The sequence below is a fragment of the Typopeltis vanoorti genome, chromosome 17, assembly GCF_054136105.1.
Source record: "Typopeltis vanoorti isolate ZY-2024b chromosome 17, IOZ_Tvanoo_1.0, whole genome shotgun sequence".
In the NCBI taxonomy this organism is placed as follows: domain Eukaryota; kingdom Metazoa; phylum Arthropoda; class Arachnida; order Uropygi; family Thelyphonidae; genus Typopeltis; species Typopeltis vanoorti.
In genome coordinates, this window is record NC_143565.1 from 72227652 (window position 1) to 72516009 (window position 288358).

Sequence of the window (288358 nt, forward strand, 5' to 3'; positions counted from 1 at the left end):
TAAAAAGCTCTAGTCATGTCTGGGTAACGGCAATAGCCGAGCCTCAGTTAAAACTTCATTGGCTACAGCATTGCTATTCGTTACTCTGATTAGTAAGTAAAGGGTAAAATCTCAAAAAATCGGACGATCTTTAGGCCACTCCATAGTGGGCGAAAGACCGTCCATGTCTCAGCGTTGGTTCCACTCATTGACGGCCGCCCCGTCCAAGCACCCCGACGGGCTCCCCGTTTAAGCAGAACCGCTCAGCGTTGGTTCCACTCAGTGTCGGCCGCCCCATCCTAGCACCCCGATGGGCTCCCCGACTCCTGAGCAGAACCGCTCAAATTCCGAGGAAAATAATTCACCGACAAGAACCCCCTCAGCGGGCCCTGCCGGAGAACACCTTCCCCGGAGACTCAAGGTGCTCCCTTAAGGCAAAAACCCCAAGGGAGCGAACTCAAAAACTCACACCCAGGATAACAGCAACAGCCGAACCTCAGTTTACTTCCTCGGTTCAGCATTGCCATTTGTTACCCTGGAAGTCCTAAAAAGGACTTTTTCTGTACGATATACGATATATTTCGCTATGAGTGAAGTAATGCACAGCTCATTATGTATTTTACTAAAACAAGTTGCTACAAGGTGTTTTCACCTTATAAATAAAATCTCAGGATGAGAGATAGATGTAGAAAGTTTGAACTTGGATATATATTATGTATTCAAGACACCAAGTAATTTTATATGAAATTGGTTTACATAATGGACTCTGCATTACTTCACTCTTATCATTTTCAGGTCCAGCTCCCATTGACGAGACCTCAACAAAGGTCGAAACCGGTATGAGTAGTGACCATTGCCTTTAATGTTTAGCATCATGCATCTCCGCAAGGGGATGTGCTTTACATTAGAGGAAAAATACTAAGAATAGTGATCAGAGAATATCCACCTTTACCACGAGTTGCCTCGACTGGCACTACCTTAGGGATCAGTTGCCTTAGACTTGCAGTACTTGCAGGCGCAAACTTGACTTTCTTGTCTGTTTGCTTTCTTGGGAAATAGGATTAAAAACCAAGTTCATATAAAATTACTTGGTGTCTTGAATACATAATATATACCCAAGTTAATAAATATATAAATATATATTTATATAAATATATATTTATAAAATAATATTTATATAAATAATATATATATATAGTCTATTTTGCTTTTCTATAAACAAAAAATATCACTTGAAATTGCTATTAGGTTAGTCACATGAAGTTATCATAAATATCATTTTGGATTGAGAAATAAATTTATATATATATATATATATATATATATATCATAAATATCTATATCATAAATATCATTTTGGATTGAGAAATGAATTGAGAATTCACTTGCATTGAGAAGTGAATTTATAAATATTTTATATAAAGAGAAACATGGTGCCTTAGAAAATTTAAATGAAACTATAAAATTTCTTAACTAATTTACTTTATTATAATTGCATATAACAATTTACAAAAAATTATATATATATTAAAAAATATTTTTTTAAAATTTACTAAATCACAAAGCTAATGATAAGTAAGATAATAATTACGATAGAAGGCTTAACAAGTTTTCCTACAGATTGTTGAAAGTCAGAATGTTTTATTCCGTGCATAATTTACCAATAAAAAGATGATAATTAATGTACACATTTAGGCGAAATAAACATGTTGGAGTAAGAAAATACAGCATGAATACAGCATCTCTTGAACTGTTAGATGCATTTCTTCGTCACAAAATGTCACATGGTCACATCATTTAAGAATGGCGTGACATCTCCTGGATTCCTTTAATATTATTAGATTATTAAAATTAAAATTTATTTATAATTTTACTTCATTTAATAGACAACATTCTTTATAATTAGAAGCTTTATGGCGAGCTATAAGGTATTAGCGAATACACTGAAATCCTAATTACAAGTGCCTGTCATTGAAATAAAAACAAATAAATAAAAATGTATATTCAAATCAAGTAGGATTTTCATATCAGATGCTTTGCAACTTCTAAAATGGATCGAAGAACGCCTTGAACAGTAGTTTTCTGTTCAATGCCATTTTTAAATTTTTATTAATTGTTTTTCACGTATTATTTCATACAAGCCAAACAAATAACAATTTCGCGTAAATCAAATTTTAAAGAATGGAAGACATAGTCATATTTTCTTAATATTTGTAAGAATTTCTAAATACTAAATAGAATTTTTTACTCACATTTAAAGCAAAAATTCTATTTTCATAAACCTACAGTTTGAATTCTGACCAGAATACAGATCTTAGATAGTATATATTTTATTTCTCTTATATATCAAACAGGAAAATTGACGCGCGCGCGTCTGTGTGTGTGTGTGTGTGTGTGTGTGTGTGTGTGTGTGTGTGTGTGTGTGTGTGTGTGTGTGTGTGTGTGTGTGTGTGTGTGTGTGTGTGTGTGTGTGTGTGTGTGTGTGTGTGTGTGTGTGTCACGAGCATAAAATTATGTAACTTTAGCTATTTTAACAAGATTATGTCGAATCTTAAAACTTCTCTCATTGTCTCAGGTCCAGTTTGAAATTATCCCACATGACCAAGCTTAGCTTCGTTTCTTCACAGATGAAAATTAGCATGCAATTGTTTGCTTCAAACAGTTTGAAGAAATAAAGCATTCTTTAGTATTTTACTAAGAATTTTTTACAGGAACATGAATATTTGGAGTTCGTTGATTCCTATAATACATATCGCGAAAAATACTCAAATAATTACTAATCCCAGCAGTAGGATAGAGAGATGGAAACAGATATAATGAAACGTACTTCACTAGCGCAAGAAATCGCAACACAAGGTATTGAAAAGCTGAATGCAGTCCAACAAAAAAAAGCTAGCAGGCCTTAATACGAATGAAAGAAGGAAGAGAATCAAGATACTTCAAATGACAGGCAGACAGTGTGGAAATAAATAATAATAAGAAGTCGAAAGGAAATTCCAACATATAGTTCATTGTAAAGATAAATAAGAGTCCACAGATAAATTTAATTGTATCAAACTGAGAATACAATTAGCGTGGATGATTTGACTCACTAAAAACACGCTCATATTGTATCTAAATATTTCTCAATGTATTACTTTAAATGCATAATAGATTTTAATAAATCTTGTGTGAATATCCCAAAATGTAATTATATTCACTATGAATATATAAATATGGATAAATGAGTTGGTAAAAGCCAGTGATTATTTACAGAAAACTGTGTGAATCTCTATATACAATGAGCTTAACTTTTTTGTTTCGCTAGTTTCTCAAATCACAAAAAATTCTTCCTATAAATTAAGTGGAGAGATGGAAGAAATATAGAATCTCTCTGGTGAATTCTTTGTTAAAAGGGAAGAAAAAACTGTGATTAAAATCAAAACTATCTAATATAATACTGACTTTAGAATCAATTAGATGCTGAGATTCAACTTCTAAAATGTGACATAATTCCTTTCTGTTATCTTTTTAACTTTTAATGTTAACAGTATTATTGCAGTACTCAACAAATAACATTAACCAGTCCTTGAGCGTTTAAAATTATATTTTTAGTAAATAGGATTCAAGAATAAGAGATTTATGATATAAATACATAAAATAAAATAAATACATTTTAGTGTAGTTAAAAATTATGTCAGGTAAATTACAGTTGAAGAATTCAAATGGTTAATTACTTATATGATATGCCTAGAAAGAATTGAAGTGTTTCATAAGAGTAACAAGTTTTATAAGAAATTAGCTTTGATATGGAGAATTAGTATAACCAATATCCAATTTAATAATCTTTGAGCTTATTTGAGAGAAACACATTTAAGGTGTTTCTCTCAAATGTGAAATTTCAAAAAGTGAATATCTGTAACTTACAGTTATGTTTTGTCATCACAGTGCACTGAAATAATAAAGTTTTGTACACTTACTAAAATGTTAATTACAGTCATTCAAATCAGCTCAAGTTGGCAGAATTTGAAATGCAATCATCGCTGTTAAGAATGTTAATCAAAAAATTGTTTTTCTGTGAATTACAATTCATTTTGGAAGAGTAAAATCAATCTTTAGCATGCATCATTTCAGTCATTGTTTTTGCACGCCTGCCCACTGGAAATGAACACAAACTTTCTATTTTTTTTTTTCGAATAAAAACTACATCGCTAACTGAGAAAACATGTTTTATTGACTACAGAAACGTTCAGAACAAAATGGCATTAAATTATTTAAATATTCATAAAAAAGATGTAATTACATTTATATGAATTTGTATGTTTTATTTTTATATGTCAGTATCTGTTCGTCGTCAATTCGTAAAATATTTGATTTAATATCTACTTGTGCTTGATATCTTTTAGTAAGAGAGAGTTATCTTCTCTGTAAGATACTCTCTGAGTATGGGCACTAAAAATTGCCCTTAAAAACACAGGATTTGGTTATGTGGCAGATTTCATCTAATATACAATAATGTTACTAAATATTGTTATACTTTGATAAAATTTATTTGTTTTTATCGGGATATAATATATTTACAACAATTTATTTGTTTATATGCAGTGAAAAGTATATTAACTTCCAGTTGTGTATTATTGTAGACGAGAACATTTTATTACAGCAATCACGTTAGGGGATTATTTCTAGCAGTGCCTATATCCACCATATTATGTGAAAATGCTAGTTTTATTCTTATTAATTTTAGTTATTAGAAATTGAAACTGATTATTATAAATCTTGATATAACTAAAAGACGTCTAAAAATAATAATTTGCATATATGTCAAGTTATATTTTGGAACCTTATACGTTTCTGTGATTACCTTATATTACTCTTTATTGATATTCATCGCAAAGCTAAATGGTGTATAACTAACTTTGGCATATTCGACAGCCATATATATATTTAATCGACATGTTTTGAACATTTCATGTACTGAAGAATTTCAGACAAAAAGTAAGAAAATTATCCCTGAAATCTTGATTTTTTTTGTCTTTATTTCATGTCATTACTAGTAATTTATATCACTTTTTCAGAGCACGAGTTTTTGAATAGTATTATTAAAATTAAAGGATAATGGAGCTTTCTGAAGCAGAATTTCAATCAAATATATTTTTAAAAAAAGGTAATTTGTTCTAAGATCCTTTTCGTCTCCCTCTGCACGCCATCTAATACAAAAGGAATTAAATTTTTCCATTTGTTGCCAGTGTCAGTGTGCAGGGATTTGAATAATTTAATTCATTTGCTGTTCTATAATTAATTTTGGAATCATTTACATTGGATTAAGTAATCAAACACATTTTTAATGAAGTGACTAAAGCTAATTTAAAATATCAGTGAAATAACTGACGGATAATGCACTGTATTAGAATAAAATAAATAACCTAACCAACAGCTGTAGAAAAATAATGGATCCAAATAATACACACACACCTGAATGAAAGCAACAACTAAGTCGTGTTATATGAGAATGATTATCCAGACACTGTATTAGCTTATAAGTTTTGCTTGTACATTATTAATCAAATAACAGAAAATACTAACTTGTGAAGTAAATGACTGAAACAGTTTAATTTTCTTAAATTGTTTCAATCATTCTTAACCTATATTACACAACGCTGATTATTGTAACCCTAGGTGATGATCACTTTTAAACCAAACAACTACACAAATAAGTTCACTCGAATAGAATGCAATATTTTCGAAATATATATTATCTTTCTCTCTCTCTCTCTCTCTCTCTCTCTCACACACACACACACATGGGAAAGAAAGAACGAAAGCCATTTCTCTTTCAGACAAAGATTCACTTTAATCGGACCTCCTCAATGAAATGTCATTTGAAACAAGTTAATTTTTTTCTAGAAAGTTAACGAAAAGCTCTCCCCCAATGATCATCCAATTCATCATTTTACTTTCCACTGTTCTCCAGCTTCTGACTGCTGTATTAGAAGTAACATTACATTTTAGGCCTACTGCCAGGACTTGCATCTACGTCATAATTATCTAAATTACAGAGCAGGGCTACCAGTATAAGAGAAAATATCCCTTAGTGAAATTCCTTATCAACATTCAATCAATCTGCCTAAGGATATAAACAGTTTACTTAGCAAGCTGCTATTAGCTACCTAACCTTGCCTTACCTGCGAGGCTTTAGTCACATGGTACGATGATTACATTCACGTTACTTTGGAGGGTCACCGTGGAACGCTCGTAGGAGAGTTGAGAAGTGCCGATTTAAAAATTCAAAAAGTTGCCGTACGTTGAAGTTTTGTCGGTAGACGGACATCGTTCAAATGTCTCCTTGCGTGATGGTTATGGACAGAAATGTTTGATGACTCAGAAAGGGATGAAATAATCACTTCGGGCCGCAGTGTTAACAATCCGCACGGTTTAGTGGTCACTTGAAAAAAAGCAGCATTTTGTGGAATACTAAAGAAAGAATCTTTAAAACTCGGCACACTTCAGATTCTGTGCGTCTGTTTGTGTCGCTTCGACCCGCCTTCTCTGTTTGCGTCCACCCCTGTTGTTGTTGGGCGTGCTTCATACGGGAACGTAGCATCAATTAGGCTTAATAGCTGATACACAATGGCCGCATAAAGGGCTGAACTTAACTCCTTATTGTGTGGTGGGAAGATAAAACGTAAGGAACTTTTAACGTATATACACACACACATATATACTCAAGCTTTACCTTCGCTCTCTACTTTAGCCGTCAAAACCTTTTTCCTATCTCGGTACGTGTCACTATAAATCACAAGCTGGCAGACAAAAACCTAGCGCGCATGGCGCCCACACCATCACTGGGACGCTAACGGCATCTGGTCGGCCACGACACAACACACACCTTATCGTACTTCCCAATCTACTGAACCGCTCAGTGCAAGTCCGTTGTTTTTGCAGCGGAAACCTGTACTCGGGGTTAAAAAAAATATAAAAAAAAGCTGATAATGAGGTCCACTAGATAATACTTATATCCTACTAGGGCACGAAGTCCGGCACAGAACTTCCAATGCCCAAAAAATATTTTAACTCGAGACGATCTCACTCGAAAAATTAGTGTTTAGAAACCCTAGGCGAAAAAGTACTCTCATTGGCTTAATTATTTCTTCTGTCTGTTTTTAAATATATATAAGACTGTCTGTTTCTCTGTGTGTCTGCCTTTATATATATTTCCTTCTCTGTCTTCTGAAAAAAAAAATATCCTCCAGTGTAAAGAAATAGGATTTTTATGGTGCAATACCATGACAACTCCTGCTAGTCCAACCGTAAAAATGAGCTTTCATCTTTGATTGCAAGGGGAGATCCTTGATGTTAATATTCTCCTCCCAGTATTAACATGTTTAAGCAAATATTAAAAAAAAATACATTCATACTTAGAATATATTGTAAATACCATTCTTTCTCTCTCTCTCTCTCTGTTGTTTAAATAAATATATGGTATTTAAAAAGAAAATTCAGTAAGTTAAAACATATGTTTCGAATATTTAACTCCAAGAGTTTTATGTTTTCAAGTCTTTACATTTTCTTAAATAGCATCTGTAAAGGACGTATCTGTAAATTCTACAACTAAATGAGGGCATTTGGTTGTAGAACATATCCTAGATTCTTAAAGTGTGGTGAATCATCTATGTACCTCGTTTTATTCGGAATGAAGGTGAGATAAACCTGGGGTCATTTTGAAATAATATTATTTTTTTGTCTTTAATATGGGAGTAAAAGGATTTCAAAATTGATGGGTTTGCGTCAAGGTGGAGGCCGGATTGCCAAAGGATGGTGAGTAAATGCTGTTTATGGTTATATAGATTTTGAAAGAAGTGAAATGACTATGGATGCCTGTCAAAACAGTATCAGTAGAAGTATCGATAGAATAAGCACAAGAGGAAAGGAGCATTGGGTGATAGAGTATTATCATCGTGACCTCGATGCACAAGTGTGGTAGAGGAAGTAAGCCAGTAAGAGTAACAAGTGGCCTCCCGGTGGATCGTGAGTTGTAGAAGCCATTGTAATGATCATTGATCAACAAATGGTATACTATTTAGTTTGTCCGCTTCTTCTTTTTTTTTTTTTTAATTGTTGGGCTGCTCTATTATTTTTAAAAAGATAAACGATTGGAAGAGAGAGATAGCACTGATTTGTTTAGGAATACGTTTTAACTAATTCCAAGAAGTGAACTGTCTTTCAGGTGTAAATTAAATTACAAGTAAGGGGACGACATAGGACAGAGATTAGAGTTGAAGCACTGATTTTGCTCTCTAGTGGTTAGATGATAAACCAGAAGACAGTTCGTATTCATGCTCTCTGGCTTAATATTAAATACAACATAAGATGTATTGGTGATTTTTTTTTTCTTTTTACGCGAACCCCTTTCACGGGCTATAAACGTATAGTTATATTAATATTTGTACCGTTGGATGGTTACGGGCTAGATGATATGAAAATTCTGTTCCAGAGATCGAGCATGAACTTTATCATGCCGCTTCAGGTCTTTAGGAAACAGCGTGGTAGTTTTGGATCTGCCGATGAAATCATCCACCATCTCAGACATTCACCAAACATCCATGCTTGCAGTGGGATTCGAATTGAACCAGAGCCTGTTAGAAACATGACTGCAAAGTCGTCATTGGGAGAGTTGAAGAAAGCACATAACCAGAAGGCGCAACTGCTATTTGGAAAGAAACGAGGCACATTTTAATGTTTTGAATATTTCAGATCATATTTAGCTTATCTTTTTTTAACTGCTGTAAGTCTTGTGTATGCTAATAGTGAAGTCGAATTTTATTCTCAAAGTACACTGGCGTCCAAAACCTAAGGAAACACTATTTCTGAAGATTACAACCGAAAATTCAGACAAATCCGCTTGTGGTAATTTGTACAAATGATGATTTCGAGTCAATAGCAGGTACACACTTTTCGAATCGTGAACAAAAGAGTTATGTGGTAGCATTCAACAGGATAAAAGGCAAAAGGCTGAGCTAAGTGAATTCATTGACGGAAGCTCTTTTCATGAAGGAATAAAGTTGCAAACTTGGATGTCTTGTAACGTCTCAAAGACATCTAGATGATGTCACATGGGGAAGAATTATTGGAAAAGCTTGAAGGCCGCAGAATTACTGATATTGCCAGATAGATTGGAATCTCATATACTGTTGTATCCAGGCTCAAATGAACAGAATGTTTCAAATGAACAGAATGTGTTCCAGACGTTTGCTAAGAAGACAGATGTTTGATTATAACAGCGAAACGTAATCGATTCGCCAAGGCAGATCAGCTTGTAAGTCGGCTCTATTCAAGCACAGGTACTCGGATATCTCGTCAAACTGTGTCAAGATGTCTGCGACTAGTAGACCTATATGTCCGAAGGCCTGTACTCTCCGTCTCTTTATCCACAGCTCATCGTATTTCAGTGGTGTATCCATATCATTGTAAACATAAAAATTGGACAAAAGACCAATGGGATAATGTACTCTTTACATATAAGAGTCGTTTTAGTCTTTCCTCCGATTCTAGAGGACACTTCATCATCTAGCGTGAAAGTGTTCTTGGAAGGGATAGATACAGCGGTTCTGGGGTCATGCATGGTGTGGGCGGCATTATGCTTAATGGACGCAACGAGCTACAAAAGCGGGGGGAGAAAAGGACTATGGCTGATGAACGATATTGCAAAGAACGTCTTCGTTATGTTCGATTGTTCCGTGGTGCTGTAGAGAAGAATTAATTTTTATGGATAACAATACCACACCACATTGTACATGACCAACGGATATACTTCAGGAGACCGATGATATTATCGAATCGAGTGGCCAGCACGCTCCCCTGATCTCAACCACATTGAATACTTTTTGTACAAAATGCATTGCTGCTCGAAATTCCCCTCCAGAAAACAAGCAAGGCCGTATCCTTCCTCCAGAGGACAAGGCCGTATCCTTCCTCTGGAGGAAGGATACGGCCTTGCTTGAGGAGTAGGCCAGTTTGTCACAAGAACTCTCGAATCACTTGGTGCTAAGCATGGTACGACGTTATGAGAGCTGCATCGTAGTTAGGGGGTGGACATATTCCATACTCAAATGTATCTCCACATAGTTTTCTGTAAGCGCTGTACTTTAATTGCTTAATTACGTCCTTTGGAAATTTGTAGCTTTACCAAAAACATATTGCTATTTAATTTGTACGAAATTTATAACACATTTTTATGTAATAGAATTATTAGTATGTTAGTAATAAATGTATGTGCACATTTGGCTGTGATCATGTAAGGTTTTTCATATACTGGCAAAAATGTGGTTTGCCCTTAGCTTTTGGATACCAGTATACTTGTGATATGCTCAGAGAAGAATTATATCTTAAAACCATGTTATATGTAAGAAAGTGAGCCAAGGTTGGTTGTAGTTTCGAAACTGCGACCAACAGGTCTCAGACTCGCATGCCATGGGCATGAATGTTTTTTGAATATCTTTAGGTGAAAGATGAATTTTGTCGTTCGGTGTGCAACCATCACACTACTTACTGGTGGCTAATGAAGTGGCGTGAAAAAGTTCCATGTTTCGTCTCTACAGACGGGTTATACAGTTCACATTTTATCTCCTAATTATGTTGTTGTTGTCGTTATGTCAATGTTCGAATTTCAGAGGATAATTTACACTCACAACAATGAAAACAGCAATAGCAGTCCAATAGCAGAATCAAAATTTGCAACGCACCTCCTTCCCACTTTATTAGTATTTGGCTAAACTTTTTCAAATATATAGCGAGATATTTGTATGACCCATCGCTTCTCATAATAACTGGGTCATAATTAGTTGAATGTAAAAACATAAGAAACAATTGAGTTCAAAATTGTTGTCGAAAATATCCTGAAAGATTTTATTAAACGTGCCATTTCTAGAATTGTCTATGGAAATAGAGTCCTCTTCCTCTTCTATCTAATAAAAGTGATCGACCAATCGAGTGAGACACACATGGTAAATATATCTTAAAAATGAGTCAAGGAAATTTTCAGGGTGTACATCGAAAAAAAAAAGAAAGAAAAAAAAAGAGGGATTGCAGACAGTAAATCCATAGCCATGAAATATCTCAACATATCTTTAAGCTCAAAAGAATCCGACATCATATACTACGGATAATTTGAGATGGTTTATGATACCTGCGTTGAAGCTTTGTGAGGATTAGATCGGATTGTGATAAATCTAAGAAGCTAAGATTAAAAAAAGATAAACTTTAGCTGAAAATTAAAACAACAACAACAACAAGCTGATTTGCTGTTGATTTAGTTGACATAAATTTATCGTTGTAAATTGTGTTTTAAGGCTGGTTTGACTATAGCTATCCCAGGAAATTTTACTATACACCAGTACAGCGACATAATCGATTTCGTTAAACTATTTTGTTGAATGTCTATTAGATGTTTCTAGTAGATCAAATGCAGCAAATACAGGATGAGTTTCCTTGCCGTATATGATAGATGCATTTTTTCAGTTTTCATGAAGTGAGGCATCTAAATTGTTGTGCTTTGTCAAGTGAGAAAATTGTAACGTCATCAGCACAGTAAAAAAAAAAAATAAAATAAAATAAATTAAAAAAAAATAATAAAATAATTATCACGGTCAAAAGTATCATTGATGGGCCAATTTAGATATTTTATAATATCATATGAGAACTATTAATGCTCACCTAAACAATCTCTAAGTCACGTTTCGCAAATACGAATTAAAAAAAAAAAATCAACTGCATCTGTTTAAATCCATGTATTGCTTGTGGAGCTGCATGTTGAAATCTCCGATTACATTATGGATTTCGTTACCATTTACAAGTTTAGTCAGCTAAACACTATCATCTCCTTTCCTTGAGTCCTGTTAACGCAAAAGAGTTTTATAGAGATCTCTATTTACATTCATTTAACATCCGGGATTTCTTGAAGGGTAATGATTCATCATACCTCTTTGGGCGATGACTTAGATTTCAAAGATAATCAAATAATTCATAGATTTCATCTAATTATCATATTGATTAGACTTTTATAGGTAGTAATATGGAAGGAGAATCGACGCCTTTCGTAAACAAAAACAACAACAAAATCTAAAAAACGGAAGGCCAAGTCCTGTACTTGCCATTGTAACGGTTCTAGGTGTCTGTCTTTTTTTTACAGTAGTCACAAAATTTTATTTGCATAAGTATTGTGTTATATAGCAAGGTGAAAAGGCCTCTCTCCTTCAATTAGTAAATCTATTTGCCAACAGTCAGTCCTTAGCAGATGAAAAATAAAGAGCCATTAAAATACTTCTTTGTTAAACAACGTCTGCCTTGTGTACTGCAAAAGTTTTGTGCAACAACAATAGCTGAATAATTATTTATTCAAAGCACGTTCTTTATGTGTATTTATTTATTTATTATTTACTGTCCGTCATGGTTGAAAAGAAATATATACACACATTGCAGTATGCGTGTTGACGAGGTTGTAACTGATTTCGAGATTTTCGGGGTTTTGGAGCTCAGAAATCCTATCATACACCATTTTCATTAGTAATCGGTTATTTAACGGTTAATACCAGTAATGAGAATTGGAATTTGAAATAGATGTTCTCCTGATTTATACGCATATGGTTAACTAATTTAAATGCAATGCAGTTTTATTCATAACTGCATCATTCCGAAACTTCATTTGACACTCAGATTTAACTTTGGAATTTGTCAAGTATTGTTATGGATGATTTTTTTTTTGTCACATCCGGTAAATTCATCATTTCTTGTTTCATTTTGTTTCCTTGTTTCTAAACTACAGGTACACGGTAGAAGATGGATAAACAGCACGAGGGGTACACGTAATACGAAATGTATTCAAAACGTATCTACGTGGGCTGTTCAATAAGTAATAAGACTAATTTTACTGTGGCGAAACCACTCATCGCAATATTAATTTCTGTGGAATAAAGAAATGTTGCTGTCTGTATTAACAAAAGAGATTGATAGATGGCATATACGGGCTGATGTGCCAGAGTGTCACGTGACTAAACGCAAGTGCTCATCGGCGCACCTACGAGGCGCGACCAGTCTTCGAAATGGAAGCGTCCTTGGAACAGCGTTCTGCGATTAAATTTTGTGTGCGTTTGCAAAAATCGGCATCGGACACTTTTAACATGATACGCGAAGCTTTCCACGATGAAGCAATGGCGAGGGCAAGTGTTTTTCGTTGGCATAAAACTTTTAAGGAAGGAAGGCAAAATATGGAAGATCTTGAACGTGAAGGAAGACCTTCAACGTCCATCACAGAGACAATGATCAACACAGCAGCTATTATCATCAAGCACGTCAAAAGGAAGCGTCCATTGCTGAAGAATGGCTTCTTATTGCACCACGATAATGCAAAGCCACATATTGCTGGTTGTGTAGTGGACGTTTTGCAGAAGAACAACATAGATATCCTACCACACCCTCCATACAGTCCTGATCTCGCACCGTGCGATTTCTGGCTGTTTCCTCAGCTCAAGAAACCACTAAGAGGCCGCCATTTCGAAAGCAACAAAGCATGTGTAAAAGCTGCGGAGGCGGTTTTGAAAGAACTCTCAAAAAACGGACTCTCATATGTGTTTAAGAAGTGGACGCAACGTTGGGACAAATGCATCGAGTCTCACGGTAGTTACTTCGAAAAAGACCATGTAAATGATGACGATTAAAGGTAATCTGTTTTCTGTATAAATATGGTCTTATTACTTATTGAACAGCCTACGTATTTTAATACAACAGAAGGAGGTATTGTGAATGATTTGCGACTGGTGATGTTGAGTAAATGAGTTGGGATTATTAGGATGTGGGATTATTATTAAGTCTCAGTGATAAACATAAAAGAGATTACTAACTTCACGAAAAATAATTGTGAAGATAATGCAAGCCATGGAAATAAGGAAGTAGACGTTATCTTACGAATATTTAAAATGTTTAAAATGTTAAAAAGTTAAAATGGTGGAGTTAGCAAAAATCATAGACACCACGCCTATCATAGTTGATGTTTTAGGTAGGAAACAGCCGAAAATCAACCAGCATCCCGCTAAGGAGGAAGGGTTTTTAACTCTAGAAAGCTCGGCTTTTTCATTCTGCAAATCATATAAACCATCCAAAGGAAACAATTAATTAACTGACCAAAGATACCGACTTGGCCGTAATTTAAAATAATCCAGATCACTACCCGTTTCTTTTGAATGGAATAAGGGATAACCAACATTTTCTTGAGGCGTGATGACAATAAATAGATAAGACCTATTTAACGGCTGCCCAGTTATTGTGGAACTTGTCCTACAGTAATAATTATAAGTCTGACAATAATTATAAGCAACAGTATAAATGTCATTTTTAATTTATTTAAGTTTGATTTTTTTTGACATTATCATTGTTTCATTTTTTGATTTATTATTATTATTATTATTATTATTATTATTATTATTATTATTATTATTATTATTATTATTATTATTATTGATACAGAGCCAAAACAAGATATCATTTGAACAACAATTTGACTGGCGATACAGAACAGTTCATATTCTACCGAAGAATCTAAGAATAGTCCGTCAGGTAGCGTCGTAAAATATGGACTGTTCCAATTAATGCTGTTTTTTGTAGGTCATATGGGGTCACTTCGTTGATGTTTAATTGCTGTAAATAGTTGGATAGCTTCTCTTCTTTGAAGTTACACCAAGTGCACCGATAACTATTGCGATGACTTTGGTGTGTTTAAGCCACAGCCGGCCAACTTCGATTGCCAGATATCGATATTTAGTAATTTTTTCCAGTTCTTTGTTATTAATGTTGTTATCACTGGATACTGTGATATCAATAATCCAAACATGCCTATGTTTGATAATTGTGATGTCAGGTCTACTGTGTTCCGAATGCCGATCAGTTTGTATTCGAAAGTCCCAGAGAATTTTTGCTGTTTCGTTTTCCAATACTGTCTCTATTTTATATTATTATTATTTTTATTATTATTATTATTATATACAAATAAAACACCATATCCCAAAGGCACCACATTATCTCCTATTCTATTTAACATATGCATTAACTACATATACATATACTTCTACCAAAACTCAATTCTAATCAACGGCACCAAGACACAGATGTTAATAATGTTCGCAAGTTTGAGCGCGGTTAGTAGTTGGAAGGGAATCAATCGATCGATGCTGTTGGCACACTCTCCCTCGACGAGTCTTTGGACTCCCTGGAGGTGTCACATAATAATAATGATAATAATAATAATAATAATTCGAGAATCATACACCCCGCACCACTGTCGCTACACTGTCACATAGTGCTGCATTAGCAACAAAAATACCTGTGAGTGTCCAGAAATCAAACCCGTAACATATGCAAAATACCTTGGCCATTACATAGATTGCCACCTTAAATGGACAAAACGTATAGAACACCTACCCACCCACATACTAAACTCCGCATCATTACAGCAAAACTCTCCCAAGTAAAAGACATGATTCCAATTAACATAAAAAGAAAAAACTTCTATATCACAGTATTTGCGAATCTCTACTCAGGCGGTATAACGGTCTACGCAAACACATCAAACAGCCACCTAACAAAATTAGAAACATTACATAGGAAAATTGTGTCAACAGTGATTTGGAGACTCTCTACATCCCTAGATCCTTCAAGAACTCATACTGTTATTTTGTGAGTCACATCTGATACCCACGCTACTCAACAATCTGCCAGGAAATTTAAAACTCATAGACAACTACAGAACATTAAAACATGAACTCTGGAAACCATACCAACACATTTAATATAGCATTAACATTTATATACACATCACAAATCACCAGCATCCAACGCCCATATTCCTTCCATAAACAGTACCAAACAACATAAATAGTGAGGGCCAATCTCACTCTTCTCATAAAAGCTAACCTTCGAAGTAGGGGGGATTAGCTACCCCTCATTCAACTAATCCTCATAATCGTAGACTGCAAATTATTGTAATATATGCATCAGTACGGTGTATAATAATAAATGATGATACTGATATAAAAATGTGTATTTATATTTAAAAAATATTAAAAAGAAATGAGATACTCTAAACTATGTACATAATTTTTTACAGAGCAGAAAATGTAATATGTCTTAATTGAACATATGTAAATACTCTGTATGATGATAACAGAAAAAAATTATTATTAAAAATTATTATATAGAGAAATTATATCTATTGTTATTGTATATATAGAGTAAAAATGCAAAAAAATCAGTAATAATGATCATTGTTAATATTATAATAATATACGTTGCAAACAATTTTTATTATTATTATTGTAAAAAGTGAAATGAATGCATATAGCATTATCTATTGCATGTTAATAAAAAAGTAATCATTAACGTGAATTGTGAATAAAAATGAATTGTAAAATTAAAATGTAAATGACAAAATGCAAAATAAGCTCTTTAACTGTTTTAATGTAATACGGTAACTGTAAATTGTTTTTGTTAGGATTTGTAAACTATTATTATTATTATTATTTAAAAATATCTACGTGCAAGTATGTGTATCTGTTATGCACAATTGTGTACATGTAATGCATTATAAATATTATATATAAATAATAAAGTTTGAAAAAAATTATTATTGCTTGACACCTCCAGGAAGTTCGAGGACTCATCGTTGGGTACAACACAAGGAGTACACGTAGTACGAAACATTAAAAGACTCTTTGGAACTATCTTTTTGACTTCTAACTCATACAGACTGACTAATAAATAAATAAAGTGAATATACTTTTGTAAAGTCCTCCAAAACTGCCTATCATTCTTCACTGTCCATTAAATACAATCTCTAAAATTCAGATATAAAATATCGTTTCCATTTTCGTTTTCGAACGTGCAATTAAAGTAATTTTTAGGAAAAATTATTTCTGTTTTTAGTTCCGTTACGCAGCTTAAAATGATCCGACCATAAACACGGAATTTTGTGATAAGTTTCCCTGATAATAATCTCCCTAAGGTAATAATCCCCCCCCCCCCAAAAAAAAAAGTTGTTCCTTTTTTCTTAATCCTGTTGATTCACCGCGCTGATTGGCTATACGTAAGACAACTTTTTATGTGTTGAATTGATATAAAAAAAATAATAAAATAAAACTTCTCGAAGAAGAGTACTAAGAGTGTATTATAAGTAAGCAAGACTTTCTCTAATGTAGAATCCTTCCTTGTTGACTGGCATGTTTAGGATATTTTAGAAATATTTTACGGATTATATATAATCATACAGTTGGGATAAGGCTACCTGCTTATAAACTCGGATTTTTCATTCTGCAAAACAGAATAAGCCAGTCGGAGAGTACATGCTGTTAACAGACCGTATACTGTTCTTTATAACGTTACTTGCATCTGTCATACAAGCCAGCCAACTCTAAGTAACTCAAGCGATTATAAATGATTTTATTTGCAGTGCTAAGAAGTAATTAGTAAATTTATCAAACATCTCAACGGTAGAGAAGAGAATCAAGAGCAAGTTCTCTGCTTTAGCAAGGAATTCAATGGTCTTCTCTGCCGTATTCAGCCTTTGTCTACCCCTTCTCATTCTGCGTGCGTGTTCTGTCCATATATTAACATCACACGCAATTTTTTTTTTTTTTTTTTTGCTTTCCTTAGTGGCGCAATTAATGAATTTAAATGAATAAGCAGTGCTTCCATAACTGATTTACGACGAAGTCTTTTTCGGTTAAAAAGATATCCTACTCGTACTTCCAGTTTGTGGATGACACAAGAAACTTTGAGATATATTCCGGAGGAGAGGGAAACGTTTGTCATTATGTGGTGTCACTATTGATGAGAGTCGCACTAAATCTTCTCTACTACAAGGATACATAACAACAATATCGGACAAATTACTAATGAACATATCACTACTGAAGATAATTATATGTATTTAAATGTTCTCATAGGAAAGTTAGAGAAGTTCGAAGGCAGTACATGAAATATAGAATGCCAAAACGTGTCATTTTGGCATTCTACACTTCATGTACTAATTTCATCAGCTAATAGCTCCTTATAGCATCTTATTTGTATTAAGTAATGGTTCTTTATAGCTCGTAATCAATAAGAAACCGTTAGTTATTACAAATCAAATAGCTCCTTATTTTTATCAGCTGTTCTGATTCAAATAATGTACACTTCACACCTAAAAAATCAATTCTTTGACAATTTTCCAAGCTTTAATCTTCATTTTGGAAGCAAATAATCAAAATTCCTTAATGTCATAAATGGTTTTAATGTGTGCTATGACACAAACAAATAGAAGTGCCTTTCCAAAAAAAAGATTTAAAATTCTATGAAATCATTGACGAAGGAAAAATACTTCCAATTAATTGATGTTCTAGTTAACACGTTACTTTTGTACAGAGGAGAGAATATAGGTTGCGGACACTGATGGAAGTACAGTTATCCACCCCGTTCGGATAAATGTATCCGTTTAGATTTTCGTAGGACTCTTTAACAGCTCTCATTGGAATAGAACTTATGGAATAGGCGAAATCCATAAGTTTGTCACATTGTGAAACATTTTGATACATTAGATTCTCTATATCTATCATTACGATGATGTCAGCAAATCAAGTCTGGTGATCACGTGATTTCGAAAAGTTCACCTAATATCCCAAATTTGTGTATCATTATTATTAATGTTTTTTTTTTAATTTTTTTTAATTCTAACGAAATCGCAGCCATCTTGAAGCTGAATCATCCCCATTGTCTCATGCTAACAAATCTCTGTTATTAATGCGAAGATTGTGTATCGTGTCCTCCAGACAAGGTAGCTGACTTTGATTGATTTGCCTTAATTATTTCATTAAGGATAACGACATAAGAAGTCATCTATTTCTGTAGGCTGCTATCTACACCCTTAAATTCCTTTAATTGTACTCATTACATTTGCCATCTCTTCGTATAGATTATCAGAGCTTTGTTAGACTCCTTTAATAAGTTTAATTTAATTAATGTGAGTACATTCTTGTACTTAATCAGGACAGCGGCTAATTGGTTGGAAGAATAGGACAATTAGTCTTAACTTGAAGACGGATGATTGTTTTGAAGCTGTGTTTCTCTATTATCAGTCATTCTCGCTTGTTAAAAGTATCATTAATCAAAAGGTGCTCTGTCGTCAACGGAGTCCTAAATAAATAAGTCTCACTGCAGCGTTTCTTCTTGTGTGCTTGCTAATATCGAAGATATGTAACTCTAATGAAAGTTCATTTGAGAAAATATGTTGTCAGTGGACTCCTTCAGCAGGTTTCATTAGAGCAATACACCAACTAATTCTACTTTTCTAATCAAATATTGCTGAACGAAGGTATGAGAGTTTCTTTCACTCTCCTTTTACCCTTCTTTCTTTTTCTATAAAGTTCTCTCATCTCTCTCTCTCTCTCACTTTTTTTCTTTCTATTTTTCTGATGTCTTCGTGTTATTATTTTTTCCGTTCTTTCACCCATTTTCTGTATTTATCATGCTATTGTCTTTTCTCATTCTTTTTCATTTCTTTTCTCATTCTTTTTCGTTTCTTTTATCACTCTTTTTCTGTTTGATTCATTAATTCTCTTTCTTCCTGTATTATTCTCGTTTCCACACTTGTCTTCGCTGATCAAGTAAGCTGCGATTTGCCTTTTGGTTCGAAATATTTTGGGATCGAGTCCCGTCTAGAGACTCCAGGAAACTTTTCAGTTAAATGTGAATCACGCAATCTCACATGGAGGTGGGAAGATTTACCTTGTGGAGACTGAGTTTTTTCGTCAGGCTCAGAATAGGCAAAGAAAAAGAGGTAAGAAAAACACACACACAGTTAACAGACGTAAAATGTCGACCTCATGGCATGTGTTAGGTTATTTAGAATTGAGACCAGGAGGCTCCGTAGCTCAGTCAGTAGACGAAGCCCTTTGGTCAGAAAGACCTGAGTTCAATTGCCGTCAGTGATGAGGACCCTTTATCTTGTCTTTTTCGACTAAAGGTGAGTTAGCCAGTCTTGTACGAGGTGGGTTTTTTCACCTGGAAACTCCGTTTTTTCGTCTCCCAGAATAGGCAAACCGGCCCGTGAACACACGCATCTACAGACATAGGATACATCGGGAGGCTTAGGGTCAACCACCTTATCCTCAATACGGTAGCGGTTAAGTGAATAGAAAATCCTTGAACAGCGCAAGGTAAAGGAGGAGGGAAGGAATAGTAATAATAATAAGAAATGAGACCAGTGCATTATATCTGTTATTGGTGTGTGTTATTCTGGATGTATTGTCAATTTTGAGGGATAAAAAACCCGGCTTTTGGGGAGGTAAAAAAAACAAACAAAAAAACGTGCCTCATACGTATGAACCTTTTGTAAAGGTTCTTCGGGTCTTAAGCGGGATGTGTGTGTGTGTGTGTGTGTGTGTGTGTGTGTGTGTGTGTGTGGTACTTACTAAATCTTTCTTTTCTCTCTCTCTCTCTCTCTCTCTCTCTCTCTCTATCTATTTTTTGTTTTCTTTTGTAATTAATCTATATTTTATCTCATTAAATTCTTTCGTTTTTTTTTCTTCACATTTTAGTATCCTCATTCTTCTCTCTTTCCCTCTCACAGATCCCTAGTATACGCCTTAACCACGTATCCATCTGTTTTCCAGAAACAACAACAAGCTAGCTATCACCTCCATCATAACTAACCACATACACACTATGTTATCTATAGTGTTGTTATCTTGTAAAGGGAGGTTTCACTGTAATAGGCAGCCGTTTCCTGTGATTGCCAGCTAAATTTCACATACAATACACTGGTTTAGAACTCTCACCTGTTTGCCATGAATACTGCAAAAGATAACAGTCAACACTGTTTGAATCAAATGAATACACTAACGATAGGTTGATGTCTCCAGGTGTATACTCCAATCTATATATATACCTTAATGGATAGATGGATTGATTCCTACTTTCTGATCAAAAATTTCCTACTGAAGAGAAGTATTCAGTATTTCAGATGAAATACTGAGAGTATACTAACATTTGATTCAGAATCTGCAATGTTTCTTCGCTATTCAGTCAAGCATCAGACAATATCACAATTTTAATTTTAAAACTAGAATGCATAAATCCTTATACACGTGTACATAAATGCTTGCCAGTTCATGAAAAATCAAGTACTCTAAAAAATCATTCAGGAAAAAAATATTCAATAAAAATCAACCATTTTTTCCTTCTAACGTTTTATTTTTATTTTTATTATTTATTTATTTATTTTTATTATTTTTTTTATTTTTGAAGGGCTCATTTTGAAGAGCCAGAGACGTTTGTTTTTCCACGCCCAGAGTAACGTAATTTGGGCAGCATTCTAAGACTTCTCTATGTAGTTTCTGTCGAACAGTTGCATTTTTTTTTTAAATGTATACTTTATTTGAAACAGGTACTCCTAGTAAGGGAATTTTTAGTTGAAGATCTTTCAACTAACCGGTCATTATTATTTCAAGGAATCTATGGGAGAATAAGGTGAATGCAGTGGAAGTCGGAACACCATCTGTGCCAATTTTTCATCCTGCAATTTCGCACCTATGCGGTGACGCATTGCCGTGGTTGCCACAAGACTCCGATGGACAGCATTCCTCGCCTCCCCCCCCCTTTTTTTTTTTTGTTTGTTTCTATAATTTGGTCAAAAGAGCAGTATAATACTGTTTTGTGATTGTCGAATTTCAGAAGACAGAATCTTCGCTTTAGAAGGTCACTATCTGAACTTTTTAGAGGTGGGGAATTACAGTCCATTTGCAACAATATCGGCTGCTGCAGTTTATATACTTATATACTCAACTAAAATGAACAGATTATTCTGGCGACAATATTTGAGATAGTTCTCATTATTTACATTAAATGCATTTACAATTCTATTCAGAACGCATGCATCCTCCAGTCGAAAAGAACACGGCAAATCTTCTTACAGCTCATTTAATTTTAGGTGAGTTTTGGACAACACTAATATTATCTCATTAGCTGAGGTTGTTCATACATCCTGTTTGAGAGCAGGTGGCAGGAAGATATCCATGAATTGTAGGTTAGCGATTAGAATGAATTATTCGTTTGTTAATTGATGTAAGTGGTAATAGTCTTTAGAATCTTAATATGAACGAACGAAGAAATTAAGTATGCTATTCTCATAAAAATTTTTTCTCTGTTTTAATGGTCGATTTACTGTTTCGTAATTAAAAGTTGTCTGTTAGCACGCATAAAAAATTCATTATGCAAATATTTAAGAAGTAAATGAAGAACATCTCACGGGACAAATGGATCAATCATAAATAACCAGTGACAAATTATTTTAATTAGTTTTAACCGTTGTAAAGTTGTAAGTTGATTTTTACGGTTTCATCGATAAAAATACCGTAAAACTCAACTTACATAACGAATGTTCCTTTGATTCCTTGTTTTAAAATATACATCCTATGCTGTACGACAGTATTTCAACTATTACTGTAGGACTGAGACTAGGTTTCTTATTTTTAAAATTCTTAAAGCAACGTTCAGTCTATTACGTCAATTGCATTTATGTAGAATGGCACAATACTTCTTTTATTTCAAAGGAACACCACTCCAAGAGGATTCAGTAATCGATCCTTTTGTAACAGACATAAAGGTTAACATTAATAGACAAGCTGCCATTTATATGTTTGATGAGCGTGTTCTTAATCATTAAACGCAAATTCTTCACTTTTTCTAGTCGTTTCAATTATGCGTCATTCATTGTAGGTTCTTATGATAGTTTTTGCTAAATCGGATTCAACAGATTTTTGTGAACTGTGCATTATAAAACAGCTTAAATTATTTATTCATTTTTAATTTAGAATTTTTAGATGCTGGGCGTCGAAATAGCTAGCAATAATCGGTATTGCTAGCTATTTCGAAAATACTACTTTCTTCACATTCTTGGCATTATTACTTCATCAATATGGACTGAAAAAAAAGGCAGCTGCCTATCTATAAAATGTTTCTTTTTTTCTTTTCTCATTAGTAAATTTTAAATTACTAATGAGAAATAAATGTTCGGGATGGAAAGACTTGAATATGAACTCATGTGACTTTGCTATTAACCGCTTTACCAAATGGAGTCGTGTTTGAGTTCATTTCGTAATATTTTGGCTCCGCACACGCACCCCTCCCCCCCACACACACTACTACACACTACTACAGCTATGATATTCTGCTGAGAGGATCTAATGATATAGTTCGCGATGAGAAATCTCCGTACTCTTTTTTGACACTCCGCTGTCCCTTAATGTTACTTTATGTAGTCGTTTGAATGCACCCAAAGCTGCCTTTTCTCATCGCATTGTCGTCTTTTAATGAAGTCAACCAGTCTTAGTTCGTTTTGGATGTTCTACTTAGGTTGCAACAGGAAGAGCAAAACTGTAAGTAATATTGTAGCTCGTGATAACGTCTCGCCTAAAGATCATCAAAATAAATTACTTGCCGCTCATATCACACGTTTAAGGATTGCTGATTACAAACAACTTCAGTGATCGATATGACTTAATATGAGAACGTTGGATTAAGAGAATACTTTGAGACTTACAAATGAAACAACAGTTTCTCTCTTTAGAACTGTGTGTGAAAAGAAGTTTTATAATAATTAAAACATTAATTTTAATTAAAATGTTAATCGAAATATCAACCGTAGAACTCAAAGCATTTTGTAGAACTCAATATATATATATATATATATATATATACAACTGGCCCGTGTGTGTTCACGGGCCAGTTTTCCTGCTTGCGGGATGAAAAAACCCCAGCTAAATAGATACCAAGCACTTTTATAAACTTGGTTTTAATCCTTTTTTCTCAAGTAAGCAAACAAGAAGATAAGTCAACTTTGCACCTGAAGTATTTTCAGGTCTGATGCAACTCGTGGTAAAGGTGAAGTAACCGTGATCACTTTTCCTTAGTATCTTCCATAATGCAGAGCACATCTCCTTGCGGATATGTATGATGCTATGCATTAAAGGAAGGGCCTACCCAGACCGATTTCGACCTTTATTGAGGTGTCATCAATGGGAACCAGACCCTGAGATGCCAAGGTTGAAGTAATGCAGAACTTATAAATTTTACCTATACAAGTTGCCACAAGGTACTTTGACCTTATTAAATAAAAATCTCAGGATGAGAGAAAGATGTAGAAAGTTTTTTTTTTACCATGGGTATACTATACGTTAAAGATACCAAGCAATTTTATACATTTTCGCAAGATGTGCTTGCATTATGGGAGATACTAAGGAAAAGGGATCAGAACTTACTCCACCTTTACCACGAGTTGCCTCAGACCTGAAAATACTTTTCATATTATTATTATTATTATTATTATTATTATGTGACACCTCCAGGGAGTCCAAAGACTCATCGAGGGAGGGCACCTACTCTACAGCTCTCCGTTTCTGCCACTCAATCCACTAACTATACTACAGCGAACTGTATCATCGAAACCAACGCCATCTACTTCCCACCACCACCACTAGAATTTTCACAGACAATCACAAACATCCATGCCACGGCGGGATTCGAACCCACTGACCTGTTAGCTTAAATAATTGCTTCAACCATAATTACGAACAAGCAGAACTAACAGTATTTATTCTATAATTGTTTCAATGAATTCATTATCGAATATCAGTGAAGGAGGAAGATCAGAATCTCTCACCACTAATGACTGTATGAAAAGATGTGTTTAGAGCGTGGCAAAATTTCTTTTGGTTAATATCTCTGAGAGAGAGAGAGAGAAAGAGAGAGAGAGAGAGAGAGAGAGAGAGAGAGAGAGAGAGAGAGAGAGAGAGAGAGAGAGAGAGAGAGAGAGAGAGACTAGCCGAAATCATCTTGGATCTTTCGTAAAATTGGCAGTCCATGTTTGGTTGGAATTGTGGCCAAAGGAACTAAGGATATTATTCCTAGTCTGTTAATTGTACGTGTGTGTTTGTGTTCTTCTGCTGATTTACGAGAAGGAAAACAGTTCCACATCTATAAGACCGACTAACTCACCTTCAGGTGAAAAGTCCTTAAAATATTCTTCGAACCCTAGACGGGTTTCGAATACAAGTCTTTTTACGATCATGTTTAATCGATTATGATTGAAGCTGAGAAGGAGGGACCATTCTGATGTACTTATTCAACTAAGAACGTTCAGTAATTTGCTATTTATTAAAAACGAAATCATTAGATTATTTCCGAACACGGATGAAAGTGATAAGAATGAAAAGATTAAGAACCTTTCTCCCGAAGAAAAACAGATCAAAGAAAATGTCATGACCAAATGGAATTCCTTTTTCTTTCTACGGGAAGATAATACCTTGAATGATTTCAGAATTTCTGAAAAAGAAATCTAGTGTAGAAAATCCAACTGCTAAAATATTTGATGAAAAGTTTTCATTCAAGACTTTTTCCGATCAAATATTTCATTGATTAAGGGTTTAGTATGAACGTGCTGTTTTAAACTACTGATTCTCATTGAAGAGTAGAACACAGACACACTGATAAAAGGCCGATGAATATATATAAGCCTCTTTTCACAGCTAATTGTCTTTTTTAATCAGTGCAATATAAACATAAATTAAAAAAAGAAAGGTTCTAACAAATGCCCTTTTGTTGCCAGGCCTTCACGACTTACGTAAACAGTCACACCATCATTTAAATTTATAACCATTTTTATTTTTAAATTATAAAAATATAATAAGTTTATAAAATATAAGTTCAATTACATGTTTTTCATACTTTAAGAAAATTATTTAAATACATAATTTTGACTTACAAAAATAAATATTTTTATTATAAAGATTTTCTATCATCAAATAACATTTGATGATAGAAACATGGTACAAAGAATTGTAGTAGTAAGTTTTCATTTTGTTTAAAGCTGTCATAAAACATTTAGAAGTTTGAATTTTTTTCTGTTTTAATCCCCGCAGGATGTTAGAAACATTGATTTTTAAGAAGTCGCGGGTCGCCAGTTTGACTCCTGATCTAAAAGAGTAACGTTCTACTACAGGACCGAAAGAATACTAAATAACTTTATAGTCCTTATAATGACTGGCTTAAAGGGGCGAAGCAAGAATGCTTTTCATCTTCCCCGTTATCTGTGGAGGACAGTGTAAGGATAAGGTGTATTGGAGCTGTATAAAGCTCTGATCATGGCAGGAGGGTAACAGCAATAGCCAAGCCTCAGTTAGAACTTCATTGGCTACAGCATTGCCATCCGTTACCCTCCAAGGGTATTGGATTGAATGAATCAATCACCGCATCTCACGATCGATTTTTCCCAAATACTAAACAACCATCATCCATTCTTTTAATATTTTCCTTTTATTGTAAATTACAATAGGTGTACTGATATTTTTTTTTTAATTAAATTATTGAGGAAAAGTTTTAAATGAAATAACATTATTATGAGATATATATGTTTACAAATAATTATATTCGCAGGTATATTGATTAATTTCCTCCAAGTAATAGGCAGTCTTGCACAAATACACAAACGACTGCTATGTCCCGTTTGGATTTCACTGTCTCGGGCTGCCTACCATCTCACTCAGAACATTGTAGGCAACATCACTTCCGGTTATATGACGAAGTCGATGAGAAAACGCGAAAACTTGTGTTTCGCCAACAAGACGTTCTGTTTTATAGTGAAAGACTCAACATATCTTCAATGCAAATATCCGTATTTATTTTAGTGCAATATCTGCGAAATAAAATTATCGAAAACAAATTGCACTTATCGCTAATTCAGTAATGGGTACCGAAGAATTCGAAATAAAAAGGCCATTTTCCATATAAAGATGAATATAAATATTCAGATTTTATATAGAATAAAGACAATTATAGCCTGTGATTTTAAGAACTTCCCTCCCCCACCCTAAAACATATATAGATATTATATCTATATATATAATTTCTAGATGTTGCTCCTTGAGATGCGGTGATTCCGTGAGATGCGGTGATTGATTCATTCAATCCAATACCCTTGGAGGGTAATGGATGGCAATGCTGTAGCCAATGAAGTTCTAACTGAGGCTCGGCTATTGCTGTTACCCTCCTGCCATGATCAGAGATTTAATAGCTCAATAACACCTTATCCCTACACTGTCCTCTACAGATAACGGGGAAGATGAAAAGCATTCTTGCTTCGCCCCTTTAAGCCAGTCCTTATAAGGACTATAAGTCTGAGTTGCTATCTTGTATTGTGCTATGAGCAATAGCAAAAGGGAAGTAATCCATATTAATTGTTTTTATTTCAATACTGGAACATTAGGAATATTTTTTATTGTCGTGAATAAATATTTTTAAACTCTTGTTCAGCTTTGAATTCTGGTCACTTATAATTAACGAAATAGGTTCATGAGAGTTCATATTTAAAACGAGACATATCACAACTAAAATCAAAATATCCAAACTTTATATTTTAATTTGTAATGGCCGTAAATGAATTATAAAAAAATTTTAAAAAGGCCAAAAAATGATGTATCCCTGCGATCTGTAAATGAGATTCAAGTGTTTTAAAGTAGATTGAGGGCGTCATTAATTACAAGTTATTCCTCTTCTTGCATCTGCTTCTTCTACATTCATGTGCCTTTGTAATACTGACCAAAGAAAAAACTTGCGTCCTCTTCACATTAGATTCTTTCCTTTTGCCATGCTAAGTAGGTCACTTCCATCTTTCGCTGGACAGATCAAAAGAACCATTATCATGTTTCGCTAACTATCCAGATAGTTTCAAAACGAACTCTAGAGTTCACACCTCTTTCTGTTGCAACTGTTCCAATGGATGTGCAAGTCCAGAGAATTTCCTGAAATTTATCTTTCTTTTGCTAAAGACATGGGTTGTTCTAAAGGACTTTTCGAATGAAGGTGAGTTATGCAGCATCGTACTGAGTTGGCACAGATTTCCTTTGACAAACCAACCGAGGTTTTGGTTTCATTTGGTTGGCCTGTTTTACGAGATTAACACAAGCGAAGTTGTTTCGGATTGTGGAATGTTTTTTTTTTTTTTTTTTTTTTCAGTTCGGTTCGGCTGTTTTTCTGTGTTATGATACATTGACGCCACACCTTTATTTTTTCATTACTCGTAAAGGACATCTTTTAAAGTGCTTTTTATGATTAGCCTACCGTCTTTTAACTTAGAAACAGAAGGAAAGAAATTCTATCAATCTGTCTGAGCGCCACCTTACTGCGTGCTATCACAACAGTAAGATGTTCATCAATCAAAGATAAAGTAGTATAATATTATCATCAACATAATAATGGAAGGTTTAAGATGACTTCAGTCTAAGGACTTGCGCCTCGCCAAGTAATCAACATAAGTTGAGATTATTTTCTATCGATGATCAGAACTCTATTCTACTTTCCTCGTGGATTTCCCAACACTCTGACTTAAAGGCAATTCCTTTTTATCTTAAAAATCACATTACTGTTATTTTTTAAGTACGTGGGTGGGCTGAAAATTTCTCCGCCTAGATTATAAATGGCAACAATATCGGCAAGATTTTTTTTTCGGCAAGAAGTTGGTACATCTGTCATAAATATTCATGTGAAATTGCAAGTCATTCTATCAAGTAGTTTGTTTTATACAGCTGTTTGAAACACAAGTATTGTCTGTATTCTTTGAAACGTATAAAAGTGTATCGTGCGGTTATACAATTCTTTGCAAAAGAAGGTTTAACGCCAAAACAAATTCATTCGAAGTTCATAAAAGTTATCTCCTTCATTTTCGACAATTAATAAATGGGCTGCCGAGTTTAAACGTGGCCGTACCAGTGATGAAGATGATCCACATGAAGGACGTCCAAAAAGTGTAACAACACCAGAAATCATTGATCTGTGCACGATATGTATTGGATGACTGGCGCGTCAAAGTGCGTGAAATTGCGAAGACTATAGACATTTCAAAAGAACGGGCAGGATATATTTTGCATGAAGAATTGCAAATGAAAACGCTTTGCGCAAGATGGGTGCCGCGGTTTTGATCTTGCTCACAGCAGATCAAAAACGCACTCGCCTGAAAATCTCTGAACAGTGCTTGGAGCGTTTTAACAAGAATAAAACTGATTTTGTGCGTCGAATTATTACTATGGATGAGACTTGGATTCACCATTACACACACACACACACACACACACACACACACACACACACACACACACACACACACACACACACACACACACACACACACACACACACACGCACACACACAGTGGACAGAAGCCGATTGTTCAGCGCCAAAGAAGTCAAAGTCGGTTCCATCAGCAGGAAAGGTCATGGCATCGGTGTTTTGGGATGCTAAAGATTTTGTTTATTAATTATCTTGAAAAGGGTAAAACAATAACCGATGAATGTTATTCTGATCTTTTAACCAGACTAGACGAATAAATTCGTTAGAAAAGACCCGATTTGCAGAAAAAAAAATCATCTTTCATCAGGACAATGCACCTGCCCACAAATGTGATTTGGCAATGGGAAAATTAAGGGATCTGCACTATGAATTGTTGGAACATCACCCTATTCCCCAGATTTGGCTCCCTCTGAACTATCTCTTCCCTAAACTAAAACTCTTCCTCGCTTTCCTTTTTTCTTCGAATCAAGAGGTGATTGCAGCTGTAGAGGAGTATTTTGCAGATCTTACTGAGAACCACTACAGGGACGGGATAATGGCGCTGGAGCATCGTTGAAATAAATGTATTATCTTGAGGGAGATTATGTTGAAAAATAAAAATAATTTTGAAATTATAAATTCGTTTTTTCATTGTTAGGCCGAAAACCTTTCAGACCACCTACGTATATCGTTTCTTCCTTCATTGCTTCAATCTTGAAGCAATAATTAACAACTAATGAGTACAAAGAAGTTAAAAAACTTTAGGGGTGTTAGGAAATATTAACTTATTTTCTTACTTAAAGTATGAATCGAGCAATTGCCTGTTGAGGACTAACAGTAAGCCAATAAATATATTGTGATCATCAACAAGTTTGATGATCCAATTATGTTTAGCTGCTGAGTAACTACTGTATAAAGGTCAATGGAACTATTTCCATTCTTCTTCTTCTTATTATTATTATTATTTTAAATAGCATTCCTTAGATTTCAAGCGCATTTCTTTAAAAATAACTGAAACATCATTAAATAAAAAGGAAATAAAATAAAAATGGGGGAAAATATACTCGCACAGCACTATACGTTGTTTTTTTTTTTCTAATTGTTTAAAAGAAAGGGGGAAAATGACGTCATAATCAAGTATTTTTTCGCGCATGCGCGGATAATTGAACATTTCTAGTGACTCAGAAATTTTATAATGAAATTAGACAAAGTAATTCCTCTGGAAGGGGGGGGGGAGAGAAATGAAAAAAAAAACTATTATTGTGTGAAGCGAGCTTTGACTACCCTTACACGAAGGAGATAAGCCTACTCTGTTGGCTTAGAAGCTCGCAATGTTTAATGGTATATTTCATCCATTTCCTTCATGGAAACGGACGTCTATTTTTTGTGTCGCCAGGTCGCTTACTCATGAAAGTTCTCATTTGCTATGAAAGGGTCCCACGCCTGTGTGTTTGGCCCTGACCACTTAGCGTGCACGGAAAGATATTGCAATGGACGCAGGCATTCTTCTCTGTCGTAGCTGGACCGTCAGTGAGCTATCCATCAAAGACAAATTGCAGAATTTTATCAGGGAGAGACACCCCCCCCCCCCCTCACGCGGTTTCAAGCCAGCGCTCAGTGCTGATATCATTGATGGAAGCAACGCTCAACCAAACATACAACCGAAACCATGGAGATTTTCCATCTGTCTGTCTGTCTGTTTTATATATATATATATATATATATTTTTTTTTATTATTTATTTATTTATTTATTTTCCCACTGTTTGGAATCTAGATTGTTTTGTTTCTTTAAGAATTGCCAAAAACCTTACTGCAAATGACTGACGACCACTGGTCTAAAAACTCAAACACACGGGGCCTTCGTTAAGCTAGACAAAAGCCCTTTACGGAGCCTACGTTATCGGAGACACCGATCGTCACTTGTGGCAGCAAAACAAATGACTGCGAACGCTAGCAAGCCGGGAGGCAAACAAAAACAGGTGGCTAGAGAGGTTCGGCAGCATGCTGGGCATGGGAACACTCACTGAACTGGGCGCTGAGACATTTCACACTGGACCGATAGAACGAAGTTTGTTTTTTGCCCTGCTTTTTCTTTCACGAAGTTCGGACTTCGATTTGTTTGCCGGTGGTCAACAAGTCGATATCACAATGTAACTGCGATTGGATACCCATACGTCATCATTAGATAATATTACTACGGCGTAAGAGAAGTATACATTAAGACGTCTTATAGGTGATTTATATAACTCTCGCTCCAGTTGGGCCATCCTCTTGACAGGGGGTGGGAAAGAGGAGGCAGGGTTATCTGTGTATATTCCGTCTCGTGATGAAAGGTCAAGTATCCAATTCGGTAGACCTACTTAACTTGGCCACACACTGATCGGCACGTTTTGTCATTCTTTGGGGATACTGTGGGGAATGAGAATGGGGTAGGGAATATCTTTGGTTTTTCAATAGTAAGGGCTGTATCGTTGAACGTAAACACCTCAGTATGAACTCCGAAACAATGCGTTTTCGTGACCTTTGTGACATATATTCCATGGAAGAAAAATACGCAGCACATATTTGAATGAGAATGCACATACACAATGCTCCTATTCAAACACAATTATTTAGAAATGTATTACGTTATCTTTAATAATGCCAACATAAATAATATTATTGAGCATTTGACGCAAACGTAATTTTACCTATTCTATATCGTGGAAAATTTCTAACAATGCTCCTTCAAACAAACAACGACAACAACAAAAAAAAAATCTGTTAAATCCTAATAACGGTAAGCTAAATTCATTGTTTGATTTCTTTCAAAAAAGTTATGTGTTCTATTAATGGTAAGCTAAAATCTTTGTTGATTTCGTTTAAAAACTCTCACCAGTAATTGAAATCAACAGACTTATATAAATTTAATGTTCTGGAGGATCACAATATATAATTAATGCTTATAAACTAAATAATTCTACGCATTTTTTCCCCTCTGTGGTCTAAGAAATAAAAAATAAGACAAAAAAACAGTAACGTAAATCTGAAAAACAAATTACAGTAATAAGAGGAATGACAAAGCTCCAGAACTACTTGAGGGTCATGTTTTGAATACCCAAAACTCCTAAAAAGTCAAATACATGTGACGCCATATTCTAGAAAATGAGTTAATAGTGAGTTGCTTTTTTGTTGTTGTTGTTGTCAAGAATTTTTCCATGTTTTTTCTAGTATCCACCTAAGAACTGCATAAAAATAGAATGTGCGCGTTATGTAAGTTTGCTTTGAAAGATATTTCTCAAGGATTTCTTTCACGTTTTTTATACTCCATATAGATAAATTAAAATAAAGAAAAAAAAAGTAATAATGCTACTTCATTGTTAGAATTCTCTAATAATGTGTATTTAAAAAATAGCCAGTCGTGTTCTCAATTATGTTTCAACAATGGCAAACCATTGTTGAGATCGCAGTGGATAAATTGCGAGTATTTTTCATTATTAAAGACAAACAAGAAATACCCTAGGTTTTCCAACTATTCAGTAGTTGTTACGATTTATGATTTTATTTTTTATTTTTTTTCTAACTCACGAATGGGAAGGGAATTATGGTTACTATGACTACCACTTCGAAGCGGGAAAATATTATTTATTAAGTCATATTTAAGTCAATCTTAGAGATCATTTCAAGTTGATTGCTTTTATTAGTAATATCTCAACCCGTTTTAACGTTCAACACACCTTAAGGCAAACATCTGTAGGTTGAGGAACCACTCGCCTGAGGTCTGATGTTTTCTTCTGATAACTCTGTTTATCTCAACCCTTATCTCACTAGTTAAAGAAATAAATATTCAGAAAAACTCAGCACGAATTATGGTTATAAATCACTTTTATTGGCTAATATTAAGTAGGTTTGCAGGTGCTACATTTTCTATTCTTGTTCGACATCGTTCGTACTATACTGTACTTGATTTTGAACAGCAGATGTTTTTTAACAACATAATTTTTTTTTTCGTTTCGAAGATAGTGAACGGTGTACTTGATGTCTTTTTTTTTTCTCTAAATCATTTCCCGTTTATTGCTTTTGTTATTATGAACAGTTGCGAAGATTTATGATCATTTATCTAAAAGATTTCGACATTTTTTTACAGGCTAATTAATTAAAATTGTTTGTAATTATACTTTTTTTTTTTTTTACATACATCCGTTTTTCTAAGTGACTTGAATTTCATCAGTTAAATACCATCTGCTGAAGATAGTTCCTTTGTTTACGTAATCCATACACTTCGTGTAAACTAATTTACTCAGTCAATTTCCCCACTCCCTATTCAGGAAGCTTTCTAAATGAGGTCATCAGTTTATGTTTCCTTTTTTTTTTAATTTTAAATTTGGTAATTATTTTATTAAATAATTATCTTAATAATCTTTATTGCCGAGAGATGGCAGCACGATACCTCTTGCAATCAATTCCTAATTATTATCTATAAAATAACTAAGAGTTGGAGATAAAGGGAAAAGAAGAGAATTTGCATATAAATCAAAAATAATGCTTTAATTTTATTCTACAATTTATAGAAATTAAGTTTTTTAAAGCAAATACTAAATTAATCTGAAGTTTATAAACACACCAACTTAAAAATCTCATGAGTTTATAATATACTTTAGAAATGCGCAATTCTTTATTGTTTATATTTAACATAAGCAAAATATTATGAGAAAACTCTGACAAAATATACAGAGAAATATTATGGAGTAGAATGCAAAAATACACATACACAGAGAAATATTGTGGAGTAGAATGCAAAAACAATGATATCGATTACATTTAGTACAAACTATACAAAGTATGTATACAGATAAAGACTCAAAATTAAAGTTACAATTAGGTAATAAAGAAACAGAAGAGATCAAAATTAATCAAGGAATAAGAGTAATGTAGTTTATCTCCAATTCTATTCAGTATACTGTATATATAGTCAAAGTATAAAACTATAGAAAACAACATTAAAGCAAGGTATTCAGTTAATCAGACTTGTTATCAATACAGTGGTGTATGCAAATGATCAGATTATATTAGAAGGCAGTTAAGATGATCTACAAAAATCAATTTATGAATAAAAGAAAATAAATGAACAATAGAATTCAAAGATTATTTTACAAAAGAAAACAAAAATTGCACATTTGAAGATAGAGATCATATTAGATAAAATAATCATAAAAGATAAAATAATAGAACAATGAATTTTTTTCTTATTATTTGGATTAAAAAATAACATATCTAAAAGACACGAATATAGATAAAAAGTTAAATAAATTTCAGAACATTCCTGGAACAATTAAAAGAACACTGAATGAAAGAAAAGTCAAGAAATCCAGCTTATGAAGAAATGGCCATTCACACTCTATTATATAACTCAGAAAGACTGTTAAAAGGAAATATCAAAGCAAAATACAGGCAGCAGAAATAAGATTATTAAAACAATTAAAGGATGCACAAAACTGGACTTTTAAAATTGAAGAAAAGAGTTGGGTTATTACACTTTATTTGAAAAGATTAAGGAATATGAAAAGAAATAGAAAGAACATCTATTTAGGATGGAAAGATATCGCCTATCAAAAGAAATGGTTAGATATAGACCAAGAGGAGAGAGAGAGAGAGAGAGAGAGAATGAATGAATCGGAAATTTCTACATGTCCCCCAAATAACGGATCTTTATTCGACCCAATTGTGCACTAATAAAATAAAAGACACATACTTATAGGACGACTTGATGTCATTTACATAGTGTGATACTTCGGTAGTTCATCCGAAGGTTTCTTTTCTTTTTTTTTTTTCTTCTTTTTTTCACTTTTTTTTTTTTTTTTTTTTGTTCATATATCACCTAAATCGGAAGCTCTTTGCAATTCCATGCACAAACCTATTCTTGCTTATAGAATTAATGCCATAAGCTTTTATTCCTCTTTTAATAATAATAAAAAAAGTATTAAAATAGAAAATTAGCTGATGAAGATGGGTTCAATGGGAAATTAGAGAAACAACATAGTAGTTCCGGAGAGCGAAAGCAAATACTAAGTCATTTCCTAAATAACGTATTCGTGGAATTATCTGCGTGAGATAAATGAGAAAGTAGTCATTGTTATTGATTTCATAAAAATGAAATAAATAAGATAGCAAAAACTGCTAAGAAATATGTTTGTTAAACGCATTCTATAAGATTTAACTAAACATATTAAAAAAAGAGTAAGAATATATTGCAGAAAAAAAAGTAATAGAAGAATCAAGTACTTCTGTATTCTGCAAATAACAGAAAAAAAAAAAAAAGAACCAAAGAGAATGTCCATGCCATAACCTTTAGAGAAGGAAAAAGAATAAGCCTTGAACGATATACTCTGGTGTCCAAAACCTAAGAACGAACACTATCTCTAAAGATTGCAACCACAAACAAATACAGACGAATCAGCTTGTGGAAATTTATATAACTGACGATTTCGAGTAGAAATCGTGAGTGCACCACATTTTTGAATCTCGCGTTTGGGATCACGTGGTAGCACTCAACAGGATAAAAGCATTTCTGATAATATGCCGCTTCCCCTTTTCCAAAATTGTTTTCCAGAATTTGCAAAATGCATTCATAATTCTTTAATTATTTTTCTGAGTATCTTTTTTTTCTTTTTTTTTTTTTTTTTTTTCGGACGGAGATATTTCTAATGGTTTCTTGTCATTTTTCATACATTAAGATTGTCACTTTAATATGCAGACGTTTGTTTATTATATGTGTGTGCGTGTTTTCCCTCAACCTAGTGGTTGGTGAGGTAGCAATAAATGCTGCTTTATTTACGAATTATTATAGAACAAGGAGGTTTCCCTTTGCCACCCTTGTCCAATAGCATTCTATGCCTGTATGTGTTTGTTATCCGGGCCGGTTTGCTTTTGAGTTACGAAACTCCGACTTTTCGGAAAAAAATCCGCCATCTTCGTATGAGACGGGCTAACTCATCTTTGATTAAAAAGCCCTGATAAAATTTCTTCGCCCATAGACGGGATTTGAACCCATATCTTTCAAGTTAATCCGATATTTCAAGTATCGGATTAACCCTTTCATAGGTTTTGTTTGATTGCGGGGGGGGATATGCGATATATATTGAATCACTCTTGGTCTTATTCAGCAATGTCTATATCACTAATTTAATTATACGTAGTATAGATATTTAAAATATATGGTTTCACTTTATCCTAAATATTGAAGCTGCTGCTGAAAACCTACAACCAACTAAATAAATAAAAACTAAACAGCGTTTGTATTTATTTCTATTTGTATTACGAGGTATACAATGACAACAGCAAATCTCCTATCATTTCTATTCCATGACTGTCTTCAATATATCTTAAAGGACTTACTGGGGTATCTCCATAATTCAAGTTTAATTCGCTGTAATGTGCTGAAGTTTATGACTGCGATGAGCAACTGATAAACCGAATCACTTTTTCAAAAGCTTCTGTGTGATGCACGCTGTTTGAAGCTATAAGAAACTGTGTGTTTGTGTGTGAATTTATAGCCATATGTACAGGCTGCAACGTTGTATCCTACTACGCTTATCTGAGCCACTATGATCATAGATGGGAGATATTTCGTTATGTCCCAAGAGGAAACTACTATGCGCGATGTTTCTTTGAAACGTAAGAAATAAAAAATTAAAACAAAAGTCGTTCTAAACAAGAAGATTAAAACTGGAATATAGCAGCATACACCGAATTTATTTTTTTTCCACGATGAACACCAATTTATCAAAAGAAAATTTTGAATTACATAAGGAACGAAAATAATTAATATTTCATTCTTTCATGTCTGAAATTATTTATTACAGCATATTATCATACCAAGTACCTGCGTATTTCAGCGGTCATCCAGTGCTAGATCAACCAGAAAAAAACTTCTTAAAAGTTCAATTGTAATAGCCGAACAAGTAAAAAAAAAAAAAAAAAAAAATCTAGGATATTTTTAAGCCGATTCCTGAGTCAGTCGATCTTTGTGGCAGCAAAATCTATATTTTTAAGCCTCTCTTGAAAGAAAGTATTTTAAGCCTGCACCTCGAAAGCAATTGTCCATTGAAAAAGCATGGTACGTATATATATCTAATACTAGTTATGATTAGGACCACAACATGGCCACAATTATATGTGGTATTTTCAAACCCTTCATCTCGCACCCACAGGAAAGTGCACTTAACCTGTGGCGATTTTGAAACTCGAAGACCGGAAGTCCCACCGATTTCCGAAAAACATTAGGACTAAAAAAGTGCTTCTCACTTTCGAATAATGAAAGAACTTTAGGAATGTCTTTCATATTACAATGAAAAATCGGCATATTTTAATTTCTGTTTAGTGTATGCCGAGATAGCACACCAACTTACAGGGAATTTTACTTCTAGAGAGATGACAATGTGGTGATGCCAAAGAATGAGGATGCAATTGAATGAAAAATTAAAAAAGTAAAATCGAATAATCCTTTAGCACTGCTATGTTAAAACAGATTGTAGTTGCCATCAGTCTGGCTGTCACTTAAAATAATAAGCAAGAGACTGACTTTGTTTATAGTAAAAGCATAAAGAAGACAGTGCTAGTGACATTTTCTTCAATGCATACTTCAGAATTTGTTGGAACATTGAGGGTGTTGGTGAATAATTTTTTTTGTTATTGTTCCAAATAAAAAAAAAACGTTTTGATTCAATGAATTTTCATCATGCAATATGAAAAGAAAAGAGTAATTCGTCTATAAAAAACAATTCATCGAAAAAAAATAGTTGATCAGAAAAGAATTCACCTATAATTTTCTATGAATTTCGTTTCATAATTCATTGACGCAGTTTTTTTCTTGCTTGAATATTATTTTATAGGTTTCGAGAACATTTCTAGCAAGCAAATAACATAAGTCGGTGATCATCGAGAGTTTTAGTATTATTTTCTCGTAATTGACGTCATTCATCTATAATATGTATGCATTACTTCATAGCGTCGATGGTGATTCATCGTGTAAAACATAGATTTGGATTTAATTAAGATAAATTTTCGTCTTCCTACTTTTCGCACAACGAATGGTCAGATCGAAATCAAATTTGACAAATTTGAATAGAGGTCCTGAAAAGAAAAAAAAATCGATTATATCCAATTAAAAGCGCAATTATGAGTATCAGGTCTTTTTTAAAATCAAAATTATCCAGTTAAAGAAATAAAAGACATTAAACCAAAATTAAATTATGTAGATTTCCAAATCCCAAAGATTATTAATTTTCGCAAAGTCAGGATTTCGTAAGAAATATTTTAGATATGGCCAAATTGGACAAAATGAATATTAAAGATGCTAATTCATTTTTGAAATGTACCTAATTCATTTCTTCTTATTATTATTTGTTTGGTCCGCGCGGTTAACCTGGTGGCTATGCGCTTCGCAACCATATGCCTGGAGAAGGAGTGTCTTAGGTTCGATTCCGGTCGACGACGTGAGGAGCTTAAGGATCTTCCTCAGCCATAGCCAAGTTAGCCGGTCTTGGGCGTGGGCAGCAGGGTTCCCCCCTCCCCAGTTTATCTGGGATTTTTCATCCGCAAGCAGGCAAACCAGCCCCGTGTACACAGGCTACAGTCCTAGGATATAGTACTTAATCCCTCATTAGGAGGGCTCAACCAGTCCTAAGGGGAGGTCGAGGAACGGAGGAACCTCACACGAATAAAATAATCAGGAATATCTTGCTGCCATTAGAGATTAGCTGGTCGACATTTTGTTGCCATTCAACCATGTGGCACTGATTAATATTAAGGTATTTAACAATTGCAAGGCAGGCGCTGATATTCCGATAAGAAGGGGAGAAAGAAAATTTAAAAGTGAGAAATATCCCACGATCATGATGATTTCGTAAATTTCATCACGACGTTTTGAACTTTGGACTTTGGACAATATCTTGAGGGGAAGGTATTAACAGCCTATTCAAACTTCAGATATTTCAGATTATAGTTTATTTTTGAAACTGTTAGCACGACAATTAAAAAAGAATTTCTCCTTTGTAATTTATATTTCTTATATATAATTTCTTATTTATATATATAAAGTCTATTTCTTTTCAGATATGCAAAGGGTTGCTTTTCCAGTATTTTCTTCTTCATACTGAAGAAAATACTCTATAATAATAATAATAATGATAATAATAATAATAATTTTCATGCTGTAGGTGCGATTTATTTTTTGTAATGTTGGTTCTGTTTTTTTTCAGAAAGTCTTGGAACCAGTTGTGAAGTTTTCCTCTAATGCCTACTGCTTCCAGTTCTTTTTAAAGGATTGTGTGCTCTATTGTGTCGAAAGCCTTAGAGAAGTCCAGAGCTACTACAAATACAAAGTGGTTTTTGTCCAGAGATGATTTACTTATGTCACAGAGATCATCCAATAAGATATTGGTTCCTTAATGTATATTTTCTTATATTATATATAATATAAAAAAATATACATTAAGGAACCAATATCTTAATATAAAGGAATTTCTCAATAGATGAAAAATTCCTTTATATTGAATTTTCCCAGACAGCGAGGAAATAGGCCTGTAGTTGTTAATTCCATGTGATTTTCCTTTTTATGTAGTGGAATTCTCACTGCTGTTTTTAGGCCTGTGATATTTTACATTTCTGACATAGTAAGTTTAACAATTTGAGTATAACTGACCGTAATGTGGAATAGTACAGTTTGATAGCCCTTGGTCGTATCTGATCAAATCAAATCCAAGAAATGTTTAAAAGTTAGTTTTTGAGATATCCGTATCTATATATTTCCGTGTTATCTGGGTGAACCAAAGAGTGTTATTTTGTGTCTGGATAGTGTTGGTGTTAGGCATTTCAAGATCGGGTATAGTTCGACTTAAGTTTGTAATTTGTTCCTTGGAAGTATTATTAAATTTGCCCTCTGGTTGTTTTACGTAAACTGTGGCAAAGTTCTGGATAAAGTCGTTGAGGGGGATAAAATAATAATAATAATGTGCAGTGTTTTCTTTTTTTCCCATTGGATATGATCTTTTCAGAACCAATATTAAAACAACGTTCTTTACATTTTTTTTTTTTTTTAATCAAACAAATTTTTTTCGTTGTGCTTATTCGATGATTTGTAATTTCGAGGAATTATGATTTTTCGATAAATTCTACAATTTCGATGATTTGCCTTTCAAAAACAACGTTTTCGGTGTTTTGTCGAACGAATTTGTTTTTGAAGAAATAAATTCCTTTAAATAAATTGTTTTTCGGTTAACTAACTGCTGTCGATGAATTATTTTCAGATTACTTTTTTTTTTTTTTTTCTTGGGACATTGTCTTTCGGCGAATTTTCTGCATACCCTTTCCCAATTCATTCATTCCAATGAGTTAATTTGCCCACTTGTAGAATTAAGGTGAATCGCAAATACAACATCCACTTGCAATAGCGATGTTTGGAATCTAAATGCCATCGTGCCATTGTATTTGTAGACCAAGAAACGATGTAACCAGAGAGGAATTGGAATGTCGTGTGTGAATACTTCTGAATTTCAGTTACGGCCAAAGTTTATATACTCACTTAAGGGTAAATTCATGTTTCGTAACGTCATATGTAGTTTACATTAATTATTTATAACGAACATCGCACCAAGGTAATCACAATAAACATTCCAAAACACAATCCTCACAATGTATTCATTATGTACCCGAATTACGATAATACGAGTAAATGCCCTGTTTGGATTTTCCTTAAAACCATAGAAAACGATTAACATAGAGTAAAAATGTTCTCTTATATTAAAATTTGAATCGATGAACAAAATAAATGATGTTTCTAATATTAATTAGAAAACTAAATTTTCCTAAGAAATTCAAAATACTTTCCTACACCATGGTAATGCTGTAGCCAATGAAGTTCTAACTGAGGCTCGGCTATTGTTGTTACCCTCTTGCCACGATCACAGCTTTAATAGCTCAATAACACCTTATCACTACACTGTCCTCTACAGATAAGAGGGAAGATGAAAAGCATTCTTGCTTCGCCCCTTTAAGCCAGTCCTTATAAGAACTATAAGGATAAGCAACAGCTTGAATAGATGAATACCCTTGGAGGGTAATGGATGGCAATGCTGTAGCCAATGAAGTTCTAACTGAGGCTCGGCTATTGCTGTTACCCTCCTGTCATGATCAGAGCTTTAATAGCTCAATAACACCTTATCCCTACAGTGTCCTTTACAGATAACGGGGAGAATAAAAAGCATTCCTGCTTCCCCCCTCCTTTAAGCCAGTCCTTATAAGGAAGCAACAGAGGCGTTTTTAGGACTTCCAGGATATAAGGAAGCAACAGAGGCGTTTTTAGGACTTCCAAGATAACGAATGGCAATGCTGTAGCTAATGAAGTTTTAACTGAGACTCAGCTATTGCCGTTACCCAGCTATGACTAGAGCTTTTAGCTTAATAACATCCCATCCACACAGATTTTCTTCATTCAGATGACGGGATAAAGAGTCAAGGACTCAGTCCATCTCCCAGTTCTTTTAAGAACTAAGCAACAGAGACTCCCCGTGTGGTTGCTGGGATAAGAATAGCACCAATGTAGCTAATGCATGTCGTACGAGGCGACTAAAATTGGTACTCAAGGAGAGTAATGGATGGCAATGCTATAGCCAAAGAAGTTCTAACTGAGGCTCGGCTGTTGCTGTTATGAGTTTCGCTCTCTTAGGTTTCTTCCGAATTTTGCTCCCACTGAGGGGGGCTTGATTGATAATTTCGGGAGGTTTGCCCTGAGAGAGAGTATTTTGAGTCTCCGGTGAGGGGCTGGTCGGTGGATGCTTTTATCTGGAATATAAGCGGTTCTGCTCGGTGGTGGGGGAGACACCGCTGAGTTGGACAGTCTTTCGTCCACTATGGAGTGGTCTAGGGATCGTCCGAATTTTTAGAGACGGCTTTACTTAGATATAAGGCTCGGCTATTGCCGTTACCCCGCCATGACCACAGGTTATAGCTCAATAACCTGTGGTCATGGCCTTCTATAGATTACGGGGAATATGAAAAGTATTCTTGCTTCACCCCCCTCTAGCTAAAAAAAGCAACAGTCGTATGATTTTTGTTGATAGTCAGGCATTATAATGATAGATTTTTGGTTGTAGGCTTTATAATATATTATAACATATTAAAATTATAATAATCTATTTTTAATTCAAACATGCTGAAATTAATACCTTGAATAAATAAAGGAAATAATCTAAATGGTAATTGCAGTTTGTATTTTGCATAGTTATTTTAGCTAAATGTTTAAAAGGTGAAATGAGATGCTTGAGTAAATACGAAAAAACGTGATAAAAATATAGAATGACAATACTTTTAGCTATATTTGAATTCTTAATCATTCAGCCACGCAAGAAACATTATAAAGACTTTTCAGTTTGAAGATAAGTTAGTAACCTCATTAGGAAGGTCATCTTCACGACTAACTCGTTCTCACACTTTGGTAAAATAGTTAGACTGGATAGCGAAACACAATCATTGGCGGATATTGACAATAACATACTACCTGTTATTGTTGTTGTTGTCAAAAATGAATATTTTAAGGAATGAAGTTAATTCGATATAGTAATCTACTGCGCATAATATGTACTTGAAGTAAAAATAGTTTACTAGAAAAATTAATAAAACAAAAGAAAATAAAGTTAAACTGACACACCATAAACAAAATATAATTTAAAAAATATTTAGTACTTTCGTTGATATAAAGTTAAAATTGAATAATAGTTAGATGGTGTTCTTCAGAGGGTAACAGATGGAAATGCTGTAGCCAATGAAGTTTTAACTGAGGCTCGGCTATTGCCATTACCCTGCCATGACCAGAGCTTATATAGCTCAATAACACCCTAATCCGTAGATTTTCTTCTACAAATAGAGGGAATATCAAAAGCATTCTTGCTTCACCAATCTAGCCAAAAAAACAAAAAAATTTAAATTACTGTGATTAACAGAATTAATAGTTGTCTGTCAAAAAAAATAAATAAAAAGTACATTATGAATACGACATAAATGAATTTGCACTGTGATTAGGGAACAAAATTACTTGTAAACGGAAAACTATAACTGTAATTAATTGATACTGTTGGAATAATGGACACACTGAAAATTCTGAGCGTGGCACCATCTAGGTCATTTTATACATGCCTGAAACCTACTTTAATGAAATGCCATCTCATTTTCTTTAACTTAAATTGACAAAATACGTTTATCAGGAACAAACTTACTTCGATTTGTTTCTGAAAAAAGTCGGCCAGAGAATGTGCCCATCTTCTAGTGTTAACAGTAAGTGAATTAGATATGAGGAAAAAAAGTATCCGTCGTATCTTGAGACAGTGACTTTCACCGATTACAAGGCTAAGAGAAATCGCAACTTGGCAGGTAACTAGAATCACCGATAGCTGCAGATAGACTGGATCAGTGAGCTACAGAGAAAGAATCTGAGATAAGTGTCAGGTGGAAAGTGATAGGCCTCTATCAGATTGCCAGGAACGTGATGGGCCTTAAGAAATCAGACTTTTGCGGAAGTAGACAGCTCCCCGGAAGTAGTTGAGGACAGAGATAAAAGTGATCAGTAGGGTGTGTGCCTGCCTAGAGAACACATGTAAGGTTCAGATAAACCGGATTACACCTTTAGGATCATATCTTGAAAAGAAAAGTCGTTTAGTTTCTTCATAGCGTGTTTTTTTGCTTATTTTTACCCCCCCCCCCTACTCTGCCATTAGCATTGTTCCCGTGCTACGTGATCTGGATCCTAAAAGACTTCTTTATCCTAATTGTTCTTTTCTTTGGGAGGAGGCGGATGATCAGGAAAAACGTTACCTGATTTTGATCTTCCATTTCGCAAACATAAAGAATTTGTGTCTCTAATCATTTCAGTAAAGAATTCTCCAATGAAACAAAATGTTTATTACTTTTTACCGCTGATTAAAATTGGGTTCGTAAGAAATTGTGAAAGAATTTTGCTCTCTTAGAGGAAATATATAAAATTTTAGAAAAAAGAATCATAACTGATGATGCCGTTTATTATTATACATTGTCGGCATTTTCAAGAACGTTAACGGAAACAATTTACATTGAACGGCTAATATTTTTTATCACTCCCATACACGAGAGGTTTACAGCTAGTATTTTCATGTATGAAATAAATTTAATAAATTAAATAAATTAATTATTAAATAAATCATTAAATAATAATTATATTAAACTAAATGTTATTGTTTTAAAAAGCTTATGTATTATTTATAATACACCATATTTTTATTACTAGTCAGTATTAATATTAATAACATTTAAAATATAGTTTTTAACATTAACACGAGGGGAGGTACGGGGAAGGAGGAAGAAAAGTCCCTTTTTGGACTTCCAGGGTAACGAATGGCAATGCTGTAGCCAATGAAGCTTTAACTGAGGCTCGGCTATTGCCGTTACCCAGCCATGACCAGAGCTTTAGCTCAATAACACCTCATCCACACAGATTATCTTCATTCAGATGACGGGATTAAGAGTCAAGGACTCAGTCCATCTTCCAGTTCTTTTAAGAAAGTTTTTAACACGGAGAGGAAAATCGACCGTGAGATGCGGTGATTGATTCATTCAATCCAATGCCCTTGGAGGGTAATGGATGACAGTGCTGTAGCCAATGAAGTTCTAACTGAGGCTCGGCTATTGCTGTTACCCTCTTGCCATGATCTGAGCTTTAATAGCTCAATAACACCTTATCCCTACACTGTCCTCTACAGATAACGGGGAAGATGAAAAGCATTCTTGCTTCGCCCCTTTAAGCCAGTCCTTATAAGGATAAGTTTTTAACAATGTTATGTTAACGTTTTATTATATTTGATTAGATGGAATATTTTGAAGTATTCAAGAGTACGAAACACTTATAATCACCAGCATCGAATTGTGATGTGAATCAAACTTTGGATTCAGTAATATTATACGGAGAACATGCAACTGACCAAACACTAGGCTTTGAGTGTAATGTAGTCAGAATTTGGAATAACGTTTCTTCTCAAACGATGTTTTAATATTAATTTTACGTTAAGTACACCAGGATATGCCCTAAAAACATATTTCTAAAGTTAACTATTTTATTCTAACATGCAGTTGTATGAATATATAATGATTAAGGAAGTAGGAGCGTATAGTAAAACAATAAATAAAAATAATTTAAAAAAATAAAACCTCAAAAAAAAAAACCCTGAAGAATTTGCAGCCTGTACGAAAAGGTTTAATCAAGTCCTTGGCTGCTCGTTAAAATACCACCAGAGAAGGTCTTCGGCCCTGACTTTACTAAAGAGCTATTCTAGTTTGTGAACTAAAATGATTTGGAAACCGCTAACCATAAAGTAGGCTGCTAATTTGTGCGTTTCGTTATCTTCTCAAACAGGCTACACACTTAAAAATATCACGAAGAATGTTAATTTTTATAGCCCTATGTTGCCTTATTTCGGATAAAAAAATTCTTTCTCTCTCTCTCCACACACACACACACACACACACACACATTTTAATTGCATTAAAATTAAAATGCGTTTAAATAATGCTACCCTAATTGAACAGGCATATATTTGTTAATTAAATGTCTATCAATTATTAAATACAAGCGTCGTAATAAAATGTATTCTTAGAAATATTTTCGCCAACAATATACATTAACCAAAACTATTTTGCACATCGTTACGAAACAATGGAACTATTCCTCCCCCCCCTCCCGTTCCGATCACAGTTACATTGTTCAAGGCTCTTTTTAGAATAGTCTCTTCCTGGGAGAAGAACGCAATACTTTTGAAGAACACGGGATGTTTCCTATGATGAAGTATTTCTTTGTTCACTGTAGTTGCATTAACAGCACTTAGTCTGTAAATAAAAAAGTTCCATGAAACCGAGGTCATCTGGTAGGTGCGTGTGTGCAAACGTATGATATTTTTACGTGACAAATTCAATTCTGTGTTGCGTGATTCCAACCATACATCATTTCTAAGCTTGACGAGACAGGTACTTCGACCATCTGGTGTGTAGGTGGAGTCTCTAAGTACGATTCCTACTGCAATCCGATTGGTTCCCTGCCTCTAGCGCTCCGCCTTAGGCTTCTTAGCTATCTGGCCTTATCATATCGTACGGAATAATAAATTGCTTTAATCTCCAGGGAGACTATTCATATATCCAAGATAAGTGATTGATTGGCAATTACACTGCCATGCAAACAGGAAATTCTCCATTATCTTTCAACACAAAGACTGGCAAACAGAATGTTCCCTCCCCCCATTTTTTTATTTTTTTATTTTGGGAGATTCTTTCCTCTATTATAAACGCAGTATTCTGGTTGCTAATTACCTCGTCATATCAATATTTTTTAAAAAAATAAGTGAGATTCTTACCTTTGATATTTCGAGCCTTGACACCGTTCATTAGTTAAATTCTATAAATTAGTTCCATTGTAGAATTATTAAGCAATTAATATAAAAACAACAATTATTAAGCTCATAAAAAACTTCATTATTAGAATTTAATTGTTGAAACTACAGTTGGAGAGTTTCATTTAAAAAGTCAGTTAAGCTGAGTACAATGCATTGTACTCAGAAAGAAGAATGAAGAAATTCTACTTTTGACGTTGCGAATAAAAATATATACTTTTCGTATTGGTCGAGTCTTCTCTTACTCTCAGATATGTGGAGTATCTATCAAGGAATGCCTTTATATTAGATTGTAATAAAACACGTAAGAAGTGAGTGTGTTATCCTCTAAAGTTTTGTGCCTTGAAGGCTTTGAATACTTAGTGGGAAGAAAAGCAAACACTTCCATCTATATATGAGACCACTTAACTAATATTTAACTGAAAAGACCCTAGATGTGTTCTTCTCATAATCTATGAAGGGAACGAAATCTGAATCTTTCTACGCAACGGTCGTCTTTGCTACCGACTGCGCTACTCTATCAAAAATAATTTGATTTAGAAACCTTAATCCGAATGTTATACTCACCTGTTATGGTATCTTACACTGCTGTTAGTTATGGAGAAATTAATAAATAATTAAATGAAATGATGATAAAATGAATAACCTAAGAGTAGGTTTGAAGGCAACACAAATACATAAATATAAATACAGGATATCGTAAGAATACCTAATCGAATGCAATAAATATTTCTAACACTATACAGAGTGAATTACGTTTTCCACTAATCCAGTTAAACAAAATAGTTACTCATGAAGAAAAGGCGTGGGATTGCTAACGATACGCAGCTATCAAATCTGAGAAGCGAAATTTGGAAAAGATGAACCTCTCCCAAGATCACTCAATGATCTGAAATAGGACGAAAGTTACCCCAACTCTGAAATTCAGATTAATAAACATTCGAACTAAATGTAGGATTTGAAGAACAATCGTAAGCATGTAATTTCTTTTATTACAAAGAAGTTTTTACTTTTAAAAGTGACGAGATCAATTTTCGTGTTGTGATGGTTTCAGAAAAACAGACTGAACTCAACAATGTTTATACCGCTATCGTACTTGATACTTATTTGAAAAGTACTCTAATCATACTTATATACAAATGATTGTGATGCGAGATGTACTTATCCCTAACACACACACTAATTTCTTTTGTTTAATAGTTTAGTTTTTCCAAAAAAAAAAGTATCAAGAGTTTTAGAGTCCTAAAAAATTTTTTTTTATGAAACGTTTTAGAGTCCCGATTCGTTCCTTGTTTTATTACACTTTTTAAGTATAAACTTCGTTATCCGAGTAATTGTGATATGTATTGCGCGCACTTTTTTCAAAAAAAAATTCTTCGATTGAAAATGAGTTTGAAAAAAGTGCACCCGACAAAAAGTACTCATAATTTCTCGCATAACGAAATTTGTAAGTGAAGCTATTGAAAACGATTTAATCATTCTTTCTATCAGAAAGATTTATTTAATTTTTTTCCAGTGATTTAATCATTTTGACTGTATTATCTCAGGAAAACTTGTGTGAAATGGGAAACAAATATCGATTCCAGTCATCCGATGTGAGACCAGTAACTTGCTTACAGAAAGCGTAACGTAATTTAAAACATTTCATGTACAGTCTATAAAACAGTGTCGGATTATTTAAACCCTTATCCTATTCCCACAATATAAGATGTGAAAGACAAATAAAGAAACAGGAATTTTGGTTAAACATCCTACATCTTAACTTTCATTTAATGGTCTGCACTTTTTGTAGTATAATGAATAATATGAAAATAATGTAAATATTATTCGGCTAATTTTATTAACCCATTCTGGAAAAAAAAACAAAAAAAAAACGGGTTTTTGTAATCTGACCTCGCGAGGAAAGGGAAAATGCGCCTGGCGTAAATTTTAATTTCAGATTGCCTAACGTTATGTCGTTCATGGCGCTCTTTCTAGTAACTAACTTTCGGTAACTAAGCCTCGTGACGAACTCTTATTACAAAAAGGTTAAGGATCACCCGAAAATCTTTAACTGCATCGATCATCCAATTATCTGATGGACTTTCGTGTCTCCATCCTTATTCCATCTCAAACTGAATTTTATTTCTGCTTCGGCTTTGTAGGTTTTTTTTCCCATTTAAAACATTCGCAGACTGCAGTACATATCCGTTATGAGAGTTTCATCAATACCAAATGTTTCTCATTAATTTCTTAATTACAACTGGCTATTAAGTAATAATATATCCGCCAAATAAGAAAAAAAAATCTTTTACTAGAAAGAGTGTCAAGTCAGAGATTTGCAGCTTAAATTATACACAATAAAAGGGTCCTTTATATTATGAAATGCTAACATTGAAACATGCTACTGTGTGTCTAAACAGAGTATTTTCAAAGGGACGTTAAAATCTTTCATTACTGTCATATTACAGATAATTTGTGTGCGTTTACTTAAAAACTCGATTTCCATTGCTCTGTCATTTAAGTGAGATGAGGGGGATACTTTGAAACGTAACTGCTTGGTTTTTCGACTGGAAGAATAAAATTCAGCCACGGAAACAGTTTATTTCTGTGCACGTTTTCTTATGATATTTCGTTGCTATTTCATGATGGAATAAATGGATAGAACTATAGTAATCATGAATTAGTATGTTTACTGTCTATATCCTTAGACTAGTTGTTCTATTTTTAAGAAGCAAATCTCGTACAAAAGAAAAACCTGCCAAATCTCCTTTGGAGAAAGGCTAAATGACGAAGTCAGTTAGCCTCACTTGAAGAAGTTTCAGAAAAAAATTCCTTACAGTTTTGATAGCATTCGAATCACAGAATGTGCATTGTATGTACATTGATAGAATTAATACAATATTCATTTCAAAAGGATATTCCATTATAGAATATTTTATATTATTATTATTTTAGAAGGACTTCTGAAAATCCCTTTATTGTACATACCAGCTGAAGGACAGGAATTTCAAATCGAAGACATACAGGAATTTTGGTAGTTAACTAAGAAGTGTAATTGTTATCGACGATTTAATTCAATCAGTTTCTTGTATAGAACGAATAACTGAAGCAATGAAAAGAAACAGAATGCCGAATCCAAGAAATTCAGTAGTTGTCAGCGCAGTGGCGGAGTTGGGTTGATTGGGATTACTGAAGGAGTGAATACTATGAGGACAGTTGATTTTATCCGTTAACCCTGTGTTCTATAGCTGGTTTGTTTGTTTTTCGGGAAGGGATGAAAAATCTCACTTCTGAAATAAAAAAAAAAATGCAAGTTCCATCTTTGTACGAGAATAACAAACCTTCACTTAAAAGTATCTTGCGTCTAGATGAAATTCTGACCTACGTCTTTGTAACTAAGCGGCAAATGTTGCATTTTCATTGGCGAAGTGTTTTGTCGACTAAAAAACAAATAAAAAGCATTAACAGGTGATCGGCTAAAAGGTTTGTTGGTTAGTTGTTTACAGGAGAAGGATGCTATACCTACATGTGTAGCCTCTATTAATCTCAGTTCTCAATACTTTCAATTCGCGAATCATGGTTTTCGCTTTAAGCAATAATTTTCAAAATTTTCCTAAATTTACAAAACAATCCTAAATTTTCTTCCTAATCTCCCAAACTAAACATTCCTAGTTCCCTGCATCAAAGGCATCCGTTGCTGATCTCAAAATCTCTCCGATGATTTGGCTTTCTTTAATGCATGTTCTTAAGCCAGTTTGCCTCTTTTAGAAGATGATATGAAAAAAAAACGTTTCCACCTTTTTTTATGACAATGATATTCGAATTCACGTATTTTGTACTCAATGGCCGCATGTTGTACTATTCACTCTATAATGCACCTTGTATAGGCAGAAAGAATACATTTATTAACATTGGACTCGAAAAATGTTAAATGCTTAAATTCTTAAACTTAATTCTAAACGCGTAACTTTTAATTGTCATGCAGTGCATATGACATTCTACAAGACAAATAGTTCATATAAGTATAAGCCTAATTAACATTTTAACTAACTCTTCTTTAATAATTAATTTTGATTTTTTGTTAATAATCTTCTGTTAAATTTAATAAAATTTAAGAAAAAAAAACTGAATTTTCTTTTTATTAAAAAAAGTAAAGGTTTTTACGTTTCCATCACTTTTTGAAAATAATGTAATATATATATATTATTTAAAATTAACCTAAAGACGTCCGGTAGTAGGAATCAATCGACCATGAGATGCGGTGATTGATTCATTCAATCCAATACCCTTGGAGGGTAATGGATGGCAATGCTGTAGCCAGTGAAGTTCTGACTGAGGCTCGGCTATTGCTGTTACCCTCCTGCCATGATCAGAGCTTTAATTGCTCAAAGGGGAAGATGAAAAGCATTCTGCTTCGCCCCTTTAATCCAGTCCTTATAAGGACTAAAGACGTCCACACATCCCGACGATTTGGTTCAACAAGCTGCAGCATACGAGGCAACGGATATATTCAAATATAGAAGACCAGAAGCTATATTAGCCTCCTATAACGATGCATAATCTCCATGCCCATTCAGGGCGAGAAAACTGCTCGTAAATCGTAAATTTTACCCTCACTGTAACCATAACAAATAGCGGGGAATATGAAAAGAATTTTGCTTCATCCGTAAAGACATAACTGTCAATTTAAAATTAAAATGAAGGAATCGACCGTGAGATGAGTTGATTAATACTCTTGGAGAGTAATGGATGGCAATGCTGTAGCCAATGAAGTTCTAACGGAGGCTCGGCTATTGCTGTTACCCTCCTGCCATGATCACAGCTTTAATAGCTCAATAATACCTTATACCTACACTGTCCTCTACAGATAACGGGGAAGATGAAAACCATTCTTGCTTCGCCCCTTTAAGCCAGTCCTTATAAGGATTTAAAATTAAGACATTTCTTATCGACGCTGTATTGATGTTTTGATATTAACATCGTACTAGTAAATGCCAGATTATGAATGTATTATCGCATGGAAAGCTGGTTTGATAGCTGTCAGAGGAAAAGGGTAGGGAAGATGCAGTTTAAGAGCAGACATTTGAAAAGACAACGTTCTCATTTTTCAAGGGGAACCCAGACTGCAGTATTTCGTTCCTTGCTTGCTGTAATCTCTAGTAGATAGCCCAGATAGTCGTCCTATCCATTCGGGAGCTGTTTTAAAGAGCGTGCTTTTAGATATGGCCTCACCCTGTCTCCTGCTTCTCTTCGGTCACCGTGACAGACAACGTAGGGATAATCGTATCTGCCGTCAGATATTGACTCCTAACGGACGGCCTTAGTGCGTTCCAGCTGTCGTGACTCGTATGGTTAGAGATATCCCCAAGTTGACCCTCAAGGCGAGTTTACTTACCCTTTATATGTTGGGGGGAGCTACTCACGGGTGTCGGAAGAGAGCTCATTGCGTAGGTGGGCACGTTTACAGAAACATCCGATGTCACAGAGAATTAAGACGCTAATGTCTTAAAGGAGGAATTCATTGAAATAACTGTGGTGGTCGTTTTTACAATGAAGGATTAATGTCTCGCATCCTGAGAAAATATTTCTTTTGGTGAACGAAGATAAAGAAGGCGAAGAAGTCATGGTCTTTATTTACTTTACTTCAATAATAAGCCAGCAGGTGGCGCAACAGAAGTCTCGTTGATTTGGGATATTTTAAAATCACCTAAAGAGCTAAATTTTATTCCAATAATTTTGAAACTTATGCAGTAAGTAATAGAGTTTTCTTATAATATTGGCTATCGTCTTACAAGAAATGTCCAAATCATTGCAGTTTCGTCTAATATATCTACTGTATGAAAGCACTTTCAGGATCGCATTCCTTTGAGCTTTTGTCTACATTTTAATGAATCATTTTTCCAAAAGAACTTTCATTTGTAAGTAAATTTCATAATTTTATAACACTTGAAATATCGTATATCTTTAAATAATCGTTAGTCATCTATTTTCATAACTTTATTTCCTAAAACGTGCTATTGAAGTCTGCGATGTCATCTTTTCATTGGACTTTTAATCCGATGTCCATAATTTCTGCTTCGTTTATATCTTTGTTTAAATTTAAATGTTTCTTTTTCCTTAAAAATAATAAGGAATTTGAAGCGAAATCTTTTTTGTTAATCACCTATGGTCTAAATCATGTCTTATACTACAACTACAATCCGCGTCAGCCATATACGAAATTTACCGTGGTAACCGTTAGACAAACAGACGACTTTTAATAAATTAAGTTCGTACTTCGCCATTGTTCAGACGATAATTATGTCAAAACTCTGGAAATGGTATATGAAAGTCTAAAAACTAATAATCCAATGTAATCAAGGAATCGGTAACATTTTAAAGGATCTGTTTAACTTTAATGCATACTTATTGAGTAAATGGATTTTCTTAAAAGCAGCAGGCATCAGTTTAATACACCACTGATATACTTTTTTAAAACAATTATTTTAAAACGTTTGAAAGTAACATTGTTTAAAATCAGTCAGTTTTTCTTTTTGCATTTACAACAATATAAGAAACATCATAGTATAACAATACTTTACGAGATTATATTGTTTGCAGTTTTATTCCTTATTTTTCTTGTTTCGTAAAAGGAAGACATATTCTTCGCGAATCAAGAAGCCTACACGATCCATACGAGACTGGCTAACTCACCTTCAGTTGCAAAGATCTGATAAAGGGTTTTCAAATCAGAAATGGAATTCGAACCCACGTCTTTCCAATCGAAGGGTATCGTCAATAGCGATTGAGGTACGAAGGCTTTCTTATAGGATATTTCTCATGAAAATCATAATATTTCTCATGAAAATCATAATATTTCTCATTCATTTGGATCTTGCATCGCTTCAACAATCAAACTGTAATATGACAAAAAATCTTAACGTAATATTGTTTTTTTTTTTTTTTTTTTTTTTGTGAACAATTAAATTTTGGCAATCTCCAAAAGTGATCTTGGTTTATTCTGAACGTTGTTTCTACATTTTTAAGTTCTCTTAATTCGCTTGTCAGTCTTATTGAGAAACATTGAAGTTTCCACGAAAGATAATTCGAAAATTTCTCTGCAACGACTGACCTCAGGTTCCGCTTTCTTGGACGATGTCTATGCGGAAAGTGGAACCTGGGGTTATTCGGTTGTATGATTGCCTCGTGAAATAACAAAGGTTACAAGGTTACATGACTCAGTGTAAACACAAGGAAACAGTATCTTCATGGAACTGACTATGATTGTCTTCGCTGTAGAAATAATGAGAAAAGTGTGTCATTATTGCTACACGAAATCAGGTTAAAATTACAAACAGAAGCTACTGTTTCCTTTCTGAGTCTCAATTAGTAACTAATTCTTTATATACGTAAAATGCACATCACGCAAACTTTTATGATTAAATTCCTATCTGCCAGGATATTTAGTTTCATTATGTTTGATAATTTTCGGTCGTAATTTCCCAGTGAAAGATGATAAAGAATTCGTAATGATGTCCAACATATATAAGCACTAATGAGATCGTTTCTTAATTACGAATTTGAGTAGTTAATCAGCATCGTCACTTTGCATAGCACAAGGACACAACATTCACAAAGCAAATATTAATTATAAATTCATGTTAAGTACCAAGTTATATTCCTAATTTAAGCTTATGCGCTTTTATTCTTCTCAAACTGTTCAACACTTCCTGAAAGAACAAGAATTAGAACACACATTCTTAACGAATAAAACATATTAAAAATCCTAATGTTTTTCTTTGCACAATAAATGCAGTCATTTTAATATACATATACAAAATATTAAATGCAGTAATTTATCATATCATATCTATTATTATTCATACAGGAGATTTCCCATTCACACATACAGTATATATAGTATAATACATATACAAAACAAAATTGTTTGCCAAAATTTAATTGGAATATTGCGATATAGAATATTTAAAGGTGTATTAGTATCTTAAGAAATTTGAAACAAATTTTTTATATAAAATTTTATAGAATAAATTTTAAGTATAATATAATATATATTATTATTTCTTATATAAATAAATTGAATAAACTGTATACATGGACTCAAAATATTAAACAAAAGTAACTGTAGGAATTGGTGATAAAGAAATGCCTTCCCGAATAGAATCATTAAGGTTTCTATTTAGGCAAAGTTTGATTTCCAAATAATCTACGTATAATTTTCTTATAAAAATTAAAAACTTAATTACGCGAAGCTATTGACTGGATTCGTGACTCCTACTGGTGATTTCGGTGCATTCCCCAAGTGTGTGCCCTTGTGTCATAAAATCCAACGGCGTGCTCGAGGCTTTTCTATTGAGTACGTGGATGAAGCTCCTTTGTTTTGTTTCTGTAATGAATTCCGGTCACGAGTTCTAAGAAAGATAACACACGAAAAGAAAATCTCACCTTTAGCGTGAGCTTTTAGGGATGCTACAATCCCCTTTAAGTTTTACGGTCTATAAAATATCTCTTTCTTTGATACTGCGGTTCGGGTAAAACAGCCGCACTACGCTGGTTATCTCCGTACACATTTCATTTGATACCGCATTATGCCGACGAAAATGTGTTCTTCCCAGTAACATATCCGTGCATATCCGTTTGGGAACATAATCATTATGTTTGGATTCGCTATAAAAATAATGAAATTCTTGCAATAGCAAAGCAACAACTTAGTTTCCAAGGGAATATATTCCGAATACTTTGTACTAAGGAAGATATTACTAATAAGGTTTTTCTGTTTAAGAGAAGAATTCTGAGCCATCGTGAATTAACTAAAACTCATTTAAAGGGTTGCGGCTACAGACGTGTTGTTATCCTACTGGTAGCATCGTAATGAAATTCGAATACTGTATTTACCCCGATTCTTTAACTATATATCCGAAAATATTCTTAATTTCTTTAGTAATCATTTAATATGCACAACTAAACAAATACACAGAAATAACGAAAGAGGAATAGACACAAATATAGAGAGGAAGATAGACAAATACATAATAATGAGAGAAACATAAAGAGAAAGCAAGAAGAAAATGAGAACACGCATAAAAAGTGAGAGTACTCAGAGGCATAGGCACGAACATAAGCAAAAACACAGATGCGTAGAAATAGATAGATAAAAAAAGAAATACAGACAAAGATAGACAAACAGTTACAGAGAAATAATGTCAGAAATCAAGAAAAAGGAAGACACAACGAGAATAAACAATCACTTATTCTGTGATTGTTTTATTGTTTCTCTCTCTCGTTTTGAAGACAAAACAGAGAGAGAGAGAGAGAGAGAGAAGGAGAACTAGAATAAGAAAAGGAAAGAAAAATAATTACGGAATCGTCGCAACAATACAATTCTTTTGTTCTTTTAATACATTTCGCAAATTTCTTTAAGAAGTTGCCTTTCTCCAAACATTAAAACCTGCCATCGGAATATTTTGCAGTGAAATATTCAAGTCTGTGTTTAATATTCTGCAGTACTAATAAGAAAATCTGATCAAAATTTAACAAACTTATCGGCACAGAGAAGTACTTACCGTTTAGGCTGCTGATATTTCGAAATGACGTTTTCTGTGGACGAATACAAAGAAAGAAACAATGGAACTAATTTTAAGGGCTTCCACAGCAGCAGCAACAATTGATGAATGGACCATTGTAATTAGAGTCCAGGTGTGTTTAGTTAATTTGTCGAAACAACAATGAGGGAAGGTTTCATGAATGGAGGAACTCGAGGGTTTCTATAGTTATCTGTGCGGTTCATGTCTGTCTCTTATCATCCATGAAGAGGGGAGATAGTGTGGATGTCATTAGTCAATATTTTCTCCTAAATACAATTCGATGACATTGAGAGGTCACTCTGGTTCTGTTGTCGATAATTTTTTTCCATAGTTCGGTCACATGAGATCCACTTAATTGTATTTCAAAATGACTGAAATCTTAATATAAGAATTCCTAGTTATTTTTCAGTAATCAGGAATACAAACAATGCATACAACTCTTTAAATATTCATTTGGTTAATGTTGAGGTTGGTACACCATTAACTCAATCCTTTCTGAGGCTAATAGCGATAATTTACACTTGAGTAACTTGAAATGGATTATCTCACTTGCACAAACTGTCACTACAGCTCATTCCTAGAAGTGTTTTTCTTCATAATGAAAGGTAATGAGGAGTTAAAAAGACTGATATTTTCCCGTGGTTAAACGAAACAGGTTCTGTTATTAGTTTTGTATCGGTATGTTAATGATGCCTGCACGACTTGGCGCAAATAAATTTGTAATCTTGTTAAACTAACACGCTAAATGGCAGTAGATATTCCCTGTCGAATTTCCCTGTTTATGATTAATTATAGAATTAATGAGGTGTGCAAACAAGCAGTATAGCAGACAAATGAGAATGTTGATGATCTTGCGCATTTCAGTGAGATATATTGGCTGCTATATACGAAGACATCTATGTTGTCGATAGGGTCCAGTTTTCTGTAAACTCCAAGCACACTTTCCATCACATGTACTTTTCATTTGATTATTAAATTCTAAGTTGAGTATTATTTAAATATTTATATTAAATAATATTATATTTAAATAATACTTCAACTTACCATTTAATAAGCAAATGAAAAGTATATGTGATGGAAAGTGTGCTTGAAGTTGTACACAAAATTATGCATCTCATGCATAATTATGCCAATCTTATGCATCTCGCCACCATAAATGTCCATAATATCTTTTCATTTATCTCATCATCTTATCTTACCGGTGGTCAATTTTACTTAGTCAAGTTTTCTTAGCATCAAGTAATGGCTTAAATAATCAGACTTTTCGCGTTGATGCACTCTTTGGTTATCGGAAACAAGGTTGACACCGGTAAAATGAGATGAGATAAATAAAAACATATTATGGACATTTATGGTGCATAAGATCGGACCAAATGGAAAAACATGGATAGACATTCGTCCAGTAGTGGACTGAAGAACGCTGTTGATGATGATGATATTCTCTATGAATGGGTCGAGTTGAATAGGGAAAAGTTTGCATTAAATCTGTATTATTTACATTAATGGTAAAAGAATCAATACATCACAATTAATATGGTAGAATAACCAGATAACTCTTGATAACCTGTAATTAGGTTCCCTTCTATCCTAAGTCTTCCACAAGTGACTTACTTGCTCATTTAATTTTTTTACTGTTAAAAGTTAGCTACAGTTATATTAATATAATAAAATATATTTAATTTACATATTTAGTCTCTAGAAGAGGGGGTTTGTTTTCATTATCAATCCCTTAGCTATTCCCATTGTATACTGAATGTACTAATTACAGTCTTCATGGAAGGGATTCACATCAAATAAATAAATAATAATTCCCATTCTTCTTTCCTGATAACTTAAATTCTCATTCTGACCTAGACATTTAAATGACTGATAGTGGTATTTAACCAAAAACCGCTGTGGATTACAATGGTTACCACATTAAACACGGGTTGTTGATGTGGTGGTGGTGTTTGCTGTTAATACTAAAGCTATGAGGAGAGTGTATTATGTTTGTTGATTGGTGTGTGTGTGTGTGTGTGTGTGTGTGTGTGTGTGTGTGTGTGTGTGTGTGTGTGTGTGTGTGTGTGTGTGTGTGTGTGTGGCCTGTTTGCTTGCTTTAAGAAATAATCCGACCTTCACGGAGGAAAAATTCTATTCTTCCATCTCTACATAAAACTATTTCACCGTCAAATGAAAAATCCTTATAAAGATTTCTTCACGCCTTAGACGGTATCTAAACCCACGTTTTTCCGACCAAGGGGACTTCTTCGATAGCAACTGAGCAAAGACAAGTGCGGGTGTCACAGAAGCACTAATTTAGTACGGCAACGACAGCCAAACGCCAACCAATGTGACAACGTTTAAGAAAATCAAGAAACATGCAAACAAATCGTTTGTTTTTGTCATTGCCTATTATTAAACCGCATGCATTTTCATTTAATTATAATGTAGGAAACCGGCTAACTTCGTTATGGATACCTACCTAAATATTTGCTTACCATCGTAATATAACTACTCATCATGCATCAAACATCTTTAAAAACGGTAGTTTTTTCCATAATTTTCATGATGTACCTTTAGGATTATATTTTACTTTTGTTAATCAACTTGATTTTAACCTTTTTAGGTAATTAGTCATGTTTACCTATATCTGACTGATTTCATTGGAAGGTAGCAAAACGATAAAAAGGGCATCGATTACTTTCATGTCCCACCCCCGGAATTTGTATACACTATGAGTAGAATGCCACCTTAATATTAACAGTATGGATGCTAGGGTGTATTCCAATTAACATAACCCCTTAATAATGATATTAAGATATAATCCTAACGGTATTTTTTGAACAAAAGTTTTTTTAAACATTGACCAAAGTTTACTTTGATAAGATTATGACGACCATAGTTAATTGGATCAAAATATGAACATTTCAGAAGTTTCTAACTAGCGCGAATAAACAACAATTAGGGATGCGATCGAACCTATTTGTTAAAAGAGGATCTTATAAATCACGTGAAGCTTAAAATTTTCTGTGCTGTTTTGTACTTCGTATCGACTTCTCATTACTAATGTCAATCAACAATAGAAATGAGTTAAATGACAATAGGTCAAAACAAGAAAATATTAATTAATTACATTCAATTAAAATAAAAGTTAAAAAAATAAAAAGTATGACAGTCGGTATCACAGGATAATATCGAATACGCCATTCTCCAATAATCGAATTCTGTTTGAAATTAAAATTTGCATTTGATTCGTACTGGTAAGCAACATATTATCGAATATTTCCAATATAATATTATGTAAGTGATTTTTTTTGTAATATTACTATCATATGTAAGAATATGCTATTCAGCATTCTCTTACGTGTTCAGGAATGTTCACTAATTTTGATAGCAAATGCGAAAATGTTGTCGTATTTGGGTTTTTATAGCGATCGCCTTTAAAACTTAAATACCACAAAGAGATAAATTAAATTACCGACTGTTACTCATTTTGATTTCATACTCGGTTGTCAAAAGTGACGGCATGATTAGATTTCAAGGTCTTTAATAAGACATGAGTGTTGCAAAAAAAAAAAGGCTGCTCTGAACAAATTTTTATAACGTCTAGAGTTAACGAACCTTGTATTTTATTTAAAAGACAAGACGATGATGATGATGATGAAATAAAGTTCTTAGGTTTTCATTTCATTAACCCGTATCATGTTTTTTTCTTCTCCGTAGCATACTGGATTAATTCGAGAAATACGGTACAGTAGCCCTGATAATGGGGGATTCAAAATGTGCTAGGTTCAAGTTTAGTCATCTCCCGAATCAAACATCATCGAGACATTTACTGCCTTGTGACTCTGCGGGAGTCAGATTTTTTTTAATTTTTTTAGAAAAATTTCCCAGAATTATGAAGGGATTTTTTTCTGAATAACCGGAGGTCTACACAGAAATCACTGCGGGACTTAATGTAACCGCGAGTTTGAAACAGTTGTCCAAATTATAAGTTAGAGAAGTTTGTTTTTATGTTGACCATTCCGAATAACGAACATTCGTTCTAAATTTTATAATTTTATAAAGAAAGAGAGAAAACTCCATGTTAAGGCAACTTGTATACCGTGATGATTAACGAAAGGCTATGTATATTAGCTGTCTTGCTTAATTTTTTTTAAAATACGATGGAGCAAAGCATTCAAAAGTGATATAAATATATAATACACCTTATTAGAAAATTTATATCCTTTATTTAAATGATTGCAGGAAACAACTGAAATTCGCAAATAAACTATGTCATTTGAAAAGAAAAAACTGTAGCAAGATTATAGTAAGATCATAAAGTTATAAGTTATATAGTTAAGTATATATAACTTTTATAGTTGACAATACTTAAATGCAGAAGTGTGAATTTCGGTTAATAAACACAAGCAAGTCCTGAATTACGCTGACTGGATGGAACGCAATGCATTCCGACATTGTATATTTGATAGTTCATTACAAGCAATATTAAAAGTAGCAAAACTGGGATTATTGATTCATCGTCGTATACCTGTTATTGCTATGCTTTTCAGTACGTATTTAAGAAAGACTGCATTATTCGGATTTATTTTATTTTATGCCATTTATTTATAATGTTTTTCGGCATTGCACTTGATCAATACCACATTTATGTATCTAGAATTAAAATAAATTAATTATTGGAAATATTTTAATACTAAGGAATGATCGATTATGTAAAGCTTTTGCGAGAAGTGTGGGAAGTATCCTGTAATTTTGAAACGATTTGTGGGAAATAAGTTCAAGAATTATTTCTCATATTCTTATATCTAGTACACACTCTTATGTCTAGTACACACTCTTCTACATTAGAATGACCGGCATTGAATACCTGTTATTTTATACGGCTCGTTTTTTATAAATATTTTATTATTATTTAAAAAAAAAATAAGCACTTAACGCGAGTTTAATGACTTTGACTGGAAACAGCGTGTGTTACGAACATCCCAATACATTACTTTTAGCTAATTTGCATATAAAAGATCTGCATTACAAGCTGATATTCGCAGTCTAAACAAAATTGGGATATAAATTATATTCACAATAAACAACAAATAAAATAATTTGCTAATACTCTCTAAAACAGGGGAAAAAGTAATATTACAAGTCTTAATTCATCTCAGAATGTACTGCTCAAGAATGCCAAACGCATTTTACTATAAAATACATATGACACTTTTAAGTAGTCATTGAATACTTTCAAGCACTTCACGCCTGCAGAAAACAGTAAAAAAATATGTTAATTATTGCCTCAAGTGTAAAATGTCAGCATCAAACCAGAATTCACTTTGAACTGCATAATGAACCTATCGATACTATCAACTATCAACTTTACTGACCTAAGGGGTGAAGCAAAAGCTTTTCATATTCCCGGCTATCTTGAGAGAAACTGTGAGTGGAAAAAGTTTACGAGCTAATTGCTCGCACTGAATGGACTAGGAGATTAGTCCTCGGTGTTGAAGCTTAGGATGGCTTTAGGTCTTTTATGTTTGAATAATCCATTGCGTCATAATCTGCAGCCAGTTGGATCAGTTTGTTAGGGTGCACAGATGCTTTTGAGAAGAATTTGATTGCTATAGTCTGCATGAAAGTGTAAATATAGGGGGCATTTGTGTCCCGATGTAGCTGGACAGTTCGGTTGAACCATGGGGCGCCCAGGATCATTCTGAGACATTTATTATGGATACGTTGTAATTTGAGAATATTAGTATTTGAAGTATGACTCCAGGCCGGTGAAGCGTAGGGAAGTACTGGACGAACTATCAGTTTGTATATGAGAAGTTTGATTCTGGTGCTCAGCTTAATTAGCGGGTAGAGCTCGGCTATGGTTTTTGATGTGTTTGCACAGAGAGTCTTCACATGGGAGCTGAAAGTCAGTTTTCTGTCCAGTATTACACCAAGATATTTGATCTCAGTTTTCCAGGGAATTTTAGTGTTGAAAAGGAGAATATCTTCTTTAGGAAGCACTGATCTTCTAGAGAATAGGACGGCTACGCATTTCAGAGGGATTCATTTGGAGTCGCCATTTGGAGAAATATTGTTCGATTAGCAGTAAGTTGTCTTGCAGTTTCTTGATGGCTAGGTGAGGCTTTAAAGCTCTATACGCTGATGATATCGCTATATCATCAGCGTATAGAGCTTTAATTGAAGATAATGGGTTGTGCGGTATATCATACAAGTATAAGGAGAATAGGATTGGTGCTAGTAAGGATCGTTGTGGAACTCCATCCAAGATGCGTTTTTGTGTCGAGACTACCCCCCCCCCCCACATCCTGACTGGCATGCGCCTAGCCTAGAGATATGCCTTTATAAGATGAATAATTCCGATTGGTACACCAGATGATATCAGTTTGTATAGCAAACCATAATGCCAAACCTTGTCAAATGCACTGGCTATGTCAAGGAAAACAGCCCCAGTGCATTGACGCTAGTTAAAACCCGTGATGATGTGTTCCACTAATCTGTGTATTTGTTACGTGGTGCTATGCGATTGTCGGAAGCCAAACTGCTCCTCAGGCAGGATATTTAGTCGGAGTACTGAATCTTGGAGTCTGGTAAGAATTACCTTCTCGGCAATTTTGCCGAGATTTGAGATGAGGCTGATTGGGCTGTAATTTTGAGGCAATCTGGGATCCTTTCCAGGTTTATGGATCGGTATTATTATTACCGCCAATTTCCAGTAGGAAGGGAAATGTTTGTAGTGAAAGATGGAGTCAATTATATTTTTCAGATGGACAATAGCTCTATGGTGGAAGCTTTATTACTTTGTTAGAGATACCATCGGGTCCAGGAGCCTTTTTGTTCTTGAACTTCTTAATAATAGCATATATTTCAGCAGGTGAGGTGGGTGCAATTTGAGTGGAATATGTGAGAGCAGAATTGAGTGAATACCTGACGTTACGGTGGATCTTGTATATATGGTTAAAATCGAGGTGATCGTATGCAGGTTTACATTGTTTTTCCAAGATGATTTGCTATTGCTTCAGCTTTATCAGCATCAGTGTGGATGAGATCTGCATCTGTTTGGAGGGGGGAAGAGGTTTATTTCTGTTTTCAATTTTTCGGTTGAGATTCTATATGGAGTGGTTATCAGTAGAGATGGAGGTTAGTTTTTCTTCACAGAGTTGAGTTCTATGGGCTGCGAGGGCATCTCTCACTGCAGAGTTGAACCTGTTCAAGATCCGTTTGTCTTGCAGAGCCCTGGTGTTGTGGTATCTTTTTCTTGCCTTATTTTTTTCTCTAATCAGATTCATAATATCTTCTGGCAAGTGGTTGGATTTGCGGGTAGTAACTGCTGCACAGGCTGCTTTAATCTGTTCTGTTAGATTTTTAACAGCTGTTTCAGTTTCCTCTTTTGATTTAATGATAGGAACAGAACCAATATATTTCGGAAGTACCTTGGAGAGCTTTTCCCAAGGAATGAATGAGTGAGAGGGGGGGATAATTTTTCAAGGTTTCCCAATTTTAACCGTATTGGATTATGGTCTAATGACAGATCTTTAGTCGTCATTAAATTGTATTGGAGTCTGATGTGCTGCAATATGGCTATGTCCAGCACATCAGCCCGACCATAAGTGTTGTGATGGGTGGGGTCAGCGGGACCTATTACATGAAGGTTGTTGAAATCAGCATAGTTTTGTAGTATCTGTCCATTTTTGTTGGTGGAACGGCTATTCCAGGTTGAATGCTTGGCATTTAAATCACTTGCCACAATGATAGGCTCTCCGGTATCGAATAAGGCGTTCAAATCCGAGCAGAGTAATGATTTTTGTGGAGGATGATATGCTGCGAAGATTTTTAATTTGCCGACAGAACTCGTGAGAATCTCAAGCCGGTGACCTCGAGGTTGGTGGTAGGAGGGATGTTTATGGAGTGATGAGAGATGAAATTTTTAATGAAAATTGCCGTGCCTCCTCCTCCTCTGTGGGATAGTCTATCAGCTCTGTACAGGTGGTTTCCACAAATTTTGGGGTTACCTGAAGGTCTTAGGTGCGTCTCATTTAGTAAAAGGACATTTGGCGGATGTCTTTGGACGAAATTTTGAAGATCTAAAATCTTACTCCTCAGGCTGTTCGCGTTCCACGCAATGATCTCTAGAGATTCTGGTTTTACTTTGTTACTGTTCATTAGTGAGCGCTGAAATAATGGCTTGTGTGTCCTTTAGAAATCTGTTAGTAGAACTTTGTGAAGGGTTGAATCTGCTAAAATCCAACAGCATATTTGTGAGAGAAGAGGTTTAGAAAAATAACTGTTTAGGACGAGTTACATCCGCATAAGTCCTAGATTGTTGTTGCGGAGTTACTCTTTTGGGAACCCCTGGCTTCGTCTGAAGGGTGTCTGACTTTTATATTGAACTTGAGGAAACTGTGAAGTAGTCTCTGGCATAGGTGTGCTGAGTGAAGAAGAAAATGTTTCTGCTTCTGATTTTCTATTTCTTGGATTGTGAGCGCATCCTTTGTAATTGGCACATTTAGCCGGGGTAGATTTTGGTTTAGTGCATGTATTTGTTGGGTGGGCGTCCCCCACATTTTAGACATCTGAATTCAGCCCTGCACATCTTCTGGGCATGGCCAAATCTTTGATATCTGTGGCACTGCCCTGTTGAAGCTCTTTTTCTTAGTCGTTCTATAGAATTTTTAGTCCACAGATGGATGTCAGATCATATATGTGCTTATAAGCTTGACTGATCTCAATTAGAACCAGTGGCATTGGAGTCTTGTCTTTTTTGGTCATTCTACTGAACGGGTGGTAGGTCTTGGTGGTGAAGATCCGCAACCACTTCTTCTATGGATACATCTTACGAGACATCTCTGATTACTACCTTGAGTTTTCTTTCTGATCCTAGTGAAAAGGTGTGATGATACTCTATACCTTTGGCATCCAATTCACCAGTCAACCTTCGATAATCCATCACTGAGCAGGGCTGTATTTTAAGACTTTCTGTGACATTCTTTGCTTGACTGCATGAAATCTTTAAATTGGACATCATAGTCTTTAGGGACATCAATTTTTTTTCTTTTCTCGCAGAATAATCGGAGGTATCTTTTCCCTTGAGGAGGTAGGAGAGTCCGGGTCAGGACTGTCTTCTTGTCCTGACCCGGACTGTCGAACCTCCTGATAATCGCTGTGATCTGCAATGGAATTGTCATCAGCAGTTGTTTCTATTACGTTGGTGCTATTTTGATGGATACTGGGAAGAAGTTCAGAGAGTTGAGGGTCATCTGAATCAACCTCTTCTATTTGATGAATTACGACTTTATCTGGCCATTTAGTGTGCAGTAGATTGCCTACATGCTTGAGATAGCCAGAAGTTCTTTGAAATGTAGTTTTTCATATGGTGTCTCCATGACTGGCCCCAAAGTCTGTTCTGCGGGCAGGACATGCCTTGCCCTTCTCACGATAGCAAATAGACAGTTGCTTATGATTACAAGATATGAAACAATGGCGATACTAGCGGCAGTAGACCTAGCGTATCGTCCTTGTAATTTCAATTGACTTACCTGGATAAACCATCTGTTTACGGTAGCAAGCAATTAACTACTATTGCTAATGAATAAGCATAAATCGCTAAAAAACATACCAATCAAATTCACAATTTACCATCAATAATACACGAAATACTAATACGCGAGCCACCATTACTAAAACTCTCCGAAAATCACTTACCTATTGCTATCCGTCGCTATTTATATTCAATTGATGACTATTTAAGCGTTTTAGGGGTACATGAATAAAGCATCAGGAAACTAAGATGATAAAATAAAGAGTGGCTATAAATTAATATTATTAGTATTATAGTATTATTAGTATTAGCATTTAATATAATTAAAATAAGATAGTTATTTTATAACATCAAATTAATACATTAAAATATAATCTTCTTTGACAAGCTCTAATAAAAGTAGTTTCGAGTTCTTTTTTAGCCAACTTTTCGAAAAAAAGTTGTCTAGAATAAATATTTTTCCATTATTTTTTCCCCGCAGTTTATCATTACCAAAAGTATCTTCCCTCTTTTCCCAACATACTATCATAAAATTCATGCTACCCTTTAAAAAAAAAAAGAGCATGAATTATGCTGTTTTTTTTTTTCCTGTAGTAAATCGGTTATTTTTTTTCTCCCTGTTAAAGAGCAGTATATTTCAAACCTTAACGATTGGAAAAATTTTCCAAATTTCTCAGAAAATAAAATAAAAGAGGAAGAATTGGTTTTAGATGTTAAACTCTCTGAAATGAAATCTGCTATTTCGTCAAAGAAATTACAAACAAAGTCCACAGTAGGAATTCGATAGCACAAAAGATGCCAATTGTTATTATGGATGTGATTATAACCAATTTCTTTTGCAGAGGATCCGTGTTTCCTAGGATCGAGATGTCACAGTAGAATAAACGAAATATATGAAGATGATTGCTGGTAAAACGTTCTTCCTCCATACTTCTATCCCAAACGGATATTAGACCTGTCAAGACCACACAGATCCCTCTGATTGTGGTCAAGATAAACGACTAGACAAATTCTAGCCCACACCAACCGAATTTTCCACGCTTTGTCCACTCGTTTCGGCCAACTACGTTTACTGCAATGATACAATAACAGACGTATTGTGTCATCACTTTTATCTTCTCTCTCTCTCTCTCTCTCTCTCTCCTTCAGTTGTCTGCGTTGATCGGGTATATTTGTGTGCGATTCTCCGAACGTCGGGCAGCGGTAGGTCCGAGGAGACCTCGGGGTGAATGTAACTGCAGTCCAATTGAGACCGTAAAATGCCAATTGTAGCAACCGTTTAATAACTGCAATTACGTATTTCTCTCGGTGAGATCCGTCATTAGGAGATAATTGGAAACTGTAACACGGGGCCGCGAGAGCCATCTCGGTTCCGTGACGTTACCACGCGCGAGGTTCGCAGAGATTTCGAAAGGGAACCGAGAAGTTTTTTTTTTCCCCTCTCCTGTGTCGTGTTCGCTTTACGACTTAATTCTAAAGAGGTCACTTCTCCATTATCCTTCGTATAATGAAGATATAAAGAATGCTTCGTAAGGTCAAAGAGCACACGAGATTGATAGAAAGAGAGAGGTTAGGCCTCACCGATACCTCTTTAGCGATGAGCACTTGGCATCCGTAGAGATGAATTCGAACAACTGCACTTCATTTGTTTTAGCATCAAAATCTAATAAATGAGCGAATTTCTTTCTTTCGATACACTAGATTTTGATCTTAATAAACTATTCCAAATTTCATATCTATTCGTTGACCTTAGTAACCAAGTGCAGAGTCGTCACATTAAACTGGGTGGATAATATTTAAATATTATTTACTATATATAAATAAATAATATTTACCGGGGCTTTTCCTCAGAGAAACTCGGATTATTCATCACGTTAGACAAGCAACACAACCAGAGAATACATACATATAACAAACAACAAGCATATATAACAAACAACAAACTATGCAAATTGGATTAGCCGTCATATGGGTTACTTTGATAACATTCATCATCATCAACAACAACCATGGGTCCAATACCCGTAGGTGTCTGATGCCATCTTGATATGATTCTTCCATTGCATTCCATTTTGAGCAAAATGACTCAGTTTGTGTATAGAGTTTCCGCACCATTTGACAATGTCATCGCCCATTCTCTGTTTGGTCTTCCTTTTTTGTTCTTTCCTTCAATCATCTCAAACAGCAGCATTTTTATTTTTCTCTGATCGTTCATTCTACATATATGGCCAAAGAGACGTAGTTTCCTTTTGATAATTTTCTGGATCAGGTTTTCTTTTGGTTGTATTCGACTGTATATTTCCTCATTGTTCACTTTCTGGATACAGCTTATTCTCAAGATCTATCTATAGCACTTCCTCTCAAATGCTAATATTCTCCTTTCAGATTCTCTCAGGAGTGCCCATGCCTCACATCCATAGACCATGCTGCTGAAGATACAGGTTTCCACAATGCTCAGTTTAGTTTGTATCTTTATACCCCGATCTCCACATTTCATTACATAGCTTATGCATTTCTTTTACAACTGAGATTCCCCTATATTTTAGCATCTCGCCTATTATGTTGTCGTCTCCAGGACTCTTGCTGTTCTTGAGATGTTTTATAGCCTTATTCACCTCCTATTCCAAGATGTCAATCTCTGCTGGTGGAGCAGTCGATTCTCTCCCACCTCTCTATCAATATTAATTTACCCCTTTATTTCAGAGTATTTATTTCTTATTATTTTAATAAGAAAATGGTGTTTTGGAATTTTATATTAAATATCCAGATTTAAAGATATTTCAAGAAAAATTATTTTAATTTAGATTTATTTTTAAGGGTAAATTAATATTATTTAATTTAATAACTCATGTAGTATTAAGCATTGATTGCTAAATTGAGTTTTGTACTTGTCGTTAAATTTACTATATACATATATACTGGTTTCATTTGTGAAGTGACATTACTGTTTTTCAATTAATTGCATTAAATTCAATATCTATGCTCTTTCATGTAATGTATCTGCATTCACAGGAACAAAACCAACAGATGTCTGCGGAATTATCCATATTTTAACTGAAAATCCAACCAAACAACATGCTCATTAACAGTCATGTGAATGCTTCAAGCCCCTTATTGTCATAAATTTAAAATTAAAAAAAGTCGATTAGCTGAAATATAACTTCTAAGAAAACAATTATCCTTCTGATATTATTTCTGTTAGTGTTTTTATAAAGTACTCTTAATTGATGACGTTATTGTGTTTCTGATATTGTGGGGATATCACATTCTTAACGTCAATGATGTAGCTACTTCTATATTCCAACCATCTCCCCACTTTCTTTCTTATTTATTCCAGTTCAGTAGAGGAATAACTGATTATAACAGTAAAAAGTCGACTTATTTCGGCTGATTATACAGAAATATTCATTTGATCTGAAGAAAAATAAGAAAACTACATTCCAACAAATTGTATAAGAAACCGGATTGATCGATGAATTCTTTGATTAGCAGATTTTTGTGATTTATGAGATTCACTTCTGTGACTCCTCATCCAAAGAAGGATATAAGAAGGACTGTTGTCTGGTTACAAGTAATTTATTTCTCTTACCTATTTTAGAGGCAATGCAACCCCAGATGATATTGCAGACTATCCAAGCGCTATAACTCAAATTCGAGACTTCCACCTAGTTTGCCAAAACAAGATTCTGTTAGTGTGTCATTTTGGCATCAGTAGCTCTACCTAAGTGGCGAGATCACCCTTCTCTGATGAGACTCCCATTCGGTGCTAATGCACGGGGAACTTTCTTAAACTACTTTAAGAAAGTTCTTAAAGTACGGGAACTTTCTTAAACTACTTTAAGAAAGTTCCCATACAGAAAAACAAAAGCAAATACTGTATGCTGAATGATGATGGCTGTTATCACAAACAATCACAAATGGAACTAATTTAAAATAAATACAAAATAATTATTTATTATATATTTATTAATTAGTTAGCATAGTCTATATTATAGTAATTGTTAATCTATAATTAATTATTCAATGAACTCTTTAATTGTAGATTAACAAGTCAGCATTATGCTTGTTGAAAGACAGAGAAAGAAAGAAAGAGAGGGTGGTTTGGATTATCTTAAAAACAAAAAAATCTCCAACAAGTTTTTACTGCGATCATTTTGTTTTCAGCCAAATCAGTTAGCAATGCCGTCCTACACACACTTAACACTTCAGTGATATTTATACATAAACACGTAAACGTCAGTTTACTATATTTAAAATCACAAGAAAAGACAGCATAGAACTGATGAGTTTTAAGTTCAAGAGTTTTTAAAGATTCAATAAAACATGCTGTTTTCATAGATCATAACGAAATATTTTTCTTGAAGAGAATTCTGTTTTTTTATTTTTATGTAACTGCCATAAACGAAAGATTGCAAACCTATTGTATATTCGTAAATGAGAGTAAGAAAAAATGTTAAATAATCCGAAAACATTCAGTACGGTGACGAAAATATCTTAGTCGTTCACAAACATCCGAAATATAGTGGGATTCGATCCTATAGCGTCTTGCTCGGGGAGAGAGAGAGAGAGAGAGAGAGAGAGAGAGAGAGAGAGCAAATATGCTGTCAACTTGTAAAAAATATATTATTAAAATACATTACAAAGAGCAGCTGCTGATCATCTCAATTTATTCATAAATGACTAACTTTACTTAATTCATCTAATTAATACCGTAATTTCCGTAACCTATTACGGAATTTATAACCAGTTCTCATTTTTAAAACATAATCATATAATTTCCGAAATAGGACTCGATGTGGTTAGGGACAGCGTTTTCAAATTTGTAGACGTCATTAGATTCTCCACTTGTTTTTTGTTAATGCTATAACTTAACCAGATATCGAGAATGTCCTCAGCGATCCTTAAGCTATAGTAAACCACTGAATACTTATTACAAGAATAAACAGGGCCAAAATTTGACTTGTTGTAACTCCAGCTCCATGTCGAATATTATTTATTCTATTCTACAGGATATGCATACTCTGAAACATTATGCATTCAATGTAAGGCCTAGAGAATTTTTTTTTCAATTATGATTATGTTGTTTCATTTTCTTCTCATCTATCTTCGCATATACTTCTCCAGGTCACACTGTTTAATCCATTTTCACATAATTTGGAAATAGTATTAGACATTGAAAATGTCTGCACACTCGTACTCTAAGTTGAAGAGGCTTATAATGGATGAGGAAGAAACTAAACTGTCACTGACAGCGTTATAAATCACATCATTCAATATTTCAAACAGTTATTAATGAATAATTTTAAAAGAAAAAAAATGACATCTCATACACAATATCTTATCTGTAAAAAAAAGTGAGTCAAGTACTGAAAAACAGGAAGTCAGCTATAGTTTAGAAGAGTTCACTTGACTGATTTAATCCTATTTAAGTTGATTAGAATTTAAAAACCTCTCTCTCTCTCTCTCTCTCTCTCTCTCTCAATCTCTCTCGCTATGGTTAAAATTCAGAAACAAAACTAACATTAGCTACAACATCCCTAATAATAATTTCAGCAACGTAGTCGCTCTTATTGCAGTCAGATTTCTACTTTATCAATGATTGGCTCCTTCGTCACATATGAGGTACTTTTCCCCATTTTCCCCCCATGAAAACTTTTCATGATGTATATATATATATATATATAATAGATAAAAATCTCTAAGCACCTTCAAACTACACGGTGCTGAATAGACGTTAGAAACAGAAGTCTTAGGTCTCTCCCTCCTGTCTCTCTCTCTTTCTCTCATCTCCTCCGTACAAGGATGGCCAAGTGCTCTCGTTTGACTTCCCAGACATTTTAATGCTGTCAGCTTTTCATTCCTCTGCTGAGTCCTTATAAGCGCAACTGTGTGTGCTCTGAAATCTGTTTTTCTTGCAGAGGAAAATTCTGCCACCTCCATAATATATTGTTTGCTAACTCACCTTCAGTATATATCCCTTTATAAAGATTCTTCGCGTACGAATCTTTTCCACCAAAAGATACTTCGTCGGTACTGATTGAATTCGGAAGCTTAACTTGCGACTTTTGCTTCTCAATCTACCGCTGTGTCAAGTTTGAAATACATTGATTCATTTCTTTGAACCGTTAAAAGAAGAATGAATATTTTAATTAAAATTTCTGTTGAAGACTTAAAATCTTTAAAATATTAACATGGTAGCAAGATTTTCTGGCTATTTTTGCAATGATCGGAATTAACAGTATCATTACATTACTTCTGCTACATGCTAAATGGGTTTATAAACGATCCCATCTTCCTTCATCAGGAATTAAACTGGTAGCAGCTTCTCCTCTTCCTCTTACTACTACAAAAAATATTTGGCTGTTTTGCCTCTTAAATAGTAATCTGTAAATCATTATTTATTTATTTATTATTTTATTTCACCTCAATCAGTAAAGATTACTGCAGTCTGATAAAGCTAAGATGTAGAATAAGAAAAACATCTTATTCTAGGTCAGATTCTAATCAGAGTCAGTTCTCACCTTTACAAGGAGAATAAATACTGACTATATTGGAGTTAAACAGAATTCACTGGACAAGCGATCTACCCTAATGGAAAGCTAAATATTCACAAAAATGGTTTCCACATCCTGACTTTACAAGGTCTTTTTTGATCTTCCTCATTTGAGTGAACACATTTAGAATGAATGACGAGGCCATGTTATTTCTATGCATTCGGAACTTATCTGAGTTGGTCATCAGTGCACCTCATGGGTTCTGACTATGACTCAAGCGATCCTTCATAATGCATTATAGACGCCATTGTGATTCACACGTGTGGCTTACGTTCTATACTATGTGAAACCGCACTGCTCACTGATATTCTTACCACCCATCCCAATGCGATATCCACTGCATTGTCTTTTTTATCATTCGTATACCGGTAGACTGATTATGTCTTTTCAGGGTCACATTCTGTTACAAGGTTAGCGGACACGACGTGGGTGTTACAAAGAATTGACAGAATTTCATCCAATAATATAATGTTATTGCCAGTAATGTTTTGTGCTGCATGCAATTTGAAGCCACAGTCATTTTATTCGTTAGGCAAGCCATTGTTATATTATAATCATTAAGATGCATTCTGGGAAATAGCTGCGTGAATACTTTATGTTTACCCAGCATTCGCAGTATAGAGAATGTATAGGAATGCTGTTAGCATAAAAAGGTCATTGCAACCCTTATCCTTATAAGGACTGGCTTAAAGGGGTGAAGCAAGAATGCGTTTCATCTTCCCCATTATCTCTAGAGGACAGTGTAGGGATAAGGTTATTGAGCTATTAAAGCTCTGATCATGGCAGGAGAGTAACAGCAATAGCCGAGCCTCAGTTAGAACTTCATTGGCTACAGCATTGCCATCCATTACCCTCCAAGGGTGTGGTGGATTTTTCCTGACTAGGAAAATAATCCTCATTGCAATCAATTAATTCGAATATTTTTTATAGAAGAGTGATATAAAACTTTTTTTAGTATACGAGAAACATTAACATTAATTTAATAATATTAATAGCTGTTATCATTCATTAACAAATATCCGATAAATATTTTCTTTTCATTTCATTTTTTTTTAATTTATTTTTATTTATATGCAGATTATATACAGAATACAAAATACATTTACAGATCTAAATTCTTGTAAATGTATTTTGATAAACAAATGATTTAACAACAGGAGTGTAGTGTGCAATTGTTAGCTAATACATATGATTTGTATAATGTATCTTAAGTTATTTTAGAAAAAAAATTATTGTTACAAAGTTATGTAACACAAAATTATGAACATTTCAGATTTTTTTTTCCCGAAATTCTTATTAATATTTGACTTCAAATAATTGCTTTAATGTCTTTAGAAGGCACCCCAAATCTTTCTAATGGACAGAAACGTCTGGAGATATTTGACCAGAAGAGTACGAATGAAAAGAAATAAAGAAAAACGTCCCCAAATCCTGACACTAACTTAAAAAGCCATTTCTTGGTGCTCTTCGATGTTCATCTGGAGCAATTTTTCTTATTCTGTTTTCCCTTAATTCGATGACGCGTCCATTTAGCTTTTCGTAGCGTGTTTTCAACCAAAGGTTGAAAACACCTGACTTCGAATCTCGTATGCTATAGAGAGGAACCGTTATAAGTCATTTCAACTGAAGGTGAGTTAGCTGATTCATTCAGAATTGAAAGGAATTTGATTTCAGCTAGTTTTGTTCCTTCTTCTTCAAAATAGACACAACCAGTAAGCACACGCATTGACAGACATAATAGATTTTAGAGATATAACTAATCAACCTATCATTGCCAAAATTTGGTTTGAAGGCTCCAAATTACTTAGCCGTGATAGATCAATTAAGCCTAATACGTGAAGGATGATAAGATGGAATATCTTATGGCGATCAGATCTATTTAACTGTAAACAGAAATATTACACTTGTTTTTGTCTTCCTTCTGTTGTTTTAACCTAGAGTTATAATATAATTATAACTCTAGACATGTGTATATTTCTTGTATTTTTTTATATCTTGATTTCTAGATTCAAATGATTGCAGTTATCACACTTATTTTCACTGACATATTATCATAAAATATATAGTTGTCTTTAAGATTATTTTCTGAATCCATTATTTTCATTATTTTTATTAAGAAAGAAAATAACGAATAATCACCTGATGATAATGAAAAATCATGTTTTGTGCTGCATGCTATTTGACGTCACAGTCATTTTATTCGTTAGGCAAGCCACTGTTGTATTATAATCAAAGATTATAATACAACAATGGCTTGTATTAATAATAGATAATTAATGGAGGGTTTAAAAATAGTGAGTGAATGGGAACATTTTCACCTTTATATCGTGAGATTGTCTCCTGATAATAAAATATGTTCGATTGATTCACTAAGTAATTAACTAATAATGCAATAAGTTCTAGGAAGAATCAAGAAAATTATTAGAAAATTAAAGAAGGATGGAAAACTGAAATTCCTCTGTTTGAGAACGGGCTAATTGAGCTTTCACTGGACATACTTGATGATTTCCAAAGCCAAAAAATTTCTTTGTCTGTCTTAAGAATATGAAAGGAAGTATCCCGTAAGCATAATTTATTATTATAATTATTTTTATTACTAATCTTAAATGTTTTGAGAAACTATGTGGACTTTTCATGTTTTTAATACTATAAGGCAAGGGTCGGCAACCGGCGAACCCGAATGCTGCCCAAACGTGCATTTTTGGCGGCCCATAAAAGGTTGACCATACTACATGGCATGTAGCACGTATGTTGAATTATTTAAATAATGCATTTTATAATATGAATCATAAATTAAAAATCGTTTTATACCTATATTTCGTGACATCGCCCGTGCAACAAATCTTGTTGATTTTTATGAAAATCAACAGGATTTGTTGATTTTCATAAAAATAGCATCGAAAGGCGATTATGTTTGAACTCTTTTAATGTCGACATTGATGACTTACCACACCAAGTACGGATGGAATTTTTGAACACAACGAAACATTAAAGAACGCATTTTCGTTAGAAAATATCCAAAAATTGTATCGATGCTTACCAAAATAATTTGAAGGATTAATCAGTTTCGCAAAGAAGATCATAGTCACATTTGGAAGTACATGCATTTGCGAATAAGCATTTTCTGCCATGAGTTTTAGAAAAAATAAATTTTCTTCTAGACTTGACTGATGAACTTTGCATGCTTCGATTCTAATTTGCACCTCAGGTTATAAAGTGGATCTAGATACTTTCGGGAATACAATCACAAAGGTCACATTAAACTTGGAGACACACATATTGTGATGCATAAACTCTATTAATTTGTTTTTATGCGATAATTTTTCACGGAATTTCCTTTTCATGCTTGTTTCATATCTCGTACTTTAAATATTTCTGTGTTTTTTTGTTTGTTTTTTAAAGTTTATATAATAAAAATTGATAACTTAATTATTTTTTCACTCACTATTTTCTCTTAATTTAACGCTTGCGGCCCGATTATTAAACATAAAAGTTGAATGTGGCCCGCGAGTCTGAAAAAGTTGCCAATCCCTGCTATAAGGGAATGCGTTTAGTATTAAAAAACCTTGTTGTACTCCATTATATACTCAATATTTATTTTATTAATTCATGTACAAAAGAAACAATTCATCGTTAGTAAAAGGAATCAGATTCAAGTTTTTATCATCCAATTTAGCATTATACGTACCCACAATAATGATATCGATTCAGCAAATATCGCTAGTGCCAAGCACCCATTTGGTGACATCAGTAAAGAATGCGATCGGGGATCACAAACAAATTTTTATTTCGACATTTGAGAGAAGCTTCTTGAACAAACCAAGAATTAATATAATCAATGAAATTTAATACGTGTCGAATATTTATTAATTGATAAATCAACTCATTAGTATTAATACTTTTTTGATGGATATCAGTGATTATTTCCTACTTACATTGAATTTTGTTCTAAATACTTCAGTGAATTTAGTGTTATTTTCCATTTTATGAATTTAGTATTCATGAATTAAAGGACAAATTTACTATAAGATAAGTGCTAATGTATGCAAATATCAGTTAAATAACATTTTCATGTCTTGCTATTTTATAACTTTGCTAGATGAGTCTTATCAGTTGTAAATAGGGGTGATAAAAGGCATCCGATAAATATATATCGACAGCGAATTCTTATGTGTGATGTGGTTAATGATTAGTAAACTATTCTCTATTCTTCTTACTTATTTCATATTCACATATTCATATATTACGCATGTAAATGGACTGATTTACATCATGATTAATGTAAAGAAGGAAAGCGAAGGCAAAGAATAATAATCACGTAACGCCATTTTATTCTGTGTGTTTATACAGTTCATTTGGAAAGATTTATTCTATGAAAAACGGACATATATGTTCAGTTGCTAGCTGATTTTTAATGGTTTTATATTAATTCCACACACACACACACACACACACACACACACACACACACACACACACACACACACACACACACACACACACACACACACACACACACACACACACACACACACACACACACACACACACACACACACACACACACACACACACACGAGAGAGTCTGCGGAACGTATAGTGCTGCTCTGTTCCAACAGCTGGAGGTTGTAATCCTCGAGGAACGTTAATTACGAAGCCGTCCCGAAACACACGATAGAAAGACAATGGATCTCAGATCTTACTTCAGTAGATTTCTATTTAGACTATGAATAAATGTTGGGCTGCTGCTGCTTCGCGTGTCATTATATGCTTACAGTAAAATGTAGAAATAATAGCCGATAGTTCAGTGGAGCAGCGTCTGTATAAGTACCTGCAGAAAAGGCAAAAAGCCAGAAGACCGTCTGGGAGATAACATAGTAAGTCAATAAGAGAGAGAGAGAGAGAGAGAGAGAGAGAGAGAGAGAGAGAGAGATTAGCCAATTCCTATTCGAGACAGCATTTAAGTATGGCAGGAGAACGCAATATTTATGAAGTTTTCTTGAAGGATGAAAAAGATGTATGTGATAGATTTATTGTAGAATGTATGATAGGTGTCACATTTTTTATCTTCTAGGACAGGTGTTCTTGAAAAGAGAGCTGATCCTTTGTGACAGTCTGATATTATCAAGTGTAAGGGGAATTCAAACGCGATTGTTTTTGCATAAAAAAGAGGAGTGTTTTGGTAACATTGATGATGACTGAGTTAATCTGACTCAATCAAAGAATAGGATGAAAATCTATGTTAAGGCATTGGTTGGATAAGATTTTAAATCTTGGAATGTTCGTGCACTTCAAGGTTGGTGAAATGAACAGGAGGAATGGCGTGAATCATTATCAGCAAGATTCATCTTGCTGTATGGATTCGTCTGTGGGAGAAGGCCATTCTCCCACAGATGTAATAGAACCAGGTCTTGCAATAAAACAGAGCCTTGGGGAACTCTTGCACTACCTGTGAAATCTCATCTCATCTTATCTCTCTCTGTCTTAATGTTATTTCAGGAAGGTTAATCCTATGTGCAATGTCCACCATGGGTGTAAACTACGTGCATTATCTAGTTGATTTTTCTGCCTTTCTGACAGAAAAACCATGATAACCTACTTTCAGTTGAAAAGCTTTTATCACGTTTCTTCGCTCCTGAAGAGGAGTCGAACTTAGATCATTCAAACCATAGGATCTTCATTGTCAACTGATCTCCGGAAGCTCTGGTGACAAAATCTGATTAGAGAACCCATTGACAATGACGCATAGTGAAGAACCAGAGAAAAAATTTGATTCTCTGGGTGGAATGCGACCCATAAGATGGCGGTTCTCTACTCTAAAGCCGATATATTCCTGTTTGATTTCTACTTATGTCATGGTTCAGATGCAATTATGTTGACTTCTTTCGATTACTATTATGACCATCTGAGGTCTAACTTTAAGTATTATTACGTGTTCATTTGTGGTTTATTTATTAAAAAAATATTATATTAAGGGAAAAAATATGACTACACCTTCCATGTGTTAGAATCTTTATTTCACAATTTTGTCACATTCTGTTTTATTTTCCATTTCCTTCATCTTATAGACAATGAAAGCATTCTACATAACGTCTTTTGTGCTACTCAACAGTTGTCCGAAGGTGTGTATGAGACAACATACAGTTTACACCAACATAATCTAAATGAAGCAACGTTTATACATCCAAAATAATCAATGAAATCAACATCAAAGCCCCAACTATACAGCATAAAAGTTTATTTGAAAGACAAAACTAAATTATTCCATAAATGACAATGCTTTTTTATTTAATAATTATTATTTATACATGTTTAGAAAATAGAATTGAATTTCATAAGAGCAACGGAAGTCTTAGAAATCACAATAATTAAATTCCATGTAAATTTGGAGTTAACTAAGTATGGATGTTACTTTTTCCTTATCTAAAATAAAATCGTCTTGTAATAGAGAAAATTTTCTACTGTCATTTTCAAATGATATCTTCAAATTGTAGAGGACAGATAGAACTTTTGTTTGAATTTTATATCATGCATGAAAAATTATTGATGATGTTTTCTAAGCAGTTATAATACATGTTATTTTTTAATTTTTCGATAATTTATATATATATATATATATATATATATATATATATGCTTCCGTTGCATACATTATCCGAAATAATAAATTTTATAAACCTTGTTTATTGTGCTAGCAACAATTTAATTATACTCTGACAACAGCTTCAAGCAAAACTCAAACGAGATTATAATGTCATATAATTCGTTTGATGTTGTGGTCCTGCTAATGCCAATTTAGTTCAAGAAAAATATATTAAAAATAATGCATTATTGTAGCCAACATTCAGTTGCTGACTTTTAATCATTGTTGTCACATTCAGTTGACTTTGATTACATTGTTGCCAGTATTCAATTGACTTTTAACAGCATTGTTGCCAATATTCAATTGACTTTTAACAGCATTGTTGCCAATATTCAATTGACTTTTAAGAGCATTGTTGTCAACATTCAATTTTTATCGCATTGTTGCCAATAATTAATTGACATTTAGTCGCATTGTTGCCAACATTGACTTGATACTATAACTGCATTGTTGTCAGCATGTTGTTGTACGGTTGTTAATAACTTGTGATCGTTGTTAAACTTATAAACCTTATGGTAACAACATGCTACAACAAATCTGGAAAAGAACCGATTTATAAATTATTAGGCTTTTTTTATCTATAAAGAAAAATCTTTATCTTAGTAATTCTTACTTCTCTTTTTTTAAATGAAACATCTTGTTCATTTACTTACTTTAAACAGAAGAATTAAAACAAAATCTCATATAATGATGTGGCAAATATGAAATATTTAATCGGAATTCCAAGAAGGAAAATCATACTTCGGTACTTGAAGAGTAGTAACTCATCACAGTCCTTGATGTGATATAATTCTTATGGAATTCGTGGATAATTAATGAGGACTCTAACATTTATAATCAGTCATGATTGATTTTCGTTATTTCACTCACTTTTTAATGTTATTAATACATTGAATCCAAAAATTTTTTCAAAAATGCTATTTATATCTACGTTTGTAAGCAGCATGTGAGCCTGTTAGAAGTGCATCATATTGAACATTGAATTTTGAAATGGTATAAAAACTACTCGAAGATAACATTTTATACAGATTATTGGTATGAATATGAGTTTTCTACAAAGTATTGTTTTCCATAATTATTGAGATTTCATTGTTGGTGTACTTTTTTTTTTCGATTTCCATTTATTGTCATACATTTCGCGGTTTTGTTGTATGAGGTTAACTATTTGCTATCTAAAACTAAGTATTTTGAACTTTAAATACGGCTATTATTCTACCACACTTTAAGGTTTATGTACAAGCTAAGCTAATTCTTACATAATTCTACAGTGACGTATGTCGAGATTATTTGAATGAATAAATTTACATTTTAAATCGAAGATCTAAGAAACAAAAACAATTGCATATCCCATTGCATTTAGTCTTCTGTAGAATAAAATGATGACAAATACATCGTGTTGGAACCTAAGATGATATTACTAATAATACTGACATAATATGCTATTTTAGTGAACTTTTATACAGACTTCTCCCAGTTTTTATTTTTTAATACACACTGGGACAAGCATATTTGTTAAAATTTTATCTGAATAGTGTATTTTGTTATAGTATTTATGAAATGCTATGAAGACTAACTGAAAACCAAAAGAAGGAACTGAAGAATACATTTATTTTTAGAATTATACGTGTGATATGTACATAACTGATTTACAATAAAACTTAACGAAGGCTTTTTAAACCACCTGTTTAGAAATCCCTAGCTAGTAGCCCTTCAGAAGCATTCTACAAATTTTCTAGGAATGTTTCTGCTTCTCCTCTAATAAATAACTCAGTCCATATAAGGTTTACATTTTTAATTTCCTACGACGTGTCTAAAAGTATTTTTTTTTAATTTGATTATTTTTTAAAAATCTGAATTTAATGAAAGCAAATGAAGCATTTGGGATGTAGTGATGATTGTGTGCGATAGAAATATGACAGATATACAAACAAACAAAAAAAATTGAAAGCTAATAAATACATACCATAATACCTCAATTATAATAATTTGTACTTAGACTAGTGATGGGTGAAAAAAATATTTTATTTTAGATGTTCATTCAATGATAAGTAGAATGATTACTGTGTGTGTGTGTGTGTGTGTGTGTGTGTGTGTGTGTGTGTGTGTGTGTGTGTGTGTGTGTGTGTGTGTGTGTGTTTCAATATATTTTCAGTGAATATTTCATATATTTATAGGATGATCTATTTGACGAAACAATACAAGAAAAAGAGTATACAGCCTGATTATTATATCACTTACCAATCAACAAGGGCAAAATAAACAAGCAGTTTATATATATATATATATATATATTTATATAACAAGAACAAGAGAGCCTCAGTGCCTATCCATATATATGCGTGTAGATTTATGCATGGACTTATATGCATATGCATGCTTATATGTATATGCATAGGTAAAAACATATATATGGATACATATATTATCTGTACATCGATTGGTGACATGGATATACATTAATCTGCAGCAGCTTCCCATTGGTCAATCAGGGAGACGACTTTATTCCAGTCAGCTGAACAGAAGTGATGACCCTGGTCGTGCTGTCGACAACCCCTGCGCCGCTCACTACCGAAGAGATAACGGACACGTCATGGGGAATGCCGCTAGTACCAGTGGGATAAACAGTAGTCATAGCGGTGGGGCTCCCTCCTGGCTGGTCCAGCGGCGCCAGACCTTGCAGTTGACGGGTCAGAGTGACAGATGATGGGGTGAAAGGTGAACTGATGGGTCGACCTCCCGATCCGGGACTTCCTGTTACTATGTCACTGTCACTTAAGTTGGAGTTGGGGTCAGAACGACCGCTAATGACACACTGGGGTGTATAGGTGGGGGTTGTCGTTGTTGTGATAGCTGAATGAGGACAATGGAAAGGGAGAAGAAAAAAAAGGAAAATGATCAGTAAAGTTTATTATGATTTCGACATTTTTATATGAAATTAATGTAATACAATACTGAATATTGAAAAATGAGTAAACAACCTTTATGAACGTGGCGCCATCTATGAACAAGTGATAAAATGGATAAAATATTCAATTACCATGATATTTGTATCACTAGTTTCCATGGTGATAATTTATAACTAATATACGTGCTGTGATTTTTCTGTTTATTTAAGAGATCTCGAGAGATATGCTTATGTGATATCTCACCTAGCATAACAGCTTTTGTGTAAATATTTCATATTTTTTCCAAGTAAGTGTTGATCACATGTTAAAAAAGATGTCACTAATAATTTTATATGCATTGTAGATTATAAACCCCTTAGTTTATGTCCTACTTGCAATAAATAAGCCAATTATATTAATAGTTATTCTTTTTGTATAATTTATATTATTTGTTTGTATGAAACTAGTGTAAATAGGAAATCTGACCATAAAAAAAAAAATAAAATAACTTAAATTTAAAAAGAGTGATTATTAACACACACACACGCACACACACAGACTATACATATAAAGTTATCACAGTTCAAAAACTCCTTTGCATTAATTGAAATATTCATGAATCTCAAGCAAGTAAGTCACCGTAATTATAAAAACATAAAAACGAAGCGAATGGAAATCCATGTACTTTTATCTGAAATATGCAGTCCATTGCGCATGCGTAATTGTATTAAGTGACAATGTTGAATTCCTTCAATTAATGGGACAAGGACAAAAACACTTTAACCTATATCTAAATAATCATTCCACTAGAGGTTTCAGGTTTCACGAGAAAATTGTAAGCGGAGTGATTATGTTGCCAATTAACAATTGTAGCAAAAAAGTCTTTCTTTTGTGTTTTGATTAAAACACAAAACAATCCTAATAAGAAACTTAATTCTCACAAAAATAAAATAACATTCGATAACATTCAATTGTTTCAAAATACAGACCTAAATTTTTTATTTTAAATTTTAATTACAGACCTAAATAATGAGGGGCACAAGTTACAGGGAACGAAATAAAATGAATGTAAATGGAAAAATCCTTGATTTATTAATGAAAAATTAGTTATCAGTTTAGGCTTATGTATTGTAATTTAAATCACCGCCATCTAATAAACAATGATTTTTTTGTGCTTTTGTTAATGTCAAAGAGAAGCTTTAAAAAGAATGATACTATTCAGTGGATAAATCAGCGCTTCTATTTTGCTGATAATGCCATTATATTTTTTACCTTTTTTTATCTGTTTTGAAGGGCGACTTTGATACTTTCAACGAAGTCCAAAACTTTAGTATTTGTTGACATTAAGTTCTCAACATATCATGTTAAAGATAATAAAGACCATGAACTCAAGAGGTAAATGTTAGCAGTGATTTTTGCATTTGGAATCTACTTTAGAAATTTTATGTACTTTAATATCGCTAAAAAATATAAGTTAAAAATGTATTGATATTGAAAAGTAAAAATATACTCCAATAATGAAGTTCAGAAAGTTGAAGAATAAATATCGTATTCTGATTGCAACTATACACAGTGATAGATGGAAGTATGTGAAAAAGTTTTTCATATAATCATAATTTTTTAAAAATTTATAATTATTGAACAAGGCAGAGAATATTTGTGTTGTTCATTTATGTGTACTTGCTTTTTTCCTTTAATGTGGTTTGAAATTGAAAGAAATCTAAAATGTGAAACATAATTAGACAACCTTATTCAGTTTTTGGCAAATTGTATGTTATATATAGTAAACTCCGATTTAAAAAAATAGCAAATATTTAATCGGAAACAATGCATTGATATGTACGCAATGGCAATAGGTAGTTAATTAATACATAGCTAAATGTTGATATCTTTCAATATAACTTATATTAATCATTCTGTTTTCTATCATGATTATTTTATTGCTAATTTCTTTCGATACTCACTACCAACACGTTCTCATTGGATATGGATAAAACGGTCCCGGATCACTTTTCACTTGAAGTATACTCTACAGTAGTCTAAAAGGTTAGCCTTTGTTATATTTACATTAGCCGATATTAGTATTATAGTACGCCCACACTTTAGAGAGCTGTCGTTGGCAGACTGCCAAGACGAGTCAATTCATATTGAAGGGGAGAAAGAAATAAAGGGATGTACGAATTGGTCACCAACACGCGAAATCACGTGCTTTATAGGTAAAATTTTCCAACTGTTACAGGCAAAATAGTTACCACTTTAAAAACTACAATGATAATCAAAGAGAAGTTAATTTTCCGACGTGTAATAATAAACACTCATCCCACAATACGGATTGATTACCCTATTAGCGGAATGGATTGTCCATGAGCAGAAGTGTCGTATCTGTGGACATACTATAGTACCGATCACTTATAACGTAACGTGCCCACATGGATAAAAGTATACTCAATGTACATCTGATACAATGTAAGCTCGGACTCACGATTTTGGAAATGTGCTCCTCCCGCGTACCTACATATAGGTAGCAAATTTCCAAAACTTTGAGTACATGTACAGAAGACTCTCACTTAAGAGAGACAGCTGCAACAGGCACAACTTATATAAACATACAATCGATTATACAAAATGTTGATCATGATATTTGAATAAACCAAACCATCGAGTGAAATTCTAAACCAAAACGACAGGTAGATAAGGAAGAAAGTGTTCTTGTGGTACAAATATGTAGAATGATTAAATACAGATGATGTAGGATTATACTTCTATTTGGAGTGGTGCCAAATTATAAACAATGAAAAGAATTAAAGATCACGTGTGCATGTAGGTTCTAGACAAACTTAACTATTGCTGTCACTGCTAACCAGCTACTCACAGCTGAGTAGCTAGCCACACACACACACACACACACACACACACACACACACACACACACACACACACACACACACACACACACACACACACACACACACACACACACACACACACAGCGATTGACAGCAATATTTTTGACGAGTCTGATTTGTTCACAAACACCATGACTGTAATAATTTGTATCATATATTTCGATATTCTTCAAGGAGATATTAAATTTGTACCTTTTTTTTTTTTTCGCATGGAATTATTCAGTTCTACTCACCAGATGAAGCATTACTTGATGACGATGATGAACTCCTTTTACTTGAGGGTTGGCTCGATCCTTTTGGCTTTCTTTTACGAGTCTGAATGGAGTCCTTTCTCATGGCCAGAGGTCTAGCCACCTAGTAAAAGAATAAAAAATCATTAAATGGCCAGAAAACAAACATTAAAAAGCAACATTAAGTACTGTTTGAAGGGTGGATACTGTTGAGTTGTTTTCAAGAAGACAGTTTATAAACATCAACCCTACAGCTTTTAGAAACTTTGGAAAACTGTTTTATATTATTAAGAATAAAACAAATATGGGAAAGATCACAGACACTCATAAAAAGTGGAGTTCGCAATAACTTTCTCGTAGTAACATATAATTATTCATTATCAAAAGAAGTAAACTCGCAGCCGTTTTTTGGCATTATGTAGTGTAAATCGTTTATTTATTGCCATATTTAAAGTATATTTTGTATCATTTTGGAAGAAAAGTAGTTTAACGTAAATCAAAGTTGTGATCACTCAACACATTTTAATAAAAAGTACAAATACAAAACTGATTCAACCAGGAAAGAGCTTTTTGTGTATGGAGGAACAAAATAAAGGTTGTAAGCTCCAATTCCCATTTTTGGGAAATAATACGATAATGAACAGATTACTATCTGTTCATTATGGTATATGAATCATCCGATCATATTCGAGATCTGCTGGGGAGTATGTTTGGATTTGAGACTGCGTAACCTTCCTTTCATAATAATAACAATCCGCGGCAATAACAGGCCCTTAAGTTGCGAAACCTTAATATTATGGTTACGTGGCCCGGATTGGCTTCGTAATTATACTTTTTAGGAAAAAGTTGTTAGTCTTACGCCTGTTTAAATATACGTTCTTCTGTAAATTGTGTATACTCGGCGTATTTTGGTGGAGCAGGATAAACCAGAGTTTCCGGGAAGAAATATACTGCCACTTCCGTTTGAGACTGACTAACCCAACTTCAACTGAAAAGCTCCTATAAAGGTTTTGCACGTCGTAGACAGTATTCGAACCTAGGTCTTTCCAAACATAAGGTTTCGTCGTAACCCACTGAGTTACGGAAGCTCCTGTGATATCAGTATAGGACGAAATTAGAAGTAGCGCCCATGCTTTACAAAGTTATTAAAGCAATTTAGATTTATGAAAGAAAAAAAAAAGCACTTCCTCGATGTAAGAATGCTTACTGAGAAATATCGTACTGTGAGAATATTTAGAAAGATTCAGGCATCAACATAATAAAAGCACTCACTGATTATCACAATCTCTTTATTATCCCTGTCCATACACAAAAATCAATGATCAATAATTTATACGCATTCTATGCATTCTGGTAAAGAATGGGGCCATTGTTATCATCATACGAAATAAACAAAATGTAAAGCGTTTACATGTGCACCGATTTCGCACAATAACAGCTACATGATTGAAAACGAAATGCAAATTCTAGGCTCGTTCATTTTTCTACACGCTGCTACTCCGTTATGTAGGTAAGAAAATGCATTTTTTTAATGTAATATCGCAGGTTGGTTGAAAAGTGGATTTTAAAGTTGCTGCTGTCCTGTTAAATCATGAATAAATATCTCTCTTTAGAGTGTTAATGGTATAAGTGAAACATCTTCGATGTCTCACAGAAGAGTCCGATACATCTGGATGAAAACTGTTATGAACGTAGGAATGGAAAGGACACTTTCCCACATTAGCGTTAGCGTTGATGGTTCCAGTCCAGTAAATTAGATTCAATTTAAGTTGTTTGCTGAGATAATGAAGGATTCTCTGGTGAAGGTGCTTATTGTTCCCGTTAGATTACTACTGAGTACACCTTACTACAGGAGTTGAGTGCCAGCGAGATATTGTAAGAGATATGTTGGCATTCGGTTAGTTGTTGAAGCTCTGTTTCGACTGCATTTGTAGCATGGCCATTTGAAGAGCAGATTTGATCACTGACCATCTCTTTCAGTTTATTCCTACATTCCCAAGGTTGCTATGGATACGATGTGATTAAGCGAATTTCACACCATGCTTGCTCTATACAGGAAAGATCTTCCTGTCTATGGTAGAGCTCCTTATTCTAGTATTGTGGAAGACGGGCTCCTTGAGTATTTTAGAAAGTGACTTTGCCTTCACTGAGTATGCCAGATTTAATCTTTCCACCTATTTGAAGTGTATTTCTGTGAAGTCGGTTGGATGTATGGACACATAATTCTAAAGATCGCTAGTGACAGAAGAAAACGTGTTCTTTGGCCTTTCTTGGAGTTGGTTGTTGATGAAAGACAGGACAAGAAAAGTTATTATTGTGTAACCGACAGATATTAAGCCGTGGTTTCTCCTTTCGATTTATGACTGCATTTTTATAGGTGAGAGGACGTTAAAAGCTATTTGGTTGATACTAACGACGAGAGAATCTTAAATTATGGATCTAGTTGTCCGACAATGTCTGGTTTATCACAGACAAGTGACGCCAAGTATTTAACGTGTAGTTCAATGATATATTGCTAGTATTTGAGTCAGAAAAATACTGAAATAGTGAACAGCAACATTACAATCATCAGTTAGAAAATCATTTGCTTTATAGGGCACATGTATTTAATTAAGCAATATTTGGTTTGCAAGATAAAAATCTTTGATGAAGAAACAGAATTTAAACACATGTTTGTACAACTGAAAAATTCCAGACTTTGATGTAATTAATCTGCATACCCGGATGTTTAAGTACTTTATTCGTAAGGAGGGTCAACATTCCCTAAGAAAGGATTTTTTTTTTCGCTTCTCTTCTTAAGATTATGCTTTCGATGGCTGTTACTATCTAGTTATAGAAATAAAAATATACAAGAGTTTCTTGGACTGCATTTGTTGCTGCTAAGACCGTTCTTGATTGAGGGATGGGAGAGGAAGAGAAACTATCATTATTGATAATAAGCAGGTTCTTCCTTCATTGATAGCATTTATATTTTTTATTATTTTGTAGTTCTTCTGGTGGGAATAAGGACAGTCACCCTATCATTAACGATCTCTTTCTTCCATCACACCTAGTATTAAAAGAATGCTGTACCACTATAATCTAGAAAACAATAAGAGAAACAGAATATTTCCTAATCCCTCTCTCTCTCTCTCTCTCTTATGTTGTTTTTAATTCAGCTTCTAGGATTAAAAGAAATAGACAGAAACAGCTAGATTATTTGCTAGTGAAGCATGTAAAAGAAGAGATAAAATTAAATAAAAGAGTAAAATAAAATTAGATAAAAAAGTAAGTAAAGTAATTTAATTTGCTTTTGTGTATGGAGTTACATATCAGGTAGCGTAAACCAAGCCATGTGGTCAACTACGTTTATTTATATTTTCGGAAAAGTTGCAAAATTATATTTATATTACTAATTGTACACTGCATGAAATACGAATATTCGTATAAAATGTTTAAGTATAGGTGTATTATCTACTGTCCTAAAATTTACGAAATTCGGGTTACGCCTATGATCAAGCCCTTGTTGCAATCAACCTCATTGAGCAGTTTAGACGCACACAGTTTAGATATAAGTGACATTTACAATGATAACCGATATTAAAGAGTCGAACACTGGGACCCCCCCCCCCCAAATAAAGAGAAGAGATCGGTAATCTTAGATATACCGATCACGGGTAACATGCACTTTATTTTTGTGTGACATGCATATCGTTATTCATAGTAGGTGCTATTGTTTTAAGTAAAATATAGCAAAATTCAATTGCCCATCATAAATTGTTACATATTGTTGATTATTATGAGATTCCTTGATATTTACAAGAAAATTCACTCTTTTTTGGAGCAATATAAACAAGGCGATGCAAATAATCTGTGACTTTTCGCAAATATTCATACCACTGTGAAATTCTAATTTTCGATCGGCAGGTTGAAACGTCGAAGCGCTGTTTAAGCCAATAAATGAATACTTCTCCGTGGTTTCTCTATCTTTGTTTTATTTTTTCCCTTTTAAAAACGAGTATTTTAAAATATTTTTAAGAGCGACTTTAACACTGTATTGCTGAAAGTTCAAAATTATATGTCATAGAGTTGAAAATTATTTAACGCATTAAAGTCGCTCTTAAAAATATTTACATTTAAAAGTCCCGTCTTGACGATATCAAGGCTTTTCGCCTCAAGGTGAATTATCAGGTCTCATACAGAGATCGTAGGCTTTTTCCAGGAAATTCATTTTTTCTTTTCTTTTTTTTTTTTCATCCCGCAGTTAGGCAAACCGACCAGGAGAATGTACTCAATTTTCATAGAAAACGATATATTTAGGCTTACGACTATTTCAATCCAAAATTATGATTACAGAATACTAGAGAAGTCATTTTCCCTTCCATGTTACACTGAATAAATATACCTACTTATATATATTTTTTTAAATTTAGCATCCCTCTTTGTGAGACCACAGAGATTAGTCTGCAGAGCAGGCATCCCGTCTTTTGTCCACTCACAGGAATAATGCACTATAGGCTAAGAGTCTTTTTTAGGAATGGGATTCACATAAAAATTATAATTAAATGGCAATAAAATATTTAAAAAAAATAATAAAATGACTAAAAAATAATTTCGAATGTTAACGAGCTCGAGAGTTTTATATTAGTGATCTTGTTAAAAAAATATACTATTATCTCCAGAATTCAGAGGATTTATCACTTAACACAAAAAAGAAAAAAAAACGCTTATAATTGCTAATAAAACATTGTTTTGTGCGCGCATGCTACACACCTTCTGTTCTTTGTTTGCAGAAAGATACTAGCACAACAACCCATTGCTAGACTTCCACCCTGCTTACAGAAGAACTGAAGTGACTTGGGAAAAAAAAGTCCATGTTTGGTTAATACGACAGGATTTCTGGATTGTTTGGACCAGTACCTTACCTACTGTACTAATTTACAATGTTTTACATTTGGTGGGCGAATTTGTTAACAAAATCTAGGGTAGAAACAGGAAGATCGTCTACAATTAACCAACTGATATGGAGGTGTCATCATTGGCTATCATAATAATTAGCTGACATCATCAAAAGATATAATGTGATGATGAAAATAAATCCGATAAGCAAGCAAACAACATAAACTAATGGAAAAGAGACCAGAGTGCTGAAAATGAATGTTGCGTCAGAAATTTTTCTCATCTAGGGTTCGGTTCAGAGATTTGTGTCAAAATAATTAGATAATGAATTTCATAGTCTCGGTTTCCATGGAAAGACTGTTGCGTATAAGGAAAACATGATGCTGAACACTAGTGTTCGGGATCTACCTGTGATTGGAGAGTAGGTCTCCGATTATAAAGCAATGGAGTGGCGCAAGTACTTCGAAGCAGTTGGATGTGTTTAGCTACCGGAAAACGTTATGGAACAGAGTGTATCAAACAACTTGCTAAGTGTGATGGGTGTGATGTTGTAACGTGAGACTGATGCTCCTGATATTGTCTAAGATCCTAACTGATGAGAAAAATGAGCAATGAAAGTCGTATTGACAGTATGTGTTGCGTATACTAGTCTGTGGCTGCCTGGCTTTGGGGATATGGAAGTTCAAATATTAGGCTTTTGAAAGTCCCAGTTTTGAGCCAATAGAGCATCAATTGATGTACTGACGAAAATGACTGTCATTATTGAAGAGAAGTAACCAAAAAAAAAGTACTGAAATCAATTTACCAACATTTAAGAACAAGTCTTCGCAGGAGAGGGGCATCCATAATTGCAGCAGTAGTTGGTACATTGGCAGTTCACAAGATGTGGAATGTGATAAAATTTGGAATGAGGAAAAGATACATTATCCATGACCGAAACTCATCTAGAAATCCGTCCGTCTTGTACCGCCTACGTCCACCTTGATGAGGTAGGCGGTAGCAGCATGGAAAAATAACCCATAAGCATATACAAGTTCAAATAGATATTTTTAAAATTTTACTGTGTGGTGCATTGTATCAGTTCTTTTTAGCTAAACGTTATTATGCCAACACAAAAAAAATGCAGAGGAACTTCGATTTAATCTACGATGTGATAACAGCTGTAAATATACGACACATAGATTACATAACTACATCTAATAATGCTTATCCAAACTAGAATATAGAGTATAATAATACTAAAATAAGGAAAGAATCGTTGGAATTATGTGGAGCCAGATTTTTTCGATTTATAGAAAATATAAGAAATATTGAAATAAAATTCTTATACAGGATACCTAACTGATACGCATTTATGTACATAACTGAATATAAAAATTTGATTAACTATATAGGCATATAAGTATCATAACTATAATGATTACAATGATTGCTATATTTGATCACTATATTGTTGTTAATTTTGTGTTAATAAATCAAGCTATGTTCATTGTTGGGAATCGAACTGTTACATTATATACTTGCATTTCTGCATATTATATTAAAGCGAAATTTGGGAATATTATTGAATAGAAGGTGATCTGTAGAGAATTCAGTTGTATAAGAAGACATCATTTCTAGGAGAAGGAAGAAAAACTTTTTTTGGGGAGGATATGCTAAGCTACATGTGCGATGAGGTTGGCAGTAGGTGTTTAATAAAAGGACCTTACGGAAGAAGAGACCTTGAATATTTGATTACCACTGAATTCAAATAGAATTAATATGACAATATAGATTATAATCCCTTCTCTTTAGTAGTTATAAATGGAAATATTTCTGCTCTGCGAAGGAAGTTGAGTCTTGGAAATATAAACCACTTTCCGGAAGAGGAAGTTGTTCGTTGCATTTTATTTGTGGTCCATTTTGAACAATGGAGATGTGGCGATATTTTGGAGCTGTCGTGGGATGGTTTCCACTAGAGTTCACTAACAATGGACTTTATCAAGAAACCAAATGATAAGCAGCTGTATTTACAGTGATAAGAAGGACTCATCTATTGTCAGCCACACAAAGACAGGTTGAGATTTCCTGGTTTGTCGTATTGGCAATGGCTTCATGCCACATTCGAAATAAAACGATCGTCAAGTCTCTGGCTAGTTCATCACGAGTAAAACAGCAAACACCGGGAAGATTTTCAAAGACTTAATGACCTCTCCTATCATTTTGCTTCAAGGCTTTATTATTAAGACGAAATTTATTCCAGTTTTTTTTTTTTTTTTCGAAAAAAAAAATCTGTATTTAGATAGGAAATTATTGGTTTGTAGAGTAGATGAATCGTTGTCATTCTAGCGAAGCTGGAGAGCTTATGTTTATTATCACCTTTAGATATTTTAAAGTATGTAAAGATATCTTTTTTATGTCAATAAAAACAATTAAAAAATTAATAAGTGTATTCTTTTGCTTATTATATGCTATCCTATTATAACGTATTTTTTTTACGAAATGTAAACAGTAATATTACTTTACATATTTTAATTTTTTTAAAAAATGACAACTTTTGCACAGACGAACCATTGTAGAAGCTTATTTTAAACGAATAAAGCCAATCAGCTATTGCTATTCTATTCATTCAAATCTCCTCAACATTCTGTGTATAAGATCGTTCGACAAATATCTGTACTTTTACAGGGTACTTATCTGAGTTATTCATGCAGAACTTTGAGCAAAAGACACAGCAAATTTTGTCTTTTTACTATTTGTGAAATAATTTTCGAGTCATTCCATTTAATAGTTTTCCTCTTCCTTGTTTAAAATAATTGCTAATAATCACTGTAATTTTCTTGATTGACGCAATTCTTTCTTTTATATTTTCTTTACTGCTTTTGTCGTTAGTTGATTCTGTAAACAATTGTCTCTTCCTGATGTTGTTTTTGTTTTTCTTCTTTTTTTTTTTTCCATTCATTCATCTTTGTAACAAATGCCATTCGCTATCATATTGTTTGTTGAAAGCAATTTTAACTTTAGGTACCTCAAAAAAACATGTTATTTTAAGCGCTTATTTTAGGAGATGTTTATCCACTCTACAAAATAGCATTCTAGCGTAATCATAGGCGAAATTTAAACTAGTATTAACATGCAATCTTTTCTCATGAAATTTAGTGTTTTGGATATGATGGACGATGTACACCTTCATCTAAATATTATTCATTTAGAAGATGTTGGTGTATGTACCATGGTTATAATTAATATCTGCTTAATAATGTAATCTATAATAAAATTAATAGCTGAAATATTTAAATTGAAGCCTTTTAGTTATAACGAATTGATAATTGCAACAATTAAGGCTTTTTAATAACATAATAATGTAACAAAGAACGTCGAACAATACAAGTCGCTGCTATAATGATTAAATAACCACTGGATACAGATCCATTGTAAGATCTGACGTACTATTTATGCAACATGCTGGATATTCCCAAATATCAAATAAATTGCATTTTAGATGTACAGTCTACCCTTTTAAGTCAGTATTTTCGGTGGTTGACAATTACTGTTCAAAACAATCATTCTTGTGGAACAAAGCATTGTGATTGCTTGTTGAAGGTAAGGTCGGTGCTGCATACCAAAAACGCATTCTTCCGAAATTTTTAAAGAAAAAAAAAAGTCATATTTCCCCCCCCCCTAATGAAGTTAGCTTGATCTAACTGCTATAAGTCATCGTTTATTCAATAAGTGTGAATGCAAGTCTGATTCGCTTTCAAAAAGAAATCCTACCTAAGACAACCAATCAAAACTCACAGCTATACTTACTCCATGAAGTTTGTAATACAGCCCGCAGGCGTTGCATACTGGCTCCCCTTGATTATTCCTCCTCCAGAGGGTGGTGTCGGTAGTGGAACAGTTGGAGCATGTCATACCAGCACGCCGGCTATTATTCTGCAAGAATAAATTAGGAAACAATGAAATGCCTAAAGAACCTCTTGCGCTATTTTGCCTGTCACTATACAAAACATAAGAGACACGTGACTTTAGAGGAATGGGATCAAAAATTAAATAAAACAAAGGCTGTAGAAATTACCAGACCGCAAAGACACAAAAGGGAGCGATTTTTTGACGTAATTACTAACAAATGATCATGTTAATAATAATCATGCTAAAACCATCATTAGTATTACAACGATAATCTTATAGTTTTTTTCTGCAATTGAATGTTTTATGCAACTTGCAGAATTCAGCTTTTCTCACTGTTAATAATAAAATATATATAAAAAAATAATTTGATTAAACGTAACAATAAATGGAATGAGCACATTTCAGTATCATCAACATTGTACTGTCAACCAAGTAATCGCCATTCTCAATTCGGATCAACAACTGACATTGTTGGGTATCACCATAAAAATTATGATGTCATCCATTACTATAACAATTGAATCTCGAGTCGTTTTGACTTGTACTGGAGATATACAATTAATAATAATAATATTATTATTATTATTTGTGGATTGAAGTCTTAATTACGATTTCTCAAAAAGTCTAGAAAAGATCCGGAATAAGGAATTTTCAAAGACATTCGTGGCTAAATAAGAAAGATCACATGCGTAAGGAAGGACAAAAATATATTATAAGTTGCATTTTGTCAATCACACCTAAAAGAATGATGTCAGTAAGGAGGAAATGTTCGTCAATATTTACGTATCCATTCAGCTACCAAAATAATAATAATAGTAATAATACGATTTAATATTCAATGAAATTATACTCATATATAATATAGCAGTTATATTTTTTGTAGCGAACTGCAGAGCAAAATTCATTGTTCGAGTTCATTCTTCTCTGCCATGTAGTTTTGTCTACGTGTGGTCTCTATGGTAACAGATTTTATTGAAATAATAATTCAGCTACGTACGACAGTGAGAGATGGTTTGGTTCATTCACACAGTAGAAGAACATTATTGATTATCTGATTGAAAACCGGCCCAAAGTAATCCATTAAAAGTATATGACCATTACATTAACGGTTGAAACTGAACAGTACGATGTTAATATATAGCTGGGGACTTAAAAAAAGTGCAGATAACAAATGGAAACATTGAAGAAATATTTAACTTAACCTTGGTCGGGATAACTAATTATGAGCGTGGTAAGAATATTATCCTTACTCACGCAAACTCCCCATACTCGCAATTGGACATTGCAGCATGGCGGTGGTGGTGTATTTATACTTCGGTACCTGTAATGCGAGTCATGAATCAAACTTGGTTTCAATTTATAGTAATGCCATGAGTGGAGAGGAGAATGGACGGTACGCCCCACTTAGGGTGGTTCAGAACTATATTAACGCATTGATTTATCACTGATCTCATTAATTTTAGGTGTTGCCCTTAATGGCTAAAAATAACGATGTAAAAATATTTTTCTTACAATCACTGATCTTTTAATTCGTGTAGATATTTAAATTTTCAATCTGAAAAGAAAAAAAAGTTGATAATAAATTACGCAGTAGTCTTTAAACCTTCAAACATCAAAGACAACGTTTTGGTCTGCAGTTTACGATGTTTTAGTTACTTTAGAAATAGCTAAAAGAGTGTGTGAGGGATAAGTTTCATTTGCTGGAATTTATTCAGTTTTTTTGACCTAATTGGCCAAGTAAATAACACTTCTGGTCTTATAGGTCCTGGATTCGAATACAACTAGGGGCATGATGTTTTGTGAATCTTTAGATAGTAATTGAATTTCAATGCAATGTGTGTGAGACTACGATCACCCTGTTTGCTAGATGCTTGAAGCATCTGGGAAAAGGTTTCATATTCGGTCTCCAAACTGTACTAATAATACACTACAGTTCATAACTTTTTGTGGTGGGATTCAAATAAAACAAAAATCGATCTGGTTATTCAGAATGGTCTTCTACTTAAGAAGGTAAAGCTACTTAAAGATGATAATCTTTAATTTGAAAAATGAATAAACATGGCAATGCATACCATCTCAATAAATAAAATAACATTAAATAAATGCAAAGTCCCGAATAACTGTAATTTTTTTCATTATATATGTATTCAGAACAATTTGTATAATATGAAATAACAATTTGTAGTTTTAAAGTCGGTGCATATTGAAATCATGTGTAGCCATTACTTGATAATATGGCAGCCTATTTTATTCACAGAAGTCATGGAAAATGTTTTAAAATACTTTAGTGATGAAGCTCACTATGTTCTATTTCTATTATTCTCCGAACAAGAAGTGTCTGGATGACTAAATTCTTAGGCAACAGCGATGCGATGAAGTACAAATTGTAATATCTTAATTCAGCTGAACTATTTTTTTTTTTTTTTTTTTTGGTATCTTTCGATGGCTGTATGAATGACTAAATTGGCTTCAAAAACTTCCTTGCTTGGTTGCTAACTAAGAGAAACCGAATTATCTAAGAATTACTTCGTCCACTATTATTAAATGGTCTACAGGTGTGCAACGTTTTGTGCATAGGATGTCCATATTTCAGCAAATGAACCCTTTTGTGATTTCATAAATTGTCTTTGATGATAATGTTTCCTAATACCCGTCGCATGTGCACAATTTCAGGGCAAAATTCTTCAGAGAGAGAACATCTGTGAAATTAAATGGCATTTTTTAAATCAGAGCAAACAAGAACAGTCAAATGAACTGCATAACATGTGAAGGAACTCTGCACTTGAAATCGTCTACAATGTAGAAAGAACAAGACATTATCTTACTAATAGATGATGACTTCATTTATGAAGAAATTAGATACAGTTACTAATGTAAAGGGATGGCGAGATCCCGTACGAAGCAAACTAAAAAAGTTAGAAAGATTCTAATAAAGGAATAACTTTCTAACTTTTTTTTGTTTGCTTCGTATATAAACTCCATGGACTTGAGGAGGCGACTTGTGCAGTACATCAATGCTGTGTATGGGTAAGTGGTGAAGAAGAAGAAGAAATACGTAAACGGTTGATACGCTTTCTTTTCAACAAATGAAGGTTGTAGTGCGTCGAGAAAATGGTCAGAAGGAAAAAGGCTTTTCTAAAGAATAAATATGTGGAATGAAATGGAAGAATCAGAAGTCGATTTGAAAAATTTGGAGGTTAGGTTAGGTTAGGTCAACTGCTTATGTGTTTACAGGGCTTTATACAAAGTGGAAAAGTGGTAGTAGTTAGTTCAGCAAGACAGCGCATGCGTAAATACCCAGAGATGTATAAGACAAAAACAGAACATCTATTAGAAAGTATCTGGAGCGAATCTGTGAAAAAGGAGTCATCTATTAAGCGGACTACCCTCTTTTTAGTATTCTAAGGTTCGACAGATTTGGGATTAATATAATGATTAATCCCAAAATCCCAAAATGAAAAAAGAGAAATGGAAAGTACTAGCATCAATAGAAGTATGAATAGATTAGTGAGGATTGATCATTAATGAATAGAATGAAAGGGTTAAGTACAGTAATCTGAAAGTAGTCCAGCATTGGTGCAGAAATCTGAGGGAAGAAAGTAATCTGTCACGACACCCTTCAAGTGAGCGAATTGGAAATCCAATGACAAAAAAAAAAGTGACCAGTAGTTTATGAATAATATCTCGATAGTTAACTACTGAATGAAAAGATATTTATAATTTGGATATGCAGAATGAGAAATAACGTTACATTCCTGTAATGTTTTTTGTTACTAAATAATAGAAATATTATTATTACTTGATATTTTCAACAAGCTGATCAGACTCATTGAGGGAGGGCACTCCATACAACTCACCTTCCACACTATTTAATTCTCCATCTACAACACCACTAGCACCATCTACCGCTGGATAATAGCTGCTTTTTGTTGTTGTTGTTGCTGCCTGTAAACATGTGTTCTCTGTATGCGAGATGAAAAACTCTATTTTCCGGAGGGAGGAAAAAAACCCTTCTAACTCCATATGGGATTAGCTAACTTGCCTTCAACTGAAAATAAAAACTATATAAAGATTCCTCTCGTCATAATGAGAATCGAAGTAAGATCTTTTCAAGCGAAGGGCGTAACGCACCCATTATTCTTCCAACGATGGCAGGAAGAAGAATAGAAGCAGCAGATTTTTTTTTCAAGTCACTTCAGACTTTTAGATTTTCTTATGAATCCATCGCACAGCGGGATTCGGATGCACAGCCTGTTGGCGCCAAAGTGCAAACACTGGAACAAACTAAATTAAGTGGATTATTATTATTATTATTTATTTATTTATTTTTGGTCTTCAATAGCATCTCCCTGTTGTTAAACAGCTTTTAAAAGGACTACAGCGATATTTGTTTTATTACAATACTTTTCGGTTATGGATATACCTAATAATATTAATCACAGATCACTTCTTAAACTGCGCTTTGAATCTTTTCATTAAGCACGTGTAAGACACCGGGACTAAATCAAGATAAATAAGTGTGAGAAAGCAGGCATTATCATCCTTCATTAGCAGCTGAAAAATCGATGGAATAAACGTCACATGTTTAGGAAATGGCGCAGAAATGACAGAAACAAGAAGGAAAGTATAAGAATATGAAAGATCTTATGCTAGAAGAAACCCTGGCGATAAATCGCACTCCACGTCATCGTAAGAAAGCTTTAAAAATAATGAAGAAAATTAAGTTCGTTCGGTTCACTTATTGGAGAAATCAGATCTTTAAAGACTGCATATTTCTTATACGCTGCGAGTGAAAATGAACACGTATAGAATATTAAAAAAATAAATGAAGTATATTGAAAATAAGGAGATGAGATCTAAGACGAATTGAACAAGTATACATGGAAAGAGCGATGTTCCGTCCCCATCGTGAGTAGTCCTTGCCAGAAATATAATAATTCATAGACAGGATACGGTCAAGACAAATAATAGTGATCACTTGTGATGGGGGATGAGATTGTAGAGAAAAGGAATGGAATCGTAGAAAAATTATTCAAAATGTACGTAGAAGGACTTGATGCTATTTTAGAACCCAGAAGCGCTTTTAATTAAAAAACAGTATGGAAAGAAGAACATTCGTAGCTCAATCAGTTTCGACTGTTTCCTTAAGTTGTAAAGATATTGATTCGAATCCCGTTCACTATGCAGAGAACCTTTTTAGGGTTCTTCAAGTGAAGATGAGTTTGCTGGTCTCATACTGTGATGACAGGGATTTTTTTCCGGAAAACTATATATATATATTTTTTTTTAAATCATGCAAACCAGCCAGCAAATCATACGCAATGTAAGACATAGGACAAGACTATCGGAATAAGGCTTAACCATCTTATTCCGTCGGACATAGTTTCGAACACCTGCACAATACGGTGTGGGTTTACGCGTAAAATAGGAAGGATGATAACAAAAATACCACAGAGAACGCAAGAGCTCGAGCAGGATGTCAAAATCCGTTTCCATATGATCACAAGTTGTTAAAAAAAAGTGATTTTACCTTTTCTTCAAACGAGGATTCGAAACATCGTCCTAAAAGGTTTCCTTTCCAAATTCCATTTTGATTAGAACGGTTGGAATTAGGGTCAAAGCGACTGTGTCTGTGAAATGCATACGTCCTCTGAATAATATACAAAAAATTTTTTTTTTCTATACAAAATGAGGAAAAGTGCCATGAGAGGCTACATTATTTATTTGTTGGTTCATCGCATCAACAAAGTGGCGGATGAAAACTTGAGGATGTATTAGCGACCCATTTGTCTTAACAAATAAAGTACTGGTTTTGGTATTTGAATCAAGCTAAAACACGTGAAAATTGCCCACAGTGTTCATTGAAGAACGTGCAGTGTGCTTATACACCTTTCTGTTGTTCTTGAAGGCCAAGAATCTTTTTGGTGGTATGTTTGCTTTTTTTTTTCTTTTAGGATATTTTCACCTACATTAGATCGTAAACCAATGGTGTAGTAATACTGTGGTGTGCTAAGGTTAGATAATCCGAAAACCGAACTCTAGGGATTAAACGTTTTTTTTTTTTTTTTTTTTTTTTTTTTTTTTTCAGTGATTGCAGGCTTCTATTATCGGGATTCCTGCTAATGAAAATCATCACCAACCAAATAATTTCCGCAATCACTTATGCAAAACACAAAAGATCCTAAAGAGAAATGGAGATATTTAAAAGCTTATTAAGCTAGAAGCGTTTGTTACACTAAATAGAAATATTTCTAGCATATGACAAAGCTGAAGGGTTGGTTCTCTAAGTGGAGATTGGAAGTTAACCTCCGGAAAAGCTCAGCCGTTCTTTTCTCAAAAACGCCAATGTCTCCTGCAGGAGATGTGTTACTATTCAATACTAAAATTCCCTGGCAGACAGAAACAAATTACCTGGGTGTAATTCTCGACAAAAAGCTATCTTTCAATCAGCACACCAAGTCTGCGTGCACAAAGGCATCTAAAGCCATAGCTCAGATCTATCCGCTAATTAATAGAAATAGCAAGCTCAGCAACAGAATCAAATTGCAACTATACCAGATGACGATTCGTCCTATAATCACCTATGCCTCTCCGGCCTGGTGCCACACCTCTAATGCTAACATTATCAAAATACAGCGAGTGCAGAATTCTTGAGAATGATTCTGAACGCCCCGTGGTATGTTAGAAACAATCAACACCACAGAGACACAAATATTCCCTATATTTTCTCTTTTCTACGATCCTTAGCAACCAAGGTTTTTCCTAAAGACGTCCACACACCCCAACGATCTAGTTCAGCAAGCTGCAGCATGCGATCCAACGGACATATTCAAATATAGAAGACCAAAAGCTATATTAGCCTCCTTTAGCGATGCATAATCTCCATGCCCATTCAGGGCGAGCAATCTGCTCATAAATTTTACCTTCACTGTAACCACAACAGATAGCGGGAAATATGAAAAGCATCTTGCTTCACCCCTAAAGACATAAATGTCAATTGTCAATTGTGAGAAAGGTGGAACGAGAATAATCGACCGTAAGATGCGGTGATTAATAACCTTGGAGGGTAATGGATGGCAATGCTGTAGCCAATGAAGTTTTAACTGAGGCTCAGCTATTGCTGTTACCCTCCTGCCATGATCAGAGTTTTAATAGCTCAATAACACCTTATCCCTACACTGTCCTCTACAGATAACTGGGAAGATGAGAACCATTCTTGCTTCGTCCCTTTAAGCCAGTCCTTTTAAGGACTTAAGGATTGTGAGAAAAAAAATTGTGAGAAGTGGAGTGAGTAGTTGTATTGTAAATTAAGTGATCTCACAATTGCGTCTTAACATGCAAATAGAATGTTAGAAATATCCCCCACCCAAAAAAAAGTGCAAAAAAAATGAATTTACTTGTTGATCTCTCTCTCGCTCTTCACAGAGACACGAAGGTGAACAAAACATGATCTGAACACTTTTGTCAGTTATCGAGATAAGTATATCTCTAAAACTTCCATTAAGAATTTTAAAATTTTTTACTTCCCTTTTTTATTGGTAAAAGTTTTTATACTCGCTATAGAAATTTATTGCTTTTGTGATAAGTTTTCACGCATCTTTCAAATCATTCATTATCGTTTTGAACCAAAACACACACACACACACACACAATCTGGATGATACATAAACAATTACGCCATTATGCAGGAAATGTGATATATTTAAAACACTAACTCATTACAGGCAAGACTATTAGTTATATGACACAGCAGAACTAATCTACTATCACAATGTTTTTTTTTTCCTTGGAGGGGTGGAGATGAGAAAGAAAACACTGCATGTACCTATTTTTCTCATCCAAGAGATAACTATTTCTATCTTTTATATCCGTTCCACATTTCAATGAAAGGTAACTAAATTTAGTACTAAAATAAATATAATTCCACAACACACAAACCACACTTCAGATTAGCAACCCTCTAATAAAGAAAAATCTCCGTCTTCTGTCACATCAGATTGTAACTTGAAACTAGGAGCACACTGAAAAATTCTTATTATTCGTGACACCTCCAAGTTCATTTTATCTTGGATAACACAAATAATGCATTTGTTATCATCATTATTATGGCAAATGAAGTCTGCAAGTCAGGACTTTTAAGTCCATTACAGTTTGAACTGACTCCAATAATAACTGTTATAGTAAGATCTTAAATGCTTGCTTGAGATCCAGAAAAGTATCAACAACTTCAAATTTTTCCCCTTTTGTGTTTTGAAGCATAAGATCAAACTGTAATTACCCCAAGCATAATAACATATTTATTTTTTGAAAGACAACGTCCAGAAATTCCAAGAGCTACGAGAAACGCTGCCCACTCGAATAAACCTTATAAGGACTGGCTTAAAGGGACGAATCAAGAATGCTTTTCATCCTCCCCGTTATCTGTAGAGGACAGTGTATGGATATGGATAAGGTGTTATTGAGCTATTAAAGCTCTGATCATGGCAGGAGGGTAACAGCAATAGCCTCAGTTAGAACTTCATTGGCTACAGCATTGCTATCCATTACCCTCCAAGGGTATTGGATTGAATGAATCAATCACCCAATCCACTCGAATAAACCCATTTCAAAAATTTAATTATAAATTATATATTGTATATTTTTAATGGTGTTGTAATCATTCCAAAATATATTTTAGAATATTTAAAAATATTACGATGATTCAAAAATATTTCATTACACTTATGTAATTAATTCATTTACTTAATAAATATGTTATTTTTACTTCAGTGAAAATGTTGAAATAGTGAGAAATTATATTAAACTTGCCATTTGCTGAATGTTATTGTGTGTTTTAGAGGGTAATACTTCTATTTGTCTAACGACTTGTCTAAGAATAAGACGACAACAAAACATTATGAAGCACATGACGTGTCAAAAATAACAATTTGAAAAAGACAAATAACGTTTCACAAGCAAGGTTAGATTAGCAGAATTTGTTTCCCCAGAATTAAACATTGTTTCCGAAGAAATTGAATCAACATCCTAAAGATACTGAAATGTTTTGTAATCCAAGATGGCTTGTAGCGATCTAAGAAAAGAAAGCTCTTTTGTAAATATTCATCTTGTAATGATGAAATGTAAATTATGGCAGATTAGCAGAGAGAGAGAGAGAGAGAGAGAGAGAGAGAGAGATAGAGAGGAAACAAGCGCTACATCTAGATACTTGCACCATTGTTTCTGATCTCTCATTTTCTCGTGTGAAACTGAAAACAGTTGAATTTACTATCCGTTAATGTCATAATTTTCCTGAGAAGAAATGCACTTGCATATGTTTAAATTTCTTTTTAATATCCTTGTTATTGGGTAAAATTTTATATTTGCTATAGAAACGTATTTTATTTCTTATAATATAGAAAATTTAAATGAAACATTACTTAACTTTAGGACAATTTTTATTTTGAATAAAAGATATTAATACACCTAATTAAATAAAGCATCAATTTTATATAAAAGTTAATATAAGAGAGACACCAGCTTCTAATTGAAGACCCTTCACAATCTAAAGTCTTTTTAGCACTTCCAGGGTACAAATGGCAATGCTGTAGCCAATGAAGTTTTAACTGAGGCTCGGCTATTGCCGTTATCCAGCCATGACTAGAGCTTTTAGCTCAATAACACCTTATCCACACAGATTTTCTGCATTCAGATGATGGGATAAAGAGTGAAGGACTCAGTCCATCGCCCAATTCTTTTAAGAACTACTTGAAATACCATGTATGTATGTATACCATAGTACTACTCAACAAATTCTTAGAATAGTTGAATAAATAAATATATCATCACCAGCTAGAACTGATATCAATACACTGGAGCTGTTTTTCTTGATTTATCCAAAGCATTTGACAAAATTTAGCACTTTGGATTGCTACAGAAACTTATCTCATCGAAAATGATACACCTAATTAGATCACATCTACAGAATAGAAGTATTCAAGTCAAAATAAATGATACAATTTCAGCCCAGCGCCATATCTTGGCAAGGATCCGTACTGGCTCCATTACTGTTCTCTATATACATATCAGACATTCCGCACACCCCATTGTCGTCCATCATGGCCCTGTATGCAAATATACAGCATTATTAGCCAGATCTCTTCGGCTACACCTTGTTACTAAAAAAAAACTTCTAAAGTTAGAGAAATGATTCTCCAGACGGAGACTACAAGTAAATCCCCAAAAGGGCACAGTCATTCTATTCGCGAAAAGATAGATATCTCCTTCAGAAGACCTCTTACTATTGAATATTAAAATTTCCTGGCAGACAGAAAGAAAATACCTTGGTGTAGTGATCAACAAAAAATTAACTTTTCACCAGCACATCAAGACTACGTGTGCAAAGGCATCTAAAGCTATCACACAGATCTACCCACTATTTAACAGGAACAGCAAGCTAAACATCAGAATCAAATTGCTTTTATATCAGCTGATGATTCGTCCCATAATCACTTACGCCTCTCCAGCCTGGAGTCATACCTCCAATACCAATATTCTCAAATTCCAACGTGTACAAAACAAGTGCTTATGAATGATTCTAAACGCTCCATAGTTCGTTAGAAACAATCAACTTCATCGAGATACAAACATTCCTTCTATCTTCTCATTCCTACAATCTTTAGCAACAAAGTTTTCCCTAAAAACGTCTATACACCCAATGATCTGGTTCAGCAAGCTGAATCCTAATGCAAAGGATCTATTCAAACATAAAAGACCAAAAGGCATTTTAATTTCCTGTAGCGATACTCAATCTCCATGCCCAGTCAGAGGGAGCAAACTGCTCATAAAATTTTTCCCTCACTGTATCCCTAACAGATAGCGGGGAATATGAAACGCATCTTGCTTCACCCCTAAAGCCATTAACGTCAGTAGTCGTCAATTCGAAATTTGGTATTGGCTCATCTCATTTTTAGATTTAATATTAAGTACTTAAAAAATTAACAAATACTAATTACAGTTTCCAAATTTATCTATGCAACTTACATTAAATATTTTTATATTGATATACTTCAAATTCATAAGATGAATTCTAAATTATATATTATATATTTTAATTATGTCTTATCTATAATAGAATATATATAGAAGAATATTTAAATATAAGATACTGCTAAGAAAAATAATTTAATTTTATAAAATTAATTAATTTAGTGTATTTAACAAATAAATGCGTTCTTATTTAAATAACCTATTAATGGATGAATTAGTAAAATATGACTTTAAACTTGCTACCGTTACAGAGGGTTATATCTTGTATTTGAGTAACGACATTTATAAGAATCAGACGTCAACAAAACGTAAAAACGCATGACCTTATCAATAATGATTAACAAAGGACAAATAAAGTATCTCAAGCGAGTTTCGTGTACCAGGATTCATTTCACTGAAATTAAAGATTGTCTCCGAAGCAATGGAATCAACACCCTAAAGATACCATGAAATGATCTCCGATCCAGGATGCCTTGGAGCCATCTTATAAAAGAAAGCTCTTTTGCAAACATCCATCTTGCAATGATGAAATGTAAATTATGACAGATTACCAGAAAGGGCAAAAAAAAATTTCTTTCGTTAGCGAAGTGTCTATAAATAATTAATTATCCTTAGCTCACTGTGTGGTATCCAATTTAGTGTTAATAGCTGCCTGTTCACCCTGGGAGGAATATCACCTGTAGCAGACCGCAGAACAATGACGGGTGCTCACCACTCGCTCCGCTAGAAAATGCAGAGGTCAAGGGAGTCGTTTCTACCGACACTGCCCACTGATTCATTATTTACATGGCCGCAGTCCATAAATTAGACAGAGGACGTGGCGGCATTGTGTCGGAGGCCTCCGGGGTGTAGATAAGTAACGAATGAAGGAGAGGCGCACAACGGACTGTCACATCTGTCGTGAAAACAACTGACCTCTGTGCCAGCCTTGGCCCACCTAGTGTGTGTGACAAGCGTGCTAAAGTGGTCCGTTCCCAGGGTGTCCGAGGGTGTACTGGCATTCTCCACCTACCGGACACGCTACTCAGGTAAAAACTGAGAGCGTTCCTTCGTTATTTGATAATGGTGACCTTTGCAGTAGCAAAGAAACCTTCCACTTAATGCACTTCACTCCGTCTGTGCACGTTGCCATATTCTCAATGGAAATTTTGCATCACTTATTTAAGGCAGAAAGTAAGGAAGTACAAGAAATTGGTCCTTCAGACATCAATTATCCATCACCACTCTCTTTCTCTCCCTTCTCTTACCCCAGCTGTCTGTTTTTCCTCTCTTTAAGTAGACTTGATTAAAGTAGTGTCGAGGACACTTTCCATCTGCGCTTTTTCATAAAAAGACACTGATAAAGTTGCTAACAAAAGCCACGCTAAAAATTTCAGTGTGTTTTCCATTTCCTTTCGAAGGTATATTTTTGAACATTTTTTACTGTTAGTAAGCTGTAAATGAAGTATAATTTTATATACAAACATCCAGTTCTTTCATTCTATCTGTATATATTTATTTATCTGTAAATTACACACTTGTTTATAACTGAGATGTGAGAAGTATATATAAAATAATTTGAAAAATGTCGAAGGCTAATCGTTCTATGGAATGATTGGTAAGATCTTTTCTATGGAATTAAAGTAAATATATACGAATAAATTTGTAACAGAATGTATATATATATATATGTAAATAAGTTTTTTTTACTTTGGGTAATGTATATTAGGGTTACCAAGTAATTTTATAAACTTGGTTATTTTACTCCTAATATTCCAAATAAGCAAACATTTAAGTTTGCGCCTGAACGTAGTTCATGTCTAAAGGTGGTGCAACACCAGGGCAACTCATTGTAAAGATGGGTAAAGCTCTGATCACTATTCTTAGTATTTTCTATGATGTAAAGCACATCTCACTAAGAGATGTATACTGCAATACATTATGGGTGGGGTCACTACCCAGACCGGTTTCAACCTCATGAATAAGTAAAGCCGTCTCTAAAAATTCGGACGATCCCTAGGCCACTCAATTGTGGACGAAAGACCGCCCATCTCGGAGTTGGCTCCACTCCGTGATGGCCTTCCACCCACCACCACCACCGAGCAGAACCACTCATATTCCGAAGAAAAGCATTCATCGACAAAGCCCCTCTGCGGGCCGTGCAGGAGAACACTTTCCCCGGAGAATCAAATTGCTCCCTTAAGCCAAAAACCTTAAGAGAGCGAACTCATAATGGCCCTCACCGGTTTCAATCTTTTTTTGAGGTCTCTCAGTGAGTAGCTAGATCCTAAATACCAAGATTTTAGTAATACAGAGCCGTATCAACTCTACCTATACAAGTTGCTACAAGGTGTTTTTATTTTGAATAAGAATCTCTGGAGGAGATATAGATGTAAATCAGTTTTTTTACCTTGGGAGTAATGTATATATATATACTAAATTTGTAACAGAATGCCTGTAATTTCGATAGCTTCACTCAGACACTCGTGAAAATGATAAATAGATAGGTACAACCTTATCATTAGTATCTTCGGTAATGTTAACAATTACGTTTCAGTTTCGGTCTTCAGTCGCATCATATATATATATATATATATATATATATATTACTTCGAATATGTTTCTTCTAAATTGGAATATTTCCTCTGTTAATAAATTAGGCTTTATCAACCATTAGCTCTAACAACAATAATAAATTCTGACCATTTCCTTTTCATCACTTGTGGGAATATTTTCGATTCGTAAGACATCAACAAACTAATATATGATTTATAAATGCAATTAGTCTAAGGAAAGAGCAAAAATAAAGTGTACGCTGCCATAAAGCGCATACTTTAAGCTAGCCCTAACTGTTATTTTTCGATCCAAAGTAAACTCAGCTGAATTCACAATGTGCATGTATACATAATCCATCTATGCATACGTATATGTACCATATATGTCAACAGCGACAACACTAAGCTCAATAATAGGATGATGTTTTTATAAAATAAAATTTATATATTATTTAACTGCAGTTAAGGTCAATCCTTCCCCAAGATTGATCTCCAACTCTTGTGTCTCTTAAGTCTCCGGACAGAAAGCGGTCATGAGCATCCTGACTGATAACACGGGACGTTTATCTCTCCGTCAAGTCACGAAGTCTACATCGCTATCTCCCGCTGTTTCATTACGGAGCCCTATCGATGTTAGGGTCTTCGAAGTCGGAAACAAGGAGTTTTCTTTCGGCTTGGTTGTTGTTTACCAGGGACTGGAGTAGGGGAAAAGGGGGAAATCATTCTTAAGTTACTTTTAAGTGAAACGTCACGGGGATCAGGCATCTTAAAGGAAAATTGCCGACGTTCGATTTAGAAGTCATTTGTATCAGTAGATCTTAGATATTCTGATATGCTATCTATTAATATGAACCTCAATTTTATCTGTTAAAGTAAATAAATGGATTGAGCTGAGGTCCGTTGAAATGTATCTTTAGAAGATGGATAAAGCATTTCTATTGTTCGAATTTGTAGTGGTTTGATATTCAAGGAAAATAAGTCAGTTTATTTTAATACTTTTCATTGTTGTATCAATAACAATTAAAATCGTCTATGCATGACTTTTTTGAAACAATGTTTTACTCTATTTTCATTTTAAATAAGGATATTTTTTGTTTCAAATCAACTTTATATTGTTGAATTTTATACTGGTTTTTTTTAGCCTTTTTATTTTTATTTTTATAGTGATCAGCATGTATATATGATGCTGTCTAAAGAAACTAAGAAAAACGACAACAATAAAAAAAAAATAAGATAGGACATAACCCCATGCTTATAAATTAACTCAAGAAAAATATATCTAAACAAGTTATGACGGTAGCGACCAACGGTGATTCATCACAATGACAAACACCCATAATGCTAGAAGCAGCTAGAAAGCAATTTTATGCACGCCCACATACTCAGGGGATCATCCAAACATTAGCAGTTATTTCTGAGAGAATGAAGAGGGGGAAAATGAAACAATAAATAATAGAAAAAACAGAATGAAGGATATCATAAGAAAACGAATTTGGTTTCTCATTTGTTGTGCTGAAAAGACTATTTTTTTAGTATTCATTTAATACGGTTTTGAATTTAAAGGCTAAAGTCGATGTAAATCAGTAATCCCTCTGTAGAGCGAATCGTTATTATAATCCCTCTTCTCAATGGTCGTTTGAGGAATCCACAATTATAAGTTTATCTTTATAGATGATGATAGTTTGTATTATGCATGATTGTGCTGCTGGTATTTCCTCCTGTTATTTTCATTTATTTCCTATTACTTGTGTTTATCTGAGTTTATCTTCTTTCTTCATTTATATTTATATATTGTCTCTTACTTCGTTTCGGATCGTTACTTATTTCATGCAGTTCTATGAAAGGAGTGTCTATTACATGCAAACAGATTAACAATGACCGTAATTCTTTCTTATATCTGAAAAAGAAAAGTTTCAACAATGAAGTCGATTGGTTTTATTTTTTACATTCATTTTTATGAGTGCAATGTTGTCATGGTAACAATACTAAAAGCCAACAATCGTTTGATGAATCGAACATTATGATATCGTATCCATATTTTTCCAGTACATAACAACACACCCACACAAAAAAAAAAAAACATTTTTAGAATCAGCTTCAGTTGAATATCTAGCTCTGTTATTATGTATTATTATCCAAGGAAAATAATAAAGGTAAAACGTGGATGGCGAGTGTTCTCTAACAAATGACTATTTCTTTAAAAAAAATAGTACTTACTGTAAATTTCCACGTCATTACCCCTAACAGAAATCCGATCTGCTTAATTTGACCCATTTCTATTTTCTCTCTCTCTCTCTCATTGTGCTGTCATTTCTTAGCATTGCCAAAGGGTACCTAATGATCTCCCAGTATTGGTTTTGACATGTAATTAATTATTGACATTATCTAATAATCTCACGCTGATTATTAAGGAGGGCCATGGGGATATTTCCTTCTAAAGGCGAACTCAGTGGTACCGTCTACACGTGTACTTGGAAAGCAAGAACCTACGTTTCCTTCAGCGAACTTTAGGATAAGGATTATTTCTATTATAATTTATTTATTGTGTTAGCAATATTAAATCACATTCTCTGTCAATAAGACTTTTAATTTATCTCCGTGAATTCTAATGAGAGTTTAGAAAACTAAACAGTAAACTGTAAATATGCATTCATTAGGATTTTCCAAGGATCATTTTATTTGATTCCAAAGTAATTATATGGATTTTCGAACAGTGGAATGTTTTGTAAATAAGAAATATATCATTTGAGATTATAAAAACAGAAGTAATATTGTTAATCTTCTCGTAAATGTTATTTTAAAGTAAATTTTTATTTACCGGCCGTTTCGTCTGACGTAACATAGGTGTAATGGCTCCATTTGTCTTGCATAGACCGCATGCGTTACACAAGTAAGTACCATTTCCATCTCTTCGCCAAAAGTTGCTGGTTCTGGTTCCACAGGTAGCACATTCGTGGGCATCGTGGGAGTTGAAGTATGCTGTGTGGTCTAAAAGAAATAGTAAGATTTAGCTTTGATTTTATGGAAAAGACCATGACAGTTATTCATATATTATTCAAATGAATAATATATGAATATATTTAATCCAAGAAAAAAACAAACAAATTAAAACTGCTTACTGATTATGGATCCTTAAAATACATGCACAACAAACAGTAGTAGTCGTTTACAAAATGGTTCCACGAATTTTGCTGTGTAACATATAATTGCATAGTGACTGGAAGAATTTAATCAGCATATTGTTGGCAAACACAAATCTTGACAGTTTTTAAACGTACAATTAATGAAAAATGCAACGTGGGTGACTTTGCATAGGTAACAGCTTTTGTATGCTAACAACCAGCAATTTCAAACGTAGTTTATTTAATGATAAATGATGGCATACTTTTCTTTAGTGACAGTTTGCTATCACACATCTTCCTTTTTGTATTACAAACATGTCGTGTTTGGTAATGCTGTCAATGAAGAAATGTTCCCATAAATGAAGACAACACAAACAGTTGCGGAGTCTGCATTTAATTACATAAAAAGCTTCTTTTCTATTTTTAGTATATCTGAAAAAATTATACAGCAAATCCAAGTGTAGTACAATATGAATAGATTAAAAAGCTTTATTTTATTTTATTTTATTTTTATAGGAATGTACATGATTTTAAATACTTTCTTATTTCAACTTACATCTGTTAAATGAAAATGCGGAATGCTATAATATTCAGTATTAATTGAATATTGCGTGAATAATACAGAATCTTAATTCACAGATTGGGTAATATTATCAAAGCTTTGAATAAATTCTCTATCAATTTAAAGGAAACCAAAAGTGTTTCGAACTGATTCTAAGCCACTTGTCCAGGAATAAAGAATGGATGAAAGCTCTTAAACTCCGGTAATATTGAAAGACTCCGTTGATATCTGCAGCGAAATAGATTCTTCTTAATGAAAATATTGCAAAAACTAAAAGGCATTGATGTAACTTTGCATTTGTGATATGTGTGAAGGACGTCAATTGGAATTCCTTTTTTATTGCAAATGGATGAGGCTCAATCTGTTCAGTCTTTGGGAGTGAGGAACTCCTCACTCCCAAAGAAGGGAGTACCTGCTATTTGAATGAGGAATTCCTGAAATCAATCCACATTTTTGAGGGATTCATCTGAAGGCATCTTTCAAGAATTGCTTATGATCACGCACAAAGAATACATGCCTGCAGCTTGGTGTTCAACTATGATCTATCATCCCTGGCTAGTCTGCCGGCAGATGTATGCTACACTGGTACTTTATGAGCTAGATCGTTCAATATCGCTATATTAACTTGCGAAGGTTTCAAGTAAATATGGTTTTAATTGCTCGGTTGTTTATTGTATTCTGCTGTTATAGAAATAAATAATAATAAAACAAAAAAAATTGCATCAAGTTTTGTTAAAATCTCAGTAAACTGCGTAAGAGATCTTTGAAAAGTTGCAAATAGAAGTTGGGAATGAAAACAACACTTCAAAATGGAAGACCTAAACTTTCGCATGAGAGATGTTCAGGTCTTCCATTTTGAAGCGTTGGACTGGCTAAAATATCTAGAAATCTATCCATGACATTTTTACTGGATGAGTGAATATTTATTTTAATCAATTTATTTTTTGATGTCTCTGTGTGAGAGAGAGCACACGCGCACACACATACACATATAAGCCAAAGAAAGAAAGACAGCAACACACACATAGTTCAAGAACATCAAGGACTAGCTGGGTCTGATCCATGCAGAGAGCAGGCCAAAACCGAAATAGATTGATATCCATAATAGGCAACCTCCTAGATGGAGGTCGCACTGGACAGGACGGGGACTGCAGTGTGTGTGTGGGGGGGGGGGGGGGGACTTCTACACAGGCAGTGCCCAGAACCAAGGCATTGTCTCGACAGTGTCCTGCACTCGAGATTCCCTCTAGGCGCACACTCTGGCAAGCAGCAGCAGTAGGATTATTCGTCAGCTGATCAGCAACCCGAAGCGTTACGAACTGCTTCGTCTCCGTGTACTATCTTGGCGACAGGTTTCCGAATTATGGGTGCGCTCTCGAATTTAGGAGATGCTGACTCTCTAGTTAATTGACTATGGCGTTGCGGAGAGTATAACCAAGGCCATCTCCAGTACTGTGTGTGAAGAAAGGGTAGAGCAGAAACTGGAAATCCTGCTCTGAAGACGAAATATGATAGGCATTAAATAGCCGCTTCATTCCTCCAATAAATAAAAAGGTGGTGTTTTGCTGAGAGTGAAAGTCATCTGCCACCAAGAGTTCTAGTTGTTATTCCTCAGACTAGGGAAAATATGTTTATGAGGTGACGATATTTGCCTTTCCAAGAGTCCTGTGCGGAAACCGGCCATACCACGGGAAAGTGGGATTGATTTGGCTGGTAAAAGCCTTATATTGTGAACCACCAGTCCATAAATAAATAATTAATAAATAAATCTTTTTAAATCATTAATTAACATGTGATGGCCATCATCTTAAGCCAGTCTTGGTATTATTCGCTAGCATCTTATTCACTGAAATTATTTTATGGGTGTAAATCGCTCATATTCGGACTGGGTAGGTTTGATGAATGAAAAACTTTGTCACCTCTGCATAAGACCGGTTAGTTCACATGTAAAGAAGAAAAATAATAAAAAAAGAGACCTTATAAAGATTCTTCGCTTCCTAGACGGAATTCGAATCCAAGTCACCGAAGACAAAGGACTTCGCAGTTGCCCCATGAGATAAGATGTTGTTGTTGTGTAGTTAAGAACGAATCAACTAAGACAATGAAACCAGTGTATTAGGTCAATTAATTTTTTGTGTTTTTCTGGTTAATTTTTTTTTTTTTTTTGTTGTTGTTGTTGGAACATCTCTTCTATTTCCGTATGAGACCTGTAAACTGACCACCATCTATAGTTCATCGGGTTCAACTCTGCCAACACCTTCAGAATAAGTTAGCACATATCCAAGAAGCTAAACATCAACAAAATGCATGTATGGCTAGTTAGGATTCTGAAGGCGAAAATTTAATTTCGATTCAATGAATCTGTTTTTGTTGCTTACTAGTACCAGACTATCTCACGCAGGAAAACAAGCATTAAATGAAATTATAATATATGTAAATGTACAACAAGGCTGCATTACCAAGTAATAGAATTCCTGATTTTAATATGAACATGCACTCAAACAGGTCTAAACTTTTAATATTATTTCCATATTTTCTATTATATTATACCTAATACAAACGCATTTCTTATGTTCAAGTTTATTTTTCGACATAATTAAGTTTTTTTAATTGTTCCCAAATTAATGACTACTTTATTTTACCGCAGAAAGCATTTTATATTAGGAAAGCATTGAGCACACCTGGCATATAGGCCAGGTGTGTGAGTAACATGGCCGTCTGAAGCGAAAGGGTGACAGGCTAGCTGACTAGTTTGATAAAATACTGGATACCTGCACGTCGTGTGCCACTCTAAATCGTAGATTCATTCTGATGTTTATGTGCTGTTGCATATATTATGACAATGTTGCAGGCTTGCACCTGTCGTCCATAGAAAAGCGAAGGTCAGAAAGATGTAGTAAGGATAATGCAGACAACGAACGAAAGCTAGAATATTCGCAGAGCTAATTTGATAATTGGTTAATTTTCATTAAAAATTAAATAAATAAAATAAATTGTTTTTGAATAGAAGAGAAAAGCCTAACGTAAATAGGTAATGATATTAGAACAACTCATTAGAGGAATATTAAAGCTAGAATGAATAAATAAAATACTCTAGCCAGAGTCGTCTTACAAGAATATTTTTATCATGCACCACTTGTTAAATGGAAGCTTCTCTTGCAAATGGATACTTTACTCCATATTGGGAAGAAACAATAATATCTAAAATACTATTATTGTAAATCTGGATCAAAATAAGAGACCTTCCTTCAAGACTGATATTGCATTTGTATTTTCGATATGCCATATTCTGGGTTAGTAGTTTTAAACTGTGGAATTAGATCCAGAATTTGCTGGCTGCGATTGACATTCATTTTGTCTTCGCAAAAGCATAAATAGCCGACCAATCAAACCTTCTTCCTTTCTTCAAATCAGTTGATCTTACTATAACGAACGCATGATGTTTGATCAGAATGTAGATTGCTTAATCACTGAATACCTGGAAGAAGTCAGCAATAAGAAAGAATCTCCAGATAAAAACATTTGTGCTGGTAAAGTTAGGAGAATGATTTTAGTGCATGAAAGAAACTTAACATTTATTATTGAATATAACATCGTTGGTGAATTTATCCAACAGAATCTGACTTTATATGCAATTCAGTGTTTGTTTGTTTTTTCCTTTTTTTTTCTGATTTGTCTGTAGAGAATGTCTATGTCTACGAATCTTAATGTCTGTGTCAATGTTATTGGAACACAATAACTGGACCCATGATGGACCTATTTTTCTCTTTTAATCACGTTCGAAAATAATCACGAGCTATTTTTTAATTATTTTTTTTTTTATATTTGTGGCTGGTGATAAAACACTCAGCAACATCAGTTTTCGAAACCAGAGGTTTAAATTCAGATAAATTCACTTCTGTTTTTGTCTGCAATTCAAATGTGAACAATTTTTACCGAAAACTGTAACCGTTGTATTTAGAACATGTGCTTTGGTTTAAAAACGAAAACCCCGAATGAAAATTTCTAATAAGCAAATCGAATAAAAGATTGCTACTGTCAAATAAGGAGACTTGACGGAATGAAATCAAGTGTTATTGCAGGCCAGTTCAGAACAATTCTTTCAGCTGTTGTTAGCTATTATTCATTACAGAAATGGCAACGAATGATCTATAACATGAATCTACAGCCGTGTTCGAAGCCCCAATACAGTTTGATTGAAAGTACTATTTCTCTGGAGATTAATTTGCATATTTAGGGAGAGAATAAAGTGGAGTTCAGACTCTTGTCAAATCAAAAGACAGAGCTTAATTTACGTAATCTAGCTCGAGGGTGACTTGAACGATCCTTATATTTATGGTGTTTTTGAGATGTTTTCCCTACGGCTTAATTGCTAAAGTTATCTGGCGGTTGCACTCTACGAGTTCTCCGACCGAAGAGGTTTATCCTGCTGTCCTCAGACTAGATTCCAATTAGAGTTGAAAACATTCCAAGGAAATGGCAATTCTACATACTTCAGTAGCTCCTACCAATGTTGAAAGATATCTTTCGAGGAATGTTGTGATATTTTCTATAACTTTAAACAAGTCTGGTTATTTTAATTCTTATGAACGCCTGCTATTAACTGGAAACTAAAAGCGATCAAAAATTATTAAGAAATAAATTACTATTAAGCTTAATAATGACATATCAAAAGATGATCTAAGATGTACATAAATATTTAATTAATATAACTTATATAACCTATTAAATTAAATATTCTAAATATAGATAGAAGATGTTATAATTATTACAATTTATAATTTAAACCCATAAAACATACAAACATTTTTGGGGGAGAGATGGATCGAGTCCTTGATTCTTTACCCCTTCATCTAATTGAAAAACTCTGTGTGGATGGGGTGTTATTGAGGTAAAAAGCTCTAGTCATGGCTGGGTAACGGCAATAGCCGAGCCTCAGTTAAAACTTCATTGGCTACAGCATTGCCATCCGTTACCCTGGGTCTCACTATTCGAATTTCAAGCCAGACCAGATCAACATACGAACTTCATCTAAACATTCATCTTATTTATTATTGATATTATTATCAAATATTATGTAAATATTTAATATATTTGGAGAATTCAAATTTTTTTTTATTTATTAATTATCATATTTTAACTAATATTTAACTAAAATATTAGAAGAAATTCGAACCAGCTATTTGAAGATGACCAGAACAGCTACTTGGGCGGAATTTTTGGTTATTGTATGTCGCCGAAATAACTTCTATAGGACTTGATAATTTTTAGGGCTACATTAAGAGGGGGGGTGGAAAGATCTAGGTAATCATTAAAATATATCTTGGCTAAATAAGATGTGTAAATAAAGACGTTTAAAGAAAAGTTGTAGAAATTATAATGATATCGATGAGTTCTAAGCTTTCTGAACGGTTGAAAAATCCAGATGCATTTTAAGGGAAGTTAACCTCCTTATAATTCAGCACGAGAATGCATTCCTCCTTCGAGATCTCAGTGATAATTCTTTCCTCCAAATCGGAGCTCTCCCCGAGGTCAAAGGGAGGTTTAAATTAGGTTGGCCAACTGTTTGTTAGCCAGAGGCCAATCTAGATTGGTGAATAACTGTAATGACAGTTCAACTGACTAGGTCAATATTTTTTTTTTCCCTAAAGTTTGTTCCTATATTTTTATTTACTTCTGTTTGGCTTGCTAGAAAAAAATAAATAAACAATTAGAAACATCTGTGAAGTTTTAGTCAAAGTAGCGAACATATTTTCAGTATTTTCACTCAAACAATACTACGAAATCTTTAGCAATATGAGTAGTCAGTTTTTATACCGCCAGTTCATCCATGGATTTATTTTGATAATCAATTGCTTGTCTTTTATTATCAATCAATTAATAGAATGATTTCTGAGTAGGTCTTATGCAAGTTTCATATATTTTAGATTCATATTTATTCACCTATTATGCGTAATAAGCAGAGAAACAAGATATAAAGTGATTTTCATTTAATGATCTGAAAATATATAAACCCTGTCACGTTTTGATGTGGTCAGAATTTTCTAACGATTTATTGTTTTCCTGTAAACTTCTACATAGTTAAGAAGACATCGAAGTGTGGTATTGAAGCAAAAATTATTTCAAAACTCATGTTATAAATTATTCATTTATTTTATGTTATCATATCGATTGTGAATTTCATTCTACGATTCTCAATATCATCCTGGGTGTGTTGTGTATATATTTTGCAGAATCGACCCAAACAGGTCACTCTCCTCGTCGCTTCCCTTATGGGCAGAGACTAAGCAAATGCATGTATTTGGGTAATCAATGAAAAACTGAGCTTAGACGGTTCCTTTGGCTGTGAACATATTGAAATATATTGAAAGGGAAAATTAACATGAATCATCTTTTCATACAAAAACAATGCTTACTTTTGAACTGTTACCAGCTTCCAAAGTGATCAAGGGATTACAAATAAGTATTATAGCTATTTAAACAACACAAACTCTGGTCAAGTTCTTACTCAGAGGTTTTATCAGCGAACTTAGATAGAAATCCCAAAACGTATTATTGTGGATATTTATTATCCTTCACTTTAATTAGCTTTTTTGAGCAACTTGAGCACCTTTAGGCCATCTTCTCCATTTATTACGATTTAGAAATCAGCTATGAAAGACACAACTTTCCAGTAATATCCCGGCCATCTTGAGTAGAGTTCGTATCATTTAAGTAATGCAATACTAAAGCAACTCAAGTTGATGGTTGTGGATTACTTTCGGCACTTTTTCAGAAGCAGACATTATTTGCAAACTGTACAAAATGACAGTGGATGTTTGTATTTTTCCTTAAGAAATATGCAATAAATGCAAATATCCAAACGATGAACTTATACGGTCTCCATATGAAAGAAAAAATCAAAATAACAAAAACAAAGCTACATTGCACAAGAAAAGAAGATCGGGTAGACTTCAAAAGAGGATATTAGATTAAACATGAGGTGTGTGTGTGTGTGTGTGTGTGTGTGTGTGTGTGTGTGTGTGTGTGTGTGTGTGTGTGTGTGTGTGTGTGTGTGTGTGTGTGTGTGTGTGTGTGTGTGTGTGTGTGTGTGTGTGTGTGTGTGTGTGTGTGTGTGTGTGTGTGTGTGTGTTTTATATTCGATGACTGTTCTAAGAAAACTGCAATAATACATAGTGAGGAACACAACACACATAGAAAAAGAGAGAGAGAGAGAGAACAAGCATAGCATTTAAAAGATTAAGTATTTATGTCGTTATTCAAGTTTTTCTATGGGTAGTTATCCAAGGACTTGCAACTGCTCTTATTTGCGTGGTTTTCATATCAACATGAATCGAAATTGAAGTAACCTATAAATATTAAATCGCTCAGTTAATCCGTGAAGAAGGTCATTAAATGTCGACCTTGGATACACTACCTAACGAATCATTAGAGATCTGCAGTTACTGAAAGTACATCCACAAAAAATTACAAGGGGAACGAATTCAGTGTATATTTTCATAATATTCAAACGAAATGATCTACTGATATTTCGGTAGATGTTGACGAGTAAATGTCATTATAATCTACATATAAATTAATTTTAACATTATTATCAGCTTTAGTTAAATGGCATAATAAATAATAGATTTAAGCCATCCCTGGTACAAAAACACACTAGAATCAGACTATATAATGTCTTGTCAAAACCAACTGTACCATAAGGAAGCGAAACATGGACCATGAAAAGGAAAGATGAAAAACGAATTCAAACAGCAGGAATGAAGTTTCTCAGAAAAACAGCTGGATATACCAAGTGGGACCACAAAACAAATGAAGAAATCTTACAATCCTTGAAAATAAAACCAATTAATTACTACATAAAACAGTATAAACAAAAACGGATAGAACCTTTAAATCGAATGGACAACAGCAACTACCAAAAATATTATACAGATACAAAATAAGTGGGAAAAGAAGAATCGGAAGACCAAGAAAGAGATGGCATGAGACCGGAACAGGCCACTTGGCCTAAAATCCGTGTTAGGAAGAAGAAGAAGAAGATTATCAGCTTTAAGTAAAGGATGCGATCTCCATTTTTTTAATATTTCGATATTGACTTTAAATTCACGTTACTTCAAATTCTATTTACAAAATGTAGTAGTCTCATATGCATTGTTAATTGAAAAAGTACTACTTCGACTCGGATTTACCTAAATATACTTCATCATCCCTTCCCTTTGAATTACTTCTCTGAACTTTTGTTTTAAATATGACGTGATATCTCATTATTGCCTACCTCTTTGTGTATGTGCTGTTTGATCAATTTGATCCCTTCAGCTCGAATTAGCTAAATGGAATGAAACCAGAAGCGATTATCAATTAGCTGCAACAATTGGTAAAGGAAGACCAACATCCAGATGATTTAAGATAGGAAGACCAAACTGATGATTTAACAATACATGCGAAGTGCATGTATTGTTACATCTAGATGTGTATTGTTACGTCACAGTGAGATATAATTTATAATTATACAACGATATATAGTTTATTATTTTTTTTATCAGAATACCTAAACTCTGTTTTGTTTTGCAATATTTACATTTTCATTCTTTTAAATGTAGATTTCAACTGCTCTTGACTACGAGTAGAAAGTCAAAGGATATTGATAAGGTATCAGAAATGTTTATATTGGATCCAGATTCATGATACTACAGTGTGAGTTTCTCTTCATATTTCACAACCCTGAAAAAGTGTACTAATATTTAATTTTACTGTTCAAGTTATACATGTCACGTGCAACATTCTTCACAGCTTCTCAAGAAAAGATATACATCTTCACATAAACACGAAATACTTTAGATCCATTTATAATTATTTCAATTCTTCATATATATAATTATCAGTTATTATTTGTGTATAGTGTATTAATTTTATCCATTTTTTTCAAAGTATTTAAGTTTTTTTCAAATAAATTTATGAAAATACACTTTAAAAGTTTACATGTATGTTTTTAATATTTTTATGTTTTTAATATACAAAGGCAGCTGAAGAAAATAATTGCACAAAAAGAAACAGAAAAACAACATTATATCTAGTAATGTGTATCATGAGAGGTTGAGTAGTTTCATTTGCTGGTTTTCAGCAAATCAGTCAACAACTCTATGTGGACTGATTTGCAAGGGGGGGGGGGATAGAAACTGTACAGAGGGTGCGGTTTTGCAGGAGAAATATATCGATCACTACAAGAGTTCATTGGAGAAGGACAGAATGGACTCTATGTTTGAATCATGTCTGTGAAGTCATAGTTTAGAAAAAATGTTCAGAATTTAACCAAAGAAAGAAAATATGGAGAAGTAATTGTTATCGATTCAATTTTCTTGATTCTTGTAATGACTTCATGCAGATAAAGATCACAAACTTTATGAAACGCATTTAATTTTCATTGCTAAGTCTATAATTTTAATTGATGATTTGTAGCTTATTTCGATTTACTTACCTGGACTTTGTCGACGTCCTATTGTCTCAAGATAAGGGCTGTGTTGTAATGTTGGGGACCTATCGTACGAATTCCAGTTCAGGTCTTGCACGTATGATGATGTTCCTGTCCCATGGAAGAACATATTTGAACGAGTGAAGTCATTGGGATCAACGGTAGCCGATCCATTTGGATTGACCGTAATGGTGGAGGGCAAGCCATAAGATGTGGGAGATGTTTGATGGTCTAACGTTTGAGTGGATGCCCACAAAGACTGTCCATGCTGACCTGCGGTCATTGTGGGTTGACTGGATAACGTGGGATATTGAGGGGACACTACTTGCAGGACTCCCGAAGGGGAGTACAAAGTGGATGATGGAGTTTGGGAATGCATAAGTCCCGCTTGAGTTTCACCATGATAACCAGTCATAGTGCTAAAGCCTGAATTTGGACTGGCTGAATAGCCGTAAAGATGTTTTGCAATCGGCAAGCTGGAGTACGTTGGGGAGCCGTAAGTCGGGCTTGTAGCGACATTGTAGGCCACAGGGGCCATACCGTAAGTACTGACCATCACGGATGGGGCGCCACTGTTTGCACTTCCTAGCGACTGATAGACCGGTTCGCGGTCCTCCCCGCTAGGGAGCGTGTCCACCGGGTTGAGAGTTTTCAGATCCCGGATGTCGGGTACGGAGTCTCTACGAGTTAGCGAATCATGAAGTGGGCTGCCAGTGGAGTAGGCGGCGACAGCTACTGGGGCGGGTCCCAGAGGACCTGTTGGACTATCCGGATCAGCCGACGCTGACAGCTGAGGCGCCGGGGAGGAGCCATGATGAGAGATGGTGACTAGTGGCTGCGGAGGGGTGGCTGCCGGGGTGTGATCATTCGATCTGGAAATGTCTCTGTCTATGGGAGTGAGAGGGGGCGCTGTGAGTTGATTATTCTCGGACCAGGTGGTACTGGATGTTTCCATTGTAGTAAGTAGTTCAAGTATCTGAAATAAGTAGAAAAACATTCGTCAGCAAACTAAAAAGAATTCATTTTTTAAGTATTTATTTATAATAATAAGAAAACATCTTATTAATGAAAGTTTAACATAAATAGACTGAGTGAGTCAGTGTGTGTGTGTGAGAGAGAGAGAGAGAAACGTACAAATTACAATAAATTATTATAATTATAATTATAATTATTATTATTATTATTAATCTGTACCTTATTCTAGATCTCATGATTGCACAAAAAAAAAAACATTTACGATTGCTTGTAATAAAGCACTTGAATGTTCATATTCTTAGTAATTGTACAATATTTTGCATGCTTGAAGCTTATTTTTGGATATCGTATGCAGAATTACATGATCAGTGTGCTTCGCTTATATTTTTATTTATTTACTTATTTAAGTTTTCAGAAAAAAAAAAGACAGATCGAAATAAAACTGCAATCAGTTCATTAAATTTGGAAAGACCCGATCATATAAATTTATTGCAGATCTTGAATGAATATTTAAGAACTTCAGTCTTTTTCAAAATTTTTTTTTTTTTTTTAATCTGTCCATTATCGTGATTTGTATCTGATCTTAGTAATGAGACCATCACATTTCATGCATGTCTGATCTCTAAATTGTACTGTTTGAATTGGGAAATATTTTTCAAGTCTTTTAGGTTCTCGTAAGTTCCGTATTACCTCTCATGGAAACTATAATTAATTAAAATATTAATTTTTTATTCGATTTTCTGATTGTCTTGATTACGTTCTATGTTTCATGTGAGACAAATATTATTTTATTGTTTCTGCTTATGATATTCTCATAACGCAATTTTTCTAGTCTTTTATTCTTTCCGTTATAGATAAAAACAATGATAGCCATGACTATTTGGAATAGCGGCATGATATTAGTGTATTGGTTTAAATTTATGTGAAAAATATTTTCTAAGACTAAACAATATGATAAAATATAACGAACAACTAATATAAAGAAATAAATATAATTTTATTATTATTTTTTTAACAATCTGAAAGTTTTATGAAATAATACACACATGACCAATCAAAGTGTACTACTTTTCCTTTCGTGCAAATGGCAAGCGGAGGAAATGAAATTTGAACATTAAAACCGATATATTATGCTTGAATCAGCGGCGAGCAAGTAAAACGTAGTTCATCACAAGATTGCTTATTTAGTTAGGATTCAACTTTACGAAATTTAAAAAATCGATTTTTTTTTTTTTTTTTTACAAAAATGCTGAGACATCGTAGTAATAACAGTCTATTTATTTTTTCTATTTTCATTTACGTAAATTTATTCAGTTAAAGCTTATAATGATGTTTTTTTAAAACGTTTACACTTTCTACAGCACAGTTATTATTATTATTATTATTATTATTATTATTATTATTATTATTATTATTATTATTATTATTATTATTATAGTATTATTATTATTACAATATTATTATTGTAGTAGTGGTATTGTACGGGCACCTCCATGGAGTCCAAAGACTCATCCCGAAAGACCCAAATTATCCAGAATTTGAACCCATTAACGGCAAAACGCTAACAACTGACTCTGGCAACCCTTCCATTCCATTCATTCACAACTCTTCAAGTAAAAAATCTCGTCCTCACGCCCCCTACTAAGCGCATTTTTACTCAACTTCAATTAGTGTACACACATACGCAGCAACATCAAAAAGCCGTCCGATACAAGTGTAAATGCTGTCGACCTACAAAATAAACAAATCTCACTTAATGATTATTATTCGTAGGGCAGTTGGATGAACTATAACTTCCCTCTGATGTTGAATAGACCCGAATTTGAATCCTATCTAGGAGTGGAAGAATATTTATGAATTTTTCAAATGACGATAATAGATAAATGAGGAACTAGTCGATATTATACGAAGGAGGAAGGCCTTTTGTTGGAAGAAACTCGGTTCATCCTCAGAGGGTTATATTAACAAATATAAACATGGAAATCATGCTTATTTTTGTTTCTACCCATTCCATTTCAATAAGGAAGCTACTCTCCAATCAAAAACCAGCAATTAATTAAACGACGTTGATCTGATTAAATGAAACTCTAGGTTAAGAATTGTCTTTGGAAGAGAGAGAGAGAGAGAGATTTTAAATAATCCCGTATTAAAAAATAAACAACCCAACAAATATCTCGTTGTACTCTTTAATACATATAAGAGCAATTTTCTATATGTAAATAAATATTAAAACTGCATTTCTTTTGCTCTATACCATATTTTCCCTGTCTTTTTTGCTATCTTCTGTTCATTTTTCTCTTCCTCACCTCTACGTCATCTAGAGTTGTTACCATAGAAGCACAACTTTGCTCGGAATTTGAAAATGCCGCTACAACGCCATCTATTTTTGACTTGGAAAAGCCTCTTTAGTTTCTCAAGTTACTCATCATTCATTGTGTTCAGTTGCAAAGATAACTATTAATATCATTAATATGAAGAAAATAATACGACGGACATCTATCTGGGGTCGGAGGCCCTCAACCGGAGGTCATAGACGGACGCAGTTGATGCTTGCTTATTGTTTATTACAACGCAAAATTGCAATAGGATTTGATCATGAAGGAAAGGCCTACAGAAATAACCTGTAGCAAAGGTTTTGTTGTGCTAATAAATTAAGTACCATTCCTGAAACTCTTTACAGACTTTTTTTTCCCTCCAGATGATTCATAACTTAAGTGTACACCAGTTGAGATTATTTTATTAGCTTATCAAATGGAAGCTTTATTTGTCGAAGCTGGCCTAGCCTATTATTCATATCAACGAAGCTGATAAGTTTTTGTTGGAATAAGTAGGGAAAACAGTTGCCTTTTAACCTCTGCAGTGTGTGTGTGTGTCAGTGTTCGTTGTATAACACACTTCATTTATTATTTATTTACACACTTTAGTTGATGCTGCTGTCTTAATATTTTCTCTCTCTCTCTCTCTCTCTCTCTCTCTCTCTTCTAAATATCAGCACTTATCCAAAGGAAACTTTTTTATATACAATGTTAAAACAAACACCCCGTCATGTTTCCTGTTTTTGCTTTGTGTCCCAAATAAATATGATTATTTTACACTATTCAAGCATCCCATTCACATTCTGATGTTTTATGTCCAGCCAAGCCTCAATCCTTAAAATTCTGCATTATTCCTACAGAATGGATATCTCCATAAATCGCACTCCCATTCTAGAAACTGAACGAAATTTTTCTACACACTCATAGAGAATGATTTCATTCTCTATAAGTGTGTAGTGTATACATTCATTAAGTTCAAAAGGCTGACAGTGTGAACATGAAGTCTTTTATCGAGAGAGTAACGTAATTTGCAAACAGTAAATATCATGCATATTACTGTTTCGCTTTTTTTTCCGCTAAACCTTTCTGGTAATAGATTTAATATTTCGGTATATCAAACAACTTTACCGTTGTAACTGAGATATTTTCTTTAGTTTTTAATTCGTGTATATATATATATATATATAATCTGAAAACGAAAGATTGCACTATCGAATTCAAAGTGTCAGATCTCCTCAGCCCCCCGATGACAGAGAGAGAGAGACTAAAAGTTATCTAAATGAATCATTTTAGAGGTTTCCATGCTGAAAGGAGTTTGAAATAATCTACTTTTGCAGATAAGAGGCGCTTTTTTTTTTTTTTTGATAATCTTCCATACTTAGGATCAACTGAAATGTCTTTTTAAGAAATCGAAGCCTATCTCTATAGCTCCCCCCCCCCCGGTTGTTTGCTATTAATGCTTTAACATATGTTGTTTGTATGGCTATTTTATACAAGCATTAGTGCACCCTGGATCACAAATATCTATTTTTGTGTTATAATGTGAATATGTGTTTAGAATTCGGAAAAGTGCAACTACGTAAAATAAAATATTCTTTAGAATTTTTCTTCTGTGTGAAGAAGTATGTGGAGGTGTGGCATTTTTAGTGGGAGTGCTCACTCCTAATTTGAAGTAGATAGTCATGGGGTTTTTAATACAGCCATTTTATTAAGGATTTATTGCATCTTCAGCGATCTGCATGGTGATTGTATCCCAATATCAAGTCAGTCATTTGGGTTCTATGGATATTTATGGGTTCGCTATGATCATTTCAGGCGTACACACACACACACACACACACACACACACACACACACACACACACACACACACACACACACACACACACACACACACACACGAATTAAAAACTAAAAAAAATATTTCAGTTATAACCGTAAAGTTGTTTGATACATAGAAATATTAAGTTTATTATCAGAAATGTTTCGGGAAAAAAAACAGTTAAACAGTAATATGCATGACATTTACTGCTTTCTGATGACTTTACCCTCTCGATAAACTAAAATACTTAATCGCTATCAGCCTTTTGGGCTCAATATATACACGGAAATGATTTTGTAAAAGTGTGCAGAAAAATTTCGTTCAGTTCTGGAATTAGAGTCCTATTTATGAAAATATCCCATTCTGTAGGGATAATGCAGAATTTTAAGGACTGGTGAATTGTTTTATATAACAATTCATAATTTGAATAGAGCGCTTGAATAGTGTAAAATAATCACATTTATTTGGGACACAAAACAAAAACAGATAACATGCAGTAGAGATTTCAAAGTATCCAATGATTGGTCAGAGTGCCGCACAGTTTGGAGCTATGTAACTTGTGATTTCGCATTAATATTTTCTTAGCAGTACAAATATTATAGGAAAAGGGAATTACCATAAAAAAGCATTTCGAATTTTGTTTCTCTTACTGTTATTATCTGTCTTGATTTCGACAAACAGCAGAGTCGAAATTTAAGTTAAAGAGTGGGAAAATCAATATTATTTAACTGGTGTAAGGATTGCTATGGAAATTATTTTCTTACTCGAGCACTTAAAGATCTTTTTAATGACTGCAGTATCTTCAGATATGTTGTTGAGTGTTTTTAGTGTAAATCACTCACTGAAATTTAGATCGAAATCTTTGATGCGTTTCTCAAGTGCATAAAAATGCGCTAAATGTAAATGCATGAAATGTGAAGTAGGTGCATAGATTCCCTGCAAATTTAAAAGCATGGATGTAACCAGGCAACTTACGAGTTATTTTTGTTTGCTATAATTACTTAATAACATTCCGTACTAACGTGTCTTAAAATAGGATACTTTTTCTGAATATTAAAAAAAAAGTATGACCCTAAAGTTATCATTTATCTCATGAGTGTGATATCGCCAAATATACTTTTTTTAGTTAATTTTGAACGAACCGATTAAAAACCAGCAGTAACAACAACAAAACAAAGCACTACATTGATGTCACAGTTCTTTTCATTTATATGAGTTGTTCAATGGAAAACGGAAGGAGCTTTGACCACATACATTTCAGAAACGTCTGCATATATGTGGTCAAGGCCTAATGCTAAGCAAAGCCAGTTTTAGATTTTGAGCCAGTGGAGCATTAAAAATAACATCCAAATCATTTTTCATGAGATGCTCCTTCCAAGAGCCTCAAGTGGCCGCCCTAATGTAAAATAAGGTAAGAACTGCAGAAGGGATGTAATCTTTACGGGTGTGCAGGTGAACAGGTCAACACTGGTTGTTACAAGCAGTAATAAATATTTGTGTACAGATACAAGTAGCAAGAAGATAAGATGTGGTAGCATGTGGAAGATAATATAAAAGATAAACGCGGTAAGTAATTTAATGGAATTTATCTCATCTACGGACCAATAATATAAGAAAGCAACATTTATTCGATTATGATTACGGCAATTAGATATCACAGAGACCAATGGTTGAACTCCTTTGCAATTGTTATTTCATCTGTTCAGATGAACTGCATATCACTTTGCTGTTATCTGAGTATATCTGTCAGTCATCTATTATCTAGACCGAAAAACTCTTGTCACCATGATTTTGTTCTGTCTATCTATGAAATGCTAAGTTTGACAATGGTTATTTTATGTCTGAACAGTGGATAAACTAATACGAAAACGAATGAATTAACAGTAATAGAATTTTTAAAAATCTGGCTGTATGAATATGTTGTAAACAGAGTATATTATTAAATATAGGGTAACTTATATATTTGAGAGAGAGAGAGAGAGAGAGACTTATGATCTGCCGATGAAATTCTCCACAAAACAAATATTCTCATAAGTACGTTAGATACGTTTTCGTTTTTTGAATAGTACAAAGCACATCTTCGACATGAAAACGACTGGAAACCAAGATAAGAGAAGCTTATCTGTACTGCCGTTTTAAAGATCAATCTGCCGCACGTTTATTTTATTATTTGTTATTTTTTAGATCGTTGATCTAAAAAATGATCGATCAACAAAACAAATAAATACTCTCACACAATTTCCAAACATTTGCATTAAGAGATTTTTCGGTGTGTTTGCGAGATTACTTTAATAAGATTACTTAAATAGAAGATTCTTTTTCTTATTCTTAATAATAAGATTATTTATTTATATATAAAATAATTTCTAAAAGTTGTCTATTTTTAAAATTCTAAAACTGCTGTTTAAAGTGAAGAACACCAAGAATTAAAAAACATACTGCAGTACTACCATTCAAGGACAAACTACTCAAAAAATATCAATTTTGAGCTGATTTTCATACTATTACAGACAATTCTAGAAATGTGACAAACGCTGTGACTCATATTCGACCTTCTGTCATTATTTACTTTAGTTCCACCACTTTAACAGGACTAATTTCAAGGTTGAATGACCTCTCATTTACTGCAGTAAGTAATGATGAGGAAGGTAAAATTTATACACATTCTGTCATCTAATTGAAATACTCTGTTGTATTCTATTGAGATATTACATTATCTTGAAAAGTGACGATGTTTTGAAAATTAAACTTAAAAAAATACATTTTTTTCTTTTGAAAGTTTTTCTTCTTAATTTACTTTAGGTTACTTAGATCATTCCAGGCAACTAAAGCTGAGGCCATCTCACGTTCAGTTGAATTGCATCTAAAAATCTTGTTGAACGCATAAATTAGAATTTGGCTGAAGACCGAAATTAGACGTTAATCTATTTGGCATAATCCAGGAATTTCTTCGAAATATTTCCTATTCTAAAAACTGCCACGCTAGACTGAGATTCAATGCAATCGTAAATTAAACCTTCGGTATTGAATTTCTATTTGAGGTTACTCAGTAGAAATCATAATAAAAATAGTGTTTTGTTTCGCAATAGCATTCTTGTATGGTGACGTCATTCGTCATTTCAGTAATTGAGCCGAACGTTCATAGCATATTTCCTCGTATCTAAATTTATAATAATAACCATGAATTCTTCCTGATTATAACAGTAAGATTGACTGAAATTTCTATGAAATATCCCCAGTAATTTCCGTTTTTCTCGTAGTATTTCTGTTACGCATTATAATATTTCTTATGTAGTATTAAGAAGGAAAATTAAAACTTTCCTAATCGGCACTTATGCTGTGATATCACACCCGAAGGCCAAAATCATCCGCTTCTTAGTTTTATTCTCTTTACGTTCCTTCTTTTTAAGTTTCATTCGTATTAGATGTAGAAACCAAACTTCTAAGAGAAATTACCGAAGGCATCTGCAAAGTGTTTTAATCCACACCCGTTTTGAGGTTGAGATTTTATTCTTCATCCTATGGATAGAAGCGGAGGTTTCTGTTTGCTATTACAAGGCCGCCATTTAGTACCTCCCCCTTTCTTTTGCGTAATAATCAAACCACCCTGTTAGCAACAGAATATTTTCTAGAGCATTGCGTCACAGATAGAAAAAAAATTGCTAGTTCTACCGAAATTGGTCGTTGTTATCAGAGAAATGTATTGTTCTCCATGCAAAGGTAGGTAGCTCGTTATCTCTGGGTCACCTGAACGCACTCGAAGAGCGTATTGTGTTGAAAGAGGTGCTTTTATTTTCGAGGGATTTTTATTCTATTTTTTTAAAGCAAAGTTCACACTATGAATTTTGCAAATTTAAAACCTGAAGTCTAAATTTAACTTCTTTAATTAAAATGTTTTTTAATGATTTATTGTCAATAAATCAAATATTATAAAGGACTAACTTGTTATTTTTTTAATGTGTATCTTATGATTAAGAACGATTAAGTTTCTAAAAGCATTTTATGGAACTAAATATCCACTCTCTGCTTCTGTTATCTTGGTTGATAGCAGAATCTTAACGTTACTCACCGAAGAGACTGGCTTATGTAAAGATATAAAAGCGATAAGCAAGAAACAAAAAAAGCGATTTTTGGCCATAGATAAAGTGATGTATTTATCTGCTTGTAGACAACTTTTATCTGATAGAAGAAGAGTTGAATTACAGATCCCTCCCACTCATAAAACGCATTCAAATCCGTCAATACTCGGACACAATAACTCTAAAATGTATTGTAATATGGTTCGTAAAACAAAAATCACGTAAATACTTAATGTTATCGATAGCGATGCAACCGAACTAATGAAACAAGAAGCTAAAGTGGTCCTTATTGTTTGGTATTCAGCGAAATAATTGCATAATACTTGTCAGATGTGTGTGTTTTCTTCTATTTATCTATTTTCAAAAGAATAAAAAAAAAGGTATTTTCTAGACATGGAAAATACTGTTGAAAATCTCCTACAAATATCTTTTGTGTGCTAGCTGAAGGATATTGTAACAATAACAATAATCAAAACGTATAGATAGGAGGTTGAACAACAGAAATTCATACATTTTGGAGGCTCCTCAAACCACTATAGGACGAAAACAACAACCACAAAAATCTTCATACGGAAAGATTATTCCCATATGGAGTGAATGACTAAAACGATCCAGAGGTACTTGGTGTCTATGACTGTATTCCAATTCGGTCTTTCCAAGTTAACATCCCTATCTTTCATGATGATAGTGATATGTGTTAACAACTTATTTACAAACAGATAGCTTGGATTCCAGATTTCGTTCTTATTGACAAATGTCTGATAGTGCTGTTCAGGTATCAATGCAACAAGTTTTAGTTAGAACGTATGCTGCGACACACACACGCATTTTTAATGATTTGCAATAAAAGTACTAAACTATACTATACCTACAAGAATTTAATTCATATAATCTACTTATTTAAATAATGACCTAGTGTTTTAATGTAACTCATGTTGTAATTAAACGTTTTTCATTTATTATAGAATTTTCTGAAAATTTTCTTTATTCTTTATATTTACAGTATTTATTATAAAAACAAGGCTAAAATACTTTAGCCTTGTTATTAATATATATATATATATATATATATATATATATATATATATATATATATATATATATATATATATATATGTGTGTGTGTGTGTGTGTGTGTGTGTGTGTATACACAGGTATCCCTTGCTTAACGCGGATTTAATTATCGCAGCGAAATTAATTGCAACAATCTCTTTATATACGCGGCAAGAGTTTTAATTAACGCGCCTCTAAATTTACCACGCAAAACCATGCAAGCCTCGAGGGGTGTTTCCGAGCCGAGAGAAAGAAAGTCGTGAGCATGATGACGTTATTCCTCCCATTAAGCATTAAGAGTGGGTGTATTACAAGCTCAAATTGTTGAATTGGTTTGCCTTATTTTTGTCCGGAAGTTGAAGCTTATTGCAAGAAAAATAACTTAGTTTTCAAGCTCTTTTGCTTTTAGCTAACGCATCTGGTCATCGAAATTGTCTTAATGATCTGTGTGAGAATGTGAAAGTTTTATTTTCTCCACCACATACGACATCATTGTTACAACCCATGGACATGGGTTTCATTGCAACTTTTGAAAGCCCATTTTCTTAAGACATTCTCAAAGACAGTAGATATGACAACGAGAGCAAATACGATTATACTCCAAGAATTTTAGAAAAATGTTAACATTAAACACGCAATTGAAAACATTCATGACTCGTGGGAGCTAGAAGGCAAGTGTCTTCTAGCTACATAAGAGCTGTTTGGAAAAATATTTTGCCGGAATTTGCTAATGACTTAGGTGGTTTTCAAATCCTGTGAACAACGTGGTCAAAGAAATCGTTGCAATTGGTGAAGACCTCGGTTTTGACGATGTTGATGCAGAAGATGTTAAAGAATTATTGGATTCAAATTCAAAAGATTTCAATGACAACGATCTTCTTGAAATTGAACGAAAACGCGCATATGAAGACAACGAACAAATGAAATGTGAAGATGAGGTTCCAAAGGAGATAACAATCAAAGAACTGGATGTTAGAATCGCATAAGCAGCAAGTAATGGATATGTATCTAGATGTTAATCGAAGAATGCTTGTTTTCCGAGGTCTAGAGAGTCATTTTGCTTGTTATCGTAGAATTTATGCCGATAAGAAAAAAACTAAAACTGTTCAAACGACTCTTGATAACTTTATATATATATATATATATATATATATATATATATATATATATATATATATATATATATATATATATATATATATATATATATATATATTTAGTCGTTTAAAGTCAGAGTTCTTCATTGAACCGGGTAGGTATGAGTAGTGCTCAATTATTTAGGTTCAGTTGGTAATGCTTTTGTATGGTCATTATTGTGTTAGATGTAAATGATTTAGTTCCAAATATTAAGAGTAAAATGTCTCTCTTTACCAATGGTGTGAAGCTGGGCAATTTTGTATGGCTACAGGATGATCATGGACTTAAAATTGAGAGAGTGAGTAGGAAAGGGAGAGCTTAAAATTTAGTACAAACACAATGCAAATTTATTTATTTATGTTTACAAACCCACACATTAAAGGTTATTAAACCTCTAGCACATCAGTATTACTTGCAAATAAGAGGTTAAGGAGAAAGAAAAAAGTCTATCAATGCTGGATACTATTTCTTAGTGTATTCCAAATGTGGCAAAATTTATTTATTTATTTAAATTCTGGTAGATTTGGGATGTATCTAAATCCCATTTATAGTCAAGCACTTTTACAAGTGAGAAGTAGTGTTTTCAGACGGAAGAGGATATCTGTATAATGTCTTTATGCCAGGAAAGGTTTCAAGAGTAAGTTATCCCCCCCCCTCAAAAAAAAAGAAAATCTCATCACGTTTGGAGATCTACGTATTATCAAAAGTGAGTGAACGTAAGAGATAAAGTAAAGTGAGATTTTCCTTGCGAGAAACTAAGACTAGACTGCATTTTGGTAGAACTGAAAATGCGATATTCAAATTGAACAAGAAAATACCACTGACGGTTATGAATTGCACAAGAAGGTTTTGGAAAAAAATAACAAATGTAAATATTTAGTATTTTGTAGGAAGGAAGATAGTTGACATATCCTTATACAAGTCTGTAAGTTAGGTCAATATTGAATTATAGCTTTTAATCACCAAAGTTCTCATGAATAGCAACAAAATCGAAGGTATTCAGAGACCAGTTCTTATAAACTATCGTGATAGAATTCCTCAACACCAAGTGTTGAGGAATTCTATCACGATAGTTTATAAGAACAGCTGGTCAATATGATTAGTTGTTTGTTTGTAATCTAACGAAATAATCTAACAGGAAATGGAGAGAGGAGATTTAATTGTAGTTTATAACTTATTTCCAGACATGTATAAAGATGGACAACAACAGTTTCTTGCACTTATCAGAATCAGGCTATATACCACAGGATGCATTAAAAAGGCTGTATGGAAGAGAGTTAAAAGAACCACACGAAAGTCGTTTAATATCGAAAACATGTCGAATAACTTTTAACAAAGGGTTATAATGAAGCAGCAAATATACATTGATTGAAATAAATTCGTGTATAATGATCATATAGTTGTAACAATGTTATATATTTAAATGTATTGTCATGTGTTTGAATATTATTGCGCGTGGAAAATTTATAATAAATGTAATAAAATAATGAAAGAAATAATCACAAACATAATGAGAAAGAATGTAAGATCGCTTCAATATAAAAAGATCAATTGAAAAGCACTTTTCTTGTTTAACCAACATTTATTTAGCAAAATGCATTTAAAAGCCTTTAATAATAATTGCTATTCTGCTTTATATATATATATATATATATATATATATATATATGTGTGTGTGTGTGTGTGTGTGTGTGTGTGTGTGTGTGTGTGTGAAAAGTTTTACCTTGGGGAATATATATTAAGGATAGCAAGTAATTTTATAAACTTGTTTTTTTTACTCCTTCTCCCTAAGAAAATTTGCGCCTGAACGTAGTTCAAGTCTAAAGGTAGTGCAACACCAGGGCAACTCGTTGTAAAGGTGGATAAAGATCTGATCACTATCCTTAGCATTTCCCATAATGTAAAACACATCTCACTAAGAGATGTACACTGTTATACATTATGGGTGTGTGTGTGTGGGGGGGTCACTACCCGAACCGGTTTCAACCTTTTTTGAGGTCTCCTCAGTGAGTAGCTAGACCCTGAAATACCAAGTATATATATATATATGGTACATATATATATATATATATATATGGTACATATATATATATATATATATGGTACATATATATATATATATATATATATGGTACATATATATATATATATATATATATATATATATATATATATATATATATATATATATATATATATATATATATATATATATATATATATATATATATATATATATATATATATATATGTGTGTACCATATTTAGATTTGAACTATGTTTCAAGCGTAAACTTAACTGTTTGCCCACTTGGGATTAGGAGTTAAATAACCAAGCTTATAAAATTACTTAGTAACCCTAATATACAGTATCCCCAAGTTAAAAAATTAATTACATATATATTATACATATATATATATTATACACACACTATATATATTATATATTAGGAAGGAGGTCAATCCACAGTGAGATGCGGTAATTAATGCCCTTGGAGGGTAATGGATGGCAATGCTGTAGCCAATGAAGTTTTAACTGAGGCTCGGCTATTGCTGTTACCCTCTTGCCATGATCAGAGCTTTAATAGCTGAATAACACCTTATCCCTACACTGTCCTCTACAGATAACGGTGAAGATGAAAAGCATTGTTGCTTCGCCCCTATAAGGACTATATATATATATAATTAGACACACATTATACACATATATATTAATAACAGTATACATCTCTTACTGAGATGTCTTTTACATTATGGGAAATACTAAGAATAGTGATCAGAGGTTTCACCACCTTTACAACGAGTTGCCCTGGTGTTGCACTACCTTTAGACTTGAACTACGTTCAGGCGCAAGTTTTTTTAGGGAGAAGGAGTAAAAAAAACAAGTTTATAAAATTACTTGGTATCCTTAATATATATATATATATATATATATATATAAGAACTTGGTATTAAGGATACCAAGTTCTTTTTTACGTAGGAAAGAGATCGAAGTCTGGAGAACTAATGTAAGAACGGAAGGAGGAGGTCAATCCACAGTGAGATGCGGTAATTAATGCTCTTGGAGGGTCTTAATTACAAATGCCCATTGCTAAATAGTAGACCGAAGTCAGAATATCCACTTTTAAGTCTTATTTTGTTGAAGAAGAATACCTCAAACCGTAAACAAAGACACGATGTTTTTACTCAGAGTTCTGGCTTACAACTTAAATGAAGGTAGACACTATAACATCATCCTGCTGGACACATTTAGTAGTGTATAGAACTTTTAAAATGACCCCCGTGTTTACAAGCCAAATTGGGAACATAAAACTGATCTCGAACATATTTAATAGCAATTAAATTTGGTTACTGTGTAGAGTTTCTATGTCGATGCAATTCTAGATAGACTCAAGTCTACTTGTAAGTGGTCACAAATAATAATAATTTTTCTGGCAATGGCAAAGTTTATAATCCTATCACATATAATGTAAATAATATTTATAAATACACCTTAGAAGTATTACTATGACCTTTCTATTCTTCCCTAAAAATATTCAGTAGAGAATGTTAACTAAATAATGTTATATCAATATGCATAAATATTAATAATAATAAATGTATTTTATTTAATTTTTCACATCCATATTTATAATGATTCATTAAATGTGCTAAGAGAGATCTTTTTCATTTTAACGACATTGGTTATGGAATAATTTTATATAAATACACATACTTTTTTCTGCATTCTATCATTTATAGTTCTATTACAGTTCATTTTATTTCACAGTTTATATTTGCAGTTTCGTTTTGCGTTAGCAGTAGCAGGGAATGCTGAATGGATTCATTTCCTTTTTTTTACACTGCTATTTTTTGGAATCGATAATTATGCAAAATTTGTTCATTTTAAATAAGGTTTATAAAAGAAAAGACTAAGAACTTTATTTGAGTAATTAAGTATATTTGAGTATGTATGTGTATCTTATAGATAGGATAACGTAAAGGATGATGAGGTAGTAATCCCATTGCCTTCGAAGCTACACTTAGCTTTTCTGAAGACAATGAGATTAACCATCAACTTAATTTTATGTTGTTGTTAGTGTTTGTTTCTGTGGTTGCTACGTTTTATTAGACACGTCTGGCAACCTTTGCAATGTTAAGTGGGCTGTTGTAATTTCCACAGTTCACATTTCAATGTTCTGTAACTGCTCAGATATTTTGTAAGATGCTCCCTCCCAGCCGCTCCATACACATTATTATAGTGCCTAGTTGTGTATTGGGTTGTGTTTGGTCTTGTTAAGCGATACGTTTATCTGTTATTACGGGAAGATTTGATTTGTTGAAATAGTGTCTTAGTAGTAGTACGTAGTGTCTTAGAGTCTTTGAACTCAGGATTTTCTGTTTTGCCATTAGGGGTTCGGTTATTGTCTGGTGTGTGTGTGTGTGTGTGTGTGTGTGTGTGTGTGTGTGTGTGTGTGTGTGTGTGTGTGTGTGTGTGTGTGTGTGTGTGTGTGTGTGTGTGTGTGTGTGTGTGTGTGTGTGTGTGTGTGTGTGTGTGTGTGTGTGTGTGTGTGTGTGTGTGTGTGTGTGTGTGGAAACGATTCTTTGGTGGAGATTTTCTAAATTTGATAAGTGACTGTTTGCTGTTTGTGTAGACAGTTATCTCATACCTTAGTATTGTTTCACAAATTCCATGATATATGTTTTTTTTTATGTTGACATCATGTCTTTTGTTTGGAAGAGTTCTGCAGCAATAATACGTAGGTTTGGTATGCCATACGTTTTGTCCATTTAACGTGGTTGTCCATATAAAACATTTAATGAGTTATTTAGTGGGTGTTACGGGTGTGATTTCGGAGCATTAGCAGCGTCCATGGTTAATGCAATGGTAAGTATAATTATGGTGAGTGGTGCAGGGCGTGTAATTCTAGGATTCTTTATTATTAGCATTTGCGTTTTAGTGCTGCTTACTATAACTGAATTGTGGTAAACGTAGCCAGTTATTTTGTTTAGGTCGTGTTATGCTTTGTAGAGAGCAGTGTTAATGTCAATGTGGATTGTTAGTTGTGTTGTATCACTTGCGTATTGATATATTTGACTTTGTATGACCAAGATTTCAATGTCATTTATGTATATATTGAACAGCCTTGGTGATAATATTGCTCCTCATGGAACTGCTACTGTATCTGTATTCCACGGTTGTGATATGCGCCTATTTTTGTGAGATAATTCCTAAACTAGGTATGAAGTCCCTCTTATTCCAAATGAATGTAGTTTGGATAGCAGTATTTCATGATCAAGTGTATCAAAAGCTTCGCTAAGATCAAGAAGTATGAGGATCGCAAATTTATTTTTTATCAAGATCTTTATTTAGTTCGGCTGTCCTCTAATAACCTCGAAGGTTGTGCTCTTCGTTTTCTGGAACCCATACTGCTTTTGTGAAATGATGTTATATTCTGTAAGTAGCTTTGTAGTCTTATATGCATTACTTTTTCAGGAAGTTTAGAAATGTTCTGTAGTTCTGAACGTCATTTCTTTTTCCCTATTTGTAAATAGATGTAATATCCGGTATCGAATATCATGTTCACAAGTTTCAGAAGTACAGGGTTTAGTTGCTCAACATATGTTAGGAGGTCTGTAAGTCTGATTTTGTCAATTCCTGGACTCGTTTTTTGCTTTAATTGTGAGAGTGCATCTGTCAGTTCCAATTTGGATACAGGAGGAAAGTATCTGGTTTGCTGTTGACCTTGGGTTAATAGTTTTCTGTTGTGCCTAGTAGAGAAAGTATCTTTTTTTTTTTTTTTTTTTTTTAAAGTTGTATAATGTTGTTTGTGAAGAGGTTGTTAAATGATTCTGCGAGTTTCTTGTGGTTCTTCTCTTGACCGAAGTTTTTTGGTGATAAAATCTTTTGGGGGTAATGGTTCGTTAAGTGGAGACCATGTTTGCTTCATGTTGGCACTCTATTTCTGAGAGTGTCTTTTTTCGGTCCTAATTTTAATTGTTATTTGGTTTCTTGTGTTTTAATATAATGTTTGCAGGTGAATGTTGGGTGACTTTTTTTACTCTTTTTCGTAGAATATCTTGTATTGCAACACTGTTCAGGATGTCCTCATTTATAAATTATTTATTGCTTGTATCCTGTTTCATTTATATTAAGTAGGCTGTTCCAGTTTGTGTTTTTTTTTTAATAAGGTTATCAGCAATCCTTCTTACTTTGATAGTAGAGTGCAGTCTGGTGGGTTTCACAATGTGTGGGAAACGTAAAGGTGGTTGTGTGGAATGAAGTTGCGATAAAGTAGTGGTCAGTGATTTTAATAGTGATTATTGATGATGTGTATGTGTTGATAGGGGTCCGTATGTGGATGTGGTCTATGCATGATTGTGATAGTGAGTCGTTATGCTTTTCTTCTCCTGTTTGGGAGGTTATGGTCCGGTTAATGTCAATGTCACCTATTAGGATCAGTCTGTCTGTCTGTTGATGACATTTAGCCATGTTTCAAATTCATCAAAGAAACTGGGTGGTCTGTATATTGTCGTTAGTCGTTATTTCGAAAAGTAATGTTTCTGCACGTTTGAAAGTGGATATGGTTTCGGTCACACTGTGCTTTTCATTTACAAACGCGATTATGCCGCCTCCTTTTTTGTGGTCTACATAACGTGTAGCGTTGGTTTGATATGGTGTAGTTGGTTTGGTGTATAACTTGCTGTCTATAAGATGGACGGAGGAATTAAAGGTGGGGACTAGATCGGATTCACATAAGATTACAAGAATGTTGATATTTTCGTCCTTTTGCGTAAAGACCTGGGAACCCTTAGTCCATAGAAATTTATAGTTTTTTCTGTTTTTTTTTCTTTGCTTGGTAATAATAATAACAACACTTGTTGTTGTTGCTGTTGTTGTTATTATTGTTTTTATTACTGTAATATCAAATAAGAAAATGCGTAGTAGGAGTATGGGAACATGGATCTACAGGAGAAAAGGCTAATAGCAAATCATGTTTTCAATTACCTAGCGAGGGAGAGGCAATCACGAAAATTTGAGAACCTATTAGATATACGAGAACCTTATCTGAGGCGGCTATTTTAAACATTTAATTAGAAAATCGCCACTTAACCAAAATCTAAAGAAAAAGAGAGAAATTTAATTTGCTTTGAAGACCAAAATTATTCTCTTTTTGCTTCTAGTAAGAAGGATGGCGGTCTCTGATGCGGTATTAAAAATTGTTAAGTAGATTTAAGGAATTAACAGAAAGAGAAAATATATTTAATAGAGCAGGGCGAAATATCTAAAACTAATCTTGTCAAGAAAGGGAATTATAGGATAAGCATTTTAACATGTGATATTAGAAGTAAAACTTTAACAAATATCCATTGCAAAGACAAGGCGAGACATGAGAATAATTGAAATGAGAATTCTCCGAAGATATTAGAGACTGAGCAGATTGTAAATTTAGTGGAACATTAAGATTCTAATACAGCTATATTTATTGAATGTGAAATTTTTCTTTTTATTATTTATTCATTTTTATATACAACTATATTGGAGGAAAATAGTTCCTTCTTCTGTTAGCAGGCATATCGAACTCTCTGCAAACAATACGCTGTTAAAAAAAAAAAGCTCTGACCCGAAAAGGATGTCATGGAGATTTCTCTCTCACTTTTTCTCTAAAAATATCCATTTACTCGTTCAAGGTTCAAATCTTTTCTTACCATGTTTAACTCGATAGCCTAAGGTAAGATATCATGTAAGAAGATACAGCTGATGGCATGTTTCGCTTACTTCCATTATACAATATGTTTGCAGCTACCATCCCTTTTTAATAAGCTAATAAAACAATCTTTGGGTTAAATTCAAAAGTAGTTTTTGCACACGAGATACGACTTTTGGGTTTTAATTAATTTACATAGCAGTTACCAATACGACTAACTGATCCTATTCTTAACTGTCTAAGAGGAGATTTCCCCAAGTTTATTTTAGAGTTCATAGTGTCAGAGCGGAGAGTTCGACCTTTGTTAAGGTAAATATTTGTTCATTGGCACTTAAAACAATTACGGAGTAGCTAAGCCTTCAAGAATATCTTCCCCTACACAATGAAGCAGTATTTCCCATTTGGTGAAAGAGTGGAAGATATATACTATTTAAAACAAAGATATTTCTGTCATTGGGAGGCAATTCGTTCACACCAAAATATAAAAATTATCAGTGCCTTAATATTTAGTTGTGATAGAATAAACCGGAGTCAATGTGTAAGTAAAGGATTTTAAGAAATCAAGGAAGAAAATTAAACAAAATTATCTATCCATTGTTCTATATTTCCAATATCTTAATAACACACACTAGTTTTTATTGTAATCCGTTTAATTAATTAACAGATAGGTGCATTCAGATAACTGCTTAAACCACCTATGATCAACATGTTGTTACGATAAACTGCTGGAATTGCGAGGATTTTTCCATATTCGGAATGTCCTACTGCCAAATTCGAATGTCAGTATTTTAGAACAGACAATACCTATTAAAAAGTATGTGCAATGCCTAAGTGCCAAACTTTGCAACAACAGTGTGTTGGTGACGTCACTAATGTTAGCTTCCGTTATGATAAAAAAGAATATCGGATAAACGTCATTCAAGCGTTAACGCCTACTCAATAATAAAAGTCGAGTAGGCGTTTAACAAAAGAAAGTTGGAAGATTTTAAGAAATATTAAGAACGTTTTTGAAGACTTATTTCTTTACACATTAGACTGTAAACACTTGGTATATTAACTCACAATATTTTCGATACAATTTATAATTTTGAAAATTATAAATTAACTTTATAAAGTTATAAAAGAACTATTTCATTTTCACGAGATAAACAAATACATTTGTACATAATATATTGTCATTTATACCTAATACGGTGTTTGTTGTTGTCTTAAGTAAATTACAAACAAAGAGGGAGATGAATTTCAACGCCTGGAGTGAGACGGTAGTCTCACACGTCTCACGAAAATAGGATGTGTGATAGTTTCAATTGGGCGTATGACGTCCTACTTAGATATGATGTGGTATCACATCAGGGGTATTGATTAAGGTTAGAATTATTTACATAAAGCATATTACTGCAGGTTTTTCTTTCTAACTACAATTCTAAGGCTGGTTGGTTGGTTGCAATTATATTTGCCTCATAGTGACAATATTTCTGGAATAACCCACATCTCCACAAAAAATTCAATCATTTAAAGATTTGTTAATCAAATAATGATTGTTTTAATTAATGCGTGTGATTTATGGCGTTAAGAAGATAAACACTTTCAGTATATTTAAGTATTTAATTTTAATGATTTTTAATAATCATCTCCATCTTTTAAAAATTATGCAATAATTTGTAGAAATAAGATACTGTATCCTTATAAGCAAATGTGCACATTTTAGCTTATAAGGTTCAACTTTTGTACGTATTTTATTCCAGAGTTCAAGAGAAGACGAATATCGAAGGCGAATTTTAACGGAGGGTTTTCTTTAAGTGGAGTATATTATTATCCATGGGTTAAATTGATTATTTTTAAATCAAGTGTTTGCTCTTTGTTTATTATCAATCTCTTGCACTTTCTTTAGGCTTCTTAGAACACTCGAAAGAACAATCGGCATCTTCTTTGATTGGAGTGATCTGGATTTGGAAACAGTAAACCTCTACAAGGACTTTTATTAATCAGTTGGTTGGATTTTTAACTGTGCAAAAAAAAAAAAGAAAGAAAAAACATAAAACACAAACCTATCAAACATGGCTCGTTTTAGTTACTTTGGCACAATCATAAACATCTACGACAATTTGCCTTTTCTTGTTTATCTATCCATCTTACAAATAAGAAAGCGAAATCAGCAGTTTATCAGAATTTCCACAGTGAAAAATCAATATTGGAACAGTTATGTAACTGATTTTGATCAGAAGGAAGTTATTTTGGTCGGTCGGAAATATGAGAAGATTATCAGCACAAAAGTATTTCTTTCACTGCGCCAGTAATTCCTACATAGCAGCCATGGTTGCTGAGCTTCTGATTATTATAGACTTCTTAATTATGTGCATGAACAGAAGTTCAAATAATTCTCCTCATATCTGTTTAGGCTTGAGGATGAAGATACTAAACTGAATACTATTTAAAAACTTTTCCCCCTTTTCATTTATTATCTATAAGAATACTGCTTTTATATCAGAATTCTTTTCTTAATAGAAATATGTTACAAAAATACTTTTAGGTTGGTTAAATTAGCAATTACACTTGAAATTGTTATAGTGAAATACTCGGTTTTAAACTAATACACAACTTATTAAAAAAAAACCTCCATTAATTTTGTCTTTGGAAACTACAAATTTTACGAGTTCGAAATATAAATTTGAGATAAAGATTACATTTTAATTTTCTTAATACGTCATTTAGAAATTGTCAACTATTTTGTTATGAGAAAACAACAACAGCAACAAAACTATAAAGATATTATATAAGGAGAAAAGGCATAACGAGCGAAATTCATTGAAGTAGAAACATAAATTTAAACTGATTCTGAATTCATCTCAGATACTTCCATCGCAATCATTTTAACACCATCAGCTGAATCTGAAAGAGATCAGTGTTCGAAACTGATCCTTTGTTCCCATCCCGTGTTCAAATTCCATTTTTTATATTTAATTTTTTTAAAAAAAAAAGATTGTTTGATGATATTCGATTTGGCCTGTTTGTTTTTCTCTTTGTTTTAAATCGAGCTTTTATCCCTTCAAATAGTACTGAGAATACAAATTCAGAAATATCAAATTTTTGACAATTCTTTTATTTTGTTTTGAAACCTGGTTTTCAAAAATGAGACAATAGGCAAAGATTAAAAGAAGAAAAAGAAAAAGATTAAAGGAAAAGTAAGAGGAAAAAGACAGAAAGAAAAAACAAGAAGAAGAATTAACTAACCAGTTAAAAGAGTTGTTTTCTTTTGTTTGTAAGCAACCACAATGTATAAATAACTCATTCAGAATATTTAATGAGTATTGATATAAAACGAAAAGGAATATTTCTATAAGAACTAATTTCAGATGCAACACGCAAAGATATGCTACTGTAATTTCATTTAAGATGAGCAGTCAATGCATGCTATATCCGCGAAAAGATGCAGTAACTCGTTATTACCCGGCATGGGCACAGGTTTATATTAAGGCCACAGTAATTAAGAAAAATTAATCCAAAATATCCTCTCATTAAGCTCTGTTTATCCAAGTTACACAATTCTCTCTCTCTCTCTCTCTCTCTCTCTCTCTCACACACACAACAAACGCTATATAACATCTGGTATTAAGTTTCCTACACGTTACTATATACTCACCTCGTGCAGCAGTAGCAACTCTCGCGCCTATTTACGTGAGCTTTGTTAACGGTGACATGGAAAACCGACGCCATTTTGTATCCTAAATGAATTTTAAAGCAATACAAGGTCGAGAGTTCCTCGTGCAATGTTTCCGAATGTGAACAACATTCATTGACCAATAAACATTTAAATAAATGGAATTAAACAATACTTTGCTATAACCATCGATGAGTCGATATATCCTCAAAGGGAATGACACTCCGCGAGAAGAAAGATGCTAAGGAATTTCTCAGAATATAACGTTTTACAATCTTGGCAGTTTAACTAGATCACAATTAAATCAGTTTGTCTAGGAACAAGATATATAACGTTATAACACTGCCATGGATAGACTTGTAAATATTAGAGCGGAGATAAGATGAAGTGGACTATCCGATATCAGTAACTGATTAAAATTTCGAAACCTAGCTTAACAGCTAAGCCTTTTAAGGTAGATTAGACCATTTGCGGCAACCGCCATTATTACTAGGCTGTAATCTTTAAGCTGATTATGCGTATCAGTTCTCTTACCTGTAGGGTAGGTAAGTTTTGGTCCAGAGCAGCGGCAGCCGTCGGTCCTTACGGAATGGGTGGTGAGATGGATGACTTGGTTCTCAAACCTAGAAGAAACAGTCCAGTCTCGAAAGTCCCCTTTCAAAATGGCTTCAAATTAACAATGGCGACCTGTCGTTACTTTTTTCCCAAATAAGGAACTTCCTCCGTCTGATCTAATGATGTCATTCTCTTTAGCTTTCATTGGTTCTGTCCCTCTTTTTGAACAAGCAGATCACCCTATCTGACTCGAATTGAACTCTGAACTGTGTTCGCTACAACCTGTGCGGTATTGCCATGGTGATGAGAGATAAGACTTGGAGGTGTTCTGAAGTCTAACGCCTTCACGGCCATCCAGGAACAGAAAACAGGTAAATGTAGTTTTAGTTTTCAACCTTCACTAGTAAATTTAGGATATTTGTGAAGTATTTTGCAAATTGGTATATTTTCGAAATTGGATTAGTTGATCTGCCTTGACATTTGGACCTCCTTATTATTCTCAATTCAAAATGTAGATTTTATGTGACAAATTCTTTATTTTGAACTTTTTGTTGTCAAGTTTAGAATTTTTTTCTATTTAAGGTCCAAAACATCTTGGATTTCAATTTCTAGTGATGGTTCTACAAGGATAATTTATCCAGAAATTTCATTTTTAATGATCTTCCAGCTATTTGTTTTTTAATTTTCTTTAATGTTTGAAATTCATTTTCTTATCGAAATGAATATTTAAAAGATTGAAATATTGTTCAGGTACTCAATCTCTTTCTTGTGGCTCCATCTGTTGATTCCATTGAGAGACCGAGTTCTGCGACTGTCAAATAAATGGAGCAAATATTTATTTATTATTTGTTGTTATGTATATTGTACTTAAGTGTTTATATGATGCACACTACTCGACGTTTCACATAGTTTAGGATGAAACGTTGCTATTAGGAGGCATCCTCTGTTGAACAAATTGAATTTGGAGGTTCATCCTCTTGAGTTCAAAGAGAATCTAGGCTTCATAGGATTATTGATAATGGCATTTATAAACGAAGCTGATTTATTCAGTTTCAATCCAAACCGATCCCAAACTAATATTTGTTGTTAGCCTGTGGGTTTTTCAGATATATCATCTGAATCTCATGAAATTTAATATTTTTACACTCTCAAAAATCAGCTTTTTGAAAGACATCTGGTGGCATTTCCCATAAACTACTAGTTCATGGAAAATGGCGCAAGATTCTACTAAACACTTAAGATGCTTTGAACCAATATCAACTCAATGAAAAGAGCCAGACTGTTAAGGGGAAAAAAACAGTACTCAGAGGCAATATTATACAGTTTACGCAAACGGCAAAAATTCCAAGTTTACTTTATGATAGCAAACAACACTGAAACACTAAATGTCGTAAAAAAACTGACCGAAGCAACCTACGGCTATTGGACAATATATTACTTCTGTTAAATGATGGTATTCTACGTCTCATTTGCCTATTCGAAGGAACTAGAATGCCATCTTGTGACTTAGCTTACCTCACTACCATATGAGGGAAACTAATTTACTAAATGGAATTCGAAACCAAATGTTTCCAAGTGAAGGGCAAATGTCATGTTTTCATCGCAGCTGCAACGGAGGCTCTAGTGCACAGACGTAATGTGACTCAACAAGACATTCAAAAGGAATACAACAACACAGAATGGTAGTAAAACAGTTTGGAACATGCATTCACAGAAATGAAATCGCAGAAATGTAGACACCAACTGAGTTCAGCTATACACAAGAACAAAATCCCTAAGCCATCAAAGCTACTTACTAAACAACGTAAATACCTGAGAAGAACTGGAATTCATTGATATCGATATCATAAAACATTGTCTGGTAGTAATCACGTAATGTGGATAAGAACAGGATCAACCTTTTTCGTAAAGAACTCTACTAAATATCTAAGATATCATCACCATCAACTGGATTCCCTTTATTTATAATTGTGTAATTATAAAAAGAATGCATCTTTCCTTTCTCTGCACATGCATTTAAGGAATAGTCAACCACTTGAATTTTCTGCTGTTGAACAGTCAATAATAATAATAATAAATTTCAATATGGCGGATAGTCTAAGCATTAGGGAGGGAATTTGGTTTTTCAATGAACAAAAGGTTCCTCAGCTTTGAAACAGATGAAAATTAAACTATCGAAAGAAAACTTCCTTACTATATTCAAAAGCCAGCTCGGCTAATTCAGCTGGCCAACTTGAGAAGCTCTTGGAATACATTTTATGCATCCAGGCCAGCGTGCTTGGATAAATCAAACAGTTTCCCTAAGAGGTAAATTCATAAAATTTTATTACCAAAAAAAAAAAGACTATTTTTCCCCTCTCAGGCAATGGATCAGCTTGCATCTTTGATTAGATTGGAACCAAAGTCATCCTCATTACAGCGTGTGTGTGCTATTCTTCCCGACTGACTTCCCATCTTTTATAGCACTATAAATGACTAACCATTTGTTAAATGGTAAGTCATTTACCAAATAATGCATTTTACAATTATCAAAGGATTATAATCCTTTGATAATTGGTAAGTCATTTACCAAATAATGCATTTTACAATTATCAAAGGATTATAATCCTTTGATAATTGTAAAATGCAACAGATTCGTTCAATGAACAGGACAAACAAGATTAGTTATTGGAAGTTGGAGTTATCAGTTGTTCTCTCGCTTATAGAACACACACACACACACACACACACGAGCAAATCAGTTCATCAATTATCAGGAATACTTTCAATCTTTTACTACACCTAGGTATGGGTACATTGAAGGAAAATTCGTAATGACAATATTATGAATTTACCTTCAATTTTGTATGCGTGATCTACAACTGCACCATATTTGGAAACACTAACAGGAACCAATACCAGCAATCATTCAGGAAGATTTTTTGATATCTCAGATTTACAGGTATTGCAATTTAACAATATCTGCAAGGCCCACATTTAAGTTTAAATCTACCCTATATATATAAAACGATAAGCCTTTTTATGTCACGTTTTTTAAAACTCAGCGGCTGTTCTGAGTGTCGAGTCTTCAAAATTCGGGTCATCAGAATTCAAGGAGAACCGGCCTATAAGTCCGGAACTCGGGGGGGGGGGGGCGCCATAGGCGTAAGGGGGGGGCAATTCCCCCTAGTATTTACTATAAACATTGAAGAAATAATATAATTCTGCAAAACAAAATCATAGTTTGTTTATATAATCTCCTCATTTAGCGATTTGAATTTGCCACCAGTGGTTTAAGAAATATTATTATTATGGACTGTAATCAGTAGCCAACATTAGCTCGTTTTATTATCGTCCAAAACACCCCTGTTTCCTTTAATCATCAACGATCACGTGAGTTGTGTTTGTCATACTATTCACAAAGAGCAAAGAACTTCTATTACAGTAATAAAAGAGTTAGCGTCATATTTACTGTAGATTAATCAAATATCCTTGTAGGTTCCGGTGTGTTGAATGAATGAAATGGTTTTGACTTATTTAAATCATGCGGTCATACATTTACTTACTGATAATTGAAGACACAAAATTTCCCAAACGGATTCTGTTGTTACGAAAGCAAGGGGAAGGGTGTATTCGCACATATATACATCACATACACGTCAACAAAATCCCTACGAAAGGGGGTGGGGAGAGATCGAAGACACGTGTGAGATATATTAAAGCCTTTTTCATGTAAAGGATTTATTTCCAAGAGTATATAACTTCGTTACCAAAGTATCTGAATGCGAAGCGAGTGTCGACTTTGGCTATTAAGTGAACTGGATATTTATGTTAAACAAATATTGACTCACACCTGTCATCTCATACAGCGTTTGTGCAAGAATTTAATGGTGGAACCGTCTCAAGACACACCTCTGTTGAATAGCAAAGTGATAGGAATTTGCTGAGTGTTTACATTTTTTTTTTTTATGGGAACATATTATGAATGTTAACTTCGTGTTTTTCCCAGGTAGCCATTCTACTCATACTTTTGTTTTTTGAAAGAGGAAATTCTAGCCTACCACCTTTTATGAGACCTGCTAGCTAAAATCTAGCGTCATGATGTTTCATATGACGCAAGGACTTTATAAGAAAGATCATGAGAAGGTCGATATGATTCTACTCACCGACTGAAGGATTTTTTTTCTTTTCTTTTTTTTTTACTAGATTTCAGAGTTTGTATATAGTGCTGATAAACAAGGTCACTTTTACGGGAGTAAACAGTTTTTCTTTTCTTTTTTTAAATCAATAGAACTCACTGTTGAAAACACACGGATAAGTACAGAAACACTAATTAAGGTCAGGGAAAAACATCGCCTCTTATTGAGAAAGCTGAAAAAATGCATCAAAGTCTGCGATCGTGAAAAATGAAACTGGCTACCTACCGATTTACAAAACAAAATAAATATTAGGACTGGAGAGTATCCCTCCAACTCCTTTAAAAAGAAAATGCGTTATAGAAGATGTGGATTTACTCAACAGCAGATTTTGAAAACGGGGATTTTTTTCACAATATTTCTAAAATTTATTATTTTTTAACTATCGACTAGCTCATTCGGTATAGACGAAGTCTTGATCGGAAAGACATGGGTTCGATTCCTGTCAGTGACGTAAGTAACCTTCATGTTGTTCTTTCGACTAAAGGTGAGTTAACCAGTCTCATACGGCAGTAGAGGATTTTTCTCCGGTAATTCGCGTTTTTCATCCCTCAAAACAAGCAAACCGGTCCCGTGAACACACACGGCTACAATCATAAATCCATACGGCAAGGAAGGCAAAGGGAAACCATCCTGCTTCATAATCCTCTCCCTAGTATGGTAGCATAGACAACAAATTTATGTATTTGTTTATCTTCGAAGTTTGGCTAAACTTTCTAGTGCGAATCCGGAAAAAAAAAAAAAAAAAAAAACATTCTAAAACAAATGGTGCAATTTCGCAATTTATTCATTGCTAAATTAAATTATAGAAAAAAAAAGCTTTAATATTTCAAGCGATATTTGATTTCCCTGAGCCGATAAGCTTGTTATACGACGCATATTTGTTTTGCAGTTCATGCTCTTTTAGGCATCAAAGAGCAATACGATTAGTTCATGCATTCTGACTGTTATATCAGAAAAGGCGATAATAAACCAATATACTGTATATGCAGTATATATAGGTGAGGTTAATTGACGAGATAGGAAGCATATTTTGTGAGCTGTGGGGAAATTACACCACTGGTCACTTGACTACTTCAATATAACTCCAGATGTAAGTAGATTTTATAGTTATTAGTACCAGAGGATAGAAACATTTAAGAAACTTAAACTTTTAATTTATCAAAGTTCTACAATTAATATCAATACGTTATCATTTCGAATAAAGCGAACAATAAAGATTTGACGAAATTTAAAATAGATAATTACAGAGAAAATAGACAGCGACTCGCTCTTAAAAGGTACCCAGTTTAACTCCTTATAAGATATATTAAGCATAATAAATTAAATATTCTTTTAACGGATAACCACTTCGGAAACGCCTATGAATCAATCCCATGTAATTTACGCAAATGAATATCTGTCGGCGTCTGAATATGATTCGGACTTGCCAAACCTCTATTTAAATTGGTACGACAAATCCAGTAATAATAAGATACTGAATAACTTTTTGCGAAAAAAAAAAATTCTCTTAGCAATAAAAATGACATTGTTACGTCATGTGATTGTTTTCTTTGACTGTTTCTAAAAGAAGTGTTCACACCCATAATAATTCAAATTTTGCTTTTTCTTGTCTTTTGTTCAGAAGCTGACTTCCTTTTTCTTTTTAATAAAGACAAAAAACTTCTAAGGTAGCATTCTTTACTCATATTCTTTCCGTTACTATGGTCAAATAGTCGATCTTCTGATGTGTGAATATTACTTTTCTCACACATTTATCTCACGTTTTGGGAAACCAATCAGCTCTGCTGTTTACACACAGATTACATCACTTTCCGAAGATTGAATTTCTGGATTCGATGATCATGGCATAAATATGGATCGCCGTATTGCAAAAGAAACGCTGAAATAGCTATCTTAACACCATCTTTTTTGCGTAATCAGTGTGGTTTTAGACTCAGTCTAAAAATGCCAAAAATCCTATTGGTTTTAATGGAATTAATCCAAAAGAATAAATAGTGTAGAGTGTACGTACCACAACTATTTTCTGGACATCTCCAAAGCATTTAATTGTGCCCATCATGATTTGATATACACAATCTGGACAATGAATTAGAAATTTTAATTTAATACTACGTTGGACCTCCTTTAGCCAGAATTACAGCACATTTGCGGTTTGGCATAGATTCCTCAAGGTGTTAGATTGCAGGTACGTCTACAACATATTAGGCGTTTACTAGACAGTTCATTAACTGGTTCAGATTTGATAGAAGAGGACTTTGCTTCCGGATCTGTTTTTCTAACATATTCAATACATTCTCAATGGGGGGGGATTCAGATTCGGGCTATGGGGTGGACAGGGAATATGGTGGAAGTCGCTGTCATGCTCGCTGAACCACTGCTGAACAATCCTTGCGCGATGGACAGTAGCATTGTCGTCCATGAAACAACCGTCATCAGCTGGATAAAAAGTCAGCATTGCAGGATGGACTCGATCAGCAACAATATTCAGATATTCCTTGGAGGATACCCAAGGAATATCTGACTTTCTTTTCCTTTTTAATAAAGACAAAGAACATCTAAGGTAGCATTCTTTACTCATATTCTTTCCATTACTATGGTCAAATAGTCGATTTTCTGAGGTAAGAGGGGAGAATATCACTTTTCTCACGCCTTTATCTCACGTTTTGGGAAACTGTGAAAGTTCCACCAATATCAGGGGACCCATTCCGCACCAACAGAACATGCCCTATACTATAACACCACCACCAGAACCTTGAGTTATGCTTACAAGGCAAGCTGGGTTCATTGCTTGATGGGACTCCCACAAACTCTCTTCCTACCGTTGGTAAATGTTTAACTTGACTCGTCGGACCACATAACTTTTTTCCCTTCTTCTGGTGTCCAGTCAAGGTGCTTCCGATACCACTGTGGACGAAGTTTCCTATTCTTCGCAGAAATCAGTGGCTTCCATATAGGTATGCGACTGCCAATACTGATCCTCTTCAATTCAGATGCGGGTAGATCTGTGAGATACGGGCATTTAACGAACAGCCTTCATTAAATGCTTCTGTCAATTGTTGCACACAGGGGGGTTCTGTTTGTCCGTACACGTCTTCTCAGAAGACGGTGATCTGGTTCCTGACAGATTGTCTTAGGACCACAGTTACGCCTCTTAGAAAAGCAATGTGGGTTATTTTTCCAGTGATTAAACATCAGGGATATCTCACCTTTTGAGAAATCAGCTCTGCTGATTTCAAAATCACGGCTCCAGCCAGACGGACATCCACAATAAGCCCTTTATTGAACTCAGAAAGATCCTTTGTTTTTCCCATTGTGATCAACACTGTTGACGATTACTGACCAGCAGCATTCATCAAAGTTGGTTAGAACACGTGGTGACGCACGTGACCAAGTATTTTCCATATACACTGAGTAAGTGACGTTTACGTATATATCTGCATAAAGATTTCTAATTCAGTGGCCGATATGTGTAGCATTAGAGGTATCTCAAATAATTAGTTTATATCACATTTAGCTAGTCGAAAACAATTCATATTAATCTTCGGAAAACATACAAGTGAACTGCGAAATATTAAATACTTCAAGGATCAGTACTAGTGTGTATCCTGTGTTTAAAAGGTACGTTAATCACCTCGGTTGCTGGAAATTAATTTGCAAATTATTGTCCTTGCTGATATCACTGTTCTGATTTACAATGAGGTTGACATAATTAAAGAAATAGATTCCTAACAATTGTCTCAAAATAGATTTACGCAAGATAAAATCGAGCATACGCATTTCATTTAACAAATTAACTAGATCGCAATCTTATCAATTATAAACGACACTATTAAATGGCGATGTCAAGCAAGTATTGCCGCAGACTCGATAAGATATTTAGGTCCGTCTATCGACAGCAATCTGAAGTGGAATTCTCACGTTACATTTTTGACAAACAAAATAAGATAATCTTAAACAGAATCAATTATTTAAAAAGTTGTCAGCATAGAATTCTTGAAACATCTATACTACTTGCGGATAAATTCCTCATTCCATTATGACATCAAATGCTGGGGTGGAGATTATTTCAATAACTTACTCCCTCTGATAAGAAACGAAAACTAAACAGACCAATAAGAACAATTCCCATTTCATATATAGCGTCATGCTCTACTATAGAACTGTATACCATCCTTGATATCTTACCATCACACTTACCTTTAGTATTGCTTAATATACTTCAGGAAAAACATTTAAAAATTTCCCGTGTATAAGGTGAGTTATAAGTTGCGCTGTGTGAGAAACTTGTTGGGAATGCCAACAAGTTAACAGCGATAATTCCAATGCTTTCAATATATAGCCATTGACAGCTGTTGTAATAAATTGCACGAAGATATACAAGATCTATCTTTGGGTTTCACATTTAGCAAAATACTGAGGAACTATGTTGTGAAACTAAACGACGTTGAATTATCCTTCAAACACACAATATGAAAGTGTCAGTAAATCGAAAAAATGATTACGCATTAGAAAGAACGTGTTTTAACTAAGTAACTCTGATCAACATAATTGATCAGAGTTACTTAGAGATAATTCCTGGGTGGAATCCCAGGAATTATACTATAGGTAAGTGAATATCAATTATATGTAATTACCCATTTATATTTTTCTAGTAATCAGAATAAGCCAAAATCGCTCTTGGTTACTCATATGTATTGATGTTTATTATAGTGATTCATGTATTATATTTTGTAGGCTGTTGTACTTATTTCTCTTGTATTTTCCCTCATCTTGTATTGCATTCTGTTGTATTTATTGCATTTGTACTACACTAGCGAACAAACTAATTTGAATATTTATTTAAAAGAGAAATTTTAATTTCGAAAGAAAATAAGTACAAAAGTTAAACTCCAAGTTTACCTAATAATTTATATGTGCTCTTCTGTTCCTAATAAATTAATTAATTAGTTTAGGCATGGACTCTACCAACGGTGAACACATTTTTCTTATTTCTGCACCTTGAAAAACCATAGTTTTATAATGGATTGTATTAAGTTATCCTTTGTATCACAATTTTATTTTCCCAGTCTCTTTTTCACTATGGCCCACGAAGTTTCCTTTGGGTTATGTGAGGAGAGTTACCTGGCCACCGAAACAATTGGATGTTGTGATTTTTGAGGAACTCTTCCACTTTTTTCAAGTGTTAGCTTCAAAAAAAGTGAAAGGAACGAGATCCTGTTGGAAGATGAGTTCTTTGTCTTTCTGGATCTGTGGGACTATTCTTTTCTCCAATATGTTTATGTATTGGTCACTTTTCATCATACCGTCAACAGGCACAAGTGATCCTAGACTGTCATGTTTAAACCAACCCAAGAATATCTCTTTAGGTAGGTGTTTAGGAGCTTGTTGAAGATGGACAGGAGAAGTCTTCTCAGCCACTGATTTGAGAGCATAGGGTACTTGATATCCTTGGTCAAAGAAATGGCTCTGATCTGACAGCATGATCTTTTTCCACATCTCAACAGTCCAATATTTGTACGCTTTTGCCCACTGGAGACTGTTTTCCTACAGAACCTTGGTTAATAGTTGTTACTTTTTTTTTTTGGTCTGTGGGCAGTCCTCCCTGCACTACCTGTCAAGTCTCTATTTAAGTCTATAGCAACATTTTCTTTTTTCTATCAGGAGAAAAGGTGCCTGTGTCCCTAAACCGCTTTAAAATCCCATTAGCAGTTCCCAAACAACTAAGACCACACTCATTAGCAATTTGTCTTTGAGTCATGGATGCGTGGTGAGAAACAGCACATATTTTTTGAATGCTTTCTTGGAGATGTAGCCATTTTATAGCTACACAAAATGAATAAAACACTACGATTGTCAACTGTTTTACACTATCGAAACGCACAACACTATTAATAAACATCATAGGAACAGTTAAAACATGCAGCACTCAACCAAAATAGTGAACTAACCAAAACCAAAAACTTGAGGAAAATTCGGCTTGTTCAGATTAATTTGTTGTAGGTGTTAATGTTCAATGTCATGATGAATGTTAATCCCATATTTCTTAAATTTAAGTTTTTGAATCACAAAGTCATCTACTGATAAAGCTTACAAATTAAAAATAATTCATGTTTCAAAAATGAAAAAAACATTTTTTTCCATTGAGTAATCGTATTCAACATGATCCTTGAAAATATTTTAAGCACCCTCGGAAGGTGCATGAAATTAATTCCAGGAATTCGCTAAAACATAACATCTGTTATGTTTAAAAATTATACATTTTAGATGTGCATTAGTTGAATTGAGCCGCGAGATGAGTAAAAATAAATATTCATACTCACCAATCAGATACTAAATTTCTCGATTATCGAGAAATTTCATATTTGATTAAGATTTAACCAAAGTGTTAATAGATTTTCATGTTTTTTATTTTATTTTATTTTATTTTTTCTCAGTCAAATTGAAGAGATTTGCTGGTGACAGTTTTGTATCCATGAAAAGCGCACATACTCGCGCGTGCAGGCCGCATGCGTGCTAATTGAAAGCGTTCTACAACCAATGCAGTCGGAAGAATGACAAGTGAAAGAATGGCCTGCATTACAATCCCGTCTAAGACGAAGAATCAATCTCTATAAGTTTCTTTCTGAGAAAGGCAAGTTAGATGATCTCCAACAGAAGTACCAGAAACTTCCTCCTCAAAATTTGTATTCTTCTCAACCTCAAAATAAACATCATGGCCAGAAAACTCACTCGATTTATAAACATAATGAACTAATCACATGGCTTAATCTGTTTCGATGTACTCTTCAAAAAACAACAGCCTGACTAAAGAAAATTATTTTCTTGAAGAGCAAAGCAAATTCAATTACATTGGCAAATTTATTTATGATTTTTCAAATAATAAGTGAGCTGTTAAAATTAAAGATATTTTAAATTTCCAAGATTTTTTTTCTTTCCAAAAAGTGCTGAGCTAGGAAATAACATTAATAATTTCTCGTGTTATATTGGCATGTTTGTTGTTCTTTGTGTCTCCATGCTTACTAAACTCTAATTAAAATGAATTAAAAAATATTTATTACAGTGACTCTAAGAGGACACGTAAAATGATCTAATATTTGATTCACGATCTAAACTCCAGTATCAGATGTGGATCTTATATGAATTAAAAAATAGAAGCATCTAATAGTTAATTTCAATATCCTATATTAGTAGATATGATTACAGTATAAACAGCAATAAGTTAAATTTGTTTTTAACTCTCCATTCTGTAAGTATACGCCTCTGTAGCCTTGTAGAAATGAGTTTGCTTATTGCTCGAAGAATGACCATTATCGGTCAGATTCCATTCTTTTTCCAGACCTTTTTGCGACCTGTTTCAAAGTTACTCGATCTTTGGCGCAGGTAGATAGGACGATTTCTTCTTGGCATCATCTCAGCTCAAAAAATCGACAGTAAAACTTTACACTATTTCAGACATAATACCTACCTGTTAAGATTTAGAACCACCAGATGGTATTAATTTGGCATGCGTTCTCCCCCCTCCCTCCCTAAAGTCTTGAATCACCGAGAGGCTTGAGCTTAACTATCACTCTTTGCTGGAGGGTAGAAAATGGCTGCCACCAATTTTAGTTATAGCGCTATAGCGTGCAAATTCTGATAATCATAGAACTAATACTACTACTCATACATTATCCAAAATGCTTTTTTATTTTATTTTATTTTTCACGATGTCGGAATTGTTATTAATTCTTCGCTGGCTCACAACCAACTAAGAATGATTAATAATCTCAAGCGATTTCACGTGGCTATGTTATGATATAGAATCTCCGCAGCTAAGTCAGTTTTGACGAAGCTCTTTGATTGGAAAGCCCTGGGTTCGAATCCCCTCCAGGACGCGCAGAACCTTTATCCCGCGTTTTTCAATTAAATGTCAGGTAGCTGTTTTTCAGTTTCAACTGGAGTTTCCGGTGGAATTCCAGGAATTAATCAAAATCACACATTTTAAAATACTATTGTTTTAATTGATAATTAATTACTAATGAATTAATTACATTGCTTTTCAATAAGTTAAAGTAATTCCACCAAAATATATGACATGCTACAATTTGGGCTCTTCTCACTGCCATTCCAACATTATTAGGCTCGCTGTTCAAAGCAGTATTGGAGAAGTCATCGAATTTCAATTTCGCTTAACCTCTTTGAAATGCGGTGTATGCAAAATAATCGTGACATGGATTCACTTGTCGTGAATTGGGTGCGGCATAGGTGGAATATTTTCGGAAGTCGATGACAGGCGTTACGAGCCTCTTCATGAAGGCTTATTGCATTCATTCCAACACGCTATTAGGAATGTAACTTGAATGAACTAATCCTTCTCCCCCGTACTTTTCTACATAATAAGAGACATCCTACGTTTTGGCAGATGGTGCTTATCGTAATTCGACAAAACAGCTTTAAGCCAAACATGTTCTAGAATATGTCCCTTTACGATCTTCTGCCTAAGACAATGATTTTATCCGTAAAGAAGAATTTCTTTTTGGAAGACGACCAACCAATATCATGCTTTAGCATGGTATGATGGTTGATTGTCGATTCTATGTAGTTGCCGATGCAGTCAAGTGGACTGAAATCAGTTATAGGAAAATTATTTCTCTTCGATCAAATATATTGGTTAAGAATATGCGGGATAACCAGAGCCACACGGGACGAAGAACTCATGAGCTCTTTGCAATTAACTGCAATTTCTTCTTGATGGGATTTGAACTCAGATATTTCCAACCAAAGTGCTTCGGATTTCGAGATTAAGTATGAAATTATCCCTCGTCGTTATATTGATGTGTCCATCAAATTTCGTTTCGAGTCCAATACACACTTTTAGAAAACAATCCGGGGGCACACACAACGGGTTATCGTCACAGGATAAATTCCTCATTCCACTATGACATCACATGCTGTGGTGGAGATTATTTCAATAACTTACTCCCTCTGATAAGAAACCAAAACTAAACAGACCAATAAGAACAATTCCCATTTCATATATAGTGTCATGCTCTACTATAGAACCGTATACCATCCTTGATAGTATACAAGTATACAAGGAGTTATTGTATCCTGTACATTTGATAAAAAACGAACTGATCTTGCTCTTTGGATGTATAAGATGTTCTTTCTATATTTTTGGAATTGATTGAAAGAAACAGTCAAGGATTATTCCAAACATATGTGAACATCACCCACATGAGGGGAACTTTTCATATCCACATAAGAGTTACATTCTTTTTGTATAGAAGCAGTGTAGCTAATCTTTCGAAGTGTTTTAGTCGAGAGGCAATTATCCTTATTCTCGTCACAGTCTTCCATGCGACCTCCATTACCTGAGTTATTTCTTAAAGTGTGTAGAGCTCGGAACGAAACTTGATGGAGACATAAAAATATCGATGTTTCACTAACCCACAACTCGTTAATCAAAGGAAAGATTTGATAAACTTGTGTAATCTCTCTCTCTCTCTCTTTTCTCTTGTTTGCTGGCCGAATATTTATTTATTTATTTTTTGCTTACTTTATTTTGAATTAGGGTCTCAGTTCATGTTGGAAGTTTGGTGAATTTCTAATAGTTTCAAAACGAGATTAACGTTAAAAAATGAGTTCACATTCTTAAAACTTCTTCAATCCATCCGTCCTTTAGAATGGTTCGAGTCCCTTGATTAAGAGTCACGACGAATTAATGCAATCGGAACGTCATTTTTCTGCTGTACGCCCTGAGTGTGCCTGTTTATGACTGAAGAGCTTTATAAAGATCCTTTATAAAACTAAAAATATTTGAACTTTTAAAGTGACTTTAAACAAACCGTGGATCAAAGTTAGTGACACAGGTATCACTCGATGAAACAAGATCTAAGTCAAAGATAATGGTTCGTTATCTTTGACTTACAATACAATTGTTGGATCAACATCTGCGAATAGGAGATGACAAATCACTCGAATATTTTTCCATTTTCTAAAACCTTCAAGGATTCCTTTGCAGCCTTTAGATGCAGTTATGATTGTATCGTCCTAATCGGTGTCTCTTACCTCTCTAAGGCATGAAAGCTCTTCAGGTATTATGGCAGAAAATAATACATTTCATCTATGTAACTCATGGACTTCGCCAAACAGCTGAAACAGTACAATTTTTTTTTTCTGAAATTAATGCTTGAATATTACAGCCAAAAAGTATATCTAAAGGCTCAAATCGTAAAGAGAAAGATCTGAATCCTAACAAACATTAATTGTAATAAAGTTATAACGAATTTTTAAAAATATTGTTCATTTAAAAGCAAAATCATTTACGATGTGTCTAGTAAGTATTCAAAAGTAGACTCTTTTTTTTTTTTTATTATTGTGATTCTTATCCGAAAAGAGTTGTATATCTATAGTACGAGTAGATAAGTAACCGTAGGTGTTATAATACTGTGTGTGTCAGTGCAATGTATTTGAATAATAAAACATTCATTAATTCATCATTAATTATTAAAATCAAAATTTAATAATATAAATTTTGGAAAATTTGACTTATAAAATATTAAACGATAATACACCAATATTTAAAAAAAAAAATTTGGTATACTAAAACTTTTAAACAATAACGGATGGCAATGCTGTAGCCAATGAAGTTTTAACTGAGGCTCGGCTATTGCCGTTACCCAGCCATGACTAGAGCTTTTAGCTCAATAACACGCCATCCACACAGATTTTCTTCATTCAGATGACGGGATAAAGAGTCAAGGACTCAGTCCATCTACCAGTTGTTTTAAGAAGTATTAACTCTACACATTTGGGAGAGTGACCCTTGGAGGGTAATGGATGACAATGCTGTAGCCAATGAAGTTCTAACTGAGCCATGATCAGAGCTTTAATAGCTCAACAACACCTTATCCCTACACTATCCTCTACAGATAACGGCGAAGATGAAAATCATTCTTGCTTCGCCCCTTTAAGCCAGCCCTTATAAGGATATAATCTAAACATTTGTTCCCGTGTGGTGGCCGGGATAAGAATAGCCCCAATCTAGCTCACCCATGTCTTACGAGGCGACTAAAATGGATATCTAGGGAGGGTAATGAATGGCAATACTGTAGCCAATGAAGTTCTAACTGAGGCTCAGCTTTTTGCTGTTACCCTCCTGCCATGATCAGAGCTTTATTTATATAGCTCAATAACACCCTATGCATACACTGTCCTCTACAGATAACGGGGAATATAAAAAGCATTCTTGCTTCGCCCATCTAGCCAGTCCTTTTAAGAATAATAATCTATACATTTATATTTTTCATACGAATTCGTTTCTACCTTGACAAATACATGTATTTGGCAAAGGATTTGGAATGGTTTGCAATTTGGAATGATTTCAGCTTCTGAAAATATAAATAACGAACAATTATAGCATTTAAACATTTTATTTTCACTTCTTCAAAAATACATTATGTGCGTTACCTTTTATTATTTCTAAAAGACAGAACCATTCTTTAAATTATCAAAATCGTAAGAGATGAGTTTTCTATTTCGATGGAATGTCCTACATTGGGAATGAGTTTGGATATAATCTATTTATATTACAGATCAACGCAGTCCGAAATTTAAAAAAAAAAAGAAAAAAAAAAGCAATGTCCCAGTCATGTTGCAAAACTATATATAAGAAAGGTACTTTTAAGGTTTATTATTATTATTATTATTATTATGCAATCCACTCTCCTAATGCAAATAGTAGCAAAGAATAGAATAGAATAAAATCTACCAAAACAGAATAGAAATCAACCGGAGTACGAGATTCATTGAGTTGATATGTAAGTAAATAAAATCTGTTCATAATAAAATAAACTGGACGAATATTGGAAATTAACGTACTTTGAATTGCAACAGAATAAAGAAGTTATCCAAAAATATCCTTAAAAGTAATTATCATATATTTTATCGTCACCTATTGTGTCGAATTGATTTACTATTACTGGTCAATATGCTTTCAATTAATTCAGCCAAATTTTTTTCACTAAACAAAAATAGGAACTGTAAGAAAAGTGTTATTGAAGCTCACAAGATGGCGCCACCAACAAAAGGAACTAAAAGATAAATAGGATGTGTAATTTAAACCATCCGATGTTATTGAAGTGGAATTTATTTTTGAAATTATGATTATTAATTCAAATTAATATACTATATATTTTTTACTTTGAAAACATACTACATAATCAACCTTATTTTGAATGGAACTGTCAATAAAAAAAATAATCATTGTCCGTAATATGGCAAAGTGTTTGGCTGCATAGTCTTATCTTAATAAGTTCTCATAGTTTATTATTATTTTTTATTATTCAGGTTAAGAAGATGGAGACACTTCATCTACAGAATGTGAATGAGGTCTTACACCATGATCTTCGACTGATTCCAGAACCGATACATGATGGGCTTCAATAGGTGACTCATAACTAGAGGAAGGTGTCGAAGATATTTTGCTGGAAGTGTAATGACTAGTTGAATTTGCGTGCAAAGATTGAGCAGAAGACAACGCCACCTCGTGACCAACTACACTTATGGGTTTCAGAGATGCTTGACCCGTGGGAAGTATTGTAAACTGTGTTTGGTGATTTGCTGAATGTATAGTTTGGGAGGTTCTTGGGAGATTGGCGTAAGAAGCATAAGCAGAAAATTCTTGCTTTACTGAAGTGTAACTAGAAGTGGGTAAAACAACAGTTTGTGGAGTCCTCTGAATACTCGATACTGTATACGAAGAGACATCTTTGGGCTGAATATAAGAAGTGGAAGACGAAGTGATTCCTGGAGATTGCCGAAGAAGTGTTCCAGATGATGCTGGAGTATACATGTAAAACGTATTCTGAGGTGGAAGTAACTGAGTTGCGGAAGGTTGAGTCTTGACGTACGAATCACCTGATGAGGAGAGCTCGCCTAGAAATATGCAAAACACGAACATTAATTGTCAATAATTATTTATTTTATAATGACAAATAAAAATTTTAAAAGTATAGCGCAAATACAATTTCAGTTACAAGTATACTTCAAAAATAGCAGTGTAGCCTCTTTAAATCAATACAAGTATATTGATTTAAACAATTAATATACAGGGATGGAGAATTAGACGTTTACTCATATGTTTTCATTGACTTTTTTTGAAATGTCTTTTTTCTAAAGTTCTTTCAAATGTGCAGCTTTAATTTTTTTATGCTGTTTCTTCTTCTGTTTTGTAAATTAAATTCTGAAGTAGTGCAGATAACTTGTATTCACCCACAGTGTATATATTTCACTTTTAAGTTTATTAAAATATTATCTGAAACTGTACATTTAATATTTGTATTTTATCGTTTTCTATTATCAAAATAATGATACACACAAAACGTCTTAAACTCGTCATTTTTAGCAACAGAAACAATCAAATTACAGTTTTTGTTAAACTGATAATCACAGATTGTTGTTCACATTTTACTCACCAGATGGTTCTGACTTGACGACTGCTGATCCACTCCATGTCGGACGAGACACCACTGTAGTTTCCTCGCTTTTGCCTTCAGACTTCGGTTTTCTTTTTCGTCTTTGGATATTTTCTTTTTTCATAGCCAGTGGACGATTGACCTACACGCATACACACCGAAAGAGTGCAGTTAGAAACTTACAATGCTATTCGATGAATTAGATGAATATGAATTTGTTTGTTTAAAACAGATATGACGTTGTTCCTCTCTGCACCAGAATATTATGCAATAGCGATAGTTCTACGCCCTTGCATAATACAATAATAATAATATTATTATTATTATATTCAGAGAAAGACCTTTCTATGCTGCAGTATTGCACATCCCACTTCTTAAAACAGCAACACCAATATAGAATAAGTATAACTTATGCACAAAAACAATAAATAAATTGTTTCGTTTTCGTTCATTGAAATCAACTGCATGATCAAACAAAGTTGTTTTTAAATATGAATCATTTATTACTTAAAGTGTTCATATTCTAAATCCTTGTCGTTATGGAAACACGATGAGATCCAAATACAAAATCTCATCTAGCCCATTGAACAAACACTTGCATTTGTTTAAATCCTATAGAAAGTTCTTTTAACGTGTGAGTTACAAGATCAAAGTGTTGATGAAAAAGTCTCAAAGTAATATTAGAGATAATTAACATTTTAATTCAACCAAGACGTAAAAGAAATTTAATATTCAAATTTGTTGACTTTAAATTTGGAACCTCCGTAGCTCCGTCAGTATAGACGAAGCCCTTTGGTCGGAAAGACCTGGGCTCGATTCTCGTAAGTGACGTGCGAAACCCTTATTTGGCCTCTTTCGACTAAAGATGAGTTAACTGGTCTCATACGGCGGTGGAGGGTTTTCATCCTTCAAAACAGGCAAACCGATCGTGAACACACACACACACACACACGGCTACAGTCATAAATATATTTACGGCAAGGAAAGCAACGGGAAACCACCTTGCTTCGTAATAGTATGGTAGCCACTCCCACCAGCCGTATGGCTGAGGGAATAGAATAGATAGAACTTTAAATTTGTTAATTCAAAAGATCTTGAAATGAGATATTCTTCATCGAACCCGTCCTTAGGAGACATTTCTCGAAATAAAGGTCGAAACCGGTCTGGGTAGTAACCTCTTCCCATAATGTATAACATCTCCTAGGAGATGTGTTTTTCATTACGGGAAAATAAGGACAGTGATCGGGCCTTAATCCACGTTTACTACGAGTTGCTCTGTCATGTGTAAGGTCAGCTTACGCTTATATCCCCGAAACTTTTATAGTGTCTATATTCGGCACGAAACTCTTGTAGTTTCTCTATTCGGCTAAGAAATAATGTTGGAATCAATATCCACTTAATTAGAATATTAGCATAAGATAACATGTGCTGTCCTAGTGCAGTTAACGGGGCTGACAAACTCACATAATTGAACACACACATATAGAACACTTAATATCATCTACATCCAGAAGGTTGACTATTATTTACTGTCTATTTATTGTTTATATCTGATTACTATTGTCTATTTCATAGATAAGATAGTGAGTACCTAATCGCTTCCATCTCATAGTTGGTATCCTATGTCTGTAGGTACAGTAGTATATGTGTTCAAGGGAGTTGGTTTGCCTGTATTGAAGGACGAAAAGCCTGAGTTTTCGGGAAAAAAAATTCCACCTTCGTATGAGACCGGCTAACTTACCATTTGACTGTAAACATTTGATCAAGGTTCCCCTTGTCATAGACTGGGTTCGAGATTCGAACCCAGATCTTTCCAAAGGGTTTGTCTATACCAAATGAGTTACTGATGTACACTTTTCTAATACACGTGGCCCATAAGTCATGAAGGGATTTAAACATTTATTTATTTTTATTTATTAATTATTTTTATTCTTTTTCATCTTGCCTACAGAACCTGGATATTTTTTTAAAAAACTAAAATAAAAAAAATACTTGATTTGATCAAATTTCTATATTTGTTTATGTTTGGCAAAATGCCTAGTTTCATATAGATTCTTAGAGATTTTGTTTTTCTTATTAATTTCGAGATAACTCTTTTCTGCGCGAAGAATGATGTTATTATAGTTAAAGACGTTTCTTGGAATTGCTTGCAATAATATTATTCGCTAATAATTGAGGCCATTTCAGACATAATTCAATCTATAATTCAGCACTATATATATATATACATATAGTGCTGAATTATAGATTATAAATAACATCTGCCATGGAGAGGCCCAAAAATAATTCTACTAAGTTACATTATTTCCCAGATATTAAATAACACGAAGAAGTAAAATCTCAGTTTTGGGAAAGTAAATGAACTTTTATTTAGTTCATTTACCTAATAACGGCTAACTGAGAATGCGCATATCATAAACGCACATCAAGAGATAACACAATAATCTAAAATATTAGCAGCACTTGACATCGAAATGCTGTTTAGACAGATAAATAGGAGGGTAGCAAATGGTCTTACATGTCTTTAAACCTGAAATCTCTGAGGTTCTTTTCAAAAGAGGCATGGTTTATTATTCAGAGAGAGAGAGAGAGCAGTTTTAGCTTATCGCTGTTTCTTATCTTTTTATATATCTCGTGATGATTTAGAATGGCGAATTATTCTTATATTTTGTCAATAATCGTAGAAGAAAATTTGTCAAATGGAATATGTACTCATATAAGGTTCTTCAAGTTCTTACCCCGTGTAATTTGAAGTACAAACCACAAGCGTTGCAAACGGGTTCTCCGACATTATTTCGTCTCCATAACGATGTGTTGGTCGTCTGACAATTTGAACAAAACAGTCCCACACGTCTGGATGCAGACTGCAAAGAGATAAACAGAATTTTAAAAAGAGTTAAGTGTAACAGGCCTATCAACATTATAAAAGATCCATATTTTGAAAAAATACTGACTATTAAAGCATGGGGAGATAAAATAAAATCTCTTCTCCCCACAAACGAAAACAAAATTTCGTAGTAGAAGTCACATTCATCAACATAGATGAATGTGAGTTAGACCGATCTCATACTGCTGTGACAGGTTTTTTCAATCCCCAAAACCGACAGCTGGTCAGAAGAATACTGTACATACCATTTACAGACATAACACGAGTACTTTGTTTTCATCGCTTTCGTGATGGTCGAAATCAGATAATCACAACAACAACAACAACTCGAATGTGGATCGTTTGAAAGTAACTGCATTAGCCTTACCACAACACCCTGCCTATTGATGACGAAACATATGACTTTACTACGTAAGCAAAACTTGCTGTTACTACGGAAACACACATGGAATTTCATGGAAATATTACTATCGCTATATATCTTATTTCTGAAAAACAGACCTTGTAGGGAATGTTCTAAATAAGTAATAAATGACCGAGGAAATCAGAGGAGCTATTAATTCTTCCAATTTTGATGTTTATAGTTCAAAAAAAGTCGATTTAAAGTGGATTTGTCTGCTTCTTTGGATTGTTTTTTTTTGTAGCGATATTTCTCTTATCGGGTATTAAAATAAAGCCACTCATAACTCCAGTTTCAATTTTTATAAAGGGAAAAAGCCTGCTGTTATTCAGTAAAAGCTTTGTCATCATATTTTTAATATAAATTCAACCTTCTCAAGTTATGCAAAAAATTGCACATTGAATGATTGTTTGAACATATCATGGCAGAAATGTAAAACAAATTATACCGATGCAAAAACACACCTCACGATTATAATCTAAGTAATATCAATGACTCAATCATTTTTTCATTCATTCTTTTTGTTTCCTGAAAAGTGTTTTTCTCTCTCTCACTGCATCCAACACACGCACATATACACACACACAGATGGAGTGCACAATAATTTTGTACATAATGTCTGTGGTGGTTCAAAGTTGAATAGGTTGTTGAACTTCGCTCAGTAGATGCAGCATATTATTGTACATCGTCACGTGAGTGCGCTTATAGTAGCACGAGCGTGTCGAAGATGTTAGCGAGTGTTTTTGATCTCTTTTTTAAAGCCGTAATTTCGACATTTTTGACGGAAATAACAATATTGACGTGCGACTTAATAACTTAAACATTTGCTCGATTACGTATCAAAAAAGAGTACATCTGAAAACTTTTTTTTCATGTATTTCAGCAAAAATTGTGTGTGTGTGTGTGTGGTAAAAATGAGTTTCTTCTTGAACAGCTAAAGATCGTCGTTGTAGTCTTTGGGAAAAACAATATGAAGGAGGCTGTTTGAAACAAGAGAGAGATAGACGGGATGGATGAGGTTGGGGGGGGGGTTACAGATTTATAAAGTGTCATTGTACAGGTGAGAAGTACTTTGGTGTGTTTGGACAGAAAAATACATTCAGTTTATTTGCAGACTGAAGAAGTAATGACTGAGATGATTTTGCACTAGGAATAGTTAGAAGTGTAAGAAGTTAGCCCCAAAGGGAGAAATTTCATATGTTTGGAAATCTGAAAGAAAGGGAAAGAAAAGTAAACATCTTTCTTGAGAGCAGTAAGAATACATGGATGTGTTTCAGTGCCGTTGAATTTGATGTTTGTCTCGTTCTGCTGATGAAGTAAGAAAGAGTTTAAGGCACTGGGTAAGGAAAATTCTTGAAGTTCCGTATGATTGAACAGTACAAAGTTTTGTTTAAGGAAGAAGATGAACGAGTTTATAGTATTCTTCTTCCTCCTCCTCAGGAGGAGGAAGGAGAATATTATGATCGCATATTCTGATTATCTCAAAACAAGCTCTGTTCCGAAATAATAGAGAAGCAAGTAAATTTAATATAACCACAACTAGTTTCGTCGGAATGTCGACTTCGTCAGGTGTGATAACATACAAAGCAAATAAAAGGCCATAAAAAACAATGCACCATTAAAACAACAACAGAGCATTACAACTGTAGTTATGTTTGAATTGAAGTCCGAGCTACAGTTCCATTGTTATGTACATGCGAGCGTATGACTTCACGAGTTCGCCAATAGCGAATAGCAGAGTTATGTGAGTCTGGCAGACTATAAGTGAGATTGCTGTTCGTGTGGGAAGAGTCAAGGATTATTTCTTTTGATTCCAGGATACGACGTTCTAATTCATCATAACATTTATGAATGCTGGATGTTGAATTCCAATCTATTTGATGTTGGCTGCCTTCATCGTTGAAGTTAAACTGACAACAAGACGTGGCTGGAGAGGGCGCTGGCTCTGGTTGTATTGTATGAGATGTCCTCTCACCACTATCCAACCCAAAAATTAGGCATCATATCCACTCTCTTTCATCGTGCCAGGTGCGTATTGTCAGACGAAGAAAAGCTCAAAAAGGAACTGAAACATCTTAAAAGGACCTTCAAAAATAATAGTTACTCTTACAAAAGTATTAATAAACTACTATACCACCGTCATCAAAACACTGTTGAGGCTTCAACCCCCCCCCCCAGTGCTTACATCTCCTTATTTTACATGAGTTCTCTCTTCCCTAAACTGGCAAGAATTTTGAAGTTCGATATCAAAACGTCTTTCTCTACTCTACCTTAACTCTCGTCAATTCTAAGCCACCCTAAAGAAAATCATCACCATCATCAGTTTCCAGGTGTCTGTGGGAAACCATATTACGGCCAAACTGAAAAGTCTATCTTTCTATGTCTCGAAGAACACTAGAGAGACATCTCATACAATAGAACGAGAGCCAGCGTCCTCTCCAGCCACGTCTTGTTCTCAGTTTAACTTCAATGATGAAGGCAGCCAACATCAAATAGATTGGAATTCAACATCCAGCATTCATAAATGTTATGATAAATTAGAACGTCTTATCCTGGAATCAAAAGAAATAATCCCTGACTCTTCCCACACGAACAGCAATCTCACTTATAGTCTGCCAGACTCACATAACTCTGCTATTCGCTATTGGCGAACTCGTGAAGTCATACGCTCGCATGTACATAACAATGGAACTGTAGCTCGGACTTCAATTCAAACATAACTACAGTTTTAATGCTCTGTTGTTGTTTTAATGGTGCAATGTTTTTTATGGCCTTTTATTTGCTTTGTATGTTATCACACCTGACGAAGTCGACATTCCGACGAAACTAGTTGTGTGGTTATATTAAACTTACTTGCTTCTCTATCATTTCGGAATTAAATCATTAAATAATATTTAACACACACACACCACACACACACACACACATGTATATATATATATATATATATATATTACGATCTCTGGAGTGAAGGAGATTGAAGAATCCAATACCCTTGGAGGGTAATGGATGGCAATGCTGTAGCTAATGAAGTTCTAACTGAGGCTCGGCTATTGCTATTACCCTCCTGCCATGATCAGAGCTTTAATAGCTTAATAACACCTTGTCCCTACACTGTCCTCTACAGATAACGGGGAAGATGAAAAGCATTATTGCTTCGCCCCTTTAAGCCAGTCCTTATAAGGACTATAAGGACTCTGGAGTGAAAGATTTTGAATGGAATTTATTAAAATTTGGGACTTACGAAATACAGTTGATTTGTCTACTTGATTCGATTTTGGTTTCAATGGAATTATTTTTATTGGCAGAAACGCTTCCAACTGACTTAAAAATTTCTCACTACCTGGATGCAACTTAATGGTCTTCGGTTTTTAGGATTACCGTTAAAATTTGATCTTTTCATTTGGAACAAATGAAAGTTAGTTTGGTCCAAATTGAAAAAAAAAGAAAAGAAAAGATGTCTACAGTATAAAACAATTCTTGCAATAATTGATTTTGCGCTGTGCGAAAGAAAAATAAGGTCTTTTATCATTATAGCAACAAAATCATTGCGACTATAAATGAAGTGTCATCTTATAAGAATGTCGTATTGCAATAATAAATTATTATAATTTTTACTATCATTTCCTGCTAGTGTATTAAATACTTCTCTAAACAATAAGACTTTTTGATATTGTGCTTCTGTTACAGTGACATAAACGTTGCAAGATGTCAAGAATGAAGTTTAGAAACAATAATACTGCAGAAACATAACTAAAAAAATAAATAAAATTGGTTAAGACATATGTCACATTCACTTAAATTTTCGATGACACTTTAAATGATTCAGTACTCCGCAATCCTAGTATAAACAGCAGTTGGGAGATTTTTTAAATGCATTTGTTCTATCTTGGTAATTGGATGTTTTAGTAACTATTGTCTCTATAGCTGATTTATACTGTAAATTGGATTTCAGGGTTCCCATCTAACACAAACAGCTTATTACGACCAAGTAACTTGGCTTGATTTTGATGAGGACAGAATTGTTAATCCTATTTGATTGCGTGTGTTCCCTGGTCGATTTGTCTGTTTCGAAAAGTAAAATACTTCAATCCCTGTATAAGAGATTATACAGGGATTGAATACTTGATAATAAACCTGCATTAAAATTTAATTAATGAAATAAAATGTGAAATTTTAACAAATTAAATGTATAGTTTAATCAATCATATATAAAACTTAGATCCGGAGTTTTAGAAGAATTAAAATTATTTTTATTTGTTAAATAAATAATGTTTTCATAAAACATCGGTTCAGATGCTATTTATTATTTTAAATAACGAAATAATTATTTTTATGAAAACACTTTTTCAAATAAGAATTACCCATAGACATCTAATCCCGTATTCAATTGATATCGAAAATTGTATTAATTACTTCATTTTCACATTATAAGAGTTTAAAATTTGAAAAATTGATATATAAAAATATCTTATAAAAAACTTTCAAGTTTAGTGATATTTGACGGAGTTATATATTTACATATTTCGGTTATAAACTAGGTGAATTTATTTCTGATAATTCTTAACTTTTATCTAGCAAACAACAAACCAGTCAGAAGAATTCATTGGCTCATATGCTTCAGTAATAATAATAATAACTATAACAACTTGAATAATCAATAAGTGTTTGAATGCATTTAATAAATATTTCTATTTTTAAATATAATAAAAAAACTGAATAATCAATTTTATTAATGTCTTCTGTACCAGCACAAAATTATTTACTCCCCCCCCACCTCGTCCTCCCTTTCTCTAGAAGTAATTCTCAAACTTTCCCATTGATTTCTGTCTAAACTCATTCATCGCATTTAGCACCCTTAATATCATCAAGTTGTGCATACAGCTAACCTTATATGGCTGAGTTAGATCGCACTGGGTCAAGATTACTACCTCTCCTGAAATTTTCTGTCTAAAAGCGAACCTACCAAAATAGCTTTATTCAGCAATAAAGCCAAGCACCTACAGTTATTTTTTTGCGATAAAAAAAATTGCTGGCAGTGATTCCTTTATCAAACTATGACCAACAAATATCTATTAATGTGAATCTCAATAGGAAACATAGCAGGATTTTTTTTTTTTATTTCTAATGTAATATTTCAATAGCATTATTATCGGCTCCCATGCAGTAGAAACGTTATCGAAGCTTACATCTTGACTTATATATCATCTTCTTCTTCAACTCATTAGTCTTTTAGGACAGATAGAGTCCCCTGATTAGGAGTCACGACGAATTGATGCAGCCAGCTTGTCACTGCTTTACTGAATCCAGTAAGGGAAAGTATTTTGGGGCTTTAGGGTTGTGTGTTCAAATCTCCAGTTTGGTTATGTCCAAATCTTTCCTAATTTTTCATTGTCGAAATATTTATATAATCAGTGTACGCCATCACTGATTAGGTATTTACTTTATTATCAACTTTTAAATAAAATATTAATCAAATATAAATGAAAACAAGTTAGAAAGTGTGAGCAACATTGTAGATATGCTAACCATATTAAGATATTACTTAACAACTGCTACTTGATAAACAAAAGACATTAAGATTACTGCGAGAAGATAAGTCCAGATTACGTTTATTGGATGCGATTAATATCCCGAGGAAGCAGTTAAATTACCGCCGTTCAACACTGAACTTATTCCGGCCACTAACGCAGTAAAAAACATAATAAAATAAAAATAAATGAAAAAAACTTGAAGGGAAAATTATTCGTTCATAGTGATAACCTTGTGAAACATGAGCATAATGAAATTAAAACTATAAATTACATTGAAATAACATTACCTCAATAAATGGCAATAATAATGATGACTAATATCATAAAAGGATAAAATAAATTTTAAAATCTGGCTTTAGTAAATCTATATGACGTTTATAACTAAATTCAAGACGACTTTTCAAGTTTGAAACAGTACTTTTTTTTCGTGAAGATATGCAGCGCCATCTAGTGCATTTCAAAGTTATTTATCGTCCTTCCAAGTACTTTTAGGCTATCATATACCATTATATAAGATATAATGATGTAAGACAAATATAAGATATAATGATGTAAGACAAATAAATAAATAATCAGTAAAGACAAATAGCTGTACAAGATCACAATGGCAAAATCGGTGATGTGTCCTTTAAAATTTAAAATAAAATTTAAAATAATTGTCCAGCTGAATTCTTTTATATAACATGAGTATTCATACTTAAAATGGGTTTAGCTGAGTTTGTAAGTAATTATATACAAAATAATTTCCCTTATGAATAAAACCCTTACAAACATACATACATTTTAAAATATAAATTTTAAATAATAAACAAATATATTTTAATCTCTTTCTCTGTTCATCTATCTTTCTGGTTTCTGTCCTTTGTATTTCAACATATTAGATGCGAGTGGATTACTCGTGAATACACATAAAAAATAAGCTAAATATGACTACCAAAAATAGACACCGTATTCATAGTAGGTTTAAGTTAGCTTACTAGTCTCTTGGTATTTTTGACAACGGGCCGATTCATTCCGTTCATCCTGTGATACAAACCACATGCATTGCACAAATAGTGTCCTGTCCCATCTCGCCGCCAGAGGGGAGTAGATATGGCACCACAGTTCACGCATTCTCGACTTTCTCCAGCTGTAAAGAATTCACCTTCTCCTAAAAAAACAAATAAATTAAATAAAACAAACGAAAACGAAAATAAATATTAAATAAATTTTAGCATATTAAAGAAAATCATGATATATTTATACATACCAATTTCTTTATTTGATATAGAATTAGGAGAGCTTTAAGCTACAAGATTATTCGATTGGGATCGAATAATCAACCGGGAGATGCGGTGATTAATACCGTTGGAGGGTAATGAATGGCAATGCTGTAGCCAATGAAGTTTTAACTGAGGCTCGGTTATTGCTGTTACCCTCTTGCCATGATCAGAGCTTTAATAGCTCAATAACACCTTATCAGAGCCTTAATAGCTCAAAACCTCTACAGATAACGGGGAAGATGAAAAGCATTCTTGCTTCTCCCCTTTAAGCCAGTCCTTATAAGGACTATAAGTATTTCGCTAAGAACAGAATTTGATGCAACGAATATTTGCATGTAGTGTTGTATGAGGTATCTCTATAGACTTTAATGGCTGTCACTAACAGTTGACAACTATTGTTAATTAGGTAAATGAGAAATTTAGAGAGAAATCCTGTGAATTATACATATAATTCAGTAACACTAGCAATATAAAACCAATAATCAGTTTAAAACTAAAATTGCTGATTTTGGAGATCTCAGAGTCATCGCGTCTATTTTTAATCGTTTTACCCGATTTTTTCCACATACAGGAACATTAACAGATAATAAGCAATAACAGTTTAATTATTATCATATATTATCAGTAAATTATATTGTAGACAATTTGATTAATGGAAATTATCTTTCTTCCGGCCTATGATTGCCAAGAATATTCCATTCTGGGTCTAATTGCTCAAATTTGGATTTAATATGCTTTAATATATAATTTAATGTTTTATCATTTAATTCTAAATTTGTAACCGTAAATAGTGTACTCTGCTCAGTTTTCTATAAGTATTTCAGTGACATATTTCGACTATAACAGCTCTTGCTGCTCTTAGTAGAGTGATGGAGTCCCTGTCTCCAACCGATGGACAGTGGATCGAAATCCCATCGTTGGCATGGATGTTTGTGATTGTATTTAGGTGCTAGATGAAATTCAACGTCAGAGTTGAGACAACTACCCTGCTTACTAGAGGTCTGAAGTGGTTTGAAAAGGATTTACGAATTATCAACCATACGGTATTAATCTAAGAAAGATTTACACTCATATTTTATTGGATATAACTGCTATAGAATAGTCACTTAAATTCTACATTGGCGATTTTCATACAAATTGATGATTCAGTTTTTTTTCGATACATATGTGAGGGAAAAAATAACCCAGACAATTTATACATACGTTACACTTGACAAATAATGATAATACTTTTATGAACACACACACACACACACACACACACACACACACACACACACACACACACACACACACACACACACACACACACACACACACACACACACACACACACACACACACACACACACACTGATAGGAAAGAAGTCAGATACCACAGTGTGAGGAACAAACACCCATGGCACACACCTTCTTAAGATGTAGGACCTCCTTACGATAGCGATCAATGGGAATTTTGGACAACATTCTTCCTGTAGGCATGTAGTAAGTTGCTGGACTGTTGTTGGGTGAGGTCAAGGGGCGGACGCCCCTTGACCTCGCCCAACACTCCATTTCACCCCACAGATGTTCGGTAGGATTGAGACCAAGGCGCTGCGGAAGCTAGTCACGTGTGGAAACTTTCGTGTCCACAAACCACGCAATCACAGCAGCAGGGTACATTGTCTTGCTGAAAGAGACAACAGTCAGTTCTATGGAAACGCCACAAAGTAGGAAGCATTGCATTATCCAGAATGTTCAGATACCTTTCGAAGTTCAATGTTCGTGTCACCACAGAGTTTCGAGACCAAACCAAGAAAAACAGGACCATACCATCACATTGCCACCTCCGAATTTCGTAGTTGGGATTACGTACTCTAGTAAGAGACGTTCATGGAAACCCATGTTGTGAACCTCGGTTCAGAATGTTTTTGTGCAGATTCGTGTTCTAGTCGATGCTCGAAAAGCCGCATTCAACGTGCCTGCTGATGTATGGCGGTTTTTACATATTATCCTTCGTAGCACTTTAAGGTCACGTTCTGTGAGTGTGGTGGGTCGTCTACTGCGGGTAACACTTGCAGTTGACTCCCTGCGCTTCCATCTCAGTATGGTATCACTGATTCTTGATCTGGAATAGCCCAGATTGTCAGTAATTTACCAAACAGATAAGCCTGCAGTATGGCATCCTATCACAATGCCGCTTTCAAACTCCGTCAGTTCGCAGCCATTTTACAGTTGAATTGATTTGGGAGCATCTCTTTTCTCCAATTTATACTGGATACAAACATGTGACCCGTTACATGGCACGATGCATCTTGCCCATGGGGGATGTCTGTTGACTTCTTTCCAATCAGTGATATATAATATATATAATATATATTTAAGTTAAGGAATATTATATCTCATATTGTTTCTTAGCCGAATAAGAAACTCAAAGAGTTTCATGCCGAATAAATACCAAGATAAATACCAAGAATAGCGATCAGAGCTTGCTTCACCCTTTCTATGAGTTGCCTCAGCTTGCACTACCTAATGGATCAGGTGCAACATACTTTCTACATTTATATCTCCTCCTGAGGTTTTTATTTAATAAGATTAAACCATCTTATGGTAACTTGTTCTGGTAAAATACTTATAAGCTCTGTATTACTAAAATCTTGGTATTTTTCTAGCCTGGCTCCCACTGATGAGACCTCAATAAAGGTCGAAACCGGTCTGGGTAATTGCCCCCTTGCCTTTAATACAAAACATCATACATCTCCTTCAGGAGATGTGCTTTGCATTAAGGGTAAATATTAAGATTAGTGATCAGAGCTTATTCTACTTTTACCATGAGTTGCCTTGGTCTTGCACTACGTGCGGGGTCAGCTAGACTTGCATTACGTGCAGGCGCAAACTTGATTTATTTGTCTCTTTGCTTACTTGGGAAATGGAGTAAAACCAGGTTTAAAATAGCTTGGTATCTTTAACACACACACACACACACACACACACACACACACACACATATATATATATATAATTCAAAGTAGTTAATTTTTCTTTGCTTGCTATTAATCCTCCTTCATTATCTAACATAGTTCCCTGTGCTATTAATTGTCTTTCTTTTCGATTCACGATGTTTATATTTTTCATTTTTTATATGATATCATTAGTAATCTCTGCGGCTCACTTTATTCGATGGGGAAGGTTAATCTTCAGTTTGGCAACAACTTCCCATTGGTATTTATGGATGTCACATAACAAATAACCAACAAATCTCTAAAATATATTTCAAGCGGCTGTTTTAATGGCAATATAAACGAGTGATGATATATTTTGTTGTTGTTGTTGTTGTTGTTAAAATTTTAAAATGAAATAGAGCCGAGAAGCATGTTGTTATTTATTATAAAAATACATCTTTATTTAATTGCCTTCATTATAAATGCGTTTTTATTGCTTTTTTTTTTTTAAAAAATCAAACAATTAATTCACTAACATTCATTCCATTCATTCATCCATTCGCCCATCATATTTATGAAATGTCTGCATAGACAGTTAACGTCTTAGTTTTAATGATTTCATTGTTTAGGACAATCTGCAATTGAAATATATCTAAACAGGAAAATGTAAGACTACACAGTGTCAAAGGTAAGGCTAAGAGAGTACTCCACGTTTCACGCCCCCCCCCCCCTTCCCTTCCTTCGTGTCATTAAGGGTTGTAATAACAGACGGTGATCTGTACATAGGTTAAATCGGTTACTACAGTTAACTAAAAAAAGAAAGAAAATATTGCGTCACTTACAGACAGATAAAATCTATAAAATGCTATAAAAATAAGTGTTCCTCCAATCACAAACAGAGGTTTTCGAGTGCTTGGAAAGCATTCATAGCAGTTTATAGACGTCACTCAATAACTTCACTAGCAAACCTTGATTTATGACCGTACAGAAATCTACATGTTTTCTAGTTGAAGTGAAGTGGTAGAGGTCGCTAGTTGTTAATTGGGTTATATCGTATAGCGGTAATGTCCGGAATGAAATTCGATGATATACTTACAGGTCAATGCTGCATTTTTTTTTTTTTTTTTTTCCTTTTTTGAAAGGAGTGGTAAAAATTAAGGCTTTAGTTCTCACAATATTTTGTGCACCTATTCAGTCTAAAAAAATTAATAAATGAAGCAGAATAGGGTCCAAGCCATTTAGAATATATCTGCATTCTCCATGAAAACCAAATAGATTCCCAATGGCAAAAAAAAAAATTCTAAAAATCCCTAAATTATGTGAACTCTATAACTGTTAACCTAGCAACGATATGAAATATCCAAATGAATATGCAGCCTAATCGTGATCTGAAAAATTTAAAAATCAAATATTTGTATTTTATAAAGAATGACTTTACTATTGTTGTTCAACAATTGGTGGGAGCAATACTGGAATTTTATCTTTGTTGAATTATCAGTATCTGCCGTGTTAACAGTCCACGCGGTTAGCCTAGTGGCTATGCACTTCGCAACCATATGCCTGGGGAAGGAGTATCTTAGGTTCGATTCTCGTCGGAGACGTGAGGAGCTTAAGGATTTTCCTCAGCCATAGCCAAGTTAGCCGGACGTGGACAGCAGGGTTTTTTCTCCAGTTTATCTTGGGGGTTTTCCTCCCGCAAAGCAGGCAAACCGGCCCTGTGAACACACGCTTCGACATACATGGGATACCATCGAGAATAAGGAGGAACCAACCTATTCCGCGGGATTATTGGTTACGGAAGTTTACGCGGTAAAATGTGTAGGCCTGCGCGAAAGCGTACCATACGATGACGCAATGTTAGCTTTCATTGTTCAACAATGTCTATACAAAAATATGGTCAATAAAAGTGATTATTGTAAATGAAACTTAACATGGCGTTAAACATAAAACTGAACTTCAAGGATGAACAATGGGCATACATTCAGAAAAGAAAAGTTTTTTTTTTATTTTTTTTATAAGTGATAATATACGAAAAGAATGCAACAAATAATAAATAATAAATTCAGTTTTGAATTTATTCTTAAATCAGGTTTAATCCCAGTTATTCCAAACTCAGTTGAAAAGAGTTGTTTTAAGGTTATCAGAGTATATTTATGTACAATTATCATACACTGAATTAATTTAAATCGCTAGCTTGCAAAAGTTGTTATAATATTATGTCATGATTGAACGCATTCGTTTCAGATGGATGCAATCCTAATATAGGGATATAATATCACATAACGGATGTTAATATTATGAAACACCTAATTTGTCGCCTAATGTTTTTAAATTAAATTTTAAAATACGAATTTTAAATATTACAATTGTGAGTGTTTGCATTTCAATCTATTTAATTGTTTTCATTGTGAAAAATATGCAAATACTTCTTTTGGTACAAAGCGGCTGTAATCGGTTATACTAACGTAAAGCAATTTGTTCTTCTTAGAGTGTACTGATAATCTTTTTTCAACTTGATTTTCAACATGATTGTCATTTTTCGGTATGAGTTGATCATTTTACATATTGTAGGCTTGAAGTACATTGAAAATTTGATTTGATATCCGGATTAGGTAGCGATTTAACTAACTCCTCTTCCGGGGGAATTAATATACTGATTTATATATTTTAATAATAATAAAAAATGGTTTTCGTTATATTCATAGCAACAGTTCCAGAATATGATGTAAGTTTATCTTCAATGCTCCTTCAAATCTCGGAAACACCGAATTCGAGTGAGTGATATTCAGCTAAAAAAGAAACACTCTGTTAAATATATTCGTTTTGTTTTTTCTTCTTCTTTTTCTAAAATTTTGTATTATGCAAACTTTATTTACTAATCATTAATATAATATATCTTAAAAATACTTCTTCTTCTCCCTACTACATATTAGGCCTTACTGGCTTCTTACAGAGCTGACTTGAGCTCTTCTAAGTCGTACCGGTCCTGAGGATAAGGTGACTAGCCGTATGCCTCCCGGTATTTCCTATGGCTGTATCTCATGTGTTCACGGCGCCGATTTGCCTGCTTGCGGGAGGAAAACCCTCAGACAAACTGGGGAGAAAAACCTCCTGTCCACGCCCAAGACCGGCTATTCATATAACTTGGCTATGGTTGAGAAAGATCCTTACGCTGTAGAAACACACTTCTTCATATAGAATCTAAAAGATGCTTCATAATAATGGAAATTGAAAACCTGCTTTTAAACATTGCAATTTATTTCACTATTAACGAATAGTACGTTTTAGCATGAGTTTTGCAAATAATTTATTTTTATCTTTCCTATTTGTGTTAATCAAGACAAATGTCGATACGTGTCTTCATTATGGTTAAATATCAGTTTAAAAACATTAACTATCTCTCTCTCTCTCTCTCTTGTCTGTATAGTCCATCTTAGCACTTAAAGATTAGTTGGTTCCGATAGAAGAGAATGGCAAGTTAATTCTGTGCTTCTATCTGCATGTGTACGGAGATATGAAGGACGACAACGTAAAAAAAAAAAAAGATGGGATGAGAGGGCAAAAGAATGTTGTTTTTATCATTTCTGTCGCCTCGTATTCCATTGCTATCAAATCTTATCTGTCCATGCTGACAACGGGATAAACTACGCCACTTATTGATACTTCTTAAGCAAGTGTTTGAGGTTTTTGAACATAACATCCTGCACGGTGTAATGCACAGACGGTGAAACAAATGTTAATTGATGGCTGAAAGTTCCTGTGTAAACTGGTCACAAGGCTGTTTAACTGTAAAGTCTCATATTTATAATGTAACTACACTCGGTGTGTGTGTGTGTGTGTGTGTGTGTGTGTGTGTGTGTGTGTGTGTGTGTGTGTGTGTGTGTGTGTAAACTATTCGGTTTGAAAGAGCGATGAGAGACAAACGTTTGTTTTTAAATAGATGAAAAAAAAATCATATTTTTGTTAAGGATATTTAGCCAGACTATATGCGATTCCTAATTATTGTAGTGCTAAAATATACGACGATATTTTGACTTAAAGCAGTTAAAGATTAGTTGGTTCCGATAGAGAAGTAAATACGCCAGGTCATTTTGGACAGTCCCGAAAAGAGAAATGGAAATGTGGTATTTGACGAACTACAGAGGACTGCATTCACGTTTTTTTTTTTCTCTCTTTGCAGCAATGGCTGCTTTTATTCAACTTATGTAACCGTTAATCTATCTTTTCCCTTGCATGTTAGGCTTAAGCCAGTCATATCCGAGTAACTTGGTTTGTTTAAAATCTAATTAGTGCTTTGATAGGGAGGTTAAACTTATCGGCATGGTATATTATGGCTGTTGGTCACGTGTGTTCTTCTATCCGGTTTCGGGTAGGAAACACCCGAGTTTTCAGGAGGAAAACCCTGTTAACTCCGTATAAGATCGGCTAACTCGTTCACTCGAAAGCTCTTATAAACCTTGTTGGCGTCCTAGACGGGTTTCGAACCCATTTCTTTCCAAAGAAAGGTCATCACCGAAGCCCACTGAACTACGAAGACTCCTCGCCGGCATAAGTGATTCTCTCTTTTCTTTCTTGTTGATTTTCCCATAAAAGAGTTTTTAAGTGATGACGAAGCCTAAAAAAAACGATGCATCCTTACCTGAAGGAACAACCATAAATGTATTCCTGGGGTTTATGCTGAAAAACTAACCCAATGATATGTTACTTCCATATTTAATAAAGAAAATAAATTTCTTTCCTTTTGATTTACGCTCGTTGGTCGTGAATATTAAGAATTGAGATTATTAAGAATTGTTGTTTTTATACTGATGGCTTATGTAAAACTATTGGCTAAGCTGTTGAGTTTTAATGACCTTGAATTTTGAACCACTCCTACGTTATGAATCTTCATCTTCAAGGTTTTGAAGATCCAAGGTCTGCCGTCCATAATTTCAAAAGTTTAGAAGTTTATTTTCCGAATGTGAAAGAGGACTTAATTATAATTGGAAATACTAAAGGCAAATAATGTGTTTCTTCGTCGTAACAAATAAAGCTAAAATAGAGAAATAGTGAAGAAATAATTCCCACAGATAAAATAAATGTTGGACTACGCATCTGATTGAATATGTTATTTCATCATGGAGACGAATTATTGGTCCTTCCTCCCCTCAATGTCTCAATGGATGCCTTCATAAGGTTTACGTCGTAAACCTTATGAAGGTTTACGTAGTAAACCATAAGGTTTACAACCTAATGAAGTACAAAGGTTGTACTTCATTAGGTTGTTTTACGTGTGCAAGTACAAAACTGCTAACGCCATGCTAAAAACTTCGACACAGCTTCGGCGAAAATACTAACTGATATTTGAGAAAAATTCCCTGGTTTATTTTTCTCCATGCAACTAAAATCTATCGTGTCCAGATCGAACAGTTTGCTCAAAATTGAATTGAAAGGTAAAGAGATGAATAATTTTTTTTTTTTTTTTGAGAAAGTGAGCTAGACATTTAAATAAAATCGCAATAAAACGTCAGTCTGGTCTGTTCGGCTGAGAGGTTAACGTATCTACTCTCTAACCAACTTACATCGCCCGGTGTGAAACTACCTCTCCTCTCATAGGTGGCTTCTGAAGGCCTGGCGTGGCTTGGTCTCTAGTGCAGGGTTTTCGGACAGCGCAATAATGAATAAAGATACAATGAAATATTTAAAATGAATTAAAATAGGAAAATAAATCCTTCGCCCATGCAGGGTGATAATGTGCTATAGGTTTACAGCAATAAAACCGTTCATGGGTGGGAGTCACATTAAACAAAAAAGTTACCCAGGTCATCTTGACATAGCCTTTGTTTCTTCTACCGTAAGAAATCTAAACCAAATTAGACACGGCGAAGTATAATTTAGTACTATAGTAATATTTTACCAAACAACTAAATTAAAATTAGGAAAAAGGGTGACTTTGCGACCCAGAAATAGAGCACACAAGTAAAGTATATTTCGAACCTCCCTAGATAAGTCGGTAACAACGATGCTTTTCTCTTGGATGAGATCCGGGTTCAAATTCCCTCTGGCAATGAAGAACCTTTTGTAAGGACTTCTCAATTAATGGTGACTTAGCCGGTCTCATATATAAAAGCCAAGAAACGCGGAATGTTTAAGAGGAAAGGGGCCCACTGACAAGAAGAACACGCGCCACTAACCCGCATCCTTTAGCGGCTTCTGCATAATTAAAAATAATTCCTAATAATCCGTACCTTAATTTTTAATAAACCAGCAAAAAATCATTTATTAAATAGTATTTATATGCTGAATTTTTCAAGTTTCCAAAACATAGTTTAAATTGCTTTATTCCATAACAAATCTCTCCATTTAGTGCTGGAGTGGAACTCTTTGAAGTATTTCACAGGAACTAAACTTGTGTTCTCTTCACAGCTTATTTCTGTACGAAATTCTCTTTCTGTTGAAAAGTCTTTCTAAATATTTCTTTTATCATCATCCTCAATTTCCTGATGTATACCCTCAAGGGTTGTTAAGGTTACTATGACAGCACTACATGATTAAGTTTAAATTATTATTAATCTCCTATCCACAATTTTCCTCCAAATCAATCTATTACTTATGGACACTCCAATATTGCCATTTCTAACATTTCGTGTTTCTAAGGCACTTCCGACCGAATCAATCCACCTAGACATTGGTCTTCCTCTGGCTCTCTTTCCTGGCACCAAACACCTGTTTTCTTAACCTTTCCTCGCCCATTCTATTTAAGTGACCCTACCACCTTAGATTAGCTCTGCTGACACATTCTTGAATGATAATAATGTCAAGTTCCTTTCTAATATCTTCGTTTTTAATATGATTCTGCCATTGATGCCATCAGTTCACTCCCTAATTTTCCCCAGAACCCTCATACCTATGGTCTCTAGTCTTTGATTAAGTGCTTTATTTCTAACTCAACTCTCAGATCCATAACTTAAAACTAGTTTGAACACTGTCCTGTACACTGTCAGTTTGGTGTTTTGGCTAATTTCTCTCTTGTTCCATACGAATTTATTCAATTGACTTTCTACCATACCGGCTTTGTTGATTCTGTTGTCTATTTCCATATTTAATTTAACATCTTCACTAAAAACTGTGCCTAAATAGTTGAAATATTTTACTTGTTCTATAGAATCTTCATTCAGAATGCAGCTGGAGTTTTCTGTGCTTCTGCCACTTTTCATAGTTTTGGTATTTTTATTGCTAATTTTCATGCCAAATTTGTTACAGCTGTTTTTCAATTTAGTTATTGAATCCTGGAGACTTGCGCCAGGTGTTTTTAGGAGTACAACATCATCTGCATAAAGCAAAGAGCTAAGTTGGACATCTGCAATACTAATATCAGGCCTGATGCCACTTTCATAATGTGATCCATATAGATAATGAATAGGGGTGGAGATAATGTGTATCCTTGTTTTGCCCCTGATTTTACATCAAATCATCTTCCTGTATCCCCCTTAGTTCTAATTACTGACTGATAACTTAAATATAGACTATGTATTGCTGTGAGTAATGTTCCATTCACACCCATAAAATTATAGTGTTTCGAAAAGATTTTTTTTTCTTTAAAAAAGATCTTTTTTTAACATAAATTGAAAGCCAAACGGCTATTTTTCTGGCATCCTTAATAATAATTAAAGGGATAAAAATCCCTTGTTGTTCAACTGCCAGTAAGCAAAACTCTAAGATCGAGAACTACGAATCTATGAGTTTCATGTATACCGAAAAACTATCGGCGAATCCAAGTGTAAATGACCACTTGGTAGTACAACACCAAGGCAACTCGAAGCAAAGGTGAAAATAGCCGTTTGGCTTTCAATTTATGTTATAATATACAAACACACCTTTATGGCATTAGTATAGTAAAGGTATGTAAGTTCTTTTCACTTAAACCTTGTTATTATGATTCTGGTGGTTTGGGGGATCAATCGACCGTGAGATGCGGTGATTGATTCTTTCAATCCAATACCCTTGGAGGGTAATGGATGGCAATGCTGTAGTTAATGAAGTTCTAACTGAGTCTCGGCTATTGCTGTTACCCTCCTGCCATGATCAGAGCTTTAATAGCTTAATAACACCTTATTCCTACACTGTCCTCTACAGATAACGGGGAAGATGAAAAGCATTCTTGCTTCGCCCCTTTAAGCCAGTCCTTATAAGGACTATAAGGACCTTGTTATTATCTTCCAGGTCTACCTACTCTCTGATGATACCTCAAAAAACGTTGAAACTGGTCTCGGTAGTGACCTCTCCTCATAATGTAATTACAGTATTACATCCTCTAGGGGCTGTGTTTTTACATTATGAGAAAATATCAAGGATAGTGAGAGAGCTTGCTCCACCTTTGCTTCTAGTTGTCTTGGTGTTGTACTACCAAGTGGTCATTTACACTTGGATTCGCCCATAGTTTTTCGGTATATATGAAACTCATAGATTCGTAGTTCTTGATCTTAGAGTTTTGCTTAGTGGCGTTGAACAAGGGATTTGTATCCCCTTAATTATTATTAAAGATCTTTTTTCTTTAAAAGGCACCTTGTCGTATGCCTTTTACAGATCTACCAAACTTAAGTACAGATCCTCGTCATATTCCCACGATTTCGCAACTATTTGTTGTAAATGAAAATCTGATCTTGACAACCTCTATTGATCCTAAACCCAGCTTGTTCTTCAAGTTTCTCATCCACAATCTCAACCTATTTTCAAGTATGCTGGCATAAATCTCACCTTGGACTACTTAGTAGAGAAATTCTTCTAATTCTCACATTCAGCTTTATTCCCTTTTTTACAGATGGGAATGATGAGCCCTGTACTTAAATTATCTGGAATTTGATCTTCTGACCAGGACTTCTGCATTATGCAATGTAACTACTGCAAAATTCTTTATATCTATATACTTTAGCATTTCGGGTCGAATATCATCTACTGTAGCTGCCTTTCCATGTTTAAAGTTTTGATGGCCTTTTCTACCTCAATTATTGATATGTATTCCTCTTTGCATTCCTCTTAAAATTGTCTAGTATGGTCATCTTTGATTGCTTCCAGAATACCTTGCCACCTTCTATATTCTTACCGAAGTCTTCCCATGACTTTTGTTTGACTACTTTTACACACAGCTTAGCTCTCTTGCATTTTTCTCTGTATTCTTTTAGGGCATCTGCCAACTTATTTGCTAGAAACTTTTGGTATGCTTTCATATCCGGGACTGTTTCCTTGTGTCCACCATCGAGTTCTTATTTTTCTATCCTTGCAGACAACTTTTCGACATGCCTTCCTAGCTGAACCAATCAATGAATTCTTCAGAGTTTTCCACTCTCCAAGGTTTGGTTCTTGTTTTCAATTTGTTTAATTTTTTCTGCGATAATGTTTACATATTTGAGTCTACAATTTGCCTGTAAAAGCTGTTCGATTTTAATTCTTTTTAAAACTTTCTTACGTACTATTCTTTTCAATGTGATATTCATTTTTATAATGCTTAGTACTAAGTAACGGTCCCTTCCAATTTCAAATCCTCCGTACACTCTTATATCCTGAACCAGCTTGCTGATATGATTATTAACAATGAGGCTTTTCTTATTTCTTGAACTCTTGCGAATCTTTATATTGAAACATGGTGTTAGTAATGACTAGTCCATGTCCTGAGCAGAATCCCAGCAAATACCCACCATTATTATTAGCCTGTCCATTTTCTCCAAATTTTCCCCAAATGTTCCTACATGCCTGGTGAGGTTCATTTCTTACTCTGCTGTGTAGATCTCCTATAAGGGCAACTTTTTTCATTTTCTTTATGTCATCTGCCTGTTCTAATGACTCGAAAAATTCCTCTACTTTTTTCTTAGAACCATCGGGGGGGGGGGGGGGGGCATTTCACAAATAAGTTTCTTTGTCCATTTTCCCATTTTGAAGTTTATCCACATAACTATGATTGAAACTGCTTTCCGATCAAGAAGTTTATCTTCATATTTGATATTGAATGCTATCTTCCTTTCCTTGATCGTTATTGCCTGAAAATAGCATTCCTATGCTTATTATTTAGTGAGATATAACCTGTTTTTGTCTTCCTTGTTTCATGTGGTACTTTTCCATTTCTTCTGCAATTTCAATTTCTTTTCCATTAATACTCCTTATGGTTGCTATCTTCAGTTCGGTTGTTGGGTTTATTCTTTTTCTTCTTCTAGATGTTGAGTTGGAGCTAGTTTTTAGCTGACTTTTCACTGTTCGCCTTGGTTCCCTAACGAAATCAGTTGGGGCCTTGTTGAACCCGATGACGACCCCAGCCGGCATGAAATCTCATCATGTTGCACCATCATATGCATTTCTAGCAATTTGAGACCAAGCTAATAGAGAATACAGTGTGTTTGGCTAAGTCTCAAATTGCCATTCCATCCCATCTTCGTTCTTTCAGTATCCAGTAGAACCCTACTAAAGGGGTGCACCACATGAGGGTGAGGACTGGACATTAGGTCAAAAGCCCCACTCGGTTTTCTCCTCATACCCGAAAGGCGATGTGGAGGTTTCCTCCCAGTTATTTCACTTTGACCCTTAAGCGATCCCATATTTCTTTTATTCAAGACGACATTTGGACTGAAGTGTTTTCAACTGAAGGGCACAATGGGTCTTTCAAATGTGCTATGAAAGCACTGACAGGAGAGCCAACATACAGAAACACTGATGACTATCATAATATATTTCTGAAATAAACTGTTTACGTTGAGGTGTAGAAATGCTGCTAACATTAATTTTTTGACTGAAATGAAATGATTTAATAATTTGTACGGATAATCATTAACAGAATTTGTTTTACCACACTGCTATCAACAACTATGACTATTGTTATCAATGGGAAAACACTCAACGATCTATAGTCAGTCAGAGATATGCTTCCTGGTTGGATAAAACTATTGTAAATATTCGAATATTGATAATGAAGTTAGTGTTTTTTTGTTCTTTTGATGTTCAGTTATGAATGGAGTTCTTTCCAAGCACATTTAGTTTTTTAACTGACAGTGATGGGAACACTGACATGACCTTAGTTGCCTTTTTACTAATCAGCTCCGACTAGTTATCAACTGTGCTTATTTTTACAAGAAGACTGCATAATTGTAATTAGAATTTATTGATGCTAATTGCAATATACTGATGGCAGTATCGCATGTATCAATATTTCAAAAATAGTACATAGTCCCATTGATATTCACACACATAAACGCAACTAAATTATAAAGGATCGAAAAATGAAATATAATTGTAATATTTTTTCTGTTCTAGTGTTGTAGTGTTTCTGTTCTAGTAGTCTTTATGTTTCGTTTAGTGGAAAGAGCCATTGGATATTGGACTGTGCACTTTTCTTATCACTGTTATCAAGTAGCTACGATTGTTCTTTTAAAGGGGGTTGTTTCTTTTATTACTATTGTAGAGGACAACCCTGTGTTATTTTATCATTAATGTGAAAAAAAAATGGCTAATTTTTATGTCGGATTATTGAAATATTCATTTGAAAAACGATAAAGGTAATCATTGATAGTTAGCAAGAGAGTTGTTCGAAGAAGTTTAGACAATGAAAGATGCCATTCTCTGAACAGAAGAAAAACGAGCCCTTTGCTTTTATTATTTCCTAATAGAATCCTAAATGTTTATTTCGGTCTTATAAATTCAAAGAACTAATGTCTTTTTAATTCTAAATCAAAGTTTTGTGTTTCAAGGAACCCTCAGTTCAAATAAATTCTAGACTAAAGTCATCTAATAGGAACTTAAACGAATAGCTATAAATAATTTATGTGCTCTGATGCGTCTTAGGACTTTGAAATATCGTTCACATGTAGAAATGTTTTCTTTCTTTTTTTTTTGCAATCAATATATCTACATTGTTCGCAGTTGCAGCTTGAAAGTGCATAATGCGCAATCTCTGAAAAAAAGAGCAGACGATTTTGTTACACGTGTAAAATATTCACGAGAAGATAACAATGGAAAAAGACGTCAACAGACAGTTTCACAATCACTTCACATATTTTATGAGCATGAATAAACAATAGAAATCGATAACAACATGCCATACAATGCAATGTATGTTTTTGAAATATTAAAAACAACAGGTAACACCTACTCACCCACTACACCTGGACCAAGTGCTGGAGAACCATCTTCCATATACTGAAGTGTAACATTGGGAATTGTTCCATCAAAACTCCAAGATGACGTTAAGTCTGGGCTGATATACGTAGAAAAATGACCAACACCGTTACTGCGGGACAGTGATGAACTGGATGTGCTTACGGTTCCTTGGGGGATTGTTGCAGAGGTCAATTTTTGGGTCAAATGAGTCAAGTTCTTAGATCCGTAATCCTCCAAGGCTTGATTCCAGAGAACCGAAGATGCAGATGGCTGAGGATGAGGAATTGGGGATAGTTCTTGAACAGGTCGACTCATGTATGGCATGGAGACTAGCTTCGTAGATGCGGACGGCATGAGGATAGATCCGCTAGGAAGACTCAAGGATGGCTCAGGAAGATGGTGGTAGGTTACTGAAGGGGTACTCACTGCTAGCGATGGAGAATGCAAATGTCCCGTATCCAGATGAACGTCTCTAATACCAGAGGTGCTGCTAGAAGGGAAATACGTAACTCCAGAAATCAACTGACTTCGCACTGGAGATGAATGGTGTGCGGTAGGAGACGGGGTGTTAGTAAGAGACCTGTAATCTGACACAGAGTAACTGGACGCACGTTCAGGCGTGTAATCTCTCAGTGGAGGACTTCTGATGTGGGGATAGGCATGGTGTGAGCTTGTCACCTCTGAACTTGTAGCTCGAACAGAGTCGCTATGGTAATCGGAATGAATTTGCGCAGTTTCCTGCACATGGTGAGATAAATGGACACGGCTATCTTCTTCATTAACATCTTTAGGATCCGCATGATGGTAATAGGTGTGTTCAGGCAGTTCCTCCGGAACTGGAGACAAATGTTCTTCCTTCCACTCCTCTTCATGACCTTCAGCCATTACAGATCACTCACCAGACACTTAGCAAACATTCTCCACAGTGGAAATTACAGAGAAGTCACAATAAAAGAAGTAAATCTCACTCTCCACGTTCATTTTTGGTGTAGTTCCCTTCGGAGAGCACACTTACAAACAGGTGGGTGGTAACATAGAGAAACATAGAGCGCCCTCTAGGCTAGGAAGAAATCTGCAAGAGAAATAGCAAATTATCAGCAACCAAATACTCAAAGGAGGACGCAGGTATTTTCACTATATTAGTTTACTTGTCTTAGAGGAGTCCATCGTCCCCTCTGTCAGAGATTAGGTTATCTTGGTACGCTCCGATACGTCAGATAATGAGAGGGTCAAAGATAAGCGCCACTTTAGATCACAAACATTCTGTTTGTACCTTTGTCGTGGCTTCAGTTATTGACTAACTTTAAGAAAAAAAAATATAGAAGTGGACTTCAAACTCTTGGACACAGTCAACTTACAGCACTCATCAAAATTATTCACATTAAACGACATCTGTTTTTACCGCCTGAGTTATTGGAAGTTCTAGGATGCTAACACAATATTCATTCTCTGGGGATATCCATACATTCAACTAGGGGAAACTTACTTAATTTCTAATCTATAAGAATCATATACAATTATTCCTAACAGTTTATTAATAACTTACGATAGAAAGTTTCCAGTGACCACGTTTTACCATGCTAAAAGAGGGTGCTATGAATAATAAACATATTTCATATTTTACAGAAATAACAGGAATTAAAACACAATGACTTTTAACCGAAAAAATTAGCAAAATTTATATAAGTGAAAAAGTTGTATTATTTAAACTAATTATAAATTTAAAATTCAAAGCTATAATTTAAAATTAGCTATCATATAACTTTATTTTATATTTCATATAAAATATAAAATTTAAATATTCTATACTATTATATACTAATCTATACTGTTATAAAATTATTTATTCTTTTTAGTTATTTAAAAAAAATCTAAATAATTTAGTGAAAAGAAACAACACCTCAATCATAAAAAAAACATAAAAATAAGAAAAGGCAGAAATTGATGTTTTCTTCGTTTTATTCATATTCACGTAAATGAATCATGTGACTTGAGATGATTGAGATGATATATTTGATCGTATCTAATATGCATTGATCAAAATAATTCTTTTACATCAATTTTAATGTTGTTGTACCTAATTACAATTGCATTCATTGGCCTACTTTAGATCTCTTATAAACCATCAAATTTAAGAAAAACCAAGGTTATGTTAAAGTTTCGCTGTATCTACCTTCGCGCTCTTTCTTTTCAACGCAAAATATTATAGTTCCAATGTATCTATTGTGCTGTATCAATTTTTTTTTTTCAAGAGAAACGTCTCTTTTTTAGTTGATATTGTGACTAAAGCAACGAAGTCTATGAGTCCAGTATAGTATGCCTATTAATGCCTCTATTCTCTGTCCGGTGTGTTTGTTTTGCAAGTGAAAAAACTCCATGAGCTCCATATGAGACCGTATAAATCACCTTCGATTGAAAAGAATGATTCTTAGCCTCCAGGACTGGTTTGAACCCGGATCCTTCCAACCGAAGGACAAATAATTAACTATTCAGATGTCTTGCCATAATTTACAAGGTATGCAAGTAGATAGCATTTTACCGTATTTATCAACTAATTAAAGCCATAACAATTTAAACCTTTCATATTTAATTTAACATCTTTGTTCTCAGAAAACACCAAAATATAAAAAAATAATAATAAATAATAAAAATAATTTTTTTTTTATATAAATGAACAATTTTGATCACTATGTGGCTGTCTAATTGTATAATGAAACATACTTCCCGACCACCTGGGTTTGAATCCCTCACGGATCCCAGGGGATCTTTATAATTTCTTTTCAGATGAAGATGAATTATTACCCTCATTTTGGAAGCGGAAGAGTTCTTCCCTATCGAAAACTCAGTTATTCTCCCACAAAAGATGCAATTAACTGGCATAATAATATTACTTCATAGTCTTATTTGGCGTGACGTAATTTAAACACCATCTGAATGTGGCATATCTTTTAAAATTTTCAACCTGTTGTCTCTGTATTCTCATCCCATCCCACCTGGACCAGTATAAATTTGGACTCTTTTGGAGAAAAAGAAACAGAGCAACCATTCTTTGTGAATTAAGTGTACTCAGAGAGAGAGAGAGAGTTGTGGGCCACTTTCAAAATGGATACAGTTACACAAACCCCAGAGGTTTGTGTGTCCGAAGAGGAATATGGCAGCCTTGAGGATTAATTTTGTGGGTAATTATATCAACATCTCTCCGATTTCTAATGCGTATGGAGTTATGACAGCGAATCCATTAATAGCATCTTTTAATATCATTTTAATATCCAACAAGGCGTTTCAACAACTAAAAAAGGTGCTTAAAATCGTCCAGGAATGCATTATAGCTTCGCCTTGTTCTTCTATGCAGCTTTTTTCATTTCGGGAATTCCCAGCAAAGGTATTTTTTTTACTGTTCGGCGATAAGATAATTTTTAGACTTATTGTTATTATTGTTATTTAGAAATTATTATAATTTATATTCATTAAACACAATTTTATTATGTTATTCATCAGACAAAGGACAGTCAAAGGCTAAAATGCATATCGATTTAAGTATAATGAAATGCTTTGGGAAAAAAAAATTCAAAAAGAAATTTTAACTCTTATCTGATTTCTGAAAATATTTAGCATTACAAAAACTAATAATAAATAAAATAAATGTTATTAAATATTACTTGTTATATTCATTACACTCATTATTATATTCATTGAAATATTTTTAAACATTTAGAGATTCGATCAAAAATTTTAAAATAGTTTCTTGATAAACCTAAGCAACCGATATGATGGTTGTTTAGGTTTATCAAGCATATAAACCTAAAAAAACCTGCAGAAAAGGCTCTTCTCCTTATAACAAAATTGATAGAATTGTTTCAGTGTCCTAAATATTATCGATGTCTGTAATTTTGTTCCATGGTGTTCTCGAATAATAGCAGTTTGGTTTCAAATGCTCGTTTAAACTCTGAAACGGACCAGCCTCAGCACAACAATGTGGAATCGCAGTGTTTACATTTTGCATTTATTGGAGTTATTCATATACATGAGCTATTAAATATTGCTCAACAAATCAATTTGAATCAGACATTGAGGGTTTTAAATTAAAAAAAAAATAGGAGTAAAATACCACACGCTACGATTGACAGATGGAAGCTGAGAACTCAATCTATGGTCAGCGTTGCTAGACTATCAAATCTTAAATATTGAAGTGTGTGGGTAAAAAAATATTATTCTTTATTCAAAAAATGTCGTACCCAGGAAGTAAGTATAATTTCATACATTATAAGTATTTTTGTGAGTAACAATAGGTATGCGTTTTTATTTTGGATGTAGTAAAAGAAATTTAAAGTTCTGTGATTTTACGGAATATTTATCAAATTCGAGCAGCGATTTAAAAAAAAAAGAAAGAAAAAAGCGAAACCCGGGTTTACCAGACCAGGAAAAGATAAGAATTCCTTTTTCCAGACAGCAAGTCGAAAACCTACTGAGCATGAGTTAATTTGTCGGCAACAAAATGCAGTAACATCAGCCCATCCGTCCGTAGGAAGGTAGAATCCCTCCTACGGGATTAGGGATAATCGGTGAATAATGCAACTGGCACTTCAATCATGTTGTTCACCAAGCGGGTTTACCTGTTTTGAGGGACAAAATTATCGTGTTTCTTCCGGGAGAAAAACCTTCCACCTCCGCATGACACCGTTTGACTTATAAGTTGATTGAGAACACCTGAAAAAGGTTCCTCACGTCATAGGCGGAATTCCAACTGGGGTCTTTCCAACCCGGGGTTTCGTCTATACCAAATTGTGTAGAGATTCCAACACAACACAAAGTGAAACAGTGGAACTTCCAATCAACACTAAAACAATGCACCAGAGTAAGCATTTCCATCGCAACACCATGTTTTAAATATTTTATCTATTTCGTTTAATAATAAATCCAGATACTTACGCTTCTTTATGAACAATAATCATAACGAACTAATTATAACGAACTCTCTGATATCTGCCAAGTAAATTTAAACATTCAGCCTTCAGCTATTTCCAACATTTAATTTATTCTGTACAACCGTATATTATGTCATGTCGCTAACTGTTTATTAGTAACCTAAAATGTGACAAGAATAATTTAATACACGGCTGAATACATGAGTGTACAGTTTTTTTTTTCGATCAGTACAGAAGAACATTTCAAAGCAGATGAGAAATATGGAATATGAGTCAACTAATGTCACTCATCAAATATTCCTGTAAGTCCATTTGCTCAAAACTAAGAATTAATATTAAAAATAAGTGTTAGATGACTCATAATCTCTTCTTAACGGATGGTTTCAAAAGATTGTACCGAGAATGGAGAAAATTATGGCCGACTCATAAACTGATTATCGGTACGTCCCAATGGCATTGCCGAAATTTGACAGGTCTCACTTTCCTACTTTGATAGAAGTAGAATGTCTTTCTCGCCCCCCCCCCCCTTCATATGCGACGTCACATAAAAAAGTTCCGGAATTGCGTAATGATAAAGCATATTTCAATATGTCCTCAGGGTATTTACCGTCTTTTTAACCATTCTTCAAAACAAAAGTTTGGTGAATAAAAATGGATATCAGATTTGAATAGTCATAACAGAAAGTTTTCTTTCAAGATGGAGTACTAGTAGTGCTGATGCTATATACTAACGATCGTAGATAATAATTATATAATGTAAAACAATGAAAGATCCAAATATTCTGATAATTAGAAGTGCAAAAGCAAAAGAAAAATCATCAGCGATTACTTGTTTAACAAAGTCTATTGTTAAAACCCAAAAAGCAAACAAAAAATCTTTAAACGCGATAAATGGATGATAATATGAAGAGAATTATAACAGATAAGATAGCCGAAGAAGAACTGTAACCGACTTTGTTAGTTTAAGTTATGACCCTGAAACCTTGTAGAATACGTGATAAAACACTGTCTTAATACATTTACACAGATGAATGTATTGAGGTTGTTAATAACCATAACGAACAAGCTCGTCAATTAAAAAATTTCGGGAAAAAGAAGTAAGAATTATTCAACATTGAATAAATTAATGAAGTGGATATTATAAATACGGTGTTTTTCTTAATGTAAGAAGTAAATAATAATAATAATACTTGTAAACATCACGATCATGTTAAAATTCTTACATTTAATTATAATTCTCCGGCTGAACTCCACTTTATGCTGCTAATCAAGTACCACACTAAATGATACAATTTCTTGTTGGTACTTTAGTTTAAAACGTATTTTTCCAAACTATGTGATATTGGTTTAGAGATGTTTAATCGTTTAGCTATATGCAGTAGTAGTATTTCTGTTCGTTTTCTGATTTTCTCTGACCTTGTGATTTTGGTTTAGTTTGTGATATTCTTAAGATTATTATAAAATTCTTGAATATCTATTTTTATTCGAAATAAAAGTCATTTATTCTTAATAAGTTTATGTACTAAATAAAATTATTTCCAAAAAAAATAAATTATAATTTGTATTTTTTGAGCTGTAAATTATTTATGATAAATTTTAAAACACAGTAAAAAGTTTAAACCATAATTTATTTACATACTTCCTTGTTGTCACAGTGGTTATTTGGGTGGAGAATAACAAATTAGATGGTTATTTGTATTTGTAGAACTGGAATTTCTGATCAGTCCACTTACTACGTCTTTCGGGATGGGAGGTGCCATTACGCCAGCCATAGTAACACCAGCAGAAAAGACAAATGATACAGACGAGAAGAGTTCCCAACCTTGAAGGCAGCTCACGTAGAGACAACGGAAACAGAAAGATAGGCAGCCACCGCCAAAACGGAATATACAAAACAGAAAGAAGCAGTAGAGAATCAAGCCGCCATCACAGAAAATCCAGCACAAAAAATAAATAAGAAAAAAAGGCGCAACAAGCGAGAAAAGGGAGGAAGACACAGAAGAAATGGACACATTATACAGCAAAACGGCCTGGAAGTCCAAAACAAGGAGATGTAAAAAAGACGAAACCGGGCAACATAACCCCATCTGAAAAAATTGAAGAAGAAACCAACCATGCTATAGAAGTAACCTCATTAGAAGAAACTGAGGAATCCGAAAAGTCATCCTTGTCCCGGAAGGGAAAAAGGTTGCAAGGACACTCTTCGAAAACTGCCCCGAGGTCCTAGAAGTATTCCTAACTGTAGTCAACAAAAGTGGGGACGCTAGGTTCATTCGTAAAGGGCCTAAAGTCGTAGCTTTCGAATGAGGAGACTTCTACATAGATGACTTATGGGACGTCGAACCAGAGCACTTAGAAAGGTTAGCAGAAACAAAAAAGGAGTTGTTGGGATTCTATCGGGCTCTTCGAATAATAGCTGTACACTGGTCAGCAAAGCTGGCTGAACAGATCCTACAAGCCAATAAGCAAACAGAACAAAAAGAGCCAACTAAACCCTGCTATCCTCTTCAAAGGGCTAATTACGCTTATCTTCTGTTCCATTTTCATTGATTTCGAGTTCACAAAGGAGGGGATAGACCTGAGAACCAGAGCTGCGAAGGCTTAGAGCGAGGCGGTGCAGCCACGTGTGGTCTGCATCACTCGGGCCGGGCTCTCCCAAAATTTGCAATCCACTTGAAAATCGAACGTAGCTCTTTATCAGAATTCACTTCTTCTTTTGTTTTCATTTAAAGTCCCAAATTTGCAACTCACTTGTCCTTTTTTTGTCTTTTCAAAACTTTTTCAGTCAGATCCATTCCAGAATTGTTTTTTTTTTTGTATTTAGTTCAATTTATTTTTGTTTTCTCTTTTATTTGTTTTTGCTTTTTTCGTCTGTCAGACATCTTAAAAGATGGTTGACAGTCGAAAGCTGTAAGAACGGATGTAGGGAGATGATGTCGACAGATCTGTTTGGCCACGAACCTCTTAAAAAGGTTACAAAGTCAAACAGGTTGACTGAGGCCTCTTTATTACCTAGTACTATCCTACTCTACCTTTTTCTCTTCCCCTCTCACTACCTGCTAACCCTCAGCACAACTTTTAGACTCCATAGGCCGGTGATGAAAGATATGAACTCCCATTATATCTTTCGAATACGGTACTGTTAAACGTGTGCTTTTTAGAAAAGAATCGATTTCTCAATACCAGTTTGCAAACAGAATAAGGTGATTTATTGATTATTAAATCTGTATAAAATGGTTTGTCACATTTTGTGAAAATGACAACCATTAAAATCTTAAGGTAATATCTTGTCTTGTCCCAAACGAGAGTAATTTATGTATTTTAAGATAATATAGTTGTTGTAGATGATGTTAGTCAAATTAGTCAGTCAAATATGAAATGTTCAAGATGAATCATTATTTAGACTAAACCTATCGAAGTAGAAGCAAAACTAATTCTTACGACATTCTTTTTTCGAGGTGCGATGAAGATGAATATTTTTTATCCAGAAATATTGGCATATTATCCCATATTATAAAGGTACTCGGTAATTTCAAAACTCTTAGTTCTATTCTTACTCACCATCTCGAACTTCACAGATATAGCCGGAAGGGAAACTGAGTAATGATCTAACGCAACTTGTTAGATCCTAGATACCAGAATTCCCGATAATCTTCATCATTCAACCAATACTCTGGAGCTATTTTTAAGTAGCTCCATCAAAATACACTATTCATGTTAGTTCTCTTCTTGGCAATTCTGACCACAACCTTGTCTATATTTGCTCTTCTTCGGATTGTCCTTCTCCCAACTAATCTTGACCCTGGTGCCAATTGGGATGATCTTAGGAACTTCTACGGCCTGAGTTTCCTTGGACTGATTATTGTTAACTTTCTCTCTCTCTCTCTCTCTCTCTCTCTCTCTCTCTCTCTCTCTCTCTCTCTCAATCCAAGCACTTACTATGAATCTAATTACTGAAATTATTTTGCTGGTATGGGTGCCTTTATTCCCCATTCTACTCAAGCTTCACGACCCTTATACAAGCCTTGATTTTCTAGCAAATATTCCAAACCAATCCATGCTAAAACCAGACTTTTAAGGGCTAAGTGCATAAAGCTTGTCTCTTGCTCAAATAGGGTTTAAGCCTTTTTTGTCTCTTTCCAAGAAGGGCCAACTCTAAGCTCTGTAATCCGATGAAACAATGGCAACTCTTCTATAGATAAAACAGACTTTTTAGCACTAATTTTCTCTTCAAACACTTATTTGGATGATCAAAGTAAATATCTCCGTACTGTTCCACTAACTACCCTTAGTATGCCTCGACTGATATTTTGAGAGAGGAACATACTTAAGAGTCTTCGTACTAATAAGTTCTCTCTCTCTCTCTCCAGATGGTATCCTTCCATTTGCAACAAGAGCTTGAACTTCATAATTAGTACTCATCACATATCTTATTTACAAGTTGTTTTTGCCATCTATCCAACAACATATAAGCAAACTTTTACCGGCTTGTATAAAAAAATAGAAAGAAACGAAAAAAAAAACATGATAAAACTCAAACATCAAACTACCGTTCCACTGCCCTCATCTCAACACTCTCAAAATTGATGGAGAAGTTCTTCAAGAACCAGCTCTTTCACTAACTGGAGAGCCATTTGTTATTTAGTGATCACCAAACTGGAGTTTGCGATTATCGTTCTACAACAGATTTCCTTGCTAACTTTATTCACCCTCGTATACAGTGTATGGAAAGATTTGAAGAATCTCATGTACTCTATCTTCATACTTCTAAAGTATCTGATCGAGTATGACATCTCGTCGTTTTTTTTCAAGTCTCTCTCTCTCTCATGCCTACCCTTGTGAATAGCTTCCCAGCTTCCTGTCTGGATGTTCATTGCGTTTCATGGTGGAGATGGGCTATCACTGACCTTCAGTGTTATTCATAGCTCTGCTAATGCGAGTACATTCCAATCTCTTCATCACTCACACACCTTGTAGTACTGAGATAACTCAAGCTACAAGAAATTCTATGACCAATGCCTTAAACGATGGTTTTCTAGCCTTTTTCATGTGGGTTAAAATGATTTAGGAAATGTTAATGCTATGAAAACACAATTCTTCCTTATGCACTACCAAGTATCAGTTTTCTTGAGCTGACTTTCCATCTACTCTCTCCTGATAAAAACACATCACGTATTAACCACTTCAGCCAGTAAGAGAGCGTAGAATTCTTTGTGTTCTAAGCATTACTCCTCTTATGCTCAACCCGTCCTTCAAAATCCATCCAATCTCAGAATACTGCTCTAACATCTGGGGGTTAGTTAGTATTTCATATTTAACGTCTCTTATTGTACGCCGTATGTTCGTTCCCATACCGCTTAGAGTTTTGGAAGTAATGTCTGTGCGAAGAAGTGAAAGGGCACAGCCACTCTTTCTACACAGAGTTACTCAGACAGTCACAGACATCTGCGCATAGTGGAATTCGAACCCCACAGTCTGTTGGTCAGTGAGCGGATACGCTACTCACTCGGCCAGCCAAGTCGACAACATCTGAGGTGGTTCCCCAAAATCTTCCCTCAAAATGGTAGATTGTATCCAGAAGAGAGATATTCGCTTAACAGATGACCTACAGACGCTCTGTTTCAGCATTACATCTTTTCTATAGGCTCACTATTCTCATGGGCGCTGCTCCACTAAACTGGCTGCCACAATTCCTCTGCTTCCGTCTACTCATGTACGAATAAGGGGAGCTGCTGGTCAATATCTATATTACTCTTAGCTCTAAACTGTCGGAAAGAATTCCTCATCGTTTTCCTTCATTCCTCACACTTCTGTCCTTCGGAGAAGTCTCACTCTACCAGTTTCTCCAACAAATACAACCTCTATCTCTTAAAAAATACATTAACAGATTCCTTTCTTATCTCTACTCACTTGCTTACGCACGGCACTGTCAAATTATAGGTCCTGAAATCTTTCTTCAGTGATGGGTTGATATTAAAATAAAGGGTCTCTTCATCTCACATACATGCCTGCATCTTATGTAATTAAAACCTTATTTTCTCATAATAGAAATTCAAGCAATAAAACAGCATTGTTACCAAAAATTCTTCCCAACACGTTCTTAAAATATTTCGATACAAAGCTGCGTCAATGTGTTTTCTTCATCCTACACCCCCGACAAATAACACTTGAGTGCTTCACTGTTCAACAATGATCATCGGGGCAGTTTAGACGAAATTTGAATAGTCCAGATCATAAGGATCATCATACATGTACACATCTCATACACTAAAAATATTATTTTGTCATTGCAGAAAATTCAAACAATAACACAATTTTGTTACCAAAAATTCTGCTTATTAATATAAAAATTCTACAAGGTTGCTTAATTTCACTTTGTCCCCTTCGCCACTTAATAAACATCGGTTTTTGTCTCCATAAACGATCCATCCACCTTAAAATTCGTAGTAGTACTCTGTATAAAAACGTGTAGTGTCGTTAAGAAATGCATCTGAGGAGATAATAATTCTGAGACTTTTAGTTACCACAGTTGTCAAGTCATTCTACAGGATATTATAAAATAAAAAAGATATTGAATAAACAAGTTGTCATATGTTGGAATCACACAATTAGCCATCTTTAAGTATTTACTCATTAAACACTTGATAACTAAATTTTCTTTATCTGCGCACTTGAAAGAAACCACCCCTGACCACCAAAGATATCAGAAGGTTGACGATAACATCGACTGATAGCATTGAGACGGGCTAGTCGAAGCTCTCCTCAGAACAGCAGGCAGTAGACATTTACGCTCCCACACCATTTCAAATATTTCGACATTCGTCAGAGAGGAGTTTTTGTATTGTTCTATTGTTCTCAGATGTTGCAATACCACCAGAGTTAACGTTTCGTTGCACATTAACAGCAACTAATATCGAGCTGTGATAGTTCAAATTATTTCATTTTATACCACGTAAAAAGTGATGGATTGAAATCCCACTCTCCTTTTTATTATAATATGACGTTTTAACTTTATAAATAATTTCACTGGTTCTCAAAATTAGTGTTTATGCTTGGTACAGAGGGTCCAATGTAAATATTTTGATGACGTTTTGCATGGTGAAATAGTTTTCATTCTGAACTGAGATAAATCATTTTGTTTATAGCGATGTCGAAACAGTAAAATGTGTTTTTTTTTTGAATAACTTCTTTCAACATCCATCTGCAACCAATAAAAGATGCTTTCTGTCTTTTAAAGCGAATATGCAAACAATTGAGAACACTTTTGTCAGTCCGTACGCAAGTTATTGCGGACTCTGTCTAAATTTGTTCTTTAGAATCAGTACTAAAATTATTGATCTACGAGAAATTTTGTTTCCATTGGCCTGTTTTCAGAAGCACGTAAGAAAAACACAGTTCTTTGACATAAGGCTTTGGAATGAATGAGTCTCCTTAAAGGTCTCTGAAGAGAACCAACCAATTCGAAACAGCTGTAAGGATAGTGAAACTTTAATCCAAAGGTTCACTATCTAATATAGTGAAATAATATAGTACGTTTATTAGCCTAATAAAAGGCTAATAAACGTACTAATAATATTGACGACTGGGCAGTGCTGGTGTCTTTCAAGTAGTGCAAACTAAGGCAACTCCAGTCTTGTGGATTGTATACTCATACGTTTCTGGTCAGATTTGAGAAATCTTCTTAAATTTTGCATAAATTGTGCTTTGAAATAAAGTTGTATCTTTAATATTCTTTAAATATAATTATTATTATCTTAATTTTTTTAAATATGAAAGTAACTTTGTGAATATCACTCTCCCACTTTTTATAAAATAAAATAATCTGTAAATTAGTTTAAAATGATTACAATTTGTTTGTGTTGGTCGACCGTGAGATGTGGTGATTAATACCCTTGGAGGTAATGGATGGCAATGCTGTAGCCAATGAAGTTCTAACTGAGGCTCGGCTATTGCTGTTACCCTCTTGCTATGTACATGATCAGAGCTTTAATAGCTCAATAACACCTTATCCCTACACTGTCCTTTACAGATAACGGGGAAGAAGAAAAGCATTCTTGCTTTGCCCCTTTACACCAGTTCTTATAAGGATAAGGACTTGTTTGTGTTGTTAAAAATCTTTGGAGATTTTCATACCAGAAGTGTCCAAGATGAGTCCTTGGACTCCCTGGGGGGGTGTCAAAATAATAATAAGTGTAACTTGTATATCTGAACAAATTTATTTTATTTTGTTTTTATTCATTTATTATTTATAAAATTTAACTTATAATAAATAAAAGAAAATAAATATAATTTATTTTCTTTGTTAAACACATATCTGTATCACACAGAAGTACTTGAAGTATCCACACAGAAGTACTTGAAGGACTTGCTGAACAGCATTAAATAGACAAATAAGCAAATACAGACTTTTTTTTTTTTTGCTTTGGTAATGAATAGAGATCTTATGTGTGATTTTCTTTGATATGTTATACGTGATTTATCATAGATGAATAGATAACATTTCACTGCGTAACAACATTTCTGAATTAAATTAATTTCGTCTAATTTCTTGAGAGAAAACTTACAAAATGTACTCAGCCAGTTGCTTGTTCATCAAAAACATTTTTGATGAAATTCTATATTACTATTCATAATTATAAAATGTAATTATAAGTATTGTACTGTATTTTCTTTTTACAATTTAATAAAGTTTAATTAAATCATTTTATCAACAGCTAAAAGTTTAATTGAATTATCAATTGAAGTACAAAGATTCCAATGATAATTAAAAACACTTATAATATAAATAAAAAATTTAAATAATTATAATAATAATAATAATAATTAAAGGAATATTTAATATTTTTATAAATCAGCTTTTAATTAAATTAACATGTTTTAAAAGTATTAATTTATTTCGAAGTTCAGTCAAATTTTAATTCCGGATTGCGTTTTCATGTCTTTTGATTAATTTAACATGATTTTAAAACATGCTGTTAGCTTATTTGGGAGTTTGATCAAATTTTAATTCCGCCATATTTTTTGAACTCCTTTCTGTATTAAATTATAACTAATTCTGTATCATTTATAGAGAAATGCACTGTTTGGTTGTTCTTTACAAAGGTGACCGCAGCCAGGTTTGAAAATAATCGGAGGTGATTTATAAGCTTTTCAAGTAGTACTGTTATTATCATACTCTAATAATCTAATAGTCCTTATAAGGACTCGCTTAAAGGGGCGAAGCAAGACTGCTTTTCATCCTACCCGTTATCTGTAGAGGTCAGTGTAGGGATTAGGTGTTATTGAGCTATTAAATTAAAGCTCTGATCACGGCAGGTGGGTAACAGCAATAGCCGAGCCTCAGTTAGGACGTCATTGGCTACAGGATTGCCATCCATTACCTTCCAAGTGGTATTAATCACCTCATCTCACGGTCGATCAGAATTCCTAATAATCTGATATCCTTATAAGGACTGGCTTAAAGGGGCGAAACAAGAATGCTTTTCATCTTTCCCGTTATCTGTAGAGGACAGTGTAGGAATAAGGTGTTATTGAGCTATTAAAGCTCTGATAATGGCAGGAGTATAACAGCAATAGCCGAGCCTCAGTTAGAATTTCATTGGCAACAGCATTGCTATCCATTACCCTCCAAGGGTATTTATCATTCCACCCTCCGCATTCAAATACCATTCATAATAATATAATATAATATGATAGTCCTTATAAGGACTGGCTTAAAGGGGCGAAGTAAGACTGCTTTTCATCTTCCCCGTTATCTGTAGAGGACAGTGTAGGGATAAGGTGTCATTGAGCTATACAAGCTCTGATCATGGCAAGAGGGTAACAGCAATAGCCGAGCCTCAGTTAGAACTTCATTGGCTACAGCATTGCCATCCATTACCCTCCAATGGTATTAATCAACGAATCCCACGGTGGATTCTTCCATATAATATCCATATAATATAATATGATATGTCTTAATTAGGCTTATAAAAATAATCCGATATGAATTAAAATTAGGTGTCAATACAAATATTAGTAAACTTCTAAAAATTCTAAACTTTTTAAAATTCTCTTTAATTTTTTACTTTAAATATTATATTCACATTAATTTATATTTATAATTGTTAAAAATTTATGAAATTTTATCTTTAGCTGAATGATCATTTTGCACATTTTTCGTCTATTTTTCCTTCTGCAAATGGTCTCATTTAAACAAAAATTCCAATGATTCGATAAATTTTTTAAGGATACTAAATTTTTAAAATTAGCACAATGTAATTATGACTATATACTGATAGACAAAATGAACCAAATAGATGCTTATACTTAAGAAGCATAAAAAAATTACAATAATAATCGCGCAAAAAAGTGGTCATCAAACATTAATTGTTTTAATGGTTTTTCATGTATCTTTTTACAATATTCGTTTATAATATCGTAGATTTGATCTGGAAATAATTAGATTTATCACTTACAGAGACTTTATACGAAAATTTATTACTTCGGCACTGAATGAGTATTATTTTTATACTAATTAAAATAATTTAGCTTAAAATAAGGTATATAACTTATATTACTCATTTCAATACAGATTGATTTCAGTAATTAGTTGAACTATTTATTCGTAATGCAATCATCAACATGGTGGATTTTTATTCACAAAATTTTTGCAATTAAAATAACTGATTTTTAAAAAAATTAAGATGACGTTGCAGACGTGTCTTAAAATAACAGATTTCGATAATCAATGATAGAGATAATAAGATAGAACATCTTCAATTTTCCGTTTGGAAAGCGTATCGAGTATTTCAGGATGAACTCAATAAAACCTTGAAATTGCGATAAACGCATTACGAAATGATTGCTTGATAGTACGAAGAAAATGATATCGATTGGAGCAGAAAACCGATTGAGAAAGAGATAGGCAATATAGTGTTTCATAAAAATGAAGAATCAATAAACACTCAGTTTACATTACATTTTTAATTAATAAGATTTTTAAGATAAATTACATTAATTGGATAAGCTAGTTAGTAGTCAGTCGAATATTGAACACGTTCCTATTAGCATAGTACACAAACCAGTGACTGAATTAAAAACTTTTATTTAATACTGTGTTGGGCATCCTTTAGTCGAATTTACAGCACAGATACCGTTAGGCTTAGATTCAATAAGGTGTTCAGTGCATCTATGTCTACAAGATACCAGACGTTCACCAGACAGTCTTTTAACTGGCTCAGATTTGACGAAAGAGGACTTTTCTCCAGGATCTGTTTTTCTAATATGTCCCATACATTCTCAATGGGGTTCAGATCCAGGCTTTATGGTAGCCAGGGACGATAGGTGGAAGTGACTGTCATGCTCGCTGAACCACTGTTGAACAATTCTTGCGCGATGGACAGTAGCACTGTGGTCTATGAAACAATTGTCACTTGCTGAATTAAAAGTCAACATTGCAGGATGGACTTGATCAGCAACGACGTTCAGATATCCCTTGGAGGACTTGGCCTTCTAGTAATATCAGAGGATTCGTTCTGTATCAACAAAACATTCCCCACAACATGACACCACTTCCAGAACCCTGAATTCTGTTTACAAAGCAAGCTGGGTTCTTTGCTTCATGGGGGTTCGGCCAAACTCTCTGCCTACCGGTACAGAACAAGATATACTTGTTCTGTACCGGTTGCATTGATGCATTGGACCACATGACCTTTTTATACAATCTTCCAGTGTCCTGACACTACTGTAAACGAGGTTTTTGGCTCTTCTACTAATCCTTTTCAGTTCACTGCGCATAGTTTGGTGAGATATGGGTCGGGAACAGCCTTCATTTACTGCTTCGGTCAATTATTTCTGCACAAAGAAGTTCTGTTTGTCCGTACAAGCCTTCGCAGATTACGTCAATCTCGTTCCAGAGAGACTGTCTTAGGATCACAATTACACCTCTTAGACAAGTTAAGTGGGTTATTTTTCCAGTGATTAAACACCCAGGATATCTCGACTTTTGATAAACCAGTCAGTTCTACTGTTTTTAAGATAGGGTCCAGCAACGGGCGTCCAAAATAAGCCCTTTATTGAACTTTGAACGATTCTTTTTTTTTTTTCCAATTATAATCAACACTATTGGCGATTAGGGACGAGGAGCATTCTTAAATAGCTGCCTAGAACACGTGATGACGCACGAGACCAAGCATTTTGCATATACGCTGCATAAGTACATATGTATAAAGGTTTCTAAAAGTCAGTGGCGGTGTGTACAAAATAATTAAAATCTAGTTAGTGCAGGAGATACTATAATAAGTAAATTATAACATTATTTACATTGTGACAAAACATCTACAGTGCAATTCCGTGGGCCTGGTTTCCCGAGTTGATGACTATGTCATCAACCCGGGTTCTGCTGCAGATTCGAATTCCACGATGGCAGGATATTGTGTAAAGGTCTTTAGGTAGTAGAAGATTTTTATCGACGGCGTGAGACTGCCACTCTAGTCAACCATTCACAACCAAAGTTTGTAACTGGATCATAAAAGTCGTAATTGATTGAAAATAAATTTACAAAGTCATAATGTCAATTACAGAAAAAGAATTTTGTAGAAGAAATATAAAGAACTAAGACTCCGGTCAGGTTCAGATTTTTCACAATAAATAAAAAAGAAAATCTCGTTTCATCATCACTATGATGTCCTGATGTAATCATTCACCCTGCTGGTTATTCACTGAATGGAAAATTTCAGAAAAACATTCAGGTAAGAATGAAAGAAGTGAATCTTCATTGACAACATCCTACATCACCATATGGTACTTTGCTGTAAGCTTCTCAAGTATTCTTTTATACTTTTCAGTATTTAAGCAAAAGGCCCTTCGGCAATATCTGTGAACAAATTCCAGGTTTCTATTTGAACAGAATCCTATTTGAATTCTTCATTTTTTAAAATTATTTCCTGATTGAAAGGCTTCCTAAGTGGTTTCAGAAATGTTTAGCACTAGGTATTGAAATTCAAGTCAATTAAGCATGGTATTTTGGGATTGAAGATTAAGATTTGAAACCTCGAAATACATTAACATCGCATGATTTAATTTCAATTTGGAAGAATAAAAGTCCAGTGTAATGAGTCGACCCACTTCTACTCTTTAAATCTGATTCCGCCAATACTTTTCACCATTCCATGCTCTTCACGACACACTGATAGACTGTCTCACCTCATGAGATTCACCATTCTCTCTCTCTCTCTCTGTCCTTCTCTTCCGTCTCAGACGGGTTGAATCTTCCCTTGAGCAGGATCTTCCAGTCTTCTCTATTCCTTGCTGTTCGAAAAAGTTCATTATAAGTTCTACATCCCGAAATGTTCTTTATTAATTTCAGCCAGGTAATTCTTGGTATTCCGGGTCTTCTTTTTTCAGTTGGAAAAGTATTGATTAGGACGTTAGGAAGTCTGTCTGCGTCCATGCGTGGCGTGGCCAAACGATCCCAGTTGTTGTTTTCTATTTTTTTTCTATTATTGTCTTTTTATACAATAGTTCTTATCTGACTGTGATGTTTGTTTTCTTTTCTATAGAACTTGTTCTATTTATTTGTCTTAAGCATTTCATTTCAAATGCCTGCAGTTTTTTCTCTTCTCTTTTCTTAACTGTCTACGCTTCTGCTCCATAGATGACAGTTGGTATAATTATTGATTCATATAATTTGATTTTGGCTTGCTTAGATATCGTGTTTGTTTTCCAGATTTTTTGTAATTTTCCCATGGTGGTCCATCCTATCGCTATTCTGTGTTTGATTGTTTCGAGTTTATCTATTGTTTCTGTTAGTTTTGATCCAAGATATATGAAGTTGTCTACTTGTTCTATTTGTTCTCCATTTAGGGTGGCTGAGGTCGTAGTTTTGTTCTATGTTCATCACTTTTTGTCTTTTATATATTTATTGTCATGGCATATGTTTTACAGGTGTCGTTTAACTTGTTTATCAACCTTTGCAGTTCATTTGGAGTTCTTGCGATAAGGATGAGATCATCCACATATTTGACAGTATTTATATTTAAACCATTGACATTGATTCCAAGCTCATTGTCTATTGCATTCTTTACAACTTCTTCTAGATATATGTTGAATAGGCATGGGGATAGTGGGCATCCTTGAATTATTCCTTTTTGGATCTCTATGGGTTCTGTTGTGAGTGTGTCCTTTTTAATTATTGCATTTGTCTTATTTTATCAAAAACTGTATTATATATTTATTTATTACTTTTTCTAGAAGAACTTTAAGAAGAATTTCTCTATTGATGCTATCGAAAGCTTATTTAAATTCCACAAAATAACAGTATAGTTCTTTATGGTCTTCCCAGCTGAGCTCTGCTAGTTGGTGCAATATGAAAATCTGGTCTATTGTTGAATAGTTTCCTCGGGAACCAGCTTGTTCTAGGCCTATCAGTTCTTCATAGGTGTTTTTTAATCTATTTTGTATAATTCTTAGGAATGTTTTATAGGCTCAACATCACAAAGTTATCTCGAAACTATTTACCAAATGAAGCATGCAACTCTGTCAGATTTCTTTCGTTTGTGGTCTGCTCTGAAATTCAAGTTTCTAGTGTTTCGCGAAATGTAGAATCCAACCAATTAGATTATTTTTATTTGCCTCTCTTTCCCTCCTTAATTTTCTCTTAGAGAATTGAATTTCATGCTTATTATTACTAGGAAAATTTGTTGCATAAAATGAGTTTTTGGTTTAAATCTAATTTAATGCAACAATTATATCAAAGGCTTTGAGATGCAGAACGTTACTGGTTTGATGGGTGAAGCATGTATGCTTTTCATATTCCTCTTTGTCTGAGAGGGAAGTTCTGTGAGGGGAGAGTTATTGAGCTTTAAGCTCGCCCTGGAAGGGCAGTGAGATTAGTTGTGTTCAGCTGAGCATAGAACTGACTTGGGTCATTTATATTTGTAGAATTCTGCTTCATTGTAATCTGAAGCTTGCTTGATCAGCGAGTTTGAATGATTGCTTGTCTTGGTGAAGAACTTTTCTGCTAGATCATAAAGGAGGGATGTGATGTAGGGAGTGTTGACTTCTCTGTAAATCTGGGAATTTCTAATGAACCATGGGGCCTCCGGAATTATTCTCAGGAATTTATTCTGTATCCTCTGCAGCTTTTGAATATCCGATGTATGGCTCCATGCAGGAGATGCGTAAGTGATGACTGGGCGTATTACCATCCTGAATATGAGTAGTTTGTTCCGAGTATCCACTTTGCTTTTTCTGCTGATCATGGGGTGGAGTTGCGCGATTACTTTGGATGTCTTCGAACTTATGTGTTTTATGTGACTGGTGAATTGCAGTTTTTTTGTCAAGCATCATGCCGAGATATTAGACCTCAGTCTGCCATGGAATCTTCACTCCTAGCAGGTGTATGTCCTCCTTGGTTTGGACCTTCTTTTTGGAGAACAGTATGACTGAGCTTTTCTGGGGGTTTGCTTGGATCCTCCACTGTATGAATATTGGTTTGGAATCTTGTGATAGCCAGTTTGGGACTGAGAGATCTTGCTAATAAAGCAATATCATCTGCATATAAAGCAGTGATTGTGGAGCTTGGGTTTTGAGGGATGTCAGCTATGTAGATAGAAAACAGCAATTATTAGAAGTGAGGGAACACCTGCCGGGATCTTGCATCTGGTTGATGCAGTTTCATTTATTTTGACCTGCATGCATCTGTCTTTGAGGTATGTGTCAATTATTTTTAACAGATTAATTGGTGTATTGAATTTCATGAGTTTGTAGAGAAGATCCTGATCTTCTCTACAAACTCTGCATCTACTTCTGTGCATCTATAAAGACCGCGGCTGTGTGGAGGTTCCAATTGAAACCTTTTGTGATATATTCGACCAGTCGGTGTATTTGTTGTTCAGTGCTATGGTGTTTTCCGAATCCGAACTGCTCGTCCGGAATAATTCCTAACTTATCCGTTGCTGTCTAAAGCCTTGTAAGGATGACGTTTTCCTCTACTTTACCAAGGCTGGATAGAAGACTCATAGGTCTGTAGCTTTCGGGGAGACGAGAGTTCCTTCCAATCTTTTTGATTGGCGTGATATCTGCCGTCTTCCATGTATGGGAACATACTCGAATCTGAGGATGGCATTGATTATATTGACTAGATGCATAATGGCTTTTCTGGGAAGTAGTTTGATTATTCCGTTTGTGATTCCGTCTGGACCTAGAGCCTTGTTGTTGTTCAAAGGGGTGATGATATTTATAACTTCTGCTGGAGAAGTGGGTGTGATAGGTTATGAGTTATCCTTTTGTTGTGTTATGACTTGCTTGACTCGGCGGTGAATCTTGTAGATAAGATTGATGTTCAGATTTTCATAAGAGGGGTTACATTGAGTTTCCAAGCTGTCAATTAGATCTTCGGCTTTTTCTTTATCTGTGTGAGCAATTCCTTTCTTGGTATGTATTGGGGGTATAGGTTGGCTTTTAGTGCGGATGGTTCTCAAGAACTTCCAGATGGAGTTATCTTCTGGGTTCAGACTCGTCGGTTTGGTTTCCCAATCTTGGTTACGATGTTTTTGCAGAGATTCACGGACTTGTCTACTTAGATTATTCAGATGTTGTGGTACATCTTTCTGGCTTTGTTTTTTAATCTGATTAGCTCCATGATTTCCTCGGGGATCCGACTGAGCTGGTGAAAGACTGTAATTTGTGTGACTGTCTTTATTACTTTTTTGATTTGACTAGTTAGGTTGTTTACAGCAAAGTCTATATCCTCTTTATTGTGAATAACAAGGACTGGGCCAATGTGCTATGGGAGAATTCTAGAGAACTTGTCCCAAGGTATAAATGAGTGTGGTGAAGTGAGTTGCTCTAGAGTACTGAGCTTAAGCAGAATGGAATTGTGGTCAGAAGACAATTCATTTAGTATTTCCAGCTGATACTGGCATCCAATGTTTCTGAGGATAACTATGTCAAGTACATCTGATCTTCCAGCTGGGCTGTGATTAGTGGGCTCTGTAGGTCTGGCTATAACTATTGAGTTTTGGGTTGAGTAATAGTATAGAATACGACCTTTGTCATTGATTGTGGAGCTGAACCAAGCTGTATGCTTGACATTAAAGTCTCCAGCCATAATAATGGAGTCAGTAGAGCCGAGAATGCAATCCAAATCAGCTGACAACAGTTGGATGCCGGGTGGGTTGTATGCGGCGTAAATTTTGATGCTTCCGGTATTGTTAGTGTGAACTTCAATACCTGTTATCTCGAGGTTCTTGGTCTGGGAGTTGGCCAGGACGTTGTGGCTTAAATAGTTTTTGATGTATACAGCTGTGCCTCCTCCACCGGCGGTGTCTGTCTGTTTTATACATCGTAAAGCCCTGCAAGTTTGCAGGGGCTTTACGATGCAGTTCGAGGATTTTGTTTAGTAGGCCATTAGCATTCCATGGTATTATCGTGATTGAGTTTGGTTTGAGTTTTTTATACATTGTATAGTGCTGTCAGTATGGATTGGGTTTCTAGATAAAATCTCATTTCGGAGGATGGTGAGGAGCTTGCTTTGCTGAATTCCTGCAGCATGGCAAGATACGCAGTTAGAACTGATGTTAAGTTGGAGCTTGCTTGCTCATGTGATGAGGGAATCTGAGATCGAGCTGCCTCTGCATATGTTTTGATCATGATTGAAGCTCGCGTGCCTTCCTGTGCTGCTGAAGTTGAAGTATTTCGAACAAGAGGGCAACCTCTACAATGTCCTCTACAATGTCCACCACATCTTAGACATCTGTAGGCTGCTCTGCACAAATTTTTGGCATCTATGGCATTGGCCTGCCGATGCTCTTTTCCTTAGAGGCTCTGTAGTAACTTTTAAGCCTGCAGATATCTGTCACTTCATATATCCTTTTCTGGATGTTACTGATTTTTACTAGTACTAAAGGCATCGGCCTTTTGTCAGATCTCAGCATTCTGCTGACTTTGATTGGGGGCAAGTCCTTGACTGATGAGGTCGACAGTGACCTCATTGTTGTGATGCCCTCGGAAAACCCTCTGAAGACCACTTTTAGATTTTTCTCGCTTGCCAGTGCAAAGGTGTGGAAGAGCAATTTGGAATTGTCCAGCATTTTTGTCATTTTGTGATAATATCAGACAGTAGCGGGATGAATCTTAACTCCCTCATCTGTGTTTCTGGCCCTGGAGAAGTTGATGTTTTGTTCACCAAGGGTCATTGAAACCGATGTCCACTTTTTTTTTGTCTCGGAGAATCACTATCACTTGTGGGACGTTTTTGCTTTTATCTTCTGAAGCTTGTGGTGTTAGATCCTCTTCCATAAGATCTTCAGAGGTCCTCCGTATCCTCATTCTCTCCTTCTTGATCATTGACCTGGGCGTATATGTTTATAAATCCCGGTAATTCTGTATCAAACCTTTTTAATATCTTCTTGAACAGGTCAAGCAAATGCTTTCTGCTGAAGGCTTGAACAATATCATCCGTGATGTCCATACTTGGATAAGAATCGCCTTGGTAGATATACCTCTTGTTCAGTTATGCCTGTTTTGGCAATCCTGTAGGCTTACAGCCTACTATCAGATCCTGTGGACTCACTCAGAAGTCTACTAGCGAAGTTTGTAATGTCCTACTTAAAGGGGAAAGGAGTGTCAAGAACTCTTGGCCGTAGAGTGAAAAACCTACCTCCCTAAAATACCATAAAACCACCAGTGGTCCTCGTTTCGGGTGAGATCTACACGGCCATCATACCTCGTGCATATTTCATGCAGAGGGGGAGGCAATAGGAATCATACTGTACTGTCAGCGCCAGTCCAATGTGAGATTTCTGAAAAATCTTTTCTGAATGATTCATAAAAACATTGATTAATATATAATATATGTAATATAATATAATAAACAAACCCAAACTTTTTATTTATAATTTCAGAATATATTTAAAATTTGGTATTAGAATAATATTCTGTTATTTTTGCTTTAATTCATTTTAAAATCTTAAAACTGTTCAATTTTAAAATAGAAATTTTAAATTAAAAAAATTTTATACACTTATAATAATAAATATTTATTTCTAACTTAGAAATCCAGTTTAAATATAGAAATATTAAAAAGAAAAGAAAAGTAAACCTAAAAGAATGACTAGTTTGACTTCGAGAAATTTTCAAATTATAAGACGAAGAACGCTATTTTGCCGCTACAAAATTGCTCAGTTTGGAACTATAAAGCACATATCTGGTCATAAGGCTTTGTGCTGTCGTCAAAAGTGATGAAAGGTAGCAAGACTAAAGGCACCAAAGAGAGTTCAATACATGTATAGAGAAATTACCAGAGAACCGCGAGAGTAAATTACAGATCTGTCATTTATTGGAAAATAATGACCACACAGACTCCGAGAACACAAGAAGAAGAAGCTAGCGGACCGAAGTGTATAAATTGGTGGGAGGAGAAAGTATAAGTTAGTTGCTAGAGAACTGAGTGGAACGTTTGAAGGATTGCAAATACGAGAGAAATAAAGAAAAGAACTAAGACGCCAATATTTCTACCGCTTAGATGGTTGAGAACGTGCGAATTGTTTTTAAGATTGTAGTTGCTGAATGACCGAAGACAATGTCCAGATTTGAGGCAGTAGATTGGAATGTGATAATGAAGATTAGCTTTTGTTATTCGCGTGATGATAAAATGGTTGATTTTATGCATAATTCATTTGTATTAAGTCTGGAAAATCATGTCAAATAAATTCAAATTTATATTCATATACATGAATATGACGTCCTTATAAGGACTGGCTTAAAGGTGCGAAGCAAGAATGCTTTTCATCTTCCCCGTTATCTGTAGAGGATAGTATAGGGATAAGGTATTATTGAGCTATGAAAGCTCGGATCATGGCAGAAGGGTAACAGCAATAGCCGAGCCTCAGTTAGAACTTCGTTGGCTCCAGCATTGCCATCCATTACCCTCCAAGGGTATTACTCACCGCATCTCACGGTCGATCTCTTATCATCCTCCGAATATGACGTCATCTCAAATGATAATCTTTCGTAATAATCGTATGCAAAATAAAATATACTGGTTTTAATTATATTGCAATTATATAGAATTTTTCCAGTATTATAAAAGTTTCTCTATTTTTATAAATAGTATATAATAATTTAAATGAAATTTTATTTTTATAGAGTTATAAAATAAGAATTGCAAAAATATTCAATCATTGTATATATACGTTAACTCCTTAATTACCATTAGGATAACATTATTTTAAGTAGCAATGGAACATTTCACTGCTTTGTAAAGAGAAAAGCGTACTATACATTTTCTAAAAATCTCCGGGGTGTGTACATACCCCCCCCCCCTCCTCCCCCCCAAAAAACATTCTTTGTAAAATTTTTAACGAGAGAAATGCTGATATGATCCAATTGCCGATTGACTAATCTTATTACTGGCTTAAAAACGAAACGGCTTTTGAATTTTAACATTCCATGACATTCCAGCCTGGTTGGTCGAGTGGTAAGTGTATCCGCTTTCCAGCCAAGAGGTTGCGAGTTCGAATCCCGCCGTGGGCATGGATGTTGTGATTTTCTGTGAAAATACTAGTGGTGGTGGGCGGTAGATGGCGTTAGTGTAGTTTCGGTTCGTTGTAGTTGGTGGAGACAAAGAGCTGTAGAGTGAGTACCCATCCTCGATGAGTCTTTGGACTCCCTGGAGATGTCACGTAATAATAATAATTCTTGGATATGAAAATAATCGTTCGAGTCACTTAAAATCGAGACCACGATGCGTTGCAAAGGTATCTTGAGCTTTTAGATATGTTTCTTTTATATTATTATCAATAATAAGTAAATTAATAAAAAATAAGTAAGCTTTATAATATACATTAAGGCATTTTGTATATCATGCATTTCAATCAATGGTTTTATAGTAAGTGGATATTGCCAATACAAAGGAGCATTAGTCTAAATTATGAGTGACTATAATATTAATAGTCCCGTAGGTCAGTTAGTTTCGATGGAACCTGGCGTTAAATAGCGTCTATGACGTGAAGAACCTTTATAAAGTCTTTTCAATCAAAGCTGAGTTAGTCGGCCTCACAGCAATGGAGATTTTTTTCCAGGAAATTAGGATTTTCGTCCCCAAAACTAGCACCGTGAATACACATATCTACAAAATAGAAGACTACTGTGGACAAGAGAGGCAACGGGAAACCACCTTGTTCTATAATAATTCTCTGATAATGTAGCATTGCTACCCTTCCAACCACTGGGTTGAAAGAAAGTCCACATATCTTTGGAGAAAGACTCTATTAACTGTTAATACATACTGAATACTGATATTACTATACTTCTAATAATAATAAAAATAATTTAAATGGTCGATAACGAGCTATCGAAGTCTTGGATTTAATGGACTTGCTTACAGAATATTGCAGTAATAGCAAAAAATGCAATCACTGTGTCTACCAGAGAACCCACTGATTTGGGCTCCAGTGGCTGTCCTATTTACAAACACATCCATTTGTTTCGTCTGCTAACGTAATTTTGATAAAGAACATTTCTTTTCTATTACAGAATTGGACTACTACATTTCCTATAGGTTCTGCTGACAGATAACCATTTTGTAGTCTCGAACTCAGACCACAACCAGATAAGTTGAAGCATTCTGATAATTTGAATGATATTTTGGAGCACAGCAAAACGTTGCCGGTAGAAATTAAATAGAGATAGTGATGACACTTACCGAATAGTGAGTTGTATTAGTCCTAAAAATCAGACGAAATCATCCTGGATTTTTTTTTTTTCAACACGTATTCGCGTGGCGGCAAAAGTCATTTGCTCTCCATTCAATTAACTCGGGCAACTAACTGCATAATTTACATGAACATCTCAGTTCCGCCTTAGAGACCAACCACGTGATCAAATAGAGTGACCAGGAAAAAAAAAAAAAAAAAGCTGTTGACGTCACTATTCCACTTGGTATTTCATCGAAGATTTCTTTTCGCCTCCTGAGAGTTGGTTCACTGAGACCTAAACTTTAAGGTCAAGGATACTGTCGGCCTGGTAGTAGCGATCCCATTCCCTAACGGTGAGAACACTTTCTCAAGCTGGAAGAAACCGAAAGAAACACGACAGAGAAGAAGCGATTTCTATCATCAGACACATTGTTAAGATTGTTTAGAAAAGTGCAGGTCGACGTATTCGACAGAATATCCACTTTCCATGCTGTTATTACATGACAGCCTTCAGACTTAATTTGTCCTAACAAACAAGGCCAGGTCATGAAGGGCTCCTTGCAGCCACGACGGACCTGTCGTCACAAGGTCTGGACTTTGATTCCGGCTACTAGACTCTTCGTTATTAGTATTACGTGGCTAGCAGTCAATGCGAGTCACATATAAGTGTATTCGGCTCTCTTTCTATCGTGTTTCTATGTACACACACACACACACACACACACACACACACACGCTATTTCCAGGAATACATCGGATTCTGTTCAATCATTTAACTGGTTCAGCGAGTGTTTTATTTATTAGTTTTCTCAGCAAAGAAATAATCATAATCCAATTAGGCTTGCTGATGACTTTTTTTCTATTCTTATTTCTGCTTTAAGTTATTGGTATTGAACTGCCGGTTATTTATTTATTATTTTTTTTTTTTTTCTAAATTCGAAATTTTGTTTTCATAAACGCAGAAACCTTTTTTTGAACCAAGCACACACGTTTTAATATAAGAAAGTGGTGATAAATAAATAAAATAAACGTGGACTAAAATCTTGGGAGATTTTCGTCCTTGTTTATTTTTTTTATTTATTTGTTCACATTGTCACTGTTGTTACTGAAGATGATGTTCAGGGGCAAACAAACAGGGCAGATAATTCTCTCCTCCCACATTATTTTCAGAATTAATACTAAAATTCTCATTGAGAAAGAACTGAATCCAGATATTTTCAAAATACGACCGAGACATTCTAAACTATTTACTGAGCTCTACAAGAAGGCATTGAGATGGAAATAAATGACAATCTATCCGTAAATAGCTTTTTTTAAAGGAATTTTAAATACTAAACGGGACACTGAAATTACGATATTTGATAGGCATCAGTTACTTGTCAAGAAATTATATTTTTGTTAATCCTTTATCCAAGTGTAGGCGTCGTTCAAATGCTATTTTTTCTAAAAATTTATGGGGGAAATGGCAACAAATTTGCAGTTAGTTTCAAAGGATTTCATAACCACGTACATATAGTCAGAAGATTTATTAGATATCCAAAATATTTTATTAAAAATTTGTCCTTTAATATTACTTAAGGGAATCATTTTAAGATATCATATATTTTGAGACTCCCTGATTCACCCTAAGGAATGTTTCATAAATTAGACCAATCTCTTTACCGTAGTTTTAGATCCCCTCCACCCTTGTCAGAGATTATCACATTGGCTGAACGCTCATCAAACAATTAAGTTACATGAATAACTTGTTTTACTGATATGATATTCATTTGAATATTATATCAGTAAACTAATATTAACCAGTATTATAACAGTAGATGGCGTTGGTGTAGATGATGGTCGTTGCGGTTCGTTGTTGGTTCACTGAGTGGCTTCATTATTAATAAAGCTAATATTCCTTATTGCTTATTTTTACTGGTTATTTATGAATAATCATAACTTCATTAATTTAATCGACTTAAACATTAATTCAGTTAATTAAATCACCAATTAAATTATGGGATAAATAAATAATTATAATGATTAATTGTAATTAAAAATAAAAATGCATTATTTAAATATATTTTACATTATCACTACGTGACACCTACAAGGAGTCCAAAGACTCATCGAGGGAGGGCATCTACTCTACAACTCCCCATCTCCACCACTCAATCCACCAGCTACAACGAACCGTAACTACTATCATCACCAACGCTATCTACCGCCCACCATTAACATTTTCACAGACAATCACAAATTGTCCACGAAATAATAAGATTCATGTTCATAAATCGTATTAAAAGCTCCATATTAATTTATTTCAAACTTGCATTATCGTACTATCTAACCAATTGTGTTATATAAAATTACAAATATTACAAATGTTGACGTCATTCGTAACATTAATCAGTGGTTGAATTTTCGTAATATACAGCAGTTTTTAAACATTTTAAAAGAATTTTACGTTGTATTAATTAAAAAAAAATAATATAATGCTTATTTAAATAATACTTTTTAACTTTTGTCATGCAAAATGTTTCGTGATTATATGTCGAAACTTCAGTCAAAAGGGCATTGATCCATTTTAAAAAAATACTAAATATAAAAAAAATTATAATTATATAAAAACATTTAACATGAAATATTTATCTCGATTTTTAGAAAAATAAACAAAAATATATTATTTTACTTCAAAAATTTTAAAACTTTAAAATAAACCATTTAACTTTTTGTAATTACAAATTACATAAATTTGGCTATAGATAATTCTGGCGTTATTCACTGTGCAGTTGCGGTACGTTGGATGTAATATAATATAGAAGTTCCAAGTAATTAAATAATATAATATAATAAAGTGAAATGATTCAATTGGATGTAGAGTTAAATTTCGATTTTAAATAATAACATGACATATTTTTATAAGTGTTTACTGTTACAAGTGAAATCGGTGGCGAATGTTATTGTTCGCACGCTTACTGTAAAGATACTAAATTTTGGAATTATAGTTGAGGTATATCTGTCCCCTTCACTTGTCTTTTTTTTTTTTTTTTTTTTTGCTTACGCGTGTGTTCGTTCATATACCAATACACTTATCAATGCTTACGGTACACTTCCCAACGTTATCAGTAATACTCTTCACACACTTCTCCGATTTATCCTAATCGTTTCCAATAGAAAAAAAAAATGAATGTGCGATTGTTGCCATGCAATGTTTGTGCATGTAAACATTAAAGCGGTCACAGCTAAAAGGAGTAAGAAATATCATAGAATGGATTTAAAAAAAAAAAAAAATCGTTTTTCTCACTTTCTTACTAAAGACGTCATTCATCACACGACACACACTTTTTTCTTTTTTCTGATTTACGTACGACATTCTACATAAGTTGACAAAATAGTTAGAAAGTATAGTAAAAATAAATAAATAAAACCACGTGATAATTATTGTGAGGACAAGTTAAGTATGGTTAATATCTAGCACACCACCATATATGCGGACAATGTGGATATTTGATTATATTTATTTACCAGTTGTGTATATTTGCTTGTAAATAACGAGAACATTGACACTTGCGTTCTATTTTATTTGTTTAAATTGAAAATAGTACCCATGGTGCATAGCGGCGAATGAATTCATAAAAATATCTCGTTACTAACCTGACATAATTATGAAGAATATTTTCCAGTCTCTGACGGCATTTCTTACAACTGAGAAATAATAATATATAAACTAATATTTCATAATGAAATATTAATACGTCGTTATTTGCAAATGAAAGAAGAGAGTCATCTAGCGGCCAAAAGAGAAACTATTAGTTGATTTTAATTCAGTCATATCTGAAATCTCTAGCTGAATATTTTAATATACATTTTATATTAAATATTTCAATGCATTTTTATACAGTTCATACAGTTTGATTGTTTTCCTTTTATAGAGTTTCACTGATTTTATTAGTTGAATGAAACGAAACCTTCATTATTATTATTATTATTATTATTATTATTATTATTATTATTATTATTATTATTATTATTATTATCTGAGACCTCCAGGGTCCATATACTGAATTAACATTTGTTAAATGTATGTTCATCAAGCAAAGAAAATATTTTTTTTTTCAGAATTAAATTAGAACGTAAAACACTTAGAAGACAAATATATCTTTTTTTTTTTTTTTTTTCCAGTCGGCTCTATCAACGTTTTATTTCTTTCGAACATATCACAGATTACTAGTTATGTATTTATCATCATAGTGTCCGATATAGGTCATAGATGGCACCACCATATAACACCACTTTAAATTTCAGTTTTTGAGCTACTTGTAAAAAATAGTAAGTTAATGTCCTAGTAAAACGTATGCCTTCAACTGAGTGAACATAAAAATATTATCAGGTTATTCTGAGCCATTCATTATTTTATGATACATAATATAAAACATGAAAATCGATTCTGTCATTCTTCAAAACTTTTCTGTCATGAACAAATAATGCACATCATATGTATTTCAGTATATTTTAATTAATTATTTATTTATACATTTTTATTATTTTATTTTTCTTTCCTTCTTCCTTACTTTTTTATTTTTAGTATTTACTTTAAGCGACGTTTTAATGTTATTAATTCGATTTGTTAAATTAATTAATCTGGTACGTAACATCAAATAATCTGATACATAAAACGTAACACCTGACTTAAAGTTGAAAAACAAAAGAAAATAATAATAATAAACGTACTTCCCTTCCTAAAGAAGTTTATGAAAAGCACTCAGCTCCTTTTTTTTTTCTTTCAGAACAATCGTATTTCTTATTGCATTCCACAATGCTTGAGGCTATTTAATGGTTGACAAATTGCATATATTAGTTTTATTGCAAGAACCGCTCTTCCACCACAAGGAAAACCAACTTTTGCCCTGTGGGATTGTTTTATTAAATGTTTGGAATTTCTTTCTAAAGAATTTCATTTTGACGCAAATATTTTATTAATAAAAGACACAATAAAATATTTTTTAAATTTATTTAAATTTACAATTTGCTTCAGTTAAGTTTAAATCAATGGTAACATTCCTTTAAATTCAAAATAAGAAAATTTACCTTTTCCTTTTAGATATTTATTTCCCAGCTTTGTAAATTTCATAATTTTTGAAAAATTTGTAAAAGAAGGCATCGTCACATTAATGACATGTTATATTAACAAAACAGCAAACTATCTAAGTTTATCGAATAAACATACTTTCATCAGAGAAACTCTAATGGATTTTTTAGTTAAAAATAACTCTGAAGAACAAGCAAGGTAGGTTCGAAACGATTTTAGAGGAGAAGACTGAAAAGCTCAACAGTAAAAGGAAAACTGTCGAGATAAACACACACACACGTACACGAGAGAGAGAGAGAGAGAGAGAGAGAGAGAGAGAGAGAGAGAGAGAGAGAGAGAGAGAGAGAGATCGGTACTATATGTGAAGCATATATAAAATTACAAAATAATAATGAAGTAAATGAAAAAATAAAAATCAAACCCGACAAGTTTCGTAAGTCGTTTGACTTATATCTTCAGGGGTCAAAGGTAACTAAAAGTTTAAACACACGAAATGAGAAATTACTCAAAATAGTTCATTCTATGCAGTTGTCTAACCGTTCATTAAATTGAATATCCGAATGTAGATTCAGTGCAATGCTAATTTTGAACAATGCTGGATGCTGTCACGTTCTCTTGTTCACGTTCACATTGTCCGAGGTGTGACTTGGGTATATTTTTTATCAATGCTGACCAAACTTGGTGTAGAATTAGGCCCTGGTTTTTGTTACACTGTGTTGGAAGTCTAAGCATGTTTGCAGCTTCCTTAAATTTCCTTATGTAACAATTTTTTTCAATGTAAGACATGTTTGTTTTTTGCCAGAGTACAATATGGCCGGTGGAAGTTATATGGTATGCTAAACCTGATTTGATTTCGCTTCTTTTTTGCACGTCTTTTTGGTGTTCGTTCATGCGAATTTCCCCTCATCTTCCCGTTTGGCCTATATAGCAGATGCCACAGGAACAATGAATATTATATACACCTGGTTTTTTAATGGTTGATGTGGAGGTTTTGGAGAAAGTAGTGATCGTGAAATTTTTTCCAACGGTAGAAAAGCCACTTTGATATTATGCTTGTTTAGTAATTTGGCCATTTTGTCTGCAACATTCTTGATGTATGGAAGCGTGATTGCGTTCTTGAAATCTTGCTTTTGTGAGATGATTGTAGGAGGTGTGTCCAGGATTTTTCGATAGTCTTTGGTTCATAACCATTTTTTGAGGATCTGTTTTAAATGTTGAAGTTCTTCATTTCTTTGTTTTTCTGTGCTTGAAATATTATAAGCTCTGTCCCTCAAGGTTTTAATTAAATCTATTTTGTTTGCGAGGAATGATGGTGTGAGGCCGCATTAAGAAATCTTCCTGTGTTGGTGGGTTTTCTATAGATGGAGAAGGATAATTTATTATCTTTTTCATTCACTTCTATTAGGATATCAGGAAAGGGAAGATTTTTATGTTCTTCTTGTTCTAAAGTAAATTTTATGTTTTTGTGTATATTATTCAGGTAATCATTGTAAGCAGTTAGTTCCTCTGTTTTACGAAACTTGTCGGGTTTGTTTTTTATTTTTTCATTTAGCTTAATAAACATGTGGTTCAATTACCACCGGAATAATGAAGTAAGTTTTGTGTATAATTCAAATAATATTATTTAATTCGTGTGTAAAATTAACAACTATTTCTAATCACATTCATTTTGTTGTTATCGTTATTTCTCCTCAGTCCTTTAATGTAAAATGGAAATGTCAAGTACTCACGATTTTAAAGTTATATTTAAAAATGCACATAAACAGATCTCTCAAGGTGTATTCAGGATAATATGATAATATAATAAAACTTTTATATTTATTAACTTTCTACCGACAATTTACATCCATATAGTCTACTATGTTATTTGTCAGGCCTCTTCAATGTTGTCGGATCATATTTCGATCCTCTAAGTCATCATTCCACCTAAAGTTTGGTCTTTTTCTGTATCTTTCCAGGTTAGCAAAGAAGTGTTCTTTCCAACCTGGCAGACAACAGTTGTTTTTCTAACCTTTCTTCACCCATTCTGTTTAAGTGACCATCCATCTGAGATTAGCTCTGCTAACGCATTCCTAGATGCTGACAATGCCGAGTTCTTTCCTAATATCCTCGTTTTTAATATGATATTGTCACTGATGCCATCTGTTCATGATCCTAATCTTTCTCAGGACGCTCATATCTGCGGTCTCTATTCTTTGGTCAAGAGTTTTATTTCTAACCTAGTTCTCAGGTCCTTAAGTTAAAACTGCTTTTAACACTTCCTTGTAATACAGCTAGTTTAGTGTTTTGATTAATTTCTCTCTTATTCCATATGAATTTATTCAGTTTACTTTCTACTATACAGCTTTGTTGATTCTGTTGTCTATTTCCATATTTAATTTGCCTATCTTTGCTAAAATTTGTTCCTAAAGAGTTGAAATGTTTCTATAGGTTCTTCACCGAGAATGCAGCCTAAGTTTTCCATGTGCCTGCTTATTTTCACCATCTTTGTCTTTTTATTGCTGAATTTCATATCATATTTATTGAAGCAGTTATTAAGTTTAGTCTGGCAATCCTTCAGACTTGTACTGGATTTATTTAGGAGTACAACATCATCTGCATAAAGTAAACAGCTGAGTTGAATATCTCTAATTCTGATATCAGGCCGAATTCCATTTCTTTCTTAATATGGTTCATATAAATGATGAAAAACAGTGAGAATACTGTAACTCTTGACTCAAACTTGATTTTGCATGTTACTCGGTCAGGTTATAGGCTTTGAAAGTTTTTTTTTTCTCTTGGCACTCTGTCGTATGCTTCTTTCTAGAGATCTACAAAACAATCATATCCCAGTTATAATCTCATTATTTGTTAACTATTTGCCTTAAAGCAAAAATCTGATCGTGATAGAATTCATTTTTCCCCTAAACCATCTTATTCTTCTACAAGTTTAACTCCTATTTTTTTATTATTTTCTCAAGCATGTTTGCATAAATCTTACCTTGAACACACAGTAAAAAAAGTTTTTCTGTAATTCTCACATTCATTTGCATTTTTATAGCTGGATGGGTACCCCTCCATAGCTCAGTTGGTTTCGACAAAGCATTTTCATTCGCAAGACCTGGGTTCGAATCTCGTCTACCAGGTGTTTATCAGGACTTTTCAATTAAAGATGAGTTATCCAGTCTCATATTAAGATGCATGGTCTTTCTAACGTAAACTGAGCTTTTTCGTCCCTTAAAACATGGAAACCAGTCCGTAAACATACATATCCTACAGCAAAACTTATAGGATAATCAAAATTAAAGTATGGACGTTTAGAGCCGCCCAGTGATCCAAATGCTGATAAACTTGACAGGAATACATTGTACGTCATGTGAAAGCGATTTTGTGTTCAAAATTCACCATCTGGAGGAGTTGCATGATGTACTAAATGTAGATATAATACTTTTTCTGTGTGTGTAACAAGGAGAAAAGGACACATGCATAAATACTGAATAACACATTTTATTGATTTCAATTATGCATTCCCGTGCTATGCTGGTCACTATGCTGCCCTTTTTGATATGCCACAAACTGCCCCCTTTGCGCAGCGTGTTCAACGGCAGAACGCATCAAGTCGGGAGTGATGTTGCTCCCATGCTGCGTTAAGCTGTCTTTCTGGGCTAGCAAGTTATTAGGATGATCCCAATAAACCTTGTCTTTGAGAAATTCCCAGAGCCAGAAGTCATAGGGAGTCACATGAGGTGAAGGAAGAGGCCATGCAGTGGGTAACGCACAACTGATTACTCTGGCTTCTGCGAAATGTTCTCCAAGAACATTTCGCAGAAGACCGATGTGTGGAAGGGCCCTATGAAAATGACTAAATCCATGCAAATGCGTTGCTGTAGCTGTGGCACAACAAAATTGTTTATCATATCGTGATACTTCTCGGCAGTAACTGAGCATGGCACAGGACTGGACTGACGAATGTCCTCAAAAACAGAAGTCCAATGATGAATGAAGCTTTAAACCGGCAGCAGACAGTAAGTTTGTGTGAATGTAGGAATTTGTTGAATTGTATGTGGGGTTTTGCGTAACCCATACCCGTCAATTGTGGGTATTCACAGCTCCGTTCACAAAATCATCCATGGCCATGCAGCGCCAAACTCAACTCGAGCAAAGAATGTCAGTCGACTTTCAAAGTCCTGCGGGCGCAACTCCTGTGTCAGGGTTATCCTGAATGGACAGAATGGGTAGAAACTGCGGAAACTAACGTTATTATTCATGGCCTTGTCCACAAAGCCAGTAGCAGCAACTTCATTCTCCTGTTGGGAACTGACTGGTTTGCGGCTTCTGCCAGGTCTAACTAACACTCAACGATCCTATTTCCTTAAAACGACTAATCATTTATCGCGGAGCACATGAAGATAGTACACTTTGTCGACATTTGTTTAGGCGACGAAATTCGCGGAGTGCAGCAACAGTGATTGTTAATACCATCCGGACAGATTTTTTTCCTCAGATGTCTCTTCCCCATGAAGCAGAATAATCTTGCAAAGCTTCGCAGCATTCGGATCAATGAATGGCGCTCCACAAGGCCTTAAACAGGGATAATTTAATTTTGATCGTACTCTACCTGTCCTTGGGGATTCAGCAGAGGGGTGGAAATCTGGCTGCATTAATTGCCAAGCATCCCTTAATTAGGAGACTCAACGAGTCTGGAATTCCAAGAATTGGGAATAGATACTATGAGAGAACTACTCCAGTCATTGCAATTCGACCATACCTTCTGAATTATGCAGTGTAAAGGCGGTGGAGGTTTTCCCTGTGAGTTAGTTCATAGGGTAGAAGGATTCACCCCCCCCCCCTCAGGGTTTTCATCCCGCAAAAGAGGTAACAGCCAACCATAGAGACATACTTAGTTCACAAACATAATGCACTAACTTCCTAGCCTTGGTTGCTTTGGACACAATTTCGAACACAAACAACTATATCTGTTCGTTTTTGGTTGAATATCACTTACTCCAGCTGTTTTTCCACATTTCGGATTCCTTATCGGTCTGCTACTTCCGGTATTGAAACCTACTGCTGGCTGCATTCGTCTTGAATATTTTCTACGAATGTTCGATCTCTCCATGTTTATCCAAGTAATTATTTCAGAGTACAATAACTGTATCTTCATTCTTTATTTCTTTATTGTTTTCTATATTTTCTCAGTTAAAACACTATTTAAATAACCACAGCACAAAAAAAATTTCTGCTGGTATTCAGTTTTTCTTACCCGTTGCTATTCACATTAACAAAGGAATCAATGAACAAAGCTATCAGTAAGTTATTCTTATTTTAATTTAACTTGTAACTGATTTTATATAATTCCATAGAAAAAAACTTATAAAATATTCATTCTAATATTTTCAGATTTCTCTCTCTCTCTCTCTCTCTCTCTCTCTTCTCTCTCTCTCTCTCTCTCTCTCTCTCACACACACACACACACACACACACACACACACACACACACACACACACACACACACACACACACACACACACACACACACACACACACACACACACAAGCCCTAAAATTTCATTCTGGTATAATTTAATTATTATAAAAAAAGGATATAATCATAGCTAGGTTTAAATGTTCAAAATAATACATTTTTCATTTCATAAATATAAAATTAATGTCTTTATAATTAATTTAGTATTTAAATTAAAATTAAAATTTATAATGTAATACTATGAAATATTTAAATTTTAATGTAAATTATATAACTTTATGGTATATAATTCGAAATGTTTTCTAAAATTTCAAAATAAACAAATATACCTTAAATTATCTTATATCCTAACATTACATATAATAATTTTAGTTTAATCTTTATTCCAAGGGGTTTGGGGGATTCATTCAATCCAATACCCTTGGAGAGTAATGGATGGCAATGCTGTAGCTAATGAAGTTCTAACTGAAGCTCGGCTATTGCTGTTACCCTCCTGCCATGATCAGAGCTTTAATTGTTCAATATTGCTGTTACCCTCCTGCCATGATCAGAGCTTTAATTGCTCAATAATACGCTATCCCTACACTGTCCTCTACAGATAACGGGGAAGATGAAAAGCATTCTTTCTTCGCCCCTTTAAGCCAGTCCTTATTCCAAGTGTAAGCAAACAAATTTGAGAACACAGAGATCTTTATTACAGGAAATGATCCGGAGAAAGATGAGATTGGCAGGACATGTACTGAGGGGTTCAGCAGGACAGAGGATATTAACAGTTTTAGAAGGAAAAATTATGGGAAAAGGATCAAGAGGCAAAAAACGAAGGACATGACTTGAAGATATAAGTTCATGGACAGGATCACATGGCTATGCAGAAACAAAAAGGAAAGTCACCAACAGAGAGAACTGGAAGGACATAGTGCTGCACTCTCTCACTGAAGAAGCTACATGAAGAAGAAGCAAACAAAGTTTGCGTCTGAAGTATCTTCAGGACTTTCAACATCCTAACATTACATACATGATAGGAAAACCATCTTGTGTTGATCCTGTTATAAGTATTTTCCAGATGTACAAATATAAGGAATTATATATATCATTTGCAACTTATAAATGAATGTATGTTATGATCAGTGAATTAATCACATTAAATTACCTACAAAATTAATGACAATAGAAAATAATTTAAGATAACCTATCCTTCACACACACTCGCATACTAGTGGCATTTCACTCAATAATATGCAGCAACGATAATTTATCATAACAACAAAGAATGAACAAAAATTACACATATTTTATCCAATGTTGGCACTTAATACGTATATTAAATCTTATATATTTATATAAAGATGAGCGTATCTATGATTGTAATTTAGTTGAATAACAATTATATTAACCAATAAAAATATAATATCTAAATCTAAAGAATTTTGTGTGTACACTAGCCGTCATTAAAATAACACTGGCTTCCCCCGGAAAGAGCACTTCACTGCCAGACACTTTCCCAACAGTTAATGTAAATTGATTGGAGGAAAGCAAAAGATTGCAGCCAAATAAATGTAAAACACTAAAAGCATTTAACGTTGTTAGTCGTACGGAGAAAGACGATCGTCATATGTTTTCTAGAAACGCCGGACAAAGGAGCAAAGTCCAAAAAGAAATTATTTAACAGACAGATATCCTTGTAAGTACCCCTTGTTCTGTGTAAACTGTGACACAACGGAGAACAAATCGTCACTTGTAGTTGAAGAACAAACAGCAGTCTGTGCTTAGAAGGAGCGGTTACATCGGCGTGCATTGATCGGAAGCTCGTGCGGTCGTTTGGGACAAATATTGGGTAACGTGTAAGACGCGCGCATTCAAATTGTATGTAGGCTTTGTTGTCGGCACGCTTTGTGTCCTGCATACCGATTGATCTATAAAATGATCACAGGCATGCGTTTCGTTGTGTTGCAGAACGTGTTGCAGGAACCTCCATTTCAATTTCGCTATTGTTTTCATGAATTGGTTTAACGCGTAATTCTCAAGCAGTGATCGCCTCAAAAGGGACCAAATGACTAACATTTGGTGATAGATGGTTTTAGCTCATAGTTGGAAGCGTTTAGATGTTGTAAGATTGCCACGCAATGTTTAGCCCAAAAGGACAAACGTGATATGTGTTTGCAATAAACTTATGTTAACTGCTACATCGCGATATTTTGGCTTGATTTATGAATGTAACAATTACAGGTGATTAGATCTATTGTTGCGCGCGGTTGATTCAGATGATTTCATTGTTTAAAAACAATGACAAGTTAATTACAAACCAGAAAGTTATACAATAGATATTTTAATTTTTATTGTATTCTATTAATTCTCATTATGCTCTCGTATTTTAAATGCATTACGAGCACATCGTTCCCTTTAAATTAGGAAGATAATTTTTACTCTATTTTTCGTTAACTTGACACGTATTTTAGCTATATTTTCATCAACTATTCACCCATCTAGCAACCGAATTACGCATTTATTCTTTGTGTACATGTACATTTATGTTATTCAGTGACTTTTACGTCAATATATGACGTCATTTTGATTTTCAATATTGCACTTCCGCTCTGATTACTACTTCAAGATAATATTATCATTATTCGTAATACGAAAGCATTCATGTAGAGTAGACAATGTAGGTGGTCCTAATAATGAACGACACATCACTGCTTATCAATGTCTATTCGGATGTAATGTTGGGATTTCTGCTGTAATACAACGGAGTTTCTCATTTAATGAATCCACTCGATAATGCGCGATGACCGCGAGATAATGATCATCATAACTCTGGTCGAGGATCCTGTCTTCAATCGTACAGTTGCCACTTGCTCAAGTTTCGCAGTTAGCGGTTGGTCTTAAAGCAGAAAGGTGTCACCATCTCTGCCTCTTATTCCTCGCATTTGTTAAGGGAATATCTAATCAACAGCTGTGTTTGAATCACACATACCTTGAATTACAAGTATGTTTGTAAGCTATTCTGATACGCTGCTTGCTATTTCAATAATGCTTTAGGAAGTATTTTGAATATCTATGCTACACTAAAATGAACACCTTGCGGAGTTGCCTTGGATTTTTTTTTTTTTTTTTTTTTGGGTGGGAAAGATTTTAATAATATTCCCCATCTTTTAGGAGAATTCTCAAATGATCAAATCCTTAGGCCACTCACTGTATGAACATGGCAGCGATTTCAAGACTTCATTATTTATTTAGTTATTTTTATAACATTAACATTTATAAAAAAAAATAGTACAGGAGTGGGCTAAGGATTAGATAAAGCAGTATCTTCTTCTCAATCCACTTTAGGTATCCAATAAAATAAGCTGTTTCTCATACCGAGGTGAAAATCATCTGCCAATCTACCAATTGATGACATTTACAAACATCCCTATAACGACAGGATTTGAATGCAAGCCATCCATACCTCCCAAGGTAAAATTTTTTTTGTTTTCCATGAAGGTGTGACAGAAATTTTTTCTTGAACTTTCTGAGTTAACAAATACATTGATATCAACGTGTTTTTTTAAATAAAAAATTAAATAATTTTTTGAGATTTTTTTAAAATGACACCTCTGGTGCTTAAGAACCTTTGTGGCTCAGTTGGTATAGACGGACTTTTGGTTGGAAAGACTTGGGTTTGAATCTCGTCTAGGTCTCGAAGAACCCTTATCAGGGCTTTTCAACTGGGGGTAAGTTAGCCGGTCTCATACGGAGGTCGAAGGGTGTTTCCTCCCGGAAACTCAGGTTTTGATTCCCGGAACGAGGCAAATCGGCTAGTAGAACGCAGAATTTACAGATAAAGAATGCTTATAGGCAAAGGGCTAACGACCTTATCCTGGAGTTATGATTACGAAATCTAAGGATGTTTTGGAAGGTTCCTAAATACGTCGCACTGATTGCCTGGAAAAAGACCAAAATTCAAATTACTCCAACGGTGGAATATTATTTATTAGACCTTCGTCAAACGAACATAAGTTAGATGATATTGCGAGCGGCAGTTTTTCTTTTACTTCTCTTGGGGAAACAGAAAAGAGATCAGCGAACGCACAACGGAAACAACAATAGTCTTCCCGTAATATGAATTTGCCATCTTATCATTTTAAATTGGCATTTGAATGCCAAGGAACTTGGACAGCTATTTGGGTTTGATAATCATAGAAAGGAAAACTAACATATTATGAGTAGTTCATCCGAGTAGATCAAATCCCAGTTCGACAAGGAGTGGGAAAACTACCCGTCGTTTCCTGGTTAGAATACCATCCATGACATTATTAAGGTTATTGATTTAAGATTCATTCATAGATGTTCCTCAAATGAAAGTACTCCTTTTAATCCCCCCCACCCACGTATGCTTTTAAATATTCCTAGACTTGGAGAAAGTTGAATGGCTAAGATACTTTTTAACAAACAGTTGTGTTTTAGTCTGTCAAAATATGCCGAATAGACATATTTGGGAGATTCAACTCAAAGGATCCAGTACAGCATGTTTTACCATCTTGAATTACTCGTAAGAAGTCCTAAGGAAACTTCTTTTTTTTTTTTAATTTTTTTCATATCGAATATTTTCAATCTAGTAATTGTCTTGGACAGTAGTAGTTAATCCTTCTCAAACATATATGCAAGGCACTCGATTATTCTGAGAAAATCGAACGCTCTGACAATTCCGACTCTCTACTCCTCTAGGGACCAATTGTGGACAACAGACACAATGGACACCTCCGCCAGCTTTTCTCCTATTAATCGTAGCTCAGCTGATATAGACGAAGTCTTCTCGTCAGAAAGACCTGGCTCACCTTTAGTTAGCTCACCTTTAGTCGAGTCACCTCGACTAAAGATGGGCTAGCGGGTCTCATAAGGAAGTAGAGTTTTTTCACAAGGATCGCGCGCGTAAGGTCGCATCATGTAAAAGGCCGATCCCAAATAGATGGGAAAAGGCACAAGACGAAGCAGAAGAATCGCAGTTTCTTGTGAAGTACTCTATTACTTATAACCCGAATAGCGGGATCACATAACAGTTCTATTAACGCCTTTATGGGAAAGATTAAAGATGACAACTGACCATATGTTGTTAACTGTTTTATTCCATCTGCTTGCATTCAGGTCAATTTATCCGCTCCTGAGTTAACTACCGTCTGAAAGAGCGTGCTAGGCAATGGTTAGCTCTTCTAGCTTTCAGAAATATTGGGAAACTGAAGATTTTGTTGAGAAGACGTAGGGCATTTTGTAAAAAGAAAATCAAGTTCCTTATTTGCTAAGTTATAGCAGGATTTAAGAATATAATGATTTCAAAATAATCTTATATTTAATCTGTTTTGTTCTGAGGATTTAATAAAAAAATAAACGCTGATTATTAGTAAATTCTCTGCAGTATCTTTCACATGTAATGAGCAAAGCTTCTAAATCCGCTTAGAAGTTTTTTTAAGACGCTATGTTCATTTTCTCTTAGCTATTTATTAAGGCGTATTAATAATGATACTTTAGTAAACAACTTCTTTTTTTCTCCCCGAGACTAGCAATATTGTTAAAAATAGAAGCGCTTTTTTATATTGTTGCGTTGATCCATTGTTGAAAGAAATCACTTCTGTTTTTTTATTTTTTATTTTTTTTATTTTAACATTGTTGTCTTACTGAATTGTTAAAAAACCTTGTGTTTACCTTTGATATTTTGAACATGTCATCTACAATGTATAAGCGCACTTTCTAAACTGTCTTTCCGATTAATGCATGCACCTAATGTTGCGAAATATGTTTGGAAATGTAAGAAAAGTTTTCCCATACAGTTTTAACTCTCGTGGCTAACGTTTGAAAGCACTAAGTTATTTTTACAGTTACAAAATCTATTCACCTCTTTGTGTTCCCTTTTGGAGCGTGCTAGGAAGCAGTGAATTAACTTGCCGACTAGTGAATGTATGAATACGTAAAAAGGGTGTTTAATAAACCAACTCCAGTTTCATTAAAGTCAGGACACCGCGCAAGGAATAGAGAGATGGGGAAGAGAGAAAGAGAGAGAGAGAGAGAGAGAGAGAGAGAGAGAGAGAGAGAGAGAGAGAGAGAGAGAATGAATCAGCAATACTCGTGTTGAACACACGAATCCTTGTGCTACGTTGAGGCATTTGAGGAAGAAATCCAATAATGTCGTAGTCCGCTTAAATATAAGAACAATTTAAATAGAAAACGCGTAGAAATCTAAGTAAGAATAGGTTTCTTTTGTACATTCCGACTTCTTGCATTCAATTCTACTTTAGGTTTTCATTTTAAAAGCTATTGAAGTAAGAGAACAGCTCCGTTGTTTGATTTTACTGGAAGTCACCGCCCAAAGTCATTTTTATTTCCCTTTCGGCAGAGCTTTCTTTATTTTTATTCAGTTTATTATTTATTAATTAAAATAATCGACATCGAAGTAGTGATATGTTTTTTTTAATGCATTTATTTATTTTTTAATTTTTCAATGAGAATAGAATTTTAAGTAATCACGTGTTAAGCCTAATCTGTGTTGATTTTCATTTAAATATTTACGAAGATATTTTGAAGCCACTGTTACATGTGGGGAAGAGAGAAATAATAATTTGTACACTCTCTAGTTTAAGTAATTAAAATATTTGTACTGTATTTTTGACGACATAATACATCATCCAGTGAGAAATACAGATCATTCATTATCTGTATTTCCAGAGCCTGATTTTTCTCATTATATTCAAAGAGTGCGTTGTCTTTCTTCAATTTAATTAACCAAAACACGGAGAAAAAAATAATTTTTCATCTTGGAATGCAAAGTCTGTTTATAATTAAAATAGTTAATTTGGCGGCATTAAAAGACAAAATTTATGTTTCTTTAAATTACATTATTTTTCTCTGTCTTCCTCGCATCGCTAACTGCATTCCATATTTAACATACAAACAGCTATTTGCTGTGTTGTTCGCTGGGAAACACATATTGCTTTCTTAATTTCTATGCAAACAGCTCCTTTTTTCTCATTTTAAAAATCATAAATTTGCTACCCGTTAAGTAAAATAAATCCCCTTTGCACTTCTATTTTTTTTATTAGATTCAAATATTCTGGTTTACATTAATTTAAATCTTCGAGGATAAACGAAATTTAAGTCAGTGATGTACATCAGTGGAACTCATCAGGTGATTTCTCAAAACATTTTGTTTGAGAAAAGAATTCTACATTTTTTGTGATTATTTATTGATTTACTAGACGATTAATTTTTTAAACATCTGATAGGAAATCTGATGTAAGCTGACGTTATTCATAGAACCGTATTATGAAATAATTCTATCAAAACAATCGGATTTTACCTTTTAAATAATGATGATTCAAAGGCCTTCACTTTGATCTGTTACATCAACTTACTTGGAGTAATCGTAACTGAGACGATCTAAATTTTCTTTTCTAACTTCAGACTTTTCTCAGGATGTATTACATAAACTGTTTATGAATCTTCCTGTAAGATTTGGGACAAATCTTCTTTCTTTCTTTCTTTTTCTTCATTATTTTCTTTCTTTCTTTCTTTTTCTTCACTTATTTTCTTTCTTTCTTTTTCTTTAAATATTTTCTTTCTTTCTTTTTTTACTTTTCTTTCTTTTTTTTTTACTTTTCTTTCTTTTTTCTTTTCTTTTTCCCTCCTTTCCCCCTTTTTGTTTTCTTTGTTCCCCATTATAAAACAAATAAACCGACCGTGAAACACACGCAATTAGAAAGCATAATATAGGATTTCAGATTGTTAACAAATCTTTAAAAATAAAATTCTTAATAATTAAAAAAAAAAAGTGATTTTTCCCCCCTGTAGTGTTTGGTTTCCTCAACGAATGTCAGCTGCTTGCAAAGGGTTGACGCATTTTGGCCAACGTACCAATCAGACTCGACAGTGTTTGCAATTCATTAATCAACTTATCTGAGAGCGTAAGGATTGAATTTACTTCCTAAAAAAAAATTCTCTCTCTCCCACAGACACACAAGACTGACGACAATTTATCTTTTTTCCCCCTTCTCACTTCTTTCATTATTCTCCGAGATTCAGTTTTTGTTTAGCTGTGTTGTGTTCTTTAGTTCCGCCTTCCCCAGTCTTCCGTTGCTTAAGTTTTTACCTATTATTTTCAATTTTTTTTTAAACTTTCGTTTTTTTACCGTCTTTGATTTGTTTTCCGAACTATTTATCACTTGAGATTTTTTTTAGTCTTTATCTTTTGTGTTTAAGTCGATTAAAATTCGGAACTTTCTTCTTGACCCTCTTTATTTTCGTCGCCTCTTTTTTTTATATGTTTCATATCAGATTACAGCTGAATGTGTTAACTACAGTATTATTACGAAGCATCTTATTAGGAAACGAGATCTGTTATCTTAGTTGTTTCAAGAAAACACATCCATCGTCCCGTCCTTATCCCAGCATCCTTGTTAAGAGAGAAAGAGTGAGAGAGGGAGATTCCGTACCTTTTGTCGCCTGGGTGGTATTAAGCCGTTGTATTTCCTTTAATATATTGCATCTATCCCTTGTAAAGCAAGGGGTCTTAAGGTTGCAATTCGTCACTAAAGACATGTCGATTCCATCATTGTCGGAAATGCAAGCGATGTTGCACGGAAAGGCTCAGGAAATGAAGAGAGTCAATCTTAGAACAATCTTAGCTAGATATCGAACGAATCGGTGTTATTACCTTTGCCCCTTCCCCTCTCTGAGTGTATGTGTGTGTCTGTATTGTGATCCACTATTATTACCACCACTAAGATGATTACATCGTTCACTCTATTCTTTCATTAATCACAAGCAATGGCAACTATGCCAAAGCTGCCATCATTATTGGCTGTGTGTAGAAGATGATTACGTGTTTACAACTGAATTCATAATAGCAGATGTACGTAGGATTATCTCGTTCGTGCGAAATTAGCATTTCGCACGAACTATTACTGGATATTAACACGAGACTGACATTGTTACCAAATGTGTGTTTAATTGAATCGTTCGTTCTCACTTCGCAACTAAATCGCTTTTCGATAAAACGTAATTCTCGTTTTCACATTAACTACTTAAACTGTATGATCGAAGCTAAATAAACAGTCGATTCGAGTTTCTAAAGGTTAACTCATGTGCGTTTAAAATAATAATAGAACACATCATGAATCTTTTAACGTTATTGTTAGAATTAATTTGATTTATGTTGCATTGTATTAGGGGTTATGTTCAATGAAACATTAGCGAATTGCTCTAATTATTGATTAAGAATGTCTGTTTGGCATGGCATAGCATCATCTTTGAACTTGTGCAACATTCGAGATGAATCTTAGCATTAATTTCTACTAACAAAATTTGTTTTATTGTTATTTCTCTAAACGTCTCTTATATTCGTTCAATACTTCTTGTGTACATTCAAACGCTTCTTGTTATACAAGTTATACATTAAACGCTTCTTGTGTACAAGTTATACGAGTACATTGAACTCGTCTCATATATATATTGAACTTGTTCATTGAGACCTTTCATATACCGCAAACATGCTCACTGAATTCATTTATGCATTTGAACATGTACACTGAATGAGATACACGCTGAATAGTAATCTTTTATATTAAATATGTACTTTGAATAGTTCTTGTGTACATTAAACATTTTCATTAAGCTTTGTATAAATCGTATGGTTCGTGTGCAATGAATGAATAAATCAGAATGGTTTTAGTGTAAAGTGAATGTGGAAGATGTTGAATGATTTCTGTGTACACTGACCATGTAGGTTGAATGGATCTTACGTGATTCATGTAAACTAAACGTTGCGCAGATTTGATGGCTCTTGTACATATTGAGTAATGTGCATTCAATGATTCTTCTGTACATCGAATATAATGCGGATTGAATTGTTCTACAATTACATTGAAGGTTTAAAACAAAAACTACTTGCCCGTGTAAGAAAACAATGAGATCGATTTTATTTTCGTACAATAAATATACACACAATGCATTCGGTGTACGCATTTATTGTATACGATGAATGTGTGCACAATGAATACAAAATAATGAATTTTAAAATTAAATTAATACTTCAGTATTAATTTAATTACAATAAATTAGTACTTCAGGCAAAATTAAAACACTACAAGAGAAACACTGTCGGCTTCTATTTCTCTTTCTTTTAATATTTCATCTTCCATCTTTACCAATAAGAATAATTCGAATGCTTCAAATATCGAAATTCAATACGTTTTCAACAACATGTGTATCAAATTTTCAACAACATGTGTATTAAACAGAATAAAATGAATGATAAAACAGTCAAGAGATCGCAAAAGACGGATAGAATTGTAGCTTACCCACACATAAATAAATAATATTTTAATCTTTATGAAGAAGTTATTACGTGATGGAAACAGGTGAGGAAGACCGAAGTGAAACGAGACGTCTGAAGAATGAAAAATGTCACTTAAACCTGGCAATCCATTATTCTACAACAAAAAGAAAGAAATTGATAAAAATATACATTAATTTTTACTTTATTTGATTATTTGAATTCTTGTTTAAAGATGAGTAAATATCATTTTTACACGACTAAAACACATTTATTCACACCAGCCTATTAATATATTGTGAGTATACATACGTCCATTTAGCTAAAATTGTTTTTATAAGTGATCGGTAGAGGGCGCTCTTCACCACCAGGTTTCCTTTCATATTAGGTTTCCATTATTTATACGAAACGAATGAAAGGCGAAATGTCAAATCAATCCAATTTCCTTAAGTCCTGGGTAATCAAAATCACAGGATGTGAATTATCCTTTGGAAAACAAGATGTTTATTTTCTAGTCCTGTCTTAAAAGATGTTTTCTTTTCTTTCAAGGGTTTATTTCCCATAAAGCATTTCATTTAAAATGAGATCTTACGTTATGTGTGTGTGGTTGGAGTGAGTAGGATGGTACTTTCTTTTCAATAGAGGTGATTTGTGTCATAGTGTGAAGAGGCAAAAAAAAAGAAGCTATTCATTAGAAAATAAAGGGAAGAACTTTGATATTTGACAACAGCTTACGGAAGGTTCACCCTGAGAATTGCAATGCGAAATATGATGAAAACAGAAGCCTCTCTGGGAGATATCTGAGAGGAACAGTTTTGTCCTTGCAGCATTAAACTTAACTGTTTTAAAGAGACTTATAATTTTGAAAATTATAAGTCTATTGCGCATCTGCTGAATGGCATAAATAATCAATGAAGTAAAATATTACTGGTGGATTGAGGGATGGAGACAGATAGTTGTAGAGTAGGTGCCCTCCCTCGATGAGTCCTTGAACTCTTTGGAGGTGTCACGTAATAATAATAATAATAAATGTAGCTTAGAGACATCCTGTTTACTATCGGACGTTATCGCGCATGCATACATTTTTATATATTCCGAAAACATTTCATATATAAACCCAATGAACACATATTGTATGAGTTGGTTGGCTGCGATTTAGAATAATCAGTTTGCTGATTATATTTATTGTACTTTTGTTGTTGCTGTTATCGTATGCTACTCACATTTCAGAGGGAAATTCGGATTCTCACCAACTAAAACAATAACGTCAGCCAAGTAGGCGCTCCGGACTGCAGCCAACTTTTATTTCATATTCGGCTCAAATTTTTACTTATGAGATTTCTTTGTCTTAGAAGCTATCATAAATGGAATAAATCATCGAAATCGGTTGAATGATTATGCTGATAAAGATCTACCGAAGAGGAATTGTACGTTTTTCATTTGCACCGTGCTTTAATTAATTGGATTTGATACTTGAAATTTCGCAGACTGTGGTCTGTTGAATACTTTTTGCCGAACTCACTTGAGGGATCGATAATATTTTTCACAGAATGCGAGTTACCGTAGGCTAAATGATTTGTGTAATAACAGTGTGTGACAATCCAGCAGCCGAGCTTATTTTGGGTAAGTTGGTACTCGGCAGTTTCTTTAACAATCTTAGACGACAATGAAAATTATATGCCTCGAGTTTCCTAAAGAATTACTTATTCATTAAAAGAACACAGGTGTTCCAATTTTTCATCATCTGATACTTCTACGCAGCTATCTATGTTAAAGTTGACAACTTTATACAGCAGTCGATGTGTGTTAATCTCTAATGCGAGGATGTGAATTGTCGTTGCTAAGATGGCACTGGCAGTTTCTTTAGCGATGTTGGGAGTTTTTAACAATGTTAAAAATAACCTTTAATTTTTAATAAACTTTTACTATCAATCGATAACTACAAATAAAAAAAATTACGTTTAAATTAACATTGGCCGATCGACACAATCAACTCCGCCTGCGTTATTAGAGTACCCAGGTGTTACACAATCTTAGAGTACCCACGCGTTTGAATCTTAGATTCTTCTGGTGATCGTTTGCGTTTTAAATTTTATGATTTTTTTTCTACAACGTTAAACAAAATCTCTCAAGATTTAATTATAATAAACAGTTGGCTACCGTTGTTTCTAATTCCGTGCTACCGTTTATCTGAGACCGATGTTTTTTTCATTTTTTTTTAAAATAATAATATTCTTTTTTCCCATCTATCTTTCTTCTATGGCAAATCTCATTAAGACTTTTTCTCCCATTGTTATAAAATCTTTAATTAAAAAAAATTATATTAAGTATTTTTTATTTATGGCTGCGTAATACCACCGCGCACAACCCCCCCCCCCCCACCCGTTGAAAATTAGTAATGCCAAACTAGTAAGAGCTTATGAAGACAATAACCCAGAGTTAAAATAATCCGACTACAAACGTAAAAAAAATTCGCTGTCGCAGCCTTCGGGTGAGCCCACTAGGATTTGGACTCGATAACACCAGCACTTTGCAGCCTATTGCTTCGAGAGGATGATTTAGGTGAATCTTCCTGTTGACGCTACAAGTATTTTTTGTTGTTTCAAATATAACTTTCCTTCTTTTAAATATTTTCTTCAGGCACTTTGAAAGAAATCAATAACATTTAATGGAACCAGACGCCAAGACTCAATTCAGCAACAGTAAAGTTTTAAAATGCAAACTTCCGTCATATTCTTCAGAAATTAATTAAAAAAAAATTCAACATTCATCAAAGATTTAATCTTTGCTGGGCGCTGTTTCTTAATGCTGAAAGAGAATTTTTTTTTCCTTATTTTCCGCTGAAGTTTTCATTTAGACTTCGAAAAAAAATTCGCATCGGGATACCTTTTTGTGTGTGTTTTGACTATTTTAAGAATTAAATGCAATTAGATAATCTGCCATGTAGACTGAAGTGAACGTGAATGATTTTTTTTTCTTATTCCAGTGAAATTCTTAACAAAGTCCAGAAGAAAAAAATTCTTAAGAATTTCTAAATAGCGGCCAATTTATTCAGTTATCTGCTTCCCGCCGTAGGCAACTATTAAACAAATAATTGAAATATTGTATAATGAGATAATTTAAACAAGATATCACTAATCATTTACATCTACCGCCTATCGGATAAGCAGTGGATAGCATGATTACTACGTCGAGTTGAGATGAACTAATGACGGGCATCTCTGACCCACATATAGCCAAGAGGTGCACTCAAAATATATAAATACTAAGCTTCAAATATGAGATTTTTTTAAAGCTATACGATAGTTGTAGATGTCGTTTACAAATTGATTCTAAAAAAAGAAATAAAGAAAATTATGAAATTTGTATAATCTGAGTATTTTGAAATGATCATCAGAATCATGGCAGCAGTTATAGGATCTTCACAGCATTTGTTTTGGCTACTTACACGTACTGATTAAAAAAAATAAATATCAGAGTTTCTCCTATTGAAGCCACATAAAGAACCATACTAATTACTGTTCTTGATCACTGAGTTTCTACAATTTGTTTTTGATTGAATGTCTGCAGGTTCTGCTCACTGAGTATGTATTGTTGCTGTTCATTTAGTCTATTGTTGTTCACTGAGTTTCCATTGTTCCTGCCTCTTGCTCCTTTTCACTGAGCTTCTACTGTACTTGTTTACTGCTTATATTGTTCACCTTCACTGTTCACAAAGTTTCTATTGTTCCTGCTTTCCTAGTTTCCATACTGTTCCAGTTCCCTGGATGTACTGTATATTGTTTCTGTTCACTGAGCTTCTATTGTTCCATTTATATTATTCTTGTTCACTGTGTGTTGTTCCTTTTCACTGAGCTTATATTATTCCTGTTCACTGTTTATCGAGTTTCTGTTGTTCTCGTACAGTGAGTTTCCATTATTTCTGCTTACTGAGTTTCTATTTTTCTGTTAAGTGAGTTATTCACTGTTTCTGTTCATGACTGTTCATGAGTATCTATTATTCTGTTTATCCAGTTGATATTGTTCCTATTCACGAGGTATTTGTTCACGTTAACTTTTTATCACGTTTATATACTGTTTCTGCTCACTATGTATATCCATTGGTTCTTTTCCTTGAGAGTCTATTTCTCCTATTTATTGAGTTTCTTTGGTTCTTGTTCACTCAGTTTCTATTTTTTTTGTTCACTCATTTTCTATTTTTCCTGTTCGCCGAGTTTCTATTTTTTTCTCAACTATTTTTTTTTCCTATTCACTTTGTAGACTGTTCCTGTTCATGAGTGTCTGTACCGTTCGTGTGAATCAGTAACTATTATTATTGTTTACCCAGTTGCTATTGTTATTCATCGAGTCTATTGTTCCTGTTCGCTGTGAATCTGTTGTTTGTGTTCGGCCAGTTTTTATTATTTCTGGTACATCGGTTTAGCGTGAGTTCAATTAATAAAAATGCAAATAAACTCAAAGAATGCGCCTCTCTTTAATTCTTTAATTACTGTTTTACATCCAAAACGAAAGTAAGAAAAGTATGAGGAAATGCGATCGAGCGCCACCTGTCTGCCTTATGTCAACGAACAGTCATCCCTAAACAATAAACGAAAAAAGAAATGGATACTAAGGAGGCGTGTCTGCATGCTGTCACGATGCAAACTTTTATCCATAATAACGACGTAGAACCGAACAGTTTGGATATTTTTGAGAAGTTAAATTTTAATCGCGTACTTAATGCACTTCCTTATCATTACAAGTGTTGCCGTGTTTATTAATGCAGCCGCGATGGTTCACCGACTAGCGAAATGACGACTATTGATCTTTGTTCCGTCTACACATGTAAGAGGGTGTGGTCAACGCCATCTCAGTTTCGTTACGTGCTCGTATATAATTTATTCGTTTCTCTGTCGTCCCTGCGTAATTAATACTGTTCGCTGTATAATTAATACTAGTTGGCTGTTAATAATTTATTACAGATGGTTTCTACGTTAACTTATCTAATTACTATCCGTTGAAGTTTCTGACTTCTAAAAATTAGCTTATTTTCTCGCTGCAGTGGGCTTCTATAACCCGAAATTAACTGGTGTATGTGTTCTGTGCTGAATAAGTTCAGATATGCATTAAGTTCGCAGTTTGCCAAATGTGCGAGTTTACTTTTATTGAACCTGCTAATGGACAGGAGTGAATCACTGTTCAAGTTGAGAAATTGTGGGTAATCAGATCAGAGACGTATATCCTATTATTGACATACCAACATATTTGGTATCTTCGTGCCTACAGAACTACCACTAATCCCCTCTCCCCATCTTCTGCTGTGATATATTCATCACGGAGCATCATGGCTGCAATCAATTATTGGAAAACTTATTAGAAGTAGAACCATTGTTGGAAAAGTAAAGTTACCAGTACACATATTTATTGTTGTAACTTTACTTGTTAGAATAGTCTGCTCTCAATTATTATGGCAGCCAGAGGTCTGCTTCTATTACATTACACACACACACACACACACACACACACACACACACACACACACACACACACACACACACACACACACACACACACACACACACACACACACACACACACACACACACACACACACACACACACACACACACACACACACACACACACACACACACACACACACACACACACACACACGTTAATACCAAGCTATTTTCGCCTGCAAGTAGTGAAAGTATGGGCGACTCCGTACATAGTGCAGTTTTAGGCAACTCCTGGTAAAGGTGGAATAAGCTCTGATCACTATTCTTAGTATTTACCCTTAATGCAACGCACATCTCCTTGAGGAGATGTATGATGCTATGCATTAAAGGCAAGGGGCCACTACCCAGACCGGTTTCAACCTTTACTGAGGTCTCATCAGTGGGAGTCAAGCTTAGAAATATCAAGGTTTAGGTAATACAGAGCTTATAAAGACTTACACTACGTACAGAGTCACCCAGACTTGCACTACTTGCAGGCGCAAACTTGACTTTCTTGTCTGTTTGCTTACTTGGGAAATGGATTAAAATCAAGTTTATATTTATATACATATAAAATAGCTTGGTATCTTTAACGTATATTATATTATACCCAAGATAAAAAAATAAAAAAAAACTTTCTACATATATATTTTTTTTTTTTTTCTTTTTTTTTTTTCAATTTTTAAAATATCTTGTGCAATTATTTTGCTTTACCCATTTACTACTCGACAGCAAACAGTGGTGAGTATTGAACCACTGTTTGCAAGCGGATAGAGTGTACTAATACCGCTATACCTGGTTTATCCGACAAAATCGCTCCTTCAGTCAATTGGCGCGTGAGTTCCGGACGACGCTATAGAAGCGTCGGGTATACAAAGAATCACGATATAAACTTTCTACTGAAGGTTTATTAACTTGAAAATTAGCACAAGTCTAGAAAAATTCTAAAAGTCCAATTAGAAAGGGATTCCTATCGTCTTTCTCCTCCTCCTCCTCCTCCTTCTCTCTCTCTCTCTCTCTCTCTCTCTCTCTCTTTCCATCGCTCTCGCTTTCTTAATAATACACGGATGAATAGCGTAGCCACTTAATCACCGAGACAACAGCATTCTCTGTTTTCTCGAAGATAGTAAATACTAGAGCTTAAAGGGATTTTCTGTGTTATCTGCAGTCTTTCGATATGAATTGCTAGAGTTTAGTTTCATCAGCGGAGAAGGTTGTACTCAATATTATGGCTGCTATACAGTATTTTCCTTCCAAGTTTTTCTGGTCGTCAGCTTTCATTATCAACTGTGCTTTGTTCTCTTGGAGTGAACTATGTGTTGTTCTTTAAATAAAAAACCTGCGATGCTCTAAAGACATTTATAGGACAAAATTGTTGTGAAATTTGATATTAAATAATATGTTTTCAGACAACCTCTCTTATACCAGATTCGATTATAATGGATTTTTTTCCTCGCATTCTTAGATTTTTAACTATATATATATATATATATATATATATATATATATATATATATATATATATATATATATATATATATATATATATATATATATATATATATATATATATATATATATATATTGCAGTGTAGGTGCATTAGATATGTTGGATGTGGTTTAGCGGGTTTTTCCATATTTTTCGAATAAATTCAATTCATTTGTAAGGAGTTCTTAAGGGGGCCCTATTATTTATTATTATTTTTTAAATAATATTTCACTCGTTTGATGAATAAGTAATCTTTATCAGCAATTTGCCACCGAAGAGGAACTTTCTTAAAAATATATAGAAATATCGAATAGCTGGTCTTGTTAACATGCGTCTAGTCTGCTTGGTCAATATTCGCTATTCAGCAGAGCGCTAAAATACAACTATGTCATCGTAATCATCTCGTGCGAGAGAGAGAGAGAGAGACAAGCTGTTCACGAGAAAGTATTTTCATCTGATTTGTTATTTTTGATATTTAATTGTGTTTTACGTTATTCCTAGTTCATGATAGAGTCACAAATATAATTTATTATTATTTCTTGCAAGTCATTTGGATTCTCATTTTAATGATTCATCATATGAATCTGGTAGAAGGGATAATTTTGCAGATTTTTTACACTGATTCATAGGAAACCTAGTTGAAAGCATGGCGTTGTTTTTATTCCAAGTGAAATTAATATGTTTGAATATACCTCCGTAGATCAATTGGTATTAACTCTATTCTTTGGTTTGAAAAGCCTGGGTTGTAATGCTGCATAGAACGCGTAGAACTTTTATAAGGGACTTTTCAAGTGAAGGTGAGTTGGTCGGCCACATAAACATGCATTTAACAAAATAGTGCACTGGCCTCATAGAAGTAGAATCTGGAATCTAGTCTGAGAAGTCTGTTAATTTTGTAGATTATTAGGTTTGTATTTTTTTAGGGTATAAGAAAAAAAAAGGAGTACCTGGATCACGGATACTGTTGACTCCTTATGAGACTAACTAACTCGTTTTGAAAAGAGTTTGGATAACGACTATGTCTGAAAATTTTTAAATTTCAATTGCAGGGATTGACATTGGAAATAGCAGATTAGTGGAATTCGGAACAGCAGATGTGTGAAGTTCTGCGAACAAGAACAAACAAATTCACAATTTATTATAATTAAATAAATTCACTGGATGAATTAAGACACTAAAGGAAACATTTATCACCTCTATTTTGTAAGACAATCCTACCAGGCATACAGATTGTGCTTACGTACAGGAATGAAAATTTTATGTTTAATTTTTTTTTTATACATTTTAATCCCACTCATATATGATCACTCATATATGATACGTTCGAGAGTAGATTCTATTTATCCTATCCCAATGGCTTTAACAGACCTTTAAGGCCTGTTGAAGCCATTGTTAAATGCCATTTAAGGCCCACAACCTTCCAAGCATGCTTGGATTTCGTAACCGAAATACGAGGATAGAATGGTCACCCCTATGCCTCAAAGTTTTTGGCTGTATCCTGTGTGTTCATAGGGCCGGTTTGCCTGCTTGCGGGATGAAAAACACCAGATAAATGGCCGAAAAAACCCTACTTCTCGCGCCCAAGACCGGCTAACTTGGCTATGGCTGAGGAAGATCCTTCAGCTCCTCACGTCTCCGACGGGAATCGAACCTAGGACACTCCTTCCCCAGGCATATGGTTGCAAAGCGCAAAGCCACTAGGCTAACCGCGCGGACAGATTCTATTTATGAATACGTAAATTTCATTTATGTGTGAAATCAGATTCAGACACCATGACGTCATACAACAAAGTAACATGTATACTTACGGATAAATTATAATTAAATAAATAACTGCATTTATTTGTAAAAGAGTACAAGCTAATACTTTAAATTAATGAATAATAAGAACAAGTTAATCAGTTTAATAATTTTGGAAGGTTCATTAATGTGTCGAAGAATCTTGTTTATTATATTTCACGTCATGTGATCTTCCACTTAAAGCTTTAGGCGCAATGGCCTTCCTATAAACTTAATTCATGCTAAAATAGGGTGGTTCATCCTATCTTCATTGCTGCTTTGTGTCTTAATTATGTCTGGCCTGTTCATGTGTTTTATGAGATGCGAAACAATCCGGGAAGAAAACCCTCCTAATCCCTTATGAGACTCGCTAAATTACGTGCAGTTCAAGGCATTCTCGTTACTGACTGAGGTGCTGTGACTTCCACTTCTTATTTATTTATTTTTCTTAAGTTGTTAATTTCTTTTTTTTTTTCTCCTTTCCTTATTTCATCGGAAAAACCAACAGATAAAAAATAACTACTCGACAGTTAGGAATAGCGCTTTCCTTCAAAGTATCCTTGTTGTGCGACTCCGAGGAGCAAATACTTAGATTCGGTGGTGTCTTATCTTGATTATCTCGTTAATAAATGGGCGGTGCAAATCAGGATACGAATTCGTATAAATAATCAGTCATTTTCGTAATTTTGTTATTTTGCAGATTCACTTCCGGTTTCGACATTCACGTTAAAATGGAGATCGAGTAATAAAATTCAAAACTGGAAAAAAAATAATCGATTAGTAAAATTCACTAATTAATCCATCAAAAATGTAAACTTTTCATCTACTTGAAAATATAGATTCTCATGAAACGAGGGCTTCTGGACAGAGCTCGTGTCTTTTAAGTAGTACAACGCTAAGCCAACTCGAATACCGAGGATTTAATTCCTCACAAGCTTTCAGGTCTACTTTCTTTTAAGTTTGAATACATTCAGCTACGAAATAAGGATTCATAATATCCCCTGTTTCTATTAATTTTCGTAGTCTAAATGAAACCATTTGTGCTCTTCTTCAATAATCAGATATTCCCACGTTTTCTTCGGATTTTTATGTGTTTCCGAAGGGTTCTAAATTAGGGTGAGAGGACTAAGAAATATTTTAATTCTTTTTATTAAGTTATTCAATTTGAAGTAGTCCAAAACACGGAACATTTCCAAACTACTCCAGGCCTCCAATAAGTGGGACAATAATCACCTTACGATGACATCTCATATTTCGATAAAAAAAATGTTCACTAATAGATTGGCTGGGAAATAAATAAATACATTCCAAGAAACAGATGAATGAACACAAGCAAAATTATTAGAAAGGACGAAGTGATTAAGATTAGTTAATTGCAGAGATGCCATGACGAATCTTTAGAAATAAAAAAAAAATATATATAAAAACATATGAAGTGCATGCGTTGTGGTGGGGAAGCAGCTAATATGAAAGAATAAGGATTCAAAAATCGAGAGAAAAATATGAACTAAAGAAGGAGAAAAATCACATTAACTGACGACACAGATCATATTAATGCTTTTCATATCGAAGATAAATATCAGTACTTTATTTAAAAGTATTTCTGAGTTCTAAATAAATTAAAAATAAAAATAAAAAATAAAAATATACATACCTGTTTTCTCATTCTTCAATTATCAAGGGAATTCTAGCAAAGGTGATGATTTTGTTTGAATATGGAAATGTGTAAACATGCACTCTTCTGTCATGTTTGAAAAAAAAGAAAGAAAGAGTACTTTGAATTTAAGACTGAGAATTATTCATGCTAGAAGGAATGGAATGGAGATTGGGAATTTTGCTTTACGTTTTCAAAAGTAAGTAAATATTTAAAATCATAGCTCTGTAAATATTTAAATAATTTATCTTTAAGAGATGTTATAAGAGAAGACATTGATCACCCACGTATTAAATTATATTTCTGAAACGTAAAGAATCCAACTACTCATGACGTCAGAAGATGGTGCAACACTTGCATTTTCACTACAAGATATTGAAGATGTTTGATGTAGCTGCGCCGTTTTTTAAAATCCGTTGTGATTCTCGAATTCACGCAGGAATTCTTAAATGTTATAAGTTGGTTGAAAATTATTGCACTTTCTGCAGAAGGAGGGGGTTTTAGACCATCATAAAAGATCTCAAATCTTAACTAGAAATACTTGATAGAATATCAAATCGAGAACACTTAATAAAATGGAAGGGTAGTGAATTATATTTGGGGTACGAAGGAACAGACAACGTGTTTATTTCTTGGTGTGTGATAACAAACACCTTTTCGATAGTCTTCTTCTTGTCATTTCTACGCGTTAGGCCTACTGGCCTGTTACAAAGCTATCGTAAGCCCTTTTAAGTCGTACCCGTCCCGAGGATGAGGTGACTAGCCCTATGCCTCGTGGTATATCCTGTGGTTGTAGCTGGGTGTGTTCACGTGGCTGGTTGGCCTGCTTCCGGGATGAAAAAATCCCAGATAAACTGGGGAAGAAACCCTCCTGTCCACTCGCAAGACCGGCTAACTTGGTTATGTCTGAGAAATATGCTTAGCTCGTTACGTTGGCGACGGGAATCGAACACAGCACACTTTTTCCCCAGGCATATATAAGGCTGCGATAGCCACTAGGCTAACCGCCGGACCATTTTTGGTAGTAATATTAAACAACAACAACAAAACATTCCACTCTTTGACTTTGTATCTGAATGTTTTTGCTATTTGGGTTATCATTTGGATACAATTTAAATTTTGTCTTGATTTGTATAGAAATTTGAAATCCTTCCACCATATGCCACATAACTGGAACATAAAGGGAATAGTTGGGAGAATCAAAGAGAGAGAGAGAGAGAGAGAGAGAGGGGATTGTAAAAGAAAGAGCAGAGGGACAGACAGATGGAGAGTGTGTGTGAAAGAAAACGCCAGGGAAAGATGTCATACAGAAATCAAGAGAGAGAGAGAGAGAAAGAAAGAAGGAAAAAGAATAAAGAAGAAATCAATGAAAGAAAATGAAAAGAAAAAGAATGAAAGGATAGGCATATATATATATATATATATATATATATATATATATATATTGAAATAATCATAAAAATAAAGAAAAAAAAAGAAAAGAAAAGCAAGAAAAGTAAACGTAAGAGACAAAGAAAGAAAGAATGAATGGCAAGAAAGAAAAAGAGTGAAGGGGAGACGGGGAGAGAGAGAGAGAGAAGAGAAGTGGTTGCTATGGATAAACTGAATCCTGTAAACAGAATCTTACTTGAATCTTCCGTTTTTTTTTTTCTTTTCTTTTCTTATACCGGTAAGTTTTCCTCATTACAAAATTTTAATCATCGGCGTGTTCGAAAAGCGCGTGCTTCTGTATCGACAGCTACGGCTATAAGTGTAATAGACTGTAATTATCAGGTTTAAGAGACGAATTATCTCTGAACGTGGTATGAAGTCAATTAGCTTCGAGCACGACGTTGATGACACTTATTGGCCGTTTACCACCTCTGAAAACGTCACTGCCGCCCCCTGTCAGCACCGACGTGACACTGTAACGAGGCCACGATAAGAGATACAGGTGTAAGGTTTAACGACACTTCACTGCTCTGACACTGCTATCGGCTCTATAGGGATCTAATTTCCTGTAGCTTCGTCTGGACCCGATAACGTTTCTATTCAAAATGCTGTGTGGTCTCATAGTTTCTCGTACATCCCTCCCCAAACTATGCATTTCCTTTGGCGCATGAAGTTTTACTGGAACAATTGGATCCACATAATCTCGGACATTGATCCTTTCTACTACACTAGCCTTGGACAGTTACTGGCAGACATCGTTTCAACAATGTTTCCTCGCAGTTCGCAAATAAAAATGGAACCATCATGATTTTAGCAACTTACTGTTGGTGCTAAGATAAAAATCATGAGAATTACTTTCAGTTCGTAATTATTCCTAAAATAAAATCATGCTTTATTTATAATGAGCATGATTAATGAAAATCTAGTCAGATAACCGAAATTTAATTATTTCGGTTATCTGACAATTTTTAATCGGACACGTATTATGGAAGGCTAGTTCAGTCATTGTTGTACGCTTAATAATAATAACGATTTTTATTTGTTAGCACTACAAAAAGAGTCTTTGATTGTTTTTGCAACCAGATATTGTTAACCTGCAAGTTAACAATATCGGAGATGCAGTTATTTTAGAGAAAGGTGTAATTCAGTTATTGTAGGAAATGCTTCACAGGAAAGAGACTACTTAGTTGTAGTAAGTTATGATAGTTAATCCTGTCTTTAGATTACGATTATGATAGTTAATTTTTGGCTCATAAGATTGCTCATGCTCACTAAGATCAGAATGTGATATGTTAATTTTAATATATTACATTATGTTGAACTGCCGACTTGGTTAAAGAGTGGTTAGTGTATCTTCTTGCCAATGAACTAGTTGAAACTTCGAATTTCGTTTTCTGCAACCACCGCGCACGTATGAGGCCTGAAATGGCTTTGAAGAGTTCCATGTAAAATCTACATCAGAATATCCGGTTTTAAAAAAATATAATAAAAACAAGAAATACAAAAAAAAAAAATTAGCCTACCCACAAACATACTACACATTTATAACCTTCGGTGGGTAGGAATTACAATAAAAAAAGTTCCACTTGGATAACTAACATTAAACATTCTAATTAAAATACTTCCATTGTTTCGTATTAATTGTTGAACGAATAATAGAGGTCGCAAAAGTAGCCAACAATTGCTGACAGGTATCCGTAAGCTGTTTGTATTCCTCGTTATTCTGTATACAGAACAGTTCCACAGCACTTCACTCTGTTTCCACTTGGGATATCTTTTCCATGTACTTTTCCTGAGTGTATTAACATACAATATTCTCAAACAATGGCACGTTAGCGAGCCGGGGGATTCTTGTCTAATAAGATACTTGAAACTAAAGCGAGTAATTTAATTATACACTGTAATCCAAACCCTTTGTGACATGGTTAGGGCCGAAAAGAAAAGATTTATCTAAACAGGTATTTAAATATTTTCTTTTCAATTTCAAACATAAATTGTCATTATGACGCTGAAAGGGTTTAGCTAAGCCGCCATTATACTTTTCTCTAACAATAATGTTTTTATGTGGTCGAATGAGTTCTCAACCTCTCTGAATGTAGCATTTGTGCTGCTGGTTTACAGCCTACTAATCCTTTAATTTGAAGATCTCATAATCTTCGTAAAAGAAGGATTTGCGTCTTAGAGATAAGATTGAGAAATGTGAACTGAGTCGTTCCAATGTTTTTTAGTTTTATCATTAGAATGTTTCTAGAGCGAGATAATGGAATTAAGCCACACGGGTAAGTTGTCTGAGAATCATAATTTTATAATTCGGACAATTAACTTAAAGATGTCATCACTATTCGACACAGTTTTATTGCAGTGTACTTATGCGTGCATTTCGCAGTTGCACTTAATGTATTATCGACCTTAAAGTTATTAAAAATATACACCACGTTGCAAAAATTAGAGGCACATACGAGTGCTTCATAAACCTGAATACACTGCTAGCCCATGTTTGGCCTACCGACTTATGTAAGCGTGGTTTTCGTTGTATAAAGTCATCATTTTTATATACTCAAGAAACTTGCTTTAAGAAACCAAATATAGAACTTTGTCAATCCGATTTATGCATGTTGGAGAAGAATATTTCACAAGATACAAAGAATTGTCTTCAAAAAGTGGGGGATGGTCTCACACTGGTTGATGAAAGCCCTTTTGCCAACTAGACAGTCACTGGCATCCATGACCACGAAGGACTCAAACTCACAGACTGTTGGAGAGTGGATACGATAGCTACTCGGCCAACCAGGTCGATTAAAGAATTTCAGGAGTGGGATATGGTCTTCTTGAGCATCTCATAAGTTTCTTTATTTTCATTTCGTCGCCATATTTTGAAGACAACGTCAAAATTAATCATTAGAAGTTCCAATCATTATTTAATGATATGTCGGCTGCCTATGACAACACCTCGTTAATCGCTTAACTCCCCTTATTTCTAGTTGAATACAATTAAATTTACTCAGCCTTTTTCCCCAATAAAATTTATATCTTTGTGTGTCATATAATTTGTCTCTACTGCACAATATTCAAGAAAAATGGAACTGTCGAGATAATTTTTCCAACACAGTGTATACAAAAGTATCACTTGTTCATAAATTTTTATAGTAAGGCTCATTATAGAAGTTTTTCAATAGAAAGAATTTACATATCAGTCGAATACTCTTTGGAATAAATTATTCTAGAGAGAGAGAGAGAGAGAGACTTATATATTCTGTCATGTAAATTTTCCTCTGCAAAATCCGCAGTGCTCTTGAGTTCCCCTCCTTAATGAACAATCGTGGATTCCAAGAAGAATGACAAATAGTTTCTGTCGGAACTAGAAGGCACTGGGAGAGCGTCGAATGAATAAGGCACTGAAATCGAACAAACCTACACTGAATACGATATCTGTTGGTTGAAGACTTGCTATTCGAAATTTTTAATACAATGAAATCGAAGAATACAAAAAAAAAAAAAAAAAAACTGACTTTAAACCCATTAATGAGAATGAAGTGAAATGGCTTTTAATTTTAAATAAAATTCGTAGTTTATTAAGAGGCAAGCAGGTTTTGTTAATAAGTTTAATTCGTCATCGTCGAATGAGCTACGCGGATGTTCTTGCGATTATAGCACAGTCTCGAATGTGTTTACTAATTCATTTGCCTATCAAAATGTTACTGGTTAATATAGTTAGCACTGAACGTCATTCAGGTAGACACAGCCACAGCTGGTGTCTAAGATGATATTTGAGGTTTTGCATGAGCGGAATCAATAATATTACACATCTCTTGCTATTTTGTGTTAATATTATTAAAAATTATCGGGGTAATTTGTACGCTACTGAACTGCACACAATGAAATATAACTGAAATCAACCAATTCTCTAGCGCCTATTTTATACACAAAGGGTATGGAATAGGAATTTGAGATTAATAGACGGAGTTCTTTCATGAGTAATTTCGAAAATCGGTGTGTAGCGGGTAACTACCTTAGGTTTTCCCCAGTAACTGAGCTCACTGTGTTATTTTGATTTTTTAGACATCGAGGAAAGGCAGTGAAGGTGATAACTGTTACTATTTCGTGTTTCTAAAACTTAAAATTTGCATTTTAGTCTGAAATTGGATTTCTGTAGTCAATTTTTCTGTGAAGGATTTAATAACTTTAGATTACAAGAGGCTTCGAAAAGTTCCTCTGGTTGACAAATAAAATAAAACTTACCAAACAAGGTTTATATTTAGTTGTCGATAAGAATATTACCTCAAGGATACGCAGACACTTTGTAAATAAAAATACACAGTTTTAATCTCCAGAACAGCAAATAATAAATAAAGAACAATTAGTTTTAATGTTAGTTCGACAAAGAACTTATGTCGAACAAACCACAAAACAGATAGTTTTGTGGTTTGTTCGACATAAGTTCTTTGCCCCTCTACACTGCTTGGTTTCAAGCTATGGTATATAATTCTCTGACCACGTCGACTATAAACAACTAGGAGAGAGAGAGAGAGAGAGAGAGAGAGAGAGAGAGAGAGAGAGAGAGAGAGAGAGAGAGAGAGAGAGAGAGAGAGAGAAGAATATGTTGCAAGAAGACATGAATCATGGTATCAAGGATTATGAATTGTGGTCAGCAGAATTCTATGAAGTTCGCAGTTTGTTAGAGTTCAAATGACTACGGATTATATAAATTTATAGATCGAGGATTAAACCCCAATCACGTATAGTTTTATAACAATAGACTCAACGGTGTCGAGAATCACTTTCTCAATTATTGTCAGCCTTTCTTTAGTTTGGGGAGGGACCTCCAGGCAGTCAGGGACTCATCAAGGGAAGCCACATACTACACGCTTGCTACATACGTATTCTTGAATTCATTCACACTGCTTGCACTCACAACATCCAATGGCAACCCATTCCAATTACGCACCACCCTCTGAGAGAAAAATCAAGCCCTCACCCCCTTCTTAGCGGCATTCATTCTCAGCTTCCAAGGATGTACTCTTGTCCTTTCCTTACAGTTTGTAAGTCTCAATCATATTACCCCATCATTTCTCCTGTTTGCTAATGTCTGCAGTCGACAAATTCTGTCTTCATAATCTGTATTCCGCAATCGTGATATCATTTTTAAGACTTTCTCTCTCTCTCTCTCTCTCTCTCTCTCTTCCACTGTATCAGAATCACCGCGGAAACTAGGAGACCAGACCTGTGCACAGTCCTCCCTGTGAGGTCTTATCAAAGTCATGTAGAGAGGCAAAATGACTTTCTTATCATTACATGTTAAGATTCGTGTTTCGGCACTGCAATTATCCTATGAGTTGTATTCGCAATTTTTGCTATATGGCCCTTGAACGTCAACTTCCTGTATACTAAAAATCCATGATCCGTTGCCTGCGCAGTTTCTTCAAGCATAATTCCACCAATATAATACGACATTGGATATCTAATCATGCACGGCTTTACATTTACGAACATTGAACTTACAGGTATCAATTGTTCAGTTCTAGAAAATCAATTTACTGTAAATGTGTCATCTTTGAAACTGGAACAAACAGTCACTTAAACTGCTAACAAGTTCCTCAATGTTTTTTGATGGACATTACTGCTCGCGATTGCTACACGGAAAAACGAATGGTTATCACCTGCTTCTATAAGAGCCAAACAACACTCAAAACAATGTCAGAATTCCACTTTGTATTGTGCAAAAACTAGCGAAGCTTTCACAGTAGACTGTTGGAAAGTTCCAGTCTGGAGTGATGAATCACGATAGCCCAAATCACACGGATTTGTTTCAGTATGGTGGTAGCTCAAAGAAGGTAATTTACCAGAAAGAATCGTCTCATTTGTTAAGTGTAATAGTGGTGGGGATATGTTAGTGCGAGGATATTTCTTTTGGTCTTTTCTGAAACCTCTCATCGTAGTTCCCGAAAAATATTTCACATTTTAGATAAGCAATTTTGTGTTGCCTACACTGTGTAGATTCTAATGAAAATGGCTCACTTTGATCCAAACATGATCACTTTTGTAGAACTTACTTGCACATTCCATATGCGATATATAATTGTAATGCACGGATTGTACGTACATTATGTTTATATATTCTCCTTAAAGTGCCTACGTCTGCTGGTTATCTATATGCTAACAGCGTAAAGTCATGTCTTTCCAGAACTAACAAGTTGGTTAGGACGAAGTGCAGCATCTGTTCAGAGAAGCAAATGATCAATTTCACAGTGGCTCAGATTGAATTGTAGTATCTGTTAGGAATATTTAAACGTTCGGTTCCACGTTTGCCTTTTGCCTCTGTATGTGTGATGTCTTTGCACAATAGGAAAAAAATGGAAAGTTATAAGCAACATCTCTTTGATATTAATAATTTTAGATTTGAAATAATGAATAAAAATCCAGTAATGAGAAAAAAGATCGCGAAATAAAAAGCAAGAGATTTAAAGAAGACTTCTTAAATATTTAATTTGCACTCCAAAAATTGTAAATATAAATTATCGCATGTCCTGAACGTACCATAGACTTTAATTTCTCTAATTTTCCAATACATATTTTTTAGCGCATATACTGAGTTAGTAGTTTCGAGTTTTATTTATTGTTTTCCGTATGAAATATGCATGAGTATGATTTATTCTTCTTTCTTAGGACTTCCCAAAAGTTTTTCAAATGAGCATTTCGTTCGGCTATAATTCTTATATCTTGTCATCTATAATTTTTATGATCATACATAAAGCAAAAACGTATGTATTAAGGCACTTGGGATGTAATATTAAAGAGAGGGCTATAATCAGATGAAATATTCGACAGGGATGTTTGCTGGCTATCTCGGCGAAGTGATCACTAGGAAACACAGATCTATCTCAGTAGATAACACGAAAAGAATCGATAGACAGATGTATTACTAAGTCAGTGGTCAACATCTTATCAAAAGAAGTTCAAGTCGTAGTTTACCGATTTTTTTTTCTCACACTTTATCCCCTCCTTCTCCTTAATCTTATCGAATACGCCAAAGTTTTCAGTTTACACCGATCCGAGAGATAATTCCATTGAGAACGCAAAATGATTTCGGAATTTTTTCTTTCTTTTTCTTTTTTTTTCTTCTTTTCTCTTTTGCTTTAAAAGCTTTCTATTGACTTTCTATACGTTCTGAGAATGTATGAGAGATTCTTACTGAGTGTTTTATTTCCTTCATCGATCCGACTGTCACAATGACTTGGATGATAAATGGGAATACGGTGGCTTCTAAGGACCCTGGCATCATTGTGGAGTTATGAAGGTTTTATAGATTTTTCTCGTGGAGAAAAAAAAATCCCGTTTACTTCTTAAAGATGTAGCTACAGAGAGCAAATACTTGAAAAGAGAATACTGCAAAGGAGAAAGCTCTCTGTATATCCCCCTTCTCAAACCTATTTTGTAAGGGAAATAAATATATGAAATCTTTCTAGTGAGTAGTTTGGATTTTTTCTTTTGTTCTCATCTCTCAAAAGATAATGAATTATTCAATGGGGTTCGCATCGAACAGAAAAAAAAATAGTTCCGAAGATACTAATTTAGATACTCTTCGAGAACATATTTTTATCTATCGGAAAAAGATTTGTTTATATACTTCTAAATCATTTAATGGAAGAGAATACTTTAATCTGTGTATACAGACTTGGGTAAGTTTTTAAAAGAAATCCTTACAAATTCTCTACTGGAAAAGAAAATTCGAAGAATTTTTATTATTATTGAGACGGGAATGAAAGACAGAAGCAGAGAGAGAGAGAGGGGGGGGGGGAGGATTAAGCCTTTGAGAATGAGCGAAACGCTTTCTCAATTCATGTTTTAATATTGTAGTTTCATTTATTATTAAGTGATTGATTACTGTTTTGTAGACCAAAATTATATTTGATTAATTTTTTTAAATCCTTTTCGTATTCTTAGAATGAGTGTTCAAAACCGGGGAACTGAAATATTTACAAATTCAAATTAATACTTTTTGCAGTAGAATCAGTCCAAAACATTCGCATATGAATCGTTAGAATACTTAAAAGATCATCCTTTTATTTGGCTAATTCCGAAAAAATAAGTTTAAGACAACAGTATCATTCCAGAAGATCAATTGTTTTTGAGGAGGGCAATCTCAGTCGATCCAGAGGCAGTGTTTTAAGTGCCGATTGCGATTCAGCTAAATGCGCTCATGAATTGTTAACTGAACTTGAAGCAAAGCAATGCAACGTCATCATCATCACTTTACAAAGATAAAAAACTACATCGGACCACAATTAACTTTCATTGTTACAAGTTGTAACAATGAACGCGTATTGTGATCTGAGATATTTTTATATTTTTAAATTTTTCTTTAATAAAAAAACGCAAAATAACTGTAATTTGCTACGCAAACAAAATAAAGATTATTAACATGTTTTTGCTTATATCGTTTGAAATAAATAAGTACACCTTTACAATTTACCAATTTAGTTTCATATATATAAGTATATTCCTTGAGCATGTTATTTTACGTTGTGATATTTATTATACTGTATTTTTCTCATTTAACCACAAATATATAATAGAATGGAGTACGTGGAGATATAAGAAAAGTCAGTGAAGTCTTTCGCATTCATTTAAAAATAAACGCATATTATTCGCCATCGATAAACAGAAATAACGATAAATGAAGTAAAGAATAACTCAACTACGTTTCTTGAAATTTTCTCTCAAATCAGCATCCCTGAAATACCCACGGGAGAGAAACTTTCTTAAGTGTCTTTTCAAAACACGACTATAAGTCTTGATCTCGAATGCTGCCTTCTTAATTAGGACATATGGTCTTCAGCCAGTGGAGGAGGAGAGCAGACCTTGATTGAGAATTTAAAAGACAGTCATATAGTAGCGAACGAAATCCTATCGATTGGACCACCTAATGCCTTTGATTACCACCTGAGAACGAACTTTCTCGGCGAGGCAATTTGCCGTCGATTTGATCAAAAGCTCCGGGTAAATTTCTCCTTAAGTACTTTCCGCAAATATGTCCGGAAGATATTAGGCTGTTGTAAGTGGAACTTGAGCAGATAGCGCCAGGAAAACTATATTACTTCTCTTTTGTCCACACCTTATCATCTAAGACTCGTTGTAGTTGGGCAAGAAATATCAATCATGCACACCACACTTATTTAGCCTTAAGTTTCCATATGTAGATGCTGCAGTTTCATCATGTCATTTTTATCCTTTTTCTTTTCCTTTTTTTTTGTCCCTACATATCTCGAGAAACAGAAGTGTTATTAAGATAAAGCAGACTAGACATAAATTTGGAATTCTTTCTTTATTTTTTATTTTTCTTTACTAAAGATTGTTTTATATACAGATTACGTGAAAGTGCAAGCTACAATATGATATCTCGAAATAACAAAAAATATGCTTTATTTGTTTATTTTTAAACTATAACTACATACACTCATGAGCGAAAACATCATGCACCCGGCAAACCAGATCGGAAACATGGACGTCGGTCCTCTCATCTTCATTAAAAACGCTTTGACTACCCATCCTTACCCGGGGATTATTTCGGATTAGGTATTGTCCTATATGGTAATGTGGCCCCAAGAATGTGAATTCTTCAAGCAAGACAACGTCCAGTGTCAAAAGGCTCGAATTGTGCATGCATGATTTAAAGGGCATGTCCAAGCGTTCCTCTTGCCGCCCTAATTTTCCTGATTTGAATCACATTGAATATTTGTCAGCTCATGTAGAACACAGTACCAGCTTGTCGATTCTGGTGTCACGCACGCTTGCTGACCTCCGCGACATTATTCTGTCCACTTGGTCCTCAATACCTAACGACATCTTCCGTGCTCTAGTGAAGTCAATGCCAAGCGGTTATATCGGCCAAAGGAAGTCCACCACACTACTAGGTAGGTGATCATAATATTTTGACACATGAGTATATTTCTTCCATTCAAATGAATCGAACGGGTGCAAGTTCTTTAGTATGCATGACCATCAACGCAGTGGAATAATTACAGATTGCCCTTTATAACATTCATTTATAATATACTGGCGTGTGGCAACTGTAAAAAGGATACGAATATTGTTATCGTGTTGTGCTTGTAACAATTGCTGCTTGTTGATCAAGTTCGTAAAACCTTCCTTTCGTTACCGTCAGTTGTGTGTTCGAATAATTGCTTCCTTTATATGTGGTTCACGGTTTTCATCGTTCGGTGTAACACCACTGTTTGCTGAAGGCATCAAGCAGCATAAAAATTATATTTGCGGATCATTATATGGATGGCTTAGCCTATCTCCAAGCGCACTCATAATACTTCTACTCGGGGTCCCAATAATTCATGGGTAAGATCGTCATAAAAAAGAATCCTATATTTTATGAAATTGGCCATCGTATTTAGATAAATAAACGTTTATTGTTCAGTTTTATGCATGTTATGCGCGAGATTACTTGGAAATTGCTTAAAATGTAGTTTAACTTCCTAGATTTTGAAGCAAGAGAAATAAACTTTTAAGGAGCTTAAACAATGCGATATTAATAGTAGTGGTAAGGATATTTTATTTCTTGTGCTCTTTCATAACACAAGGTTTAAAATGAAATTAAATAATTGACAACTCGTTGGGATTATAGAAAAGTTTATCTTTGTGTGGCAGAAAAGGATCATTGTCCATTGCCAGTGGATGGGTAATGTGCTTTTTTCTTTCTAAAAAAATTGTAGGAAGGATAAAAAAATTCAGAAAACATTAGAAATAGTGATATCGATTGTCTTTTGCAATAACTGATTTTTTTAATAAAATAATTCTTTACATTTTTAAAGAAATTTATTTTGTTCTAAATAATTTAAAATAATTTAAATAATTAGTAAAATACTTGAATTCTTTAGGCTATTTTTTAAAGATTTATTTGAAACAGTTAAATTTATTTTAACACCTGTTTCTTTTCAAAATAATTAGAGTTGAAAAATAAATGAGTAGATAAACATATCAATCAGATCAATCAGAACAGTGACATTTCTATATGTTGTCCAGTCATTTTCAGCACAGAGATGGTTTTTTTTTTTTGTTATTTTCGAATTGCCTTTGTAGTTGATTTTTTTAAAATCGATTTTGATTTAAGCACACAGGATTTGCCGAAACTGCCTCAATACTTTTAACGTCTTTTATTCCATAAAGGAGCAGGCATAACTCTTTTACCCTTAACTTTTCTTAATGGGTAAGCAGTCATTTTCAATCCTAAGCTATTATTGATGACTGAGTTCATCGCACTGCGATTTGTAGACTTAAAGTGGCCAGAGTACAGCAGAAGATACTGCCAACTTGTGATATTGTCAGAAATAGTGTCAATTCCATTATCCGTTTTTTTTAATTGTGAGATTAAAAATTTCGATTTCACAGTGAAAAAAAAAATAGTTAGGGAAAGAGGAATATTTCTGGCCACGCTAATATATATATATTATTGGTTGGTGGGTTGGTTAGTTATTCGAAATGAAAAATCATTCTTGGAAGTGCAACGAAGTTACCAAATACTTTTTCCAAAGTCTCCACAAATATTGTTATTTTAATTTATTTTATATGACTATGACCAATAAAAAAAAGTGTAAACCTGTAGTACAGTTGTGCTGTGGATGAATTGAGGATTTTCCCTATTTTTTATTTAATTATTTTATTTTATTGATTGATTTATTTTTAATAGAAAATATTCTATTTTAGTTAATAATAATACTGCTTATTATATTTATCAATGTTCAGGCAGTTACGACTGATTAAGATTGAATAATGTATGCTGTGAGCACTTTTCTACGTTTTAATCCATTAATAATAATAATAATAATAATAATAATAATAATAATTATTATTATTATTATTATTATTATTATAACTATTTGATTGACAGTACCCAGGATTCGAACCTGAAATTTTTCCATACAAAGAGCTCGTCTATACTACTAACTGAGTTACGGAGGTTCCAAAACAGTTAATATACAGAATACAAAAACAACTTCAAAGAAATATACGCCGAAATAAACGTAACTGTTACTACAATAAAATAAAATTAAAGAAGAAAACACACTTCAATAATAATAAGCGAAATACTCAGTAAACTCTATCTCTCTCTCTCTCTCTCTGTATCAACAATTAATACACAGAACGTTGTCAAATTTAATCTATGCAATAGCGAAAAGTTTTAAGAGCACTTCAAATGTCGAAAATTGTAAAGTTTAGTTAAGGCAAACTGAATTTGATTTTGGAAAGGTAAACCATTATTCAGACAAAACAATATTTTTGTTTTGTCTGAATTTTGTCTGGGTTAACTCGAATATAAAAAAAATATTTGCATACAGACATGTCAAAAACAAACTTTGAAACATCTCCTAGATTTGATCACACATAAACAAGAGATTAAAATATTCATCGTATCACTAATTATGGATTAATTGTCAATAACAACATGCCCACATATCTAGAGAATTCAGTGTAATATCTAGCACGTAATATGGATTTCGTAAACACAGAGGAATTATTATATTACTGCATGATCTTTGCGGCATATTTAACTCAGCTATGAATAAAAACCACTTTGCTTTTGCACAAGCTCTTGATATTTCTAAAGATTTAAACCATAGAAATATATATTAATATCTACACCATAGAAACAGAATTGTCTTAAAAAAAATGAAATCGAAGCACTTGGTGTGAGAGGAAAATACATAAGTGGTTCGATGACCGTCTGAAAACCAGAAACAGTATTACAAAAATAAATGACGTTTACAGCAGCAAAACTGAGAAGATTGATTGTGCCTGTGCCATTTTACAAGGGACAATTTTAGTAGCATGCTTATTTAATATTTTATTAAACGTTCTAATCAACTTAGCTATACAAGCACATACATCAGTACTGAGTGACACACAACTCATATTCATACACAATGATCCAACCCATCAATAGGCTCACATCATTCACAGACATTTACCTAATCACTGATTGGTCTATGAATAATTCTGTCATATTAAATAGCAATAAATCTCAACTCATCATCTTTAGAAACCCATGTGCGAACAAGGATCACCCACACATATCACGAAATGTGTTCGGCACCACAAGGAATAAACTGCCGGTGAGACAATAATCCGAAGTTCCAACTTCTTTTTTTTTTTGCAGAGATCAATATATGCCAAGAATCGCAATTGACTTTTTAAGTACAGCAAATCTTAGGCACTTCATCATACAGTCATAATAAGATGCTACATTTGTAGTAAACATATTAAATAAATAAATAAATTTATATGCAATAATAAATATAAATAAGTATAATAATATTCATGAAACCGACTTCGAATAAGTTGTATCAGTATACTTATATATGTTTAGTTGGATATACAGTAAGAATTCCATAATAGAAATGCTAGTTCTATGGAAGAACTGGCATATTTTTTGGTTGTATCTTATCAACTTGATAATGATTTCTATATGAATTTTTAAAGGTTATTATAATAAAACTTTGAATAAGTAATGGCAAAGCAAGAATATAATTCTCGTATTCAATGTATATCCATGACTGATTAGTTTTTTTTTAAATAATGATTCAGATTTAAGGATAATTTTAATCAGTCATCAGGCAGCAGCAGATTACATCTGTTAAATATGGTTCCTGTTTATCAGGAAGGAAAAATAAGATTTTCCAAAAAAATTGTTCCTCCTGTCATGAAGTATTATAGAATATTTATGATTAAATAGGGTTATGAGGTCAGTTGAAAAATGGATCTCTATCTTTCTGGGAATAAAGGATAATTATTTAGTATTATTACTAATTATATGAAGAGCCAAAGGCTTCAATTCGGCGAGGTGAACTTATATAAGTTAGGGGATATTACATCCCATATTGTTTCATAGCCGAATAAGAAACTCAGAGTTTAATGCCGAATATAGAAACTATATAAAGTTCGGCGAGTCCAAGCGTAAAACAATACCTGGATAGTGCAACACATGGCTCATTTGGTAGTGCAACACTGAGGCAACTCATAGTAAGGGTGGAGCAAGCTCCGTTCACTATTCTTGGTATTTACCCCATAATGTGAACGTAGCTCCTAGGAGCTGTATTACTGTTCTACATTATGAGACCTACCCAGACCGGTTTCAACCTTATGTATAGGTGAAGCGGGCTCTAAAAATAAGACGATCCCGAAAGATCTCCCAACTCAGCGTTGTTCCACTCAGTGACAGGCTCACCCCTTCACCGAGAAGAACTTCTCAGCATAGGCTCTACCCAATGGCAGGCTCACCCCACCACCAAGCAGAGCCATAATCTCAGCGGTGGTCCCCCACTCAGAGACAAGCAAAAGCATACCTCCAAGTGGAGCCTCTCAAAGCCGGATCCGCCTCGCACCAGTTTCCACCCTCATTGGGGTCTCATCAGTGAGTAGGTAGACCTAGATTCGGCATGAAACTCTTTGAATTTAGTGTTTAGTGTTATGTTTACTAAAAAGATAATCCAGACATGTATATTGACAAATATCCTTTAACAGAATAAAAATCTTCAGAAGTATATTTTTCTGAACTTGAAAAAGTTTGGTTGATTTTGTGATCTACGGCAAATGCGGATCTGAACAACAACGAAATCTATATCGGAAATAATGTCATCCTTAAAGATTAAGGGTTAATTTATTTAACCCTGTTTATCTCTACACTATTGTGGAATTTATAGAATTGAACGCCTTCCTACAGGAGAAACTTATTCAGGCAATTAACATATGAAGCCAGCCACCTATCCTGCAGTCAATAAATTGGAAAACAATTAAGCATTTCCTTTTAAAGAGACAGTCCCCATTCTTGATAACAATTATAAGAAACTACGCTTGACAAAAAGAAAAGAAAAGTCAATAATAAAAACCATGCGACATTCTAAAAGAAATTAACCTCGCACTTTAACTGATGACGTATGGAAAACTACCCACCTCTTCAAGCAATCCATTTATTATACACGTAATACGTAGGATCTTTTGCGATAACGAATAAACATTGCATTGACTAATGACATTCTTGCGTGCGAATATCTGTTAGATGTTATGATATATTACCTCGCGTATTCTATAAAGCCACAAAGAAACAGAAGGGTATTTTTTGTTTTGATTAAACAAATATTCTTGTTTCTATGTTCAAAGTAGTAACTCGGAAAGAAAAATTGTAAAAGAATTACACCGAGAGAGAAACAGTATGGAAATATGATGGACTTGCAGTTTATTCATAATTCATAATGGTTGGTTGGATTTAAATTTATTTGAATCGGAAATTCATTGTATATCGTACTCGCATCATTGTCCTCTTTTAGAAGAAATGTTTTCCTTTTCTCATGGAAAAATTGTATTCTTATCACATGTTATGTTTAAAGGAACGAAGAATGCAATGGAGCTGATGGCAGTACTTGATTTTGCATGTTTCGCTGAAGCATCTCTTATGTCCGCTTAGGATGACAAGGCGCGTGCTCCAGTTTCTCTATGGATAGCACACCAGAGAAAGACCGAATGTTCTCATTGTAATGAGACATTTCTAAAGGTTGTCTTTATTATGAATATTTAAATTCTTTTAGGACTACTGAAGAGTAGATGAGAAATGAAGCGGAGGGATGTCACTACCATCTGTTAAGGGATTCTATTAATTTACACGTAATGACTTGTCATTGTGCACCTTGGAACGAAAGAAATATTTTAGCTACAATAGTTCGTAGTAGTGTAGTGTAGTGCAAAATACAAATATGCATCGATTTTAGGGTTATTTAATTATTATTATGCGTATGTAATCGGCCTTATATGAGGTATGAATAGGATAAACAAAATAAGTATGCAAAAAATTTGAATGATAACTATCAGATCTTTTACGTGTGACTTCCATCCACGAATGGTTCAGAACTCACAACCCATTAGTATCATGGGTAGGCAAAGAAGTTTTTCTATTAATTTCATATATTTTTATATTTACTTTTTGCACAATCTGGAAACTCTGCTCTAGAGAAAACATGGAACGTTGAAATTGATGATGAAATTCATCTATCAGCTAAAGACAACTGCGAACATCGATACCCATCGCGGGATACGAATCGATACATCCTGATTGAAAAACGGATAAACTAATCCCTCTGTCAACAAGGCAATCATAAATATTTTCATGTGTGTGTGTGTGTGTGAGTGAAACTATTTTATCTCCCCCCTCCCCAAAGGGATGGAACGCGTCCAGCCATATATTTCAGAATTACTTGGAGCGCGAAATAATTTCAAACATAATCTTGACATCAAAAATTTGATGAGATAAAAAGTTTTTAGAGTTACAGTAAAAATGGTTTTAGGATTATAATAAGTCAAACTTTTATATTCTAAAGGTTTACTGTAAGTCAGTCATGCTGTCGACAGGTTTACAGTATCATGTTTCACTTTTTAGTTTACAGTAAATGTTGCTTTTAGTAAGTCATACCTTGTACACATTTACAGAAAATCATGTTTTTAGAAATATGTCAGTTTTTTGTATTTGCAATAAGGCACACTGTTTACAGATTAAGATGCCATCACGTGTTTTAGATTTACAGTAAGGAATGCACCCAACAGATTTACATTGTAATGCTATTAGATCCATAGTAAGACATGGTGTCTAGAAGTTTGCAGTCATGTTTTTAGGTTTTACAGCAATATATGATTTTAGTTTTACAGCAAGTCGCACCGCTACAGATTAACAGTGTCACGTTTTTAGGTTTCACAGTTATGATTTTAGTTTTACAGCACATCATATTGTGCACAGATTTATAGTACGTAATTGGAGGCGCGAAATGTCTTTAAAATTCTTGTTTGCTCTCTAGAGGAGGATTTACGGACCAGGTAAAAATGAATAAAAATTTTAAAGAGGTGTGAAATGAATAAAAAACATCCTTAGCTAATTAACTGCAAATGTACTGTAGGTTTACAACCTTTCGTAGTTGGGTGTGACAAAAAATATTTTTACAGATTTAAAGTCACAGTTCTATTATAGAATTTATTTTGCCAATATGCAGTTGTAATAGTATTCATATAATCTAAATACACCCGCTGTAATAGCATTAATTAAAATCTGTGGTAAAAAAAAATGGTAAGCCCTTTGGTTGGAAAGATCTGGGTTCGAATTCTGTCTACAACTCGAATAACTTTTATCACGGCTTTTCAGCCGATCTCTTACAGCCGTCAAAAGCTCCCCTTCTCTTTCAGAAATTGGAATGTTTCAATTCCGCAAAACAGGCAAACCCACCAGAGGTGCACACGCAATTTACAGCCATGGCACAGAGTGCAGATAGAATATAATGCAGATTTCTTGGCTGTGACAGGCCATTTAGCCTAACACGAAAGTTAAATGTTACGCATGCAGTACTTGAGACATGATAAACTGTTAAAAATTATTATCACGTGACACCCCAGGAGTTAAAGATTCATCTCTTCAATCCACACGCTTGCCTCAGGCGTAAACGAGGGAGTAGATACTGAAAATAATCCCTCTCTCTAAGAACACACACACACACACACACACACACACACACACACACACACACACACACACACACACACACACACACACACACACACCTTTGGAAGTCGTAGTACACTAATCACTAATCATCCTCAGTTTTCTGGAGATAAAATCGTAATCTGCTTATGAAATCGGGTCAAATTAAGACTTATAAATTTTCTTCGTATTATATTGCGAATTTAATTCACATCCATTACGATGACAGTGACCTCTCTTGAATAATTTACGAAATAAACTTCTGAAAATCAAGTTGTCAGAAACTTTATAAAGATGATCAAAAATATATTTTCTAAAACAATTTATGACTTATTTTGAGCTCTTCTTATTAACATTTGGAAAAATAATCAACCCTGTAACATAAGGAGACGATGCCGTTTAGATAAAACAAAATTCGCCTTCTTAATAAGAGGTTCAAAAGACATATCCACACAGATCTAGTAATTACTATAAATACGGACAGTACAATAACGAACCGTCATCCTAATAAGTCGATGCTGTGAGCATACATGCCGAGCTATAATTTGATTTAGAAGCAACTCGAATGTAAATAAGACAAATAATTGTTCTCGAAGCAATTAATATCCGTCTCTATGCATTGGAAACATTAGATAAGTCGAACCGGCGAGTTATTAGTAGCTTGGAAAGTTTCACGAAATTAATTGTGACACCAGATTCTTTCCCGAAATGAAAAGGCTGATTTTGAAGCCATTTATCTGAAATTGACCCACCCGGTAGAGAGAGAGAGAGAGAGGAAACCCTATTGACGAAATTCAGCGTAGTCGTTTACTCTTGTATTAATTGAGACGAAGGCCAAATATATTAGTGGTAAACAAATTAAGCCGCCCTACTCTCTCTCTCTCTCTCTCTCTCTCTCTCTCAGTCTCTCAGCTAGTCCAAGTAGTATTGCGATTGTGCTTGCTTAATCATCTTGCCCAAGGTGGTACTGGGATTAAAGTTAAGGGCAGAGTATCTGATCACGAGTGCATCGACCTCACTAGGAGCGAAGGAAAAATATTAAAAGTTCTCTAATTAATGCATTGGTTTTAGTAGTACGAAGGAAATAGAAAGAAGTAAACTCGCTAGGTGAAAAATGAAAAAAAAAAAAAAGAATGTCGAGAGCCAAATTAATGTTCGAAGTTTTAACGCTTTAGGCTCTCTACCTTCTGTTGGGAGTTCATTAAAGAGTGGCAAGTCTCGGTAAAATTCCATGCATGTATCTGTCTATATATAAATGTATGAAGGGTACGTAGGTTGGCATCTGTATGTAATTGCCAATCCATGCCGGCGCATGCGTGTACAACAGAGAGAGAGAGAGAGAGAGAGAGAGAGAGAGAGAGCTGTCTAAGTATCCCGATGTGGACCAAACTGAGCTGATTGCAAAGTCTTTGTTCGTCTAGTCCACACTCGAATCTTGAAGTTGGAAATATCGACTTTTCATCCTGGGAACAGACACGAAATGAGTTGGCACATGAATATTTTAGTAGAAGCCGAATCTCGTTGCATAGAGAACGATGCCGTGGAGGAATTTGTACCTGCTTTGCATATTTTCTTCTGGTGATTGCGAAAAAATGTGCGTGTAAAAAGTTCATTGCTAGATCGTGCCAGAAGCCATTAGCGAACGACTGAAGAGTAATATGCATGTATAATTCAATAAGGCAGTTGTTCTGTGGTTCTGGTAAACGAAGTTTGTTTCTTTTCATTTTTTTAATCTTTTTTTTTATTCTTATTTTTAGTTCCCAAAGCTCGTTTTCTTTCTATTATGCTTTTCTGAGAACTAATACGTGAAATGTTTATTTTCAGGATAATAAAATCAATCGGAATATATACATAATCGACCATATTTAAAGTTGTTTTTATTAATATTTAATTTCTTCCTCCTCTTCGGTGATAATGATAAACAGTGTGGCATTATGGTATAGCACGAAAACGGTCAACTATTGTTCATATTATATGTAATAAACAAACATATTTTGTAATTAACATCGTACAAAAGGGAAACTCACAATTCGCAGTTAATGTAAATATAAAATTTTGAACCTAAAATTATGCATCAGAGTTGGCAATGATTTCAAAAGCATTTAGCATATAAGATACAAAAATTTCTGATTTCTGCGTTATATGTTGTATAGGTATATTATATTGCTCAGTCGGTATAGACGAGGCCCTCTGGTTGGAAACACCTGGGTTCGATTCCCGTGAATGACGTAAGGAACCTTTATCTGGTCTCTTTCGACTAAAGTGAGTTAGTTGGTCTTGTAGGGAGGTAGGGTTTTTTTTTCACACTCAGAACTCGGATTTTTCGTACCCCAGAACAGGCAAACCGGCCCCTTGAACACACACACACACATACACACACACTGATCTACAATCATGAAATACAAATCCCTCGTTAGGAGGGTTCGACAAGTAATAGGTGGAGGAAAGGGGGAACCCCATACGAATAAATAAAAGGATCTTTTATGACCAGATCTGTATGTGATCTTTAAGAGCATAAGATCTTCAACAATCGTGTATATATTATATGATGCACATGATCTTTTATTTTATTTTATTTTATTTATTTTGTATAACTACTACCCACGAAAGGTAAACCTGTAGTGCCTTAGTACCATGGGCTAAGGATTTTTCCTATTTTTTTAAATTTTATATTTTTTGTATTCTTATTTATTTATTACATAGTTAGGAAATCATGCTCTAGAGACCGAACATGAAACTTTCAAGCTATTTCAGACATCTAGTAGGCAGCGAGTGATCTCACACCTAACGATGAAGCTCATCTCACATTTAAAGACAATTACAAACCTTCATGCCTACGGACGGATTCTTACTGACAGCCTGTTCATTGAAGAGTGTATAGGCTAATTACTCAGTCCAGAATGGCTCTTGATTATGACCATCAATTGTGTGACCAATGTTTTTAATAATACAAAATGTTTTACGATTACCTGCGCATTATATAGTGCACACGATATTTTATGACGATATCTTTAAGAACTCAAGATCTTCAACGATCAGATGTGCATTATATAGTACAGAATAGCTTTTATGACCACATCTGCATGTGGTAATTACCAGGCACAGCTACGAACCAATGTACGTTAAATCGTGCATAAGATCTTTAAAGTACAGGTGTCTGTAGGCTCATGATGAATAAGCATATATAGTGCACAGTATCTTCAACAAACAATCCACAATGTATAGTGCACAAGATCTACGAACAATCCAATCCACAATGTGTAGTTCACAATATCTTCTACAAACAATCTATATTATATAGTGCACAATATCTTTAATGAACAGACGTGGATAGGATCATGATTATTTGTATATAAGTGCATAGAATCTTTTATGTAGATGTGAAGAGGAGCATGGTGAGTAGTATATATAGTGCACAGAATCTTTTATGTACAGATTTGTGATAGGCTGTTTACCTTTATTTTACACGATACAGTATAAAGGATTATCTAATATCGATCTGCGTTATGTGGTGCAGATGAACTGATCCTTTAAGAGTGCCGAAAATAATTCACACTGTGTTCCACACAGATATGCAGTGTTGAAGTCATTCAGTTGAAACAGTATATTCGTCAATTCATAAAACTTATCTAATTAAAAGGATTTTTTCAAAATTTCAGTATATTCTCTGCTCATAACGATTCTACTTTGCCGTCTTAAAGCTGGAGCTGCTTGTGAATTTGAGATTACTTTTATAACGAGGCTGTTTTCTCAAACACGGATTAAGTTTAAAGAGTGATTTTCAAATTATCAATCTGCTTTCTGTTTCTTGTTCCTCTCTCTCTCTCTCTCTCCATTAAGCGAAATAAGCGGACATTACGTACATAAAATATAATATGAAAATAGGAAACTTTATTTATTGAGTATTTTTATTTACTTTTATAGTTACAGTATTTTGATTTCCAAAGAGACTTATTTGATTAGATTCTCTTCGAATATTTTACTGAATAGTTTTCATCCTACTGTTCGAAGTAGTTGGAAAGAAAAACCTTTCAAGCTCTCACAGGGACTATTCGAGTTGATTAAGTCATCGAAAGCGATCATAAAATAGAAGTTGCTTTTTGTTCTTTAAGTGCATAGCTTTAATATCTGAGAAAAGTGCATTCTCTAAAGCATAAAATTAGATTATAGAAGAAGCGAATGGGGATTGAGCAGGAAGTCGAAATGGTAAATTCGCTTTTTGGATTAAAAAAAGAAGAAATTTTTGTGAGAAGACAAACCTTTAGGGATTAAAACGTCATCGCATTAGTAAAAATATGATAAAGAAAAGAAAGTCTTAAGAAATTGTATTAGAAACAAGGGAAGATCGATAGATAATTTGAACATAAAGGGAATGAAAGTAACTGAAATATCTGTCGGGTCTTTTTGCTTCACAGAGATATAAAGAATAATGAAAATCCATAGAGTAACTATGATTTCTACTCTTTTGAATAGATGTCATTGATTGCAGAAGGAAAAGAGGCACAATGAACAATAGAAGAAGAGCTTTTTCATCGGTTATTAATGCTCTTGTTAGCAAAGAACCAGGAGAAGTAAAGGAACTTAAAAAAAAGAAAAGAAAAACAGGAGATGGAAATAAAGTGAGTGAGAAGAAGCAAATACAGAAGGAAAGAAAGGAGATAGAGAGAGAGAGAGAGAGAGAGAGAGAGAGAGAGAGAGAGAGAGAGAGAGAGAGAGAAATTGAACGACACAAAAATAAACAGAAACATAACAGAAAAAATTATAAAAAATAGAGAAAATTTGAAATAAAGGAAAAGAGAAGAAAACACACACACACACACACACAGAGCGAGCATCATTTAGTATCTCGGATTCTTGGCGACATTGTTTTCCTGCTTACGAAGTATATTGTTGCGAGCTGCTAGAATTATTAATAATAATCCCATTTCTTACCGTGCTAGGTTCATCAACGTTAGGATATATGAGGTAATAATCACGATGGCTGAATAATCCTTAAGATATCGTAGAGAATCCAGAAGACAGAAAACGCTATTATAAGTTAATCACATCATTTGTGTCCAAAGCAGGCAACTGTTAAATATCTCGAGAGTTACATTTATAATCGCCATCGATTTCGGTGTACAAAGAACATCTCGAGGTACATCTCACAAGAGGGCATTAACTGAACTCTTCCATGTGGAATGAATATTGCGAAGTTGTTTCTTGGTATTCTTCGCTAATTTCGTCCTTTTCTGCCAAGTGGATTAGGATAAAACTTTCTAAGTATCATCGAAAAAGACATGCTAAGTGAACCGTAATCCTTCCCTCCCGTTGAGGTGATTTAGAGTGGGAAACAATACTCTTATAATTTATAATCGTACGATTTAATTTGGCCGTTACTATTCGTTGCAGTCGCTTTTATGTTGTAATTAATATAAATCAGAGTTAATTTGGGCAGAACGGGAAGAGATACATTAAAGCTACGAGGCCGCAAAAGTAGTAGGATATCCTGTCAGGTAAAAATTAAAAAATAAAGTACGGTACGACGGATAATTGTATAGTGACGAGAGATAAAAAAAAAAGTGCTTCCGCAGTTGAAAGCAGCCTGTTATTAGACACCGAGAAGAAAGGGAAGCCTTTTAAAGTGTAATTATTTCTATAATTTCCTTTCTTTATTCCGTTTGAAGTCTTCACTTGAATCTATGCAAGGACTTTTGACTTTTAATGCTGCAAGGAAACAGATAAGTTTGTTCGATTTTCGTGCCTTTCTACTTCCAGGAAAAAAAAGAGAAATAAACACGGTTAAGATCTGCTGGAAACACAGACGAGATCATTGGTAATATCAGTCTAAAAGTCTGATAATGAAAGTGATTAACATGAACACCTGTAGAACCCGGATGTGTCCACGTTCTTTCATTGTTTCAATTCTCCGTATTAATCATAAAAGATTAATACGGAGAATATAGAGAGAGTTGGGATGAGCAGGCTTCCGAATGTTTTCGATCAGATAGTGTATTCTATTCAAAAATTCTATTGAATTTTTGCAAACTATATCTAAGATAGTTATGCTTTCTGAAACGTTTTGTTCTTCTATGATAACTGATATTCATCAGAAATACTGTATCATAAATCGACTATATGATTAATCGGCATTATATACTTAAAAAAACGAAATTATAATAATGATTCATTGCAATATTTAATATTTTCATGGATTTTCTAAATTTGAATATTTATTCTGGATGGCAAGTCTTTCGTCAAATCAAGTGAGGATTTGTATTTCATTTATTAATAATTTCCAAAATAAAGGCTTTAAAATCAGAAACGAAATAAAAAAAAAAGAGAAAATGAATCACCTAATAAAGTGTCTCACCAACAATTCTTTCTAATTTGAACCGATTTTTGTAACGCTAACGACCCCCAATAGATTTTTAATTAAGTTAAGCAAAATAAAGTTCGTTTCTAATAATTAATATTTGTTAGCTTCATCGCCATCACATATGTATAACAATTGTTATCTTATCCTTATAAGGACTGGCTTAAAGGGGCGAAGCAAGAATGCTTTTCATCTTCCCCGTTATCTGTAGAGGACAGTGTAGGGATAAGGTGTTATTGAGCTATTAAAGCTCTGATCATGGCAGGAGGGTAACAGCAATAGCCGAGCCTCAATTAGAACTTCATTAGCTACAGCATTGCCATCCATTACCCTCCAAGGGTATTGGATACTTCCATTGTTATCTTATCTTATGATATTTCAATATATCTATTTGATGATGTATAATTAAGAAAAGGTGTACTTGATTATCAGTAACTTCTTTTTTAAATTTGTCTTATTTTTAATTTCTTTTTTTCTTTATTTTTTTCTTTTTTATAGATGCTTCTCTTTTTTAGATTAAAATTTCTCTTATAGAAAAAAGATAAACCGCATGTTTACTGAAGATTTGCTAATGTCAGTATATCAGAATTTCATTAATTGGGCAGTTATCATGGATGTAACTTCTCAAATACAGTACTCATTTCCCACTATGCTGTTGATTCTGAGATACTTCGCGATTTTATTTATAATAAAAATAGATGGCGATTATTTTTTTAAAATAAAGGTATACTTAATATATGTTGAAAACACAATTATTGTAATTTTTTGTTTGATCATATATCTTTTGCTTAATGTATATAGCGAATTTATCACAATAAACCTTGGAAGGAATATAATGAGGGAAAAAAAACTCATTGAGTCATAAATATAGGCGTATTGACGAGATTATTATTCAAAGAAACTGAACGCCTTTTCGTTGCTTAGTCTGCTGCAAAGACATCGGAACAATGGTAAAGGATGAAGTTCAGGCGCGTGCCGACTTTTACTGAAAAGGAACAGGCCATCAATTTTACCTAATTTGAACAGTCTGAATAATATCATCCTCCTTCCTTTTCCGTTCGCCTTCGGAACGCTGCAGCCAACGCATGATGTGTCTGCAACTAGGGGGTAACGTACGTGACTATTACATTTACGATAACAAGAGTCAGACAAGCCTTAATGCACAGGCGCATTTTCCATGGACGGTGCCTTTACTGTTGCTTTATTTCTACGGAAGTGTAATCCCCCTAGGAATCCCCCCTTTTGGAAGGATGCAAGAAGAAAATACCTCCAATCTTGTTTGTTCATGCAGCTAACTGTGTTTTCGTATTATACACGAGGATGGCACGATGCTCTTGTAGAAGTGTGTGTGTGTGTGTGTGTGTGTGTGTGTGTGTGTGTGTGTGTGTGTGTGTGTGTGTGTGTGTGTGTGTGTGTGTGTGTGTGTGTGTGTGTGTGTGTGTGTGTGTGTGTGTGTGTGTGTGTTTTCTCTTTAAAAGACAAAATAGGATTATACACTGATTACTGAATGTCAGTGGGTGATTTTTTTTTCATACGCAACAAGGAGATAGTTCAAAATCTCAAGGTGTCTATTAATGTAGAAAGTTATGACATCAGAAAACTCTAGCTGTTTTTTTACTGCTTTGTTTTTTAAACTGCTTTGATTGTTACCAGTGTGGCGCTCAAGTCAACAATAGTTTCATGAAAGGCGGCGTATCATTTGAAATAATGAAGTTTAATTATTGCTTCCTCCATTCATTGTATTCACATCGGAAAGATATACAAGTAATCTATCATATTGGAAGATGAGTTGGATTGATATTATTAAAGCTTGCCAACTTAGATTGGATTAAGTCATCTATTTTGTGTTCTTTGGATGGCTTGTTTGATTTTCTGGAGAACCACAGGTTTTAGGGAGAAAAACATCTACCATCTGCGTATGAGATTCAACATCACTTGAATTGGAGGTTCCGTGGAGATTCTAGACTGAGAGGCAAGAACGTACATGAATTAGAGCACAAAGAAATTAACTCTATTAGGCGTCATTCTTAAATTCCATCCTTCTCAAGTTTTTATCTTCCATTTCCTGTTTTCACAAAGGATCTCGGAGCTTCATTCATTATCTCTTCATCTTCGTAATTTATTGTCTTTTTTTAATTTAATTGCGGTCGCAGAAGGGTGTAAACCTACTACAATGATGCCGTACATGGGCTATAGGTTAAATAATTTGGAAAGCCTACTCTACTGTAATGAATCCAATATGGTACATCTTCAAATAGCTTCAGACCTCCAATAAGCAGGTTGATTGCTTCACACAGAATGACGAAATTCATCTACCACCGATTTACATTTATTACCTACATTGTGATTAGAATTACAGGCGAGATTTTTAGACGTTATGAAAGATACTTCATTTTGTTAGAGTAACAAGAATAGGAAGAGGCAAAAGTCTTCACTGTAATTTTAGGCAACATAACATATATAAATAAATGAGCTGATGTTTTCTGTTCCCTAAAGGGAGTAAGTGGAACTCTTTTTATTTCTTAACTTTTAGAAATCGGTAGGAGGATGAGCTTCATCATTTGTCGTTACTGCTGATTTGAAGATTTCGGCTGTAAGAGTGGAGAAAAAAATGGCCTCAATTTCTTGTTCCTAAACTCAAAGTGATATTATGGTCTGAGACAGAGTGTTTACGGTCGACTTTTCTAAGTTGTGAAGTTAAAAATGACAGGTTTTTGAGAGAGAAAAAAATATTATTATGCTCCACAATCGACTAAATAAGAATCAAGAGAACGAATGTAGAAAAGTCGTCAACTATGACGAGCTAATAGACCCTCTAAACGCCTTTCTTCAATTTTAGGTTATTTTGCAAATATACATAAGTAATTATTGGAATATTACCCTCGTTCCTTTCACATGCAAGTGAACTTGGTTCTGGAGGGATGGATTTTATTTAAATTATGTACTTTATAAGCGCTTACCTGCTAGCAGCGAATAGTTCTGAGTCTATATTACATTAGTAACGAGGGCAGGTTTACGATATATATATATATATATATATATATATATGAGTGAGATTGAATTCCCTTATCAGCCAAAACATTATGATCCATTTACTTAAATATAAAGAGCCAATAGGCTTCATTTCTGCGATATAAACATTATTTAAATGAACCGGTCTGGGTAGTGACCTCCAGCATACATTTCCTAGGAAATGTGTTTTTACATCATGGAAAATACCAAGAATAGCGATCAGAACGTTTTGCATCAGAACTTCTTGCATTATTTAGGACTACTTGCATTAGCTCACGCTAGTAATCGCCGATATTTTTATAGTTTACTATATTCGGCATGAAACTCTCTGATTCCAATCTTTGAGTTTCTTATTCGGTTTTAAAACAATGTGGGATTTAATATCCCCTTCATTTAAATTATGATCCATACCTACTAGCATGTTGAGTCTCATTTGGCCGAGAAAACTGCTTGCACTTTTATCCAAAACTGCTCGTCTTGGCATTGAGTCCACCAGACCCCTGAAGGTATCCTTAGGTTTTCTTGGATTAACTAGACAGTAATGTCCTGGAGATTATGTATGATATCGCTATTATTTTTAATATTTTAAAATATTAAAATAATAGTGATAGAGAAGAAAATTGAACATTGTGAGAATTAAAACAATTTTTTTTGTTTATTTTAAATAAGCAGATCTTAATTCTTATATTGGTAGTAATTTAACATTTAATTAAACTCCTGTTAAAGTTTATAAATCAGTGTCTTCCAAGACGGATTTTCTCTCAATCATTACTGATTTCAGAGCAACAACGCGCGACCTTAGAAGACACTTGCATGTAGTAAATTAATGCTAAAAGAAACAGGTGATACAAAATTAAAAGCCTTTGGAATAAAAGGGTGCGCATCCTCGGCATCGTTTGTAAAGAACAAATCAGAGGAGGTGATGATGGAGCCTGATTTTAACAGTTATTACAGGAAATCCTCCAAGGACCAAAGCTGATAACTGATTGGATCGACGAGAAAGAATAACAAGAACTTTAAGTAAATAAGCAAATGATTCGCCAAACATAAGGTAAAAAACGAGTTCTTTAATTTGTCGTCGTTGAACGTAAGAGAAAAAAATATAACTCAATTATGCAACAAGGACTAATGGCATTAAGCCTTAAGAGGTTGAATGTAAAGGATGGAGCTACGTTGAATTTCAGCAACAAGAAAAATAAAGTGTGATGTATAAAGTATCTTCATTGTAATAAACATCGAGAAGTAACCATAGAATCTAAGTGAGGAAAACATTGTTTAAAGGTGGATGGGATTACTTAGGCGATGGATTCCGAGAAAATGGATGAAGTGACGGAGAAACAAGAAAAACTACCAATGTACAGAAGAAGTGGAAAGTAATTAGAATAAAAAAAAACACAGTGCAGCGGCAGGGTTAAAGGAAACGGTTGAAAGATTAAAATCAAACAGAAATAGACAACTCTGTCATCCCTCCCAAAAAAAAAAATAAGATGGCAGAAATACAATCATAAGATGAAAAAAAAATCAAAAGAAAAAAAAAAGAATGATGCGGAAACTTTCACTCATTATGTCATCATGCTTTCCAAAATAGATTAAAAGAAATATCTTTTAATCTAGTATTTTTTTTTTAATTTTAGATTTTCCACCTGTATGCCTTTACAAATTAAGCCTGTTGAGATCAGGTAACTGCGTTTTGTATAAACCTAATATGCTATAATAGGGCGATTAATGCTGTCTTCATAATTCTACTGATTGTGAGTTTTTCTCTACCGATTTACCTGTTTGACGGGGTGAAATTCCTAGTGTCCGGCAGGAAAATCATCTATGTTGAACTGGATAATCCAACTTTAAGTGAAAAACCCTTCATAAAAGTTAACTGAATACATGTTTTCAACAAAGGAACATCGACGCTACCGACTACGCTACGAAACGGTCAGACATGGACTTTTATATGAATAATTCACATGATACAATTAACTCATAGGAGGAATAACAAGCTTATATGAAGATTGTAGATCGAATGAGTAATGACGAATTCAAAAATTCTCTCTTTCTCTCTCTCATTCAGGGTATAAAAATGTTTCTAATTTAAAATGTTCATAAGTGTATTATAATGATAATATGAGCAAGAGCGAATAAATATATGCAGTTAATTATTTACGCAATGAATTATTAAAACTATATGACACTTAGTGTTGTGATGCGTGATTAGATTTACGAATCCTGATGTGTGTGTATGACGTCCTCGTTGGTTGCGTTGCAGCTGTGCTTGATTTGATAAACAAATTCTGGGCAACAAGTTGCACCTGTGACCAGACACTTAAGAGAAACCTCTCTCTCTCTCCTTCTCCGCATATCAGCAGCTGACGATGGTAAAGCAACATAGGAGCCACAAGGTTTTAATTTATATTGTGTTAATAGCGCATGCGTCGTTTCATTATAAGTGGAATTTCTCATACTAAAAATATGGCAAATATTTGGGAAACATTAAGATTTCAAATACAAGATGGTTGAAACGTATGATCTTTGTGAAAAAAAAATTCTATTTCAGCACTGGAGTTTCTTGCATAAGTTGAAATTTGGACAAGTCTCACAGTGTCGTAAATCCTGTTGAAATTAGAGGATTTAGATAACTGAAATTCGCATTTTAGGGATTTGTAATTTTATAAAGAAGAAAGTTCTGGAATTTAAAATAAATATTAATGAAATGTGATCGTCATGGAGTTACTTGGGTAAAATAGACTAAACAAACCGAATAGTTTTGAATATCTATAGAAGAGGAATGAAGAAAGGTGCTAACGAAGGTCTATTCACTTTTCTATTGAATTTTTTAAGACGTCCATTTTGTGCAAAAAAAAAGTTCCTGCAATAGTATTGGTTGAATATATCGCGAGGTGCGTCTGACAAGAATGATAGATCTTTCGTCCCATTGTTGTAAGTTTTGTGTTGTCTGCGGCTTAGAAAAAGCCATTTGGCATTCATAAGGGAAATGACGTATCAGTTCGGTATCTAAGTGGGTAGGAAGCACTTGGGATAGATAAGATCTTTAAAGTAGTAAATGATGAAGTACACGTTTTACGCATTAAGGATGAAAAACAACTATTCACTTTCGGCCGGATAGAGAATTAAATGCTGATGACATCTTCCTGTATTTTATAAATTCATTTTTCTTCTTAGTGACGTCATGTCGACAGTGCCGAGACAACTGCTTTTAGCGTTGTAAAAACTTACCTGAGATTTTTGCTGTAATACAGGATGCCGAGTGTTATTTATGATGTTCACTATTGTGTTCGTGCGATTAACGAACTATTCCTCAACTGGTAGATTTTCGAGATATTTATAAATGTTTTAACACCCCCACCTACACCCATGACATACACATGCACGCACGCGCATTCTTAGGTGGGCTTCATGATTTATATATGTCTAGGATAGAATAAATATTAGCTTCTGGAGATCTCGTTTTAAGACATAAGAAGCGAACTGATTTATTTATAACTACAAATTCAACTATTCATTTATGATTTCTTTCTTTCCTTCCCCTTTCATTATTCCCTAAATAATAGAATATTTTAAAATAACAATTCCAATGGGAATAATTATTTTATATTTTCATTTTTACATTACGACTGTTGTTTGATTCTGTTGAAACTGCTAAGCTACCTGAAATCATTGTATTCGTTATTGCGTCAGGAAATATTGCGTCAGCATCTGTTTTGTTCAGCTGAAGATGTCATCAACTAAGCGTCAGGCACATCGTTTTTGTCCAAAAATGTATTTAAAAATGTATATAGGCAAAGAACGGCACAACTGCCGCTGAATGTTTACGTAGTATCCTCAACTAAAGATCTTATCTGTCTGTTTACCCTTTACAGATAGGTCATATTTTACTACCGGTGACATTTCATATAACGCGTGCAGAATTGTGGAGGACGTGGCTCAACTTTACTATTTTCAGTGGAAAATTAAGTCCGATTAGGATTTCTCAGCGTACATAGGTTGATATAGCTAAGGCTATTCAGTGGTATCCATATGTAATGTCTGTCAGCTGCATGCGTGATGCAGGCTGATTTTCGGCTTCAGTTTATTACTGTTTTTTTTCTCTACTAAAAAAAGCCTGGTTAATTCACATTCATAATGATGATCTGAAAGAGCTTGATGAAATAGCGATGGGATTTGAGCCTCGAAATTTTTACCGAATAGAAAGCTTTTTTACGACTCTTTAGTGAAAGTAGATCTAAACAAATCAGTTTTTATACTAATGTTTAATTGAAATATGAGTTATTTGTATACGAACATGATACAAGAGGTTCGATAAATATCGTGTTAAAAGTTAACTTTACAACACTCTTATTAAATATCATGATGCATTTAAAGATAGCATGGAGACGTCTTAGTGAAAGTTCTTTAGAACTCAAATTTTAAAACAAAAAAGAGGTGCTGTTATGGGAGTAGAAATTTTAGTGCTATGGAAATAACAGGATATACTGAAGGTTAGAAAAGAAAGAAGAGACAATGGTTGCTTTAAGTGAATGAGTAAGGATAAAAAAATATATCACGTGACTGCAGACCTTGAAAAAGTGTAATTATTTAAAGTAATATGCATTACTCAATGAGTATTAGGGAACGAATAACAGAAATATTTATGAAACATTTTGGAGAATATTCGTGCATGTGAATAAATGACAAAAAAACCGGCAACTTCAGAATTAAAAAAAAAAAAACACTTGAGTCCAAAATCAAATGTGGTATGACTAAGTTTGGAATAGAACATGGACGATGTGGATTATTCTTTCTGTTAAAGAATTAATGAGCATTCAAGCTACAGAAGAAGAGGATCAAAATGATGACAAAAGAGGAAGAAGGTGAAGAAGAGTAGGATGAAGACGAAGACAAAAAAAAAGATGAAGATGGTTAACGAAAATAAAGACCAAAAAAAAATCAAGATAACGACGAATAGCACGAGAGGACTGAAATGTGAAAATAAACACATGATTGAAGCCAAGAACGCAACAAAGAACAGCCGATAAATAAATTGAAGAGATAAAATAAGGAGAAATTGAAAAGCAACAACCAGAAAATGAAGAGAAACAAGAAGAAATGAAGAAGAAGAGGAGAGGAAAACGAAGAATAAGAACAAAATAAAGAGACAGAAGAGAAAGATTTATAATGGAGTTACTGAATATGGAAAACGGCACACAGGTAAAATAGGAGAGGGAGAGAGAGAGAGAGAGAGAGAGAGAGAGAGAGAGAGAGAGAGAGAGAGAGAGAGAGAGAGGAAGATGTGAGTGGATGAGCTGAACTGAAAGCCTTCAATGTTTACTGTAATTTTGTCACACGGTGAGGGACCTTTATGCTGTCTCATCCCCAGACAAAGGTCTCCCCAGGGCATTTCATGGCTTTATCCGTCGTCGCCAACTTTGTAAGCAAAAGTGCTTTAAATTTTTTTTAAAAGTCGTTAGGATTGATTTTAAAATTGATCGAAATCATTCCTTCTGGCGAGGTTTATCGAACTGACTCCTGAAGCAGCCTGCGTTTTTCGAAACTTTCGTCAACTTTAAGTCATTAGTAAGGACAAGTCTGTTGTTCGCTAAAAGGGAGGCGGCGTTCGAAACTAAATTTGGGTGTTTCGAAGATCAAAAAAGAAAAAAAAAACGGAAGATGGAGAAAGTAGAAAATTATAGCGCGTAACAGTCTCCGCTATACAGAAAACTGATAAATTGCACGTTCATGCTACAGCGAATAAGAAAGGAAATAAAGAAATTGAAAATATCCTTCCGGTTTACTGATGAAAGTATTATAGAAGATTTTGAAAAAAAAAAAAAAAAGTTTAATTCTGAGAAGATCTTTGTTTTGAAAGATTTACTTTCTAAGGTTAATTGCGTGTACCGTTAATGCCAGAAGGGAAAAAGGTAAACAAAGAAAAATCCAGAGGGAAAAAATCTTATCTTTGCTTAAAGTTCTAATCAATATTTTAGAATCTTTTAGAATTAGAATCTTTTAGGATCCTGTCTTTAGTGCGATTAAATTTCTGTTCAAAATTTTCTCCTCGTATTTTCTCCCAATTCACGTTGCTGTTCAAATTTTCTCCCCGCATTGAAACATAATTCAAAATCAGAGCAATTACGTTTACAAAGTGTAATAAACACACACTTTTTGCCTTAATATCGACCACGCACATGGTTACCAAATCGATCAGCTGCACGCTCCTAACGACAGGTGGTAGTTAGTATAATCCGGCAGTTACGGATTATCAGCATACATTGGATTGTCTGCTGTTTGGCAAAGGTCATGTCCTAAAAGAATACGAATAAATATGACGATAGAAGCTAGACGGACTAGTAAGAAAAGCCAAGATTATAGGTGTTCTGCTATTGGTATATTATAAAAGCTTGGAACACTGTCTTGGATATACCGGACATGGTGCGATAAAAGGAAAACATGAAGATAATAACGGGAATGTGACCAAGAAAATAGTTAATCTATGTGAAAGACCGACGAAGGATTTATAGGAACGAAGTCTAATATACGACCATCCACTACTTCCCTCTTTCTCACAAAAAAAAAAAAAAAAAAAACTCTACTACTAATGTGGAAGAAAGAAGATAAAAGTTATATTCTGGAGGACTGGAATATAATTTGTGGAGTGACGAAGCTACTGATGATATGATCCATCATGTGTAAGTCGAAATGATGATTATTTTGGATTGGATAGGTTTTGTGATACAAAAGATTGGATGACACGGTCCTGTAACATGTCGCGTTATCTTATTGGAAATGTCTATCCAGGGACCACAATCAGTATGAACGAATTTATTAAGTGAGCAACGATATTCAGGTAAACAGCACAGTGCCATTCACTTCTAATATAATTCGAAATATGTTCTTGCATAAATCTAGAAACATATCTTTAATCCCTAAATTTATTATAATTAATACTTTCGGGTTCTCTCATAAAAAAACTTTAAATTCAAATAACAAGTCATAGCATATATGATATATTTTAAACATGAATGCAAGATAAAAATTGCTTAGAACTATTAAAACATTCGGGTATTGATTCACATCTATCTTCGTTGCTAGGGAGATTTCTGAAGAACTATATAAGAACTTCACAATGCAGCTAGAATGAAAATTGCAACACTCAACTTTAGCAATCTAACACTCAAATTTTCTCCGTGGAAAGTATCGCAATATTTCCAGAAGAATTGTTGTCATGGCGACAGATCACTCTTATTGATTTCCAAGGCACTATTATTGATTATTATTTATGACAATGAAAATACGCCCTTGAAAAAGAAAAAAAAAAGTAATCAATTTTATAAGACGCAAATCTTTCTTACGAAAGAGAACGTTCATAGTACGCAGCACAAAGGGTACCGTTCAGTTTAAATAATTTAACAGACTCTCGGTAGGGGGCGTCTAATGCTTTTCCTTCACTATTCATGGAAGAAATGTGGTTTCAAGTCTATTAAATTAGAGTGAACTATATTCATGCTAGTTCAGTTGTTGCTATAAATGTAGTACAAAATCTACTGTTATATATATATACATATATATTTGCATATATACATAAATATATACACATAATATGCACATACCTCTATACACATATAACATATGTAAAAACTTTCATAAAGTTCTAATATTGACGAATTATTTTTTAGTAACTGAGAATGACTGTAATCTAATACTAAATTTGATTTTTTTTTTTTTACATTTTAGTACACAGATGTCGCTAGTTGTGAATTTCAAAGACTCATATTAACATTTCAAAGATATAAGATTCACGACAGAGTAGTTATTTATCTAGTTTTATAACATAGTTTGTCTATAAAAGGAACGGAATCCAGTTTTCAATCCTATAGAGGAATACAATTTTAAATTCAAATGTTAGACGGTCTATCTTATCACCACTGAGCCTAGTTCGTTGCCCATTTTCTTTATAATATTTTGCAGGGTGCTCACTTACGGGCGTTTTCTGTCTAGGAGGCAATCCGGAGGCTTTTCCCTCCTATGACTCTTTCAGCTGTGGCACCGTACTTGAGCCTGTTTTGTTGTGCCGCTATCCCCGCCTTAAACACCAGACACGAAGCTGTCGACTGCAAAGCCCAATATAAAAGAGCTCGATATTTTGAAGACAACCTGGATAAAAGAAAGAAAAAAGATGCCTTCTTCAAAAAGGTTTCTTTTTTTGCTATGTTAGAAAATAACAAGGTACAATACATTGGTAGAGATTGTTATAGTATCGCAACTTCCAAGACAATCATGCATGTAAGAAAAAGAAATATAAAGTACTTAAAAAAAAAAAAAGAAGGAAAGAAAGAAAATACGAAAAAATGGAATTTTAAGAAAATATATAAAAGTGACTTAAAGTTTTTCTTAAAGTTAAAATATTAATAATACACCATTAAATTTTCTATATATGATAGAATTAATTGGATTTTTATTAACAAGAGAATGGAATGGAATGTGACTGGGAACAAAGAATCCAATACCCTTGGAGGGTAACGGATGGCAATGCTGTAGCTAATGAAGTTCTAACTGAGGCTCGGCTATTGCTGTTACCCTCCTGCCATGATCAGAGCTTTAATAGCTCAATAACGCCTTATTCCTAGACTGTCCTCTACAGATAACGGGGAAGATGAAAAGCATTCTTGCTTCGCCCCTTTAAGCCAGTCCTTATAAGGACTATAAGGATAAGAGAATGGAATCAATCGACCGTGAGATACGGTGATTGATTCATTCAATCCAATACCCTTGGAGGGTAATGGATGGCAATGCTGTAGCCAGTGAAGTTCTAACTGAGGCTCGGCTATTGCTGTTACCCTCCTGCCATGATCAGAGCTTTAATAGCTCATTAACACCTTATCCCTACACTGTTCTTTACAGATAACGGGGAATATGAAAAGCATTCCTGCTTCGCCCTTTTAAGCCAGTCTTTATTATAAGGACCGTTATGTTTTGGGATGAATCCACCGTGAGATGCGGTGATTAATACCCTTGGAGGGTAATGGATGGCAATGTTGTAGCCAATGAAGTTCTAACTGAGGCTCGGCTATTGCTGTTACCCTCCTGCCGTGATCAGAGCTTTCATAGTTAAATAACACCTTGTCCCTACACTGTCCTCTACAGATAACGGGGAAGATTAAAAGCATTCTTGCTTCGCCCCTTTAAGCCAGTCCTGATAAGGATTAAGATCGTTATGTTTTACGTGATCGATTTTTACTTCCAATTTTGTGGTAAAAAACAGGTCTGTTTAAGGCAAATGCAAGGTAATTACATTCTCCAGGTCACTTCAGAGTGTTCACTATTTCAATACACAGGGGATTTGCAATATACCTTTGACTATTTTTGGTTGTTGTCATAGTGACGGCATGGTGGTGCGCTATGGAATGTGTTTTCCTGCTAAACATACGGAGAGCCACTTAAATTGAAATAGGAATAGCGAGAGTGAAGTATGCTGCTATTTCTGAGATATTCCATCACCTATCATCCTTGAGGGCAAAATCTGATGGATTGCCAGACTTCTACAAGTGACACGCAAAGGGAGATTTTAAAGTTTTTTTTTTATTATTATTTCAGAAAATATAACAAGATTCTGTAGAGAGACATGATGCACACCTGGGAGACAGGAATTCGAAACTAGCAGATATACTATGAATCTGAGTAAAGAAATAAGCAATAAAATACGAGAAGACGTTCTGATATTCTTGTGAAAGTCCTTTTGAAGTTTATTGGAAGATGTTTTTTATTCGGATGTCGTGATATTTGACTTACTGGTGACTAAATCAGTAACTGATTACGTTGATCGATCAATAACTATTGAGACTTATTAGGGATTATTGAGATTTATCAAATTAGTCAATGAATAAAATCAATGATTAATATAATATCGGATTATAATTATTATTACCGAATAAATTGTGCTTATTAGTCACCTTATGGTTGGCTTCATATGGGATGTGTTCTTCGGCTGATTTGTCTGTTTTACACAAGGGAGAATATCGAGTTTTAAGACGAAAACAGAACAGTATTAAGACCTTTTTCGTACTTACATGTACTATCATAAGCTAAACAGATATTTTCTTCATGGATGGAAGATACAGAATATCCATAAAGCAAATTATTGAAGTTATTAGAAAGTAATCACAAAAAAAAGAAGAGATAATAAGTTTTCTATTCTTACCATCATTTTAAACTTCAACTATTGACACTGCATTTTCTAAGATAGCTGCTGTCTGTTATACTGTCTATTACACTTCGATTTTATCCGACACTGTCTCTAGTTATCTTATTATCGACCCATTCAAGTTTGGTACTCGCTAAGAAGTTGCGCTGAAAGAAACCGGCTTGCTATATTTCTTTTCAAAAAAAAAAAAAAAAAAAGCGATTTTGTGAAACTAATCAGAAAAATTATGATGTAACAAATTCTCGATTTTTAGATGGAAGCGGATTTTTCTTTATTTAAATTTCTTATACTCAAATTCTCATTATAGATTAATTTTTAATTTGTAATTTTACGTGAGTTTGAAATGCAATATTATAGCTTAAAGAAAACTGAAATGACTCGTTTTCTTATAATTCATAAATAACTTATTCAAAAATGCATTCATTTTTCCGAAAAAAAAAACTACCAATATCTAAGTATAAAAACATGTATTAAGTACATTTTTAATAATTTAAATAAAGTCCAACTTATACGATAATTTAAATTTTAAATGATGATAAACAGATTATGTTTAAAAAGAATGTCAATAAATAAATTATTCAAGATAAATTGCAAATATAGGTAAAATCTCTTTTGAAATATCTAGTACATCAAAGGAAAGATAAAGCTTATAAATATTTATAATGAGAAAAATTCCTTCTTTCTTACCAAGTAAACAAATGAAGGACAAAGGAAATACACCTTTTTATAAAACGAATGCTCATTGAATTTGAAATTTAAAAATTAGTAACGATATTGTATTGTAACAAACATCGAAGCTTACAACAATGTCGCACGAGTTTGCATTGCATATTTTATTCACATAAATTAACTAAGTACATCAGTGTAGAGGGAGTAGTAACGAGATTTATTTTTAAATACACTAGACAACTACCGGTGATTGGAATATGTTTTTTAATAAGCTAAACGTTTACTCTTTAATTAATTTTGGTCACAGAGATGAGAAAATCAAGCAGCTTTGTGACAGGCAATGGCATTTAATATTCTTATTACCATTAATGAAAATGAGAAATAGATGAAACCTCTAATTATGTTTTTTGGCTACTAATCTTTTACCGACGACAATTACAATATCCGTAACAGAATGTTCACCGTTCCTAAACAAAGAGAGATAGACAGATACTTTAAAAACGTATGTGTTATTAAGCCATCGTTCATCTTCTACTTGCTAATCAGAACCTAAGGATTTATAAAGTTACCGCAAGCAAGAATATATGTTTTTTGATTACATCCACGCATTCTGTGTAGGGTATGATTATAGTTAAAATTTAAACACGATGATTAGTCAGTTCATTTAACAGCGAATTTTGCAAAAAAAAAAAAAAAAAAAAAAAAAAAAAAAAAAAAAAAAAACGAATTGTTTTAAATTAAATTATCAGATTATATATCTTAATCAGTTTCCTCAACAATTTTCTATGCTTGTCTTATTTAATTATTTTTTCTTTAGTATTAATTTATATTTAATTTAATTTAATTTTCCTTTTATTTAATTAATAATAATAATTATTATTATCTGGAAATTCCTGTATTATATGAAGGGTTGGCACTTAGCTCTCAGGAATCCGGACACACACACACACACAAATATTTGGTGCTTTTTTTAGTCCAGTTTAGTTAGCAATACTTCAGAAATAAGCAAGGCTATAAAGCTAGTGTATTATAGCATCATTTGCCATCACTAGCTAGATAATATATAGATAGACAGAATATCAGAATATGCCATTTCCAGAAAGAAAATATAGTAATATATATATATATATATATATATATATATATTATTTCTTATGTATCACTTTTAAGATACTTTTACTATGTCAAAACACATATCAGTGTTTTGAAACTAGGGAGCACCTAGTATATATATATATATATATATATATATATATGTGTGTGTATGTTAAAGATACCAAGAAACTTTATACTTGGTTTTAATCCTTTTCCCAATAAAACGAAACAAAGTTTTGCGCGTGAAATATATTCACGTCTGAGCTACCTACTTGTATATAGAGGCTAATGACTTCATATCACTTGCCTTAGTATGTATCCCGTAATGCAAAGCACACCCCTTTCAGGCGTGTATAATTCAATGCATAACGGGAAGGGCCACTTTACCCAGACCGGTTTCCCTGTTTAAGTGTGAGGTTACTTCTCGTGCGATCACTCAGATCACCCAACCGTGAGCGACCATTTAACTCAGCGGTGGCTCTGCTCAGTGACAGGCTCTCTCAGCACCAAGCAGAAATGCTCATATTCCAGGAAAAGCATCAGTCAAGGAAGCCCTAATATAGGCCACCCCAACGGATCCAAATCCCTGGATGCTCAAAAGCTCCCTAGGGCAAAAATCTTAAGGGAGCAAAAATCCTGCTCCCCCGGAATCAAACCACCAACCAGTTTCCTTGTTTAAGTGCGGAGTTGCCTCTCCAAAACGCGTGCGATCCCCCAACAATGAGCAACCCGAAGGATCATTTAACTCAGCGTTGGCTCCCTCCACTGGTAGGCCCACCCCCTCTCCGAGACAGGCAAAACCTAATCCCAAGCAGAGCCGCTCATATCTCAGGTAAAGGCTGTCCCTTCTGCACATCCGTGAGAGCCAGACCCGGAAACAGAATTAGCCGAGCCTCAGCTAAAACTTCATTGGCTACAGCCTTGCCACAACCACTTCCGCACAAAACCACATTAGTGGGAGTCAGACCCGGGAGAGATACCAAGATTGAAGTAATGCAGAAGTCATATATATCTCATATACAAGTAGACAAAAGGTGCTTGATCTTATTAATAAAAAATCTCTGGATGAGAGAAAGATGTAGAAAGTTTTTTACCTTGGGTGTAAAATAAGCTAAAGATACCGAGAAACTTTATACTTGGTTTTAATCATTTTCGCAAGTAAGCAAAACAAAGTTTTGTACGTGAAATATATTCACGTCTGAGCACTTGCATATAGAGGCTAATGACTTCATCTGCATTATTTCAACCTTGGTATCTCTCCCGGGTCTGACTCCCACTGAAGAGATCTCAATAAAGGTCGAAACTGGTCTGGGAAGTGTCCCTTCCCATTATGCATTGCATTACACGCGTCTGAAAGGGGTGTGCTTTGCATTATGGGATACATATTGAGGCAAGTGATATGAGGTCATTAGCGTCTATCTACAAGTAGCTCAGACTTGAATATATTTCACGCGCAAAACTTTGTTTCGCTTACTTGCGAAAAGGATTAAAACCAAGTATAAAATTTCTTGGTATCTTTAAAGTATAATAAACTCAGAATTGTACACTTAATTCCCATAATGACGAAAGAACGTAACAACTATGTCTTAGTTGTTTATAAAACATGCAATGTATGCAAGATGATAAAGATGCTGGTTTTTAAATAGCAATATGAAAATAAAAAGTACTTGTTTACAAATATGTGCAAAGTATATATTGTAACAATACATATGAAATATGAATATTAAATAAATATATTTTTTAAAAAGATCGTTACTAATACTATTAATAATGATTACGTGCACTAATTTTACTTAATATAACAAAAACTAAGTACTTGGAAATGAAGTATTTCTATCATGGTTTTAAAAACAGTATAACTATTCTCGAAGATCAATAAGAGCATTATTATTATTGTTAATAAAAAACTTCCAGCACTACAAAACTCAACAAAACTCGATCATATTAAAGAGCATTGTCAACAACCTCGTAAAAATACAGATTTGAATTGCCTACTTTTAAATAAATGATCCTCAAACTTTATATGAGAACTTCCAACTAAAGTTCACAGAAATATACAAAAAAGCAACAAAGCCTCCACAAGCGAGGCGAAAAACCGACAATAATCCATGAATAATTAGCGACATTCTAAATAGTATTACTGTAATGAAAAATCTATGGAAAAGACTAAAAAAGTCACCTAGTAACACTCAACTACAATGATTATATGAAAACACAAGAAATCAACTAACAAGAAACATTTGTAGGGTAAAAAGACACTACTACTATCAAACATTTACAGAATATAATGAAAATATGAAGCAAACATGAGCTATACTTAACGAATTACTAACTAGAAAAATTAAAACTAAAACACAAGGTTTTATCGCAAAAAGCTTTGACCAGGATATGAACCAAAAGGAACTAGAAGACCTATTGAACTGCTTCTTCACAAACAATATCACACAACTCAAAAAAGTTAATCTACCAACGATCAGCAAAAAATTACCCAGCACAAAGTCAACAGCAAACCGTGGATTTTCCACAAGTGACAAAACAGGAACTGAAGGAAGCGCTCTTTGAGCTAAAAACAAACACTGCTCTAGGAATAGACAAAATAAGACTAACAGACCTTTTATCAAACTTTTAACAAATAAATCCTATACTTCTGAGACTCGTGAACATAATATTCAACACTGGCATTATTCCGTAACAACTAAAAACTGCAATAATTACGCCAATTTACAAACATTGTAAAAGAAACGATACTCAGAACTATAGACCAATAGCCATTCTACCAGTTGTCTCCCAAATTCGTGAAAAAATTACACACACTATACTACAGAACTATTTACAAAAGTACAACATTATATCACAAGACCAATATGGCTTCCTGAAAACAAAAAGTACCATCACCTTATTAGAATATATTGCCGACGCCATAGACATTGCTCTCGATAAAAACAAGTTTACTGTCCTTATATTTATTGACTTAACTAAAGCTTTTGATGCACCTGAACATGATATGCTCAGGTGCATCAAAATAAGAGGAAGAATGCATCGAAATAAGAGGAAGACTGAATACCTCTCAAACAGAACAGAAGTAACAAAAATATGCACACATTATAGCCGGGATATACAGATAAAACACGAAGTCCCCCAAGGAGGTATACTATCACCTACCCTGTTCAACATATACATTAATGACATCCACAACTTGACCACACGAAGTCAAATAATACGCAGACGATACCACTCTACTGGTAGGCCACAAAGACATTAACACCTCTCTTTCCAAAGCACGAGAAGAACTAAATAAAATCACAACTTACTTCTACCAAAACTCAATTATAACGAATAGCACCAAAACGCAAATGTTAATTATACATAATCCGAGAATCATGCGTCCTGAATCACTATCGCTGCATTAATTAACAACGAAAATAGATGTCAATGTCCCGAAATCATACCAGCAACACATACAAAATACCTTGGCCTTGATATAGATTGCCACTACAAATGGACAAATCATATAGAACACCTAGATACTAAACTCTGCATGTTTCAAGTAAAAGATATGATTCCATATAACGTAAAAAAATCCTATGTCAAGATATCTGAGAATCGCTGTTCAGGTTCGGCATATCAATCTGTGTTAACACATCAAACAGCCATCTAGCGAAAATAGAAACATTACAACGGAAAATTATTTCAACAGTGATCTGGAGGCATCACGTACAGCAGCCAATAACCGAACCCTATATGGCGATGCACAAAATCTTGAGCATAAAAAATCTGAAACACTACTTAATGCTACTAAAGTATTACTTCGACAACACCTATCGTAACAACAGACATG

At 34.1% G+C, this 288358-nt stretch overlaps 2 protein-coding genes and 1 long non-coding RNA gene across 4 annotated transcripts; 1 reads left to right on the top strand and 2 right to left on the bottom strand.

The window, feature by feature from the left end:
- Nucleotides 1-80932: 80932 nt before the first annotated feature.
- On the bottom strand, nt 80933-143756 carry LOC150097486 (transcription factor GATA-4-like). Of its 2 annotated transcripts, none has more exons than XM_090406746.1 (6): nt 143629-143756; nt 120375-121344; nt 110031-110200; nt 93552-93677; nt 84888-85008; nt 80933-81713 (listed from the first exon to the last, which is right to left on the bottom strand). In XM_090406746.1, the coding sequence occupies exons 2-6, from the start codon at nt 121321-121323 to the stop codon at nt 81349-81351; spliced, it is 1731 nt and encodes a 576-aa protein (XP_090262872.1). In that variant the 5' UTR covers nt 121324-121344; nt 143629-143756; the 3' UTR covers nt 80933-81348. The 2 variants fall into 2 exon arrangements, with proteins under 2 accessions (XP_090262872.1, XP_090262870.1); XM_090406744.1 differs by lacking the exon at nt 143629-143756 and adding an exon at nt 143077-143473.
- Nucleotides 143757-143881: 125 nt separating this feature from the next.
- Nucleotides 143882-154551, top strand: LOC150097487 (uncharacterized). Its single transcript, XR_016549639.1, has 2 exons — nt 143882-144020; nt 154262-154551. It is a non-coding gene; the product is annotated as an uncharacterized LOC150097487 (long non-coding RNA).
- Nucleotides 154552-160132: 5581 nt separating this feature from the next.
- LOC150097488 (uncharacterized) lies at nt 160133-213119 on the bottom strand. Its single transcript, XM_090406743.1, has 6 exons — nt 213022-213119; nt 186405-187480; nt 171083-171255; nt 164023-164148; nt 161285-161426; nt 160133-160745 (listed from the first exon to the last, which is right to left on the bottom strand). The coding sequence occupies exons 2-6, from the start codon at nt 187291-187293 to the stop codon at nt 160159-160161; spliced, it is 1917 nt and encodes a 638-aa protein (XP_090262869.1). The 5' UTR covers nt 187294-187480; nt 213022-213119; the 3' UTR covers nt 160133-160158.
- Nucleotides 213120-288358: the final 75239 nt, after the last annotated feature.

Bases quoted from the DNA above. Each gene is read 5' to 3' on its own strand.
- LOC150097486 (XM_090406746.1), bottom strand. From the start codon at position 121,323: ATGGAAACATCCAGTACCACCTGGTCCGAGAATAATCAACTCACAGCG. The intron at 110,201-120,374 runs GTAAGTAAATCG...TATTTCTTTTAG, and splicing joins AGGACGTCGACAAAGTCCAG to ACCACACAGCATACTTCAAC. The intron at 81,714-84,887 runs GTGAGTAGAACT...GTCCTCATTCAG, and splicing joins ATCAAGTAATGCTTCATCTG to CTATCACAACAACGACAACC.
- LOC150097488 (XM_090406743.1), bottom strand. From the start codon at position 187,293: ATGGCTGAAGGTCATGAAGAGGAGTGGAAGGAAGAACATTTGTCTCCA. The intron at 171,256-186,404 runs GTGAGTAGGTGT...TTGTTTTTTTAG, and splicing joins ACTTGGTCCAGGTGTAGTGG to GAGAAGGTGAATTCTTTACA. The intron at 164,149-171,082 runs GTAAGCTAACTT...ATCTCTTTGCAG, and splicing joins TCAAAAATACCAAGAGACTA to TCTGCATCCAGACGTGTGGG.